We start from the raw sequence: 267,533 nt of genomic DNA, 5'->3' as shown, positions 1-267,533 counted from the left end.
TAACTCTGACCAATAGATGGGTTTACCCTGCTTATAATTATCCTATTAACTCTGACCAATAGATGGGTTTACCCTGCTTATAATTATCCTATTAACTCTGACCAATAGATGGGTTTACCCTGCTTATAATTATCATATTAACTCTGACCAATAGATGGGTTTATATAATTATCCTATTAACTCTGACCAATAGATGGGTTTACCCTGCTTATAATTATCCTATTAACTCTGATGGGTTTACCATAATAGACCAATGGGTTTACCCTGCTTATAATTATCCTATTAACTCTGACCAATAGATGGGTTTACCCTGCTTATAATTATCCTATTAACTCTGACCAATAGATGGGTTTACCCTGCTTATAATTATCCTATTAACTCTGACCAATAGATGGGTTTACCCTGCTTATAATTATCATATTAACTCTGACCAATAGATGGGTTTACCCTGCTTATAATTATCCTATTAACTCTGACCAATAGATGGGTTTACCCTGCTTATAATTATCCTATTAACTCTGACCAATAGATGGGTTTACCCTGCTTATGATTTTAATATTAACTCTGACCAATAGATGGGTTTACCCTGCTTAAATTTATCATATTAACTTCGACCATTAGATGGGTTTACCCAGTTTCAACAGTGCATTCGGAAAGTATTCAGACCCCCTTTTCTACATTTTGTTACATTAGTTTTTTTGGACATTTTTGCATATTTATAGAACAAAAATTAAAAAACTAAAATGTCACCTTTTTATATAAGTATTCAGACTCTTTACTCAGTACTTTGTTGAAGCACCTTTGGCAGCGACCACAGCCTCGAGCCCTCTTGGGTATGACATTACAAAATTGGCACCTCTGTATTTGTGGAGTTTCTCCCATTCTTCTCTGCAGATTCTCTCAAGCTCTGTCAGGTTGGATGGGGAGCGTCGCTGCACATATATTTTCAGGTCTCTCCAGAGATGTTCGATCGGGTTCAAGTCCGGGCTCTGGCTGGGCCACTCAAGGACATTCAGAGACTTGTCCCGAAGCCACTCCTGCGTTTTCTTGGCTGTGTGCTGAGGGTCGTTGTCCTGTTGGAAGGTGAAATGTCTCCCCAGTCTGAGGTCCCGAGCGCTCTGGAGCAGGTTTTCATCAAAGATCTCTCTGTACTCTGCTCATTCATCTTTTCCTCGATCCTGACTAGTCTCCCAGTCCCTGCAGCTGAAAAATATATATGATGATGCTGCCACCACCATGCTTCACCATAGGGAAACCTGGGTTTCCTCAAACGTGATGCTTGGCATTCAAGCAAAAGAGTTCAATCTTCATCAGACCAGAGAATCTTGTTTCTCATGGTCTGAGAGTCCTTTAGGTGCCTTTTGGCAAACTCCAAGTGGGCTGTCATGTGCCTTTTACTGAGGAATGGCTTCCCTTTTGCTACTCTACCATAAAGGCCTGATTGATGGAGTGCTGTAGAGATGATTGCCCTTCTGGAAGGTTCTCCCATCAACACAGAGGAACTATGGAGTGACCATCGGGTTTTTGGTCACCTCGCTGACTAAGGCCCTTCTCCTCCGATTGCTCAGCTTGGCTGGGCGGCCAGCTCTAGGAAGAGTCTTGGTGGTTCAAAACTTCTTCCATTTTAAGAATGAAGGAGGCCACTGTGTTCTTGGGGACCTTCAATGCTGCAGACATGTTTTGGTACCCTTCCCCAGATCTGTGCCTCGCCACAATCCTGTCTCGGAGGTCCACGGACAATTTCTTTGACCTCATGGCTTGGTTTTTACTCTGACATGTACTGTCAACTGTGGGACCTTATATAGACAGGTGTGTGCCTTTTCTAAATCATGTCCAATCAATTGAATTTACCACAGGTAGACTCCAATGAAGTTGTAGAAACATCTCAAGGATGATCAATGGAAACAGGATGCACCTGAGCTCAATTATCGAGTCTCATAGCAAAGGGTCTGAATACGGTATTTCAAATGATCTTTTTTATACATTTGCAAACAACATTTCTAAAAATCTGTTTTCGCTTTGTCATTATGGGGTATTGTGTGTGTGTGTATATTGATGAGGAAAATGTTTAATTTAATCAGTTTTAGAATAAGGCTGTAACGTAACAAAATGTGGAAAACGGGAATGGGTCTGAATGCACTGTATATAGTTATATTGATTTGTTTTACATTGATTCTCTGATCATTAGATTGGTTTACCCTGCTTATAATTGTCATTTTAACTCTGACCATTAACGGAGCAAGATTGATTTCATTTGTATTTGCAGCATAAATGCATGCGCGCACCCACGTAAGCACACACACACTGACAGCTAAAAACTCAATTTCTTTATATCAAAAACAGAGTAGAATAGTTTTTGAGACTGGAGGTCATAAACAGTAGTGAACCAATCTGTAGTTTCTCACTCTGTCAGACAAATTTCAAAAGGACATCCAATAATGAACGCTAGACTTTTCTGAACATTCCAACAGCTGTGGTCAAGGCTGTATTCCCTTTCTTTGTCCCTGAAAGAGTCCAGAGACAGCTTTGATGGGATGACATGCTGCCGGTTCTTTCAGGCATTTCAGACTAATATTTTTCAATTCCAAGAAGATCAGCTGAAGAGAACAAGCACTTTGATACAAATCTCTTCGGAAGACATTCGATTGTCTGAGGGAATATTTAGAATATTCTAAAGCCCTTTTTATAATAGTTTGCAAATATATATTGCATTTATTCATTCAATGGGTTTTCTTTATTTTTACTATTTTTTACATTGTATAGTAATAGTGAAGACATCGAAACTATGAAATAACATGTATGGAATCATGTAGTAACCAAAAAAGTGTTAAACAAATCCAAATATACTTGAGATTTGTCAAAGTAGCCACCCTTTGACTTGCTTACAGCTTTGCACACTCTTGGCATTCTCTCAACAAGCTTCATGAGGTAGTCACCTGGAATGCATTTCAATTAACAGGTGTGCCTTGTTAAGTTAATTTGTGGAATTTCTTTCTTGATGCGTTTGAGCCAATCACTTGTGTTGTACACAGAAGATAGCCCTATTTGGTAAAATACCAAGTCCATATTATGACTAGAACAGCTCAAATAAGCAAAGAGAAATGACAGTCCATCATTACTTTAAGACATGAAGGTCAGTCAATCCGGAACATTTCAATAACATTGAAAGTTTCTTCAAGTGCAGTCACAAAAACCATCAAGTTCTATGATGAAACTGGCTCTCATGAGGACCGCCACAGAAATGGAAAACCCAGAGTTACCTCTGCTGCAGAGGACAAGTTCATTGGAGTTAACTGCACCTCAGATTGCCACCCAAATAAATGCTTCACAGAGTTCAAGTAACAAACACATCTCAACATCAACTGTTCAGAGGAGATTGTGTGAATCAGGCCTTCATGGTTGAATTGCTGCAAGGAAACCACTACTAAAGGACACCAATAATAAGAAGAGACTTGCTTGGACCAAGAAACACAAGCAAAGAACATGTCGGTTGAAATCTGTCCTTTGATCTGATGAGTCCAAATTTGAGATTTTGGGTCCAACCGCCGTGTCTTTGTGAGACGCAGAGTGGGTGATCGGATGTTCTCCGCATGTGTGGTTCCCACCGTGAAGTATAGAGGAGGTGATGGTGTGGGGATGCTTTGCTAGTGACACTGATTTATTTAGAATTCAAGGCACCCTTAACCAGCATGGCTACCACAGCATTCTGCAGCGATACGCCATCCCACCTGGTTTGCGCTTTGTGGGACTATCATGTTTTTCAACAGGACAATGACCCAAAACACACCTCCAGGCTGTGTAAGGGCTATTCTACCAAGAAGGAGAGTGATTGAGTGCTGCATCAGATGGCCTGGCCTCCACAATCACCCCTGACCTCAACCGAATTGAGATGGTTTAGAATGAGTTCGACCTCAGAGTGAATGAAAAGCAGACAAGTGCTCAGCGTATGTGGGAACTCCTTCAAGACTGTTGGAAAAGCATTCCAGTGAAGCTGGTTGAGAGAATGCCAACAGTGTGCAAAGCTGTCATCAAGGCAAAGGGTGACTACTTTGAAGAATCTCAAATCTCAAATATATTTTGATTTGTTTAACACTTTTGATTGGTCACTACATGTCACTTTTATTCTACAATGTAGAAAATAATAAAAATAACGAAAAACCCTTGAATGAGTAGGTGTGTCCAAACTTTTGACTGGTACTGTATATATTTACATATATTAGCAATGTTTTGTTTTCGCTGCTGTTAGTTGTCTAAATCCTCTCAGCCTTTGTTTCCCTGATCTTCCACTGAACCTTGTGAACATCTCTGACCATCTCTGCAGTCTTTTCCTATGAAGTTACCCTAGCAACTATGCAACAGCTGTAGAAATAACAGTGATAAACACTTTCATTGGACTCCAGGGGTTATCCTCTCACCCATCAGGGGAATGGTATTTTGTATTTTATTAGGATCCCCATTAGCTGTTGCGAAAGCAGCAGCTACTCTTCCTGGGGTCCACACAAAACATGAAACGACATAATACAGAACATTAATAGAGAAGAACAACTCGAGAACAGAACTACGTTCATTTGAAACATCACACAGAAAGTATTCATACCCCTTGACTTATTCCACATTTTGTGGCGTTACAGCCTGAATTAAAAATTGATTAAAGTGATTTTTTTTATCACCCATCTAAACACAATTCCCAAAAATGACAAAATGAAAACAAATTTGTATAATTTTTTGCAAATTTATTGAAAATGAAATACAGAAATATCTCATTTACACAATTATTCACACACCTGAGTCAATACTTTGTCGATGTACCTTTAGCAGCGATTACAGTTGTCAGTCTTTTTGGGTAAATCTCTGAGATCTTTCCAGACCTGGATTGTATGACATTTGTCAATTTATTCTTTAAAAAATTATTCAAGCTCTGTCAAATTGTTTGCTGATCATTGCTAGACAACCATTTTCAGACCTTGCCATTAGATTTTTAAATAGATTTAAGTCAACTGTAACTCGGCCACTCAGGAACATTCACTCTCTTCTTGGTAAGCAACTCCAGTGTAGATTTGGCCTTGTGGTTTAGGTTTTTGGAATTCAGCTCCTAGTGTTTAGTGGAAAGCAAACTGAACCAGGGTTTCCTCTAGGATTTGCATGAGCTTTAGCTCCCTTCCATTTCTTTTTTATCCTGAAAAACTCACCAGTCGTTAACGATTACAAGCATACCCATAACATGATGCAGCCACCACTATGCTTGAAAATATGTAGAATAGTACTCAGTAATGTGTTGTATTAGATTTGTCACAAACATAACACTTTGTATTCAGGACAAAAAGTGAATTGCTTTGACAAATGTTTTGCAGTGTTACTATAGTGCCTTGTTGCATGTTTTGGAATATTTGTATAATGTATAATGTACAAGCTACTCAATACTGCCCCCCAGCCATAAGAAGTTAATACAGACAGATAATAGCTCCAACTTCAGTCTCCCGAGTGGCACAATCTAAGGCACTGCATCGCAGGTGTGCCAGGTGTGCCACTAGAGATTCTGGGATAGAATCCAGGCTCTGTCGCAGCCGAGCCATGACCGGGAGACCCATGGGGTGGCACACAATTGACCCAGCGTCGTCCGGGTTAGGGGAGGGTTTGGCCGGCAGGGATGTCCTTGTCCCATCGCGCACTAGGGACACTGTTGCCAGGTGTACTGTGTTTCCTCCGACACATTGGTGTGGCTGGCTTCCGGGTTAAGTGGGCATTGTGTCAAGAAGCAATGCGGCATTGGTTGGGTTGTGTTTCGCAGCAATGAGACAAGACTGTAACTCCCAATTGCATACCATGAAATTGGGTAGAAAAAGGGGGTTTATATATCACATTTAACATTGTCTGTAAGCTTGAGTTAATTTGCACACAAAGAATCATACAATGATGGAAAGACGTGTGTTGTCCTTGTTAATTCAGACAGAGAACAGCTCCAGCTTCTTAATCAGCCTCAATTTTGTCCCGGACATTGAATATAGTTGAGGTCCCTGTAATCCTAGATTCAAATCATTCAGGCGGAATTTTTTTTCACCCAGACAGGCCAGTCGTATGAGAAACTCGTCATCATGCAAGCAGTCAGACAATTGAAAATTATGGTCAGTAAAGAAAACTTTAAGCTCGTCTCTCAATTTAAAAAAAAACGTGTCAATACTTTGCCCCTTGATGACCAGCGCACTTCTGTATGTTGTTAAAGCGTTACATGGTCGCTTCCCATATCATTGCATAATGCAGGAATTACACAAGAGTTCAGGGGCCTTGCTTTAACAAAGTTAACCAAAACGTATTTCAAGCTGTCAGACATTCCCTTGGCAGCAAGAGCCTCTTGGTGGATGCTGCAGTGTACCCAAGTGGTGTTGGGAGCAACTGCTTGCACGCTCATTACCACTCCACTATGTCTCCCTGTCATGGCTTTTGTGCCATCAGTACAGATACAAACACATCTTGACCACCAAAGTCCATTTGACGTCACAAAGCTGTCCAGTACATTAAAAATATCCTTTCCTGTTCTCCTGGTTTCCAGTGGTTTGCAGAAGAGGATGTCTTCCTTAATTGACCCCCCATAAATGTATCGGACTTACAGTTGAAGTCGAAAGTTTACGTACACTTAGGTTGGAGTCATTAAAACTAGTTTTTCAAACACTCCAAAAATTTCTTGTTAACAAACTATGGTTTTGGCAAGTTGGTTAGGACGTCTGCTTTGTGCATGACACAAGTAATTTTTCCAACAATTGTTTATAGACAGACTATTTCACTTATAATTCAATGTACCACAATTCCAGTGGGTCAGAATTTTACATACACTAAGTTGACTGTGCCTTTAAACAGCTTGGAAAATTCCAGAAAATGATGTCATGGCTTTAGAAGCTTCTGATAGGCTAATTGACATCGTATGAGTCAATTGGAGGTGTACCTGTGGATTTCAAGGCCTGTCTTTCAACTTAGTGCCTCTTTGCTTGACATCATGGGAAAATCCAAAGAAATCAGCTAAGACCTTAGATTTTTTTTTTGTAGACCTCCACAAGTCTGGTTCATCCTTGGGAGCAATTTCCAAATGCCTGAAGGTACCACGTTCATCTGTACAAACAATAGTACGCAAGTATAAACACCATGGGACCACGCAGCCTTCATACCTCTCAGGAAGGAGACGCATTGTGTCTCCTAGAGATGAATGTACTTTGGTGTGAAAAGTGCAGTTCAATCCCAGAACTACAGCAAAGGACCCCGTGAAGATGCTGGAGGAAACCGGTACAAAATTATCTATATCCACAGTAAAACGAGTCCTGTATCAACATAACCTGAAAGGCCACTCGGCAAGGAAGAATCCACTGCTCCGAAACCGCCATAAAAAAGCCAGACTACGGTTTGCCACTGCACATGGGGACAAAGATCATACTTTTTGGTCTGGTCTGATGAAACAAAAATAGAACTGTTTGGCCATAATGACCATCGTTATGTTTGGAGGAAAAAGGGGGAGGCTTGCAAGCCAAAGACCTGTATGTGTAGGGTACAGAGATGAGGTAGTCATTCAAAAGTAATGTTCAACACTATTATTGCACACAGAGTGAGTCCATGCAACTAATTCTGTGACTTGTTTTGCAAGTTTTTACTCCTGAACTTATGTAGGCTTGCCATAGCAAAGGGGTTTGCATACATATTGACTCGAAACATTTCAGCTATTTATTTTTAATTAATTTGTTATGTCTAAAAACGTAATTCCACTTTGACATTTATGGGGTATTGTGTGTAGGCCAGTGTCAAAAAAATCTCAATTTCATCCATTTTAAATTCAGGCTGTAACACAACAAAATATGGGAAGTCTTTCTGAAGGCGCTGTAGGCTACGTATCAACACAAACATATGTAAGGGCTCGCTGTAGGCTACGTATCAACACAAACATATTTAAGAGCTCGCTGTAGGCTACGTATCAACACAAACATATGTAAGGGCTCGCTGTAGGCTACGTATCAACACAAACATATTTAAGGGCTCGCTGTAGGCTCACGTATCAACACAAACATATTTAAGGGCTCGCTGTAGGCTACGTATCAACACAAACATATTTAAGGGCTCGCTGTAGGCTACGTATCAACACAAACATATTTAAGGGCTCGCTGTAGGCTACGTATCAACACAAACATATTTAAGGGCTCGCTGTAGGCTACGTATCAACACAAACATATTTAAGGGCTCGCTGTAGGCTACGTATCAACACAAACATATTTAAGGGCTCGCTGTAGGCTACGTAAACACAAACATATTTAAGGGCTCGCTGTAGGCTACGTATCAACACAAACATATGTAAGGGCTCGCTGTAGGCTACGTATCAACACAAACATATTTAAGGGCTCGCTGTAGGCTACAAACACAAACATATTTAAGAGCTCGCTGTAGGCTACGTATCAACACAAACATATTTAAGAGCTCGCTGTAGGCTACGTATCAACACAAACATATTTAAGGGCTCGCTGTAGGCTACGTATCAACACAAACATATTTAAGGGCTCGCTGTAGGCTACGTATCAACACAAACATATGTAAGGGCTCGCTGTAGGCTACGTATCAACACAAACATATTTAAGGGCTCGCTGTAGGCTACGTATCAACACAAACATATTTAAGGGCTCGCTGTTTAGGCTACGTATCAACACAAACATATTTAAGGGCTCGCTGTAGGCTACGTATCAACACAAACATATTTAAGGGCTCGCTGTAGGCTGTAGGCTACGTATCAACACAAACATATTTAAGGGCTCGCTGTAGGCTACGTATCAACACAAACATATTTAAGGGCTCGCTGTAGGCTACGTATCAACACAAACATATTTAAGGGCTCGCTGAGGCTCGCAACACAAACATATTTAAGGCTACGCTGTATCAACACAAACATATTTAAGAGCTCGCTGTAGGCTACGTATCAACACAAACATATTTAAGGGCTCGCTGTAGGCTACGTATCAACACAAACATATTTAAGAGCTCGCTGTAGGCTACGTATCAACACAAACATATTTAAGAGCTCGCTGTAGGCTACGTATCAACACAAACATATTTAAGGGCTCGCTGTAGGCTACGTATCAACACAAACATATTTAAGGGCTCGCTGTAGGCTACGTATCAACACAAACATATTTAAGAGCTCGCTGTAGGCTACGTATCAACACAAACATATTTAAGAGCTCGCTGTAGGCTACGTATCAACACAAACATATTTAAGGGCTCGCTGTAGGCTACGTATCAACACAAACATATTTAAGGGCTCGCTGTAGGCTACGTATCAACACAAACATATTTAAGAGCTCGCTGTAGGCTACGTATCAACACAAACATATTTAAGAGCTCGCTGTAGGCTACGTATCAACACAAACATATTTAAGGGCTCGCTGTAGGCTACGTATCAACACAAACATATTTAAGGGCTCGCTGTAGGCTACGTATCAACACAAACATATTTAAGGGCTCGCTGTAGGCTACGTATCAACACAAACATATTTAAGAGCTCGCTGTAGGCTACGTATCAACACAAACATATTTAAGAGCTCGCTGTAGGCTACTGTAGTATCAACACAAACATATTTAAGAGCTCATATTTAAGCTGTAGGCTACGTATCAACACAAACATATTTAAGGGCTCGCTGTAGGCTACGTATCAACACAAACATATTTAAGGGCTCGCTGTAGGCTACGTATCAACACAAACATATTTAAGGGCTCGCTGTAGGCTACGTATCAACACAAACATATTTAAGGGCTCGCTGTAGGCTACGTATCAACACAAACATATTTAAGGGCTCGCTGTAGGCTACGTATCAACACAAACATATTTAAGGGCTCGCTGTAGGCTACGTATCAACACAAACATATTTAAGGGCTCGCTGTAGGCTACGTATCAACACAAACATATTTAAGGGCTCGCTGTAGGCTACGTATCAACACAAACATATTTAAGGGCTCGCTGTAGGCTACGTATCAACACAAACATATTTAAGGGCTCGCTGTAGGCTATTTAAGAGCGTATCAACACAAACATATTTAAGAGCTCGCTGTAGGCTACGTATCAACACAAACATATTTAAGGGCTCGCTGTAGGCTACGTATCAACACAAACATATTTAAGGGCTCGCTGTAGGCTACGTATCAACACAAACATATTTAAGGGCTCGCTGTAGGCTACGTATCAACACAAACATATTTAAGGGCTCGCTGTAGGCTACGTATCAACACAAACATATTTAAGAGCTCGCTGTAGGCTACGTATCAACACAAACATATTTAAGGGCTCGCTGTAGGCTACGTATCAACACAAACATATTTAAGGGCTCGCTGTAGGCTACGTATCAACACAAACATATTTAAGGGCTCGCTGTAGGCTACGTATCAACACAAACATATTTAAGGGCTCGCTGTAGGCTACGTATCAACACAAACATATTTAAGAGCTCGCTGTAGGCTACGTATCAACACAAACATATTTAAGGGCTCGCTGTAGGCTACGTATCAACACAAACATATTTAAGGGCTCGCTGTAGGCTACGTATCAACACAAACATATTTAAGGGCTCGCTGTAGGCTACGTATCAACACAAACATATTTAAGAGCTCGCTGTAGGCTACGTATCAACACAAACATATTTAAGAGCTCGCTGTAGGCTACGTATCAACACAAACATATTTAAGAGCTCGCTGTAGGCTACGTATCAACACAAACATATTTAAGAGCTCGCTGTAGGCTACGTATCAACACAAACATATTTAAGAGCTCGCTGTAGGCTACGTATCAACACAAACATATTTAAGGGCTCGCTGTAGGCTACGTATCAACACAAACATATTTAAGAGCTCGCTGTAGGCTACGTATCAACACAAACATATTTAAGAGCTCGCACAAACATATTTAAGGGCTCGCTGTAGGCTACGTATCAACACAAACATATTTAAGAGCTCGCTGTAGGCTACGTATCAACACAAACATATTTAAGGGCTCGCTGTAGGCTACGTATCAACACAAACATATTTAAGAGCTCGCTGTAGGCTACGTATCAACACAAACATATTTAAGGGCTCGCTGTAGGCTACGTATCAACACAAACATATTTAAGAGGCTCGCAACACAAACATATTTAAGTCGCTGGCTACGTATCAACACAAACATATTTAAGGGCTCGCTGTAGGCTACGTATCAACACAAACATATTTAAGAGCTCGCTGTAGGCTACGTATCAACACAAACATATTTAAGAGCTCGCTGTAGGCTACGTATCAACACAAACATATTTAAGGGCTCGCTGTAGGCTACGTATCAACACAAACATATTTAAGGGCTCGCTGTAGGCTACGTATCAACACAAACATATTTAAGAGCTCGCTGTAGGCTACGTATCAACACAAACATATTTAAGGGCTCGCTGTAGGCTACGTATCAACACAAACATATTTAAGAGCTCGCTGAGCTCGCTGTAGGCTACGTATCAACACAAACATATTTAAGAGCTCGCTGTAGGCTACGTATCAACACAAACATATTTAAGGGCTCGCTGTAGGCTACGTATCAACACAAACATATTTAAGGGCTCGGCTGTATCAACACAAACATATTTAAGGCTCGCTGTAGGCTACGTATCAACACAAACATATTTAAGAGCTCGCTGTAGGCTACGTATCAACACAAACATATTTAAGAGCTCGCTGTAGGCTACGTATCAACACAAACATATTTAAGGGCTCGCTGTAGGCTACGTATCAACACAAACATATTTAAGGGCTCGCTGTAGGCTACGTATCAACACAAACATATTTAAGGGCTCGCTGTAGGCTACGTATCAACACAAACATATTTAAGGGCTCGCTGTAGGCTACGTATCAACACAAACATATTTAAGGGCTCGCTGTAGGCTACGTATCAACACAAACATATTTAAGGGCTCGCTGTAGGCTACGTATCAACACAAACATATTTAAGGGCTCGCTGTAGGCTACGTACACAAACATATTTAAGAGCTCGCTGTAGGCTACGTATCAACACAAACATATTTAAGAGCTCGCTGTAGGCTACGTATCAACACAAACATATTTAAGAGCTCGCTGTAGGCTACGTATCAACACAAACATATTTAAGAGCTCGCTGTAGGCTACGTATCAACACAAACATATTTAAGGGCAAATGGGGGAGGGGCATTGGGCCGTGAGGTGTTGCTTTATCAGATTTTTTAAAACCAGGTTTGCTGTTCAATTGAGCAATCTGAGATGGGAGTTCCATGCAATCATGGCTCTATATAATACTGTACGTTTTCTTTAATGGGGCATGTCTGGTGGGGTGAGTGTGTGTGTCAGAGCTATGTGTAAGTTGACTATGAAAACAATTTGGAATTTTCAACACATTAATGTTTCTTGTAGAAAGAAGTGATGCAGTCAGTATCTTTACTTTTAGCAAAGAGAGACTGGCAGCATAGTATTGATATTAGACCTATGATTACAGTGAAGCGCAAGATGTGCCACTCTCTTCTGGGCCAGATGCAGCATAACTAGGTCCTCCTTTGCAGCACCTGACCATATGACTGGACAATAATCAAGATAAGATACAACTAGAGCCTGCAGGACTTGCTTTGTGGAGTGTGGTGTCAAAAAAGCAGAGCATCTCTTTGTAACGGAAAGACCTATTCCTGGCTTTACAACCATTGAATCAATATGTTTTGACCATGACTAAGGTAACACCAAGTCATTTAGTCTCCCCAACTTTCTCAACAGCCACATTATTCATTATCAGATTCAGCATAGAACTTAGGGAATGATTTGTACCAAATGCAATGCTCTTAGTTTTAGGGAATGGAGCATCTAAGCACATCCCTGACACTCAGCCAGAGATGGGCTTTTCACAGGACTATGTTGAAGAAGAGATTTAGGAATATTGGGGAAGATTCATTCTTTCCACAGTGCATAAGCTTGTTCCTCTCCCACAGAAAATCATGAAAAAGAGCTCTTGTATCCTAATCTAGGATGATAAAAAGGGTCAAATGTATCATATTTCACAATTAAAGCTGTTAATCTTTGGTTAATGGTTTAGCCGTTAAAATGCAACACTCCCATGTTTTGTTTCATCTTCCAATATCAACAACAATGTGCTTTAACTAACAGCATTGTGAATTAAAATGGCATAGTATTGTGACAGTGTTCCAAAAAGTGTTAAATGGCAAAGAGAAAGTTTTTTTTGGCCAGAACTTGTTGTTCTCTGTGTACACATTTATAGTCATACCTTAGCTGTGTATCTGATAGAAAATGTATCTGGAATTCCCCAATGGCATTCTCCTCCTTTCTTGTTTTGTTTGGGCTTCACACACTTGAACTCTGTGCACTCAAGTGATTTAGATAAACTGGAATCTAGGCAGAGCAGTCAAGGGCTCTGAGGAAATACTACTGCACCCTTCCTTGTCAGGCTTTTAAAACATCCCAGATAAATGCATTCTTTATGGCTTGCACCTCTTCCTTGTGACTTCCTATCAGATGATAAAAGTGTCAATTCACATAGTATGTTAAATTACCTTAAATAATAATAATAATGTTGAACTGACTGCTTATGTCAATGCTTAGATTTCAGACTGTTCTCCCCACTGGGTTTACCTTTACCTGAACCTTTTATCACTTTCACAGTCATATTTTATACTTGATCCATTTCCCTCTTTGAAATGTGAAGTTCTAAGCGTTCTATCAAATTCATTTCAAAATATGTATCCCAATGGGCAAAATGTTTCACATCGAGACCTTGGGACGATAAGGTTCTATCTACGCAAAGCATCGTTCTGAGATATTGAGCATCAACATTTTTACATCCCAGATCTCAGAATTTTTTTGTAGTGAATTCTCCTTTCATAATCATTTAAGGTCTTCACCTTTAACGGTACCTAAAGTGCAGATTAACTAAATCCTGAGACATTTGTAAAAAAATATATAATAATTTATGGGGGTGCAATCGCAGATAGAACCTTAGGGCTCTGAAATGTCAACCTGGGTTCAACCATACGATTCTACCTGACACTTCTGAAGTAGACATTCAAATGGATTTATGCAGATAGAACATTCTAGTTTTTCACTTAAAACATTTAACTTCACAGACATATGAATAACCATATAAAGATCAACTATATGTGACTAACTCATTTTTGACAAAAAAATGTCAGCTAGAACCTTATAGTCCCAAGGTCAAGACATGCCATCTTGATGATGTCATTTTTCTGGTTGTTTTCTTGGTTGAGAATATTTTGTAGAACCAGATTACCAACTGGTCACTGTTACCACCAGAGTAAAGATGTATTTTTCATGAAAATATCAAGATGTCATGGAAAATAATTCATATGCTGGTTATCTGTGAACGTTTCTGGTCTGTTTGTCAACGTCACTGGTTGCTAAAGAGATGTTAACAAAGGTTTTACATTACCCTATACAACTAGTATACAATCTGACCATGATGTCATAAAAACATAATCAAATCTAAATCAAATTTATTTATGTAAGCCCTTCTTACATCAGCTGATATCTCAAAGTGCTATACAGAAACCCTGCCTAAAACCCCAAACAGCAAGCAATGCAGGTGTAGAAGCACGGTGGCTAGGAAAAACTCCCTTAGAAAGGCCAATAATGATGTCATTGTAACCACATTTTCCCCACTGGGATAGGTATTCTGTCAGTTGATGTGAAGTAGGGTTGAATGGCAGTTACCTCCCAAAACCACAGGTAACACCAAGTAATTTGGTCTCCCCAACTTGCTCAACAGCCACATTATTCATTATCAGATTCAGGTGAGGTATTGAACTCAGGGAGAAACCAGGAATTTATAATGAATTACATCAACAGCATGACATGAAATGGAATTGTTATATGCAATGTCTAAATCTGGCTTCTCTACGGTCTTCTCTCTGCTCTCTGCATGATCAATCATCAATGCTCATGGTGGGGATAAGACAGCCCATACCTGTATGGAGTGCAGTTCCTGTCCACTACATGACCAAAAGTATGTGGACACCTGCTTGTTGAAAATATCATTCCAAAATCATGGGCATTAATATGGAGTTGGTCCCCCCTTTGCTGCTATAACAGCTTCCACTCTTCTGGGAAGGCTTTCCACTAGATGTTGGAACATTGCTGCAGGGACTTGCTTCCAGTCAGCCACAAGAGCATTAGTGAAGTTTGGCACTTATGTTGGGCGATTAGGCATGGCTTGCAGTCGGCATTCCAAAACATCCCAAAGGTGTTCAATGGGGTTGAGGTCAGGGTCCTGTGCAGGCCAGTCAAATTCTTCCACACCGATCTCGAACAAGCTATTTCTGTATGGACCTCGCTTTGTGCACGGGGGCATTGTCATGCTGTAACAGGAGGAATCGTCTAGAAAGTAATTGTATGCTATAGCATTAAGATTTCCCTTCACTGGAACTGAAGGGCCTAGCCTGAATCATGAAAAACAGCCCCAGACCGTTATTCCTCCTCCACCAACCTTTACAGTTGGCACTATGCATTCGAGCAAGTAGCATTCTCCCGGCTTCCACCAAACCCAGATTCGCCTGTCGGACTACCAGATGGTGAAGCTTGATTCATCACTCCAGAGAATGTGTTTCCACTGCTCCAACATCCAATGGCGGAAAGCTTTACACCACTCCAGTTGATGCTTGGCATTGCGCTTGGTAGTCTTAGGCTTGTGTGCGGCTGCTCGGACATTGAAACCCATTTCATGAAGCTCCGGACGAATAGTTATTGTGCTGACGTTGCTTCCAGAGTGTTGCAGCCGAAGACCGATTTTTTTTTTAATGTGCTTCAGCACTCAGCGATCCTGTTCTGTTAGCTCGTGTGGCCTACCACTTTGCAGCTGAGCCATTGTTGCTCCTAGATGTTTCCACTTCATAATAATAGCACTTACCTTTGGGATGTTTACAGTTGACCAGGGCAACTCTAAAAGGGCAAAATTTGACGAACTGACTTGTTGGAAAGGTGGCATCCTATGACGGTATCACGCTGAAAGTCCCTGAGCTCTTTAGTAAGGCTAATCTACTGCCAGTTTTGGTGTATGGAGATTGCATGGCTGTGTGCTCGATTTTATACACCTGTCAGCAACAGGTGTGGTTGAAATAGCTCAATCCACTCGTTTGAAGGGGTGTCCACATACTATTGTATATTTAGTGTATTATCTCATCATTGCAACTTTTTTATTGTGATAGGTAGGCTTACATTTACTGCAGCATAGCCTATGCTACAGTAATAAAATGACCGAATGCGCATCTAATTTACACATCTCCATCTGGCTTTTGGGGTCACCATATTTTTTACTTGTAAAGATAGTTTTTTTAAATTACAGCTGCAGAGTTTTAAAACAGCGTTTCACTCAAATATCGTTGCTTTAAATCAGAGCATGCGCGAGCAGTCTCTCGCTCTCCATCAATTCCATTCAAAGATAAAGATATCCTAGCCTACATAGCCATGGAAAATAGGGGTGCTGAGGGTGCTGCAGCACTCCCTGAACAATCTGAATAATACAGTACCTTCAGAAAGCATTCCGACCCCTTGACCTTTCTCACATTTTGTTACGCTACAGCCTTATTCTAAAATGTATGAAATTATTTTTTTCCCTCATCGATCTACACACAATGCCCCGTAATGATCAAGCAAAAACAGGTTTTTAGAAAACGGAAATATAACATTTACATAAGTATTTAGACCCTTTACTCAGTACTTTGTTGAAGCACCTTCGGCAGCAATTACAGCATAGAGTCTTCTTGGGTATGACGCTACAAGCTTGGCACACCTGTATTTGGGGAGTTTCTCCCATTCTTCTCCTCTCAAGCTCTGTCAGGTTGGATGGGGAGTGTTGCTGCACAGCTATTTTCAGGTCTCTCCAAAAATGTTAGATCTGGATCAAGTCCGGGCTCTGGCTGGGCCACTCAAGGACATTCAGAACTCCTGTGTTGGCTTGGCTGTGTGCTTAGGGTCGCTGTCCTGTTGGAAGGTGAACCTTCACCCCTGTCTGAGGTCCTGAGCGCTCTGGAGCATGTTTTCATCAAGGATCTCTCTGTACTTTGCTCCGTTCATCTTTGCCTTGATACTGACCAGTCTCCCAGTTACTGCCGCTGAAAAACATCCTCACAGCATGATGCTGCCACCACCATGCTTCACCGTAGGGATGGTGCCAGGTTTCTGATGTTTGGCATTCAGGCCTTGCTTTCATCAGACCAGAGAATCTTGTCTCTCATGGTCTGAGAGTATTTAAGTGCTTTTTGACAAACTCCAAGTGGGCTGTCATGTGCCTTTACTGAGGAGTGGCTTCCATCTGGCCAGTCTACCATAAAGACCTAATTGGTGGAGTGCTGCAGAGATGGTTGTCCTTCTGGAAGGTTCTCCCATCTCCACTGAGGAACTCTATAGAGTGCTGTCAGAGTGACCATCGGTTGGTTATCTCTCTGACCAAGGCCCTTCTCCCCCGATTGCTCAGTTTGGCCGGGCGGCCAGCTCTAGGAAGAGTCTTGGTGGTTCCAAACTTCTTCCATTTAAGAACGATGGAGGCCACTGTGTTCTTGGGGACCGTCAATGCTGCAGACATTTTTTGGTACCCTTCCCTAGATCTGAAAGAAACTAGCTCCCTGGTACACAGAAAATACCCGAGCTCTGAAGCAAGCTTCCAGAAAATTGGAACGGAAATGGCGCCACACCAAACTGGAAGTCTTCCGACTAGCTTGGAAATACAGTACCGTGCAGTACCGAAGAGCCCTTACTGCTGCTCGATCATCCTATTTTTCTAACTTAATTGAGGAAAATAAGAACAATCCGAAATTCCTTTTTGATACTGTCGCAAAGCTAACTAAAAAGCAGCATTCCCCAAGAGAGGATGACTTTCACGTTAGCAGTGATAAATTCATGAACTTCTTTGAGGAAAAGATTATGATTATTAGAAAGCAAATTACGGACTCCTCTTTAAATCCGTGTATTCCTTCAAAGCTCAGTTGTCCTGAGTCTGCATAACTCTGCCAGGACCTAGGATCAAGAGAGACGCTCAAGTGTTTTAGTACTATATCTCTTGACACAATGATGAAAATAATCATGGACTCTAAACCTTCAAGCTGCATACTGGACCCTATTCCAACTAAACTACTGAAAGAGCTGCTTCCTGTGCTTGGCCCTCCTATGTTGAACATAATAAACGGCTCTCTATCCACCGGATGTGTACCAAACTCACTAAAAGTGGCAGTAATAAAGCCTCTCTTCAAAAAGCCAAACCTTGACACAGAAAATATAAAAAACTATTGGCCTATATCGAATCTTTCATTCCTCTCAAAAATGTTAGAAAAGGCTGTTGCGCAGCAACTCACTGCCTTCCTGAAGACAAACAATGTATAAGAAATGCTTCAGTCTGGTTTTAGACCCCATCATAGCACTGAGACGGCACTTGTGAAGGTGGTAAATGACATTTTAATGGCATCGGACCGAGGCTCTGCATCTGTCCTCGTGCTCCTAGACCTTAGTGCTGCTTTTGATACCATCGATCACCACATTCTTTTGGAGAGATTGGAAACCCAAATTGGTCTACACAGACAAGTTCTGGCCTGGTTTAGAGCTTATCTGTCGGAAAGATATCAGTTTGTCTCTGTGAATGGTTTGTCCTCTGACAAATCTACTGTACATTTCGGTGTTCCTCAAGGTTCCGTTTTAGGACCACTATTGTTTTCACTATATATTTTACCTCTTGGGGATGTTATTCGAAAACATAATGTTAACTTTCACTGCTATGCGGATGACACACAGCTGTACATTTCAATGAAACATGGTGAAGCCCCAAAATTTCCCTTGCTAGAAGCATGTGTTTCAGACATAAGGAAGTGGATGGTTGCAAACTTTCTACTTTTAAACTCTAGGTCCCAAGAAACAAAGAGATCTTCTGTTGAATCTGACAATTAATCTTAATGGTTGTACAGTCGTCTCAAATGAAACTGTGAAGGACCTCGGCGTTACTCTGGACCCTGATCTCTCTTTTGAAGAACATATCAAGACCATTTCAAGGACAGCTTTTTTCCATCTACGTAACATTGCAAAAATCAGAAAATTTCTGTCCAAAAATAATGCAGAAAAATTAATCCATGCTTTTGTCACTTCTAGGTTAGACTACTGCAATGCTCTACTTTCCGGCTACCCGGATAAAGCACTAAATAAACTTCAGTTAGTGCTAAATACGGCTGCTAGAATCCTGACTAGAACCAAAACATTTGATCATATTACTCCAGTGCTAGCCTCTCTACACTGGCTTCCTGTCAAAGCAAGGGCTGATTTCAAGGTTTTACTGCTAACCTACAAAGCATTACATGGGCTTGCTCCTACCTATCTCTCTGATTTGGTCCTGCCGTACATACCTACACGTACTCTACGGTCACAAGACGCAGGCCTCCTAATTGTCCCTAGAATTTCTAAGCAAACAGCTGGAGGCAGGGCTTTCTCCTATAGAGCTCCATTTTTATGGAACGGTCTGCCTACCCATGTCAGAGACGCAAACTCGGTCTCAACCTTTAAGTCTTTACTGAAGACTCATCTCTTCAGTGGGTCATATGATTGAGTGTAGTCTGGCCCAGGAGTGGGAAGGTGAACGGAAAGGCTCTGGAGCAACGAACCGCCCTTGCTGTCTCTGCCTGGCCGGTTCCCCTCTTTCCACTGGGATTCTCTGCCTCTAACCCTATTACAGGGGCTGAGTCACTGGCTTACTGGGGCTCTCTCATGCCATCCCTGGAAGGGGTACGTCACCTGAGTGGGTTGATTCACTGATGTCGTCATCCTGTCTGGGTTGGCGCCCCCCTTGGGTTGTGCCATGGCGGAGATCTTTGTGGGCTATACTCCGCCTTGTCTCAGGATGGTAAGTTGGTGGTTGAAGATATCCCTCTAATGGTGTGGGGGCTGTGCTTTGGCAAAGTGGGTGGGGTTATATCCTTCCTGTTTGGCCCTGTCCGGGGGTGTCCTCGGATGGGGCCACAGTGACTCCTGACCCCTCCTGTCTCAGCCTCCAGTATTTATGCTGCAGTAGTTTGTGTCGTTTGTTATATCTGGAGTACTTCTCCTGTCCTATTCGGTGTCCTGTGTGAATCTAAGTGTGCGTTCTCTAATTCTCTCCTTTGGAGGACCTGAGCCCTAGGACCATGCCCCAGGACTACCTGACATGACTCCTTGCTGTGCCCAGTCCACCTGGCCGTGCTGCTGCTCCAGTTTCAACTGTTCTGCCTTATTATTATTCGACCATGCTGGTCATTTATGAACATTTGAACATCTTGGCCATGTTCTGTTATAATCTCCACCCAGCACAGCCAGAAGAGGACTGGCCACCCCACATATGCTCTCTCTAATTCTCTTTCTTTCTCTCTCTCGGAGGACCTGAGCCTTAGGACCATGCCCCAGGACTACCTGACATGATGACTCCTTGCTGTGCCCAGTCCACCTGGCCGTGCTGCTGCTCCAGTTTCAACTGTTCTGCCTTATTATTATTCGACCATGCTGGTCATTTATGAACATTTGAACATCTTGGCCATGTTCTGTTATAATCTCCACCCGGCACAGCCAGAAGAGGACTGGCCACCCCACATAGCCTGGTTCCTCTCTAGGTTTCTTCCTAGGTTTTGGCCTTTCTAGGGAGTTTTTCCTAGCCACCTTGCTTCTACACCTGTGTTACGAATCCCTTTTGGCCCGACAGTCTAGGGGGGATGGTAATGAGACCTGTAACATAACTCATGCAAATTATAATAGTGACAAAGTAAAAGAGTGAACAAAATAACCACGACAACTGAAATCTACCGTCAAACTCAGGGTTTATTTGTAAACACACGGTAATGGGGGAGCAGGAAAAGGGGCTGAGCTGGACCCAAGGAAAGAAACAATAAGTATTCAAAACATCCTTAAGCTAGACTAGCCTATTTTAACAACAGCTAACTAACTAACCAAAAATACAGTGGGTGGTCCGCCCAGTTCTAACTAGGGTATTTAACAAAGTCTACCTACGGGTAGTGTATGCCCATGGGCGACTTGTCTTGGTTTCCCCTTTTCCCACCAGCAAACAAACAAACACCAAAACAATACTCACAGGTGATGACAAAGTGCTATGGAGGTGCTCAAACAAAAGAGAGGTTAATACACAAAGAGAGAGTGAAACACAGAGACCTACAGACATGGCATTTACAAGAGAGATTGAGCTCTAAAGCAAACAACTGACAGGGTTTTTAAACCAAGGGAAAGGAACTGTGATAGGGTAGGAAACAGGAGGAGGTGTGTCTTCTGATTGATGATTGGATTGGTGACTGATTGGGGAGTGATGATTTTCACCTCTGAGGGGAGAAGGAGAGAAAAGAACACAGGATACACACACACACAGACACAGGATACCTGTATCCGTAACAACCTGCATTGCTTGCTGTTTGGGGTTTTAGGCTGGGTTTCTGTACAGCACTTTGAGATATCAGCTGATGTACGAAGGGCTATATAAATACATTTGATTTGATTTGATCTGTGCATCGACACAATCCTGTCTTGGAGCTCTACGGACAATTCCTTCGACCTCATGGCTTGGTTTTTGGTCTGACCATGCACTGTCAACTGTGGAACCTTTATATAGACAGGTTTGTGCATTTCCAAATCATGTCCAATCAATTGAATGTACCACTTTTTCATAATGGGGTATTCTTTGTAAATTGATGAGAAAAATAAATAATTTAATCCATTTTAGAATAAGGCTGAAACGTAACAGAATGTAGAAAAAGTCAAGGGGTCTGAATACTTTCCAAATGCACCGTATATATTTCTTCCACAAAAGTATTGCACTGGGCCTTTACTAGTATTAGTGAACCGATATAGATGTTTGTAGCTGGTTTTTGGTCACTTTCTCATTATATAAACAGCAATAGTGAGATGAATTATACCACTATTCATGGCTTTATTATGTGCTTTATTATGTGTGCCTGCATCGGCCACAGGCTACAAAAATATCGGCATGCATGCATCCAATAGTCTATTTAGTCAGGGGGGGGGGTTCTATATCAGGCCCTATTATAGAAATTATATAATTGTATAACATTGAGGTCCATGAAAAGTACAATTAGGTACTTGAAAATGTCCTTGAATTTGACTTTCCAATGTCTGTATGTACCCTGCTTAAAGGATGTTGAGTCCTTGGCCTATGTTGTTGTATAGGTTAGGGGCAATTTGCATATATTCACTTTTATTCAAATGTGGAACTGCATGAAAATAATTGAAATGTTGATCCCAATGTCCCATATTTGCCCCATTATTTATAGAAAGACCCATATGCACATCATAAATAATGTATGCGATGTACATGTTCAAATATGCAAGATGTAAAAGTAATAGTTCTGTTAAATGCCTCCTTCTGCTCCTCTGTGCGAAGTTGACAGCTGGGAAGCTGTTGGAGTAGAAGGTAAATGCCCCATTTGTCTAATGTCCAGGGTCCAAGATCACGTTTGATACTGCCTTTCCTTCATCTTCCTTCTGTCACATCCTTTTACTTTCACTGAATCCTCTGAATTGTGTGTCACTTCACCTCATTGATGGAGCTGTTTGTTTGTGAACATGTGTGGCACGTATCACTAGAAGTGGTTAATTACATTGTGGACATTAGTCATACATGTTAATAGTAGTTACTGTATATAGAGTATAATATATACCAGGGTTCCCCAGCTGTCGGTTATTTTATTTGGCCCCCTAAGTTTTTTAGTTTTTTATTGTTGGACATAAAAAATTATAAAAACACCCACAAATCAGCTCCAAGTGGATTTAATTTTGGAAATCTGTTCCAAAGTATTCTCGGATTACAGTGAAACTAACAACAGGAAAGATGTCTCGCTCCCACTCAGGGAGGGGAGAAACCATTGGACTTGCAGTGGATTGTGTATAATGTGGTAGCATATGATAAGCAATATGTATGTGTTGGAATGAAATTGAAAAGCAGCTTTGTCATTGTCAGAGAGGAGGAGGGACATTTAGGGCGCTATGATGCTAGGTGTGATATATAAACTAATGTACATGGTATTATGAGCAGAGCTCTCGAGAATAAACGTAACGGACTATTGTGGACTGTTTCATCTCAACCAGAACCTTACAACCTCTGGGTCACAGACCGAGAATTCTAATTGAAGTTCAGCTTATGAACCATGAGAACATAATTCTCCTAACATATTCTCACACATAATAGATACAGTTGAAGTCAGAAGTTTACATACACCTTAGCCAAATACATTTAAACTTAGTTTTTCACAATTCTTGACATTTAACCGGAGTAAATTCCCTGTCTTAGGTCAGTTAGGATCAGCACTTTATTTTAAGAATGTGAAATGTCAGAATAATAGTAGAGATAATTATTTCTTTCATCTTTTATTTCTTTCATCACATTCCCAGTGGGTCAGTAGTTTACATACACTCAAATAGTATTTGGTAGCGTTGTCTTTAAATTGTTTAACTTGGGTCAAACGTTTTGGGTAGCCTTCCACAAGCTTCCCACAATAGGTTGGGTGAATTTTGGCCCATTCCTCCTGACAGAGCTGCTGTAACTGAGTCAGGTTTGTAGGCCTCTTTGCTCGCACATGCTTTTTCTGTTCTGTCCACATATTTTCTATGGGATTGAGGTCAGGGCTTTGTGATGGACACTCCAATACATTAGCTTTGTTGTCCTTAAGACATTTTGCCACAACTTTGGAAGTATGCTTGGGGTCATTGTCCATTTGAAAGACCCATTTGCGACCAAGCTTTAACTTCGTGACTGATGTCTTGAGATGTTGCTTCAATATATCCACATCATTTTCCTACCTCATGATGCAATCTATTTTGTGAAGTGCACCAGTGCCTCCTGCAGCAAAGCACCCCCACAACATGATGCTGCCACTCCCGTACTTCACAGTTGGGATGGTGTTCTTCGGCTTGCAAGCCTCCCCTTTTTTCCTCCAAACATAATGATGGTCATTATGGCCAAACAGTTCTATTTTTGTTTCATCAGAACAGATGACATTTCTCCAAAAAGTACAATCTTTGTCCCCTTGTGCAGTTGCAAACCGTAGTCTGCCCTTTTTATGGCTGTTTTGGAGCAGTGGCTTCTTCCTTGCTGAGCGGCCTTTCAGGTTATGTCGATATAGGACTCGTTTTACTGTGGATATAGATACTTTTGTACCTGTTTCCTCCAGCATCTTCACAAGGTCCTTTGCTGTTGTTCTGGGATTGGTTTGCACTTTTTGCACCAAAGTATGTTCATCTCTAGGAGACAGAACGGGTCTCCATCCTGAACGGTATGAAGGCTGCGTGGTCCCATGGTGTATATACTTGCGTACTATTGTTTGTACAGATGAACGTGGTACCTGCAGATGTTTGGAAATTGCTCCCAAGGATGAACCAGACTTGTGGAGGTCTACAATTTTCTTTCGGAGGTCTTGGCTGATTGATGGATTTTCTCATGATATAAAGCAAAGAGGCACTGAGTTGAAAGGCAGGCCTTGAAATACATCCACAGGTACACCTCCAATTGACTCATATGATGTCAATTAGCCTATCAGAAGCTTCTAAAGCGATGACATCATTTTCTGGAATTTTCGAAGCTGTTTAAGGGCACTGTCAACTTAGTGTGTGTAAACTTCTGACCCACTGGAATTGTGATACAGTGAATTATAAGTGAAATAGTCTGTCTGTAAACAATTGTTGGAAAAACGACTTGTGTCAAAGTAGATGTCCTAACTAACTTGCCAAAACTATAGTTTGTTAACAAGACATTTTTGGAGTGGTTGAAAAACTAGTTTTAAAGACTCCAACCTAAGTGTATGTAAACTGTGTATACTCACCGGACAGTTTATTAGGTACACTACCCTATTCACGAATATGGACCGCTCCTACAGACAGTGAGTCATGTGGCCGTGGCTTGTTATATAAAGCAGGCAGACAGGCATCAAGGCCTTCAGTTTCTGTTCGATTGAACGTTAGAATGGGCAAAACAAGTGATCTAAGCGACTTTGAGTGTGGTATGATCGCCGGTGCCAGGCACGCCGAATCCAGTATCTCCTGGGCTTTTCACACACACAACAGTGTCTAGGGTTTATCGAGAATGGTGCGACAAACAAAAAACATCCAGTCAGCGGCAGTCCTGTGGGCGAAAACAGCTTGTTGATGAGAGAGTTTGAATGAGAATGGCAAGAATCGTACAAGCTAACAGGCGGGCCACAAACAGACAAATAACGTTGCAGTACAACAGTGGTGAGCAGAACGGCATCTCAGCACAACTCATCAATCCTTGTCACAAACTGGCTATTGCAGCAGACTCCCAATCACGGCCGGTTGTGATACAGCCTGAAATCAAACCAGGGACTGTAGTGACGCCTCTAGTACTGAGATACAGTGCCTTAGACTGCTGCGACACTTGAGAGCCCTATTTGGTAGGGGTGGTATACAGAAGATAGCCCTATTTGGTAAAATACCAAGTCCATATTATGGCAAGAACAGCTCAAATAAGCAAAGAGAAATGACAGTCCATCATTACTTTAAGATATGAAGGTCAGTCAATCCGGAAAATGTCAAGAACTTTGAAAGTTTATTCAAGTGCAGTTGCAAAAACCATCAAGCTCCATGATGAAACTGGCTCTCATGAGGAAAGGAAGACCCAGAGTTACCTCTGTAGAAGAGGATAAGTTCATTGGAGTTAACTGCACCTCAGATTGCAGCTTAAAAAACAGACACATCTCAACATCAACTGTTCAGAGGAGACTGCATGAATCAAGGCCTTCATGGTCGAATTGCTGCAAAGAAACCACTACTAAAGGACACAGATAAGAAGAAGAGACTTGCTTGGACCAAGAAACATGAGCAATGGACATTATACCGGTGAAAATCTGTCCTTTGGTCTGAGTCCAACTTTGAGATTTTCTATTACAACTGCTGTGTCTTTGAGAGACACAGAGTAGGTGAACGGATGATCTCCACATGTGTGGTTCCAATCGTGAAGCATGGAGGAGGAGGTGTGATGGTGTGGAGGTGCTTTGCTGGTGAAACTGGTGAAAAGCAGCCAACAAGTGCTCAGCTTATGTGAGAGCTCCTTCGAGACTGTTTTTGAAAAGCATTCCTCATGAAGCTGGTTGAGAGAATGCCGAGAGCATGCAAAGCTGTCATCAAGGTAAAGGGTGGCTACTTTGAAGAATCTCAACTATAAAATATATTTAGATTTGTTTAACACTTTTTTTGATTACTACATGATTCCATATCTGTTATTTCATAGTTTTGATGTCTTCACTATTATTCTACAATGTAGAAAATAGTATAAATAAAGAAGACCCCTTGAATGAGTAGGTGTATCCAAACTTCTGACTGGTACTGTATATGTAAAACATAAATACAAAAATAACAAATGTTTCCTGATACTTCTTATATCTCTCAGATATAGGACAGACACTTCAGAACAAACTTCCTTTAGTTTTTTTGGGAGGGACTATCTGTTGTTCCATGTAGTGAATCTGTTATTTAATGTGTTTGTATGGGCTAATAGCAGTCCGCACCAACATGTTTTGCATCACATTGTTTTTATATGGACTACCGTTCAAAAGTTTGGGGTCACTGAGAAATTTCCTTGTTTTTTAAAGAAAATGTAAAAAATTGTTTAAAATATTAAAATAACATCAAATTGATCAGAAATACAGTGTAGACATTGTTAATGTTTTAAATGACTGTTGTAGCTGGAAACAGCTATTTTTTTATGGAATGTCTACATACTGTAGGCGTACACAGGTCCATTATCAACAACCATCACTCCTGTGTTCCAATGGCATGTTGTGTTAGCTAATCCAAGTTTATCATTTTAAAATGCTTATTGATAATTAGAAAACCCTTTTGCAGACACCTCACAAGTCCTCATCTGGCAGCTTCATTAAATAGTACCCGCAAAACACCAGTCTCAATGTCAACAGTGAAGAGGCAACTCCGGGATGCTGGCAGAGTCCCCTGTCCAGTGTCTGTGTTCTCTTGCCCATCTTTTATTTTTATTGGCCCATCTGAGATATGGCTTTTTCTTTCCAACTCTGCCAGGAAGGCCAGCATCCCGGAGTCGCCTCTTCGCTGTTGATGTTGAGACTGGTGTTTTGCGGGTACTATTTAATGAAGCTGCCAGTTGAGGACTTGTGAGGTGTCTGTTTATCAAACTAGACACTCTAATGTACTGTTCCTCTTACTCAGTTGTGCACCAAGGCCTTCCACTCCTCTTTCTATTCTTCTATTCAGCCCGTTTGCGCTGTTCTGTGAAGGGAGTAGTACACAGCGTTGTATGAGATCTTCAGTTTCTTGGCAAATTCTCGCATGGAATAGCCTTCATTTCTCAGAACAAGAATAGACTGACGAGTTTCAGAAGAAAGTGCTTTGTTTTGGGCCATTTTGAGCCTGTAATCGAACCCAGATACTCAACTAGTCTTAAGAAGGCCAGTTTTATTGCTTATTTTATCAACACAACAGTTTTCAGCTGTGCTAACATAATTGCAAAAGGGTTTTCTAATGATCAATTAGCCTAAAATTATAAACCAGGATTAGCTAACACAATGTGTCATTGGAACACAGGAGTGATGGTTGCTTATAATAGGCCTCTGTGCGCCTTTGTAGATATTCCATAAAAAATCTGCCGTTTTGCGCTACAATAGCCATTTACAACATTAACAATGTCTATGCTGTATTTCGGATTAATTTGATGTTATTTTAATGGACAAAAAATGAGCTTTTCTTTCAAAAACAAGGACATTTCTAAGTGACCCCAAACTTTTGAACGGAAGTGTATATATTTTTTATACTTTAAGAGGTCTTAAAATTCAAAAACAAATAGCTAAATGATCCTTGGTATGACCTTCTTAAAATAATTTCCTGTTGCTGCATGATTCTTTTCCTGCTGTAGCAAATTGGTAAATGCTGCAGATGTCAGCTCAAGCATCTCAGCCAAGAGGGGAGAGTTCCTCATGTATTCAGAAGGCTGTTGATTGACTTCACTGGCTTTAACCTCATTATCTGTCAAGTGGGGATTCACCCTAGTCCCTAAAGTGCAATCCTCTTCAGTTAGTCAGCTACACCAGAGATAATGATAAAATGTGTAAGCAAGGTATAGATGCGGTAAAGAGGTCAATTGAACTCGACAGGGAAAGGGACGTGGAGGAAAGATCCCGAATCTCCCCCCATCAAAATGATCCTACATTTAGGCTATTGTTTATATGTGTATTACACACTATGTTGAGGTAAAAATCGGATAATAATGTTTGTATGGATGTCAACCCCAACACAACATCATCAGTACCAATCAGCTGCATTTCATTTAAAAACAACTTTGACTACCACTGATTTTTGTACATTAGCTATGTTAACCAGTTTACACAATAATGAGATTATTGTGGATGGTCAGATTGATAAAATAATTTGATTAAAACGTTTACATTGATTCACTGATGTGGTCATCCTGTCTGGGTTGGCGTCCCCCCCTTGGGTTGTGCCATGGCGGAGATCTTTGTGGGCTATACTCGGCCCTGTCTCAGGATGGTAAGTTGGTGGTTGAAGATATCCCTCTAGTGGTGTGGGGGCTGTGCTTTGGCAAAGTGGGTGGGGTTATATCCTTCCTGTTTGGCCCTGTCCGGGGGTGTCCTCGGATGGGTCCACAGTGTCTCCTGACCCCTCCTGTCTCAGCCTCCAGTATTTATGCTGCAGTAGTTTATGTGTCGGGGGGCTAGGGTCAGTTTATTATATCTGGAGTACTTCTCCTGTCCTATTCGGTGTCCTGTGTGAATCTAAGTGTGCGTTCTCTAATTCTCTCCTCTCTCTCGGAGGACCTGAGCCCTAGGACCATGCCCCAGGATTACCTAACATGATGACTCCTTGCTGTCCCCAGTCCACCTGGCCGTGCTGCTGCTCCAGTTTCAACTGTTCTGCCTTATTATTATTCGAACATGCTGATCATTTATGAACATTTGAACATCTTGGCCATGTTCTGTTATAATATCCACCCGGCACAGCCAGAAGAGGACTGGCCACCCCACATATACTCTCTCTAATTCTCTCTTTTTTTCTCTCTCTCGGAGGACCTGAGCCCTAGGACCATGCCCCAGGACTACCTGACATGATGACTCCTTGCTGTCCCCAGTCCATCTGACCGTGCTGTTGCTCCAGTTTCAACTGTTCTGCCTTATTATTATACAGCAGTTCCACCCCATGCTGGTCATTTATGAACATTTGAACATCTTGGCCATGTTCTGTTATAATCTCCACCTGGCACAGCCAGAAGAGGACTGGCCACCCCACATAGCCTGGTTCCTCTCTAGGTTTCTTCCTAGGTTTTGGCATTTCTAGGGAGTTTTTCCTAGCCACCGTGCTTCTACACCTGCATTGCTTGCTGTTTGGGGTTTTAGGCTGGGTTTCTGTACAGCACTTTGAGATATCAGCTGATGTACGAAGGGCTATATAAATACATTTGATTTGATTTGATTTGCATGATTTGCAAGAAGAACGATTTCGCTAATAATCCTGTTTACATGGATACATTTGAAATCATGCAAAAACGTTTTACCACAGCAACCATTCATATTTGATTCCCCACCTGTCGGGCACGGTTTTCTCCGGTACACAGCAGGCGGGAGGAGGGGGTGATACCGTGTGCACAGTATCGCTAATTAGCAGGCTTGCTAGCTCAACAGGAACCAATGGGATGCTTGAGGTGGGGCGTTCCTGTAGATGCAGGAATGCCCACATGCAGGAACGCCCCAAATTGCAGGCTTCAGTTGCACACTATTGCTTTAGCACAAGTGAAGTGAGTTCGGAAACAACTGAATGTATGCATCTTATAAAGGCAAAAGACACTGTCTCCCGATGATGCCACCTGCCGACCACTAGCTATTTTGGTACACAGCAGGGGGAGGCGGGGGTGACACTGTGCTAGCTAGCTTGCTAGTTAGCTAGCACATGGTGTCGTGCCCGCCTCCTGCCTGCTGTGTACCGGAGTCCTCCTTAGGACAAACTGGCTAAGCTAACACACAGTGTCCTTTGCTCCTGCCTGCCGTACACCTGTCCTCACCTGCCGTTAGCAGAACAGTACCTGACAGGCGGGGGCTAAGGACACTCTAGCGGTGTGTACTAGCTCGCCTCTTCTTCTGTGGGGTTTACCGGCAGTTGGCATGCAATGTTAATAAGTCCAAAAATGGATGTAGCAACTGCTGACTGCACTTTTAAGGTGTGTACATGTCCTAATAATTGGACAGAATGCTCAGAAAACCATATTTTTTAAATCGTTGAATGCTTACTTTGGCCAATTTAAGTAAAGTGTTTACATGACTATTACATAATCTGCCTACTGCCATAATCAGTTTGATATTAAATTATTACTGTGCATGCAATTGACCCGTTTACCTATTTGCTGATTATGTCAAGAGGAATGTATGACAGGAATGTGGACAGTGCATGTATCCAGAGAACATGCCCGGGCATGTCGATGAAACTGACAAAACGCTGAGGACACAGGAACAATATCATGGAGTTGTGAACTATAGGGCATTATGGTCAATTGCAGGAAGAGAAACACTGTGTTTTAGAACCAACTGCATGTCCTCAGTTAATCCTATTAAATATTCAGACCCCAAAAACATAAAAGATAATAACACCAGCCTCATAACAATTTTAAAAGTTATATTTTTGAATTCAAAACAGACAGAAGGGAGATCATTGTCCATTCTCGTTGTAGCTTGTCACTGAAAGTTAAACAATGGGGGCAAATGTATCTCTGAGGAGTCTCTGTTAGTCAGCAGTAGGAACATATCCCATGAATCACACTGTCAGCCCAATGAGCCCCTAGTAAACTACCAGCTTAGAATCCTTCATCATTTATGTTTGTAGGGGTACCAGAACAAAAACACTATTGATATCAGTATCAACCACCAGGGCCAAGTAAAACATTACTTTTGCTCTCCGCCCAGAATCTCCAGTTCTGTGCAACCAACGCCAACTTTTCTTTTAATTTCCCAATAGTCTATTTTCTGTATTTTATTTGGAATTATAGGACAGCATTTGACAAGCAATACATGTATTATTAATCCTTATTGCGTACTAATATTGTATCTCCATTGAACATATGGAGATGGGGCGGCAGGGTAGCCTAGTGGTTAGGAAGGTTGCAAGTTCAAAACCCCGAGCTGACAAGGTACAAATCTGTCATTCTGCCCCTGAACAGGCAGTTAACCCACTGTTCCTAGGCCGTCATTGAAAATAAGAATTTGTTCTCTCTAGTTAAATAAAGGTAACAACAATAAAAAAAACACATATGTGCCGTGTTGCACAGAAATGATCAATAGCAGGGATTTAGGGTCCAATTCAATAAGATCCGCTTTAGCCGACATCCGCATAGCTAATGTATTGATGGTGTTGGAACTGTGTTAGAGCTGTTAAATCCACAAGTGGTTCCTGGCATTATACCTAAAGCGGACAATACCATTGGCTGCAGTCGTATTCAAATAAATCCAATGCAGTCTTGTTTACAAGTTGGAACACTGGAATGTAAGATAAAACATATACATCTCGATTAAGCTGATAGAAATCCTTATTTATATTGATTTTTCAATTAGACTGTAATTATTTCTATATACTCTACACTTTCTCATTGTGAACTTCTAACTTGAGTATGGCGGGTGTGGCTTTGTGACAATGAGAGTAGCTGCTCACCAATTTGACGGCTCCAAGCAGTGTCTGCAAGCAGTTCCACCTCCTACACACCTGGTGTCTGCTATCGCTGGTTAATGCTTTATCTGTTTGAATCTAGGTCTTAGTTTTTTACTCCAGACACTACATACTATGCCACACCATTGAAGTTGGCAAAGAACAGTTTAATGAGAAGCCCCTGATATACCTGGCAGTGACATGTATCGTGTGTCCTGATCTTGTCTACATTCTAATCTCTCAACAAGATAGTAACAAGATAGTAAAATGTCTCTTATCCGTCCACTGTGAAATATTGTCACCAGATTTCCTGGTCCCTCCATGTATAGAAATCATTTCAGATTCTTACAAAATAATATGTATCTATTTATTTTGACACATATTGATCCCCTAAATCAAGGGCGTCACCTGTCAATGATTTTAGAGGACACACAGTGTACGAATAAGAGACCCATTTAATACCATGTGTAGGTGCAACAGCTATAATGTGGGCATCAAAATGTGGATAAGTTCAAGAGAAAGTACCCATGTTATGTTAACACCCAGTATAAACAAAGCTTTTAAGAACTGACTGTGATTCGAACTTCATGACCACCTCCGGAGGTTGTCGGGTGAGTTGATTGGATGGAAGCTCAGTGGGCAAGGCTTAGAGTGACAGGTCAGTGAGTGGAGTTCACAGGTGAGAGTCAAATTGTAAGAGGCCTTGCAGGAGGCAGGTTGGAGGTGGATGGAGGGTGTTACGTGTGGGTTGTGACCCGCAAGGTTTCCAGTTCAAATCCCATTTGCGACATTTGTTTTCCAGCCTTACTCAAAATTCTTACCTAAATTACATTTCTAATCTACCAACTTTTTCAGTTTCTAACTTTCGGGCTGAACAGCTTTAAACATGTGGGAAAATGTAACTGGTGCCCGTGGAGGACCAGGAAACCTGCTTACCCTGCCTTTCTAAGGTCTTTGAAAGCCAAGTTAACAAAACAGATCGCCGACCATTTTGAATCCCCCTGTACATTCTCCGCGATGCAATCTGGTTTCCGAGCTGGTCATGGGTGCACCTTAGCCAAGCTCAAGGTCCTAAACGATATCATAACCTCCATCGATAAGAGACAATTCTGTGCAGCTGTATTCATAGGCCTGGCCAAGGCTTTCCACTCTGTCAATCACCACATTCTTATTGGCAGACTCAACAGCCTTGGTTTCTCAAATGACTGCCTCGCTTGGTCACCAACTACTTCTCAGACAGAGTTCAGTGTGTCAAATCGGAGGGCCTGCTGTCCGGACCTCTGGCAGTCTCTATGGGGGTGCCACAGGGTTCAATTCTCAAGCCGACTCTTTTCTCTGTATACATCAATGATGTCGCTCTTGCTGCTGTTGATTCTCTGATCCACCTCTACGCAGACGATACCATTTTGTATACTTCTGGCCCTTCTTTGGACACTGTTAACTAACCTCCAGACGAGCTTCAATGCCATGCAACTCTCCTTCTGTGGCCTCCAACTGCTCTTAAATGCAAGTAAAACTAAATGCATGCTCTTCAACCGATCACTACCCGCACCTGCCCGCATGTCCAGCATCACTACTCTGGACGGTTCTGACTTAGGTATTTGTAGATTCCTATTTCACAACAAAGCCTCCTTCACTCATGCTGCCAAACATACTCTCGTAAAACTGACTATCCTACCAATCCTTGACTTCAGCGATGTCATTTACAAAATAGCCTCCAACACTCTACTCACCAAATTGGATGCAGTCTATCACAGTGCCATCCGTTTTGTCACCAAAGCCCCATATACTACCCACCACTGCTACCTGTATGCTCTCGTTGGCTGGTCCTCGCTTCATATTATTCGCCAAACCCACGGGCTCCAGGCCATCTATAAGTCTTTGCTAGGTAAAGCTCCGCCTTATCTCAGCTCACTGGTCACCCTAGAAGCACCCACCCGTAGCACACTCTCCAGCAGGTATATCTCACTGGTCACCCCCAAAGCCAATTCCTCCTTTGGCCGCCTTTTCTTCCAATTCTCTGCTGCCACTGACTGGAATGAATTGCAAAAATCACTGATGCTGGAGACTCATATCTCCCTCACTAACTTTAAGCACCAGCTGTCAGAGCAGCTCACAGATGTACACTCACACCTGTACATAGCCCATCTGTAAACAGCCCATCCAACTACCTCATCCCCATACTGTTATTTCTATTTTTGCTCCTTTGCACTGCAGTATCTCTACTTGCACATTCATCTTCTGCACATCGATCACTTCAGTGTTCAATTGCTAAATTGCAATTATTTCACCACTATGGTCTATTTATTGCCTTTACCTCCCTTATCTTACCTCATTTGCACACACTGTATATAGACTTTTCTTTTTCCTATTGTGTTATTGACTATGTTTGTTTAATCCTGTGTTGTTGCTTGTGTCGCACTGCTTTGCTTTATCTTGGCCAGGTCACAGTTGTAAACAAGAACTTGTTCTCAACTGGCCTACCTGGTTAAATAAAGGTGAAATAAATAAAAGGCACTAGGCTAGGTACTTACTGGAAGGTCACAGATTCTAGTCTTGTGGATTCCCTTTCTCAAAAAAAGGCATATTTATAGTCCTTGCATTAAGATGCGCTTTTCATGATCTGATCAAGACAACCCAATCATTATTTGTTCAATTGAAATGCATTCCTGCGTTTGATCTTGTCATGCATGTTCCACAACAGTAACTTTCACACCTGTGCTTAGCTGATTTCATTCTCTCCTTGTGCTGATAATGGCTTGACATGACAGAATATCAGTTTTGGCCTTTATTTTAACAACCAAGTTAGTGTGCTGCTCTTACATACGTGTACAACTGCAGTCATGTTTATGAAACAATTGGTACGGAGACAATCACTACAAAAAAAAGTTTAGCATAATATGTATGGTTATGGAAAATGTTTAGGACAGAGACAAATGCTTTGAGGTGGTGGCCCTCAAACAAACACAAAACATTGGTTTAATATTTTAATTAAAAAAAAAAAAAGTACTCAAGGTTTTCATGGTGTATTTACATAAAATCGAAAGACACCTTGGTTTGGAAGCAATGCATCATGGGGTATGTAAAGCCGAGATTGACAGGAGATTTAGTTCTGGTTTCTATCCACACAGCTAATCAGTGTACACTCAAAGTACTTGTGCCTTTTTAGATTTTAATATTTTTATATGTTGAATAACAAAGCGGTTATCAATGCTAAGAGGCAAAGAGAGATTTGACCCCATAATGAAGTCAAAATATATAAAAGGCAAACACATGCTTATAAAAGATAAAAGTTCCGATCTTTTCAAATATATACCAACCAAATATATAAAACACTGATTAAAATATAGAATCTGTAATTAAAAGATAACATAAGGCCCACAAAATAAATAAACAATAAATAAATAAATAATATAAATACAAAAAAAAAGTTGATAAATTTCAGATTGGGACATCATTAGAAACGGTGCAATTTAGGGCCAAAAAAAGCCTTTATACCAGTGTCATGCCAATGCTGGCAACAATCAGATTGGCATTAGAGTAGATTGTTTTGATGAAATTACCTTTCGGAAACACTGAATCTTAACGGTTTGGTTATGAAGCCCGAAAAGTAGTAAAGAAAACGTGTCTAGTTATTCATTCTAGTGATAAATTATTGGTGTCTTCGACAGGGTACGACTTCTCATGGAACCATATTTCATGTGGTTCATGTCTAACATGACTCCTGAACGTATCCTTGGGATATAACTTACTATATAATAAAATAGGCGATAATGTCGATAATATTACACAGATAACTTTACGTACTAACACAAAGTCAGACAGTTGAAAACAAATATGCACTATATGAACACAAAGGAACACTTTGGATAATGTAACATTTTACATGAATGTTTGGAAGGACAAAAAAAATCTGAGGTTGACTAATGTACTAAAACACAGTTGAAACAAATGAAAAGGCTCTCGCTATCTACCTTATTTCAAAATGGTGCTTCAGCTTTGATCCCCACAATGCATTACTTAGGAACCCACGGGTGTGTTGTTGAAAGACTGAACATGTGAGCCATATATTCAATCATTCATTCAGTACATATCTCCACAAATCATTCATTCGGTACATATCTCCACAATCATTCATTTGGTACATATCTCCACAATCATTCATTTGGTACATATCTCCACAATTTGGACTTGCAAATCATGATATTGGGAGCAAGAATCTTAAGAGTATTGCTTAACCAGAGATGACTAAATACATAAGTTACTTCTCATCTGACCATCTGGCTTTAGAAGAAAATGTGTTCCATTATATAGAACGCAATATATAGAGGATAGATATAGAGCATTCATTCAATAATGGGATGTATCACATGTCCCGAGACTACATCTAACAGTTACCCAATTATATGAAAATAATATCCAAATCAACTTTGACTTCATTCATGCTTCTAGTATCAATGTATTGATACAAGTTAATCAGATTACACATTCAACATTCTTCCTAGCTGATTGCCTTGGTAACCAATATATTATTATGATAGCTAATGGTCCAAGAAAAGCATTTAAAAAAAAAATCAATTCAAATGTTATTTTACCATTTAAAATCAACCAAAAGGTGAGTGGGAAAATCTTGAAAACCTGTCTAATAATATTTGGGTGTTGTGTTAGCTAGATAAATACTTTGTTGTATGCACCTCTGTTAGTAGGTTAGGACTGCATTACTGTAAATGAGGTGAAAACGACATGCCCATGAACACATAAGCAACGCCACCGTATGGAGCTTAGGGTTAGGAGCCAGTTCATACAGGGCATTATAGTAAATGCATACTATAGTGCTGGTGGATATGTTTGTTTTCAGAGTGGAGTAGAAATGTCAACAGGGAGATGAAAGTCGTGAATATATGGGCCAGAGGCATGCAGTTCCCATAAGCACACCAAACGGAAATGAAAGGCACCATTGATATTTTTCTCCATTGAAATACTGCGAACCATTGCTACATACTAGTTTATTCCACTTTCTTCCATGACATGAACACGTACACATTTTTTTATTTATAAAAGACTTTATTCACTACTTCGCTAAAATACGTTTATTTATTTATATATATCTTTTTTTATTATTTTCCCCGCAAATACTTTAAGTTATAGAAAATAAAGGTTTAATAGTGACATTTCTTTGAATCTGACTGAAGTATTTTTCTAAGCTATCTTTTTCATTTTATACAGCAATTGGATCTTGGTTGGAGATGACGCTGGATATCCTGGCTTGCAGGTTGTCCTGTGGGGAGAGTCGGAGTGCTAGGTTAGTCCTGCTGCCATCTGCGAGAGGTTCCACACTTATAGCCATGGGGTTCTGGAAGCTCAGGAAGGGTGTGTCCTCTCCCACACGCTCCTCCTCCATCTCGCTCTCCGTACTGCTACCTAGGTTGATGGACTCCTTGTTGTGGCCTGCTGCATGGCCATTGGGCTTTGTTCTATTGGCCCGACGGCCGTTGCTGTTCTTGGCAAGTTTCTTAGGAAGGCTCTGCGGGGGAATGGGCGTTACCGTTGTGGCGGAGCCGACCACCTCATACTCCTGCGTGGTCTCATAGTCGTCGTCCTCAACGATCCTCAGCGGGCTGGGCGGGGGGCTGTGGGCCTCTTGGCCGTGGTTGTAGTGGGCAGACTTCCTCTTAGACTGACTGATGTGGTGGTCGGGGTGCGGCTGGGTGGTGAACAGCAGGGGGCGCTCCTCCTCGCCAGAGGGGCTGACGGCCACAGAGGGGACCGAGGTGGCCAGGCTGGACAAGGGGGCCGACATCTCAGAGGGAGGGGAACCCGGGGTCACGGGAGAGAGCAGCTCCACAGGAGACAGGCGGGTTGGGGTGGTCATCGCTGACACATACCTGACAGGCAGAACCAAGAGAGAATCCTCAATCAATTAGGAACAGAAAACACAAGTGTATTCACTAATACACCACAACCAGAATCAGTAATAAGAACCCATTTTGTTAAAGTGGCTTTAGCTCCACTACATTCATGGTACAGTCTGAGCTATAGCTCATCACATGTATGGCTTTAGCTAAGTGAAATAAATCCATAACAATGGATTTTGTGTCCTATAGGTATGTACAGTCAAATTGTCAAGGGCACATCCGATGAGCGTAGGCTCCTTTAGAGTGAAACTCACCGGTCTCAAATAGTCTTTCATTTCTCACCGGATATCTACATGGTCTGGTTCAGGATACACATTCATTCATAATCCATTTCAGAAATCAGCTGTAGGACTGTATAGGCCTTTCTCCTGGTATGTGTGTGGAGGACAGAGACACTGAACTGAAGAGCACTGGCCAGTCATTAGGGTTAGAATTAGGGTTGTCTCCGTCTGCCCTGGCCAGTCATTAGGGTTGTCTCCATCTGCCCTGGCCAGTCATTAGGGTTAGTATTAGGATTGTCTCCATCTGCCCTGGCCAGTCATTAGGGTTAGTATTAGGATTGTCTCCATCTGCCCTGGCCAGTCATTAGGGTTAGTATTAGAGTTGTCTCCGTCTGCCCTGGCCAGTCATTAGGGTTAGAATTAGGGTTGTCTCCGTCTGCCCTGGACAGTCATTAGGGTTGTCTGCCCTGGCATGTCAGAGTGATGTGCACAGACGGGTTCTCTCAGACTCAGTCGACCTGTGACCTCAGAGACAGGTGTGCTACCTGCTGTGCTGTCTGCAGCTCGACTGACAACACAGGTACACCTGCGCTCATCAGCAACACATTGATTTACTAATGGGGACTTATGAAGTCATCATTGTCCATTAGCTTTGATCTAGGAGGGCCTGTGAAGTCTAAATATAGGACAGCTCATAAGGAGACCTCTGCTAATAAAAACACTAATTCAGAAGACCAAGATAACATGGCAATACCACAAATCTTGGATTCAATCTTGGTTTACTGTATATTCATAAATAAATGCCATAATTTATAAAATGCATGTTATTCTCTAAAAATGATCACCAAGTATAATCCTTAAAATATAGCTGATTATTCAGTGGATATCTCTGTACAACTCAGATAACTAGAAGTAGGGGACACCATCAATAATTACAAACCCTCCATTAGGTGTATGGGCTGAAGGGCGGTTGTAGTGCATAGCGTAGCGTAGCAACATGAGCTCCAGATGTCTTTCTCCTACCTCTCACTGTACGGAGAGTCCCTGTAGGAGTCTGGCGTGTCTCCAGAGTTCTTTAGGTAGGCACTCAGGTCTCTGGCGCCACCTGTGGCGTTCAGACGACCCCGGTGGCTGGGTGTGGCGTGACGGCTGTTCTCTCCCGATGACTTCACCAAGACAGAGCGGCTGTCGGAGAGGGCACTCTCGCTGTGGCCGTTACTCCAGCTGAAGAGCGAGAGAGCGAGACAGAGGAGAATGAAGAGGGGAGACAGAAGAGAATGAATTGCTTCTCTTAAATGAGGTCAAAACAATGGCCGCTTCCGACACTGACATAAGCTGTAAACACTGTAAATCATGTCTATTGCAGACCTGGGTTCAAATACTATTTGAAATCATTTAAAATACTTCAACTGGGCTTGTTTGAGCTTGCCTGGCTTAATGGACCAATGCTTACCCCACCCATCTGGCACTTCAGGCAGGCTAGAGCAAAAGCACAAAGTATTTTAATTATTTAAAATAGTATGTGAACCCAGGTCTGCTCTACTGTAATGTATAGTTAGAGACACTGGCCTATAAAAAAACCCACAAGACACTTTGACCTGCACATTGCTCTACAGGTTCTCTGGAAACCTCATCAATTCTCCCTGAGCCTTGGTTGTCCCATACTAGCTAATGACGCACCACTATACATTATCCCCTGCGGTTTTGCTTGTGCAATCTGAGATCACAGAACTGCAGTCCCTGGATTCATAAAGTGTCTCAGAGTTCTGATCTAGGATCAGTTATTTATTTTAAATCATCATGATTAAGGGGTAGGAGCCGTGGGACCTGATCCTAGATCAGCACTCCTACTCTGAAATGCTTTGTGAATACAGGCCATGGTCTTTGTTGAATCCAGTGAATATCACTGAGTGAGCGAGGTGATTTGCAGGCAATCGTGCAACAGGATGGGTAAATCATCGTATCAACCGCCGACTGATACCAACGTGAATGAATTGCTTTTCAAACCCCCCCAACAAACAGAAGGAAAGAGGAAGTGGCTAGGGGGGGAAACGAGACGGACTCCAACTAAGATAGCTCACAGGGCCCAGCGGTAATATGACACATAGGGAAAGAGGAAGTGGCTAGGGGGAAACGAGACGGACTCCAACTAAGATAGCTCACAGGGCCCAGCGGTAATATGACACATAGGGAAAGAGGAAGTGGCTAGGGGGAAACGAGACGGACTCCAACTAAGATAGCTCACAGGGCCCAGCGGTAATATGACACATAGGGAAAGAGGAAGTGGCTAGGGGACGAGACGGACTCCAACTAAGATAGCTCACAGGGCCCAGCGGTAATATGACACATAGGGAAAGAGGAAGTGGCTAGGGGGAAACGAGACGGACTCCAACTAAGATAGCTCACAGGGCCCAGCGGTAATATGACACATAGGGAAAGAGGAAGTGGCTAGGGGGAAACGAGACGGACTCCAACTAAGATAGCTCACAGGGCCCAGCGGTAATATGACACATAGGGAAAGAGGAAGTGGCTAGGGGGAAACGAGACGGACTCCAACTAAGATAGCTCACAGGGCCCAGCGGTAATATGACACATAGGGAAAGAGGAAGTGGCTAGGGGGAAACGAGACGGACTCCAACTAAGATAGCTCACAGGGCCCAGCGGTAATATGACACATAGGGAAAGAGGAAGTGGCTAGGGGGGAAACGAGACGGACTCCAACTAAGATAGCTCACAGGGCCCAGCGGTAATATGACACATAGGGAAAGAGGAAGTGGCTAGGGGGGAAACGAGACAGACTCCAACTAATTTATTTTACCAGGCAAGTCAGTTAAGAACAAATTCTTATTTTCAATGACGGCCTAGGATCAGTGGGTTAACTGCGTGTTCAGGGGCAGAACGACAGATTTGTACCTTGTCAGCTCGGGGGTTTGAACTCACAACCTTCCGGTTACTAGTTACTAGTCCAACGCTCTAACCACTAGGCTACCCTGCAGCGGTAATATGACACAATGAGAAGGAGATAAATAGGACTTTAATCTAAGAAACATTATTACAGTATCTTCTTAAGAGCCAGTGCTATAGCTCATCACTTTTACAGATGGAAGGAGAGGAGGCAAGAAATCTGTCTTGTAGTTTCGTATAGGATTACCTTTGACTGGAGGTGTGGGTGACCGTTGTGGACTGATGTGCTGATGATGTGTACAGGCTCGTCGAGAAGGATGTTTCCGTTTCCTTCTCGATTACATGCTGCGCAGGCAATGCATTTTTAGACACAAATTGCTATAAGGGAAAACAAAATCAAGCGTCAATAATACGAAATCACATCATGCATGCTTATAAAGAAATGTGCAGATACTGTAGCTAACATGCCAACAAATGTACGGTGCATTCGGAAAGTATTCAGACCCCTTGACTTTCTCAACGTTTTGTTGTTACAGCCTTAATCTAAAATTGATTAAATAAATTGTTTTCCTCATCAATCTACACACAACACCCCATAATGACAAATCAAAAACAGGTTTTTCGAAATCTTTGCAAATGTATCTTTTTTCTTCTTCCATTGATCATCCTTGAGCGGTCTCTACAACTTGATTGGAGTCCACCTGTGGTTTGGAAACGCACAGACCTGTCTATATAAGGTCCCAAGCCATGAGGTCGAAGGAATTGGCAGTAGAGCTCTGAGACAGGATTGTGTCGAGGCACAGATCTGGGGAAGCATACCAAAGAAAGTCTGCAGCATTGAAGGTCCTCAAGAACACAGTGGCCTCCATGATTCTTAAATGGAAGAGGTTTGGAACCACCAAGACTCTTCCTAGAGCTGGCCTGCCCGGCCAAGAACTGAGCAATCGGGGGAGAAGGGCCTTGGTCAGGGAGGTGACCAAGAACGCGATGGTCACTCTGACCTAGCTCCATAGTTCCTCTGTGGAGATGGGAGAATCTTCCAGAAGGACAACTATATCTAGCACTCCACCAATCAGGCCTTCATGGTAGAGTGGCCAGATGGAAGCCACTCCTCAGTAAAAGGCACATGACAGCCTGTTTGGAATTTTCCAAAAGGTACCTAAAGGACTCTGATCATGAGAAACAAGATTATCTGGTCTGATGAAAGGAAAATGTTACTATTTGGCCTGAATGTCACATCTGGAGGAAACCTGGCACCATCCCTAAGGTGAAGCATGGTAGTGGCAGCATCATGCTGTGGTGATGTTTTTCAGCGGCAGGGACTGGGAGACTAGTCAGGAACGAGGGAAAGCAAAGTACAGAGAGACTCATGATGAAAACCTGCTCCAGAGCACTCAGGACCTCAGACTGGGGGCGAAAGTTCACCCTCCAACAGGACAACAACCCTAAACACACAGCCAAGACAACGCAGGAGTTCTGAATGTTCTTGAGTCGTCCAGCCAGAGCCCGGACTTGAACCGATATAACATATCTGGAGAGACCTGAAAATAGCTGGGTAGTGACGCTCCCCATCCAACCTGACAGAGCTTGACAGGATCTGCAGAAAAGAATGGGAGAAACTCCCCAAATACAGGTGTGCCAAGCTTGTAGCGTCATATCCAAGCAGACTCAAGGCTGTAATAGCTGCCAACGGTGCTTCAAGAAAGTACTGAGTAAAGGATCTGAATACTTATGTTAATGTGATATTTCCGTTTTTATTTTATTTTACACATTTGCACAAAAAAAATGCTTTGTCATTATGGGGTATTGTGTGTAGATTGGTGAGGAAAAACAAACAATTTAATCAATTTTAGAATAAAATGTGGAAAAAGTTAAGGGGTCTGAATACTTTCAGAATGAACTGTGTATTGGAAACTAAGCGTGAGAGTTACTCTAGCGTAGTTCTCATTGTTAGAAGTAATAGCTACGTGAGTGACTTACATTGACAAGCTGGACGTTTTCAAGGGGAGGGTTAGAAATCTGAGGGCCATTAGCCATAATGGTGTTTCTCTCATTTCGTAGGCTCTGCCTCAGACGATCATGAAGCTTTTTCCTCTGCTTTCTGTGCACGGAAAGACAAAACTGCATCGTGAGAGGGACCAATCATACAGCCAATAACAAAAACAGACGGATGACAGATTTTGTCTAAGGTTGACAGAGGTTGTGATTGACAAAAAAATGATTCAAATGCTCAAATCTCTAGGCTATTATCTCATGGAAGCTTCAAAATATGTAATAAGGACAAGGATACGTAATAGTGAATACTGAGTTTATATACTGAGTTTAGCGTAAAAATGTTACGTGAATTACTTTGTTTTGCAGTAGGCAACCACACACATGATTCCAACCACTAGGAGTGCAATGCAGATTCCTGTTATTGTTAATACACGTTTCTGATACAGCTCCTCTGCTTCTGAAAAAGAGGACAATGCATTCTTAAAACTCCACAACATGCAGACCTATAGTGTCACATACAAACCAAACCCAATGGAGACAAACAAACTTGTTTTAGGTTATATATTAGAGGTTATACATTCACAGAAACAAACAAACCCGGTGCGCATTCAGCAGTACGCAACGTTTTGGAACGTTCAGATAGAAATACGTTTTGTAGAACCAACTACAATGCCTCTCTGACATGTACAATAAAAAAATCAAGTTGGCTCTACTCGTGGCATTTCTATCTGCAACGTCCACCAACGTTTGGGTTCTGAACATGCCCCCAGATTTAACATTGTATTAGTGGGCGTTGGTTGAAAACCGAGATGGTGGAAATGTAATGCATTGATCGGAGGAGGCAGTTCTGCTGAGTCGGAGTCCAGTCGGAATGCCAGGAAATGTTAGTTCAAGGTCGGGCTCAGTAATCATGACCAGGCAAACCACAGAATATGCATTCTCTGCAATGTATTCTAACCAGCCCACGTGTTACTAATACAACAGATGCATATATATAAAAGATAGTCATTCATCAAACAGTTAAAATCACTCCGATGTAAAATGTTAATATTCTAATATTGCAAACAGTGCAGCATTGTTTGTTCACAGGACCCAACTCTTGGAATTATGGAATATTTGCATTTCAATCTTTTCACGGGTATGAGGTTACAGGTTTACTAGATTAGGGGATCAAATGAAATTTACACTTAACAAAAATATAAACGCAACATGTAAATTGCTGGTCCCATGTTTCATGAGCAGAAATAAAAGATTCCAGAAATGTTCCAAATGCATTAAAAGTTTATTTCTCAAAAAATGTTGTGCACAAATTTGTTTACATCCCTGTTAGCGAGCATTTCTCCTTTGTCAAGATAATCCATCCACCTGACAGGTGTGGAATATCAAGAAGCTGATTTAACAGCAGAATGGCCTCTCGAGTGGCGCAGCGGTTTAAGGCACTGCAACATAGTGGTTGAGGCGTCACTACAGATCCAGGTTCGATCCCAGGCAGTGACCGGGAGTCCCATAGGGCGGTGCACAATTGTCCCAGCGTCGCCCGGGTTTGGCCAGGGGGGGCTTTACTGGGCTCATTGTACTCTAGCAACTCCTTGTGTTGGACCAGGAGCCTGCAGGCTGACTTCAGTTGAACAGTGCTTTCTCAGACACATTGGTGAGGCTGGCTTCCAGGTTAAGCGGCAGTTGTTAAGGTGCACAGTTTGGTGGAGGACATGACTCAACTTTTCCCTTTGGTGGACATTCCTGCCAGTGTGGCATTTTTGTGTGACAAAACTGCATATTTTAGTGGCTGTGTAATTGAAATTGGGATCATCATCATTACACAACCACTAAAATGTGCAGTTTTGTCACACAACAATGCCACACTTGGCATGCTGACTGCAGGAATGTTGCCAGAGAATTTCATGTTAATTTCTCAGTCGTTTTAGAAAGTTTGGCAGTACGTCCAACTGGCCTCACAATCATAGACCGCGTGTATGGTGTCGTGTGGGTGAGCAGTTTGCAGTTTGCTGATGTCAACGTTGTGAACAGAGTGCCCCATGGTGGCGCTGGGGTTATGGTATGGGCATAAGCATAAGCTACGGACAACTAACACAATTGTATTTTATCGATGGCAATTTGAATGCACAAAAATACCGTAACGAGATCCTGAGGACCATTGTTTTTGTATCTGAAAGCCATAGATTAAGGCCTAATGCATTTATTTAAATGGATGATTTCTGACATATGAACTGTAACTCAGTAAAATAGATTAAATTGTTGCACGTTGCGGTTATATTTTTGTTCATTGTATAATTATACAAACTGTTCCGTTATCGCACCTAGTTCATACTATACTCCTATTTAAAAGATATGGTTGGTTTGCTGAGGTATTAGGTGTCCTGTGAACAAATTATGCTACAAACAATCAGTCTTTTAAATGAAAAACAATCATTTTTCAATTGTTCAGAGTTAACATCAACATCATTTAAAAAAGACACAGCAAAAACTGCCATCACTGATGAGACAAGGGTAGGAACCATGAGATGACAGGAGAACAAAAGGGGACACAGTTGGGGTGACGGACACATACATACATCCACATGGTACAGTAGGAAATAGGAAGACCGGAAGGAAAGAGATGAAATGAAAGGGGTAGCGAGGGAGGATGCCGTCAGTGTATTTGGCATGACATGCTAAACACTGGGTGGAAGAGAGGAGGGTTCAGGGTAACGGCAAAAGCAAGAGTTGAAGGGAATCTGATCATACAGTATAACCACACTGCAGCCTCTCTGGCCACCTAGCTTATATAAATGTGTGTCTTACACAGTCACAAGAGATAGTGTACTGTAGTTCAGATGCTTGTATGAGTCGAATGTGAGTTTATGGTGGTCATTGTAGGACTTAATGTGTGTGGTGGTCATTTTAGGACCTACTTAGTTTGTATGTGTGCGGGTTAATTCGACTATATGCTATCACATTGAGGTTTCCCAAAAAGTATAATTGAAGGTTTCATTAGCATATTTGAGCTACATATTGCAATGTATATGTGTGTTTATCATTCTATAACAAATATGGTATGTTATGCCTGTATGATCCCTTCATTGGCACAAGGAAACTGGCTGGAGTTGGGGAGGGGCAGGCTCAAGCTTCTAATCCTACATTTGCAAACTAAAGAGGAAGGAACGATCCATACCCATAAATTCAATCCCAAGATGTTCTGCCAATGCAGAAAGGTGACAAAAAGAAAAGAGAAGAGGTATTTTTCAGACGAAGTGTTATTCAGAACTATATTGCTCATCAAATGGCTAATCAGTGTTTCTACAGAGAATTGAATGGAGAGATCAAAGTGGTGCATAATACCCAACTCTTTCATCACGTAGATTCATTCTAGAATCATCTTAGAGGAAACCTACAGTATGATCAGAATTGATGTAAATGGCCATGTTATGTAGAAAGAAGTGTCCAGACACTTTTTTGGGGGGAGGGGGGGGCGATTTCCATTTTCACTTCAACTTTGTTAAATGTTTTTAATCGCTGCCCTGACACTCAAGAACGAGCCTGAGGAAGTCAATGGCTGGTGGGGTAAGTTTGTCAAAACCAAGCAAAAATTGCCCCGAAAAAAAGTGTCTGGACACTTCTATAACATCCCATTTACATAAAAAAATAGATATATTCTTTTTTTTTACAAAGTAAACTTTTCCTTAAAGGACAAAAGGCTTAAGTGTACTGTACTTCTATTTAAAGTATCTTATGCGATTATCCATTCTATTAGACACTTACAAGTATTAAGAAGATTTTACCACAACTACGAAAAGTAACCAAAAACCTAAACCCATTGAATACAGAGTTCATCAAAAATGCATTCAAATGTATCCATCTGCTAATCGCTAAGGTGAGAGGTACTTTCTCAGTCCAGTGGCATGCGCATGCAAACATCACTTTGCTTGCATTATCAATGGTAATGTCACTACACGTCAATTCGGCAGGTTAAGAAGGGGCACTAGTTAGGGCACTTGTCGCTCACCGGTAAAACACTACCTCATGCTGTGCGAGGACCATGCACTGTTTCCATTCCCTACAAAGTCAATATTAGTCATACCAAATTCTCAATTGTCATTATTCGGATCAACAGCCATGCCTGTTAAATATGTTTCCAGGAATAAACAAATAAGAAAAAAAACATTTTAAACGTAATAATACATAACATATCCTAGTGACCAACATCAAATACAACACTTTGCTATAGAAAAAGAGCAGAACGTTCAACAGTTTAACTGGACAATGGCTCAACAGGAGTAAAAGCCATGGTTAAAATGTTAGTGCCTTTAGATAGCTTCATCCACTGACTTGAACATCCTTGATGTAAAGGATCTATTATTTCATTGTTAGGGTTTACAAATTTACTGTGATGTACTTCCGATTCTTTCTTTGACAATAGGTTACAATTATCTTAGCATGCTGTTATTTAGTTAATAGCTGTGCTATCGAAGGAGGTAGAATTTCATTATAAAACTTAGTATAGGAAGAGAATGCATATTTATTCTTATAAAAAACGATACAAAACATTAACAACGTGATGACTGGTCTGTATGTGAGCAGCGCCCTTTGTCATGTAATTCTGCCAATACTTGACCTTATCCTGGGTTATAAATGGGATTAGATTTAGTTGCATTATGCTCATGTGACAAAACATTGTCATATTAGGCAAAATATTGTCATAATAATCAGGCAGTAGGTTACAAGCATGTTCTGTGGTAACCTACGCATGTTCTTTACTTAAACATTATGCGCGACAACAATAACAACCACTATGTTTTCAATTCAATGACTCATCTCGTTGTTTACCAATATCAAAGTCCTGCTTTCACTATAGTATGACCGCTGACCGAGTTGCATAGGGTCTGTAACTTTCACTATATGGTCATAGGTAACCGTCAGCCCTCAGGAGAGTAGAGTACTATAAATACCAACAACACCCTCGACTACTCTCGCTGAGTCAAATACGAGGCAAAAGACTCTTCCCTAAAGACTGCTCTAAACAGACTAAGTGGGCGCCACAAATGCCTCCATTTTGAGTAGCATGCCAGCGTCCCACAGCAGACCTTGTCAGGAGACGAAGTGTAAATAAAGGTCTCAGCTCGGTCTGAACTGCTGACGAGTCAGTCTTCACATCTGTCCTCTCCAACCTCTGCTGTGTTCACACAGCGAACGTAAAAATAGATCAAAAAATGGACTGTTTTGGCAACAGCCATACGGAGACATTAAAGTATTAATGTTAAATATGATATTAAAGCCCCCGCCCACCCATGTGGAGAATACTTCCTGATCGTCAAGGATAGAGCTTCCTTTCTCGTGTTATACAATGCCCCCAGCATCCCTCCTCCTCCTCTGCAGCAGTAAGGGTCTCTTGTTGCATAGCTGGCAGCGTGCCACCACTGTAGCTCCAGACAGGGCGTTTGTCCCTGGCTAGATAAAACCTACCGACTGGGAGGAGAAGGAGTGGGCTACGACGTTGAAACGAACAGATAGCAACAGCAGCATTCCTTTAATTAGCGCCTCCACTACACTAGCTGACATCTCAGGGAGACCCAAAATATAACTCTGTTCCTCCATGCCCCGAGTTACATTTACATCTCAATGGGAAGATTTCTTTCCTTCTGCCTTGGAGATGAAAGCATGGTCGTTTGCTGTTTTGCCAGGTAACCTCTGGTAATTGAGGCTACTGGGCTGTAAGGTGAGTGGGTTAGTCAGAGTGATAAAGTGCACTGGGACAGAGTGCCTGGGCAGCTGCCATTCATCTCCCTCTTGGCCTCTCCATGACATCAAAGAGGTCTCTTTAACAGGGTCTGTTCAGTTCTTTACAGTGCCTCCATAATCCACAATGACCCCCACACACCTACCATAAGTGTTATTGCTCTTCAGGGATAAAACGTATTGCCTTGTTAAAGATCAACTCAAACTTGATATCTTATTTACATTGGTCCCAGTCATAGGCAATGAGTATCAACTACAGAGCTTTTTAAATATTGCAAACTACACTACTGTCCCCTGCCTCATATTTGAAGGTCCCCGTTTGGAAAGCTAAGCTGAATATACAGTTTGAGTTTCACTTTCCTTCTTCTATAATTTTGAGTGACATAACGAACACAACATCAGTTAACTACAACGCTTCAAACGGTTTCAAATGACATCCAAGTCAACAAAACAAGGCAAAAACCTCTTATCATGCAGGTATGGGATACATACAACATAATAAAAAACACAAAAACCTAAGTCTGTCTAAAGAACCTGAGAGGAAAACGAAGCAACAGGAAGTAGCGCTGATTGAGCATGCTCCAATCAAAAGCACAGACAGGAAGAGGAAATAGACGTACTGTAGAAACTGGCCATTACGTAGTTTTGGCAGCGATCACCAGTAAATTCATTTGGACACCTGAGAGGGAAACAAAAGAGTGACAGACAGAAGAGAGAAGAGAAGATGAGTTTACACCAGATCTACGGAAGACCCACGCGCATCGCTGGTGTTGTCAGGACCACCCATATGTCTCGCAAACATCGCCATCAGTCATGTTTGCGAAAAACATACGTACTTGAGAGAAAAGTCCCAATCAATGTCTTATTCAACAGGCCTCGAATTTCAGCAAATGTTTAGCTTGTGTATTCTGATTCCAGGGAGATTGAATGAATTAGGATTAGCCGTGGACACAATGCCCGAATATTTGTCTCATTATCAACCTCTTTCGATAAATTTAGAAAGGCATCAGCACAGAAGCGGATGAGAATTTGAGTCAGGATCAAAGTGTGTGTGTGTATATTAGCAATCTGTAGGCCTCTCCACTCCACACACGCCCGTCCTAAACGAATCGTTGGGATGGATTGGCCGTCTGGCTCTTGGAGGGACAGTGATTGGAACTTTGGAACAGGGATGAAACACCAGAGATGACACGTGTGGCTGGGTTCACTTGAATGCACATACGTTTTGGGTTTCTGACTCTCACAGGCACAGTGGCTTGACATCGATTCCCAGTGTATCCCGTTAAGCACCTGGGGGGGCAGAGAGGGAGTGAGACGCACAACACAGCACTGACACAGTACACAGATGAAACACACGCAAAAACAAATGCACGGAAACACAAATGCATGGAATCCAGGTGATGTCAACAGTTCCAATCCAGCACTTCCAATGACTTACCTGTTCATATTGTCTACTTTTGTGCATACATTTAAAATGTTGTTCATTTAGCAGACACTCTTATCCAGAGCCACTTACAGGAACAATTCAGGTTAAGTGCCTTGCTCAAGGGCACAGACAGATTTTTCACCTATTCGGCTCGGGAATTGGAACCAGCGAACTGTCGGTTACTGGCCCAAAGCTCTTAACTGCTGGGCTACCTGTCACCCCCCCGATATGGAGTACATTTGTGTAAAACACAGTAGCTATAGTGCTTCAGATGTACCCTTTGTTATTACCTCAATAGTGTTAGGTTGGATGACTAAGACACCAGTAAACCACTTCAGACAGAGGCATCAATAAGACATGGGTGGCACCACCCTGTGCCTGATGTAACGTCTACCAAGTGGCGGCACATGAACAAATGAAGCCTTTCAATACAATCTAAATCACTAGTGACTTTGCTAATAAAAAAATTACAACATCCTGTCCAATGACGCGTTTTTAGAAAAAAAAAAAAAGGCCTTTTTCTAAACTTCTTCATTTGTAAGTTCAGTTTGTGTACTGAAGCATGCATTAAAGTGTTGTTTTGGGGGGCGAACACTGGTTGATTCTGAACGAAGACTTTTCAGCTGGCCATCTGGTGACTGATGACAGAACAGGAGGCTGAGTAAAGCCCTGCTAAAGAAGAGATTGTGGCGTGAGATAGATAGAGAGACTCCAACAAGCCAGTCCAGCTGTGCCTCGGCTCTTACATGGTCTCAGCAGCTGGCTGAGCAAGCCCTTTCTCTCAGAAACACAGAAAGAAAAAGGGGCATAGAGAGGAGAGAGGGATGAGAAATAGAAGGGAACTGATAGTTGTAGCTGGTATGTATGCACATAACAGAGTTCAGTGACTGTTTTTAGGTCCAGAACTGTAAAATCTCTGAATATTGTGTGACATGTATCCCAAATGCACTTGAATGAGAGTCCTGAATGAGCTGCAAGATAAATCAGTCTCCCCAGTGGAAATCTACACCGAACAAAAATATAAATGCAACATGTAACGTGTTGGTCCCATGTTTCTGAAATAAAATATCCCAGAAATGTTCCAACATACACAAAACGCTTATTTATCTCAAATTGTGCACAAATGAGTTTACATCCCCGTTGGTGAGCATTTCTCAAGATAATCCATCCACCTGACAGGTGTGGCATATCAAGAAGCTGATTAAACTACATGATCATTACACAGGTGCACCTTCTGCTGGGAACAATATCAGGCCACTCTAAAATGTGCAGTTTGTCACACAACACAATTTCACAGATGTCTCCAGTTGAGGGAGTGTGCCATTGGCATGCTGACTGCAAGAATGTCCACCAGAGCTGTTGCCAGAGAATTAAATGTTCATTTCTCTATCATAAACTGCCTCAAATGTCCTTTTAGAGAATTGGGCAGTACGTCCAACCGGCCTCACAACCATAGACCACCTTCCCAGGACCTCAACATCCGGTTTCTTCACCTGCGTGCAGCCACCTGGACAGCTGAGGAAACTGAGTATTTCTGTCTGTAATAAAGCCCTTTTGTGGGGAAAAACAAATTCTGATTGGCTGGGCCTGGCTCCCCAGTGGGTGGGCCTATGCCCTCCCAGGCCCACCCAGGCTGTGCCCCTGCCCAGGCAGGTGAAAACCATATATTATGGCCTAATTAATTTATTTCAATTGACTGATTTTCTTATATGAACTGTAACTCAGTAAAATCATTGAAATTGTTGCATGTTGCCTTAATTTTTTTGTTCAGTGTAGTTCAATAATTTTAAAAGGGAGATTTTGACAAGGCCAGCCCATGACAACAGCATCATGAGGACGTTATTAGAATTGAATGACCATGGTCACATTCATATGGGCTATATCTATTTAATTTGCTATAAATAATGGAGGAGCGGATTAGGATATAGATCGCTGCTTCCATGATGTTCTGACCCTCCCACGCTGTGTGCCTGCTAGAGAATCCCTGCTCTGACTGTTCAGGCTTCAGCGAAATCGGGCTCCCCGGTGACCCTGTCAGACAGGTTTTTTCCTCAGATAGAGTTATTTCTAAGGATCCATAACGTCTGAATTGGGGAGGAAGACAGGTTTTTTTTTCCCCTCCCTCCAGTGATAGCGATCTGCATGGCTTACTTAAAGGATACAAAAGCCGTTGGAGACAGAAGCATATTTGTGCTTAGTCACTGAAGTATTTAAGAGGAAACTCAATCTGGCGGTGGATGGTAAGAGTCTTATGTATTGGATGGCCCAGAGCCAAAGTGTATCCTTGGCAATGTCAAGCCTTGTGTCAGGCACTTAGAGGAGCTGCAGTAATATTTCCCTCCTCCATGCATTTGCTGCTATAAGGGAAGTGGTAAAACCACGAGGTGTAATGAGTAGGGCCACAGTTGAAAGACACTATGCAGCATCACCATCTCAGCATGTCTTTTGAAAACTACTGAATGTTCTAACCACAAATGTAAAAGACGTAAAAGATCAATTGTGAGATGCTGTTGATAAAAATGATCATAGTGACTGGATAATTATGCAGAGTGGGCCTCTGAATGCTTGTTACGGGGCCACCCACTTTGCTAGAAGTGACGTCAGACCAGAGTACTTTTATTTATTGAACCTTTATTTAACTAGGCAAGTCAGTTAAGAACAAATTCTTATTTACAATGACAGCCTACCCGGACGACGCTGGGCCAAATGTGTGCCGCCCTATGGGACTACCAATCACATCCGGATGCGGTGCAGCCTGCGATGCAGCCTGCGATGCAGCCTACACTACTTCAATGCCTTCCTGTTCAATTTGTCCGGATAATACATTTTTTTAAACCTCAGATTTCATATGAATGACGATGATGGAGAATGTGGACAGGACTGCAGAGAGGTGATTCTCGGATGTATGCCATTGCCTCGCATACCAAGTGTGTACAGTGCATGTCACAAGGCCAGTTTATGCTGCTCGGGATGATTCAAGGGCCTAAGCTCTGTTGGGGCCACCAAGCTCTCAGACTGGCAGTCTGAGGCTGAAGGCACATGGATGGGGGGGATAGTCTTCTAGCACTGAGAAAGCTCCCTCGGCCTCTTGTAGGTTCTATCGCTCAGATCAGAGCTGAAATACACCCTTGAAAACAAGAGTGCTATCCTGGAGAATAAATCAATGTTAGGACACGGTTGAAGCTGACAGAAGCACAATGTCAGCACAGGTAATGTTCAGTAAGGCACTCGACGGAAAACGTTTCAAAACGTCTCGCAACAGAAAACTGAAATGATTGGACAAGTACAAGTAGTCTTATTGGACAAGTACAAGTAGTCCCTCACGGTTTCAGTCAGTTTTGCTCCGTTTGATGCCCGATGAACATGACCAAGGTCTACGCGCACTGGTTCCAATGAGGACAAGAAAATGGAGCAGAAGATGGAAAGATCTAATAAATAAATACAACATAGATTGTGGGTTCTGAACTGGAGCGTGGCAGTCGGGCGATGACAGGAGCCCACATTAATAATGTAGACATGCAGAGGCGGCTGTGGATAAGTCCCGGGGCCTCCACCTGTTCTGCTCTCCCAGCAAAAAATTACGAGAATAACATACAGTACAAATTTTAAAAATGAGACAAACAATCACGCTGGGCTGATTTTGTAGTTTTCATTAGGCAAATATTCAACCTAGTTTAGCGCAGAAACGTGGTCATTAAATACAATGACCATAATACATTGCAACTGTTCTTTCCACCTACAGACAGAGGCGCATATACACACAGACCATACTGTGGAAGACTGCATGAGAAAGGAATCAGCAACAACGACCGGACGGATAGATACAGTTGGTGAGGTAGCTACCTGATAGATAGCGAGAGGGATAGATGCAGTAGATGAGGTAGTAAGCAAGGTAATAAGTAAGGTAATAAGCAGTCTTAAAAGTATCTCATCTACTTTGAAGAACTAAAAAAAAATATATATATATTTTTACAAATCAGCCAGCTAGCTAGCTACTACTAGCCTAGCTAAATTGGATGACTTGTTCAATGGGGAGCACAGAGAACGCTAGATGGTTGGCTGGCTGGCTGAGCAGAGATGACATGATGATTTTAAGGAATTAAAAAGAAAAGTTGTCAAATAAAACCTAGTAATATAGACAATTTTAAATATTTTATTTAAGTAAAGTAAGTCATGTGAATACATAATGGACAATCACTACCATCATGGGGCTCTTATTAATGGTTTCAACCCACTGTCGGCGTCAGTAAAAGGCAGGCAATAGCTAAGGGAAGCTCTAAAATAATTTGAATGTTATTATTTCATAATGCATTTAATATGGAAAAAATGAAATCGAATCCGAAAACCGTTATTTGTTTTGTTAGATTATAAAAAATAAAATAAAACACTAAAACCTCACACCCCTCCCCTAAAATTCAGCCGACACCTCGGCTTTACTGTAAAAACACCTGGCAACTTTCCTCCGATTTCCCGATGAAGACGAGGCAGTGTTTGATGTTGCCAGGCTCCGTTTTCCCCACAGAGCTGGTGATAGAGCTCTAAAATGAAACTTAGCGCCGCAGGGGCCTAAATGGCACCAAACTCATATCAGGCATTAATGCATCTTGACAACAACAGGATTCTCACTTCAAAAATGATATTAAATGTTATGACAGCATCTACCGTACGCTACTTTTTGCCATATAACAGTATAGTAGCGTTCTGAAGTCAGCACTTGGCAAACTTCTAGAACGATCCAACATGTGGGAGCACAGTTAAATATGAAGAAATAGCAGCAATAAGCCATTAGGAATTGTATCAAACATCATGTCAAACATTGTCAGCATAGTATCTAGTGTGGATGCTGTGTTTGACGCATTATGAGGAAGCACAGTCAGTCTGTTTAAATAGGAGGGAAAAACAGCTACACGCCATCAGGAATCCTATCAGCTAAAACTAAGTCAAACACAGACGGCATAGTATCCAGTGTGTAGCGTGGGTGCGAACGGTATCGTGTTTCATCATGCTCTACCTGCAGAGGAACTTGGTGCTGCCGGGGGTGACCTCCAGGGTGAAGCACTCCCCTCCGTTCACGCAGTAGTTCTTCTCGCTGTCGCTGCAGGCCGTCACATGACTGGAGGTCTTCACCGCAGGGGTGGTGCTGGTGACAGCTGCAGGAAAATACCAGGGGGTGATTAGCGGGAGAGAAATGGACTTAGGCATCCTAGTGGACCCCTGGGGGCTGATCAGCTGACCACTAGCTCTTAGCACAAAGCTACCATTTACCACGATTTATACCTGTGCCATTCGTTACAGCAGAATAGAAAATTACTGGGAAGAGGATGAGACATAGTAAATGAAACATTGGAAGCTCACGCAGACAGGATGTACTCATTGACTACAACCATCCTTGACTGTGAATATATCTGCAAAAAGCTCAAGCACACAACACCTTTATAACAAAGTTATACATATGAACGCAAATCTTTACAACAAAAAACACCTCTTTCGGTATAGTGATCACTTCAACAACTCAAATATTAATGTTCTATTCCTGAGCCCAATAGCGGGAGACATGTCCCAAAGCAATGATGTAAGACATGAAAACCCACTAGCATAAACTTCCTAGAAAGTTGAAAAATGCAACAATAAAACAGCAGAAACTAAAAGCAGCGATATAACAAACATGAATAAGACCTGAATAAATGTTATCAAGAGAAAAAGCCTACCTCAAGATTGCATTACTTTCTATCTAATTACTTTAACCCTAATTACATTCACCTGTAATTTCCAAAACTTCTACAAGCATTTCAGAATGCTAATCTTATCTTCAATAAACAAGCATTGGAGTTCGAGCCCCTGAGCTCACCTGTGATGTTTCTGAAAAGTCTCGAAATGTGGCGACTCATTTCCACTCTTCTGCCCATCGGAGCAGCTCTGACCAGTGCTGTCCCAGTAGATCAATAGGTTGGAGTTCTAAACACTGTCTGCTGGAGGTCTCTAATGCCTCTCCCCACTACCGCTCCTCACCAGGCTGCACTGCTTTAAAGTCCATAAGCATTTTAAAGATGTCACAGAGCTCAATGACTGAGGGGTGGAATGAGTTCTCGCCTCTCGCAAAACAAATATGCAAAGCGTAATCCCAGACACCTGCCAGAGCGAGATTGTGTTTGTGACAAACAGGTATTCTTCCTGCCATGGACGCATACTCTCGTCAGCCTGACGGTGAGCAGGGTAGAAAAAATATGTTTAAAAAAAAAAAAACTCCCCGTCTCAGAGCCTCTCCAGCACTACAAGGGCAGAAGGAATGTGTCTTCACATACTAATTGTCTGCTTAACGACCACTTTTTCATACTGGTTAATTCCAGCCAGACGAGGTGAGCATTGCTGTACATATTTCCTCCTTTTAAAAACCCTCCCCGCCCTGATGTCTTTTACTCACGCATTCCCCATCCAATGGTAAGCAGATCGTGACCCGAATGCCAATGTGAACCATTTAGGGCCCATTGGCTATTCCGGCGTAGTGCTGTTGCCTGCGTCTCCTTCCTGACAGACAATCGAGTTAACTCGTACATTATTATTGAGATGATGTCATGATTTCATAGGTCACAGACCCCATCAGGTAACATGTTATACCGAGAGACATTACAGTTAAATCTCTAGGGGCCACACTGCTGTCTACCAGTAAACAAATACCACTGGTTGAATAATTGACAATGCAACATATTTCTTATCTTCCCCAGATCAAATGACTTGCTATGCCACCATGAAGTCTACTGCATGCGGCAATAGGAGCAGAACATCAATCAAGAGTCTGAAACCTCCTGTTCATTGTAAAAGAAAGGAATGCATGCTCCCCTCTGCATACAGATATATTAGCTACAGTCTATGACACATCTCCTCACAGAGATGACGCAATCACATTAGGGATGAAATAAGCCACAAAAAATAAATAATAATAAAATAGGACACTTAACATTCAAGTAGGCAAGTCTACTAAAACAATAACAAGTGCATAAATGTTGATACAATTTGCCTTATTACCCTTCATTAATGCCAACCATTCCAACAATATGACCCTCAGAAAAAGTTCACTTTTTTTAACCCATCAACTTTCAGGGGCCAAACCGTGGGGCAGTTTCTATTTGAAGGTTTGAAACATTTTCAGCACTGCAACTACAAGACAGACAACTTGGCCTACCTACGATTCCTCAGTTAGATATGAGTCATTTCCCAGTCTGAGGGGAAAAAATCTGATTCCCCATTATTGACCCTTTCAGCTTTTATTTGGGACCTTTCAAAATGTCACCCAGCTATCGATACAAACCCCATTAATGCCAGTGATTTAAATCAGCAAAAAAAAGTCTGCATTGATATCTAAAATGTATCAGAACATATTGAATACAACGGTAAATATTCAGTACAAATCAGTCACCAGTAACCACACTCCTTACTTGCAGAGGCTTAATCCAGTGTCAAAACAGGGAGAATCAGGGTATGAAATATTGTTCATATTGCAGCAGAGGCTTAATGAGAGAAGAGGGCGGTAGAGGCTATTTTTAACAAGGGGTATTTAGTTACAATGCTGGAGAGCTGAAGCTGCATGTTTTTCCCCCATCGTGTCTGATGGAAGCAGGCAGTGGAGGAGATCGATTCAGTTCCATTTCATTTTTATTTATTTTTGCTGGTGAATAAGAAACCCAAAACCGGGAAGCAGAGAGACATAACGGTATAGAGCCAACGGCAAGCTAGTGGTGGATTTTTGCAGACCAAGCAGTCCACTGCGGCGGACATTGTCTGAGAGGGCAGTTTCCCCTAAGTGTGATCAAGGACAGACCATAATGCATTGCGCCAGTGGACCTCTGTCTCATCACCTCAGGGACGACACCAGAGGTTAGAACTCGGTCACCTCAGACACAGAGAACATAATGCCACACTACTCTTGCCTACTACACTGTGACAGCACACTATGTAAGACTGTGCTCTGATCATTTGAAAACACTGAACATGAGCTATAACATCACACAACACTTAAAATAAGCTGTAACATACAGTATGTAACAGATCATAATTTTACACATACACAAACCGGGCCCAAAATTAAGATTAATCGTGTAGGCTGTTTTGTCATGTTGATGAGAGCATCCCAACGGCCTCATGGATCATAGTTTGACAAGAGAGCTGGGCGATACGGACAAAAATCCATATCCCGATAAATTGACTAAATTATCACGATACGTTTACAACATTAATGTGCACCACAGTTATTTTTTATATTACCCTTAAAACTACTACTACTGGTTTGATGGTTGTAGCTACCAAATTGTCCCATTAACAAATCACCCATATTAGCAAACTTACCTCATTTCAAAACGTCACATAACTCTACTGAAGGCTATTTATCGTAGTGAACGATATCTGCAAATGTCCACGATAAGTGGTCGGTATGGTCGGTGTCAATAATTTAGGGTTGATCGTCCCAGCTCTAGTGTTGAGTAACTAGAAGTACAGAGCAGAGTACAACTGGAAATAGATGTTTAACTACAATGATGCAGGAACATGTAGTATATAGTTGAAATCAAGGCTGGGTTTTTAGACATTTAAAAAAAAGTTTTCAATTAAAATCGTCAAAAATAAACAAAATTGGCTTCTTAAACAAAAGAGCAATTTCTCAAGCAGGAATTTATCTAGGACTGTCTGGGAGTGGTCTGAGTGGGGAAACTGAAAACGAGCTGTTATTGGCAGAGAGGTTTGGAACTCTTTCTTATTGATCTATTAACTAATTCACCGCACGGTGATGTCACCATGAAGATCGAAACTCCCTCACACCAAAACAGGCTGACTTTTCAGGTGGTCTTTTCAACCAGCTCTTACATTAAAAGGCATTATCAGAATTTTCACATGACTATCACAACCTCCGTGTGGAAATATATTTAAAAAACACAGAATCACATTTTTGACTGCACTGGGCCTTTAAGAAACCTTAAAACGTTAAGACCAATACATTATGAAAATAACTTGTTCTCTCATGGAAATGGATTTTCAAAAAATGGATTTTCAACTAGAAGGCTGAAAGAGCAAAATGTTAAAGCAACAATCTTGTTTCCACATTAATGGCGTTACTAAATTGGTTGAAATCAATATTCTATAAATGTTTCTGCTGTCAAGGATGCTTCCTTTTGCATAGATTGATCATTATGTCTGCCTCGAGTATGGCTGCAAAATTATTACCATCAACTGATATCTATGCTGCCATTTAATACAACAACCACCCCAATTACCATCAACTGATATCTATGCTGCCATTTAATACAACAACCACCCCCATTACCATCAACTGATATCTATGCTGCCATTTAATACAACAACCACCACCATTACCATCAACTGATATCTATGCTGCCATTTAATACAACAACCACCCCCATTACCATCAACTGATATCTATGCTGCCATTTAATACAACAACCACCACCCCATCAACTGATATCCATTTAATACAACAACCACCCCCATATATCCTATGCCATTTAATACAACAACCACCCCCATCAACTGACTATGCTGCCATTTAATACAACTGATATCTATGCTGCCATTTAATACAACAACCACCCCCATTACCATCAACTGATATCTATGCTGCCATTTAATACAACAACCACCCCATTACCATCAACTGATATCTATGCTGCCATTTAATACAACAACCACTTTACCATCAACTGATATCTATGCTGCCATTTAATACAACAACCACCCCCATTACCATCAACTGATATCTATGCTGCCATTTAATACAACAACCACCACCATTACCATCAACTGATATCTATGCTGCCATTTAATACAACAACCACCACCATTACCATCAACTGATAACAACCACCATTTAATACAACAACCACCCCCATTACCATCAACTGATATCTATGCTGCCATTTAATACAACAACCACCCCCATTACCATCAACTGATATCTATGCTGCTATTTAATACAACAACCACCCCCATTACCATCAACTGATATCTATGCTGCCATTTAATACAACAACCACCCCAATTACCAGCAACTGATCTCCATGCTGCCATTTAATACAACAACCACTCCCATTACCATCAACTGATATCTATGCTGCTATTTAATACAACAACCACCCCAATTACCAGCAACTGATCTCCATGCTGCCATTTAATACAACAACCACTCCCATTACCATCAACTGATATCTATGCTGCTATTTAATACAACAACCACTCCCATTACCATCAACTGATATCTATGCTGCCATTTAATACAACAACCACCACCATTACCACCAACTGATATCCATGCTGCTATTTAATACAACAACCACCCCAATTACCAGCAACTGATCTCCATGCTGCCATTTAATACAACAACCACTCCCATTACCATCAACTGATCTCCATGCTGCCATTTAATACAACAACCACTCCCATTACCATCAACTGATATCTATGCTGCCATTTAATACAACAACCACTCCCATTACCATCAACTGATCTCCATGCTGCTATTTAATACAACAACCACTCCCATTACCATCAACTCAATCTCTATGCGTCTATTTCTTATCAAAAGAATGTTGGATTATCAAGAGACTCTTAATGATCTGAACGATGAAGCCATATCTTCTCTTCAAATGTTAGGACAGATTAATTAAAACATAGTGCTAGACTCCCTCCCAATGCCAGACAGACGTTTCAACAAATGGTGAGCAGAGGGTTTCTTGCAGCTTTTGGCTAACGACTGGGATCATTAATCAAACAAAGTAAAGGGTGCTGACAAAGGCTGAGTCCCAAAAGGCACCCTATTCCCTACATAGTTCAATACTTTGACCAGGGATCTGTATAGGGAATAGGGTGAAATTTGGGACGCAGGTAATAAAACATGACATATATAACAAAGTGTGACTGGCCATTATGGAACGGACAGAGCTACAGCATCAAACTTTTAATGAGGATGTTTTCACAACGCTTTGTTGAGTGTCCTGTCAAAAAAATAATGAATAATCTGGAAAGACACGGCCTGACTCGTCGACGCTTACAACAACGTTGGCATGGTAATCATCACTGATCCATTAGGGTTTGTTTTAAGGGAATGCTTTGGGAGGGAACACACACACAACCCTGTCACTGTTTGTGCAGCAAGACCACCCTCTCCTCTGATGGACCAGTCCCCTGTGTGTGTTTGGCAGTGTGTGCATCTGGTGAGGACAGATGACCAGCAGGCTAGGTGTGCCTCTCTGTGTGTGTGTTGTCAGATGATTAATATCACCACAGCTAGGCCCATGTCTACAGGGGAGGGAAACTGACGTTGGCTGACATGGGACTACACAACGATGACGGATGGTACTATAACAAATTAAACATCATGGTGATGTGGTCCTGTGTGGTTCAACTGGTAGAGCATGGCACTTTCAAAATGTCAGGATCGCAGGTTTGATTCCTGCTGGGGCCACACATACAAAAATGTATGCACTCCCTACTGTGCCTTTGGATACAATAATGTCCTAAATGGCATATAAAATGGGGGTGGGGTGGGGGTGGGGGGGGGGGTAGGTAAATTCACATCCTTATAAGGAAATGTTTCCTGTCAGAGATGGAGCCTTGAGGCAAATATCTTCCAGTTCAATAAATTGCTTCTAAGCGTGGAGTTTAAAACGCTGGGCTGGCTTGCATTGTTAATGCAGCCTGTAGCTGTAAATCGCAGTCACTTGAAATTCCAGTCAGAAAAAACACACCCAGAAGCAGGATTCTGATTAAACTAAAAAAAATACTGTTTTCTGAGTTACACCCATTCTTTCAATTTCACACCATAACTAATGATGGTGAAAGGAAAGGGGATTGGATAGCCATTTCAATGGCTGTTGACAGACTGCTACAGACCCCCAATGTCTGTTTAGCTTATACAATATTTATATAGTATTTGTCCTATTACCCACTTGTACAAGTGTAACAGTATAAATTTAGACCGTCCCCTCACCCATACCCGGGCGCGAACCAGGGACCCTCTGCACACAGTAACAGTCACCCACAAAGCATCGTTACCCATCGCTCCAAAAAAGCCACGGCCCTTGCAGAGCAAGGGGAACCACTACTTCAAGGTCTCAGAGCAAGTGACGTCACAGATTGAAACGCTATTTAGCGAGCACCACCGCTAACTAGCTAGCCGTTTCACATCCGTTTCACAAGTATGGAATTGAAATTATTTTTTTGCATATCCCCGCCCCTGGAGCAATTGGTGTTAAGTGCCTTGGTCAAGGGCACAGCAACAGATTTTTCACCTCGTCAGCTCCGGGATTCAAAACACTGACCTTTTAAAATTACTGGACCAACGCTCTAACCTCAAGGCTACGTGCTGTTCTTTGGTGGCAGATATAATTAATTACACAAGTACATGTGAAGACATAACAATAAGTACACGTACACAGTGTAATTGATGAATATTCATCATAATCCTTAGCAATGTCCAACTAAACATTCTAGAAACAAACCTCATGTTAGCTATATATTTTAAAATGGCTCCTTAAAGTGAAATTAGCAGGCTCGAGGAGAGTATTATGTTATAAACATTTCATCTCGAGCCAATCGCTAGCTACAACATACAGAAAACTTGTGACATGCTTGTAGATAGAGTATCCTATCCACAAACCACATCCCTTGGGTATCTGAGCACCAAATTAACTGCTTATCTGCTCTGTTAGAGAGGAAGCCCATTGTCTCAGACCACGTCCTGTGTGTGTGTGAGACTACTCCTGGCTATTAGGGTCTCCGTGCTTGGGGCTACTCCTGGCTATAGGTTAGCAGTGCTATCGTCTGATTTAATTAGCAGTGTCACCTGATTGGCTAATTACTCTCATGCGGTCTTCTGTTTATTTCCCGTCAGGGTTTTGTGTACAATGATGAGGAGCCTCATCATATATTACAGCTGTTGACAAGGAATTGGTTTGCGTTCTCCCACACTGGAGAGACTTTGTACAGGCAACTACGAATGTATGTTCTGATGAGAACAAACGCCGACAGCCACTCTATAGACATCACTTGGAATGCAACAGACTTTCCACAGAGTCCTATTTTTGTCAATGCTCTAGCTCCTCCGACAACAACCTCATCTCAGGTCTATGAACCCTGCACGTGCTGCGGATGGATGCCTTGGCAACAGCGCAGCAGTCCTCCCAGCCAGTGTGTGGAGGCCTCCGGGGCTGCTCTTCTACCGGCAAGCTGTTGAGTCATTAGGGAGACCGGCCAACCTGATTGCTCTCTTTATTCTGGCCCCGGGGCCTCCACACAGCGCTGCTTCCTGTTTAAACATACTGAGGCCTCCCTGACTTGACAGATTTGAACAAAAGGATGGCTCTGAAAAACCAACGGGAGTCTACAGAGTCAGCTGGGGACGAGCTCAGAGGAAGGCCTTGGGAAGAGGAGCAGTTTGATGGTTATTCAGCTTGGGGGTTTTGTATGCCCTGTATCGTCTAGACTCAGCAACGGATATAAATGGAAGAAAGGCTGTGAAGGATGACAAATCGACATAACTGAACATTTACATTTTACAACTAGATTTCAGTTTTCAGAAATCCCAGATGAACAATTCCCAGAATAATTCAGGAATAAGTAGGAAGGGCATCATCCAACTGGGAAAATGTCCAGAATTGTTCAATCGTAGATGGGAGTGAACAAACCTGAAACTGTCAAGGATTAAGTGGATAGCTTTGCTCTACCGTGTATCCTTAAAACCCCATGACTATGCCCTTTGTAAAACCATGCATTTGGGCACTTCCAAAGCCCTGAGAGAGCGAGAGACACTTTGAATATACTTGTATGATAATTAGGGACTACAGTAGCTGAGCCAAGAGGGATAGTATTGCAAGGGTATTGATTTGCCTTAAAATATTCCTGTCAATGATTAAGTGGCCACCTTTGCAGTAGTAATTAATTAACCCTGGCTACAAAGTAAAAACTGCCCATTACAGGAAGATCTTTAATGGTCTTTAAATGCTAATCCATATTGTCATTGAGCAAACTTGTCTCAAGGCTGAAGGGAAATCTTAAAATATGGCTGGCCACTTACATCCTTCATATATATCAATTCAATTTAAGGGCTTTATTGGCATGGGAAACATATGTTTACATTGCCAAAGCAAGTGAAATAGATAGTCAACAATAAAAAAATTGTAAATATTACACATACAAAAGTTCCAAAAGAATGAAGACATTTCAAATGTCATTATGTATATATACAGTGTTGTAATCTCTGCTTGTAGGCAGAAAATTAGGATTCAGTTAGACTGAAACTAACATCCTGGGTTCAAAGGACATGCTAACCTTGATCTTGGGCTTGATGTGGGACTTTTTGAATGCATCACCGTGAATCATGCATGGGCTAGAGAGGTTGTCCAGGTCCACCATTGTTGCATGATGATGATGATGATGATGATGATGATGTCAGGACTCTAGCCACTCCCGCTCCAAAACTTGCATTAACATGCCCATCACCAAAAATGTTAAGAACATTTTGAGAACACATGTTGTGGATATGGGAACCAATCCCATCACTCTTTGCCATCTCTGGATGAGTTGACTGTCTGACTGACACCCACTGTCTGTCCCTGTCCTCCATCCTCCTCTGACCCACGGTGAGACTGACACCCACTGTCTGTCCCTGTCCTCCATCCTCCTCTGACCCACGGTCAGACTGACACCCACTGTCTGTCCCTGTCCTCCATCCTCCTCTGACCCACGGTGAGACTGACACCCACTGTCTGTCCCTGTCCTCCATCCTCCTCTGACCCACGGTGAGACTGACACCCACTGTCTGTCCCTGTCCTCCATCCTCCTCTGACCCACGGTCAGACTGACACCCACTGTCTGTCCCTGTCCTCCATCCTCCTCTGACCCACGGTCAGACTGACACCCACTGTCTGTCCCTGTCCTCCATCCTCCTCTGACCCACGGTCAGACTGACACCCACTGTCTGTCCCTGTCCTCCATCCTCCTCTGACCCACGGTGAGACTGACACCCACTGTCTGTCCCTGTCCTCCATCCTCCTCTGACCCACGGTGAGACTGACACCCACTGTCTGTCCCTGTCCTCCATCCTCCTCTGACCCACGGTCAGACTGACACCCACTGTCTGTCCCTGTCCTCCATCCTCCTCTGACCCACGGTCAGACTGACACCCACTGTCTGTCCCTGTCCTCCATCCTCCTCTGACCCACGGTGAGACTGACACCCACTGTCTGTCCCTGTCCTCCATCCTCCTCTGACCCACGGTGAGACTGACACCCACTGTCTGTCCCTGTCCTCCATCCTCCTCTGACCCACGGTGAGACTGACACCCACTGTCTGTCCCTGTCCTCCATCCTCCTCTGACCCACGGTGAGACTGACACCCACTGTCTGTCCCTGTCCTCCATCCTCCTCTGACCCACGGTGAGACTGACACCCACTGTCTGTCCCTGTCCTCCATCCTCCTCTGACCCACGGTGAGACTGACACCCACTGTCTGTCCCTGTCCTCCATCCTCCTCTGGTCCACAGTCAGACTGACACCCACTGTCCGTCCCTGTCCTCCATCCCCTGAGGCCTGAGATGGATTAGACTAGGGTCATGTGGCAACAGGGGTCATTATGGCAACACTGAAACCGGAGTAAGAGGATTTCACGGAAATGAATGGTCTATGGTCACAGACCTAGCTTATCATGATAATGATGATGCTTTACTCTTATTGAACCAATTAAGTTGATTGAGAGCACATTCTCATTTACAGCAAATTGGGAAGAGTTGCATTGGGGACATTAGGTGCTGAATGAGCTGATCTGAAGCCAAGAATTGCTGAAAAATAAAGTTGTCAAATTGTGTTTTATTTTTTAAATAAAGTTTGTTTCATGGAGCTTTGATTTTAATGATGAACTTTTCCAGCACTTACTTTCAGATGAAAAACAATAGGGTAATGGATGCTGAACCACGAGGGGATTGTGTTAATGGAGTGACAGGGGACTTCATTTAAGAGGCTGTGTTTGATGAAAGCGATTCAGACAATCAGAATGTACTTCTTTGTGCGTGGGCCCCTGAACATATACAGATTTAAAATCAAGTGAGTGATGCACACGGAGGAAGAAAACATGAGTAATAATATATATCTCTGTACCTTTTGATTGTGGACTGCTGGGCGTGCAGCACTAAAACTAGGAACGGCATCTGTTCACGAATCTTCCACTTAAAGATGCACTACACAGAAATCGCTCCGCCATTTCTAGGTTACTAAAATGCTAATATTTTGCCTAATTTCAGTTTGTGTGACAAAACAAGCAAGTCTAGTGTAGAGGATCATTGTACCATCTAAAGCGCTGTGAAATATTTTTTCCATAACCAAAAACAGCTGTTTTTATTTTTCAGCTGTTTGAAGCTAGTGTACAAAACCGAAAGTAAAAGACTCAAAAATGAAACTTAAGAACGGGAGGCATAGAAATAGCGCATAAAAAATATATCTACCGCTTCTTAAGACTTGCTTTCGATGAGAACGACAGATCTATAACACACATTTCTATGTGAATTTTGGTCGGGTCGCCCAGAAATATTGCAGCTTTAAAATCTAAAAACACCAAGACCTGAGGTTACATATTCCTTCTTATCACAAAACTGAAAGGAAACATGAATCATAATTCTCCTTGAAAAATTCAAAGACATATGCAATACTTTAATTTCTTGTGGTCAAGTCAACGGTTACTCATTGGCTTTGTACATCTTCCTTGCACATTCATAACAGCAACAGAATGAAGCATATGAATACAAATGTTAAAACAGAACCTGACTAATTTATTGAAAAATAGTGAAGTCCACTATGGAGGATGATGGAGTGCTTTTATCAACAAGTGCCCTTGTTACATCCATGTTGTTTTTTAAAAACTATTTATTTTACCAGGTAAGTTGACTGAGAACACATTCTCATTTACAGCAACGACCTGGGGAATAGTTACAGGGGAGAGGAGGGGGGAAATCATGTAGAATAATACCATATAGGCCTGGGAGAATTCAGATTCCTTCAGTTTCTAACGACACATTATCATTTACATTAGGCACTGTACCAAAAATAACAAGATTACCATTTCAAGGGCATGCAATTGCAGCATAAATGCACAAAATGCCCTCTCCCGCTTTAATGTATAAACACGTAGTGTAAGAAATGACTAGGGACACACAAATAATTGTGCTGCCCATGTTCATGTTCATGTGTCAACCCCCACAAGAAAGCCAAGCCAGGAGATGTTCATAGCTGTGTGGCTGAGTCGAATGTCCTCATGTCAATGGGCTACTGTGGACATCCACAGAAAGGCAATAAAACGGACCCATGACAATGGACAAATGCTAATGCCAAACCGCTAATCGTGGCTCAACATCAGATGGAGCTTTATACCAGACAATAAACCTGAGTGACCGTTATCGTTACCACACCAGGGCTATGCCAACATTAAGCCCAACTCCACATATCTACCACGCATAAGGAGAATGTTCAGAACAGTTTTGCCACTGACAAGTGAGAGAGGTCATTTCTCTCAAGGTCAAAGTTTCACCGCGGTCACGTTTCAGGAAGGACAACAAAGCAAAGACAAGCGAGTGTAATCCCTGATGGTCAAATGTAAATTCTGAAGTACTTTAACCTCCATGAGATTCCCTAGAAGATCACTGTGGCGACATATAGAACTATAAAAAGGTTTGAAACATACCAAGGGTTAAAACAAGGCATCATTCACCAAAAGCTCATCAAGCTTTACAGACACCGCCTTTGACCATGACGCATGAAAAGGTTTTTCCTCGACTGACGTCAAGCCTGTGTCATCCCTGACTTCACACTGCTGGTGGTTGGTTACCTGGGCATTGTTTATTCACGTTGGCCTCACTGGGGCTGTTCATCTATTTCAAAACACCTATTGCACAACCTCACAGATACTGTATAGACTTGGGCGATATACCGTATATACTGGACGGTATGATTTTCAATACTGTTTAGGGGGGAGGGAGTGCGCCACTGCTTATTGTTATAGCATTAAGTATAACTATATAAGAAGTCTAATTATATCCAGCTCAGCACTCCAGCTATGCTAACTTGCTAGCTAAGTGGCTAGATGTCAAGATCAAGCTTCTTGGTTACAGCAGAGACATGGATTGTGTGCCATTCAGAGAGCGAATGGGCAAGACAAAAGTGCCTTTGAACGGGGTATGGTAGTAGGCGTCAGGCTCGGTTTGTGTAAAGAACTACAACGCTGCTAAATAAAAAATAAAAAATGCTCAACAGTTTCCCGTGTTTATCAACAATGGTCCACCACCCAAAGGACATCCAGCCAACCTGACAACTGTGGGAAGCAATAGAGTCAACATGGGTCAACATCCCTGTGGAATGCTTTAAACACCTTGCAGAGTCCATGGCCCAACGAATTGAGGCTGTTCAGAGGGAAAAAGAAGGGGATGCAACTCAATATTAGGAAGGTGTTCCTAATGTTTTGTACACTCAGTGTATGTCTAAACCAATAAGAATTTATTTTCCATAAGCACCCCGGTTTAGCCCTCTTGAATCAGTGTTGTCTGCCAAACAAGGAAGGAATAGCATTTTTATTTATTAGCCTAATAATAGATTGCGTGTGCATCATGTCTGCATCCAACAATGCAATGAATCAAAATTAAAAGCTGTGACTTGCTCTCATCCGTCTCTAAACATAGAATCCATAGTCTTCACTTTATTCACTTTAATTGACAGAAACTGATTAAACATGGAGGCAAATCAGATTTGTCAGGCAGAAATGATAAAAGTAATTGGCATGAAATTATACGAGTCCGGCTTGCATTATACGAGTACGCCTGCATCATTCAACTGAGTGACACTTAATTTGATTCTTAAAACTCCGGTCCGTACACCACATCGTGTCTTCAAGGATTTCCGAGGCATTTTTGTGTTCACAGGCAACTTCTGACTCATTAATATGCTATATACTGAATCCACACTTCAAAATAAGAAGGTTAAGGAGTTAACAGATAAAAATAAAATGCCTGACTGTAAAGGAAAGAGAATAACGAGCCTGTGCTCCAGAGGAGTCTTCAGACGGTCAACAATGGCCCCGGAGAGACTTAATATCCCTGTCTTCTCCACAGGTGTTGTGGGCACTGAGGCAACTCGTATGGGGAATTAGCACAAAGCTCATCAACAAGGTGGGAAGAAGCCCAACAGAGCACAGTAGGAGTGGGAAGACTAGGGATCACACACGGCACAGTACTAAACCTTGGACAGTTTGTCCTCCTCTGTCTGCACGGCTATCCTGCCCCCACAAATAAGGGCACGCCAACCGTTACGGTGAGCAGGGGGCTATTACACAGAAAGGGCCTGTCATAAAACTCCACTCACCGGTGCGTCAGAATTCGGCGTTGTAACATCACGTTGTCTCAACAGGTTCCGCCAAGCATAGCTAATGATAGTTTCCATTTTACGCCTTGAATCCGTGTGTGTCTTTCAGACAAACAGACTGAGTGATTCATCCACTCAGCTTTTCTGACAAGGGTATAGATGAGAGAGAGTGATGGAGTTTAGCTCTATAATAAACTACCCTAGTGGTTTTACCGTCTCACTATAATCACCGATAATGTTACTCATGGTATTTATTGGCATTTTAATGTCTTATTTTTTATGGTGGCTCTGCAACGGATGCAAAGTCGTCGATATTTTGGCATCTTTTTGTCAGAGTGCATTTCATACAGGCCCCAGTGAGACACATTGTTACAGTAGCATAGTCTAAATCGTTAGCTGGGCGTTTTATGATTGCCAAAACACTTCAGTAGTATGTGGAGTAACAGCACTGCAGTCATGTGAAAACTGCATCAATGTACGGGGATGTGCAAGGAGACTATGGTGGGAAAGGACATGTTCACTTTGGCATAAGAGGCAATAATGAAAATGACATGATACATTGGGCTGTTGGCCAGAGTCCAATACGACAAAATGGCTTGAGAATGAAACTGGGCTAAACAACGTGTGGCCATCGGTCTTCGTGACAGGGCCACACCCAGTGGAGCCACTACAGTCAGATCCCAGAGGACAGTCTGGCACGAGAAGGGATCCAAACCAGATTGCTTACGGTTGCATTCCACACCTGAGCCATTTGTCTCTTACTGGCAACACTGAAGGTGGAAATACAAGTACTATAGTCTGAAACCAAGTTTATGACAAAAGGTACAGTGGTGGAGGTTTTACATGGTCTTTTTGCTGACATATCACAGTAGCTGATAGATCCTATTTCTTATGGTCAAGGATTTGGTGACAATCAGAAGTCCTTCAGAAGCTATGTTATCGAGTACGTTTGAAGACCATCGACTCTAGATGCCCATCCAAGCCCTTGTCTTACCATTGGTTCATGTAGTGCTAAATAGGTGAGATAAATCACAAAGTCTGGGTACGGACCTGAAATGTATTCCCATTTAATTAGCTTGAACAGAGGGGGGAAAAAAGGGCCTTGGGGAAAGCCCACAATCTAATATTTACAGTTGCATGACAGCTGAACCCCAAAAAATATTCAGTCGGGAGAACTTTTCACAGATTTGTCCCAAATACAATACGTCTTCCTGCCAGACACAGTTGGTTTCTATGTAGACAGTTGGTTTTAAACCCTCTACTAGCTGACCTATGTATTAATAATTTAGGGTAGACACCGCATGAGATTTTCACAACACCTCTGAGCAACATCCAGAGAGCCTTTTCTATCCATCAGCTAAAAAGGCACTCAGGATTGAAGATGGGGATTTCTGGTATTACCTCAGGTTCAGCGTAGAGGCCAACCAGATGGGGCATCATTAGGTAATGGACCTTGTTTGATAAACAGCACAACGGATGCACTTTCATCAGCAATTAAGTATTAAATCATGGAAAGGAACCAACGTTGTAAGTTCTAGAATCTAAAAAAATGAATTTACACTTTTTCGGAAGTAGAATTTTTCATTCAGAAGTGGGAGGAGCTTATTTGATTTGCAGCGACGTCATCCAAACCGGAGGGTTCCTAAATGGACAGACACAGGAGAGGTGAGGCATTTCAATGAGGAGGACTTGGAAGAGAGACTGTTTTAGTACTTGCTGAGTCACTTAAATGGGGACGAAGGAACGCACAGAGAGAGCCATTACAGTCATCCATTTTGAATGGAAAATGGCGGCAGTACCTTCATTGATGGCAAAACTGCCCAGCTGTCACTTCATTTTAGCCTAATTAAATTAGATGCTGTCGCCTCAGATGGCCTTACGCCATAATAATAATAATAATAATAATAATAATAATTCATTCATTAACCCCTTAACCCCATTCAAATGCTCCCTCTCGCTACCTGGTTGTATACTGGACCATCAAACACAAAGCTCAACACCCTCGTAAAAAGACAGAGGGCCATATGTGTACGTTTGACTGTTTATAAAAGATCAAATAAAATAAAGAATACAATACAAAAGAGAGGGCTATTAAATGGATAAAAGCAAACTGATTAAGACATTGTTGGTTTACATTGACTCAATCTGCTTGTTGGCTATTATACCAAATTTCAGAGTCAGTCAAAGGAATCACTACATTTTCTCGGCATGCCAATTTGCATTGGTCGAAAGCACACTGCTGTCTGCACAGTGGCAGGAGAATTTATTCACACTTAAGACATGGTAGAATATGTCACACCTTCAGCTTGTGATGTCATGGAGGCTTCCGGCCGAAGGGACAGAGGGATTATGTCAGTGGCAACATGCATCTCTTTCTAATGCATTCCCATGGCATCCCACAAGACAATATACATCCTGGCCATGACATCTAATTAGCTCTGCAGATGGGGCTTGGTGGCGGTGAGAATGACTGCTGCAAGACCACACATACAAAGCAGGCCTTTATAGGCCACGGAAAGAGAGAGCTGCTGGCCCCTGAGGAGAGGGGGATGAGCTATTGTCAGGCCACTGCAAGATCTTTGAAAAGATGATATACACCAAAACCTTGTCCCTGCATGCCATACGAGCCAGTGGTCTTCCGCTGGGAAATAATATCAGCATTTTGCAAGTCATTTAAAATCAGTCACCACAGTGCAGAGCCACTGATTAGCATGTTAACAAACATCTCCATCTCCCATTGTTGAGGAATAAATGAAGAGGCTCTCGTGGAGATCCACCAATAGACTGAAAGAGGATTTCCGCTAAATGTGTCAGAGTAATATTCTTGATAGTGTCCTACTTAATTATAAATCTCTGAGGAGTGGAAAAATGAGACAACTTTACATATTGTATATATATAATTTAATGAAAACAGAATAAATGGTATATTTCTGGCATAAGATAGTCCAGTAATTTGAGAACCCCTGCAGATAGTCAGCCTCGGAGTCAACTATAAAATATGATAAAAGTTTCCTTTGGTTGATTATTCCAATGATGTTAATTATACACAATGCATTGTTTATTTTTGTATTTATTTAACTAGGCAAGTCAGTTAAGAACAAATTCTTATTTATAATGACAGCCTACCGGGGGGCCATGGGTTACCTGCCTTGTTCAGGGGCAGAATGACAGATTTTTACCTTGCCGGCTCAGGGATTCGATCCAGCAACCTTTCGGTTACTGGCCCAACGCTCTAACCACTAGGCTACCTGCTGGTTACTGGCACAACGCTCTAACCACTAGGCTACCTGCTGGTTACTGGCACAACGCTCTAACCACTAGGCTACCTGCTGGTTACTGGCACAACGCTCTAACCACTACCTGGCTACCTGCTGGTTGGTTACTGGCACAACGCTCTGGCCTGGCACAACGCTCTAACCACTAGGCTACCTGCTGGTTACTGGCTACCTGCTGGTTACTGGCACAACGCTCTAACCACTAGGCTACCTGCTGGTTACTGGCACAACGCTCTAACCACTAGGCTACCTGCTGGTTACTGGCACAATGCTCTAACCACTAGGCTACCTGCTGGTTACTGGCACAACGCTCTAACCACTAGGCTACCTGCTGGTTACTGGCACAATGCTCTAACCACTAGGCTACCTGCTGGTTACTGGCACAACGCTCTAACCACTAGGCTACCTGCCGCCCCACTGCCGCACAACTGTGGAAATGTCTTGAGATCAGTATCCAAGCTGATAAAGAGGGACTTTAATTTTCACCCAAAAAATGCCATTACGTCCATGTGAGTCACCTAACGATAAGACCACAGTAAAGCAGAGAGTGGAGAGCAACGTGGAGTGGGCCGGCTGAAGGAAACATTGACGGAATTTATCTAAGATCATTTATTCATCAAAAACATCAGAGAAGAGATAAAACGGCAGAAATAAGACGTTATTTATTCTGTTTTCCGTAACTTTTATGAATACAATAAGTTCCAATTTTTCTACTCCTCCTCAGCGCTTTATAATTTAAGTAGGACACTCATCCAGAATATTACAGTATAACGTGTCAGAGACACAATAGGAACTGTGATGTTTCCATTCTAAAATGGTGGGAAGAGCCCATTGATATCTCATATGGAGACAACTGGATTGCCAAAAGAATGAAAGCCATTTACTGTTTATTCAGTATGAGCTGACAACTCACTAATTGCTATGTTGGGATATAATGATAATGGTGTGACAGCGGCTGGTAGCTTAGCGGTTAAGGGCGATAAACAAGTAACTGAAAGGTCGCCGGTTTGAATCTCCGAACTGACTAGGTGAGACATCTGTCAATGTGCCCCCGAGCAAGGTGCTTAACCCTAATTGCTCTGGCTAAGAGTGTCTGCTAAATGACAAATGTAAGAGGTAGATCTGGAAAGCTGTTGTTTTTGCAAGCTGCCAGTACCACTGGTAATCTCTAATACTAGAGAACACAGATGTGCTGGATGGTCCTGTGAGGTGTAGCTTCATCACAGTACCACTGGTTTATCATTGTACTAGGAGAAGGTCAAAATCAAATCACTGCCTAGGTAAGGGAAGACTAATATTACCAATTTCAGCCAAACATCATATCTCAAGGTCATTGTAGAGAACACAAAGACTGAAGATCAATGTCGGGGAGGCAGCACCCAACACTGTTTCTGTTTGAAATGGAGAAAAACTGCAAAAAACTCCACCCAGGTTAAAGTTCCCATGTAGTCAAAAGAATTGTAACTTTAAAAAGCAGAATATAAAAGGCTGAATTGTGTCTATTCAGCAGATCAGTAAAGTAATGAAGCTTGTTGATATGGAGCTGAGCTTAGGCCAATTTATAAACTAGCTCAGTGGAAACTATCTAATACCCTGGTGCCATTGAATTATGAAAAGTAATCCCATCTCACAGTGGTCATATGAAACGCAACTACCTTTTATTACACCCACTTCTTCCTCTCCACACTCCCTCTTCCAGTTCTTCCACTTCATGTCATTAACATTCAGTATATTACGTAATGTAATCATGCCTATTTGCGCTATACGGCCAATATACAAATGGCTAGGGGCTGTTCTTACGCACTACGCAATGTGAAGTGCCTGGATACAGCCCTTAGCCGTGGTATATTGGCAATATACCACAAATCCCCGAGGTACCTTATTGCTATTATAAACTGGTTACCAACGTAATTAGAGCAGTAAAAATAAATGTTGTCATACCCATGGTATACGGTCTGACATCCCACGGCTTTCAGCCAATCAGCATCCAGGTCTCAAACCACCTGGTTTCTAATTAACATTAAATCTCAGTGGGATACATGGAGAACAGTATGTATGGAACCGTGAACACTACGGGTGCCTGTTAAGCTCAGCATTCGGGTCACGGAGGGCGACATCGTGGTATATCAGCTCTTCTCTATGAGCCACAATGATTCATGTGGAAATGGGAACAGAAAATACATACTGCAAAAGTCTGTATTTGGCTCTCTCAAAACAAGATGGCTTCCTATGCCTACTGCCTACTGCCTACTGCCTACTCAGTTCTGGCCTCTATGGGGAATAACTCATTAGCTTGGCTTGAGATTCATGTTCTGCTGTGCTACTGTAAATACACTGTTTCCTGATGAGACTGTGTTGAGAAGATAGCCGAAGGGGCAATTTACCCATGAAAGGCTTTCTAAAACAGAACAGGAAGGACCACTGGGTGTGTATGGGTGTTATCTGTCAAAGTAAGGCCGAGACCCTTCTGTTCTGTGAATGCACTCCAAAGCCGAGTATTGCTGAGAAAGTCATATTTAATAGAAATAACTCAATTATACAGAACTCGAGTGAAGAAGTTACTTTAACTTAAGGCTAAACCAAATTAGCAAGGGAATTGTGACAATAGGATGAAGACAAAACGAGTAGTTCCTAACATTTCAGTTCAGCCCAAACCCAAATGGAACGTCAAATGGACTGCTATTAGGAAACATCCAATGGGGAAAGAAAGTGCATTTAAACATTAGATAAAAAAGGATGCACCGATTGTATTGTAAAGGTATAGTCAACCAGCAGAGCATGCCATGTGTTTCAAACACAGAGTCATTTTTAATACTTTCTTTTCAGTGAAAGGTTTTGCAGAACAATTACAGGTGTGTTGTAGGTGGTCTCATACACACATGCAGTCATTTAGGAATGTCTGGCAGACAACTTAGATACACCTCCACATAGACTGACATGGCATCCGTACTGGCAATATTCGTTAGCTTCCTTCCCGTTTTCTAATTTGCTCAATGTGTCGAAGGCAAATAGGAATCACTATCACTTCTCCCATGCTTCCTGGTAGGACAGCTGACCTGCTTTCTTGGTATTGATTAGGTCTGAGATTACCAAAGCAGGCGATCACATTTCCAATTTAAAGCCCGAACAATTGATCATGCAGCTTAAAAGGGGGAGAACGTCTTGCCTCAGAGCAGCCTTTGATTCTACTAATGCGCGCATATAAAGCAGACACGCTACATTGGTCTTTCAATTTCTAAAATGTGCCTTCACTTGTGGTGGAACAAGCCAATTTTTATTTATTTATTTGAACCTTTATTTAACTTGGCAAGTCAGTTAAGAACAAATTCTTATTTACAATGCTAATGACTTATCTATTGTCATCAAGGCTTGGCTAGGATTTGGCCAGCTGTGTATGGTATGGTAACCCTCAGTAGTTCTAGATCTCAAGGCACATCAGTGAACAATCGTCAAGTGTGAATTAATTACTCTGGAGACTAATTTGCATGAGGAAATGCACCTAGGGAAGGAAGCCACAAAGAACCACAATATCTCCCCCAACTCACTCAGACCCACACCACCCCGTAGACTCAGACCCACACCACCCCGTAGACTCAGACCCACACCACCCCGTAGACTCAGACCCACACCACCCCGAAGGTCAAATATAAATACCATCAACCTGACTGAAATGAGGACAGCCTCAATTAAAATCTCACGGGGAACAGGGAATAAAGCTGCATGAGGACAAAAGTACCGGTAGAGTCTGGCAGCTTTCCAGCAGTTATAACTCGGCGGCTTGCAAAGTCATGGTAGAGAGCCGCTTAGCAGTCAGATAGCATTACTGGGATTGTCTTTCTCTGTGGCTCAGAGATAGAGGGGGAATCAATTAGTCTCCAGCAGGCTCTGACCTTGAAATGGAGCTCCGGTCTGGCAGGAGGAAGTCCCACTGCACCGCAGCATTTAGTTTTAGGAAGTCGTGCATCATCAGCTATTGATTTTTCATATTTTCTGGAAATGACTGGAAATCATGAGGAAGCTAGCATTGGGGGCCCTTTTGGCTGCTCACTTCCTGGTCATCATGGGCTAATTTCAAATATGCAGATGAGAACATATGCATTCTGTTTGGTGAGATGCTAAGGGAAATAAGAACCAGCATGGTATCACGACGGTTTACTGCATCGATGTGGTGTATGGGACAGCTATGGTAAGGGACAGCTATGGTAAGGGACAGCTATGGTAAGGGACAGCTATGGTAAGGGACAGCTATGGTAAGGGACATGTTTATGCAGTAGCAACTAATGTTTTATCTTATTAGCACTAACTGCCTGGGGTGGTTTTGAAAGGGAGTTTCTGTTTCTTACACACACACACACACACACATGCTGGTAATTCTTCAGAAGCTTTAGTCATGGCTACTAGCGCTACACTTCACAGCATGTCTGCTTTCAGACAGAGGGCTAAGCAACATGCACTATTATTCTCAGCATAGAGTTGTACAATAGGAAAAGCATCACGTTTTAAAATGCTTTAAAAACATGTCGAGGTAATGACCTTTTTGGGTTGTGTATTGCCGTAGGGTACACTGGACTATTTCACTGAATAGTATCACATGGTTTCCTTTCTGCCTGCTGGTACTCAATATGTTGACGTGCACCATCACATTATGAGTCTGCCTTAATTAAAGACACGTGCTTACTGTAGTTAATAGTTCTGCGTTTGTCTTAATCCGACACCCAAGTTCAGAATTCTTTCTAGATTAAACGTCAAAAGGCTAATGTAACTGTCAAGTTTTTCTGCTCTTACATGTGTCAGGTGACACAGTTCGATACAACACAGACCAAACGTAATGTATTTACTCAAGACAAGAGTCAACTGTGAGCAAACTAAAATACATAGGAATTACTAAGTGTGGCGTACTTACAGAACTTCGGGACAATAATGTCATTAGATTCCACAGTAGTTTGGGAGTAGGTTGGTTTTCCCTTGCTCATTGGTTTTAGGGTGGTAGAGGGCCCAGGCTGCGTGGGCGGGCCCGTGCGGTACCTCAATGCAGAGGTAGGGGTGTACTGAGTCACTCCGGTGGGTTTTCCCTCTACTATGACCTCAGGCTGTCCTGTGGTGGTGGTTGTCGGCGTGGGGACGGGGGAGGGGTGGGGAAATGACAATGGCAGATCCCTTGTGGGGTCAGCATAGATGGGGTCTTGTCCTCTGCGATCTGGGCCCAGGTGGGTGGGCGGCTCGTACTCAAAGATTTTGTCCACAAAGACCCACTTGAGGCCGGCGGTGCAGAGAGCTAGACTGAGCAGGCAGGCCAGGATAGGAAGGATGCAGATTTTCTCTGAGCGCAGGCAACCACGCACCTGTTCCATCTCTAAGCACACACAGCAGGTCCCTGCCAAGCCCAAGAATCCCAGGGGCCTTGCTGGTTCTCCATCGACACCCTCCTCCCCACCCTCACCACCTGCTGCAGACTCCGCCTCCTCTGGGGCTTGTCCTGGATCGGCGCAGGAGAGGGTGGGGGATGATGATGATGATGATGATTTGGGAAGGACGACCAGCCCGGCGGAGGAGTCCACCGCCTCCACTCCTTCAGTCATCCTCCCTCGTGCTCTCTCTCTCTCTCGCTCTCTCTCTCTCCCCCTCTCACGCCGAAGGATCTCTGGACGCCTGTACTCAACTCAAAGAGCACGGCAGCTGGCTGGTATCGTAAAGTGTGTTGTCCATTATCAGATCACAGTGGTGGGGGTTGGTGGGAGATGGAGGATGCTTTTCACAGCAGTGTGGGGTAACCTTGTTAACGTCTGGGAAGTAAGCCGACAAGACTTCCGTACCGGGGGAAAGAGATTGTCTTTGCAGGTTTGCTATCACAGCATTCTCACGGGAAACGTGTACACACGAAAACAAGTCCAGAAATAGAAACATCAAATTCTGAGCTACAACAAAAGTGGTTTCTTCCCTTAGATCTCTTGCGTGGTTCAGTTCCCTGGGCAGGACGAGTAGTGCGCTCACTCACCTGAGGACTTGAAGAGTGGAGCCGGCTGCTGTGTGAACGCTATTGGCAGGATGCGGCTACAGATGGGACAGAGCAGACCGGCACTGCAGTGGCAGGAGCAACATGCCGTCTGTCTGTCTGTCGGTCTGTTTGTCTGCTCAAGCAGTAGCCTAGTGGGGCTGAATCATCAGGGAGCAGCAGGTGCCCTTCCTCTCAGCAGCGCCGGAGAAACAGATAATTAGTGAAGAGAGAAACACACTCGTACATCGCGGAAGGAGAGACAATTCAGGACACTCCCCTTTTCCTCCTCACCACTACACTCCTCGCTCTCTCTCTCTCACCCTCTACCTCTCTCTACAAGGGCTCTCCTACTCTGAGGTATTGTCCACGCACTCTTCTCAGGCTGCTACCAGTCTGAACACAAAGCACACAGCTAAGCAAGTTCGTACTTGATCCAATTAGGGTGAATGGCAACGAATCACAGTCAAACAGACGGCTCTGGCCTCTCTCTCCCTCCCTCCAGCGCTCTCTCCCTGGACCATTGATTATGTTAATACAAAAGGGTGTTTTTTTTGTCAAGGGGTGGTAGCCAGTGAAACAGACATTTGATCCGTCCCAAGGGAACTGAGCTATTGTTTTATGGCTCCTCTCAGAATCTTCCTTCATTGGAGTGAATGAAAGGAAAAAAATTGACTGAAGTAATATTTCAATCATTGTCAAAGAAAATACTACCAATCGCCTGATTTACCAAACTTTTGGTTTATTTTTCAATGAATCACATTTATTGCTATGACGCTTTGTAGCGCTGACTCTGGGGATAAAGAACCACGTTAAGACAACGTTGAGGCACTATCGAGGAACTGACACCTTGTAGCGCTGACTCGAGATAAAGGACAACATTGAGGCACTATCGAGGAACTGACACCTTGTAGCGCTGACTTGAGATAAAGGACAACATTGAGGCACCATCAAGGAACTGACTCCTTGTCATGTTGACTCAGGGGATAAAGGACAACGTTAAGACAATGTTGAGGCACCATCGAGGAATTGACTCCTTGAGGTGTATCAAGAGTGCGAGAAAATCTACATTTTATTCAAACATACATACAGTGGGGCAAAAAAGTATTTAGTCAGCCACCAATTGTGCAAGTTCTCCCACTTAAAAAGATGAGAGAGGCCTGTAATTTTCATCATAGGTACACTTCAACTATGACAGACAAAATGAGAAAAAAAAAATTCCAGAAAAATCACAGGATTTTTAATGAATTTATTTGCAAATTATGGTGGAAAATAAGTATTTGGTCACCTACAAACAAACAATATTTCTGGCTCTCACAGACCTGTAACTTCTTCTTTAAGAGGCTCCTCTGTCCTCCACTCGTTACCTGTATTAATGGCACCTGTTTGAACGTGTTATCAGTATAAAAGACACCTGTCCACAACCTCAAACAGTCACACTCCAAACTCCACTATGGCCAAGACCAAAGAGCTGTCAAAAGACACCAGAAACAAAATTGTAGACCTGCACCAGGCTGGGAAGACTGAATCTGCAATAGGTAAGCAGCTTGGTTTGAAGAAATCAACTGTGGGAGCAATTATTAGGAAATGGAAGACATACAAGACCACTGATAATCTCCCTCGATCTGGGGCTCCACGCAAGATCTCACCCCGTGGGGTCAAAAATCCCAGAACCACACGGGGGGGACCTAGTGAATGGCCTGCAGAGAGCTGGGACCAAAGTAACAAAGCCTACCATCAGTAACACACTACGCCGCCAGGGACTCAAATCCTGCAGTGCCAGACGTGTCCCCCTGCTTAAGCCAGTACATGTCCAGGCCCGTCTGAAGTTTGCTAGCGAGCATTTGGATGATCCAGAAGAAGATTGGGAGAATGTCATATGGTCAGATGAAACCAAAAACTCAACTTGTCGTATTTGGAGGACAAAGAATGCTGAGTTGCATCCAAAGAACACCATACCTACTGTGAAGCATGTGGGTGGAAACATCATGCTTTGGGGCTGTTTTTCTGCAATGGGACCAGGACGACTGATCCGTGTAAAGGAAAGAATAGGGCCATGTATCGTGAGATTTTGAGTGAAAACCTCCTTCCATCAGCAAGGGCATTGAAGATGAAACGTGGCTGGGTCTTTCAGCATGACAATGATCCCAAACACACCGCCTGGGCAACGAAGGCGTGGCTTCGTAAGAAGCATTTCAAGGTCCTGGAGTGGCCTAACCAGTCTCCAGATCTCAACCCCATAGAAAATATTTGGAGGAGATCACTGCTCTAGAGGAGATCTGCATGGAGGAATGGGCCAAAATACCAGCAACAGTGTGTGAAAACCTTGTGAAGACCAACCTTGAGATAAACTTTTGTTATAAAATACTTATTTTCCACCATATTTTGCAAATAAATTCATTAAAAATCCTACAATGTGATTTTCTGGATTTCCTTTCTCATTTTGTCTGTCATAGTTGAAGTGTACCTATGATGAAAATTACAGGCCTCTCTCATCTTTTTAAGTGGGAGAACTTGCACAATTGGTGGCGGACTAAATACTTTTTTGCCCCACTGTAGTCACACCAATCATAATCCAAATTAGTGTGTAATGAACAGACTATTATTACATGTTGCCAAAAGCATTACCAGTGGGCTTTAATTAAAAGTCTTAAGTATATATATAATAATTAAAATCAGAGTTAAAGCCAGAAGAAAGACACATTCCATTAAAATAACCCAGTAGGGAGTCGTGGGTCCATCACCATCTAGTTACACTCATTATGAATACAGTTTTGTCATAGCTGAACGTGGTTCATTGTTCAGACTAGAGGCCAATTTCACAGCCTGGAATGCTGTGATCTTCTATCTAAATTCAATATAAAAACATCTTAATGTTTTCAGCTTCGGAGCGTGTCTGTGGGGAAAAAAGGTCTAGACGTCTGACCTTTGCACAATCCAGTCAAAACAAAAAAGGGATTGGGATGTAACCCCACTAAATCTGACGTCCTAAACCCAAAGTCATTAGCGCTAAAAGAGCCCCTTCCCACAGTACCTTCAGATGGATAAAACTCAGATGTGATACCCATCTACGAAGTCAGACCACTCATTACCATAAAACTAATCTTTAGTAGACTACTTTACTTCATACATGTATTACCACACCAAGTTAAACAGAGACCATCTCTTCATATGCTTTACTTTGAGTTACACACACACACACACACACACACACACACACACACACCTTACTTTAAGTTAAACAGTTTGGGACAGGCTGAATAGTAAATCGCAAGAACAATATCTTGCTAATCCATGGGACAGAGAAGCAGTTCAACAGATCAGCTTCTTACCATTCGGGAGCACAGCTCAGAAAGGCACAATACATTCTACATTTACTACACCTATGGCTAGTTTGTCACACGGCCCAGGCGTATTGGCTTTGGCCCTCGAATCACGTCTGCCACAATGCTAGAGGAGCTGGGATTACTGTTCACAAAATCCACACTTTGCATGTCTGGCTTTAAGCACAATCTTCCAACGGTCCTGAGCAGCGACAGCTAGATGTGGAGAAATCCCCCAGTGAGCTGTTAAGCCCCCCCCGGTGCTAATAGGCTGGGAGGACAATCCAAAGACTAACAGTCTGAGAGAGAGCAAACGAAAGAGGGGGAAGTTTAACCAGAAGAGGACCACGGTCAGGTCAATGACACACTTCCTATTGACACACAAATGACCCTCTTCAATCTTCAAAAGGAATTAATACCAATAATAGCATCTACAGGACAGTATAGCGGCTTCCTGTCAAAAGGATATTCTCATCATGTGATTCTATACAGTACATTTATGCTATTTAAAAAGAGGTGCTTGATAATAAATAAATAAATGCCATTCAGCAGATGCTTTTATCCAAAATGACAGTCATGCGAGCATACATTTTACGTATGGGTGGTCCCGGGAATCTAACCCACTATCCTGGCGTTGTAAGCAGTATGCTCTATCAACTGAGCTATAGTGGACCACACATTTGATCATTAGAGGTATCTTTTATTCAATAGCACCTCGTACCTAGGACCAAACGCATGCCATAGAGGCATAGTGATTTGAATTACGCATGGTGAGTCACTGACAGGATAGAACAGAGAAACAGTCGTGCGTGGAGACAGGACAGAGAAACAGTCGTGCGTGGAGACAGGACAGAGAAACAGTCGTGCGTGGAGTCAGGACAGAGAAACAGTCGTGCGTGGAGACAGGACAGAGAAACAGTCGTGCGTGGAGACAGGACAGAGAAACAGTCGTGCGTGGAGACAGGAGAGAAACAGTCGTGCGTGGAGACAGGAGAAAACAGTCGTGCGTGGAGACAGGAGAGAAACAGTCGTGCGTGGAGACAGGAGAGAAACAGTCGTGCGTGGAGACAGGACAGAGAAACAGTCGTGCGTGGAGACAGGGCAGAGAAACAGTCGTGCGTGGAGACAGGGCAGAGAAACAGTCGTGCGTGGAGACAGGGCAGAGAAACAGTCGTGCGTGGAGACAGGGCAGAGAAACAGTCGTGCGTGGAGACAGGGCAGAGAAACAGTCGTGCGTGGAGACAGGGCAGAGAAACAGTCGTGCGTGGAGACAGGGCAGAGAAACAGTCGTGCGTGGAGACAGGGCAGAGAAACAGTCGTGCGTGGAGACAGGAGAGAAACAGTCGTGCGTGGAGACAGGAGAGAAACAGTCGTGCGTGGAGACAGGGCAGAGAAACAGTCGTGCGTGGAGACAGGGCAGAGAAACAGTCGTGCGTGGAGACAGGGCAGAGAAACAGTCGTGCGTGGAGACAGGGCAGAGAAACAGTCGTGCGTGGAGACAGGGCAGAGAAACAGTCGTGCGTGGAGACAGGAGAGAAACAGTCGTGCGTGGAGACAGGAGAGAAACAGTCGTGCGTGGAGACAGGAGAGAAACAGTCGTGCGTGGAGACAGGAGAGAAACAGTCGTGCGTGGAGACAGGAGAGAAACAGTCGTGCGTGGAGACAGGACAGAGAAACAGTCGTGCGTGGAGACAGGGCAGAGAAACAGTCGTGCGTGGAGACAGGGCAGAGAAACAGTCGTGCGTGGAGACAGGAGAGAAACAGTCGTGCGTGGAGACAGGAGAGAAACAGTCGTGCGTGGAGACAGGAGAGAAACAGTGTGCGTGGAGACAGGAAAGAAACAGTCGTGCGTGGAGACAGGACAGAGAAACAGTCGTGCGTGGAGACAGGGCAGAGAAACAGTCGTGCGTGGAGACAGGGCAGAGAAACAGTCGTGCGTGGAGACAGGGCAGAGAAACAGTCGTGCGTGGAGACAGGGCAGAGAAACAGTCGTGCGTGGAGACAGGACAGTCGTGCGTGGAGACAGGAGAAAACAGTCGTGCGTGGAGACAGGAGAGAAACAGTCGTGCGTGGAGACAGGAGAGAAACAGTCGTGCGTGGAGACAGGAGAGAAAACAGTCGTGCGTGGAGACAGAGAAACAGTCGTGCGTGGAGACAGAGAAACAGGACAGAGAAACAGTCGTGCGTGGAGACAGAGAAACAGTCGTGCGTGGAGACAGAGAAACAGTCGTGCGTGGAGACAGAGAAACAGTCGTGCGTGGAGACAGAGAAACAGTCGTGCGTGGAGACAGAGAAACAGTCGTGCGTGGAGACAGAGAAACAGTCGTGCGTGGAGACAGAGAAACAGAGACAGAGAAACAGTCGTGCGTGGAGACAGAGAAACAGTCGTGCGTGGAGACAGAGAAACAGTCGTGCGTGGAGACAGGACAGAGAAACAGTCGTGCGTGGAGACAGGACAGAGAAACAGTCGTGCGTGGAGACAGGACAGAGAAACAGTCGTGCGTGGAGACAGGACAGAGAAACAGTCGTGCGTGGAGACAGGACAGAGAAACAGTCGTGCGTGGAGACAGGACAGAGAAACAGTCGTGCGTGGAGACAGGACAGAGAAACAGTCGTGCGTGGAGACAGGACAGAGAAACAGTCGTGCGTGGAGACAGGACAGAGAAACAGTCGTGCGTGGAGACAGGACAGAGAAACAGTCGTGCGTGGAGACAGGACAGAGAAACAGTCGTGCGTGGAGACAGGACAGAGAAACAGTCGTGCGTGGAGACAGGACAGAGAAACAGTCGTGCGTGGAGACAGGACAGAGAAACAGTCGTGCGTGGAGACAGGACAGAGAAACAGTCGTGCGTGGAGACAGGACAGAGAAACAGTCGTGCGTGGAGACAGGGCAGAGAAACAGTCGTGCGTGGAGACAGGGCAGAGAAACAGTCGTGCGTGGAGACAGGGCAGAGAAACAGTCGTGCGTGGAGACAGGAGAGAAACAGTCGTGCGTGGAGACAGGAGAGAAACAGTCGTGCGTGGAGACAGGAGAGAAACAGTCGTGCGTGGAGACAGGAGAGAAACAGTCGTGCGTGGAGACAGGAGAGAAACAGTCGTGCGTGGAGACAGAGAAACAGTCGTGCGTGGAGACAGAGAAACAGTCGGGCGTGGAGACAGAGAAACAGTCGGGCGTGGAGACAGAGAAACAGTCGGGCGTGGAGACAGAACAGAGAAACAGTCGGGCGTGGAGACAGAACAGAGAAACAGTCGGGCGTGGAGACAGAACAGAGAAACAGTTGGGCGTGGAGACAGAACAGAGAAATAGTCGGCGTGGAGACAGGCGTAGAGACAGAACAGATAAATAGTCGGCGTGGAGAGAACAGAGAAATAGTCGGCGTGGAGAGAACAGAGAAATAGTCGGCGTGGAGAGAACAGAGAAATAGTCGGCGTGGAGACAGCTCTGCAAACCAACTGATGTCTATGGAATCAGATCACAGGTGCTGTTATGAAAAAACTAAATTTGGAGGGGATAGTTTATCATCAAATACCACAAATTGTCAAGGGTGTCAAACTGTGTTCAAGATGATACAGACCCTACGACAGAGGGAAGGGGGGGCTACTGAACATGCATTTCAAATGAGCGGGATGAAACAGAGGAAAGATTTCAAATGTGACATAAAACAAGTATAATTTCAAGGGTAGCAGTGAAATGGATTTTGAGGACACAGTAAAACAGGAATATCTAAAGAGACATATTCTGGGAAAATGACATTTCAAAAACTGAATCAGTTAGTTCTGTTTCATTATAACAGACAGACAGCAGTTGCAGTAAGGTCAAACTAATTCATTGGATGGAGTCAGATTATAGAAAACCTAGTGAAGGTCAAAGGTTAAGCCAACAGGTGTTTCCAACTATTCTTGGATTGCCAGATATCATCCTAAAGTAGACCACAACCATGTCCATGTGTTCTTTAGGTCAGTGTATCCAAAATAGTTGAAGACAATGAACATTTAATCCATTGTTGGCTAGAAGGTAGTCCACTTTAAAATGTGGTTTCTGAACTTGATCAAAAGACCAAAGGATATATTTGTAACATTCAGTGGAATCTTTCCTCCTCCAACTCCTTACGTAATGTAATGGTCATTGGTGTATCTAACGCTTGAAAGCAAAATTCTCATCCAAGAAGTAATCGTGTCTGCTACAACGGTTAAGAGATGTTTATTCTTCGAATAAGTGCAGAAAATCAGTAATGTGCCTCTAATCTAAAATGAAAACGGACACCCTCGCCTGTGGTAATTATTCTGCCGGCTAAATGGGAATAAATAAATTTTTCCTTTTACATGCAGTCGTTTGCAGGAAGTTCAATCCATTATTTATGTCAGAAAAGAGGAGACAGAGGGACCTGACCTAGTAAAATCCCAGCGCACACTTCAAAGCCAGCCAGAGTAACTGCCTATTGGCAGGCAGAAGGATACCAGTGCATTAGGAGATGAGAATGTGCTTTTTCTTGCCAAAACAGCCAAGCACAACTTTATTAACAAATACAGGTAGAGGTCTAAGAGGAGGCAGGCTAGAATTCAATAATGCTTCCATCTCTGCTGACGCTCCAACAATGAGGGGCTTTTAAATAGAGGGCAATTTTCATCCTGTCAGAGCACTGCATCACTGGCAGGGACGAGACCACACAGAGATTACGCTGTAGCTAAACACTCAATGTCTGTCAAGTCATTCAGGGTGGAATATATGGAGGGCTTCGAAATGTAGAAAATGGCCACTGGATAGTACCAGCCCTGGCTCCTATGTGATATAAAAAAGGAGCACTTGAGTCATTTACAGGGGATCGAATAAAGGAGAAGCTGGTTGTGCATTAGTGCCCTGGCTCGCTCTCCTCGCCTCCCCCTGTCCGCCAGCCTGGTGCCCGCGGTAGAGGCTCATTCGTCTCCCGGTTAAAATACCTCTGTGTACACACACTCCGCCCCATCCAAATTGTGCCTATAATGGAACTATGAGCAGGAAGTCAGTCATTCAATGGAGGAGAGGGGGGGGGGGGAGCTCCATTATCATTAGTGCTGCATGCACAGTCTCATTGTTTACTGTGGTCTTTAAGGACGGGGAGAGGAGGAGGCGGAGGTGAAAGAGAGGTTCAGCACTGCTCTTTGGGACAGCTCCTCTGTGACACTGTCTCAAAGTGGCAGGCTACAGCAGACTAGTGATAATCTATTGATCTCTGCCTGAGGGAGGAGAGGAGAGAGGTTCAGCACTGCTCTTTGGGACAGCTCCTCTGTGACACTGTCTCAAAGTGGGAGGCTACAGCAGACTAGTGATAATCTATTGAGCTCTGCCTGAGGAGAGGAGAGGGAAGGGGCGGGGGGCAATGGCACTGTTTTTCTTGGGCTGGCTGATTGGGCTGTGAAGATGACGCTGCAAAATTTCATTTGTATGTTGTAGAAATGTTATTGAATGCTAATTCAATACCTAGATAATGACAAGTTTTACTGCTGGCCAGGGGTTCTCTAGGGAAGGAGTGAAATTAGTACCATTGGTAATTGAATATGCTTCTTTTAGAAACTGAACAGTACATGAATAGAGGATAAATATATGTGCGAGTGTGTGTGTGCGAGTGTTCCCATGTGGTGTGTGCAGCCCACTGTTGTAAAATTGGAGGCCCATAAAGTAACAGGCTTATGCAACTTCCTCTGTAAGTACATGGAGAGCAACAACTGAAGCAAACAAAGAGATTTGAACTTGAAAGCCACTGTGTTTTTTTTTTCTCTGTCACTTACACGCTTTCTTGACTGATCTGTAAAAAAATAGCTACATTTGTTAGTTTAGTTTTTGCCCTTTTCGATCGTCAAACATCAGAATATAAATTAACTACAGTGGTGATAGCACACACAACACCAAAAGACAACCCTGAGAGCCAACGCATCAAATAAAAATAAATAAAAAGGGCATTCTTTATCAAATAAAATGCAAATGACCAGAAAAACGAGCTGGGAAACAATTAGAGAGAGGACACAATGCAGGGTGTTGCATAAATAAGTGACTACAGAGAATTTGGGAGTGAGTTGCCGTTTCGTTGGAAAGTTCAAAAGCAATATTGATACTTGTGCCTCCATGTCGTATATCATGATTTATGGACTTCATCTAGTTTGTCAGAAAGTTGCATAAGGGCTTGTGTATCTTGCCGTTATCTAAGCTGGGGTGCCATTTCTCATTAGCGTCTCATTATCTGATCAAAGACGGTTACTGTCAGTGGAAAGATAAGGAGATGGTGGTCTCCATGGCCTGCTTTCATGTGGAGGGGGAAAAGCACAGTAACACACACTGGCCTTGTGAAATACATCAAATACCAACCATTCCTTTTAAGAGCTTCCCCAATTCTCTACGGACACTAATTGGCTTTAGTGAATGAGAGACGAGCCAAATGTCCTCCTTCAGACTGATTGAAATGAACTCGTTTGCTTTCAGTATAATATATCAACGGGGGGGCAATCAGCAGCTCGTCCAAAATGAAAGGAAAACTTTGAGCAAACGCCAAGAGGAAATGCACATTTCTCTGAAAACGTTTGCCATTCTCACACATTTCTTCTCCCTGCGATGTGATAAGGGGAGAAGAGACGTGTGCAGGTAAGAAGTGGACTGGGAGAGTTTCAGCAGCAGTATGCCTCTAACAGGTTCCTAATTCATTATGCAGTGTAGGGAGGTACGGTAAAGTACTTATTCTCCAGTTCAGAGCCCTTTTCCCAAATTGAACAGAGTGGGAGGCATTTGGCATGACAGACTGCAGCATCCTGTTCTCCACTAGTATATTACAGTACTGGTCCAGGCAGCACGCTGTTCTCCACTAGTATATTACAGTACTGGTCCAAGCAGCATGCTGTTCTCCACTAGTATATTACAGTACTGGTCCAGGCAGCATGCTGTTCTCCACTAGTATATTACAGTACTGGTCCAGGCAGCATGCTGTTCTCCACTAGTATATTACAGTACTGGTCCAGGCAGCATCCTGTTCTCCACTAGTATATTACAGTACTGGTCCAGGCAACATGCTGTGTGATTACGCAGCCTGCTCTTAAACCAGGGTTGGGTAAAGCAGTGCTGGTACTGTTAATCCCTTTGGCTTTGAAATTTTGTCACATATTCTGAAAATGCAGTTGTGTTCAGTCATCTTGGGTCTGTCTAAGGGGGTCAAAAGCCAAAGAGAGGAAGTCCCATAGGGCGGCGCACAATTGGCCCAGCATCGTCCGGGTTTGGCCGGGGTAGACCGTCATTGTAAATAAGAATTTGTTCTTAACCGACTTGCCTAGTTAACTAAAGGTTAAATAAGAATAAACATTTTTTTTTTAAAGTGTCTCATTCAGTGAGAAATGCAAAGAAAGTAACATCCACCCGCTTTGACTAAGCAATTGTGTATGAATGGGAAAAAAGTGCCCGTTGTCACATTAAGAGTGAGAAAGAGAAATGAGGAGAGAGGACAGAGGAAAAAGAGGACAGAGGAAAAAGAGAAAGATAAGCCAGAAGACATAATAAACTGCTGGATATAAGTCATCATGGTAACACATTAACAGAGGATGAGATGTGGGGAGGAGTGCCCGAGGGGATTGTAAAGCTTCAAAGCCATCCTACAGGCACAGATGGAGAAAATAGATAAAAACAAGAAAGCTAAACACATTCTAGTCAGCACCTTTGTTCCATCTAGATCTATGTGCTATTAAAAGGAGATGTCTCCCTCTTCACCTTCCCTGCTACACAACAGAGAGACACACCATTCCTCAGGAGAGAGAGACAGACACACACCATTCCCCGAGACACACACACCATTCCCAAAGAGAGAGAGACAGAGACACACCCCATTCCCCAGGAGAGAGAGAGAAACACACCATTCCCCGACACACTCTCTCCTGGGGAATGGTGTGTGAGACAGAGACACACACCATTCCCCAAGACACACACACACACACACACACACACACACACACACACACACACACACACACACACCATTCCCCATGAGAGAGAAACAGACAGAGAGACACACACACAACCATCCGAGACACACACACCATTCCCCGAGAGATCCACACACACACCATTCCCCGAGAGACCCCCACACACACACACCATTCCCCGAGAGACCCACACACACACACCATTCCCCGAGAGACCCACACACACACACCATTCCCCGAGAGTCACACACCATTTCCAGAGTTTGAGAGGGAGACACTCTCTCGGGGAATGGTGTGTGTGTGTGTGTCTCGAATGGTGTGTGTGTGTGTGGGGTGTGTGTCTCTCTCTCGGGAATGGTGTGTGTGTGTGTGTGTGTGTGTGTGTGTCTCTCTCGGAATGGTGTGTGTGTGTGTGTGTCTCTCTCTCGGGTGTGTGTGTGTGTGTGTGTGTCTCTCGGAATGGTGTGTGTGTGTGTGTGTGTGTCTCTCTCTCTCTCGGAATGGTGTGTGTGTGTGTCTCTCGGGTGTGTGTGTGTGTGTGTGTCTCTCGGAATGGTGTGTGTGTGTGTGTGGTGTGTCTCTCGGAATGGTGTGTGTGTGTCTCTCGGAATGAATGTGTGTGTGTGTGTCTCTCGGAATGGTGTGTGTGTGTGTGTCTCTCGGAATGGTGTGTGTGTGTGTGTCTCTCGGGTGTGTGTGTGTGTGGTGTGTGTGTGTGTGTCTCTCGGAATGGTGTGTGTGTGTGTGTGTGTGTGTCTCTCGGAATGGTGTGTGTGTGTGTCTCGGGTGTGTGTGTGTGGTGTGTGTCTCTCGGAATGGTGTGTGTGTGTGTGTGTCTCTCGGAATGGTGTGTGTGTGTGTGTGTGTCTCTCTCTCGGAATGGTGTGTGTGTGTGTGTGTGTCTCTCTCTCGGAATGGTGTGTGTGTGTGTGTGTGTCTCTCGGAATGGTGTGTGTGTGTGTGTGTCTCTCGGAATGGTGTGTGTGTGTGTGTGTGTGTGTCTCTCGGAATGGTGTGTGTGTGTGTGTGTGTCTCTCGGAATGGTGTGTGTGTGTGTGTGTCTCTCTCGGAATGGTGTGTGTGTGTGTGTGTCTCGGAATGGTGTGTGTGTGTGTGGTGTGTGTGTGTGTGTGTCTCTCGGAATGGTGTGTGTGTGTGTGTGTGTGTCTCTCGGAATGGTGTGTGTGGTGTGTGTGTGTGTCTCTCTCGGAATGGTGTGTGTGTGTCTCTCGGAATGGTGTGTGTGTGTGTGTGTGTGTGTGTCTCTCGGAATGGTGTGTGTGGTGTGTGTGTGTGTGTGTCTCTCGGAATGGTGTGTGTGTGTGTCTCTCTCGGAATGGTGTGTGTGTGTGTGTGTGGTGTGTGTCTCTCGGAATGGTGTGTGTGTGTGTGTCTCTCGGAATGATGTGTGTGTGTGGAATGGTGTGTGTGTGTGTGTCTCTCTCGGAATGGTGTGTGTGTGTGTGTGTGTGTCTCTCGGAATGGTGTGTGTGTGTGTGTCTCTCTCGGAATGGTGTGTGTGTGTGTGTCTCTCGGAATGGTGTGTGTGTGTGTGTGGTCTCGGAATGGTGTGTGTGTGTGTGTCTCTCTCGGAATGGAATGGTGTGTGTGTGTGTGTCTCTCGGAATGGTGTGTGTGTGTGTGTCTCTCGGAATGGTGTGTGTGTGTGTGTGGTGTCTCGGAATGGTGTGTGTGTGTGTGTCTCTCGGAATGGTGTGTGTGTGTGTCTCTCTCGGAATGGTGTGTGTGTGTGTGTGTCTCTCGGAATGGTGTGTGTGTGTGTGTCTCTCGGAATGGTGTGTGTGTGTGTGTGTGTGTCTCGGAATGGTGTGTGTGTGTGTGTGTGTGTCTCTCTCGGAATGGTGTGTGTGTGTGTGTGTGTCTCTCTCGGAATGGTGTGTGTGTGTGTGTGTCTCTCTCGGAATGGTGTGTGTGTGTGTGTGTGTGTCTCTCGGAATGGTGTGTGTGTGTGTCTCTCGGAATGGTGTGTGTGTGTGTGTGTGTGTCTCGGAATGGTGTGTGTGTGTGTGTGTGTGTGTCTCTCGGAATGGTGTGTGTGTGTGTGTGTCTCTCGGAATGGTGTGTGTGTGTGTGTGTGTCTCTCGGAATGGTGTGTGTGTGTGTGTCTCTCTCGGAATGGTGTGTGTGTGTGTGTGTGTCTCTCGGAATGGTGTGTGTGTGTGTGTCTCTCTCGGAATGGTGTGTGTGTGTGTGTGTGTCTCGGAATGGTGTGTGTGTGTGTGTGTCTCTCGTGGTGTGTGTGTGTGTGTCTCTCTCGGAATGGTGTGTGTGTGTGTGTGTGTCTCTCTCGAATGGTGTGTGTGTGTGTGTGTGTGTGTCTCTCGGAATGTGTGTGTGGAATGGTGTGTGTGTGTGTGTGTCTCTCTCTCGGAATGGTGTGTGTGTGTGTGTGTCTCTCGGGTGTGTGTGTGTGTGTGTGTGTGTCTCTCGGAATGGTGTGTGTGTGTCTCTCTCGGAATGGTGTGTGTGTCTCTCGGAATGGTGTGTGTGTGTGTGTGTCTCTCTCGGAATGGTGTGTGTGTGTGTCTCTCTCGGAATGGTGTGTGTGTGTGTGTCTCTCGGAATGGTGTGTGTGTGTGTGGTGTGTGTCTCTCGGAATGGTGTGTGTGTGTCTCTCGGAATGGTGTGTGTCTCTCTCGGAATGGTGGAATGGTGTGTGTGTGTGTGTCTGTGTGTGTGTCTCTCTCGGAATGGTGTGTGTGTGTGTGTCTCTCTCGGAATGGTGTGTGTGTGTGTGTGTGTGTGTGTGTCTCTCGGAATGGTGTGTGTGTGTGTGTCTCTCGGAATGGTGTGTGTGTGTGTGTCTCTCGGAATGGTGTGTGTGTGTGTGTGTGTGTCTCTCGGAATGGTGTGTGTGTGTCTCTCGGAATGGTGTGTGTGTGTGTGTGTCTCTCGGAATGGTGTGTGTGTGTCTCTCGGAATGGTGTGTGTGTGTGTGTCTCTCGGAATGGTGTGTGTGTGTGGTGTGTGTCTCTCGGAATGGTGTGTGTGTGTGTCTGTCTCTCGGAATGGTGTGTGTGTGTGTCTCTCGGAATGGTGTGTGTGTGTGTGTCTCTCTCGGAATGGTGTGTGTGTGTGTGTGTGTGTCTCTCTCGAATGGTGTGTGTGTGTGTGTGTGTCTCTCTCGGAATGGTGTGTGTGTGTGTCTCTCTCTCGGAATGGTGTCTCTCGGAATGGTGTGTGTGTGTGTGTGTGTGTGTCTCTCGGAATGGTGTGTGGTGTGTGTGTGTCTCTCGGAATGGTGTGTGTGTGGTGTGTGTGTGTGTGTCTCTCGGAATCTCTCTCTCGGAATGGTGTGTGTGTGTCTCTCGGAATGGTGTGTGTGTGTCTCTCTCGGAATGGTGTGTGTGTGTGTCTCTCTCGGAATGGTGTGTGTGTGTCTCTCTCTCTCGGAATGGTGTGTGTGTGTGTGTCTCTCGTGTGTGTGTGTGGAATGGTGTGTGTGTGTGTGTCTCTCGGAATGGTGTGTGTGTGTGTCTCTCTCGGAATGGTGTGTGTGTGTGTCTCTCGGAATGGTGTGTGTGTGTGTGTCTCTCGGAATGGTGTGTGTGTGTGTCTCTCTCGGAATGGTGTGTGTGTGTGTGTCTCTCGGAATGGTGTGTGTGTGTGTGTCTCTCGGAATGGTGTGTGTGTGGTGTGTGTGTGTGTGTCTCTCGGAATGGTGTGTGTGTGTGTCTCTCGGAATGGTGTGTGTGTGTGTGTGGTGTGTGTGTGTGTGTCTCTCGGAATGGTGTGTGTGTGTGTGTGTCTCTCGGAATGGTGTGTCTCTCGGAATGGTGTGTGTGTGTGTGTCTCTCGGAATGGTGTGTGTGTGTGTGTGTCTCTCGGAATGGTGTGTGTGTGTCTCTCTCGGAATGGTGTGTGTGTGTCTCTCGGAATGGTGTGTGTGTGTGTGTGTCTCTCGGAATGGTGTGTGTGTGTGTGTGTCTCTCGGAATGGTGTGTGTGTGTGGTGTGTGTCTCTCGGAATGGTGTGTGTGTGTCTCTCTCGGAATGGTGTGTGTGTGTCTCTCGGAATGGTGTGTGTGTGTGTGTGTGTCTCTCGGAATGGTGTGTGTGTGTGTGTGTCTCTCGGAATGGTGTGTGTGTGTGTGGTGTGTGTGTGTCTCTCGGAATGGTGTGTGTGTGTGTGTGTGGTGTGTGTGTGTGTCTCTCGGAATGGTGTGTGTGTGTGTCTCTCGGAATGGTGTGTGTGTGTGTGTCTCTCGGAATGGTGTGTGTGTGTGTGTGTGTGTCTCTCGGAATGGTGTGTGTGTGTGTGGTGTGTGTGTGTGTGTGTCTCTCTCTCGGAATGGTGTGTGTGTGTGTGTCTCTCTCGGAATGGTGTGTGGTGTGTGTGTGTCTCTCGGAATGGTGTGTGTGTGTGTGTGTGTCTCGGAATGGTGTGTGTGTGTGTGTCTCGGAATGGTGTGTGTGTGTGTCTCGGAATCGGAATGGTGTGTGTGGTGTGTGTGTCTCTCGGAATGGTGTGTGTGTGTGTGTGTCTCTCGGAATGGTGTGTGTGTGTGTGTCTCTCGGAATGGTGTGTGTGTGTGTGTGTCTCTCTGGAATGGTGTGTGTGTGTGTGTCTCTCGGAATGGTGTGTGTGTGTGTGTGTGTCTCTCGGAATGGTGTGTGTGTGTGTGTGTCTCTCTCTCGGAATGGTGTGTGTGTGTGTGTGTCTCTCTCTCGGAATGGTGTGTGTGTGTGTGTCTCTCTGGTGTGTGTGTGTCTCTCGGAATGGTGTGTGTGTGTGTGTGTCTCTCTCGAATGGTGTGTGTGTGTGTGTGTGTCTCTCTCTCTCGAATGGTGTGTGTGTGTGTGTGTGTGTCTCGGAATGGTGTGTGTGTGTGTGTGTGTCTCTCGGAATGGTGTGTGTGTGTGTCTCTCGTGTGTGTGTCTCTCGGAATGGTGTGTGTGTGTGTGTCTCTCTCTCTCGGAATGGTGTGTGTGTGTGTGTGTGTGTCTCTCGGAATGGTGTGTGTGTGTGTGTGTCTCTCGGAATGGTGTGTGTGTGTGTGTCTCTCTCTCGGAATGGTGTGTGTGTGTGTGTGTGTGTGTGTGTGTGTGTCTCTCTCGGAATGGTGTGTGTGTGTGTGTGTGTGTCTCTCGGAATGGTGTGTGTGTGTGTGTGTGTGTCTCTCTCGGAATGGTGTGTGTGTGTGTGTGTGTCTCTCTCTCTGGTGTGTGTGGTGTGTGTGTGTGTCTCTCGGAATGTGTGTGTGTGTGTCTCTCGGAATGGTGTGTGTGTGTGTGTCTCTCGGAATGGTGTGTGTGTGTGTGTCTCTCGGAATGGTGTGTGTGTGTGTGTGTCTCTCTCGGAATGGTGTGTGTGTGTGTGGTGTCTCTCTCGGAATGGTGTGTGTGTGTGTGTGTCTCTCGGAATGGTGTGTGTGTGTGTGTGTCTCTCGGAATGGTGTGTGTGTGTGTGTGTCTCTCTCTCGGAATGGTGTGTGTGTGTGTGTCTCTCGGAATGGTGTGTGTGTGTGTCTCTCTCGGAATGGTGTGTGTGTGTGTGTCTCTCGGAATGGTGTGTGTGTGTGTCTCTCTCGGAATGGTGTGTGTGTGTGTCTCTCGGAATGGTGTGTGTGTGTGTGTGTCTCTCTCGGAATGGTGTGTGTGTGTGTGTGGAATGGTGTGTGTGTGTGTGTCTCTCTCTCGGAATGGTGTGTGTGTGTGTGTGTCTCTCTCAGAATGGTGTGTGTGTGTGTCTCTCTCGGAATGGTGTGTGTGTGTGTGTGTCTCTCGGAATGGTGTGTGTGTGTGGAATGGTGTGTCTCTCTCGGAATGGTGTGTGTGTGTGTGTGTGTCTCTCGGAATGGTGTGTGTGTGTGTCTCTCGGAATGGTGTGTGTGTGTCTCTCTCGGAATGGTGTGTGTGTGTGTGTCTCTCTCTCGGAATGGTGTGTGTGTGTGTGTCTCTCTCTCGGAATGGTGTGTGTGTGTGGTGTGTGTGTGTGTCTCTCTCGGAATGGTGTGTGTGTGTGTGTGTCTCTCGGAATGGTGTGTGTGTGTGTGTCTCTCGGAATGGTGTGTGTGTGTGTGTGTCTCTCGGAATGGTGTGTGTGTGTGGTGTGTGTGTCTCTCGGAATGGTGTGTGTGTGTGTGTGTGGTGTGTGTGTGTGTGTCTCTCGGAATGGTGTGTCTCGGAATGGTGTGTGTGTGTGTCTCTCGGAATGGTGTGTGTGTGTGTGTCTCTCGTCTCTCGGAATGGTGTGTGTGTGTGTCTCTCGTCTCGGAATGGTGTGTGTGTGTGTGGTGTGTGTGTGTCTCTCTCGGAATGTGTGTGTGTGTCTCTCGGAATGGTGTGTGTGTGTGTGTGTGTGTCTCTCGGAATGGAATGGTGTGTGTGTCTCTCTCTCGGAATGGTGTGTGTGTGTGTCTCTCGTGTGTGTGTGTGTCTCTCGGAATGGTGTGTGTGTGTGTGTCTCTGGAATGGTGTGTGTGGTGTGTGTCTCTCTCTCGGAATGGTGTGTGTGTGTGTCTCTCTCGGAATGGTGTGTGTGTGTGTGGTGTGTGTGTCTCTCGGAATGGTGTGTGTGTGTGTGTCTCTCGTGGTGTGTGTGTCTCGGAATGGTGTGTGTGTGTGTGTCTCTCGTGGTGTGTGTGTGTGTGTGTCTCTCGGAATGGTGTGTGTGTGTGTGTCTCTCGGAATGGTGTGTGTGTGTGTGTCTCTCGGAATGGTGTGTGTGTGTGTGTCTCTCGGAATGGTGTGTGTGTGTGTGTCTCTCGGAATGGTGTGTGTGTGTGTGTCTCTCTCGGAATGGTGTGTGTGTGTGTGTCTCTCGGAATGGTGTGCGTGTGTGTGTCTCTCGGAATGGTGTGTGTGTGTGTGTGTCTCTCGGAATGGTGTGTGTGTGTGTGTGTCTCTCGGAATGGTGTGTGTGTGTGTGTGTCTCTCGGAATGTGTGTGTGTCTCTCGTGGTGTGTGTGTGGTGTGTGTGTGTGTGTCTCTCGGAATGGTGTGTGTGTGTGTGTCTCTCTCGGAATGGTGTGTGTGTGTGTGTGTCTCTCGGAATGGTGTGTGTGTGTGTGTGTCTCTCGGAATGGTGTGTGTGTGTGTGTGTCTCGGAATGGTGTGTGTGTGTGTGTGTCTCTCGGAATGGTGTGTGTGTGTGTGTCTCTCGTGGTGTGTGTGTGTGTGTGTCTCTCGTGGTGTGTGTGTGTGTGTCTCTCGGAATGGTGTGTGTGTGTGTGTGTCTCTCGGAATGGTGTGTGTGTGTGTGTCTCTCGGAATGGTGTGTGTGTGTGTGTCTCTCGGAATGGTGTGTGTGTGTGTGTGTCTCTCGGAATGGTGTGTGTGTGTGTGTGTGTGTGTGTCTCTCGGAATGGTGTGTGTGTGTGTGTGTGTGTCTCTCGGAATGGTGTGTGTGTGTGTGTCTCTCTCGGAATGGTGTGTGTGTGTGTGTCTCTCTCGGAATGGTGTGTGTGTGTGTCTCTCTAGGAATGGTGTGTGTGTCTCTCTCTCTCTCGGGGAATGGTGTGTGTCTCTCTCTAGGAATGGTGTGTGTGTCTCTCTCTCTCTCTCGGGGAACGGTGTGTGTCTCTCTCTCGGGGACTAGTGTGTGCGTCTCTACTCATTTAGGCCTATTCAAACCATATACCGAATGGAAGCCTCTTCTACTCAGAAAAAATAATCATAGTATTAGCAGAGTTTGTTTTCCTGTTAAAGTGTAATCGAAAGGATTACAAATTAAATTGAAGAGAATAACCTCATATCTCCTGTGAAATGCAACACATCGAAAACAATTTACAATGATCCTAGCAAGGCGGAATTACAGGAAACGCATCCTGTCATTGGTGTAGTTCCCTTGACCACAACCGGTCAGTCACTCCAATGGGATGAGCGCTACATCCACCAGACAGTCATAGATGTCTAGACGTTTTAATTAATGCACTGTATTTGAAACGAGAGCCATGTAGACACTGGGCTTATGAAAACATGACATGTGTTTGGTATTTTTGTTAATGGCGTCATGACCAAATACCATTGACATGACATTGTCTGTTTTCTTGGCAGAAAGGCCTTATCCTGGGATGACGGACGTGGGTTTATTTGACATACTATCCCTCCACACAGCCCAACATCTGCTTATTGCCCGGCCATGTGCTCCAGACCGGTCTTACAGCATGTAACGCTGCTAACCTGAACACAGATGTTCATGTTCCTGTTCTTAAAAAAAACAATCCCTCACCATATTGAGACGTTGTACGAGTAAACTGTTGCTTGGAAGAGTGACAAGGCTTTAGAAGCGTTCTATCCAGCACAATGAGAATATAGCAGGCCTGGATAACACATTGTGTGACATGACACACAAATATTGTTTCACGTTAGAAATGTCAAGTGAAATGCATGAGCTGGCGTACACCCAAAACAGATAGTAGAGGTGTGAAGAGTAAACTGTAGGCTATACAAATAAGAGTCACACTCTATACACAAGCTCCCCAGTCATTTATTGGGTTTTTCGGCATCCCATTGCCTTCTTCAGACATAAGAAAATGTCTTAAGTATTTCAGATTTGTTTTATTTTAAAATTAGGCATGAATACACATGGCCGGGCAAAAACTAATGGAAAAAGAGGACCAAAGACGCCCCCATTCTCATCGACGGGGCTGTAGTGGAGCAGGTTGAGAGCTTCAAGTTCCTTGGTGTCCACATTATCAAAAAACTATCATGGTCCAAGCACACCAAGACAGTCATGAAGAGAGCACGACAAAACCTATTCCACAATCAGACTGAAAAGATATGGCATGGGTCCTCATCCTCAAAATGTTCTACAGCTGCACCATCGAGAGCATCCTGACTGGTTGCATCACTTCCTGGTATGGCAACTGCTCGGCCTCCGACCGCAAGACACTAGAGGGTAGTGCATACGGCCCAGTACATCACTGGGGCCAAGCTTCCTGCCACCCGGGACCTCTTTACAAGGCGGTGTCAGAGGAAGGCCCTAAAAATTGTCAAAGACTCCAGCCACCCCAGTCATAGACTGTTCTCTCTGCTACCGCACAGCAAGTGGTACTGGAGTGCCAAGTCTAGTTCCAAGAGGCTTCTAAACAGCTTCTACCCCCAAGCCATAAGACTCCTGAACATCTAATCCAATGGATACCTAGACTATTTACATTGTCCCCCCCCCCACACACTTTTACACCGCTTCTACTCTCTGTTATTATCTATGCATAGTCACTTTAATAACTCTACCTACATGTACATATTACCTCAAATACCTCGACTCACCGGTGCCTCCACACATTGACTCTGTCCCGCTAACCCCCTGTAGTCTCGCTATTGTTATTTTACTGCTACTCTTTAATTACTTGTTACTTTTATTTCTTATCAATATTTTTTATTTTAAATTGCATTGTTGGTTAGGGGCTCGTAAGTAAGCATTTCACTGTGCGGTCTACTACACCTGTTGTATTCGGTGCATGTGATTAATTCAATTTGATTTGAATTACGTATCTGCCGATACAGGGAACGATACAGGGGAACATCCAGAGAAGAAGAAGAATAGCATCTGATGACAAGGTTCAAATGTCAGATTTATACCTGGGCCCTAAATATGCAAATGACCAAGGATCTCTGTAACAGTTCAATTCTGCCAGCCGAATCCAAGCCGCGAGCCATTCATTTTCCGCCAACTGCAATGTCAGCTCACTCACCACTTTATAACACTGAGCCCATTTTCCCCCTACCCTCGTTCCAACCATCTGTCCAGATTAAAAAGCTGGTTCATTTAAATCAATATCCATACATTTCGTGGATGTTCAAAACAGACTTTTTAAGGGCAGTATATTTTTTAAGGGCAATTTTGTTTTGAATCCATTCCAAATTTTGATGAGTCAGATGGCACAGTATGGGACCATCACTCCTACCTGAAGTGTGGAAAAAGTCTGAAAAAGAGAGAATATCTCAACAAAAATGTAAAAACCTAATGTTATGAAGATTTTTGGTCAACAGGACACATTTTATTCAAATATTCAAACTATTTGAGGAGGAGACCAACATGCTTTTCACATTCTGTGTGACCTTCCAATGCTACGCCGTCTCTGATCAAGCCTCATCAATTTCCTGCTACAATTGGCTAATGAGGGTCATTATGTCCCTGGAAACACTGAGAAATGACTTCCTTTAAAAAAAGGTAAACAAATGAAAAGCCCCTGCTGAAGCAGAGGAGGGTGACCATGGATGAGCTAGTGATGGCCTGAGCTTTCAAGTTGTAAGAAAAAGGCTAGTTAAATGGTGAAACTTGAGGGGAAACTACGCAGACATAAGCACCCAAATCAATGGCGTGTCGAACCCAAGGCCTGTATTATCACTATGAACTAATAGAGGAGAATATATGCCAATGTTTATTAATTGAAGGGAGATGACACAAAGGACAAAATGGCAGCTCTGGCTGAGATCCAATCCAGGGACTCTAGTCGACTGTCTTTTTAATCTTGTTTAAGACATCACCTGACATTTGTTCTTGCCGTTATTGTGTATCCTTGTTATAAGGGAAACAGTCTGGGATTACCACGGGCACACACACACACACACACACACACACACACAGGGTGCATCTGTCTGTGCATGTCAAGGTTATCCACAGTCGATTGTTACCCTTGGGAATCTGGCCACTCTACACCCTCTCAGTAGGCAATTCCATTACCACACTGCACAGTATGGAGATCATCACTCATAGTGCCAAAAATGCCCTCGCAAAACAGTAGGACTCCTTGAAACCAGAGAGAACTGGCTCCAAAATTAAAGTGTTCAGGTAACAATACAGTCAAGGTGAGTTAATAATAGTTCATGCAAAACAAAATGTAATGAATAAACACACTGTACAAAGAGACATTCCTGATGCAACATGAAGTCCTTCCCTTTTACCTTGCTTATTTACATACTGTATACAGTTCCTGCCTGCACATTGTAGTAGCCACACAGAGCACACTGTAATGATAATTAGTTGCTAACCATGCAACTATGACAATCAAAATGTATCTCATGATAGGTTTAAGGTAAGAGCCTGATATTTAGCTAGGTAGAGAAGCCAGAGACCAAGTCACACAACCTTGTAGAGCTTAGAGGAACATCGAGAGGATTTCAGAGTGGGTTATTTCTATTACAGTGGAGGTCAATCAGACATTTTGCCCAGAGAATAGAATAACACTGCAAATACACGTTAGTAATATCAAACTGCTCGACCGCAAACGTTAGCCCCCAAAACCTAATTAGCATCAAAATGAGCTAGCTGAAAGCAACCAGCTAATCACTGTAAATAGATGCAGAACGGGCAGACGGAGTAGCAGGGGCATGCTGGTTTAGGAAAGGGCCTTGCTAGTGCCGCAACAAAACATGTACTGCGAGAATTTTTAGTACATCCATTCATTTGTCATAGGAAGTCTGTAAAGGAGTTTAAGTCCGCATTCCATTAGATCAGGGTTCCTCAGGCCACCACTACCAACCCCTGCCAAATACCTAGTGGGCAAAAGTGGTTGAAAATGTCATTACAACCACTTTTTCCCACTGGGTAGGTGGGTACAAACGTCTTCAACAGACAAAGGTGATTAGGTTAAAATCCTTCACATTACACTGCAAAACTGAGTAATACCCAGCAAAAACTGAAGTATACTAATTATTTCTCTGTTGTACCCTAGCCTGAGAGACTTTATGTGCGAAAGACTGGACAGACCGTTATTTCAAGAGGCCAGACCGTTATTTCAAGAGGCCAGACCGTTATTTCAAGAGGCCAGACCGTTATTTCAAGAGGCCAGACCGTTATTTCAAGAGGCCAGACCGTTATTTCAAGAGGCCAGACCGTTATTTCAAGAGGCCAGACCGTTATTTCAAGTTGCCATTGTGCGACTAATAAATAGGAAGCAGCAAATGGAGGAGACATTACATTACTAAAAATCACCCCAGGAATTCATCTGCATGCAGAGTTAACCCAATTCACCAGAGTACAGCTAAAGCAGAAACTGTGGCACAGACAAGAACTTGGTTATGTACAACAAGGAGGCCAACAGACAGGAAGCATGTCAAAGCTGATAACCCAGTATGTTCTCATAGATATCAGATGTGCTCATGTGTTGCTAACCTTAGCCATGCAATCAGATCTGTCTGTGTGTATCAGTAGGCTTAATGTGATTAGAAAATGAGACTTGACAAGATACTGCAGACCAGGGTAATATCATATCATCTGCCAATGCCAGTAACAGAATACAAAAGATACACAATGAGTGACTGATTCATTCTCCCAGCTGTCCACATTGAACAGGGCTAACTAGCTGTGATTAGCATAGATGGCTTCCAGGGGCTGCCACCGCTGGTCTCTGCTGGGCTCTGCTGGGCTAACTAGCTGTGATTAGCATAGATGGCTTCCAGGGGCTGCTAACTCCTCAGTCAAGAGGTGGCTGACATGGCTCTTTTCTCTCCATTGGCAGCCGTTCAGAGAGGTACTACTGGCTAATTGAAAGAAGTGATTAAGTGGCTGCTTTAAACTGGCCCGCATACTGATCACTCTTGCAATGTCGCAAAATGGTGTGTGAGTGGAGAGGATCAGACTTGGAGGCATCGAGCAGTTACCTGTCTGCGATATTAACGGCCCCGGGATTTTTTTCCTCTATCAGTCAGAAGTTGATTAACGTCAGTGTGTTTTGGCAAGACTGGCAAACCGGCGGGGCGAGAAAAAGCACATAAGGAGTAGTTGCTCTAGCGCAGAACAGACTGTACGCGCGTTGGGCAAGTTACACCATCACCGTTTATACCTGTATTTCCACATCTTGTGACGACTTAAAAATGTTATAACATGCTAAAGTATACTAATGTATACCACAACTTGTAAAACGTGTTTTACAATCAAACTCTTAACATGTGCAGACTTACCTGTGGTGTTGAATCTGTGAACAGCTTACAATAAAGGCCCTTTTAGCTTGGATTGGTAAGGGTTGTGTCATGGAAAATGGTCTGTTGTACCACTAAGCTGAAACGGCAGGTTTGAAATGCCAGCTGCCCCCTATTGACTAAAATGCCAGTGAGGAGCATGTACGACCACAAGGTGAAGAGCCCGCTCTCCCTCAGAGAAACCCAGTGTCAGGTCAGAACCCTCTGATGTGTGGCTCTGATGTGTGAGGGGGTCCCGAGCCCCCCCACCTAGAGGGCCCCTAGCTTCCCCACCTAGAGGGCCCCTAGCTTCCCCACCTAGAGGGCCCCTAGCTTCCCCACCTAGAGGGCCCCTAGCTTCCCCACCTGAAGGACCCCTAGCCCCCCCCACCTAGAGGGCCCCTAGCTTCCCCACCTAAAGGACCTCTAGGCCCCCTCCACCTATAGGACCCCTAGCTTCCCCACCTGAAGGACCCCTAGCCCCCCACCACCTAGAGGACCCTAACCTCCACATCATCTCCAGTCTGACCCTGAGGAGGGACACCTCAATGCTACTAATTCAGTCACAAATCCCCCATGAATACAACACGCACATTCTCACATACTACCTCTGCAATTAGCTGTCATGAAGCAATCAAGTCAACTTGAGGTTAAACATTGTTTATGAATGGTCTTACCGCGGAGGAGCGTCACGTTGCCAACGGTGCTGGTTTTTCCCAGGTTGTTGATGGCTTCGCATGTGTAGGAGCCAGCGTGTGCATCAGTGGTTTTCTTGAAGTGGAGCTCAGAGACTTTCCCTCTGTAGGAGACAGACACATTTGGGATGAAACATGTTTCAATGAGCATGACCAGAGTATTCCATCTACTGTATATACAGTACATAGAGGCCTGAGCACGACACTTAAAACAGATGATTTGAAACCATTTCTGGGTTCAATCTGTTGATACTGGGGAACTATGGAGTTATTCTCCATTTAGTATTAACGCTGGGTCTTGTTAATTCCAAATGAAAAATGACACTATTTAGGATTCAATGGACTTGACCAGGGTCTGTATTCTTAAAAGCATCTCAGAGTAGAAGTGATTATGTGATTATGATTATGAGGATCCTAGATCAGCACTCCTACTCTGAGAGGCTTTATGAATATGGGCCCTTTTGTGATGGAATTATATGAGCCTCATCTTCTAAACAAGCATATCACCGACAACGACAAGACAGCCTATAGGGCGAGGTCAGAGACCTGGCCGTGTGGTGCCAGGACAACACCCTATCCCTCAATATGATCAAGACAGAGGAGATGCTTGTGGACTACAGGAGAAAGAGGACCGAGCACGCCCCCATTCTCATCAACAGGGCTGCAGTGGAGTGAGAACTTCAAGTTCCTTGGTGTCCACATCACCAACAAACTAACATGGTCCAAGCACACCAAGACAGTCGTGAAGATGGCACGATAAAACATACTGAAAAGATTGAAAAGATTTGGCATGGGTCCTCAGATCCTCAAAAGGTTCTACAGCTGCACCATCGAGAGTTTCCTGACTGGTTGCATCACTGCCTGGTATGGCAACTGCTCGGCCTCCGACCACAAGACACTACAGAGGGTAGTGCGAACGGCCCAGTACATCATTGGGACCAAGCTGCATGGCCTCCGGGACCTCTATACCAGGCGGTGTAAGAGGAAGGCCTTAAAAACTGTCAAAGACTCCAGCCACCCTAGTCATAGACTGCTCTCTCTGCTACCGCACAACAAGCAGCATCGGAGCGCCAAGTCTATGTCCAAGAGGCTTCTAAATAGCTTCTAACCCAAGCCATAAAACTCCTGAACACCTAATCTAATGGTTACCCAGACTATTTGCATTGCCCCCCCCCCTTCATTTACACTGCTGCTACTCTCTGTTATCATCTATGCATTGAACACTTTAATAACTCTACCTACATGTAAATATTACCTCAACTATCCGGTGCCCCAACACATTGACTCTGTACTGGTACCCCCTGTATATAGTCTCGCTATTGTTATTTTACTGCTGCTCTTTATTTTCTTCTTGTAACTTTTATTTATTATTCTTATTTGTATTTTTTTTTAACTGCATTGTCGGTTAGGGGCTCATAAGTAAGAATTTCACTGTAAGGTGTATTGTATTCGGCGCATGTGACTAATACAATTTGATATGGCAGAGAGGTGATGGGGCAGGTGTCGAGCCCCCGTCAGATACCACCAGAGGCGTGCTGGAGACTAGAGGTGGCTGTGGGTGTAAATAACGCCACCTCAGCGAGAACCAAAAGCTACCAAGTCATGAATCATTCCTCGCTGCAACTGTCAGCCAGATTCTGCATATGTCACAAATAAACAGCTTCTAATCAGATACATTTACAATTTTGAAGGACAGTGTATAAGTATTATAAACTTATTAAGAACTCAAAACTTATAACGGATTTACGAGGAGGTACTTACTCTTTCTTTCTTTTTAACTTGGTGCCTTTGAGTTTGTTCTTGATGTTGGCTAAATCGACCCCCTCCTTGTACCACTTGAATTTGGGGGATGGGTTCCCCGCTCCGAGCTCGCACTTCAAGAATGTCTTCATCCCCTCCACGACCTCCACACTCTTCATCTCCTTCAGCTTGGGCTCAGCTGCAACACAGAACCAGGTCAACAGTCACACAACAGCAGTTAGTACAGCAGGTCGAAACAGGTTCACTTCCTGTCTGAGTGAGGCAGAATGGGTAGCACCGTTCTCCTTCAAAAAGTTTTTTTTTTTTTAAACATGACAAAAAAACAGGTTCACTTCACTAACGACACCATTGTATCAGTGGAAAAATGTAAGAAAGATTTTCAAAATAGCAAAAATATACACATTGATGGGCAGGCTACTGTTGGATTTCACTTGTTATTGTCATTGGAGGGGTGTAGTAACCTCCCTGGGTAGATGGGGGGGGGGACCTATAAAAACCCATTGAAGCTCAAGAGCACCCCCAGAGGCAAACATTCTGTACAACCACTTTAATCCTCAAGCAAAAATGTGATTGCTGCACAAATGGTGATTACTGAAAATTAGGCCTAGTCAATGTGCAGTACGAGGCATCACTTGTTAGTAGGATATTTAGAAATCAATGTTTGGGCCTGTCAAGGAAGGAAGGCATTAGTCGATTGTCACAATCCCAAGGTATTCAACAACAGGAGCAGAAGACCACCACTCCATCATGAGGAAGGGAACTAATCTGGAATAACCTGCCAACCCACTGTTCTGTACGCCACCATTCACCAGCAGTATTCATTCATTAACGAAGCAGCAGAAAAATCCCAACAATGCCTACTCAAAGAAAACTATATGAAATGGGACACCAGAACTTGAGTAATGGTTCATCAGTGCAGCTGTCGAAAAAAGTAATTACTAAGGAATTAGGCTAATGCAAGGACAGATGACTCGCCACCCAATGACTGGCAGTTAGTGCCTCAACTGACTCAGAAAACTTCCACTCATCTAGGAATTCATAATTCCTTTTTATTATTATTATTTTATGCAGCATTGTTGAGAATGAACTTGCAAATAAGTATATCATTGCACTATGTGCTAGAGCTCTGCTACATGACCCTAGCTTATACCCTAGTATACATCGGGTTAGGGTCAGGTAGGGCCTGTTGTTTCAGCAATAACTACAGTTGAAGTCGGAAGTTTATTTACACTTAAGTCATTAAAACTCCTTTTTCAACCACTCCAACCACTACACAAATTTCTTGTTAACAAACTATAGTTTGGCAAGTCGGTTAGGACATCTACTTCGTGCATGACACAAGTCATTTTTCCAACAATTGTCTACAGACAGATTATTTCACTATCACAATTCCAGTGGGTCAGAAGTTGACATACGCTATGTTGACTGTGCCTTTAAACAGCTTGGAAAATTCCAGAAAATGAGGTCATGGCTTTATAAGCTTCTGATAGGCTAATTGACATCATTTGAGTCAGTTGGAGGTGTACCTGTGGATGTATTTCAAGGCCTACCTTCAAACTCAGTGCCTCTTTGCTTGACATCATGGGAAACCCCCCCCCCAAAAAAAATCAGTCAAGACCTCAGAAAAAAGACCTCCACAAGTCTGGTTCATTCTTGGGAGCAATTTCCAAACGCCTGAATGTACCACATTCATCTGTACAAACAATAAAACGCAAGTATAAACACCATGGGACCACGCAGCCGTCATACCGCTCAGGAAGGAGATGCGTTCTGTCTCCTAGAGATTAATGTACTTTGGTGCGGAAAGTGCAAATCAATCCCAGAACAACAGCAAAGGACATTGTGAAGATGCTGGAGGAAACAGGTACAAAAGTATCTATATCCAGAGTAAAACGAGTCCTATATCGACATAACCTGAAAGGCCGCTCAGCAAGGAAGGAGCCACTGCTCCAAAACCACCATAAAAAAGGCAACTGCACATGGGGACAAAGATCGTACTTTTTGGAGAAATGTCCTCTGGTCTGATGAAATAAAAATAGAACTGTTTGGCCATAATGATCATTGTTATGTTTGGAGGGAAAAGGGGGAGGCTTGCAAGCCGAAGAACACCATCCCAACCGTGAAGCACAGGGGTGGCAGCATCATGTTGTGAGGGTGCTTTGCTGCAGGGGGGACTGGTGCACTTCACAAAATAGATGGCATCATGAGGATGGAAAATTATGTGGATATATTGAAGCAACCGGAAGGTAAAGCTTCAGTCAGGAAGTTAAAGCTTGGTCGCAAATGGGTCTTCCAAATGGACAATGACCCAAGCATACTTCCAAAGTTGTGGGAAAATGGCTTAAGGACAACAAAGTCAAGGTATTGGAGTGGCCATCACAAAGCCCTGACCTCAATCCTATAGAAAATGTGTGGGCAGAACTGAAAAAGCGTGTGCGAGCAAGGAGGCCTACAAACCTGACTCAGTTAAACCAGCCCTGTCAGGAGGAATGGGCCAAAATTCACCCAACTTATTGTGGGAAGCTTGTGGAAGGCTACCCAAAACATTTGACCCAAGTTATTCAATTTAAAGGCAATGCTACCAAATACTAATTGAGTGCATGTAAGCTTCTGACCCACTGGGAATGCAATAAAAAGACATTTCACAATCTTAAAATTAAGTGGTGATCCTAACTGACCTAAGACAGGGGATTTTTAATTTTTTTTTAACTGAGTTTAAATGTATTTGGCTAAGGTGTATGTAAACTTCCGACTTCAACTGTAGGTCAGGGTATCAGTAAATTGAACACTAACATTTTGAAGCTGAGCCATTTGCTCATGCTCTGCTGCGCAGTACAGTTATATCTGACTAAGATCATAACATGGTGTCAGAAGTGAGTCAAACTCATCAACCTAGCCAGAAGTTAACATCTTACAAAAATATGTGCATTAATGTAAATTCATTATTAGAGAGCTAAAGTCTCAATCCAAATGCTTGACTGAATATTATCTCCATGGTTACAAACTCCAGGTGTTCTTTGAAGGAATAGATCATTGACACAGGTACGTTACGAGAGCTCTCTGGAGACGCTGGACCCAGACACGCTGCAATCTCTCTGGGCTGGGTTAAACCCCATTCATTTCTGGGCAGGTCTGTCATTATTACACAATTGTTGCTCAACCTCAGAGCTCACAGCACCTGAACCGGGCAAAGCTTAAAGGGAATCACACAAGGGTTTCCCACCTAAATCAGTGGGGCACAAAAGGGCATGTGTGTGTTCATTCATGCCCTTTTGTTTGCAAAGGGAAACTCCCTTAGTCAGAGCAGCTATACTTTCACTTCCCTAATGATCATTTTCTGAGAGCAGGAGCCCAACCCAAACCGGAACTTTTCCTTTAAAAGAAAATATTTAATCTGATAAGAAATTAGACAGAATTCATTGAGTATTGGAGGAAAAGTAATTCTAGCCTTCGTGCAAAACAAGAAACATGAGCCCTTTTGTGTCAAGGTGTTGACACTAACTTTTTCAACATTCCCAATTGTTGAAAGGTTTAGATAAAAGCTCTGTTCTCACAGATTATCGAAAAAAAATTTTTTTTTAAATGACAGTGGACTTTAATATTCTCATGATGTTACGCTTGTGAAAATAGGCAGACATCTAAGGAGACACTGATGAGGAAGAGGCTGACAAAAATACCTGGAATACAGCACATTACTGAAAGAAAATATGACCTCAAACAAAACAATACCATACACGTAGTTGCATGTTTGAGTGCTTCTCGTTTCAGCCTAATCCTCTTAGTGGTGCTTCCTGTGACCAATAGAGGCAGTGATCTGAGTCATGACTGGACTAGGGAGAAGGGCCCGTAGGCTAACACTTTAGGCTACATTTCTATAACTTTTAGCACGCTGTTACATTCATTTCAGGAGAGTCGATTAATAAGCAACAGTCATAAAACAAATAAAATGAACCATAAGAGCTCCTGAGTGGCGCAGCGGTCTATGGCACTGCATCTCAGTGCAAGAGGCGTATCACAACCGGCCGTGATCAGGCGGTGCACAATTGGCCCAGCATCGTCCATGTTAGAGGAGCGTTTGGTCGGGATAGGCCGTCATTGTAAAAAATAATTTGTTCTTAACTGACTTTGCCTAGTTAAATTAAACCTTTTATTTAACCTTTTATTTATACCTGGTGCGAACATGCACCCTTTGTCCTGATCTTGTCCACACTGTGCGAACATGTTTAGACAATTTAAAAGAAAGTGACACATTGTGATCTGATTGTGAGGTAGTTAGAACTAAACAGAACAAGACAATAATTTGTGTAAGGTGTGATATCCCTTGTAAACAGTTTCTATCCAACCAGTGAGGCCAGCAGGCTGGTCTTCTTTCATCGGTATATACTCTATGTAATTTATTAACTTTGTATTGTCAATTTAATGTCTACTGTATTTAATGACATTGCAACTACATTTCCCCATGGGGACAATAAAGTCAGTAAAGTAAAGCCAGGAACACATTTTGTCTGGATATAAAACAGACCTGCACAGTCAAATAATTTAAATGATCATTATACCAGCTTCAAATCATTGACTATTAGCATCATTGACTTATGGCATCATTAATTGTTAATTGTTAAATAAATAATATTTTGAAAGAATCTGTCAAATAATTTGCATATAGGGAGGCATCGAGAGCATCCTGAATGGTTGCATCACTGCCTGGTACGGCAACTGCTCGGCCTCCGACTGCAAGGCACTACAGAGGATAGTGCGTACGGCCCAGTACATCACTGGGGCTAAGCTGCCTGCCATCTAGGACCTCTACACCAGGCGGTGTCAGAGGAAGGCCCTAAAAATTGTCAAAGACCCCAGCCACCCCAGTCATAGACTGTTCTCTTTACTAAGGCATGGCAAGCTGTAGCGGAGTGCCAAGTCTAGGACAAAAAGGCTTCTCAAAAGTTTTTACCCCCAAGCCATAAGACTCCTGAACAGGTAGTCAAATGGCTACCTGGACTATTTGCATTGTGTGCCCCCCCCAACCAACCCCTCTTTTACACTGCTGCTACTCTCTGTTTATCATATATGCATAGTCACTTTAACTATACATTATTGTACATACTACCTCAATTGGCCTGACCAACCAGTGCTCCCGCACATTGGCTAACCGCATTGTGTCCCGCCACCTGCCAACCCCTCTTTACGCTACTGCTACTCTTTGTTCATCATATATGCATAGTCACTTTAACCATATCTACATGTACATACTACCTCAATCAGCCTGTCTGTATGTAGTCTCGCTACTTTTATAGCCTCTCTACTGTATTTAGCCTCGCTACTGTTATTTTTCACTGTCTTTTTACTGTTGTTTTATTTCTTTACTTACCTAATGTTCACCTAATACCATTTTGCACTATTGGTTAGAGCCTGTAAGTAAGCATTTCACTGTAAGGTTGTTGTATTCGCCACTGTAACCTGTTGTATTCGGGGCACGTGACAAATAAACTTTGATTTGACCAGCTAAACTGGTCACAATGCAGACAGTGGACAAATAAGAGATTTTATATGTTGTATACTAAAAGGCATGAGAGGCCTGATTTAAACAGAACATTTGTAAGTAAACTGTCCAAATGTAAAAAAATAAAAATAAAAACGAAATACACAAGGTGGGAGTTTTTTTGTGTCTGTAAAATGTATTTATGCGAGAAATGTTATGTGGTCCTCCCACTACGACTCGTTGTCTGGAAAGCGAGCAGTTTATTGGGATACAGATTAAATAAATTGTGAACTTCACACGGTGGTGAATGGGAAAGGGGATACCTAGTCAGTTGCACAAATGAAATGTGTCTTCCTCATTTAACCCAAACTCTCTGAATCAGAGAGGTGCGGGGGGGCTGCCTTAAATCGACGTCCACATCATTGGCGCCCGGGAGCAGTTGTTGTTGGGGGTTAACTGCCTTACTCAAGGGCAGAATGACAGATTTTCCTACCTTGGCGGCTCACAGATTCAAAACAGCGACCTTTTGGTTGCTGGCCCAACGCTCTTAACCACCAGGCAACCTGCATCTCCAAGGTGATCAGCATGATGCCCCTTTCTAATAAATATCGACTTCTTATTCTGGTGACATGATCATGATACTTGGCTGCCATTGTGTCCATAATAACGTCATCATGTAGGCTATACCCACACTATCTGCCAGCTGTTGGCTAGAGCCCGACATGTGCCCAAGACCAGAGTGGGAACACTGGCAACATAACGCACTATTCTGTTGTGAGAAAACCATCAATAGAGTTGAAAATGCGATGGAAACCCATTTTATATATATATATATGAAATGTATATTTAGGAAGATTGGAATTTAATGCAAAATGCATTTTTATGTGCGCTACGTCATCATGCACAGGTATCAATTTGATGGAAACATCTCTGGTGGGGAATATTGTTGTTATGCAGATTTTTGAATATTCGCATGAAAGTCTGTTGCCAATTACATGGAAACCTAGCTAGAAAGAAAGATTGTTGAGGAATATCCGATCATCTGTCCTGTAAAATAAATGTCATGAGAACAGCTACGTTCATATTTTTGTCAATGACACATTACAGCACCAAAATATCAGAAACCAGCACCAAAATATCAGAAACCAGCACCAAAATATCAGACACGAGCACCAAAATATCAGACACCAGCACCAAAATATCAGAAACCAGCACCAAGCCAAACAACATGGACAGAGTTCATTAAACAGCCATTTTCCATTCATATTTTGTCTGAAAATTAACCTTGTGGCTATAAAAGTGCATAGAGGGAGCACAACTGCAAGGGGGATAACTTAATTTATGCCCATCTCTTTGTTTGCTCAGGGTTGGGACACCGCTAACTCCAGGCCAGCCTTTTCAGCTGTTTCCCCATGTCATGGAGGAGCTCCCTTTGGGGGAACTCCTCCGCGTTTTTCAAACCGCAAATTTACACGGATCAGTCAACATTCCAAGCCATGGTACCCCAGTAAGGGAGGAATTCCATGATCTAATACTGTGTCCCAGACAAGAGTTGAGCAGTCCAGACATCGCCAGGCTTCTTGTCCAGCAGACCCAAGACTATTGCGACTGGCCTGGTTTACGTCAGAGTTTTCCCCCTCGTTTGGTTTAGTTCTCTATCATTTCATTAAAAGATATGGCAGATGTTATGGTCTTCAAAGTAATTCTGGTAGAGAGGAAAGAGACCATACAGTAAGATGGTCCCAAACCCCACTGTCATTGTCAATCATTTCAAAGTATTTTTCTGTGCAAATATATATATATATATATTTTTTTAAATCAGACAATGCTGCATATTTACACCATTTTCAAACAGAAAAGTTTTGCTAGGGATGCGTTTGATATACCGCTGTCAGTAATTATGATGCGTCGCTGTTTCGTACAGGAATGAGCTGGCCATTGGACTGCTGAAGGCATCCCTGTATTTTATTGCAGTGCTGAACACATTAGCCAGAATTCTCTCTATGCTGTATTTGGGCAGGAAAAATTAAACAAGGTGTATTGAATTGAAATGGAACAATGCATTGTAAAAAGCCTCAAGCAAACAATGCTTTGCACTATGCCCCTCTATACCTGTACGTTCAGACTACTGTGCATGTTGATCACAGGACAATACTTTACTATACAGTTAGAACATGATTGATACACTACATTTCTCATGAAGCTGGTTGAGAGAATGCCAAGACTGTGCAATGCTGTCATCAAGGCAAAGGGTGACTACTTTGAAGAATCTCAAATATATTTTGATTTGTTTAACACTTTTTTGGTTAATACATGATTCCATGTGTGTTATTTCATAGTTTTGAAGTCTTCACTATTATTCTAGAAAATAGTACAATAGTAGAAAATAGTACAAATAAAGAAAAACCCCTTGAATGAGTAGGAGTGTCCAAACTTTTGACTGGTGCTGTATATCACAGTGGAATCTGCTTTGACAATGTGCAATATTTACTCTCATATGGCAAAAAAAAAACACACAGTTAGGTCCTCTATCAATATGGACATAGTCTGGTGTTTCAAATCCAATGCACTCCATTCAGCATCATGTCGACAAAAGATCTATGAATCTGTACAAATAAAACTCTCAATAGAAGCAGATAAAAGCAGCATAGGACTGTCTATAACTGAGCTTTGCAAAAACTGACCCAACACCTGTCAAATAGGACGTTCCCCCAAGACCCCCAAATTACTCCACATTTGCCAACAAATGGACACTGCCTCAAGCAGGAAACAAAACAATATGGATCAAAGCTGCGTAAGATTGTGTCAAAGCCAAGATATTTCCACTCCTTTTGTTAGCCATGAAAGTTCACCGTATTAAACAATGATCTGACCTAGATATTGCAATTCTGAGAAATTGAACTCCCACGGCTGACAGTTAAAGAAAGCCATGGATAGAAACCACTTCTTCGCATCAATGATATGCATTTTGACTTGGAACTACAGTTTATCAGGTATATAAGGAATTTAAAATAGGTTGCACCTGTCAAATCACAGGTCTATGATGGGCGCCTACTTAACTATTAAAGTTTTCAATGCCTACATTGCAATGCCCCCAAAAAATCTTTAACTTGATTAAAATCAATGCAATTAAATAATTAACAGAAGTTTTGCTAAAGTTTCACTAAATTGTGTTTCACGTGAGCCAAGAAGACAAGACTGGTTATGAAAGGAACAACAATTGTATCCAACTAAACTTACTCTTGTTACATTTAGTCAAGGCAAATCATTTATATATTCGAATAATGTACAAATGTGTTTCAATTGGACGTAATAGAATAGTTCAAATGTGAGTCATGAACTGAAAGTTCGTAGGCTCGTGGCCTTGAGTTACCGTCAGTCACTCAAACACCTGCAACACTCACCTCGACTACCGACTTCAGAAACACCGGCTTGGAATAGGTAACGTTACATAATAGCCATAACTTCCCGTTGGCCTACATTTGCTAATAAATTATTTCGTATTAATAAATCAAAAGTAATGACAACTTACCTGGTGGAGAGTTGTCCGTTGGTTTCTCCTTTTTATCTTTCTTATTACCTGTACCCTTTTTATTTCCACCTCTCTCCCTTTCTTTCCCTTGTTTCTGGTCAGACATGTCTTATTCTGTGTAGTAAATCAATTCCTTGAATAAAACTAACGCCGAAGTATTTTCCAAAGTGTCGTCTGCCTGCAGCTCTCCTGTGAGTGTTACTCCAGTCAACTCTGGAATGGTTCGTATGCAAGAAAGTTTACATCTACATCTTGGTAACTTGGATGGGAGGAGCGTACACAGCCTACACGCTAAGTAACGCCTTAAGATTTACAATGCACGAGTAAAAAATAATTTCGGGAAGGAATTAATCTATTTTCCACTCTTACAATTGGTTACATAGTCTGAAGTACACCTGCCATGTGCCAGATGTAAAGCATAACTTGTCATGTTGTTTCCTTTTCAAACATTTGCTTCGTAAGTAGGTCTACCTCTGACAATTAAAACATGTTGGCCATCTGTATATGTTAGCAGAAGGCTATAATATTCTAAATGGATGATTGTGTAATATTGTTCAATTTTCTGACCAATAGCCTAACCTAAGAGCAAACTACAATTTTCCATTTCATTGGATATATGACAACCACTGACACTAGCATTATGGCTTATCACACCTCACACAGTGTACATTATACAGACCACACTAGACACTAAACCTTCTGATCACATGGTTCGCTGAACCACCTGCCCTACATTTCACCTCCCTTTGACCCACTACAACCCTAGCAGCTGATAGACGTGAAGTAACCACTTCAAGTTAACAGACCAGACATTGAACTCTCATTGTCTACTCTACACAACTCAAAACCACTTTAGCCCACTGAGCTGAAGCTAACAAATCATTAGGTCCCAGATAAAGTTAGGCTAGTCATTATACCAGCATACTGTAGTTCTATATATTTTAAAGGTGTTTATCCCAGCATCAGTAAGTAGAAAGGCCAGACAGTTAGACAATATCATACCGGTTGCCATAACTTCAGTTTCCTGATCTTTTACCACAGGTTAAGGAATATATATAGTTGGATATCATTATGTGGGTTTTGGGTGGTCTACAGTGCTACCACTTTGGTCACATATGCTCCTAAATATTTTGCTGTGCTACCTGGAATTTTAATTTGGAAGCATCAGTGCCCCTAGAAGGGAAGGAAAGGGAGAGATTCTTCTGGAGATGAGTTTCAAAATTAACTAGGATTCATATAGGCCCAATGTAGGCTACATCTACATTTAAAAAATCTGTTTTCTTGTGCTTTTTAACCCTATATTTTGACATTGCTGGCAATTCTCCTCATTAAACCCCCAAATGTTTGGCATTGCTCCTAAGTTTCTTTATGTTCTCCTACTTTTTTCATGAAATCATTATGTATTTTCCCACATTTGCGTCACATTTCCTATCGGGTCATAGGATGACGGTGGCTTTGACACCACATACTACCAATTCAGAAATGTTCCACCAGTTTTAGTCAGTAGCGTCCTCCTGCTTGGGGTTGCTGGAGCGTACTCAACCACATGTCTGTACAGAGAAAAACCCTACAGATCACACTTACATTATGATTGTGGTACTATCCTTAATACACTGCCATGGCTTGTATCAGTCCATATTCAATATGAATTGCTATCTTGCAATGGAACAGGATGAATATTGGCCAAATACAGTGCCTTCAGAAAGTATTCATACCCCTTGACTTATTCCACATTTTGTTATCTTACAGTCTGAATTCAAAATGTTTTTATGTCTCACCCATCTACACACAATACCCTATAATGACAAAATGAAAACATGTTTTTAGAAATGTTTGCACATTTTATTGAAAATGAAATACAGAAATATCTTATTTATATAAGTATTAACACCCCTGGGTCAATACATATTAGAATCACCTTTGGTAGCGATTATAGCTGTGAATCTTTCTGGGTAAGCCTCTAAGAGCTTTCCACACCTGGATTGTACGATATTTGCACATTATTATTCTTTTTTAATTATTCAAGCTCTGTCAAGTTGGTTGCTGATCATTTTCAAGTCTTGCCATAGATTTTCAAGACGATTTAAGTCAAAACTGTAATTAGGCCACTCAGAAACATTCAATGTTGTCTTGGTAAGCAACTCCACTGTATATTTGGCCTTGTGTTTTGGGTTATTGTCCTGCTGAAAGGTGAATTTTTTTCTCCCAGTACCTGTTGGAAAGCAGACAGAATCCAGTTTTCCTCTACGATTTTGCCTGTCCTTAGCCTGTCCTCTGTAATTGTTTTAGTCACCATTGGCCATTTCCTTCCTCTCCGGAAACTGAAGTGTGAAGTGACTGGGTGTATTGATAAATCATCCAAAGTGTAATTCATAACTTTACTATGCTCAAAGGGATATTCAATGTCTGCTTTTTTATTTTTACCCATCTACCAATAGGTGCCCTTCTTTGCGAGGCATGGGAAAACCTCCCTGGTCTTTGTGGTTGAATCTGTGTTTGAAATTCACTGCTCAACCTTACAGATAATTGTATGTGTGGGGTACACATATGAGGTAGTCATTCAAAAATCATGTTAAACACTATGAATGCACACAGAGTCCATGAAACGTATTGTGTGACTTTTTTTTACTCCTGAACTTATTTCAGATTGCCATAACAAAGGTGTTGAATACTTATTGACACAAGACATTTCAGCTTTTTTTTTTAATTACATTTTTATTTTTAATTAATTGGTAACAAATTAATTCCACTTTGACATTATGGGGTACTGTGTGTAGGCTGTAACACAACAAAGTCAAGGGGTGTGAATACTTCCACTGTAGCAGAGTGTCATTCGAAATGTGATTATTTAAGTACATTTTAAAATGTTAAAATGAACTGTGTTGTGCAAGTTGTTGAGTCATAATCCTACTGTATTTTGGCAGGAAGCATTGCAAGTACGGCAAGACAAGGCCTGTTGGAACAATAGTATAAAGATTTATAACTCGTACTTCTTTAGAAAATGTCCTTTATACAAAAATAGCGTTTGGGAGCAGTAATTCCTTACTTCTACTTGACCTGACATTAAGTCTCCAGACTAACCTTCTTTCATAACTGGTCATGAATATCCAAACAAGCTAGCACTGAAATCCAAACAACTGTAACACTGAATTACCACTTCAAGCATCTAGAATCTCAGTTACATCCTATTTGGAGGGAACACAATCATGGGCAACTGGTCATTCTATAGCCTCCCCTTACATGCTTTTGGTGCCGACAAGCAGGAGCATGTTGCTGAAAATGCTGCACAGGTCTTCTTTGATCTCTGCTCAGTTTCGCTCAGTGTGGGTGTTGGATGAATGGGTCTGTTTCAATAATAAATGTAGCACTCCCAGGTATGGCTTGGTCGTGTCAATATGGGATGGGAGATTATGCAGGAGAAGGTGAAGGGGATGATTCCCTTTTGAATCTAAACGTACCTCTTCAGTGAGTCAGAGGCAGTGAGTCAGATGCAGGAAGGGGAAGAGGTACCTGGGTCGTGTTCAGCAGTGAGAAAACTGAAAGGAGGATGAGCTACCTGAACATGTTCAATAAGAACACAGATTTTAATTTTTTGTTGCAAACTGTTTTGCTACAGTGTGCCCTACTGAACATTACCCGGAGTCTAAGGAGTCACTTGGTTGTATGGGACTAGTTGACCACAGTGGAGGCCTTGTGGACAGCGACAAGGACCCCACTGCATGTGTCAACAATGAGCCGTGAGAGAACGAACTGCAAGCACCTCAGAGAGGAAGCGAGAGAGAGAGAGAGAGAGAGGGGGAGTAGAGGTGGTGAAGGGGAGAGGTGTAAGGGAGAGGTGAACAGAGAGGGGGGAATTCTATGTGACACAACCTGCTGTAATTCAATTGATAACAAAAACACAAATCCAGGAGAGATTGTGTTGAACGTGACGTTTGAGATGGAAAACATTGGGTATGGGTAAATCAACGTATCAGCATTATTAGTAATAGTGTACTGTTGAGATCATCGACTTGAAAGATAAATGAAACCATTAATTTTATCAGCAGTTCTAAAAATGTTTTAATAAGCCTGTGGTCTTACTCCCTGTCATTGTTAGCATGGTTTTACTATAGCTGTAACACTGACATCTAATGAATTTGACCATGTCCATAAAAAAATTACATCTGAAAAAAGCAAGTATTTGTCAGGCCTATTGTGCTGATGTGGTCCTACGTTTGAACAATTAGACAGCTGTTTGTAGCTGACATTCAACTGTATACGTGTATGAAATAACGTAAATGCTAGTTGCTAGTACACTATATATACAAAAGTACGTGGACACCAGTGGAGGCTGCTGCGGGGAGGACGGCTCATAATAAGGTCTGGAACGGAGTGAATGGAATGGTATCAAACACATGGTTCCATTTACTCCATTTCAGACATTATTATGAGCTGTCCTCCCCTCAGCAGCCTCCACTGGTGGACACCCCTTCAAATAAGTGGATTCTGCTATTTCAGCCACACCCGTTGCTGGCAGTTGTATAAAATTGAGCACACAGCCATGCAATCTCCATAGACAAACATTGGCAGTAGAATAGCCTTACTGAAGAGCTCAGTGCCACCGTCATAGGATGCCACCTTTCCAACAAGTCAGTTCGGCAAATTTCTGCCCTGCTAAGAGCGGCTGTTATTGTGAGTGCTGAAGCGTGTAGCGTGTAAGGATTGTCTGTCCTCGGTTGCAACACTCTATTGTAAATGCTAGTTGACATTTATGACTTTTAAAGCAGGGGGCGTAAGGTTGCTCAAAATCTGGCAAACTGAGCAGACAAAATACAGTGTGGTGTAGTTAACATAATTTAATAATTGCCTTTGAATAAACAGTCGCTTATGAACTCATAGTGAGCTTATTATCTATGCATGTCAAAGTTTAAATCAAATCAAATCAAAGTTTATTTGTCACGTGCGCCGAATACAACAGGTATTCGGCGCAGTGAAATACTTACTTACAGGCTCTAACCAATAGTGCAAAAAATGGTATTAGGTGAACAATAAGTAAGTAAAGAAATAAAAACAACAGTAAAAAGACAGTGAGAAATAACAGTAGCGAGGCTAAATACAGTAGCGAGGCCAAATACAGACACCGGTTAGTCAGGCTGATTGAGGTAGTATGTACATGTAGATATGGTTAAAGTGACTATGCATATATGATGAACAGAGAGTAGCAGTAGCGTAAAAGAGGGGTTGGCAGGTGGTGGGTGGTGGGACACAATGCAGATAGCCCGGTTAGCCAATGTGCGGGAGCACTGGTTGGTCGGGGCAATTGAGGTAGTATGTACATGAATGTATGGTTAGAGTGACTGTGCATATATGATAAACAGAGAGCAGCAGCAGCGTAAAAGAGGGGTTGGTTGGGGGGGGGCACATAATGCAAATAGTCCGGGTAGCCATTTGATTACCTGTTCAGGAGTCTTATAGCTTGGGGGTTAAAAAACTGTTGAGAAGCCTTTTTGTCCTAAATGGTTCAATCATCATTCTTTTTATGTGGCATCAAATTCTGGAGGGAGTCCAGGCCTTGAGTCGTGAAGGACTGAGTGAGCTATTCTTTTCTGTCATCTCCAAAACACGTTGATTGAACGAGCTGCGTACATGGTGGATCTTCCTCACCTACGACGGCTGTTTTGTCCAAACAGTTTATAGTGCTGAGGTCAAGGCACTTAAGTGGACCCCAAATTTCCAAAGTGCCTTTTCTCAGAAATGTTGCCTTTCCGTGTGTGTCGTCAGAGTAAACATGACGCCCACATGCAGAAAGCCAATCAAAACAAACGCTACAAATAAGTGTGCCTCAGATTTGATTGATGATTCATTCATTGAGCACAGTATGTGAGGGTTTGTGTCTTACTTCAGGACAGTGAATTGATGCCAACATGTTCCTGGACAGGAATGGCGATTCTGAAGCGATTCTTGAAAAGTCTTCAAAATTCAACCTACAGTACGTTGTATAATGAAAAGCTCTGTTGCCATAACCACAGTAAATCTCTTGATTAGCTATTCTTACCTGAAAGGGTTAATCATACTGCATTTTTGTCTGCTCCTTTTTTCTTAGTTGCTAGGAGTGGCTTCTCTCTACTCACTTCTTGTAGCTTGTTTGAACATGAGCAGACAGGTTTCCATCAAAGTATTTCTCTTGATTTCTATCCTGGTTTCTTATGGATGCAGCCGGTGTCACTCCTCTGGGAAGTCATACACAGTCTTATACCACCACACCACATATCTCCACATATCTCCACGTGTTCAGTTCACGTGTCTCATTTGAATGTCCACACACTGCACACGCATCTTTGGTGTGTGGACATTCAGAGTTCAGAAGAGGTTAATAATGACATAAATAAATAGCCTGACTGGGGTTGCTTGGGCTTTGTTGATATGAGACTGTATACGGTCTATGTTCTTTATAGTGACGATAATGAGGGATGATCATTGTAATGGATTGTATTATCGCGGTTGAATCAGAAACCCATGTGGAGTAGACATACATTAGATAAACACATTTGGAAGATGCACTTTAGGTTGCAACTTGTTTTGGTTGCGACCATAGAAAGACCAACACGTTTTCAGTGTAACTTGGACTTGGATTCGGTAATTCGTCAGTGCTCTTTCGAACAACACGTGGGAGTTGAAAATCAATAGACTGACTTCACAGGTGTTGTAGTCTAAGTTTTTTACCTCCATAAAAGGCTCTGCCGGCCAAAAAGAACAGCACAAAGACTACTATTAAAGTATCTCATTGTAAATATTATGAGTGTGTGACGAGGCTAACATTAAACACGCCACTAATGCTTCAGTGTGTTATAACGTTTAGTTCAATGAAAAAGAACGCACAGCTGAATCATCAAAGACTCCTACTCTTTTTTTGCCGGGATGATCCAGATGTCTCGCGATGATGTGTGTACTTCTTGTCATGAAGTGTTTTCTCGATGCCTGTTCCAGAGGGAAGTTTGTTAGGGTTTATTTAGTAAACACGGTATATCTCGAACAACAAAATATTCCACCACATAAAAGCCCTCGCTGCATATATCCAGCCTAGCATTTTTAATGCACAGTCGCAATGCATATATGTACATACGTGCATGACCCTAGGCCGTAAATATGACTCACGATTGCACAAATAACCCAAAGACAGTCAAATATAGGTTTTCTGGGGTCATCTTGCAGCTCAGTAGACACACTTGTTTCAATACTGCATTATAAACATTCTCTGTCTCTCTAAAATCTCTTACATACAACAGAGCGTACTCACTGTAGTATATGATTCATATCTCATTCATAGCACAATTACATCTAAGTTACAATCTTGCTTGCTGGAGGATGACCAAATAGTGATGACCAATTTCATTTTTTCTAAATTGACGTCAATTTCTTGACGTCAGTTTGTTTTTGCTTAGTTGGAGAGCATCTGTGTCAAGGGTTCCCATATTTCACAGATAATGAAGTAAACAGGGAAACAACAGTCGTGGCAGAGTCAGCGACTTCCATAGCTATTGAAGTGAATCATCTTGTTTATTAGTATTTTATTACGTCTTCTCAGCTAATGTTAGGAATGTTACTTCATCGTTGCAGCATATCAAACACATTTCAATTCTCAGGCTGTTTAATTCTCAAGCCACATACTGAAACTAGCCAGCATGTTTTGGATGCTCTCTGCAAGGATCCAAGCCATGTTCACTATAAGTGTTTCTCAGCGGTTTTATACCAGGGTAAAGCTATTGTCTCAGTATAGTTCTAGAGCACAGTTCTGTGGAAAACACTGGAAAACCGTGACAATATCAATGAGTGGACTATCCTGGCTAAATAAAGATATATCCTGGCTAAATAAAGATATGGTGTGTGGAATATATTCTGCATATAATTTCTCTGAGTGGGTATGAGAGTCTTAAAAAGAGAAGGATTGTTTCTGTGGGAACAGAATGCCCTCATACCTTAATTATTCAAATGCAGCTCTTCATCTACTGTACAATATGTGATCTTGTCCCTAAAAAACGTAAAAGCACCGCTAGTTCATACTCTTCATCACCTTCAGTACTGTAATCTGTGCTAGCCTAGACAGCAGTACTGTAATCTGTGCTAGCCTAGATAGGAGTACTGTAATCTGTGCTGGCCTAGACAGTAGTACTGTAATCTTTATTTTTTTTTAACCTTTATTTAACCAGGCAAGTCAGTTAAGAAAAAAATCTTATTTTCAATGACGGCCTAGGAACAGTGGGTTAACTGCCTGTTCAGGGGCAGAACGACAGATTTGTACCTTGTCAGCTCGGGGGTTTGAACTTGCAACCTTCCGGTTACTAGTTCAACGCTCTAACCACTAGGCTACCCTGCTGCCCCAATCTGTGCTAGCCTAGACAGAAGTACTGTAATCTTTGCAAGGCTAGACGGCAGTACTGTAATCGGTTATAGCCGGCAGTTGTAAAAACATCTAGGAAATGCACAACCTGATCAACAAATTCTAACAAATTTGTGGGATAATATTGTTTGAATTGACATGTTTTCTTTTCATCTGCTAATAAGGCTCATCATCCATAGCCTGGTCCCAAATCTGTTTGTGCTGTCTTGTCACGTCCTAGGGTCATTGTCACGGCTAAAAACAAAACAGCACAAACCGATCTCGGTCCAGGGTACATCATTCCACAGTACTGGCTGTTTTCTGATTTGACACTTAGCAAGCATGCTGTTTTGTCAGGGTGTCATCTACCTGCAGAGCTTACAATCCTCTCTGACCACCATCTATTATGCTGTGGATCCGGTTCATTAAAACCTGCTAACTCTGACTGGGCCATCCTGAAGGAGAGATATACTGTATATATCTAGAGGTCGACCGATTATGATTTTTTTTCAACGCCGATACCGATACCGATTATTGGGGGCCCAATAAAGCTGATACCGATTAATCGGACGATTTTTATTTATTTATTTGTAATAATGACAATTACAACTGAATGAACACTTATTTTACCTTAATATAATACATCAATAAAAATCAATTTAGCCTCAAATAAATAATGAAACATGTTCAATTTGGTTTAAATAATGCAAAAACAAAGTGCTGGAGAAGTAAAAGTGCAATATGTGCCATGTAAAAAAGCTAACGTTTGAGTTCCTTGCCAGGAACATGAGAACATAGGAAAGTTGGTGGTTCCTTTTAACATGAGACTTTAATATTCCAAGGTAAGAGGTTTTAGGTTGTAGTTAATATAGTATTTATAGGACTATTTCTCTCTATACCATTTGTATTTCATATACCTTTGACTATTGGATGTTCTTATAGGCACTGTAGTATTGCCAGTGTAACAGTATAGCTTCCGTCCCTCTCCTCGCCCCTACCTGGGCCGAGGAGAACATCGTCAACAGCCACACTCGAAGCAGCGTTACCCATTGCTCCACAAAAGCCGCGGCCCTTGCAGAGCAAGGGGAATAACTACTCCAAGTCTCAGAGCGAGTGATGTTTGAAACGCTATTAGCGCACACCCAGCTAACTAGCTAGCCATTTCACATCGGTTACACCAGCCATTAGGCTGATAGGTGTGAAGTCATAAACAGTGCTGTGCTTGCGGAGAGCTGCTGGCAAAACGCACGAAAGTGCTGTTTGAATGAATGCTTACGAGCCTGCTGCTGCCTACCATCACTCAGTCAGACTGCTCTATCAAATCATAGACTTAATTATAACATAATAACACACAGAAATACAAGCCTTTGGTCATTAATATGGTTGAATCCGGAAACTATCATTTCGAAAACAAAATGTTTATTATTTCAGTGAAATACGGAACCGTTCTGTATTTTGTCTAACGGATGGCATCCCTAAGTCTAAATATTCTTGTTACATTGCACATCCTTCAATGTAATGTCATAATTACGTAAAATTCTGGCAAATTAGTTCGCAATGAGCCAGGCTGCCCAAACTGTTGCATAGACACTGACTCTGCGTGCAATGAACGCAAGAGAAATTACACAATTTCACCTGGTTAATATTGCCTGCTAAACTGGATTTCTTTTAGCTAAATATGCAGATTTAAAAATATATACTTCTGTGTATTAATTTTAAGAAAGGCATTGGTGTTTATGGTTAGGTACAGTCATCCAACGATTGTGCTTTTTTCGCAAATGTGCTTTTGTTAAATCATCCCCCAGCGTTGCAGCGATTATATGCAGTGCAGGACACGCTAGATAAACGAGTAATATCATCAACCATGTGTAGTTATAACTAGTGATTATGATTGATTGATTGTTTTTTATAAGATACGTTTAATGCTAGCAAGCAACTTACCTTGGCTTCTACTGCATTCTTGTAACAGGCAGGCTCCTCGTGGAGTGCAATGAGAGGCAGGTGGTTAGAGCGTTGGACTAGTTAACTGTAAGGTTGCAAGATTGGATTCCCCGAGCTGACAAGGTGAAAATCGGTCGTTCTGCCCCTGAACAAGGAAGTTAACCCACCGTTCCTAGGCCGTCATTGAAAATATGAATGTGTTCTTAACTGACTTGCCTAGTTAAATAAAGGTATAAACATTTAATTTTTTTATCGGCAAAATCGGCCCCCAAAAATACCGATTTCCGATTGTTATGAAAACTTGAAATCGGCCCCAATTAATCGGCCATTCCGATTAATCGGTCAACCTCTAATATCTACACACCATCAGTTCACTTTAAAATTACTGTTATAATGTTCACATATATTATATAAATCTATTCTGAAAATGTTTTGGGATAGTTTTTTTTTAAACAACCAATGGGAAAACAAGACAACTGAAACACAAAGTTATAAGATAGAAATAGTTCAAGTGGATTAAACCAAAGTTCAATATATTAATCACTCTTAAACTCTCTACTTTAAATAATGAATGTGGAATTTCAATAAGGAGCCCTGATGGGCTTCACCAACAGGACAAGTCTCTGCTTTAGTGCAGAGACTTGTCAGAATGCATCCTGGTGTATCCTGATGCAATTTGACAACTGCATATCCTGCATATACTGCAGTCCTTCACTTCCTCTGAGAGTGCAATAGAGGTGGCCCTCTCTACGGATCTGAAATATGTTAATTAGGCTTGGATGGTTTTCAGACTGGCATACCTTCCTATCGACATTGTGCCATCCCAGGATATTTGGTAATAACGCCACTGAACACAATGGGAGCTATTTTCAAACCCCACTGAGCCTCTCTCAAACCAAATCAAATCCAAGTTTATTTGTCACGTTCGCCGAATACAACAGGTGTAGTAGACCTTACAATGAAATGCTTACTTACAGGCCCTAACCAACAGTGCAATTTTTCAGTAAAAAAATAGGTATTAGGTGAACAATAGATAAGTAAAGAAATAAAAACAACAGTAAAAAGACAGTTAAAATGCAAATGCAAATAGTCCACGTAGCCATTTGATTACCTGTTCAGGAGTCTTATGGCTTGGGGGTAAAAGCTGTTGAGAAGCCTATCTGGTCCTAGACGTGGCGCTCCGGTACCGCTTGCTGTGCAGTAGCAGAGAGAACAATCTATGACTGGGGTGGCTGGGGTCTTTGACAATTTTTAGGGCCATCCTCTGACACCGCCTGGTGTAGATGTCCTGGATGGCAGGCAGTTTGGCCCCGGTGATGTACTGGGCCGTACGCACTACCCTCTATAGTGCCTTGTGGTAGGAGGCCGAGCAGTTTCCGTACCAGGCGGTAATGCAACGCTCTTGATGTTGCAGCTGCAGAACCTTTTGAGGATCTGAGGACCCATGCCAAATCTTTTTAGTTTCCTGAAGGGGAATAGGCTTTGTTGTGCCCTCTTCACGACTGTCTTGGTGTGTTTGGACCATTGTAGTTTGTTGGTGATGTGGACGCCAAGGAACTTGAAGCTCTCAACCTGCTCCACTGCAGCTCCGTCGATGAGAATGGGGGCGTGCTCGGTCCTCCTTTTCCTGTAGTCCACAATCATCTCCTTTGTCTTGATTACATTGAGGGATAGGTTGTTATTCTGGCACCACCCGGCCAGGTCTCTGACCTCTTCCCTATAGGCTGTCTCGTCATTGTCGGTGATCAGGCCTACCACTGTTGTGTCGTCTGCAAACTTAATGATGGTGTTGGAGTCGTGCCTGGCCACGCAGTCATGGGTGAACAGGGAGTACAGGAGGGGACTGAGCACGAACCTCTGAGGGGCTCCTGTGTTGAGGATCAGCATGGCGGATGTGTTGCTACTTACCCTCACCACCTGGGGGCAGCCCGTCAGGAAGTCCAGGATCCAGTTGCAGAGGGAGGTGTTTAGTTCCAGGGTCCTTAGCGATCAGCTTTTAGGGCACTATGGTGTTGAACGCTGAGCTGTAGTGAATGAATAGCAATCTCACATAGGTGTTCCTTTTGTCCAGATGGGAAAGGGCCGAGTGGAGTGCAATAGAGATTGCACCATCTGTGGATCTGTTTTGGCGGTATGCAAATTGGAGTGGGTCTAAGGTTTCTGGGATAATGGTGTTAATGTGAGCCATTACCAGCCTTTAAAAGCACTTCATGGCTACGGATGTGAGTGCTACTTTTTGAGATGAAAGTTAGCAATGCTAACAAGTATATGTAAAATCCCATAGCGAATGCTAGCTAAATGCTAATGAGCGCTTGTAAACATTATATACAGCCTCTGACATAAACTATTTGCAGGACATTCCAGCTCATAAAGGGATTTTTACAAAGTCCACGTTTCAGTAAAAAATAAAAACTATATAGTGTCCAGTTTAATTTCCATTCTCCTCAGAATAATCCTTTTATCCCATCATGATTGAGCCAGTCAATGGCAACCCTCTCTCACAAGTTCTTACCAAGGTCCCATTTTTTAAACATTAAGGAAATACATTTGGCAGCTCTCAAGACAAGGTCCTCAAGATTAAAAAAAAATCCACCCTACAATACATTGTGTGGGTACATTTGTAAGCATTCCAGCTGTTTTGACAAAGCCTCTTATCTATGCAGTGCCATCATCCTTCAGTCCTCAGGCAGTAAGATGCAATGGGTACACGTGAGCGGACACGTTACTACAGCTGCTCTTTGCTGCTTTGTTCATTTGATTAGCTTAACTATAAACTTGGAGTTGCCTGTCCCATTCCTTAGTTTTTATGTGGTACTTGTGTTTCATTTTGTTATGTTGCATAACACACGGGTGGTATTTGTATTTTTGTATTCAATAAGGATCCCCATTAGCAGTTATATACAATTACAAATATTATATTTCATAACACTTTTCACAACACATTAAGTGTGTGCCCTCAGGCCACTATTCTACTATCACATATCTACAATGAGTACATGTGTGTAGAGTACATGTGCGTATGTTATCATGTGTGTCTGTGCCTGTGTGTGTGTCTCTTCACAGTCCCCGTTGTTCCATAAGGTGTATTTTTATCTGTTTTTTAAATCCAATTCTACTGCTTGCGTCAGTTAGTTGATGTGGAATAGAGTTCCACGTAGTCATGGCTCTATGTAGTACTGTGGAATAGAGTTCCATGTAGTCATGGCTCTATGTAGTACTGTGGAATAGAGTTCCACGTAGTCATGGCTCTATGTAGTACTGTGCGCCTCCCATAGTCTGTTCTGAACTTGGGGATTGTGAAGAGAACACTGGTGGCATGTTTTGTTGGGTATGAATGTGTGTCCAAACTGTGTGCTAGTTGTTTAAACAGACAGCTCAATGCATTCAGCATGTCAATACAAACAAGTAGTGATGAAGTCCATCTCTCCTCTACTTTGAGCCATGAGAGATTTACATGCATATTATTAATGTTAGCACTCTGAGTGCATTGATCGTGTTGTTATCAAATCAAATTGTATTGGTCACATACACATATTTAGCAGATGTTACTGTGGGTGTAGCAAAATGCTTGTGTTCCTAGCTCCAACAGTGCAGTAATATCTAACAATACACAACAATACACACAGATCTAAAAGTAAACAATGGAATTAAGAAATATATAAATATTAGATCAAGCAATGTCGGAGTGGCATAGACTAAAATACAGACGAATCGAATACAGTATATACACTGATGAGTTGAAGAAGACAGGCTAGCACTTTATTATGGACAGACATCTCCCCATCTTAGCTACTGTTGCATCAACATGATGAGTGACAATCTGTCCTCTGAATCAAGTCTTACTGAAATACCCCCCACCCTAATTTCTTACTGAAATAAGTCTTACTGAAATTAGTCTTACTGAAATAGGTCTTACTGAAATTAGTCTTACTTACTGAAATTAGTATTATTGAAATAAGTCTTACTGAAATTAGTCTTACTTAAAATAGTCTTACTGAAATTAGTATTATTGAAATAAGTCTTACTGAAATTAGTCTTACTTAAAATAGTCTTACTGAAATGAGTATTATTGAAATAAGTCTTACTGAAATTACAGTCCACTACAGTCACTGAGGTCAGTATGAAATGCTCTGTTTTTGTTTTTGAGGTAAAGTGGGCCATCTAAAATATTTATTCACTTTTCTTGCTCCACTAGTTTATGGTTCACTGCATCTGAACTGAGCTTGACAACTGCAGCATCACCTACTGGTATAATGATACTCCAGGATAGTATTTGATTTATAGAGTATTCTGGTTCAAATAATAAGATAGAGTTTTGTAAATGTAAAGACTATACCAAACAAATAGCTAGTAAAATGTCATGAATCGTGACAATGATGATTTGTGTCTTAGCTGGTAAATCAAGCCTCAATTACATACTCAATTAACTACCCTGGCCACTACCCCCCCCAATCCCTCCCCAACCTCCCCACATAAAATGGCATTTCGAATACTCTGGCAAGAACCTACTGTCTATTTACATTAAGACTGTAGTAATTTAGCAGATGCTCTTATCCAGAGCGACAGACAATAAGTGAGTTCAAACGAGGAGTATTAAACAACCACATAGGAGCGTCGTAAGTAAACAACAGTGAGTCAAATGTCAGTAGTGACATTTATTTTTTTGAAATAGTGCTGTAGTGGACTAACAAGTTTCCTTTTGACCTATGTAACTAAACAACAGTAACGTATTAACATGTAGTTACATAGTAACTGCTCTGGAATGTTTCTTCAGTGTGTGTGTAAGCGGACAAGCACAAATAAAGGTATTTCAGATGGAGCTGATAACGGTACAAGGGATCCCAAACCCCCTCCCACCTGTATCAAACACAGCCCCCTGAGGAACGAGAGACTTCTCATGAACCACTACATCTTCTAACATAAATATTAGAGCTGATTGAACAGATTACAGTCCACCACCTGTATATTCTCAGAGTGGGCTAGCGAACTGTGTGTCACTGAGCCGAGTGGAGGCGGACTAGTGACTTACAACAGGATACGTCCTCCAAATAAACCCACTCCCCCTGTAGTCCATTTGTTGCTAAACATTACTGACTCAGTGGATTAAGGGGAAACATGACGCGTTGACCAATATGTTCATTCAATATCTAGAGCTTTCTGTTTTCTGTATTTGTTGCCGTTGATTAGTCAACAGATATAGGTTTTGTTTGAATAAATAAACATACCGGTAGATAACACTGATATTTTAAGGGGCCTTCCGAGTGGCGCAGCAGTCTAAGGCACTGCGTCACAACAGGCCCGGGTTCAATCCCAGGATGTGTTGCAGCTGGCCACAACTGGGAGACCACTGAGGCCCAGCACCATCCAGGTTAGGGGAGCTTTTTAAATGTATTTTATCTTTATTTAACTAGGCTAGTCAGTTAAGAACAAATGATTTTCAATAACAGCCTAGGAACAGTGGGCTAACTACCTTGTTCAGGGGCAGAATGACAGATTTTTACTTTGTCAGCTCAGGGATTCGATCTTGCTACCTTTTGGCTCCAACGTTCTAACCACTAGGCTGCCATGCCGCCCCTAGTGTTTGGCCGGCCAGGTTGTCCTTGTCCCATCTCGCTCTAGCAACTCCTGTGGCGGGTTCGTGTTTCGGAGGTCATATGGCTCTCGACCTTGGCCTCTCCTGAGTCCATATGGGAGTTGCAGCAATGGGACAAGACTGTAACTATCAATTGGATATCACGAAATTGGGGAGAAAAAGGGGTAAAATAAAGAACAGATACTTTTTAAATCTGACATTTTATTACAAACATGAACAAATGGGTCTCAGAACATGTTCTTACAGACTATAGCGATACTACTAGCAATTGCGACAAAGGCCACGTGTACAGATACTTTTTTTCCAAACAATATTATCACTGTTTCCTTAGGGAATTCTTTACAGGGGTGTGGTATTGTACATCATACAACTATTTGTGGATTTGCCTGAAAACATGACTCCATTATCCGTGGTGACAGGTTTAAAGAAGGCCATTAGATAGGCGGCCCCAGTTTGTGGGTGAGACGAAATATTAGAGATATTCAGAGGCTACAGTATATCTCTTTCCAAAGTTTTTTTAAAAATGTAAAATAGTTCTTCACAATATAATCTTCGCTTAAATGTCACACTCTCTCATCCTTAAATGTCACACACTTCAATGACTAGTTTTCATAGTTTAGTGACATCATACGACTTTTATTTACTTTCTTGAAATGGAAGATGTATTGTTCATCGCTTAATGTAGTTTGAGAAATCCAAACATGAGGTCTAACTCCTGCGATCAACATATTTAATCCTGTCCACAGTCTGTACCAGATCTGTAAGTAAACTGTAAAGCAACAAAAGGCATCCTGCCGTCTTGGACTGTGGACTGGCAGAATTTGTGAACGTTCCAAATATTTCAAGTTTGAATCATTTATAAGCCTAGATTTTAGACAGGCCTTAAAAAATGAGGCCATTGGTAGAATATGCAATATCCACGGACAGTATATTACAATATTTTAATATCTTCCAACTATAAATCTCTCAGAGGATGGTAAAACATTTTGGATGTGTATTTTGGGTCAAGGTGTTCAGAGACCACGCTGGGTCAGGGATGAGGAGGAGAGAAGGATAGAGAGAGGAGGAGAAGAGTAGAGAAGGAGGAGAAGCGGAGAGGAGGAGAAGAGGAGAGAAGGATAAATCACTCCCGGTCCAATCCATTTGCCAAAATAGTTCACCACACCACCATTAATTATTGAGTAATCAAATGCAACCATCAGATCAGTTCACTTAAACCACTGAACCTCGCCTTCTCTGTAACACAGCTGGAGCGTAAAGTAATTTAGGATGCCTCCAAAATGGCACCCATATCCCCTACATTATAAAGTGCACTACATTTGATCAGGGCTCTGGTCAAAAGTAGTGCACTATATAGAGAATAGGGTACCATTTTGGAGTCTCTCTCAAAATCAGACTGCCTCCAGATGGAGTCCTCAGCACACAGCACCCTCTACTGTGAGACAGACACCACCAGGGGATGAAGCTATTTCTATGGGAATGAATCTGTTTGTAATAGTAACCGAACTACACCATGTTATCAGTCAAGCACCATTTAAAAAAGTTACCCATATGTGTTCAAATCTGTTCCTATTATACCAGCTAGCTCTTACTTTAATAATTGTGTATGGTAATGAAGTTATACACTATATACAAAACATTAAGAACACCTGCTCTTTCCATGATGGGCAAATGACGTCCGGCCTGTGGACCCAATCCCTGAGAGATTAATTTTCAAAATATGAGGTTTAACATGTTTTATGCTGTCTTCATAAGATTATATCCCTAGTCACTAATGCCCCAATGGGGAGCAATATTACCTATCCCTAAACTCTTAGAAATAAGGGTTCCCTGGGTTACAAAAATATCAAAATACACATACTATACCTTCAGAGTTACACATAAGGATCTCACCTGTTACAGTATGTGCAGATAAAGAGTATAATGGCAAATGTTTGTACCCCAAAAACACATCACACTAACTCTCAAAAAGGTAGTTTTCTGTTTCCCAGGGTACAAACACACAATGTGAAGGTAGATTTCTGTTTCCCAGGGTACAAACACACAATGTGAAGGTAGATTTCTGTTTCCCAGGGTACAAACACACAATGTGAAGGTAGTTTTCTGTTTCCCAGGGTACAAACACACAATGTGAAGGTAGTTTTCTGTTTCCCAGGGTACAAACACACAATGTGAAGGTAGATTTCTGTTTCCCAGGGTACAAACACACAATGTGAAGGTAGTTTTCTGTTTCCCAGGGTACAAACACACAATGTGAAGGTAGATTTCTGTTTCCCAGGGTACAAACACACAATGTGAAGGTAGATTTCTGTTTCCCAGGGTACAAACACACAATGTGAAGGTAGATTTCTGTTTCCCAGGGTACAAACACACAATGTGAAGGTAGATTTCTGTTTCCCAGGGTACAAACACACAATGTGAAGGTAGTTTTCTGTTTCCCAGGGTACAAACACACAATGTGAAGGTAGATTTCTGTTTCCCAGGGTACAAACACACAATGTGAAGGTAGATTTCTGTTTCCCAGGGTACAAACACACAATGTGAAGGTAGATTTCTGTTTCCCAGGGTACAAACATATTTAGTATACCCTCAATATCCTTAATACCTACCATAAGGTACAATTAGGATTTTTTTTGCCACCGAAAAGGAACTAATGGCTTTGCCACTGGGGTGGTACCCTAAAAAAGGCACATTTGTACCATAATTATTATCATCATCATATTTCCCAGCATGCTCTACTCCAGTTTGATTTTTGTGAAAACATTTTAGTTTTTTCCATGTACATTGATTGATTAATCTTATGCTACACAAAGTTATCTATAGATTAAATAGATTTTTTAACTAATCCAATCAGTTAGTTTGATTTTTGTTGCACCCATTGCTGAAATGTTTGTTCCAGCTTAAATGGTTAAGGTAGTATCATCACAATGTTCCAAATCATGACAGTTATTATAAATGCAGGTTGCAGGTGAATAAAAATGACATCTGTTGGATATCATAACTCTGGCTGAATTCTAATTGGAATTACAAATCACTTTGTAAACCAGCATAATGTGACTTGCAAAAGTCTGGTTACTTTCTCAGATTTCCCAGGTTTTCAAAAATCTGAGTTGAAATATCCCTGGATCAAGGAGGGAATAAGTAGGAACACATTCAACCAGGATTTTTGAAGTTCTGGGAATTGTTGGGAAACTACTGAATATTTGCAAGCCTACTTGCAGACCTGATGTGGCTTCTAAACCATGAGTTTCAGGCCACTGTATTAGGGTAAAACTAGGCTTCAAAATTAGGTCTTATGAGATATGTAATGAATTGTCATAAAGAGCTTAATTTGAATGATAATATACACCTAGGAACTCAATTGACGAAGGCCCCAGGACAACAATCATCTGTCACTAATAAATAGTTGTTAACTCTACAATTCACTTGAAAAGGCAAGGCACACTAGGAAATTATTTTGGAGGCATGACTTAGTGGAAGCATGGCTTTGAGATAGTTATTTTTGACCACCCATGAGTGGAAGTGGTCTATGGTAAAGGTACATTTTTGCCACTTACACAAAACAGATGGCTTTTGATGGTACTATATAAAGGTAAAAATCATGCTTTTGTACCTTTGGAGAACTGTTCTAAGGTGTGAAATGTGGTATATAGAGTTGGAGTCAGAAATTTACATATACCTTAGCCAAATACATTTAAACTTAGTTTTTCACAATTCCTGACATTTAATCTGAGTAAAAATTCCCTGTCTTAGGTCAGTTAGAATCACCACTTTACTTTAAGAATATGAAATGTCAGAAAAATAGTAGAGGGAATGATTTATGTCAGCTATTTCTTCCTTCACATTCCCAGTGGGTCAGAAGTTTACATATACTCAATTAGTATTTGGTAGCATTGCCTTTAAATTGTTTAACTTGGGTCAAACGTTTTGGGGAGCCTTCCACAAGCTTCCCACAATAAATTTGCGACCAAGCTTTAACATCCTGACTGATGTCTTGAGATGTTTCTTCAATATATCCATGTCATTTTCCTACCTCATGATGCAATCTATTTTGTGAAGTGCAACAGTCCCTCCTGCAGCAAAGCACCCCCACAACATGATGCTGCTACCCCCATGCTTCACGGTTGGGATGGTGATCTTTGGCTTGCAAGCCTCCCCCTTTTACCTCCAAACATAACAATGGTCATTATGGCCAAACAGTTCTATTTTTGTTTCATCAGACCAGAGGACATTTCTCCAAAAAGTACAATCTTTGTCTCCATGTGCAGTTGCAAACCGTATTCTGGCTTTTTTGTGGCAGTTTTGAAGCAGTGGCTTCTTCCTTGCTGAGCGGCCTTTCAGGTTATGTCGATATAGGACTCGTTTTACTGTGAAAATAGATACTTTTGTACCTGTTTCCTCCAGCATCTTCACAAGGTCCTTTGCTGTTGCTCTGGGATCGATTTGCACTTTTTGCACCAAAGTACGTTCATCTCGAGGAGACAGAACGCGTCTCATTCCTGAGCGGTATGACGGCTACGTGGTCCCATGGTGTTTATACTTGCGTACTATTGTTTGTACAGATGAACATGGTACCTTCAGGCATTTGGAAATTTCTCCCAAGGATGAACCAGACTTGTGTAGGTCTACAATATTTTTTCTGAGGTCTTGGCTGATTTATTTGGATTTTCCCATGATGCCAAGCAAATAGGCACTGAGTTCGAAGGTAGGCCTTGAAATACATTCACAGGTACACCTCCAATTGACTCAAATGATGTCAGTTAGCCTATCAGAAGCTTCTAAAGCCATGACATCATTTTCTGGAATTTTCAAAGCTGTTTAAAGGCACAGTCATCTTAGTGTATGTAAACTTCTGACCCACTGGAATTATAGATACAATGAATTATAAGTGAAATAATCTGTCTGTAAACAATTGTTGGAAAAATTACTTGTGTCATACACAAAGTAGATGTCCTAACCATCTTGCCAAAACTATAGTTCTTTAACAAGACATTTGTGGAGTGGTTGAAAAATGAGTTTTAATGACTCCAACTGAATTGTATGTAAACATCCGATTTCAACTATACAGTGGGGAGAACAGGTTTTCCTACTTACAAAGCATGTAGAGGTCTGTAATTTTTATCATAGGTACACTTCAACTGTGAGAGACGGAATGTAAAACAAAAATCCAGAAAATCACATTGTATGATTTTTAAGTAATTCATTTACATTTTATTGCTTGACAGATGTATTTGATACATCAGAAAAGCAGAACTTAATATTTGGTACAGAAACCTTTGTTTGCAATTACAGAGATCATACGCTTCCTGTAGTTCTTGACCAGGTTTTCACACACTGCAGCAGGGATTTTGGCCCACTCCACCATACAGACCTTCTCCAGATCCTTCAGGTTTGGGGGCTGGGCAATACGGACTTTCAGCTCCCTCCAAAGATTTTCTATTGGGTTCAGGTCTGGAGACTGGCTAGGCCACTCCAGGACCTTGAGATGCTTCTTACGGAGCCACTCCTTAGTTGCCCTGGCTGTGTGTTTCGGGTCATTGTCATGCTGGAAGACCCAGCCACGACCCATCTTCAATACTCCTACTGAGGGAAGGAGGTTGTTGGCCAAGATCTCGCGATACATGGCCCCATCCATCCTCCCCTCAATACGGTGCAGTCGTCCTGTCCCCTTTGCAGAAAAGCATCCGCAAAGAATGATGTTTCCACCTCCATGCTTCACAGTTGGGATGATGTTATTGGGGTTGCACTCATCCTTCTTCTTTCTCCAGACACGACGAGTGGAGTTTAGACCAAAAAGCTCTATTTTTGTCTCATCAGACCACATGACCTTCTCCCATTCCTCCTCTGGATCATCCAGATGGTCATTGGCAAACTTCAGACGGGCCTGGACATGCGCTGGCTTAAGCAGGGGGATCTTGCGTGCGCTGCAGGAATTTAATCCATGACGGCGTAGTGTGTTACTAATGGTTTTCTTTGAGACTGTGGTCCCAGCTCTCTTCAGGTCATTGACCAGGTCCTGCCGTGTAGTTCTGGGCTGATCCCTCACCTTCCTCATGATCATTGATGCCCCATGAGGTGAGATCTTGCATGGAGCCCCAGACCGAGGGTGATTGACCGTCATCTTGAACGTCTTCCATTTTCAAATAATTGCGCCAACAGTTGTTGCCTTCACAACAAGCTGCTTGCCTATTGTCTTGTAGCCCATCCCAGCCGTGTGCAGGTCTACAATTTAACCCTGATGTCCTTACACAGCTCTCTGGTTTTGGCCATTGTAGAGAGGTTGGAGTCTGTTTGATTGAGTGTTTGGACAGGTGTCTTTTATACAGGTAACGAATTCAAACAGGTGCAGTTAATACAGGTAATGAGTGGAGAACAGGAGGGCTTCTTAACTTCTTGGATATAGGGGGCGCTCTTTTAATTTATGGATAAAAAAACGTGCCCGTTTTAAGCGCAATATTTTGTCACGAAAAGATGCTTGACTATTCATATAATTGGCAGCTTTGGAAAGAAAACACTCTAACGTTTCCAAAACTGCAAAGATATTATCTGTGAGTGCCACAGAACTCATGCTACAGGCGAAACCAAGATGAAACTTCAACCAGGAAATGGGCAGAATTTTTGAGGCTCTGTTTTCCATTGTCTCCTTATATGGCTGTGAATGCGCCGGGAATGAGCCTGCCCTTTCTATCGTTTCTCCAAGGTGTCTGCAGCATTGTGACGTATTTGTAGGCATATCATTGGAAGATTGGCCATAAGAGACTACATTTACCAGGGGTCCGCCCGGTGTCCTTTGTCTAAATTGGTGCGTAATCTACAAGCTGCACACAGTCATCCAGTGATTGAGAGGAGAGAGGAGGCTTTCAACGAACGATATATCATGAAGAGATATATGAAAACACCTTGAGGATTGATTCTAAACAACGTTTACCATGTTTCAGTCGATATTATGGAGTTAATTTGGAAAAAAGTTTGGCGTTTTGATGACTGATTTTTCGTTTTTTTTTGGTAGCCAAACGTGACGCACCAAACGGAGCGATTTCTCCTAAACAAATAATCTTTCAGGAAAAACTGAGCATTTGCTATCTAACTGAGAGTCTCCTCATTGAAAACATCTGAAGTTCTTCAAAGGTAAATGATTTTATTTGAATGATTTTCTGGTTTTTGTGAAAATGTTGCCTGCTGATGCTAACGCTAAATGCTACGCTAGCTGCGCTAGCTGTTACACAAATGCTTGTTTTGCTATGGTTGAGAAGCATATTTTGAAAATCTGAGATGACAGTGTTGTTAACAAAAGGCTAAGCTTGAGAGCTAGCATATTAATTTCATTTAATTTGCGATTTTCATGAATAGGTAACGTTGTGTTATGCTAATGAGCTGCGGGGATAATTACACTCCTGGATACAGGTTTTTTTCGTAGCTAAACGTGACGCACCAAACGGAGCGATTTCTCCTAAACAAATAATCTTTCAGGAAAAACTGAGCATTTGCTATCTAACTGAGAGTCTCCTCATTGAAAACATCTGAAGTTCTTCAAAGGTAAATGATTTTATTTGAATGATTTTCTGGTTTTTGTGAAAATGTTGCCTGCTGATGCTAACGCTAAATGCTACGCTAGCTACGCTAGCTGTTACAAAAATGCTTGTTTTGCTATGGTTGAGAAGCATATTTTGAAAATCTGAGATGACAGTGTTGTTAACAAAAGGCTAAGCTTGAGAGCTAGCATATTAATTTCATTTCATTTGCGATTTTCATGAATAGTTAACGTTGCATTATGGTAATGAGCTTGAGGCTGTATTCACGATCCCGGATCCGGGATGCCTCGACGCAAGAAGTTAAAGAAAAGCTAACAGGTCTGTGAGAGCCGGGAATTCTTACTGGTTGGTAGGTGATCAAATACTTATGTCATGCAATAAAATGCAAATGAATTACTTAAAAATCATACAATGTGATTTTCTGGATTTTTGTTTTAGATTCCGTCTCTCACAGTTGAAGTGTACCTATGATACAAATTACAGACCTCTACATGCTTTGTAAGTAGGAAAACCTGCAAAATCGGCAGTGTATCAAATACTTGTTCTCCCCACTGTATGTACCTATAACTGTATGTACCTATAACTAAAAGTATAAAGGAGGACCTTACAGCACAGTTGTTTTTTGTAGTTTCATTTTCATTGTTAGACATAAAAGACTGTAAAAACACAAGGAAATCAGATCCAAGTGATTTACAATGTTTTAATCTGTTCCCAAGCAAAATAGAGAGACATGTGATCGTATACAAACATAAGCATGGTTTGAAATGATTATGTTTTAGTCAAATATTATATATGTTTGGGCTTCTTGTGGTCATTTTGCAGTCTACAAATGATTTGTAATTATGTTCCGGCCCCCCGACCATTCGCCCAAGAACAAATCCGCATGCGGCTGAATCTAGTTGATGATGCCTGACTTACAGGGTGCCACCTCAGTGACAAGCGGTTGTACCCTTTTAGGAACAAATTTAAACCTTTATTTCTGAGAGTGGAGCCACTAATGCCCTAGTGTGGACTAATATTATGAAGAGCTCCTGGTCACTGGTCTCAACGATCAAATGCTTCATCCAATACAGTCAGTTCGTCACGGTTTTATTTAATCAATCTACTTCCAAGAAAAGACTAATGGGTTCAATTCTCAGGCCGACTCTCTTCTCTGTATACATCAATGATGTCGCTCTTGCTGCTGGTGATTCTCTGATCCACCTCTACGCAGATGATACCATTCTGTATACCTCTGGCCCTTCTTTGGACATTGTGTTAACTAACCTCCAGACGAGCGTCAATGCCGTACAACTCTCCTTCCGTGGCCTCCAACTGCTCTTAAATGCAAGTAAAACTAAATGCATGCTCTTCAACCGATCGCTGCCCGCACCTGCCTGCCTGTCCAGCATCACTACTCTGGACAGTTCTGACTTAGAATATGTTGGCAACTACAAATACCTAGGTGTCTGGTTAGACTGTAAACTCTCCTTCCAGACTCACATTAAGCATCTGTAATCCAAAATTAAATCTAGAATCGGCTTCCTATTTCGCAACAAAGTATCCTTCACTCATGCTGCCAAACATACCCTCGTAAAACTGACCATCCTACCGATCCTCGATTTCAGCGATGTAATTTACAAAATAGCCTCCAAAACTCTACCCGACAAACTGGATGCAGTCTGTCACAGTGCCATTCGCTCTCATTGGCTGGCCCTCGCTTCATACTCGTTGCCAAACCCACTGGCTCCAGGTAATCTACAAGTCTCTGCTAGGTAAAGCCCCGCCTTATCTCAGCTCACTGGTCACCATAGCAGGACCCACTCGTAGCACACGCTCCAACAGGTATACTTCACTGGTCACCCCCAAAGCCAATTACTGCTTTGGCCGCCTTTCCTTCCAGTTCTCTGCTGCCGATGACTGGAACGAACTGCAAAAATCACTGAAGCTGGAGACTCATATCTCCCTCAATAACTTTAAGCACCAGCTGTCAGAGCAGCTCACAGATCACTGCACCTGTACATAGCCCATCTGTAAAAAGCCCATCCAATCTTCCTCATCCCCATACTGTATTTATTTATCTTGCTCCTTTGCACCCCAGTATTTCTACTTGCACATTCATCTTGCTGCACATCTATCACTCCAGTGTTTAATTGCTATATTGTAATTACTTTGCCACCATGGCCTATTTATTGCCTTACCTCCCTTATCTTACCTCATCTGCACACACTGCATATAGACTTTTCTACTGTATTATTGACTGTATGTTTGTTTATTCCATGTGTAACTCTGTGTTGTTGTATGTGGTGAACTGCTTTGCTTTATCTTGGCCAGGTCACAGTTGTAAATGAGAACTTGTTCTCAACTAGCCTACCTGGTTAAATAAAGGTGAAAAAAATGGCTGAATGGAGGCACGGCTAAGTGGGGGCGTGGCTTTCAGATAGTTATTTTTGGCCACCCATGAGTGGGTCTGTTGTACCAGTAGAGGAACATTGTATATGGTAGAGGTACATTTTTGCCACTTACACGAAACAAATGGTGGTTAGTCAATCTACTTCCAAGAAAAGGCTAATGGCTGAATGGTCACACCCACTGGGGGAAAACACTACTCTGCTATGCAACATTGCATCAAACATTACGACGCAAACACATTGACATAATCAAGTGTTTTAGTGGGGTGAGGAGTACTTTCCCTCCCATAGAAGTACTCCATGTGCTTTAAGTCACAGTGTCATTTTGCCTAGTTTTAGTTTTCCTCGAGATTGAAGGTTACTCCGGAGAGGTAAGCTCCTCCAGTCCAGTGGTTCACCCATAGACTATTAGTCAGTGGTGTGCGAGTCAGCAACGTATACAAACAGCTGCAGGAGCTTTGATTTAATGAGCACTGTGTGTACAAAACCCCCACAACTGCTTCTTCGCTGAGGACTGGAGTGTTGCCTCTCTCCTACGCAGCGCAACCTTTCGACAGCTGCTCTACACAGGACGGGAAACTTTTGTTGATAAAAGCCCTTTTTTTTCCACTTCAGGGGTAGACATGCCAATTTAACCCCTTTCAGACTGAATTCAGAGCTGGGGAGAAGTCATCTGTTGAGGGTTTTCTGTAGCTTATCATGGCAGCAGGGCTGCACCCACCGCCCCCAACTCTTAGCTACATCTACCACACACACTGACTAAAGGGGCCAGCCGGGGCCAGCCGGGGCCAGCCCATTGAAGTGATGGAACATTTCCAGAGAACACAGGAACATCTGAGGGTCTGCAGAAGCAATAGGTTTAAACAAGTCACTCAACTGCTGTAAATAGGGTACATGTGCAGATAAAGACACCCAGATAAAGTAAGCTGTTCGTTAAATACAGAGGTTGCTGTTTTTCTTTGCACAACAAAAAACTTTCAATAGAAAGTATACCCTTTGACTTATAACACATTTTGTTGTGTTACAGACTGAATTCAAAATGGATTAAATTGATTTTACACTCTCACTCATCTACACACAATACTCCATAACGACAAAGTGAAAACATGTTTTTAGACATTTTTGCTAATTATTAAAAAATGAAATACAGAAATATCTAATTTAAATAAGTATTCAAAACCTTGAGTCAATACTTTGTAGAAGCACCTTTGGCAGCGGTTACAGCTGTGAGTCTCTCTGGGTAAATCTCTAAGAACATTCCACACCTGGATTGTGCAACATTTGCCTATTATTATTTGTAAGTTGGTTGTTGATCACTGCTAGATAACCATTTTCAGGTCTTGCCATAGATTATAGTATATTTATGTATATATATATATATATATATATAAGTATATTTAATTTAAAAAAACTGTAACTCGGCCACTCAGGAACATTCACTGTCTTCTTGGTAAGCAACTCCAGTGTAGATTTGGCCTTGTGTTTTAGGTTGTTGTCCTGCTGAAAGGTGAATTCATCTCCCAGTGTCTGGTGGAAAGCAGACTGAACCAGGCTTTCCTCAAGGATTTTGCCTGTGCTTAGCTTCTGTTTTTTTTTTATCCTGAAAAACTCCCCAGTCCTTAACGAATAGAAGCATACCCATAACATGATGCAGCCACTACTATGCTTGAAAATATGGAGAGTGGTACTCAGTAATGTGTTGTATTGGATTTGCCCCAAACATAACACTTTGTATACAGGACAAAAAGTGAATTGCTTTCCCAATTTTTTTTGCAGTATTGCTTTAGTGCCTTGTTGCAAACAGGATGCATGTTTTGGAATATTTGTATTCTGTACAGGCTTCCTTCTTTTCACTCAGGTTATTTTTTTATTTATTTCACTAGGCAAGTCAGTTAAGAACAAATTCTTATTTTCAATGACAGCCTAGGAACAGTGGGTTAACTGCCTGTTCAGGTGCAGAACGACAGATTTGTACCTTGTCAGCACGGGGATTGGAACTTGCAACCTCTCGGCTGGTAGTCAAATGGTCTAACCACTAGGCTACCCTGCCGCCCCAGTATTGTGTATTGTGTATTATAGTATTATAGTATTGTGGAGTAACTACAATGTTGTTAATCCATCCTCATTTTTCTCCTATCATAGCCATTAAACTATATAACTGTTTTATAGTCACTACTGGCCTCATGGTGAAATCCCTGAGAGGTTTCCTTCCTCTCCAGCCACTGAGTTAGGAAGGATGCCTGTATCTTTGTAGTGACTGAGTGTATTGATAAACCATCCAAAGTGTAATTAATAACTTCACTATGCTCAAATGGATATTCAATGTCTGCTTTTTTATTTTTACCCATCTACCAATAGGTGACCTCCCTGGTCGACTGAGGGACCGGAGCTTACAGATAATTGTCTATATGGGGTACAGTGATGAGGTAGTCTTAAAAGAATCATGTTAAACACTATTATTGTAACTTATTATGTGACTTGTTAAGCAAATGTTTAGTCCTGAACTTATTTATAATTGCCATAACAAAGGGGTTGAATACCTTTTGACTCAAGACATTTCAGCTTTTAATTCTTATTATTTTACCCATTTTCTCCACAGTTGGTAGTTACAGTCTTGTCCTATCGCTGCAACTCCCGTACGGACTCGGGAGAGGCGAAGGTCGAGAGGCCTAGCTTTTCTCAACAACATTTGGGAAACGTCAAGTGGTGTGAAAACATTCTGAAGGCAATATTTCTACAGTGGTGCTGTGTTTGAAGGCAACTTAACCCAAACTCTAAATCCTTGACACTATATATCTATCATCTATCAACTTAGCCCAAACTCTAAATCCTTGACACTATATATCTATCAACTTAGCCCAAACTCTAAATCCTTGACACTCTATATCTATCATCTATCAACTTAGCCCAAACTCTAAATCCTTGACACTATATATCTATCATCTATCAACTTAGCCCAAATTCAAATTATTACTAAGGGAAAGCTTAAAGTTTTACCAAGAGGTTTCCTACATTTGACATGTTAGTGGTTTAGAAAACACTCTTATCCAGAGCGACTTACAGTTATGAGTGCATACATCATGATTACATAAAAATATTTACCATCTTGCTTTTATGTTAGGTGTCCATTTTGGTTACAGAAGGTATATTCATTGACTCTACTGTAGCCCCGTAAACATAACGCAGACTCTAAACATTAAGTGACAAATTGTGTAGGAAAAATAAAAGTTTAAAAAAACGAAACATAAAAATCATATTCAAATGACATTTAATATTCATATACAAAACAAATTCATATTCAAACAACATTTAATATTCATATACAAACTAAATCATATTGAAATAAAATTCAATATTCATATTCAAACTAAAATGCAAATTCATATTCATACTAAATCATATTGAAACAAAATTGAATATTCATATTCAACCTCAATCATATTGAAACAAACTCTCATATTTATATTCAAACAAAATCATATTCAAACAAAATGTAATATTAATATTCAAACAAGATCATATTCAAGCCACTTAAGACCATATAAAGAAACAAAACTGTCCCAAAGTCATGAGTGGTTTAAAAATGGGTCCACACTGAGTTCCACCAACTCCTCTTGCTTTACCACCAGGAAGTGGCTTATCTAGGTGTGCATGCCTGTTGGAAACAGAACAGGCAGAATATGGATATAATTACATCACTCTGTTTGCTCTGGGCAGAGCTGGCTTGTTGGATATTTCCTGTTCTTGTCAACCGTTGGGACCGTCCCAAATGTCCTTATTCCCTATTTAGTGCACTATTTTTGACCAGAGCCCTATAGGTAGTGCACTGTAAAGTGAATAGGGTGCCATTTGGGATGTAGGTTTGGTGATTGTGACTATATTGTTCCATGGAGAGTCTATGGTGGGTATTGAACCACCCTGGTTGTGGGTAAAAATAACCTTTAGGAATCTAAATGTAGAATGGACCAGAATAAACATGAATATATACTAGATCATTGGGCTGGGCCCTAGATCATGTCTGCAAGAAAATGACCTTCAAATCATGACTTCAGGGTGAACTAATGGCAAATCAGTGATTTACAAGTACATTTTGTACATTTGTTGCTATTATTTTCTAAATTACGCACCCACACACTCTGCTCTATTGTACTGTACTGTACTGTACTGTATTGTACTCTATTGTACTCTACTGTACCTTGCTCTATTGTACTGTACTGTACTCTACTGTACTGTACTCTATTGTACTCTACTGTACCTTGCTCTATTGTACTGTATTCTACTGTACGGTAATCTATTGTACTGTGCTGTACTGTACTCTACTGTACTCTATTGTACTGTACTGTACTCTATTGTACTGTACTCTACTGTACTCTATTGTACTGTACTCTACTGTACCATGTTCTATTGTGCTGTACTGTACTCTATTGTACTGTACTGTACTCTGCTGTACCGTGTTCCATTGTACTGTACTCTATTGTACTGTACTCTATTGTACTATACACTATTGTACTGTACTCTATTGTACTGTACTCTACTGTACTGTACAGTGCTCTATTGTACTGTACTCTATTGTACTGTACTCTATTGTACTGTACTCTATTGTACTATACACTATTGTACTGTACTCTATTGTACTGTACTCGTACTGTACTGTGTTCTATTGTACTCTACACTATTGTACTGTACTCTTGTACTGTACTCTATTGTACTGTACTCTACTGTACTGTACTGTACTCTATTGTACTGTACTCTACTGTACTGTACAGTGCTCTATTGTACTATACTCAATCATTTCCAGGCCCAGGGACATGTACTAGTCTGTGGCGACCTAAATGCCAGAACCGGACAAGAAACTGACACCCTCAGCACACAGGGGGACAAACACCTGCCTGCAGGTGACAGCATTCCCTCACCCATATTCCTCCCTAGGCACAACTATGACAACATAACCAACAAAAACGGGTCACAACTCCTGCAGCTCTGTCGCACGCTGGGTATGTACATAGTCAATGGTAGGCTTCTAGGGGACTCCTATGGTAGGCATACCTATAGCTCATCTCTTGGCAGTAGTACTGTAGACTACTTTATCACTGACCTCAACCCAGAGTCTCTCAGAGCGTTCACAGTCAGCCCACTGACACCCCTATCAGACCACAGCAAAATCACAGTCTACTTGAACAGAGCAATACTCAATCATGAGGCATCAAAGCCAAAGGAACTGAGTAACACTAAGAAATGCTATAGATGGAAGGAATGCAGTTTGGAAACATACCAAAAAACAATTAGGCAACAACAAATTCAATCCCTTTTAGACAATTTCCTGGGTAAAACATTCCACTGTAATAGTGAAGGTGTAAACTTGGCAGTAGAAAATCTTAACAGTATATTTGATCTCTCAGCTTCCATATCAAATCTAAAAATCTCAAATAGAAAACCGAAGAAAATGAACAACAATGACAAATTATTTGATGAAGAATGCAAAAATCTAAGAAAGAAATTGAGAAACCTGTCCAACCAAAAACATAGAGACCCGGAAAACCTGAGTCTACGCCTTCACTATGGTGAATCACTAAAGCAATACAGAAATACACTATGGAAAAAGAAGGAACAGCACATCAGAAATCAGCTCAATGTAAATGAAGAATCCATTAGACTCTAACCAATTCTGGGAAAATTGGAAAACACGAAACAAACAACAACACAAATAATTATCTTTCCAAAAATGGAGATGTATGGGTAAACCACTTATCCAATCTTTTTGGCTCTATAACAAAGAATAAAGAACAAAAACATATACAGGATCAAATACAAATCTTAGAATCAACTATTAAAGACTACCAGAACCCACTGGATTCTCCAATTACCTTGAATGAGCTACAGGACAAAATAAAAACCCTCCAACCCAAAAAGGCATGTGGTGTTGATGGTATCCTTAATGAAATGATCAAATATACAGACAATAAATTCCAATTGGCTACACTAAAACTCTTCAACAACATCCTTAGCTCTGGCATCTTCCTCAATATTTGGAACCAAGGACTGATCACCCCAATCCACAAAAGTGGAGACAAATTTGACCCCAATAACTACCGTGGGATATGCGTCAACAGCAACCTTGGGGAAATCCTCTGCATTATCATTACCAGCAGACTCGTACATTTCCTCAATGAAAACAATGTACTGAGCAAATGTCAAATTGGCTTTTTACCAAATTACCGTACAACAGACCATGTATTCACCCTGCACACCCTAATTGACAAACAAACAAACCAAAACAAAGGCAAAGTCTTCTCATGCTTTGTTGATTTAAAAAAAGCCTTCGACTCAATTTGGCATGAGGGTCTGCTATACAAATTGATGGAAAGTGGTGTTGGGGTAAAACATAAAAATAAAAGAGAGCCGTACACTCTAGGAGCTCAGATGCAAAAATGTAATACCAACCTTTCGACAGCCAAGCTGTCTTCATCAGGGTATAATCACAAACACTGCGGGATGACTCGTTTATATAGTGTCAAAAGACACAGGTGTCTGTAATCTTGGCCAGGAGTGGCCTAATATCATTGGTTAATAATCAAATGTCATACAAAGAACAGCATACAAACAAATGGATAGCACACGATCATAGATTAATTTGACTATACAAGTTTACAAACAATTACAATGGCAAAGTCACAATAATCACAAGAATGGCTGGTAAAACATAAGACATTATAAAATCCATGTCGATAAACAACAAGTGTGCGGTTAAATTGGCAAAAAAGACACACATTTCTTCCCACAGTACAGTGGGGTGAGACAGGGATGCAGCTTAAGCCCCACCCTCTTCAACATATATATCAACGAATTGGCGAGGACACTAGAACAGTCTGCAGCACCCGGCCTCAACCTACTAGAATCTGAAGTCAAATGTCTACTGTTTGCTGATGATCTGGTGCTCCTGTCACCAACCAAGGAGGGCCTACAACAGCACCTAGATCTTCTGTACAGATTCTGTCAGACCTGTGTCCTGACAGTAAATCTCACTAAGACCAAAATAATGGTGTTCCAAAAAAGGTCCAGTCGCCAGGACCACAAATACAAATTCCATCTAGACACCGTTGCCCTAGAGCACACAAACAACTATACATACCTTGGCTTAAACATCAGCGCCAAAGGTAACTTTCACAAAGCTGTGAAAGATCTGAGAGACAAGGCAAGAAGGGCATTCTATGCGATCAAAAGGAACATAAAATTCAACATACCAATTAGGATCTGGCTAAAAATACTTGAATCAGTCATAGAGCCCATTGCCCTTTATGGTTGTGAGGTCTGGGGTCCGCTCACCAACCAAGATTTCACAAAATGGGACAAACACCAAATTGAGAATCTACATGCAGAATTCTGCAAAAATATCCTCTGTGTACAACGTAGAACACCAAATAATGCATGCAGAGCAGAATTAAGCCGATACCCACTAATTATCCAAATCCAGAAAAGAGACGTTAATTTAAAAAAAAATATTGACCACAAAATCAACATTTTGCAATGGCCATCAGACTCCGGGCTTGAACCCCATTGAAAACAACCACCTAAAAGGAAGCGATTCCCAAACCTTCCATAACAAAGCCAGAGAGATGAACCTGGAGAAGAGTCCCCTAAGCAAGCTGGTCCAGGGGTTCTGTTCACAAACACAAACACACCCCACAGAGCCCCAGGACAGCAGCACAATTATACCCAACCAAATCAAAACAAAAAGATAATTACTTGATACATTGGAAAGTATTAACAAAAAAACAAAGCAAACTAGAATGTTATTTGGCCATAAACAGAGAGAACACAGTGGCAGAATACCTGACCACTGTGACTGACCCAAACTGAAGGAAAGCTCTGACTATGTACAGACTCAGTGAGCATAGCTTTGCTATTGAGAAAGGCCGCCGTAGGCAGTCATGGTTCTCAAGAGAAGACAGGCTATGTGCACACTGCCCACAAAATGAGGTGGAAACTGAGCTGCACTTCCTAACCTCCTGTCAAATGTATGACCATATTAGAGACACATATTTCCCTCAGATTACACAGATCAACAAATAATTCAAAAACAAACCCAATTTGGATAAACTCTCATATCTACTGGGTGAAATTCCACAGTGGGCCATCACAGCAGCAAGATTTGTGACCTGTTGCCACAAGAAAAGGGCAACCAGTGAAGAACAAACACCATTGTAAATACAACCCATATTTATGCTTATTTATTTTCCCTTGTGTACTTTAACCATTTGTACATTGTTACAACACTGTGTGTATGTATATATATATATATATATATATATATATATATATATATATATATATATATATATATATATATATATATATATATATATATATATATATATATATAATATGACATTTGTAATGTCTTTATTGTTTTGAAACTTCTGTACGTGTAATGTTTACTGTTCATTTTTATTGTTTATTTCACTTTTGTATATTATCTACCTCACTTGCTTTGGCAATGTTAAAAAGAGAAGCGACACAGAGAGAGAGAAGAGACACATAGAGAGAGAGAGAGAGAGAGAGAGAGAGAGAGAGAGAGAGAGAGAGAGAGAGAGAGAGAGAGAGAGAGAGAGAGAGAGAGAGAGAGAGAGAGAGAGAGAGAGAGAGAGAGAATGAAGAAACACAGGGAGAGAGAGAGAAGAAACACAGGGAGAGAGAGAGAAGAAACACAGGGAGAGAGAGAGAAGAAACACAGGGAGAGAGAATAAAGAAACACAGGGAGAGAGAGGTAGGGGATGTCCAGACAGTTTTAACACTCTCACGTTGACCACCAGACGACAGAAAGATAAATAAATCCGTTATGAGCTGAACACTACATAACGGAAGAGAGGACAGTAGCAGGAGACCCACGTGTGCTTTGTGACTATTATGAATTTCCATTGTAGCCAATTCAGTAGCAGTCATTCTGTTATGGAGTTTTTGGTCATTCTGTTACCTATATGGTAACAGAATGACAATAAATATTATATTTCAGTTATGCTAAACTACATGTAAATGTTGATATTAGTTGGCAGGGGTCTTATTGTGTTTTGATGCGTTTCTAATACCCTTTAAGACTTGTTCTACCCCTTTTCCATCTGTTTGACTAGAAATCAAAGCCTTTGCTTATTCCTCATTTTTAGGATGGAAAATGGTGGAACATTTTATATTCGCCTTAATTTCTCTTAGCTTTCATTTGACACCACATTTGATGTGCTCCTATGACCTTGACATGTTAGTGCTCACAAAGCTTTCGACATGGAAATGCCTGTATACTTACAGGATCGCTCACTGATATTCATCTATTCATAATACAGATGAAACATAGTATACAGCTGGCAAGTCCAACACTAGAAATATTGTAATATGAATTAGCCTAGTAAAGTCATTATGCTATATCAGCCATTTTACACATTGTCTAGACCACCTCCACACAAACTCACTGACTTAACTAAAATGGGTTATAACCAGAATGTGGAATTATACATTTGTTCATAATATGACCCAAAACCTTGGGCATTTCTTGATTACTTCAATTCTGGCACGTGCACACCTCGTGTCATGACACATTTGGGCCGTCCTCTGACCGCTTGCAGTGGGTGTTCAGAGTTGTTATTTCATGCCCATCGGAAGTTTCCAGAACAAAAGCCAATGGACAAATATGGGCATGTTTGGTGAAAGATGAGGACATTGGTTGAATCATATGGGACTTGTCTTGCATTCTTGTTATCCGTATCTCTGCTGAAAATCCACAATCCACAAGCTTTCTACATGACATCTCTTTGTGCACTAAATAGAAGTGCAGGCTTTTCCCACTCAGGTGAAAGAAAAACAGTAACTTGTTTGATGGTATCAGTTACTGATAGGGATCTCTCAAGGATAATCCAAGAAGGCATTCTGCCCACAACTAACATATAGGTCATGTGTTATGATGTTCTCTTAACTACTACTACCGGGACATCGCACTGGGTACGGACGTCAATGCAACGTCTATTCCACGTTGGTTCAAAGTCATTTCATTGAAATGACGTGGAAACAACACTGATTCAACCAGTGTGTGCCCAGTGGGATGCTTCAGTGTCCTACACTAACAAACTAATCCTGATTCTAGATTCTCTCTTTGTCTGCCTCTGGAGATTCTCTCTTTCTGCCTCTGGAGATTCTCTCTTTCTGCCTCTGGAGATTCTCTCTTTCTGCCTCTGAAGATTCTCTCTTTGTCTGCCTTTGGAGATTCTCTCTTTGTCTGCCTCTGGAGATTCTCTCTTTGTCTGCCTCTGGAGATTCTCTCTTTGTCTGCCTCTGGAGGATTCTCTCTTTGTCTGTCATTGGAGATTCTCTCTTTGTCTGTCATTGGAGATTCTCTCTTTGTCTGCCTCTGGAGGATTCTCTCTTTGTCTGTCATTGGAGATTCTCTCTTTGTCTGTCATTGGAGATTCTCTCTTTGTCTGTCATTGGAGAATCTCTCTTTGTCTGTCTCTGGATAATCTCTCTTTGTCTGCCTCTGGAGATTCTCTCTTTGTCTGCCTCTGGAGATTCTCTCTTTGTCTGCCTCTGGAGATTCTCTCTTTGTCTGCCTCTGGAGATTCTCTCTTTCTGCATCTGGAGATTCTCTTTTCGTCTGTCTCTGGAGATTCTCTCTTTGTCTGCCTCTGGAGATTCTCTCTTTCTGCATCTGGAGATTCTCTTTTCGTCTGTCTCTGGAGATTCTCTCTTTGTCTGCCTCTGGAGATTCTCTCTTTCTGCATCTGGAGATTCTCTTTTCGTCTGTCTCTGGAGATTCTCTCTTTCTCTGTCTCTGGAGATTCTCTCTTTCTGCCTCTGGAGATTCTCTCTTTGTCTGCCTCTGGAGATTCTCTCTTTGTCTGCCTCTGGAGATTCTCTCTTTCTGCATCTGGAGATTCTCTTTTCGTCTGTCTCTGGAGATTCTCTCTTTGTCTGCCTCTGGAGATTCTCTCTTTCTGCATCTGGAGATTCTCTTTTCGTCTGTCTCTGGAGATTCTCTCTTTCTCTGTCTCTGGAGATTCTCTCTTTCTGCATCTGGAGATTCTCTCTTTCTGCATCTGGAGATTCTCTCTTTCTGCCTCTGGAGATTCTCTCTTTCTGCCTCTGGAGATTCTCTCTTTCTCTGTCTCTGGAGATTCTCTCTTTCTGTCTCTGGAGATTCTCTCTTTCTGCCTCTGGAGATTCTCTCTTTCTGTCTCTGGAGATTCTCTCTTTCTGCCTCTGGAGATTCTCTCTTTCTGCATCTGGAGATTCTCTCTTTCTGCCTCTGGAGATTCTCTCTTTCTTCCTCTGGAGATTCTCTCTTTCTTCCTCTGGAGATTCTCTCTTTCTGTCTCTGGAGATTCTCTCTTTCTGCATCTGGAGATTCTCTCTTTCTGCCTCTGGAGATTCTCTCTTTCTTCCTCTGGAGATTCTCTCTTTCTTCCTCTGGAGATTCTCTCTTTGTCTGTCTCTGGAAATTCTCTCTTTCTGCCTCTGGAGATTCTCTCTTTTTCTCACTGTGGATATTCTCTCTCTCTCTTGTTCTCTCTCTCTCTATTGTTCCCTCTCTTGTTCTTTCTATCTCTCTCTCTCTCTCTACTGGTCTCTCGCTCTCTAATGGTCTTTCTCTCTCCTGGTCTCTCTCTCCTGGTCTCTCTCTCCTCTCTCTCTCTCTCTCTCTCCTCTCTCTCTCTCTCTCTCCATGCCTCTTCGAGTCTGTAGCCTGCCATGTGGGTGACAGGGAGCTCGCAGCGAGACACTGATGGCCACCCCCCTTCTCCACTGCTGATTACCACATATACAGCCTGGACGTCCCGTAGGTCTGTACGTCCAGTAGATTACCCCCACCACATATACAGCCTGGATGTCCAGTAGATTACCCCACCACATATACAGCCTGGACGTCCAGTAGATTACCCCACCACATATACAGCCTGGATGTCCAGTAGATTACCCCCTCCACATATACAGCCTGGATGTCCAGTAGATTACCCCCACCACATAAACAGCCTGGATGTCCAGTAGATTACCCCCACCACATATACAGCCTGGATGTCCAGTAGATTACCCCCACCACATATACAGCCTGGATGTCCAGTAGATTACCCCCACCACATTTACAGCCTGGATGTCCAGTAGATTACCCCCACCACATATACAGCCTGGATGTCCAGTAGATTACCCCACCACATTTACAGCCTGGATGTCCAGTAGATTACCCCCACCACATAAACAGCCTGGATGTCCAGTAGATTACCCCCACCACATATACAGCCTGGATGTCCAGTAGATTACCCCCACCACATAAACAGCCTGGATGTCCAGTAGATTACCCCCACCACATAAACAGCCTGGACGTCCAGTAGATTACCCCCACCACATAAACAGCCTGGATGTCCAGTAGATTACCCCCACCACATATACAGCCTGGATGTCCAGTAGGTCTGTACGGCCAGTAAACAGCCTGGATGTCCAGTAGGTCTGTACGGCCAGTAAACAGCCTGGATGTCCAGTAGGTCTGTACGGCCAGTAAACAGCCTGGATGTCCAGTAGGTCTGTACGGCCAGTAAACAGCCTGGATGTCCAGTAGGTCTGTACGGCCAGTAAACAGCCTGGATGTCCAGTAGGTCTGTACGGCCAGTAAACAGCCTGGATGTCCAGTAGTTCTGTACGGCCAGTAAACAGCTGGCTCTTCCACCTCTGCAGTGCAGCCGTAGCCCTCTCTATCACACTGACCTCCAGCTCACACATAGCCTGCGTCCCAAGTGACACCCTGTTCTCTGAATAGTGCATTACCATTGATGAGAGCCCCATGGGCCTTGGTTAACAGTAGTGCACTCTATAGGTAATAGGGTGCAGTCTGGGACGCGTCCACATTGTTCCATCTCCTCCGCAGTAGATAGGGGTATCAGTCATATTTTGGTTGTTCGAGGACACAGAGGGCCTATGTTACACCCACGACCCCGGGCTGTCATCTGTCCAGCTTCATCAGAGAGGAGGCTATAAGGGTTGACTGGGTTTATTTGGAAAAAGAAGATGGAAGACAATGTATACAGTGTTTGTGTTTGATATCTATAGTAATTGTTGTGGTACCCAGTAGGCTTATATATAGCAAAAATACACTAGCCTCTATATACACAGAGGAAACCCTGTTCACTTACCTTGGTTGTCGCTCATAGATGGGCAACACTGCCATCTAGAGTGCAACTACAGTTTACACAAGAGCTGAGAGCCTGTCCCATCAAAGTGTCATGACCCGATCTTACAGACAGTGCAGAGCAGTGGAAAAGCACACCAACAATACATCATGATCTCTGAAACCCCCTCTGAAACCCCCTCTGAAACCCCCTCATCACTGTACTGTCATCAGTATGTAAGCAGCAGTAGTAATGGTTGTCTGGGGCAGACAGTGCAGCACATCCCCTTGAGAGAGGGAGTGTGTGTGCGTGAATGTTTGGTTTTGGTTTTACTATCCCATGTGCGGATCAGAAGTCCTCACAAAGATAGTTAAACAAGGAACATCATTCGCACAAGTGGGTATATTTTGCCGGTCCCCACAAAGGAAAGTATATTTTAGGCTTAGGGTTAGGTTTAGGGTCAGGGTTAGAATTAGGGTTAGCGGTTAGGTTTAGGGGTTAGGGTTAGGTTTGGGGTTAGGGTTAGGTTTGGGGTTAGGGTTAGGTTAAGGGTTAGGGAAAATAGGATTTTGAAAGAGGGAATCAATTGTTTGGTCGCCACAAGTGTAGTATAACAAACATGTGTATGTGTGTGACGATGTTTGTGTAGATAGACCAAAGTATAAGTAAAGCTGAGTATCTGATAACCATCGACATACAGGCCTTATCAGACAGGACAGGGCCTTATCAGAAAGGACAGGGCCTTATCAGACAGGACAGGGCCTTATCAGAAAGGACAGGGCCTTATCAGAAAGGACCGGGCCTTATCAGAAAGGACCGGGCCTTATCAGACATGACATGGCCTTAACGGACAGGAACTTATCAGACAGGACAGGGCCTTATCAGACAGGACATGGCCATATCAGACAGGACATGGCCTTATCAGACATGACAGGGCCTTATCAGACAGGACATGGCCTTATCAGAAAGGACATGGCCTTATCAGACAGGAACTTATCAGACCAGTAAAGAAAAGGGGATGACACCAGCCCATCAGCCCCTCTCCCATGCAGTGAGTGAGTGAGTGAGTGAGTGAGTGAGTGAGTGAGTGAGTGAGTGAGTGAGTGAGTGAGTGAGTGAGTGAGTGAGTGAGTGAGTGAGTGAGTGTGTGTGTGTCAGCCATGAGTGGACTTAAAGTGGGGAATGCCCTGGCAAGGAAAAGCCCCTGTGGACAATAGCCGCCTCTGTACGGAGGAAATGGAGAGGGCTTCACCAGCTGCCACTATCAATTTAACTCTGGCAGCCTCGATCCCCTCTCCGCTCAGGTCTCTCTTTCCTCTTCCTTCTCTCTCTATCTCCCTCCAGTTTTGGTAGAAGGCCCCCCAAAAAACGTTTATGTGCCCTAGGGCTTACTCTGCTGTACAATACCAAGATAGAGAATCTGACTACAGTCTCCAGAGCGGTCAGATGCAAGCACTGTCATTTAACATCAATGCATGACGCTATTGGACAACGTTTTTGCATTTGTGACCTGACCTTACAAAAACTACTTTAGCAGTGCTGCACTGTGGCTGACCCTGGCTTCCAGCTCCTGTTTGTGTGTGTGTGTGTGTGTGTGTGTGTGTGTGTCTGTGTGTGTGTCTGTGTGTCTGTGTGTCTGTGTGTCTGTGTGTCTGTGTGTCTGTGTGTCTGTGTTTATTGGGGGGTTGAGTTAAAAGCAAAATACAGTTTCATTACCTGAAAAGAAAATGGACAATAAACTATTCTTCTTCTTTGAAAATGTATTTCAAATTTTCTTGTGACCCACCAAATACACAAAATCTTTCACCACAATCAAGGCTTTAGCCACGACCCAAGATGACCCAACAGCTAGTCCAAAGCCCAAGAGAACCCCACAGGTAGTCCACAGTCCAAGAGGACCCAACAGGTAGTCCAAAGCCCAAGAGAACCCCACAGGTAGTCCACAGCCCAAGAGGACCCAACAGCTAGTCCACAGCCCAAGAGGACCCAACAGGTAGTCCACAGCCCAAGAGGACCCAACAGGTAGTCCACAGTCCAAGAGGACCCAACAGGTAGTCCACAGCCCAAGAGGACCCAACAGGTAGTCCACAGCCCAAGAGGACCCAACAGGTAGTCCACAGCCCAAGAGGACCCAACAGGTAGTCCACAGTCCAAGAGGACCCAACAGGTAGTCCACAGCCCAAGAGGACCCAACAGGTAAGTCCACAGTCCAAGAGGACCCAACAGGTAGTCCACCGCCCAAGAGGACCCAACAGGTAGTCCACAGACCAAGAGGACCCAACAGGTAGGCCACAGCCCGTCCCACCCAGAGCAGAGGGAAGTTAGTCAGTCTGTCCCACCCAGAGCAGAGGGAAGTTAGTCAGTCTGTCCCACCCAGAGCAGAGGGAAGTTAGTCAGTCTGTCCCACCCAGAGCAGAGGGAAGTTAGTCAGCCCGTCCCACCCAGAGCAGAGGGAAGTTAGTCAGTCTGTCCCACACAGAGCAGAGGGAAGTTAGTCAGTCTGTCCCACCCAGAGCAGAGGGAAGTTAGTCAGTCTGTCCCACCCAGAGCAGAGGGAAGTTAGTCAGTCTGTCCCACCCAGAGCAGAGGGAAGTTAGTCAGTCTGTCCCACCCAGAGCAAAGGGAAGTTAGTCAGTCTGTCCCACCCAGAGCAGAGGGAAGTTAGTCAGTCTGTCCCACCCAGAGCAGAGGGAAGTTAGTCAGTCTGTCCCACCCAGAGCAGAGGGAAGTTAGTCAGTCTGTCCCACCCAGAGCAGAGGGAAGTTAGTCAGTCTGTCCCACCCAGAGCAAAGGGAAGTTAGTCAGTCTGTCCCACCCAGAGCAGAGGGAAGTTAGTCAGTCTGTCCCACCCAGAGCAGAGGGAAGTTAGTCAGTCTGTCCCACCCAGAGCAGAGGGAAGTTAGTCAGTCTGTCCCACCCAGAGCAGAGGGAAGTTAGTCAGTCTGTCCCACCCAGAGCAGAGGGAAGTTAGTCAGTCTGTCCCACCCAGAGCAGAGGGAAGTTAGTCAGCCCGCCCCCATAAGATTGAGCCTGTCCATATGCTGCATCGCTGATGCTCACATGTGTGTGCATGCAGTTAGGGATTAGTGCCAACAATGGCTCCAGTTCTAACCACAGAGCGCTGAACACACACACACACACTGTACCACACACTGTACACACACACCCCTCTGTCTCCTGGGACATTTGATCCAGTGATAGAATATGAGACACACCTTCCATTCAGAAAAGAGGATGTGTAGCATTACTGTATGATTGATTGGGCCAGTTAGGTCCTTCACGCTGGAGGTTCGGATTTCACTGTGTACTGTCCATTTGAACTCTTCAAACTTTGAGTAATGCTAACTTATACCCAGTGTTGGATTTAACATTGTGCTCTATGGGCCAGGTTTTTCTCCCAGACAGGGATCAAGCCAAATCCTCCACTAAAAAGCACACTCCAGGAATAGTCCTAATCTGTGTCACAGAAACAGGGTTTATATTTTCCCCCAATAATGCCTGCATTTTGCCTACATTGTTATTGTTTCAGCAGTTAATCTCTGTCAGCTACATTGTTATGGTTTCATCAGTTCATCTCTGTCAGCTACATTGTTATTGTTTCAGCAGTTCATCTCTATCAGCTACATTGTTATTGTTTCAGCAGTTCATCTCTGTCAGCTAAACTGTTATTGTTTAAGCAGTTCATCTCTGTCAGCTACATTGTTATTGTTTCAGCAGTTCATCTCTGTCAGCTAAACTGTTATTGTTTCAACAGTTCATCTCTATCAGCTACATTGTTATTGTTTCAACAGTTATACTCTGTCAGCTACACTGTTATTGTTTCAGCAGTTCATCTCTGTCAGCTACACTGTTATTGTTTCAGCAGTTCATCTCTGTCAGCTACATTGTTATTGTTTCAACAGTTATACTCTGTCAGCTACACTGTTATTGTTTCAGCAGTTAATCTCTATCAGCTACACTGTTATTGTTTCAGCAGTTAATCTATGTCAGCTACATTGTTATTGTTTCAACAGTTATACTCTGTCAGCTACACTGTTATTGTTTCAGCAGTTCATCTCTGTCAGCTACACTGTTATTGTTTCAGCAGTTCATCTCTGTCAGCTACATTGTTATTGTTTCAACAGTTATACTCTGTCAGCTACACTGTTATTGTTTCAGCAGTTCATCTCTGTCAGCTACACTGTTATTGTTTCAGCAGTTCATCTCTGTCAGCTACACTGTTATTGTTTCAGCAGTTTATCTCTGTCAGCTACATTGTTATTGTTTCAACAGTTATACTCTGTCAGCTACACTGTTATTGTTTCAGCAGTTAAACTCTGTCAGCTACATTGTTATTGTTTCAACAGTTATACTCTGTCAGCTACACTGTTATTGTTTCAGCAGTTAAACTATGTCAGCTACATTGTTATTGTTTCAGCAGTTCATCTCTCTTTGTCAGCTACATTGTTATTGTTTCAACAGTTATACTCTGTCAGCTACACTGTTATTGTTTCAGCAGTTAAACTATGTCAGCTACATTGTTATTGTTTCAGCAGTTCATCTCTCTTTGTCAGCTACATTGTTATTGTTTCAGCAGCTCATGTCTGTCAGCTACAAGAGGAAATACATATAAAAGTGCACAGTTTACCTCGGCCAAAAGACCATGCAGAATGCTGAGATACATGTTATTCAAAGTGCTCTGTGACAAAATAGTGGTAATTTGTCTTGAACAGTCGTTAAACTTGAATGGGAAAGATATCTTTCCACACACCTTGGTGTTGATTTATTCAACAGACAGGCTAGCAGAATCAATACAACACATTTAATGAGGAAAACATACCAGACATGAGACCTAACTTCCTTATAATACATAGAAGCATAGGCCTTCTGACTGTGACTCATCCCTCTAAAGGAACACATGCTTGACACTGATAAAGTCATCCACAGACAGAAATATCAATTATCAAAACATTTGTCAACATTCTCTGTTTACAACTACAACCAGGTCACACCAATAGCCTGTCTGCCAGTGAAGCACATTTCATCAACCAGGTCACACCAATAGCCTGTCTGTCAGTGAAGCACATTTCATCAACCAGGTCACACCAATAGCCTGTCTGTCAGTGAAGCACATTTCATCAACCAGGTCACACCAATAGCCTGTCTGTCAGTGAAGCACATTTCATCAACCAGGTCACACCAATAGCCTGTCTGTCAGTGAAGGACATTTCATCAACCAGGTCACACCAATAGCCTGTCTGCCAGTGAAGGACATTTCATCAACCAGGTCACACCAATAGCCTGTCTGTCAGTGAAGCACATTTCATCAACCAGGTCACACCAATAGCCTGTCTGTCAGTGAAGCACATTTCATCAATCAGGTCACACCAATAGCCTGTCTGTCAGTGAAGGACATTTCATCAACCAGGTCACACCAATAGCCTGTCTGTCAGTGAAGGACATTTCATCAACCAGGTCACACCAATAGCCTGTCTGTCAGTGAAGGACATTTCATCAACCAGGTCACACCAATAGCCTGTCTGTCAGTGAAGGACATTTCATCAACCAGGTCACACCAATAGCCTGTCTGCCAGTGAATGATATTTCATCACTTTAACAGGTTCACTTGAGGTATGTGTGCTTCTAATGGAGACCTAAAGTCGATAGGGGTAGCAAATAATGATGTGATTTGATGTGCAGTGTTTGTGACTGGAAGCAGCTGTAGAGGATTGCTAGGCAGGGCAGGTTTCTCCTGACACTGTGGGATCACTCTATGTAGAGAGGTTCTTGATACAGGACTTTACTCCCTCTCCTGTAAACAGTATGGCTGTCTATACCAGGGGAGAATTCCTGCACCCTCTCATTGAAGCCAAGGACGTTCAAGGCTGAACATGGTACTGCAGGCATCGTTAGCAGAAAACAGGATCCTCATTGTAGTGAATTAAAAAATGGTCAATGTTTGTGTAAATAAATAAAAATCAATCATGGTACCAATAATTGCTTCTAATACACTAGATGTATGTCCTTAAACCGATTCTTTTAAAATCACACACAGAACAAGTTTAAGGATAACTAAGTGCTGAGCGATTAGTGCTTTTTGAGGTTGGTTTGGTTTCGGTTCGATTCCCCAAAACATTATCACCATTATCGATTTTGGTTTTGATAACTTTTCAACATGAAATGCATTATAATATAATAATAACATACACCAGTTAGCAGAAGCTTATATCCCAAGCAACTTACGGTCATGTGCGTATTCATTTTACAAATGGGTGGTCCCGAGAAACGCACCCACTACTTTGGCGTTACAAACACCATACTCTACCAATTGAGCTACAAATGCTGTAACAACACAAAATAAAACAATGAATAAAAGTCCCATAATGGTAGTGACTGCCCATTAATGCTGATCATTTATTAACAGGGGTTAGAACCGTTTCTGTCTGAACAGAACCATTTTCTTTTTGTTCCATTCCGCAGTTCCAACCAGAAAAAATTCAGTTCTGAACTGGTTTGAACCAAAAAAAGTTACGGTTTATATCGTTCCTTTCTGCTCCTTTTTAAACCTCTGAAATATGTTTTTTTTTAAACATTTAGCTCAACATTAAAGAGAGAAAGCGAGAGAGGGTGGAGAAGGCTTGGCTTGAGGCACTGAGCATCTTGTTATAACAGGCATTATCTCAATTAGGCCCACAGAGGAGCGGCTTCTATGAAGGAACTTCGAATGTCTTTGAACTTCCGTGAGTTGGCTAAACGTTGGACCAGCTAGCTAAGAAGTTTGTGTGTGCAGAGCGGCACAAGAATTGCAATAAAAATGTGTACCTTTTTGTAGTTAATAAATCCAATGTGAAACATGATAACTATAGTATCCTTAAAGGAGAAGTTTTCTTTTTTTCAACCAAATCAAAAACATTTATGGAAATGGAATGTTATAGAAAGCTTTTATGTGATGTCACAAGTTTTAGAGAAACGTACAAATCACTTCCTCATCCTTGTTGTGTAGTATTGGGGCCCTGAAAAAACATGAACAGAAGTGCCAAAAACACCCAAATACGTCCTTTAAGAAATGGCAAAGTTCTCAGTATAGTGATAGAGGTGATGATAGTGATGATGTTGTACACATACAAATGTGTTTATCAGCAACATTATATTCCATTTTGTTGCAATATTGTCTCCATTAGCTCTGTCAGGTCCACATTCGGTAGGCATCAATAGAAAAATAGGACATTTCTATGAAATAATAAAATATATAAGTTGTGTATATTTACTTAGTTTTTATTTTATCACTTAATTCTTTTTTAATTCCTTAGAGTCATCATCTCATCTCTGCTCAGACAAGGTTATCTCTGTGCACCCCATACCGTACTGTCTGTAGTCATCCTATTTAGCTAGGCTAGCCTGCCTAAGCATGTTGCAGAGCTGTCTGACTAAATCATTTGACTAGCTCTTCAAAGTAAATGAGGCACACTTTCATGAACGGTCTCTATCCCCCTCTATCGTCATTGTGTTGTGTACATTCCTTTCTCATGCCGTCTATGCAGTCTGTGTGTATCTAACATAAAGTAGCAGGCCTAAAAGTGTATCCATATCTGTCCAAGCCGGAAAGAACAGGCGCAATAGATTATGGTCATTGTAGTTAATTACCACGTTTCTGCTCTGAACTAGGTTGAATATTTGCTTAATGAAAACTACAACTCCCTCCAGCACAGTGTCCCACGTAGTTCTTGACTTGATTTATCCAGTGAATGATTTGATTTCTCTCTAGAAAACCCAACCTGAACTAAATGGAATTCAAGTAATCGAACCGATTCGTTGTTTAATAACCCTCCCAAAAAATTAAATGTTGGTTTACCACTCAGCACTACTGTCTATAGGCACCTGTAAACATCATGGCTGTCTATAAACACCTGTAAGCATCATGGCTGTCTATAGACTCCTATAAGCATCATGGCTGTCTATAAACACCTGTAAGCATCATGGCTGTCTATAGACACCTGTAAACAGCATGACTGTCTATAGACTCCTGTAAACAGCATGGCTGTCTATAGACTCCTGTAAGCATCATGGCTGTCTATAGACTCCTATAAGCATCATGGCTGTCTATAAACACCTGTAAGCATCATGGCTGTCTATAGACACCTGTAAACAGCATGACTGTCTATAGACTCCTGTAAACAGCATGGCTGTCTATAGACTCCTGTAAACAGCATGGCTGTCGATAGACTCCTGTAAATGGCATGGCTGTCTACCCAGCTAGCACATTTCGTTCCTTGGAAGTTGTAGGAACATATGTTTTTGGTTTCACATTGGTTGTGCGAACGAAGCCATACTGGTAAAAATTTATGTTTTTTAAACGTTCTGAGAACAAAAGTAAAAATTTCACCTGTTCTCTGGAACATTTTACTCTGGTTCCTTGAAAGTATTCCTGGGAGTTTTTTTTAATGGTTTGAGAACGGAAATTATAGGTTATTTGGAGGTTTTTGAATAACTTCCTTAAAACTTTCACTTAATGTTTCATGCAAAATAACTAAGTTGTATGCAAAATAACTATAAGACAACAATGCTCTCACCAAGCTCTTGGAAACATATGGGTCTCAGAACGTTATGTGCTAGCTGGGTAGACACAGCTGTAAACAGCATGGCTGTCTATAGACTTGCAGGCGAAATGAGGCGGGCCCCACAGTTGCCCCTGGGGTACACCCCGCTCTACATGCCAGTGCGCTCAGGCGTCCTGGAGATGGTTTCCCCGCCTCATTGAGCGGCCGTTGGCACTCAGCCAAGCTATACAAGCAGAAGAGGACTCCCTCCTGGCACCCCCATTCGTTCCCTAAGCCGTGGTTGTTGTTCATTGTGTTTGCATTGGCCACACAGCATGATAGCAACATAGATGTAGTCATTAGAGAACCTTACTGTATGTGCAGAAACTTACAAGGCTCATGGGGCAGTTTACACTAATGGGGCAGTTCTCACCAAATACACTACACAGGATAACACTTTTCTTTTACTGTGAGACACTGACAGCATGACCAGAGGGATGTGGAGCTCTGAAAACTGACTAGGGACCTAATGACACACTGAAGTGGTGGCAAATTTTTTTATCTGTGAACAAACAATTATTTCATTTACTGTTATTCATCTAACCCTGCATTTTAGGAAAGCAAATTTAAGTTGTTCTTGCTGCAGATACTGTACAGTGTGCACAGATTGATTCTGTGCATGCAAGGGTCTAGCTAAAATATGACTTTAAGTTCAGACGAGGGTCTGGTATGTTTGACGTAATTGTTACATAGCCAACCAGTTCAATCGGTATCCATTACAAAGATGCAGCTTTGAGAGCAGCACGTTTGCATTTTGTGCATTTATAAAAAAAAATATATGCTTAATACCAGTTGCAATGCATTACAAATTCCTACCTCAAACATCTCCAGTTAACAAACAAAAGTAATTTGATGATTCTTTTATAGCATACTAATAAGTACACTGCCAGGAATTTACAAAAGAAATGACTTAAATGGCTCACAAGTGTGTGTAGTATGACTTAGAAAACAATCCTGTACTCCTAGAAAAAGGCCAGGAAACAGTGCCAAAATAAACTGCCGGTGAATCAAAAGTATTAGCCAAAACGATTGCGACACGGCACATCATGCCGCGGCTTGCCCAATTTCTCAATGAACATATAATGACTGTCATTTATAACAATTTTGTTTAGTGTGGTCATTGGCAGGTATTAAAGTGAAATATCCTCTCTCTTTCTAAACTAATCAATGACAAGCATTCTAGGATTATGTGAAAGTAGTTTGAAGAATGTTTAGACAGCTGGATCCTGGTGAAAATTCCCACCCGGAATCGGACAAGGCAAAGTTCAGCTCCACAACAAATCCCACTGCTGCTAAACAAATAAGTGGCGAGATTGAGCCATTTAAAGTCAATTGTGACCGACCACCTTGATTAGGTCTTATGTAGGAACATTTTAAATTGTGTTTTTTACATTGGATGAAAGCAGAGACACAAAGCTACAAAATGGTATATCATACACTGCAATGGGAAAGTAATGCTGCTTTGAAAGTTGATAAACTTGTAACCTCACTTTTGAGAAAATGGACTTTGAATATTTTGGAACCTACTGGAGAGCTCTTCTTTGTCGACACCCATTCAGCATCGTTCACACCCTCTTAAAATGTAGTCCCACCCATCTCTTTAAGGGTTGATCCGAGCATTAAGTCCTAATAACAGCAGTAAAGCACCCAAGCTAACTAGCTAAAATGGTCAGTGAGAACAGCTCACTGACCATTTTATTTGCCCTAGCAGAGTTGGTAAGGCTGTTTTTATGTTATCCAGAGCGTTGGTGACTGTAATTGTGCTGCTGGCAACAATACACTTTTTTTCAAACGTTTACTGACACCGGCCATATTCAACAGGTGTTGAGCTTTTGTAAATTTGTCATTTATTCTGCGCTCTGGCACACTCGGACAAGAGTGCTCTGATATCGGAGTAGATAGTCAGAGCGAATTTACCAGTTACGTCTATCAACATTTGTCGCAGTGACATTCTATTGAAATTGATGCTTGGATAGTGGAGTCTTTTGTTAAGACATGTAGCTAGCTAGCTAGCTAGGTAAACAATGAACCATAATCCCAACTCATGATGTTATTATCCCACATGAATCTGCAGGTAGCTGACCAACCAGGTTCAATATTAGCTAGCTAACATTAGGCTATAACTAGCAAAGCAAATGGCTCTGAGATACGAATAATAAGATCATACAACTAATGTTAGCTAGCGAGCCAGCCAGCTAACATAAGTTAGCTAGCTAACAGTAAACTTTAACTTGAAATGAAAATGACTTTCTGTCAAAATTAGAAATGTGTAATATCTGAAAATGTAGCTAGCTAGACTATCTTACCTGTGCTCTGATATCGGAGTAGATAGCCAGAGCGAATTTACCAGCTACGTCTAACAGTTGTCGCAGTGACATTCTATTGAAATGGATACTTGCATAGTGGAGTCTTTTGTTAAGATATATAGCTATCTAGCTAAACAAAATCGGCAGGTAGCTAACCAACCTGGTTCAATATTAGCTAGCTAACATTAGGCTATAACTAGCAAAGCAAATGGCTATGGGATACGAATAATAAGATCGTACATGTAACGTTAGCTAGTGAGCTAGTCAGCTAATGTTAGTTAGCTAGCTAACAGTACACTTTAACTTGAAATGAAAATGACTTTCTGTCAAAATTAGAAATGTGTAATATCTGAAAATGTAGCTAGCTAGACTATCTTACCTGTATACAATATGGATGGATGCTTCTCCCTGTCACAAATGCCATGGTTGCCCTTAGTTTGAAGATGTAATCAGAAAGTGGAGAGCAACACTTATGCAGTTCTACTACGCAATATATATATATCTTTTTTAAAGCCGTGTTAGACAGGATTACCTACACATATGGACCAGCTCAAACAGACAGAAAGAAGCGTGCTACATGGCAGACCAATCCGAAGTCATCTCTCGGTATGTCCAGCCCACTCATTATCTCATCCAATCATGACTAGCGTGAAGGTTGCTGACTTTTTCTGTGGCTAAACCAATTACAGTAGGCTTGTAATTGAACAATGTTATATGCATTTATAGATGGCATACAAGTTTCTTATTAAGGCACATACAATTTCACATGTTCCAGAAGGCATTTCTGCCCCCAAAAAAGCATTTTGATTTAAAAAAAAGTTAAAACGGCTCTCCTGTGAAGTAGTGACCCGCCTAAACATACACCTAGTTTCCTGAAACAAGTCACAATTAGCCTCTTTCAGACCAGGCACTGAGCTCATGTGATCAAGAAAATGCAGATTAATCTGTTTTACATCATCATATAGAAAAGATAAGAAAACAAACCAAACTTGAGTAACTGCATTTGGGCTTAAAACTAATGTTATTAAGTTGCACCCGGTGAATCGGTCACTAGGCTTCCACTAGAGGTTGACTGTGACATACAGTGCATTCCTTTGCCTTGTTGACAGCTTTGCACACGCTTGGTATTCTCTTAACCAGCTTCATGAGGTAGTCACCTGGAATGCATTTCAATTAACAGGTGTGCATTGTTAAAAGTTCATTTGTAGAATTTCTTTACTTTTTATGCATTTGAGCCAATCAGTTGTGCTGTGTCAATGTAGGGGTGGTATACAGAAGATAGCCACATTTGGTAAAATGCCAAGTCCATATTATGACAAGATCAGCTCAAATAATCAAAGAAAAACGACAGTCCATCATTACATTAAGGCATGAATGTATGTCAATTCAGCAAATTTCAAGAACTTTGCAAGTTTCTTCAGGTGAAGTCGCAAAAACCATCAATCGCTATGATGAAACTGACTCTCATGAGGACCGCCACAGGAAAGGAAGACCCAGAGTTACTTCTGCTGCAGAGGATAAGTTCATTAGAGTTAACTGCATCTCAGATGCATTCTAACGGTCTAATAAATACAGTTCATACCTGCTATTACTAAAAATGACCACTTGGTTGTGTTTATGAAGGTAGGTCTTCCATTAGAATAACTTTTATTCATTTGTGTTACTGTAGGCTATACGTTCAAACAAAAAAACACAAATCAAATGAAAAACATCACAGTTCCAGTGTTATACACCATCACAAATCAATTCAAAATTATTTTGTTTAGACAGGCCTTTAGAAACATTTAAAAACGAATACATTGTATTTCAAAAGAACATAATATCATATATTATGTTTTATTATGTTACTAGTCTGTGTTTAGTAGCCTACCCTTCAACTTTCAAATACCCACGTGGGGTTGTATGCTCCCGAGGTGGAACTTGCAGTGCGCCAGTAATGTCAAATAGAACCAAATACTATTTTACGGCTTTGTTATGCAAACGCCAGCGGTGTGGGTGAAATGATTTAATAACAACTGTGTAAATGAAAATGTTTTGCAATGCTGTCCGCTTAGGTTTGCATGTAAGATGAACGTGTTGTAGTGAGTCAGTTGGTGAAGACTCATTTAGGAATCAAATGGATTATTATAAACACTACCAGGTACATCAAATAAAGACAGCATACAACATAATGAATAAGAATAAGCATATTTGTGATCCAATGAGCAATAGAGCAACCAGTTCAGAGTTCAGATCCCTCTCGGCTGCCGGAGTACTAGTTGAATCCTTCCCTCCTCTAATGGAAAGGGTAGATTAATGACAGCGTGAGGAGTGGAGCGCAGTCCGGGAGATGAGGATAACAGGGGGGTGACGCTAGATGACACTAGAGGCAGGCGACGCTGATGTGTAAAAGACAATGATTCTGCAGTTTAGTGATCCTGACCAGGGAATTGATCATGACACTGCACTTCCATCGGACAAGAGACTCCACAAATCTTGGATCTCGTCCAACGCACTGCATTACTGGGGCACTATTCAAGGCAAATGGCATTAGTTTTCACTAGAAAATAATTTGGAAGTCTAATACACTGTGCACGTGCCGGATATTTGTTTCTGGCATTCTGCATGGCAAGAGGAGTCATCGCATTCGTCTCATGGTATTATTGTGTATTTATGTGTTATAACATGACGTGTATTCATTCATGTACCATTTGATGAATATTCAGACATGTTTTGTGGTCCAACTTTAAACTGGATCACAAGTACACAAACCCAAGTAAGTTCTTCACCTGACAGACATCTACAAATACACATAACTCAAGCCATGTCTAACAGTGAATATGGCTGTTCCTCATGGGATTTAGGCCATGCTGGGAAACTTCTAACAGGGAATATGGCTGTTCCTCATGGGATTTAGGCCATGCTGGGAAACTTTTAACAGGGAATATGGACGTTCCTCATGGGATTTAGTATTTATTTCAGGTCCCATGTGCCTCCTGAAGCGGGAGGGAATGCACACTTGGTTGCCTCCAGATTACGCCCATTGACCTGGAAATGTGCACCACAGCTTGAAAAACCTCCCATACCCCCATTTTGAAGGAAAAGACCCTGACTTAAATGCTAAATGAACTGTGGAATCCACATTTAGTTCAAATTATGGGCAAATGGGCAATAAATCAATTTTGGATGTACATTTGCACAGATTTGTCTCGCATGTCTCACAAAAAAAAAAAAAATGGCCATAATTTTCTATGCCATTAACCTTGTTGGTAACTGTTGCTTGACGGTTTGATTCTTCCTGTTGATCACCAAAAATTATCCACAAGGTAAGGCCTGGAACCACTTGCCAATTTTTTCTTTAATTTCACTTGACCAATTCATCATCATAAAAATGATGAATTTGTTCTAAATAGAGAGCCTGCATGTTATATTATTATATTATTATCGTTCGATCCTTTGATTTGCAGAAAACTGTCAAAATGTCAAACAAAATCACACCACTTCGACTCAGCAACGTTGAATTCTATTTTGGGTCCTCTTTATTAAAATACTATTTTAATCGCTCTTTTAAAATATTATGAGCTAGGGTCAGGATTATAAAGTCTGAGCGATAAAAGAACATGTCAAATCTCTGATCTTCTGATGAGCACAACAGCTCATCGGGATGTGGGGACCGAGTGGGAGGAGAGAGAGAGGACGTTGTTCATAATAGCACACCAAAGAAAGCTAGGAGATATCCTGAGGAGATAAAATCTGAAATCAAGTCCAGTCAGTGCCCAGTCAGAAAATATTTATTATCAGTCGGTCAGTCAATCAGTCAGTCAATCAACTCAAGATTATTGAATGTCTTTCCTTTCACTCCTCTAACAAACATGATTGAAGATGACTTGTCATGTTTTGTGGAGGTGTCATGACACGTAGTAGGTTCAGTGATCTGCCTTTGTTAAGTAGGAAGCCATGAGCCTTCTCTAGGTTATACAGATGGCTGCACCATCTCTATATGTGAATGATTTCCAAATGTGCATTTCCGAGGCAACCTGTTTACATGGACCTTAACTCACATACAGAGAGAAAACACTGCACACAGGCAGTGAAATGATGGTGATGGTAATGTAGGTGCAGTGCGCTTTGCAGAAGAGCAGAAACTAGTGGGGCCCTCATTACTGATGCACGTTGAGTGTGTAGTAGGAGGATTTACATCTGCTATCTGTGAGCCTCCTGGAGCAGGACGATTCCCCTCTGCCCCAGGCTGAATCGTCCAGGCTGCAGCCTCCGGTTGCAGGACGATTCCCCTCTGCCCCAGGCTGAATCGTCCAGGCTGCAGCCTCCTGGAGCAGGACGATTCCCCTCTGCCCCAGGCTGAATCGTCCAAGAGGCAGCCTCCTGGAGCAGGACGATTCCCCTCTGCCCCAGGCTGAATCGTCCAGGCTGCAGCCTCCTGGAGCAGGACGATTCCCCTCTGCCCCAGACTGAATCGTCCAAGAGGCAGCCTCCTGGAGCAGGACGATTCCCCTCTGCCCCAGACTGAATCGTCCAAGAGGCAGCCTCCTGTTGCAGGACGATTCCCCTCTGCCCCAGGCTGAATCGATCAGGCTGCCTCCTGGCAACACTCAGCACAAATGTGCATTTCACATTTCCATCTCATAAAACTCATGTAATACAGTGTCAGTGTTTATGATCACTATGTTTCATGTACAGTGGCCAGGTGACATGGCGTTATACCCTGGGTTGTCCTGAACAGAAGGAGCCTATGTTTGTTGTATTGTGAAGAAAATTTGCTGCGGACCAGGCATCTGAAAGCTCTCATGACTCCATTCTATGCGCACCAAAATGACAATCTGCTTCCCTGAATTGCCTTGCGAAAGCTTAACAATGTAAGACTGTATTTTATAATTTAGCTTTCAAATGATGCCCACCTGAACCAGATTGCGTAAACAACAACAGTAATTGTGTAAAGTCGGGGATGCAGGGTTGTGTTCCAAACTAAACAACTACAAGTGTGCTTGCTCTAGTTCCTCAGTGGCACAGTTAGGAGAGCTCCAAAAATATTTTATAGTTGAAGACTCTTCTTTGAGTCATAAAAATAATTGAAAATACTAAGGAACTGTACACACTTCGAAGACCTTCACCTACCCCAAATGTTCCAATAATATTCTTATCATGTTACTGAATGTACCAGAGTATTTTCAGATTTTGTTATCAACAAATGCATATCAACAAATGCAGTGAAAAGTACATTAAAATATCAAATCAACAGTGTAATGTTTGGATTCAGTCGTCAGGTGAACTGTTGTGTCTAATCAACTGCTACCATGGTTATACATATGCTTTCCATATTTATTCTGTAAGAAACATTTCAATTTAGCCCTACCCCATATAGGCAATTCCCACCAGTGTAAGGGGTTAATGGTCAAGCTCCTACTCTCCAACTCCATGGAACGATGTTACTAGGAGGGAAACATCTGCAGTATGTTTGGCATGGTTTTGCTTTCTCAGCCAGCTGCTGTACGTGTGTCTGCCAGCTTGGGTCATGTTTTATGTCGAGTGCTTTGAAAACAAAAGGCGAGCCGTTCTTTCCTCTACATGTGGTGCAGCTGCTGGGAGGTGTACTGGAGATAATAATTCCACCCAAGGTCTACCTCCCAGATTATCTGTGTGGGCACCCCTGCTCTGAGAATTGGTTATGGGAGAAGCGCACTGTACACAACACCTCTCCTGGTTTCCCTCCATCTCCCTCCCTTGGCGATAAGTTTGACCACTTCACAATGGCCAAGGTGCCATGAGGGAGCAGGTCAAAGGTTAAAAGCCAGAGAGCTCCTCACTAAGTGTGTTTGTACAAATTGGCTTCTATGGGTGAATCTGAACGTGCATCCCGTCTTAAATACAGAGAAAATGTCCCTGACCATCCGTCTCTCTCAGGCTACCCATCTCTTATTCGTCTTGGCAGAGAGAGCTGATGGAACACCAAACTGTGCACAGCTGAAGGAGTGTTCAGGCAGTCTGTTGTGGGACAGGTGTCTACATGGTGTTTAAATGGTTTTTAGCTCTGTTTCTTGTGTTCAGCTTCTTAGAAGTACAAACCGTCCTTTCTCTCCTCTGCTCTGAGATCCTGTGTTGATCGTGACAGTCCCGGAGTTCCTGAAGTTCTGTCGGAGCTCCCAATAGGTCTGTGTGCTCTGCATGACAAGTCCAGTCAGCAGTGATCTCCAGAGGAGATTATAGACTAAGTATAGACTAAGACTAGTGTAGAATCAGACTAATATAGTCAGACTAGTATAGACTCAGACTAGTGTAGACTCAGACTAGTGTAGAATCAGACTAATATAGTCAGACTAGTATAGACTCAGACTAGTGTAGACTCAGACTAGTGTAGAATCAGACTAATATAGTCAGACTAGTGTAGAATCAGACTAATATAGTCAGACTAGTATAGACTCAGACTAGTGTAGACTCAGACTAGTGTAGACTCAGACTAGTGTAGACTCAGACTAGTATAGACTCAGACTAGTGTAGACTCAGACTAGTGTAGAATCAGACTAATATAGTCAGACTAGTATAGACTCAGACTAGTGTAGACTCAGACTGGTGTAGAATCAGACTAGTATAGACTCAGACTAATGTAGTCAGACTAGTATAGACTCAGGCTAGTGTAAAATTAGATTAATGTAGTCAGCCTAGTATAGACTCAGACTAGTGTAGAATCAGACTAATATAGTCAGACTAGTATAGACTCAGACTAGTGTGGACTCAGACTAGTGTAGAATCAGACTAATATAGTCAGACTAGTATAGTCAGACTAGTATAGACTCAGACTGGTGTAGAATCAGACTAGTGTAGAATCAGACTAGTGTAGACTTAGACTAGTGTAGTGTAGGTAGTGTAGATAATGTTGTGTAGATAGTGTAGTGTATATAGTGTAGAGTAGACAGTGTAGATAGTGTAGAGTAGACAGTGGAGTGTAGATAGTGTGGTGTAGACAGTGTAGAGTGGATAGTGTAGAGTGGATAGTGTAGTGTGGATAGTGTCGTGTAGAGTAGATAGTGTAGTGTCAGATAGTGTAGTGTAGATAGTGTTGTGTAGATAGTGTAGTGTCAGATAGTGTAGTGTCAGATAGTGTAGTGTAGATAGTGTAGAGTAGATAGTGTAGTGTGGATAGTGTAGTGTAGATAGTGTTGTGTAGATAGTGTAGTGTGGATAGTGTAGTGTAGATAGTGTCGTGTTAGATAGTGTAGTGTCAGATAGTGTAGTGTAGATAGTGTAGAGTAGCTAGTGTAGTGTGGATAGTGTAGTGTAGATAGTGTCGTGTAGATAGTGTAGTGTCAGATTGTGTAGTGTAGATAGTATAGTGTCAGATATGTAGTACCACAGCAACGGCTGAAAACAGAGCGTGGATCAGAATATTGCAAATTAGTAACTGTTGGAAAACTGACCAGTATAATAGTCAGCCCGAAGGTCTGAACATCAAACACTTAACACTACATTTCCCAGCATCTGAACTGAAGCACTGTGAAGTCTTCCACTGTCGGGAGTGGAGTCCGGAGAAATGTGTATCCTTATTAGAACACTTCTGCCCCAATTTAACACCCTGACAGGTGCACTTTGTGGGAGGAATGAGAATCTACGGTTCGCACAAGGAGGCTTGTGTAGAACGGAAATGTGACCTTGGTTGTGTAATGATCTCTCATTCATCACCTGCAGGAGCTTTCCGGCTTAGTCTACCCAGTGTAGAACGTCGGTCACATCTGCTCTTTCTATTTGTTGAACCGCCGTGCTTGGTTTTACTGTGGAACGGTTAGGCCAAAAGATGAACGACCTTCATTACTTTACAGGGTATGAGCTGTGGCTTTTATCGTTCTCTTGTAGATGTGACTCGTGGCAAAGATTATGACATCATTGCATGTCTTTTTTAGCTCAGCTCCAGAGTGCCAACGTTCTACTGGTAATTCAGCAACACCTGGAAGAACGGTGGTGTGCCACTGGGCTCAGATGCTGTAGGATCATCAAGATAGCGCCAAGACAGAATAATTAAGAGTGGTAGGCATGCAGGATCATCACTCAGGATTCACTATCTGCCAAACAACAACACAATGTGCTATTATCAACAGGCCCCTTTAAGCTTGCTGCTTATTGCAACATATGGCTGATAGCTCAAGATGCCAGAGACAATTATTCCAACTGGTAAACATTCTTAGACTGTAATCCCATTAGCAATATCACCTTGTTGCCACTCATCTGGTCACTAACATAATCTAGGTAATGTTTTGATTTAAAAACCACAGGCCTCGTTTGAGTTTCAATCAAAATGTCAGTTACTGTATGAAGATGAATGACTTGTGTCATTGATTTTATACTTTACTATTCCCAGGGCCAACTTCAAAAGGTAAAGAGATTTGACCCATATGGGTAGATTTTTATCAGCTACTTTATGCTGCTGACCAAGCAGAACTGTCTTTATTCAGATCGTTATCGACTCTGCAGCAGGCACATTGACTCTGCCTACACTACAGCATCCCTTATCAAGAGCTTTTGCCCACCTAAAATGGAGTGACGTAGACCACAAATGAATCCAGCACTAAAGTATTCCAACAAATATAATGTCTAAAGTTAAGTTTTTAAATAGGACAGCCAAATTGAAATGATAGGCTACATATTATATAGAAAGGGCAGCAGGTAGCCTAGCGGTAGTGCTGAGGGGTTTGTGCTTTCTGAGGTTGGTTCGGTTTCGGTTCCATTCAAAAATTATTACAGTTTTCAATTTCGGTTTTGATTAATTGGGTTGAATGCTGTAACAACACAGAATAAAACAATTAATAAAAGTCCCATGATATTCCTCGGTGTACACAACACAAATGGTCAACCCACACAGACAATGTGGTGAAGAAGGCACAACAGCACCTCTTCAACCTCAGGAGGCTGAAGAAATTTGGCTTGGCACCTAAATACCTCACAAACTTTTACAGATGCACAATTGAGAACATCCTGTCGGGCTCTCCAGAGGCTGGTGCGGTCTGCCCAACGCATCACCACGGGCAAACTACCTGCCCTCCAGGTCATATACAGCACCAGATGTCACAGGAAGGCAAAAAGATCATCAAGGACAACAACCACCCGAGCCATTGCCTGTTTACCCTGCTATCACCCAGAAGGCAAGGTCAGTACAGGTGCATCAAAGCTGGGACCGAGAGACTAAAAAACAGCTTCTATCTCAAGGCTATAAGACTGTTAAATAGCAATCACTAGCACATTAGAGGCTGCTGCCCTATATACAGTTGAAGTCGGAAGTTTACATACATTTAGGTTGGAGTCATTAAAACTTGTTTTTTAACCACTCCAAAAACTTCTTGTTAACAAACTATAGTTTTGGCAAGTGGGTTACGACATCTACATTGTGCATGACACAAGTAATTTTTCCAACAATTGTTAACAGACAGATTATTTAAATTATTGCAAGCCGAAGAACACCATCCCAACCGTGAAGCACAGAGGTGGCAGCATCATGTTGTGGGGGTGCTTTGCTGCAGGAGGGACTTGTGCACTTCACAAAATTGATGGCATCATGAGGATGGAAAATTATGTCGATATATTGAAGGAACATCTCAAGACATCGGTCAGGAAGTTAAAGCTTGGTCGCAAATGGGTCTTCCAAATGGATAATGACCTCAAGCATACTTACAAAGTTGTGGAAAAATGGCTTAAGGACAACAAAGTCAAGGTATTGGAGTGGCCATCACAAGGCCCTGACCTCAATACTATAGAAAATTTGTGGGCAGAACTGAAAAAGTGTGTGTGAGCAAGGAGGCATACAAACCTGACTCAGTTACACCAGCTCTGTCAGGAGGAATGGGCCAAAATTCACCCAACTTATTATGGGAAGCTTAAACCATTTAAAGGCAATGTTACCAAATACTAATTGAGTGTATGTAAACTTCTGACCCACTGGGAATGTGATGAAAGAAATAAAATATAAAATAAATAATTATCTTTACTATTATTCTGACATTTCACGTTCTTAAAATAAAGTGGTGATCCTAACTGACCCAAGACAGGGAATTTTTACTAGGATTAAATGTCAGGAATTGTGAAAAACTGAGTTTAAATGTATTTGTCTAAGGTGTATGTAAACTTCCGACTTCAACTGTACATTTAAAATCACTGGCCACTTTAATAATGAACACTAGTCACTTTAATAATGTTGACATATTTTGCATTACCCATCTCATATGTATATACTGTATTCTATAGTACTGTATCGCAGTCTGTGCCGCTCTGACATTGCTCGTCCATATATTTATATATTCTTAATTCTGTTCCTTTACTTAGATTTGTGTGTATTGAGTGTATTGTCGTGAAATGGTCAGATATTACTTGTTAGATATTACTGCACTGTCGGAGCTAGAAACACAAGCATTTTGCTACATCTGCAATAACATCTGCTAAACACGTGTATTTGACCAATAAAATGTGATTATATTTGATGGTAGTGACTGCCCATTACTGCTTATCACTTATTAACCATCATTTATTCACATTACTTTACCAAACTATTTCAGTTGTTGTGTATATTACATTAGTTTTATTTGATGACTATTATTTCATTCATCATCTCATCATCTAATCTCTTTAGAGCTATGCTGTCTGACAAAATCACTATTTTGTATTTCTTCAAAGTAAATAAGACATACTTTTATGACTGCTGAATACCAACCATTAATCACTTGGATGATGTATTTTCAGGTAGAGATACCTCACAAAGCAACAGCTGCTCTCTATATCCCCTCATGATCGTGCATTATTGTCTCTTCTGTACCAGGCATAAAATAAACACAGACTGGACAAGGAGATGGATGGATTATTCATCCAAAGGATTATGGTCATTGTGCTTATTTCCACATTTTGTGCGCTATGTACAATGTTGGCCTGTTGGAAACTCCAACTCCCTACTACATTGCACAGTTCAGGCTGGATCTGATTTACCTCTAGAGAAATGGTACAATGTGCGCATTGAGCTCACAGAAAAAAAAAGATGAAAAAAAAAATGGAATTGAACCGATGTCAGTCAATTAGTTATTTAAAAAACAAGGGAAAAAAATTGCTCGGCAAAGGAGGAGGTTCCCTGGCGGTTAGAGTGTTGGGGCAGTAACCAGAGGCGTCATTCCCACAGGGGTCACAGGAGCACTTGCCCACACAGATTTGTCCTGTTAACATTTTTCTTTTAAAGTTTTTATACTACTAGCAGGGCTGTGACATATAATATCACAGTGCAGTTATCACAAAACTACCAGTAAATGGTCCTGATCATCATCATTAAAGGAAAACAAATATCTAAACCAGCAACGCTGTAATGTTAGTGGGAGGAGATATGTTAGTAGGAGGAGATATGTTAGTAGGAGGAGATATGTTAGTAGGAGGAGATATGTTAGTAGCAGGAGATATGTTAGTGGGAGGAGATATGTTAGTAGCAGGAGATATGTTAGTAGGAGGGGATATGTTAGCAGCAGGAGATATGTTAGTAGCAGGAGATATGTTTGTAGGAGGAGATATGTTAGTAGGAGGAGATATGTTAGTAGGAGGAGATATGTTAGTAGCAGGAGATATGTTAGTGGGAGGAGATATGTTAGTAGCAGGAGATATGTTAGTAGGAGGGGATATGTTAGCAGCAGGAGATATGTTAGTAGCAGGAGATATGTTTGTAGCAGGAGATTTGTTAGTAGGACAAGATATGTTAGTTGCAGGAGATATGTTAGTTGCAGGAGATATGTTAGTAGGAGGAGATATGTTAGTAGGAAGAGATGTTAGTAGCAGGAGATATGTTAGTAGCAGGAGATATGTTAGTAGCAAGAGATATGTTAGTAGGAAGAGATATGTTAGTAGCAGGAGATATGTTAGTAGGAGGAGATATGTTAGTAGCAGGGGATATGTTAGTAGAAGGAGATATGTTGGGAAGAGGAGATATGTTAGTAGGAAGAGATATGTTAGTAGCAGGAGATATGTTAGTAGGAGGAGATATGTTAGTAGGAAGAGATATGTTAGTAGGAGGAGATATGTTAGTAGCAGGAGATATGTTAGTGGGAGGAGATATGTTAGTAGCAGGAGATATGTTAGTAGGAGGGGATATGTTAGCAGCAGGAGATATGTTAGTAGCAGGAGATATGTTTGTAGCAGGAGATTTGTTAGTAGGACAAGATATGTTAGTTGCAGGAGATATGTTAGTTGCAGGAGATATGTTAGTAGGAGGAGATATGTTAGTAGGAAGAGATGTTAGTAGCAGGAGATATGTTAGTAGCAGGAGATATGTTAGTAGCAAGAGATATGTTAGTAGGAAGAGATATGTTAGTAGCAGGAGATATGTTAGTAGGAGGAGATATGTTAGTAGCAGGGGATATGTTAGTAGAAGGAGATATGTTGGGAAGAGGAGATATGTTAGTAGGAAGAGATATGTTAGTAGCAGGAGATATATTAGTAGCAGGAGATATGTTAGTAGGAGGAGATATGTTAGTAGCAGGAGATATGTTAGTAGCAGGAGATATGTTAGTAGCAGGAGCTATGTTAGTAGGAAGAGATATGTTAGTAGCAGGAGATATGTTGGGAGGAGGAGATATGTTAGTAGCAGGAGATATGTTAGTAGCAGGAGATATGTTAGTAGGAAGAGATATGTTAGTAGCAGGAGATATGTTGGGAGGAGGAGATATGTTAGTAGCAGGAGATATGTTAGTAGCAGGAGATATGTTAGTAGCAGGAGATATGTTAGTAGCAGGAGATATGTTAGTAGCAGGAGATATGTTAGTAGCAGGAGATATGTTAGTAGCAGGAGATATGTTGGGAGGAGGAGATATGTTAGTAGCAGGAGATATGTTAGTAGCAGGAGATATGTTAGTAGGAAGAGATATGTTAGTAGCAGGAGATATGTTGGGAGGAGGAGATATGTTAGTAGCAGGAGATATGTTAGTAGCAGGAGATATGTTGGGAGGAGGAGATATGTTAGTAGCAGGAGATATGTTAGTAGCAGGATATATGTTAGTAGGAAGAGATATTTTAGTAGCAGGAGATATGTTAGTAGGACAAGATATGTTAGTAGCAGGAGATATGTTAGTAGGACAAGATATGCATCTTTACAATTATTTTTCATGGACATAAAGCGCTCTGCACTCTATCTTCGTTAACAGTTGAAAGAAATGGCACATGGTGAGACAGGGAAGCAACCTGTATGGCAATACTTTGAAAAGTTAAATGAGAAGTTTGTGAAATGCAAACTTTGCGAGGTGTAATTGATCCATAGTGGCAGTACAGGTGCAATGCAGAAAGAGAGGCACCGTGAGACCCAAACCGTTGCTGGCAGCAGTGAGATAAGGGACCGAGTGTGAAAATCACAGCGCTGATTACATAAATGATTGCAGTTGATGTGCAGCCATTGTCAATGGTAGAGGACGTAAGGCTTCAGTGCTGCCCTAATGGCATGACTAGAACCAGACTACAAGATACCATGTTCAAAAAACATGACGGATGGAGAAATGGATTGTTCTGCAAGTAGGCCTAGAAAGCGCCAGCTCTCAAACACCATACAACAGGTTGTTGGACGTCTATGTAGACGCTGTCATGCGTCACTGCCACGACCCATCACATTGATGAGAAATGGGACATGAAGTCCCATGTACGACTGACAACTGAGAAAATGGAGGAAATGCACACAGCAGATAAACTAAAACATTATTAACTACCATCGTTGTTGAGTGGGTAAGGTAAGCACCGTCTGGTAGAGTTTCCACTAGTTACCACAGACATAAAGACAAAATTGTCTATATCGTAAAAATGAATGAAAAGAAAAAATGTGCTTTTAAGGTCTTCATTTAATTTAGGGTTAGGCAATGTGGTTAAGGTTTGGGTTAGGTTTAAATAGAAAAATAGATATATTGTAGAAATAGGCGGTGGTAACTGGTGACAACCATTCAGCGGTCATACACAGACCATATATGAATTGTGAATTCACGTCATTTTATGATTTTTTTTCTTATAATTTCAACGATAAACAAAAAATGCAGTTTAAATGTTAATAAAATGTTCAAATTTGTCACATCCCTAACTACTAGCCAATTGTATGAAGTTGGCTTTAGCTAGCCCAGATAGAGAACCTATCTGCCAACCTCATAACTAGCTACCAAGAAGAATCACTCAAATTAGAGTAGCTAGCTTGTCTAACTATCTTAGCTGGTATGCTTGCTGGCATGGTTGGTAGACTTTAGAAAAGGAAGCGATAACTAAATATACTGAATAAGACTTTAGCAGAGATGCATAGTAGGAAACTCCAGTCAGGAGGATACCTACCGCTCAAGCGATATGCTTATATATGCAGACAAATAAACATGTTTTTAGTTTATTTTATATAATTAATCATAATGATTATGCCTCTAGATTGCAGGAAAAAGCTGTTTCATGCATGTGTAAAATTCTAAATTCTCCAATTTACAGACAGGGGGCACCCCACCCCCTAGCCATCAACACAGACTTTGTTCCCCCTCAGATGTTTGGGTGCATGACGTCCCTGCCAGTAACTGAAAGGTTGCTACTTTGAATCCCGGAGCCGACAAGGTGAAAAATCTGTTGATGTGCCCTTGAGAAAGACACTTAACCCTAATTGCTACAGGGTCGCCGTTAATAATGGCTGACCCTGATCGTGACCCCACTCTCCGAGGGTGTCTCAGGGGGAGCAGGGATATGCAACAACAACAAAATAATTATTGTATAATACCACACTTGTACATGTGTGAAATAGCCCAAATATAAGCACCCACCAAATGATTAGAATATATATCTTTACACAGCATTTCACAAAACTAATATTAAACAAATACGATTAAATGTGAAAATATAATACTTAGATGTTATATGCCTGGTATGAATTGGTACGTTGTGGAAAAGCATTACGAAAGAATGTAGAAACCCCCCCCCCAGATAAAGGCACATTCAGAAAGGGCCCATCTCAAACAATGGAGAATGGGATTCAATATTCTTCATCCCAAAGTGCATTTGTTAATGTGATTTCAGCATGATAAAAGACTGCATGTTTGTCTTTGTAAGCCCCAGACATGTAAACATTACATAACGGGGCAAAGAGAATCTCATCAAGGGATAAAAATAGTTTTGTGTCTGTTATATAATACCAACTATCAACCCAGAATGTGTCATGAGCCCATTTTAGTTTGAAACGTTTGTCTTGGTTTCCATTTACTGTATGGGGTATTGTTGAAACTAATGACCATAGACACAGTTCAATTTGGATTTAATTGGCAAATGATAAGCCTTGTTTATTGGCACTGCTGAAACCTTATATTGCCATCTTTGGCTGTCTGGAGTAATGTTCTGTCTGGAGCAATGTTCACAGCCGAAAGATGACAGTACATTATCCAAGTCAAAGTAAAAGCTACAGGATTGTACAAACAAAGGAGCAGCCTCTCAGCGTTGTTCTGGATGAATGCTGTAATAAAAACCAGCAACAACGGGACAAACATGTTTGTATTGTGAGGGGTCGTGAGATCCCTGTAAATTGAGCATGCCAGCTAATGAAGACGTAGATTACCACCTCATTGACCTTTCACGATGAGTTGAGAGACTAAGTTTTGCTGGCTTAACCTTCATGAGGCAAAGTAGTGGCCTTTCATACACAAAATATGAGGCTTCCACATCAGGGAACATTTGGATCCCTGTCAGCAGTCAATGTTCAATGTGATGACAACTATTTCCTAGGGTCATATTAAATTGTCTCTCTCTCTACATATAGATGGCTCTTTAAAAACCTTGCAATGCATCATGTGCAATGTGTCATGAAGAATACTAAAGCAGTTAGTTGCATGTCATGAAAAATTTACAAAAACAACATAGTGGCAATGGTTTATGGTGGAGACTGGTTCATACCAACAGAAAACAAAGTCAGATGTATTGTCAAAAAATCTAATTATGAAAGCGTTCTCTAAATAGGCACCAACATTTTCTCAGAATCAGCAGAAATCCACAGTTCACCGTGTACTGGGCATTAACCTCAAATTGGATTTGATTAATTCATTCTCGAACTGCTGCGATGTCTGAAATTGAGCATTTGATTAGAAAAACAGTATTTTGTGGCTCACAAAATAGAGTCGATAATCCCACATTATTCAGAGTGCTTTCTCTCATGCACATATTTCTTTAAAATCCTATTCTCACATTCCTATTGGCATCAAGAAAAACTAACTACAGTACAGTAGCTGTAACCTATTCCTAGAAAGTCCATAAGCACTTAGTCATTTATCAATTGACAACACTTTTGTAGGATGTCACTTTTACTGCAAGATTTCATTGGGATTGAACAGTCAAATGTGGGACAAATTGTGAGCCATTCTGTGTAAATGTGGAATTATGGGATAATCTGTCCCAGAACATGGGGGGATTATAACTACATCTCAGTCTAACCTGTCAATAATATAGGACCTCTCAGTCCAAATGCTTACTTCCCTAACCTCAAAATAGGCCGGAGTGATTTATGATGATCTCTGGGTTGGATCTTAGAAGACTTCTTTTTGATTCTGTCAGCTCATATTTGGGAGTTGATGTGACAAAACATGAGCAATCAGTCATAGATGTGCAGGGCATGACTCTCTATGTTAGGCTTTGAGAATAAGACATTACTTTTGTCTTAAGTTTGTACTCAAGTTTTGTCTTAATAATAATTCTGTAAACTAACAGTGTGTCAATAAAATAACATAATAAGAAAATCCCCATCCGAATGTGTCAGTTTAAACTAGAGATATCTGCACGGGCTGTGTTTCAATCCGCAGCATCCTCCGATGTCGGTCTTCCGCAGCTGCGCTGGAAGGTGACCGAGCTACGGTGGTGTTTGTCTGACCATTAAACAACCGAGAAAATCTGTCTTCTCACAAAAATGAACCGTTTGGGCTACAAACTAATACCCCACTATGGAAAGGGGAGATTCTCACAACACAATGGTGTTCTGTTTTGCTCTATGACCCCCACCAGTGTCACGGGACTCGTCTGAAGTTAACCGGTGCCGGTTTATAAAAATGAATGGAAGTATGGAGGTAGTTTTGTGCCAACCCAAAAAAAGGGGTTAAATATGTGTCCAAAAAACAAAAAATATTTCCTTAGCTTTCTTATTTCTCGTAGATATAGGAAAGACACTTCAAAACCTTATTCCTTATGATTTATTTTTTGACTGTGTGTTTTGCCCATTTATGAATATGAGCTATAGGAGTAAAGGCCAAATTCGATATTTGATCAAATAATTTTTTTATATATATTTTTCATACCTACAGGGGCCCTAAAATTCTAAATCAAATAGCTAAATGATCCTTGGCATGACCATCTTTAAACAATTCTATATGATAGTTTAGTAGAACACCCTCCCTCCAAAGGTTTAGACGTTTAGAGGTTTTTAAGAGTGTTATCACACTTGGTCCCTTTCAGACAATTTTTGTGAACTCAGTTCAGTTCACTTATTTTTGTTTGTGCAGTGTGAACACTCCAAAAGGATCTCATACCCCTCAAAAGAGCCCCTGAAGCGATCCGAACTGAGACCATCTCGAGAGGTTGTCTGAGTTCGGTTTGCTTGAATTCTGCGGTTCCCTTTTTTAGGGCAATGTGAAAACAAAGCTCCCCAGGTTCACTAGTCATTATTCCCACACACAAACAAGATTACTGCAACACTGTTTCCCCTGCCATAACCCCTCACTCTAGATTACTGCTCTACTGTTTCCCCTGCCATAACCCCTCACTCTAGATTACTGCTCTACTGTTTCCCCTGCCATAACCCCTCACTCTAGATTACTGTAACACTGTTTCCCCTGCCATAACCCCTCATAACCCCTAGATTACTGCAACACTGTTTCCCCTGCCATAACCCCTCACTCTAGATTACTGTAACACTGTTTCCCCTGCCATAACCCCTCACTCTAGATTACTGCTCTAATAACTGATTACTGCCCTGTTTCCCCTGCCATAACCCCTCACTCTAGATTACTGTAACACTGTTTCCCCTGCCATAACCCTTCACTCTAGATTACTGTAACACTGTTTCCCTGCCATAACCCCTCACTCTAGATTACTGCAATACTGTTTCCCCTGCCATAACCCCTCACTCTAGATTACTGTAACACTGTTTCCCCTGCCATAACCCCTCACTCTAGATTACTGTAACACTGTTTCCCCTGCCATAACCCTTCACTCTAGATTACTGTAACACTGTTTCCCCTGCCATAACCCCTCACTCTAGATTACTGTAACACTGTTTCCCCTGCCATAACCCCTCACTCTAGATTACTGTAACACTGTTTCCCCTGCCATAACCCCTCACTCTAGATTACTGTAACACTGTTTCCCCTGCCATAACCCCTCACTCTAGATTACTGCACTGTTTCCCCTGCCATAACTACTGTTTCCACTGTTTCTGCCATAACCCCTCACTCTAGATTACTGCAACACTGTTTCCCCTGCCATAACCCCTCACTCTAGATTACTGCTCACTGTTTCCCCTGCCATAACCCCTCACTCTAGATTACTGCAACACTGTTTCCCCTGCCATAACCCCTCACTCTAGATTACTGTAACACTGTTTCCCCTGCCATAACCCCTCACTCTAGATTACTCACTGTTTCCCCTGCCATAACCCCTCACTCTAGATTACTGTAACACTGTTTCCCCTGCCATAACCCTTCACTCTAGATTACTGCAACACTGTTTCCCCTGCCATAACCCCTCACTCTAGATTACTGTAACACTGTTTCCCCTGCCATAACCCTTCACTCTAGATTACTGTAACACTGTTTCCCCTGCCATAACCCCTCACTCTAGATTACTGTAACTGTACTGTTTCCCCTGCCATAACCCTTCACTCTAGATTACTGTAACACTGTTTCCCCTGCCATAACCCCTCACTCTAGATTACTGTAACACTGTTTCCCCTGCCATAACCCTTCACTCTAGATTACTGTAACACTGTTTCCCTGCCATAACCCCTCACTCTAGATTACTGTAACACTGTTTCCCCTGCCATAACCCTTCACTCTAGATTACTGTAACACTGTTTCCCCTGCCATAACCCTTCACTCTAGATTACTGTAACACTGTTTCCCCTGCCATAACCCCTCACTCTAGATTACTACAACACTGTTTCCCCTGCCATAACCCTTCACTCTAGATTACTACAACACTGTTTCCCCTGCCATAACCCCTCACTCTAGATTACTACAACACTGTTTCCCCTGCCATAACCCCTCACTCTAGATTACTACAACACTGTTTCCCCTGCCATAACCCCTCACTCTAGATTACTACAACACTGTTTCCCCTGCCATAACCCTTCACTCTAGATTACTACAACACTGTTTCCCCTGCCATAACCCTTCACTCTAGATTACTGTAACACTGTTTCCCCTGCCATAACCCCTCACTCTAGATTACTGTAACACTGTTTCCCCTGCCATAACCCCTCACTCTAGATTACTGCAATACTGTTTCCCTGCCTTAACCCTCACTCTAGATTACTGTAACACTGTTTCCCCTGCCATAACCCTTCACTCTAGATTACTGTAACACTGTTTCCCCTGCCATAACCCTTCACTCTAGATTACTGTAACACTGTTTCCCCTGCCATAACCCTTCACTCTAGATTACTGTAACACTGTTTCCCCTGCCATAACCCTTCACTCTAGATTACTGTAACACTGTTTCCCCTGCCATAACCCTTCACTCTAGATTACTGTAACACTGTTTCCCCTGCCATAACCCTTCACTCTAGATTACTGTAACACTGTTTCCCCTGCCATAACCCCTCACTCTAGATTACTGCAATACTGTTTCCCCTGCCTTAACCCCTCACTCTAGATTACTGTAACACTGTTTCCCCTGCCATAACCCCTCACTCTAGATTACTGTAACACTGTTTCCCCTGCCATAACCCCTCACTCTAGATTACTACAACACTGTTTCCCCTGCCATAACCCTTCACTCTAGATTACTGTAACACTGTTTCCCCTGCCATAACCCTTCACTCTAGATTACTGTAACACTGTTTCCCCTGCCATAACCCCTCACTCTAGATTACTGTAACACTGTTTCCCCTGCCATAACCCCTCACTCTAGATTACTACAACACTGTTTCCCCTGCCAACACTGTTTCCCCTGCCAACCCTTCACTCTAGATTACTAAACACTGTTTCCCTCCTCTAGCTGCAATATAACCCTTCACCTTCACTCTAGATTACTGTAACACTGTTTCCCCTGCCATAACCCCTCACTCTAGATTACTGCAATACTGTTTCCCCTGCCATAACCCTTCACTCTAGATTACTGCAATACTGTTTCCCCTGCCATAACCCCTCACTCTAGATTACTACAATACTGTTTCCCCTGCCATAACCCCTCACTCTAGATTACTGCAATACTGTTTCCCCTGCCATAACCCCTCACTCACATTGGTGCCATAAAATAGATAAGATGATATGTAGGGGCGTATTCATTACACCAATTCTTGATTTTGATTTGATTTGATTTCTCTTGCAAAACGTTTCTTAGAAGGAAGCAGACGGAACAAAACAGGGAAGAACCGACCTGAATTTGTCCAATAGAAACTCTGGTTTTATTTGACCGTTTGGCTAATGATTATACCTCAGGTTCGTGGAAAAAACGTGTGCAATTTTCTTTATACTGATAAGAGATTGTCAAGAACGCACAGAAAGAAAAAATATATTTTGGGAGTTTTTAGTTCCAATTATTTGTTTGCAATATGTGATCTATAGGCGAGAACTTCATGAGGGTTTGAAGAGTGTGAGAAGACAACAGCATATTAGGTGATAATCACAACACAGGGTACAACATATGTTCTAGTTCTTAAAGGGCCAGTAGCCTACATTTGATCTACAATTTTCAATTACAGCATTATTTAATCTGCAGTTATTCTTCTGCTATTTATTGTTACTAATAATAATGTTAATAGTATCTTCAATTTACAATTATTATGCCTAATATTTTAACTAAATGCAATATATTAGCTATTAAAATGTAAGGACTGAGATTTTGCTTTAAAAAGAGGACTGAGATCAGTTATTTTAAAGAGGACTATATGTGAAAACACCCTGAGTTGTACTCACAGTTCTGCATGTTGCTGCCACTAGTACAGTGTTCTGTTAAAAAAACATAAGAACTAAATGATCTTTCTCCCTCTCTCCCTCTTGTAAAGCCTTGCTACAGTATCCCTAAACAGAATGTCTAGCATGTTGTTTTATTTCATTTCCTGATTATATGAGAACTAGCCTAGATTCTTAGGGGAATCAAACTTGCAGAAGCCTTTAATTATACACTTCAACAGTCTACAATGTATTTTCTGCATAAACACTGGATTTACAATTACTTTGTGGGTCAGTTATATTATTTACCCCAACAGAACAATACAATAATTGTTTCAGCACTGCTCGACTATCTAATAATCCCCCCAAAATCAACTGTTGTATTACAACACGAGCCTAGCTCTAGGTGCCTGTAGTGTTTCATATAATGCAGCATTGATTGTGCACCTCGAACAATGTCCTCCACACTCTGGGAATGATTTTCTTCAATCTGTGAAGTAGTAAGTCACATGACTCAACAAAGTACACGTTCTATCACACAGGAGGTTGGTGGCTCGTAGTAATGGCTGGAGCGGAATCTGTGGAATGGTATCAAATCCACCAGACACATGGCTTCCGTGTGTTTGATGCCATTCCATTGCTTCGTTCGGCCGTTATTATGAACCGTCCTCCCCTCAGCAGCCTCCTGTGTTCTAGCGTCTTTTCAGAAGACTCTTATTTCGTTCAAGCATCACAGATCTATTCTATCATTGTCCCCATTATCAAGCAAATGAGCTGGAACTGTCCGCTGTCGGAAAGATCCAAATTTGTCATTCCCGAGGGAGGCGTGGCTTTCTGCAATCAATCAGTCCTGGAAACATTGTTTAAAGAGTAGAAACATCACATGATTGGGTCTAAATAGTAAATTCACAAGAATTTACCAAGACCCTGCAAAGCATAAACGGTTCCCTCTCTGAAAGGGGACTCATACAACTGCCTTTACAATAACGTTAGTGCAGTGTGGTTGCACAGTCTGAAAGAACTGTTCTTCGCATTGAGCCATTTACTGTCTCTTGAGATGGGTAAAAAGAGTTCTCACAACAGGAATGCAGGCATTGTTTATTTCGACACCGATGCCCTTTCCCCCCCCAACTAAACACAGTCACCACTAAAACCGGGACAGCAACAGACAATGAACACAGTGAGGTTATCCTCTAGGCCTGTGAGCTGAAGCTAAGCACATTACATTGAGTCTCTGTCAAATAGCCGGTTTTGAATCAGGAAACCAATACTTGATCCTGTTCCATCATGTATATCCAGAATGACATTTAGTAGTATGTGCCTCCGTGTAAACTGCCTTCATTATCCCAGCGACCTCTGCTTAGCAATCACTTCAGTAGCTACATTGTATTAATGTACTGTGATCTGACTATACATTTGAATGGTACATCTATTTTTAGTTGAACCTTTATTTAACTACGCAAGTCAGTTAAGAACAAATTATTTTATATATTTATAATGACGACCTACACCGGCCAAACCCAGACAATGCTGGGCCAATTGTGCGCCGCCCTATGGGACTCCCAATCACAGCCGGTTGTGATACAGCCTGGATTTGAACCAGGGTGTCTGTAAAGACACCTCAAGCACTGAGATGCAGTGCCTTAGACGGCTGCACCACTCAGGAGCATTTGCATATCACATGCATTCTCTGAAAATGTGGTCAAAAGCAATGAACAAAGCGTGGGCGTCTATTGAGAAATGGAACAAAACATTTCACATACAGCACTTCAAGGTATTTTATAGAAACCTTCTCTACTTTGATCCTTGTTTTGCTTCAGGACTTGGAACACATGGTCTTTTCATGACAAACTGTGTTTCGCCACCTGAAACCCTTTTTACTACTGTGAGCCACTGCTGTCCCTTCTGTCCAGGGTGGATCCATCCTCACATCATCAGAGTAGCACCTGTCCTCGGGCTGGGGAGGAAATGGACATATGTCCCTTTAGTTCTTCCACGGCACTCTGAGCGTGAACATAGCACCATGGACTATACAGGGCTATGGTGGTCCTGAATGAAAACACACCCATTCTTTACAGGTCATGGAAACCACTATCACTCATTCACTGGATCTACTCTTAGTATAGCATAGGTGTTCTGAAGGGGTTGTCATGTTTGTCATGTTTATCAATCACTAACAGACAAAGAATCTGTACTCATCATTCTGTACCAGCAGTTCCACGAAAGGGACAATCTAGGCTACAGTGCACTGTACTCACAGTACATTGTTGGGTCTCCATGGAGAACTAATGGAATCGGGACTTGGAAAGGAATGTATCAGACATATTTGAGCAATTGTACTAAAGTCTAGTTGAGAGGAAAACGAAAACCAAACATTGAGCTCATGAACAACCCAAAGCTCCTTACAAGAATTATGTATGTGCCCATAGTACATGAAGCAATAGCCTACTTGGAAATTAAGGATTTGATGTGGCTGCAAAAACTGATGCCGAATCCAACACGAGACCTTATCTAACATAGCCTATATGATATAACTGAGTCTATGTTATTTAATTCATACTTTTTTCCTAATCAATACTATTGAAATTGTGCACAATAATGGTCATTTTCCACCCACACGCAGTCAAGCAGTGTGTAGACACTGCAGAATACAGACATGATATTCTCTCTCATTAGTGTTTTGTCACAGAGGAGCGCCACTGGGATGTGTACAAGGACCTCCCTCATTCCAAAATGACAAAAGCATTCCCCTTTATAGATCTTGGGCATTTTACGGCCACTGGATGAATTTGCATCCCAAACGACTGTCACTGTTCATGAACAGTGAGTGCACTTTATGCCCTGGGGATTTGGGTAATGGTCCTCATTGTGAACCTGATAACATTAGTGCACCCCCTCCCCCGGGTAATTATGCTGGCAACCAAAATGGATTATAAAGTCTGTCGACTCCTGAATGTTTGTATTTCCTCTGTGGCATATAAAATAACTGCATCAGTGTACAGACAATATGAGATGTACTAGGTGTGGTTGAATGTGATTAAAGAGTAAGAGATTATCTTCAACATATGCTTATAACACAAGTGTATCACCTTATCTGAAAAGAGAATTGATGTAAGAGAAAATATTGTGAGAGCATGAACTCTTGCCCCCTGAATACCAGTTAACTGAATGGGTTAACTATCAAATAAAAAACGTGATTGTCCCCTTAGACAGAATATGGCCAGTCTAAAATTTTCGAATGACATAGCTAGATTTCCATCCTCAATAAACTTTTATCACAAAACAGATGAGGTGTGCTGCTAAATGTAGCCTACCTGTCCACTGGGCAAAAAAACGATCGTTTCCACATAATTTCAGCCCAAAAAATGCAATGTGATGAAGTTAAATCAACGTAGAAGACTGATTGGATTTGCAAAAAGCCAAGAACATAAGGGATTTTTTTTTTACCCAACATTTAACCAAAATTCTATGACAGGGTGACAATTTTTGGTTTATTTCACGTTGAAGTCACGTTAGTTGTTAACTCAACCAAATGTAAATGAAAACTAGACGTGAACTGACGTCTGTGCCCCCCACCCCCGTTTAGCAACGGAAGTTGGAATTCCCAGTCAATGAACATTCAGCACCACCGCGTGTAGAGAGCTCCCGAGGTATCGCGACATTGACACATCTGGGTGAGCCCGCCCGGTAAACACCGCTCTCTCACCTTATGGCTTGTCATCTCATGACGCCCATTTAGCCTACATGCCTAATCATGCATGCCCTTAGTGACCAAAGTCATTTTGGATATGACAATATGACATTCTTTGGCTACGTTCCAATATTTAACTTTATCCAGAGCTCACTGCAGCTGCCCCAATTCGCCTTGAGTGAAATGTATGGACACAATTGGGCTGTCAATGTCATGCTTTAAAGTTGTAAAATTGTCCGAAATTATCATTTATGAGGGTTTGGCCGTGCATCACAGGGTCATACGCCCTATCTGTCTGAACACACATTTTGAAATGACATTTTGTCAGATTATGGACCAGCAGAAAGTTCCACGTTATTAGCAGAGTGGGCTATCACCCTGCACTTACCACATTCTTGGCAGAGCACTTTGCTGACATCCTTTCGGACAGCTCGCCGCGTCTCGACAGGTGGGAAAACGGCGTGGAACACCGAGGTGTCATTCGTGGGTTCCATGAAAAACATGTATCTTGTGTCTTTAGTCAATGTCAAACAGTTATCACCCCGGTTCCAGACAATAGAAACGACAGAATCCTTCTCGAGCCCTCCCGCTTTTACTTCCCATACTTGATGGACCCTTATCCTAACCTGGTATGGTTCCGACTCTGACGTCCTGTTTGGCACAGACTCTGACGACAAATCAACTTCTCCTTTCATTCTCTGGACCGCGCTCTCATTCCGTGTACCACCAGCTCTTTGATTGAGTAGCTTTTCCCGCTCTCGTCGGTTGATATCTCTCTTGCGCCCGTCTTCTTGAAGCTTTCCCTCAAACACAACTCTAGACCGGTGCACCAACTCCTGCAGCGGAGCCACGGGAGAGGGGTTATTACAAGTCAGCCCACAGAGCCCTCCATGCGGAGAGATGGAAAAGGACACAAAAATCCCACAAACAACCGAAATAGTGAATGAACTCTGTCCGGTCGCAAGGTATGTCCTCATTGCGACGGAGGTAAGTGGGACTTAAAAGGCTGAATGAGGCGCGCAGGTAAGAAAGGAACATTTGACTAAGCTCTGATGGTGAAAGCAAGTGTGATCCGTCTGAAGCCCGCAGTTGCTGCTACAGTAAACTACAAGATGAGAGGGGCGGAGTTGGTAATGGGAAAGGCTCTTACTGTGCCATGTGTGTGAGAGGATTTCCTCCCTTGACACCAATTGCTGCTGTTTGTGCATTAGGCATGCAAGATTTGCACCAAATTAAATGTAGAAGATAAAAATCCTGAGGTTGTGATTGTTTGTCTTTATTGGAAATTGATGTGCTTGATTTGATTTTGATTGATATGGCATTCTTAAATTAGACTGATTTTTGCAAGCTTATTTTTCTTAGTATGCATTGTTATCATGAATCATGAACACAAAATGTGAGATAAATAGGCTACAATCAATTTAAAGCACTTCAGACTATGAGGAATAAACCTATTACATTCAAGCCTTTTTGTAGCATAATCACAACTGAGAGTGACTTATGGGTTGTTTTCCTGTGGAACAGCAAGATATGAATTCCCTTTAGAGCAACAACAAAATGGCTACATAAAAACAATTTATTTGGATGAAACCCAATAGTCTGATCCTGGATTACTTGGTGTGAACCCAGGACTGGTCAGTAGCTTATCCAAACTGAGAATGTTGTGGAGAACTTTTGCCAACAATGGATTCAAAGTCATTTGCCCCCAATTTACTTACAGTTTCCCTGCTCATATAACAGTCACACAGCAAGACAGATTTGTGTTTTCTAACCATGAGGCTTATTTCATTCAGCGATAACAATTGCAGGCAACAGATTTGCTACACAATATTGTGACTCTCAATGGCAAAGTTAATCACCATCTCCTAAAACCAGTTCATTTGAGCTGCTTGTTTCCACCTCTGTGATGCCCCAGGTCTCCATTTGGTGACTGTTGTCCTATCGGTTGCCTCTAGAATATCATGTTCCCTATCCTGGCTAGAATCTCTAGTCTGTTGTGGTTCCCATCGTTGTGGAGGGGCCTGATGGGTAATGGCACAATCCATGAGCAACACCTGCAGGGGTCTGTCCACTGTGTCCAGGACACACGGCCTGTGGTTAGTCACCCACTTGGCTCATTCCTTGGCATGACAGCCCCAGCCCTATAACATATCCTTGCCACAGCCACAACAGGCCCTGCCTGGACAGCTGCACATGAGAGGGGCGCCTATGGCCTGGAGGCCAGCCTGCCAGGAGCCTGCCTTCCACCTGCTTGAGAGCCATTGCCCAGCTACTTAACCCACCCTGGCCTGCTGCATTGATCTGGCACGTCCCACTGTGGGCACATATGACACATCCAGCACAGCTGTCTCGCTTCTTCGCACAAGTCACTCCTTCTCTATCTCTCGCACACAAATACAAACTCAGATCCTCTAAAACTTAAAGTAGAACGGCAGGGACCTGAACCTTCAAAGTACAGATGGAGAATAATATGTATCTTTGTATAGCCTTCATGAGGATTTCTGTCAACGTTGTACATTTATCCTGGTTAGTAGATCATTTCCAAGGCATCCAATTTTGGTTTTGATAGATGCATGTTTCATCAGGATATGAATGAACCCTTGGCCCGGGAATTGAGAGTGAATGGCCAAAACGGCACCCTATTCCCTATCTAGTGCCCTACTTTTGACCAGGGCCCCAGTCTAAAGTAATGCACTATGTAGGGAATAGGGTGTTACTTCGGACAGTCACACAAACCAACTACAGTCTCAGGCCTCATCTCTCCTCACTGACAGGTTGTCAATGAAGAGGTGTGTCATAATTACCAGGATCAAATTCGTCATGCCAAGCCTGCTGGAGGTACAGCAGTAATCTAAATAGAAGTTCTAGAACTGTACAAAATATGTACAAAAGTTTTATGTTGCTGTGTTAGTTCAATGTTGCTGTGTTAGTTCAATGTTGGAGTTACAGTTTCATATTGCTGTGTTAGTTCAATGTTGCTGTGTTAGTTCAATGTTGCTGTGTTAGTTCAATGTTGCTGTTACAGTTTCATGTTGCTGTTACAGTTTCATGGTGCTGTGTTAGTTCAATGTTGCTGTTACAGTTTCATGTTGTTGTGTTAGTTAAATGTTGCAGCTACAGTTTCATTTTTTATTTATTTAACCTTTATTTAAATAGGCAAGTAAGTTAAGAACAAATTCTTATTTACAATGATGGCCTACCCCGGCCAAACCCTAACCCGGACGAAGCTAGACCAATTATGCACCACCCTATGGGACTCCCAATCACAGCTGGTTGTTATACAGCCTGGAATCGAACCAGGGTCTGTAGTGACGCCTTTAGCACTGAAATACAGTGCCTTAGACCGCTTCGCCACTTGGGAGTGGAACCCAGTGTGGTCATCTGCTGCAATAGCCCATCCGTGACAAGGATCGACAAGTTGTGCGTTCCAAGATGCTGTTCTGCACAAAACTGTTGTACTGCACCCTTATTTATCTGTTTCTGGCCTGCCTGTTAGCTTGCACGGTTCTTGCCATCCTCCTTTGACCTCTCTCATCAACAAGCCGTTTTCGCCCACAGGACTGCTGCTGACTGGATGTTGTTTGTTTGTCACACCGTTCTCTGTAAACCATAGACAGTGTCACACGTAAAAAGCCGAGTAGGACAAGCTGTTTCTGAGATACTGGATCCGGCTCGCCTGGCAGCGACGATCATATCACGCTCCAAGTCACTTAGGTCACTTGTTTTGCCTATTCTAACGTTCAAACTAACAGTAACTGAATGCCTCGATGCCTGTCTGCCTGCTTTATAAAACAAGCCACGGCCACGTGACTCACTGTCTGTAGGAGTGAACCATTTTCATGAAAGTGGTGGTGCACCTAATAAACTGGCTGGGGAGTGTACAATTAATCTACACAAAATACTCCTTAATGACAAAGCGGATTTTTTTTATTTTTTGCAAATGTATTAAAAATAAAAAACAGAAATGCCTTATTTACATAAGTATTCAGACCCTTTGCTATGAGACTCGAAATTGTAGCTAAGGTGAATCCTCTTTCCATTGATCATCCTTGAGATGTTTCTACAACTTGATTGGAGTCCACCTGTTGTAAATTCAATTGATTGGACATGATTTGGAAAGGCATACACCTGTCTATATAAGGTCCCACAGTTGACAGTGCATGACAGTGCATGTCAGAGCAAAAACCAAGCCATGAGGTTGAAGGAATTGCCCGTAGAGCTCTGAGACTGTGAGACTGAGCTCTGAGATTGTGTCAAGGCACAGATCTGGGGAAGGGTACCAAAACATTTCTACAACATTCAAGGTCCCCAAGAACACAATGCCTCCATCATTCTTAAATGGAAGAAGATTGGAACCACCAAGACTCTTACTAGAGCTGGCCACCCAGCCAAACTGAGCAATCAGTGGAGAAGGGCCTTAGTCAGGGAGGTGACCAAGAACCCGATGGTCACTCTGACAGAGCTCCAGAGTTTCTCTGTGGAGATGGGAGAACCTTCTAGAAGGACAACCATCTCTGCAGCATTCCACTAATCAGGCCTTTATGGTAGAGTGGCCAGACGGAAGCCGGAAGCCACTCCTCAGTAAAAGGCAAATGACAGTCCACTTGGAGTTTGCCAAAAGGCACCTAAAGGACTCTCAGATGATGCGAAACATGATTCTCTGGTCTGATGAAAGCAAGATTGAACTCTTTGGCCTGAATGCAAAGCATCACATCTGGAGGAAACCTGGCACCATCCCTACGGTGAAACATGGTGGTGGCAGCATCATACTGTGGGGATATTCTTTAGTGGCAGGGACTGGGAGACTAGTCAGGATCGAGGCAAAGATGAACAGAGAAAAGTACAGAGAGATCCTTGATGAAAACCTGCTCCAGAGCGCTCAGGACCTCAGACTGGGGTGAAGGTTCACCTTCCAACAGGACAATGACCGTAAGCACACTCCCAAGACAACGCAGGAGTGGATTTGGGACAAGTCTCTGAATGGTCTTGAGTGGTCCAGCCAGAGCCCGGACTTGAACTTGATCGAACTTCTCCGAAGAGACCTGAAAATAGCTGTGCAGCGATGCTCCCCATCCAACCTAACAGAGCTTGAGAGGATCTGCAGAGAAGAATGGCACAAACTCCCCAAATACAGGTGAGCCAAGCTTGCAGGGTCATACCCAAGAAGACTCAAGGCTGTAATCACTGCCAAAGGTGCTTCAACAAAGTACTGAGTAAAGGGTCTGAATACTTATGTAAATGTCATATTGTTTTTTTGTTTTTATATACATTTGCAATTTTTTATTTATTTTTTAAACAGTTTGCTTTGTTATTATGGGGTATTGTGTGTAGATTGATGAGGGAAAAACAATTGAATCAATGTTAGAATAAGGCCCTAACCTAAGAAAATGTGGAAAAAGTCAAGGGTTCTGAATACTTTCCGAATGCACTATATATTTGGCCTTGTGTTTTAGATGATTGTCCTGCTGAAAGGTTTTGTCTCCCAGTGTCTGTTGGAAAGCAGACTGAACCAGGTTTTCCTCTGGGATTTTGCCTGTGCTTAGCTCTATTCCGTTTCTTTTTATCCTAAAAAAATTTGTCCTTCCTTGCTAGTCCTTGCTGATGACAAGAAAACCCTTAACATGATGCAGCCACAACCATGCTTAAAAATATGAAGAGTGGTCCTCAGTATTGTGTTGGATTTGCCACCAACATAAACACTTCGTATTCAGGAGATGCAGTACATTTTTTTGCCACATTTTCTGCAGTTTTAGTTTAGTGCCTTATTGCAAACAGGATGTACAGACATTCTCAAACTTGTTGGTAACCCTTCACAAAAAACGAAGAATACACCATTTTCTCTGAAATAACTTGAAACTGACAAAAATAATTGACATCCACCATTTTTTATTCCATATTTAATAGAAATCAGACTTTGCTTTAGACTTTTTATTCAACATAATATTGTAAATAATAAAAAACAAATGAAAATGGCATAAACAAAAATGATGGGACCCTTAACCTAATATTTTGTTGCACAACCTTTAGAGGCAATCACTGCAATCAAACGTTTTCTGTAACTCTCAATGAGACTTCTGCACCTGTTAACAGGTAGTTTGGCCCACTCTTCCTGAGCAAACTGCTCCAGCTGTCTCAGGTTTGATGGGTGCCTTCTCCAGACTGCAAGTTTCAGTTCTTTCCATAGGTGTTCGATATGATTTAGAAATGGACGTACCTTCACCTTGGAGTTCAGCTTGTATCTCTTTGGAAGTCGTTTTTGTTTCTTTTTCTACCATTCACACTATCCTTCTGTTCAATCTGGGGTATATTTTCCTCTTGCGGCCGTGTCCAAGGAGACTGGCTACAGTTCCATGGACCTTAAACTTCTTAATAATATTTGCAACTGTTGTCACAGGAACATCAAGCTGCTTAGAGATGGTATTGTAGCCTTTACCTTTACCATGCTTGTCTATTATTGTCTTTCTGATCTCCTCAGACAAATCTCTCCTTAGCTTTCTCTGGTCCATGTTCAGTGTGGTGCACACAATGATACCAAACAGCACAGTGACTACTTTACTCTGGTCCATGTTCAGTGTGGTGCACACAATGATACCAAACAGCACAGTGACTACTTTACTCTGGTCCATGTTCAGTGTGGTGCACACAATGATACCAAACAGCACAGTGACTACTTTACTCTGGTCCATGTTCAGTGTGGTGCACACAATGATACCAAACAGCACAGTGACTACTTTACTCTGGTCCATGTTCAGTGTGGTGCACACAATGATACCAAACAGCACAGTGACTACTTTACTCTGGTCCATGTTCAGTGTGGTGCACACAATGATACCAAACAGCACAGTGACTACTTTACTCTGGTCCATGTTCAGTGTGGTGCACACAATGATACCAAACAGCACAGTGACTACTTTACTCTGGTCCATGTTCAGTGTGGTGCACACAATGATACCAAACAGCACAGTGACTACTTTACTCTGGTCCATGTTCAGTGTGGTGCACACAATGATACCAAACAGCACAGTGACTACTTTACTCTGGTCCATGTTCAGTGTGGTGCACACAATGATACCAAACAGCACAGTGACTACTTTACTCTGGTCCATGTTCAGTGTGGTGCACACAATGATACCAAACAGCACAGTGACTACTTTACTCTGGTCCATGTTCAGTGTGGTGCACACAATGATACCAAACAGCACAGTGACTACTTTACTCTGGTCCATGTTCAGTGTGGTGCACACAATGATACCAAACAGCACAGTGACTACTTTACTCTGGTCCATGTTCAGTGTGGTGCACACAATGATACCAAACAGCTCAGTGACTACTTTACTCTGGTCCATGTTCAGTGTGGTGCACACAATGATACCAAACAGCACAGTGACTACTTTACTCTGGTCCATGTTCAGTGTGGTGCACACAATGATACCAAACAGCACAGTGACTACTTTACTCCATTTAAATAGGCTGAATGACTGATTACAAGATTGGAGACGTGATACTAATTAAAGAAACAAATTAGTCTGAAATATCACTATAATCCGAGTATTTATCTTTTCTAAGGGGTACCAACAAATGTGTCCAGGCCATTCTAGAATATCTTTGTAGAATAATTCATGTTTTTTTTCACAGTTTCTTTGCTTTATTCTATGGCATACCAAAAGGCATGCAAGTATACATGATAAAATAGCTTTTAATTTCATCACTTTTTTCGAGGAATGAAGCATTATTTCATTGAGCTGTAACGGTACCAATACATTTGAGCAAGTCTGTATGTTCTGGAACATTTTTATTCTTTTCACTAGTATTGTGGCGTAACTACAATGTTGATCCATCCTCAGTTTTCTCCTATCACAGCTATTCAAGTCTAACTGTTTTAGTCCCCATTAGCCTCATGGGGAAATCCCTGAGCGGTTTCCTTCCTCTCCGGCAACTGAGTTAGGCAGGACGCCTACATCTTTCTAGTGACCGGGGGTTTAATTTGTATTTATTTATTTTACCAGGTAAGTTGTCCGAGAACACATTCTCATTTACAGCAACAACCTGGGGAACATTTACAGGGGAGAGGACAAAAGAGACTATTGTAAGCTGGGGTTGATTAGGTGGCCATGATGGTATGAGGGCCAGATTGGGAATTTAGCCAGAACACCAGGGTTAACACCCCTACTCTTACATTAAGTGCCATGGGATCTTTAGTGACCACAGAGAGTCAGGACAACCGTTTAATGTCCCATCCGAAAGACAGCACCCTGCCCTTGGGAATTGGGATGTTTATTTAGACCAGATGAAAGACTGCCGCCTACTGGCCCTCCAACACCACTTCCAGCAGCATCTGGTCTCCCACCCAGGGACCGACCAGAACCAGAGGCACGCCAGCAGTTGCATGCAGGCTGGTATGCTGCTGGCCGGTATGTTGCTGGCCGTTGATACATCATCCAAACTGTAATAAATAACTTCACCATGTGCAAAGGGATATTCAATGTCTGCTTCTTTTTTATTTATCCATCTACCCATAGGTGCCCTTCTTTGCGAGGCATTGGAAAACCTCCCAGGTTTTTGTGGTTGAATCTGTGTTTGAAATTCACTGCTCGACTGATAATTGTATGTGTGGGGTACAGAGATGAGGTAGTCATTCAAAAAGCATGTTAAACACTATTATTGCACACAGAGTGAGTCCATGCAATATATGTGAACTTATTTAGGAGTTGAAAGCTTATCGACTCAAGCAAGACATTGCAGCTTTTCATTTTTAATTCATTAGTAAAAATGTCAAAAAACAATTTTACTTTGCCATTTTGGGGTATTGTGTGTAGAGCATTGACACAAAATCTTAATTAAATCAATGTTTAACACAAAAAAATGTGGTATAAGTCAAAGGGTGTGAATACTTTCTGAAGGCACAGTAATAGTAATGTAATTTTAAGTTTACTATAAAATAGAGTAGATAGCTACAGTAGATAACATACAGGATGTTGGTTTAGTAAAAACTGCTGTACATACAGTAGATTACTTGTTTGTTTAGGTTGGTCTGCCCTCAGGATTTGATTGTGAATAATACAAAGTAATAATAATTCTCAGTACTTTCCTTTAAACGCTGACCAAATCAGGTTAAGGGCCCAGTAAAAAACGTGATATTCCTGTGTTTTATCTACACTGAACAAAAACATAAATGCAACATGTAAAGTGTAGGTCCCATGTTTCATGAGCTGAAATGAAAGATCTCAGTAATTATCCATACACACAAAAAGCTTATTTCTCCAAAATGTTGGCCACAAATTTGTTTACATTTCTGTTAATGAGCATTTCTCCTTTGGCCAGATAGTCCATCCACCTGACAAGTGTGGCATATCAAAAAGCTGATTAAACAGCATGATCATTACACAGGTGCACATTGGACAATAAAGATGCACTCTAAAATGTGCCGTTGTGTCACACAACACAATACCACAGATGTCTCCAGTTGAGACCATGCAATTGCATTTTATCAATGGTAATTTGAGTGCACAGAAATAGTGTGATGAGATCCTGAGGGCCATTGTTGCACCATTCACCATCACCTCATGTTTCAGCATGATAATGCACAGCCTCATATCAAAAGGATCTGTACACAATTCCTGGAAGCTGAAAATGTCCCAGTTCTTCCATGGCCTGCGTACTAACCAAACATGTCACCCATTTAGCATGTTTGGGATGCTCTGGATAGCGTGTTCCAGTTCCAGCCAATACCCAGAAACTTCCCACAGCCATTGAAGAGGAGTGGGACAACATTCCACAGGCCACAATCAACAGGCCACAATCAACAGCCTGATCAGAGATGTGTCGCGCTGCATGAGGCAAATGGTGGTCACACCAGACACTGACTGGTTTTCTGATCCAAGCCCCTACTTTTTAAATATATTTTTTTAAAAGGTATCTGTGACCAACAGATGCAGATCTGTATTCTCCGTCATGTGAAATCCATAGATTAGGGCCTAATGAATTTATTTCAATTGACTGATTTCCTTATATGAACTTTAACCTAGTAAAATCTTTGAAATTGTTGCATTTATATATTTTTGTTCAGTGTATATTTACACACACTGAGGTTGGAATAAAACTGTGAAATTGTTTAAATAATAAGGACATTTTAGTGTAATGAGCTGTTTGAAAAGACCACCTGAAATTTCAACCTGTTTTGGTGGTGGGAGGAAGTTTTGCCCTCCCATGGTGACATCACCATGAAGTGAATTAGTTAATAAACCAATAAGGAAAAGAGTTCCAAACCTCTTTGCCAATGACAGCAAATGTTTAGTTTTCCCCTCCCCACTCAAACCACTCCCAGACAGTCCTAGCTAAATTCTTGCTTAAGAAATTGCTCTTTGCCAAGAAGCAATTTTCTTTTTGACAAATTTAATTGAAAACAATCACAGTAAGGTAACTGTGTAACTGTTACCCAGAAATGATTTGATAATGAGGTCAAAACTGCTGCATTGGACCTTTAAGTAGCTACCCTGTTAGAGCAAAGCACTGGTCCATCATCAAAATTAAATATACAGTGCCTAGGTTTGTAAAAACCTGTTTTCGGCTTGTCATTATGGGGTATAGTGTGTAGATTGATGAGGGGAAAAATAAAGATTTAATCCATTTTAGAATAAGGCTGTAACAGATCAAAATGTGGAAAAGGTCAAAGGGTGTGAATACTTTCTGAAAGCACTGTATACTTCCAGCCAGGTAAGATGTTTCCTCACTACTGAAAATGTAGTGAAATGCCACAATATGAACACCTATGATGTTCTTGCACCCCTGTGTGTGTACATATTTGACACACACACACACACACACACACACACACACACATTTGGTGGAGGGGCAGTAGGCTGATACTGAAAAGGCCTAGTGTCTTTATTGCAGCGCTGTTAAATTGGTTGCCAAGTTACCCACAGAGACAAATTTAACCAGTTAGGTTCAAAAACTTTCAAAGATAATTCGTAAAAATCCAAATAACTTCACAGATCTTCATTGTAAAGGGTTTAAACACGGTTTCCCATGCAGATGTGGCCAGGGCAATAAATTGCAATGTCCGTACTGAGACAGAGAGGCTGGACTGAGGGCTTGTAGGCCTGTTGTAAGGCAGGTCCTCACCAGACATCACCAGCAATAACGTCATCTATGGGCACAAACCCACCGTCGCTGGACCAGACAGGACTGGCAAAGAGTGCTCTTCACTCGCGGTTTTGTCTCACCAGGGCTGATGTTCGGATTAAAGTTTATCATCAAAGGAATGAGCGTTACACCGAGGCCTGTACTCTGGAGCGGGATCGATTTAGTCTGGGGCGGTGTGTCACAGCATCTGACTGAACTTGTTGTCATTGTAGGCAATCTCAATGCTGTCCATTACAGGGAAGACATCCTCCTCCCTTATGTGGTACCCTTCCTGCAGGCTCATCCTGACATGACCCTCCAGCATGACAATGCCACCAGCCATACTCCTCGTTCTGTGCGTGATTTCCTGCAAGACAGGAATGTCAGTGTTCTGCCATGGCCAGCGAAGAGCCCGGATCTGTTGAGACCTGTTGGATCGGAGGGTGAGGCTAGTGCCATTCCCCCCAGAAATGTCCAGAAATGTATAGGTGCCTTGGTGGAAGAGTGGGGTAACATCTCACAACAAGAACTTGCAAATCTGGTGCAGTCCATTAGGAGATGCACTGCAGTCCTTAATGCAGCTGGTGGCCACACCAGATACTGACTGTTACTTTTGATTTTGACCCCCTTTGTTCAGGGAAGAAATCAACTGTGGGAGCAATTATTAGGAAATGGAAGACATACAAGACCACTGATAATCTCCCTCGATCTGGGGCTCCACGCAAGATCTCACCCCGTGGGGTCAAAATGATTTAAGAACAGTGAGCAAAAATCCCAGAACCACACGGGGGGGGGGGGCCTAGTGAATGACCTGCAGAGAGCTGGGACCAAAGTAACAAAGCCTACCATCAGTAACACACTATGCCACCAGGGACTCAAATCCTGCAGTGCCGACGTGTCCCCCTGCTTAAGCCAGTATATGTCCAGGCCCGCCTGAAGTTTGCTAGAGAGCATTTGGATGATCCAGAAGAAGTTTGGGAGAATGTCATATGGTCAGATGAAACCAAAATAGAACTATTTGGTAAAAACTCAACTCGTCATGTTTGGAGGACAAAGAATGCTGAGTTGCATCCAAAGAACACCATACCTACTGTGAAGCATGGGGGTGGAAACATCATGCTTTGGAGCTGTTTTCTGCAAAGGGACCAGGACGACTGATCCGTGTAAAGGAAAGAATGTATGGGGCCATGTATCGTGAGATTTTGAGTGAAAACTTCCTTCCATCAGCAAGGGCATTGAAGATGAAACGTGGCTGGGTCTTTCAACATGACAATGATCCCAAACACACCGCCCGGGCAACGAAGGAGTGGCTTCGTGAGAAGCATTTCAAGGTCCTGGAGTGGCCTAGCCAGTCTCCAGATCTCAACCCCATAGAAAATCTTTTAGAGAGTTGAAAGTCCGTGTTGCCCAGCAACAGCCCCAAAACATCACTGCTCTAGAGGAGATCTGCATGGAGGAATGGGCCAAAATACCAGCAACAGTGTGTGAAAACCTTGTGAAGACTTACAGAAAACGTTTCAAATCAAATCAAATTTATTTATATAGCCCTTCATACATCAGCTGATATCTCAAAGTGCTGTACAGAAACCCAGCCTAAAACCCCAAACAGCAAGCAATGCAGGTGGAGAAGCACGGTGGCTAGGAAAAACTCCCTAGAAAGGCCAAAACCTAGGAAGAAACCTAGAGAGGAACGAGGCTATGTGGGGTGGCCAGTCCTCTTCTGGCTGTGCCGGATGGAGATTATAACAGAACATGGCCAAGATGTTCAAATGTTCATAAATGACCAGAATGGTCGAATAATAATAAGGCAGAACAGTTGAAACTGGAGCAGCAGCACGGCCAGGTGGACTGGGGACAGCAAGAAGTCATCATGTCAGGTAGTCCTGGGGCATGGTCCTAGGGCTCAGGTCCTCCGAGAGAGAGAAAGAAAGAGAGAAGGAGAGAATTAGAGAACGCACACTTAGATTCACACAGGACACCGAATAGGACAGGAGAAGTACTGCAGATATAACAAACTGACCCTAGCCCCCCAACACATAAACTACTGCAGCATAAATACTGGAGGCTGAGACAGGAGGGGTCAGGAGACACTGTGGCCCCATCCGAGGACACCCCGGACAGGGCCAAACAGGAAGGATATAACCCCACCCACTTTGCCAAAGCACAGCCCCCACACCACTAGAGGGATATCTTCAACCACCAACTTACCATCCTGAGACAAGGCTGAGTATAGCCCACAAAGATCTCCGCAACGGCACAACCCAAGGGGGGCACCAACCCAGACAGGATGACCACATCAGTGAATCAACCCACTCAGGTGACGCACCCCTTCCAGGGACGGCATGAGAAAGCCCCAGTAAGCCAGTGACTCAGCCCCTGTAATAGGGTTAGAGGCAGAGAATCCCAGTGGAAAGAGGGGAACCGGCCAGGCAGAGACAGCAAGGGCGGTTCGTTGCTCCAGAGCCTTTCCGTTCACATTCCCACTCCTGGGCCAGACTACACTCAATCATATGACCCACTGAAGAGATGAGTCTTCAGTAAAGACTTAAAGGTTGAGACCGAGTTTGCGTCTCTGACATGGGTAGGCACACCGTTCCAGAAAGCCCTGCCTCCAGCTGTTTGCTTAGAAATTCTAGGGACAATTAGGAGGCCTGCGTCTTGTGACCGTAGCGTACGTGTAGGTATGTACGGCAGGACCAAATCAGAGAGATAGGTAGGAGCAAGCCCATGTAATGCTTTGTAGGTTAGCAGTAAAACCTTGAAATCAGCCCTTGCTTTGACAGGAAGCCAGTGTAGAGAGGCTAGCACTGGAGTAATATGATAAAATTTTTTGGTTCTAGTCAGGATTCTAGCAGCCGTATTTAGCACTAACTGAAGTTTATTTAGTGCTTTATCCGGGTAACCGGAAAGTAGAGCATTGCAGTAGTCTAACCTAGAAGTGACAAAAGCATGGATGAATTTTTCTGCATCATTTTTGGACAGAAAGTTTCTTATTTTTGCAATGTTACGTAGATGGAAAAAAGCTGTCCTTGAAATGGTCTTGATATGTTCTTCAAAAGAGAGATTAGGGTCCAGAGTAACGCCGAGGTCCTTCAGTTTTATTTGAGACGACTGTACAACCATTAAGATTAATTGTCAGATTCAACAGAAGATCTCTTTGTTTCCTGGGACCTAGAACAAGCATCTCTGTTTTGTCCGAGTTTAAAAGTAGAAAGTTTGCAGCCATCCACTTCCTTATGTCTGAAACACATGCTTCTAGCAAGGGCAATTTTGGGGCTTCACCATGTTTCATTGAAATGTACAGCTGTGTGTCATCCGCATAGCAGTGACCTCTGGCATTGCCAACAAAGGGTATATAACAAAGTATTGAGATAAACTTTTGTTATTGACCAAATACTTATTTTCCACCATAATTTGCAAATAAATAAAATCCTACAATGTGAATTCCTGGATTTTGTTTTCTCATTTTGTCTGTTATAGTTGAAGTGTACCTATGATGAAAATTACAGGCCTCTCACATCTTTTTAAGTGGGAGAACTTGCACAATTGGTGGCTGACTAAATATTTTTTTTTCCCCACTGTACCTGCTGGAACGTGTGCTACGGGTGGGAGTTGTTCTCGTGACCAGTGAACTGAGATAAGGCGGACCTTTACCTAGCATAGACTTACAGATGAGCTGGAACCAGTGGGTCTGGCGACGAATATGTAGCGAGGGCCAGCCGACTAGAGCATACAGGTTGCAGTGGTGGGTGGTATAAGGTGATTTGGTAACAAAACAGATGGCACTGTGATAGACTGCATCCAGTTTGCTGAGTAGAGTATTGGGAGCTATTTTGTAGATGACATCGCCAAAGTCGAGGATCGGTAGGATAGTCAGTGAGTGAAGGAGGCTTTGTTGCAAAATAGAAAGCCGATTCTATATTTGATTTTGGATTGGAGATCTGTAATATGAGTCTGGAAGGAGAGTTTACAGTCTAACCAGACACCTAGGTATTTATAGTTGTCCACATATTCTAGGTCGGAACCGTCCAGGGTGGTGATGCTAGTTAGGCGGGCGGATGCAGGCTGCGAACGGTTGAAAAGCATGCATTTGGTTTTACTACCATTTAAAAGCAGTTGGAGGCCACGGAAGGAGTGTTGAGGGCGGTGCAGTTGCCGTACCAGGCGGTGATGCAGCCCGACAGGATGCTCTCCACCGTGCATCTGTAAAAGTTTGAGTGTTTTTTAGGTGACAAGCCAAATTTCTTCAGCCTCCTGAGGTTGAAGAGGCGCAATCTTCACCACGCTGTCTGTGTGGGTGGACCATTTCAGTTTGTCCGTGATGTGTATGCCGAGGAACATAAAACCTTCCACATTCACTAATGTCCCGTCGATGTGGATAGGGGGGTGCTCTCTCTGAGGTTTCCTGAAGTCCACGATCATCTCCTTTGTTTTGTTGACGTTGAGTGCGAGGTTGTTTTCCTGACACCACACTCCCAGGGCCCTCACCTCCTCCCTGTAGGCCGTCTCGTCGTTGTTGGTAATCAAGTCTACCACTGTAGTGTCGTCTGCAAACTTGATGATTGAGTTGGAAGTGTGCATGGCCACGCAGTAATGGGTGAACAGGGAGTACAGGAGAGGGCTGAGAACGCACCCTTGTGGGGCCTCAGTGTTGAGGATCAGGGGGGTGGAGATGTTGTTACTAGAGGTCGACCGACTATGATTTTTCAACGCCGATACCGATTCTTGGAGGACCAAAAAAGGCTGGTACCGATTAATCGGCTGATTTTTAAAATTGATTTGTAATAATGACAATTACAACATGAACGCTTATGAATGAACACTTATTTTAACTTAATATAATACATCAATAAAATCAATTTAGCCTCAAATAAATAATGAAACATGTTCAATTTGGTTTAAATAATGCAAAAACAAAGTGTTGGAGAAGAAAGTAAAAGTGCAATATGTGCCATGTAAGAAAGCTAACGTTTAAGTTCCTTGCTCAGAACATGAGAACATATGAAAGCTGGTGGTTCCTTTTAACATGAGTCTTAAATATTCCCAGGTAAGAAGTTCTAGGTTGTAGTTATTATAGGACTATTTCTCTCAATACCATTTGTATTTCATTAACCTTTGACTATTGGATGTTCTTATAGGCACTTTAGTATTGCCAGTGTAACAGTATAGCTTCCGTCCCTCTCCTCGCCCCTACCTGGGCTCGAACCAGGAACACATTGACAACAGCCACCCTCGAAGCAGCGTTACCCATGCAGAACAAGGGGAACAACCACTCAGTCTCAGAACGAAACACTATTAGCACGCACCCCGCTAACTAGCTAGCCATTTCACATCGGTTACACCAGCCTAATCTCGGGAGTTGATAGGCATGAAGTCATAAACAGCGCAATGCTTGACGCACAACGAAGAGCTGCTGTCAAAACGCACGAAAGTGCTGTTTGAATGAATGCTTACGAGCCTGCTGCTGCCTACCACCGCTCAGTCAGACTGCTCTATCAAATCATAGACTTAATTATAATATAATAACAGAAATACGAGCCGTAGGTCATTAATATGGTCGAATCCGGAAACTATCATTTCGAAAACAAAACGTTTATTATTATCACATATACCCTGACTCTGCCTGCAATGAACGCAAGAGAAGTGACACAATTTCACCTGGGTAATATTGCCTGCTAACCTGGATTTCTTTTAGCTAAAAATATATACTTCTGTGTATTGATTTTAAGAACGGCATTGATGTTCATGGTTAGGTACACATTAGAGCAACGATTACGCACAGCATCGATTATATGCAACGCAGGACACGCTAGATAAACTAGTAATATCATCAACCATGTGTAGTTGACTAGTGATTATGATTGATTGATTGTTTTTTTATAAGATAAGTTTAATGCTAGCTAGCGACTTACCTTGGCTTCTTACTGCATTCGCGTAACAGGCTGTCTCCTCGTGGAGTGCAATGTAATCAGGTGGTTAGAGCGTTGGACTAGTTAACTGTAAGGTTGCATGATTGAATCCCAGAGCTGACAAGGTGAAAATCTGTCATTCTGCCCCTGAACAGGCAGTTAACCCACCGTTCCTAGGCCATCATTGAAAATAAGAATGTGTTCTTAACTTACTTGCCTAGTTAAATAAAGATTAAATAAAGGTGTACATTGTTTATATATATATTTTAAATCGGCCAAATCCGTGTCCAAAAATACAGATTTCCGATAGTTATGCAAACTTGAAATCGGCCCCAATTAAATCAGCCATTCCGATTAATCGGTCGACCTCTAGTTGTTACTTACCCTCAACACCTGGGGGTGGCCCGTCAGAAAGTTCAGGACCCTTTTGCACAGGGCGGGATCGAGACTCAGGGTCTCAAGCTTAATGACGAGTTTGGAGGGTACTATGGTGCTAAATGCTGAGCTGTAGTCGATGAACAGCATTCTTATCTAGGTATTCCTCGTCCAGATGAGTTAGGGTAGTGTGATTGCGATTGCGTAGTCTGTGGACCTATTGGGGCGGTAAGCAAATTGGGGTGGGTCTAGGGTCAGGTAGGGTGGAGGTGATATGGTCCTTGACTAGTCTCTCAAAGCACTTCATGATTACGGAAGTGAGTGCTAAGGGGCAGTAGTTGTTTAGCTCAGTTACCTTAGCTTTCTTGGGAACCTGAACAATGGTGGCCCTCTTGAAGCATGTGGGAACAGCAGACTGGTATAGGGATTGATTGAATATGTCCGTAAACACACCAGCCAGCTGGTCTGCGCATGCTCTGAGGACGCGGCTAGGGATGCCGTCTGGGCCTGCAGCCTTGCGATGGTCAACATGTTTAACTCACGTTGGCTGCGGTGAAGGAGAGTCCGCAGGTTTTGGTAGCGGGCCGTGTCGGTGGCGCTGTATTGTCCGCAAAGCGAGCAAAGAAGTTTAGTTTGTCTAGGAGCAAATGTGAAAATACAAATGTTGTTGACAATGGAAACATGTTGGTACCAAGGCAATAGGTAAATTAGCCAAAGTACATGTTAGATCTCTTAAGCAAAGTATGGGTGGCATGAGTAATGTGATACCATGGATACAATAACAATGAGTTCCATCTTAAACTGGAAACATTAACATCGTTCTGGAAGACCTGAACTCTACCCGTTATCTGTCCTGAATATGAATATCATGAAGGGGTTGTTTCTACATGTGCTCTCATGGCGTAGACAGCAAGACAAGAATTATGCCATCAAACACACCGACTAGGAAAACACTAGGATAGCACGTCCACAAATATCTCAGCGCAGAGGCGAAACTCTTCAAGGGAGTGCTGCTAAAATGTATTGATTATATTAGAGTGCACGTGATGTATCCGAGCTCCAACGGTAATTTAAGAGTGATTTCCTAGCAAAGGCCCTGCAAATTAATTTCACTGGTCACCTGCTGCTCCCATGTACACCCAGCAGCAGACTCGTGTGGCTGCACTGGTCAGACATCCAGCCCAATTTGAAACAACGGGAGTCATCAATGAGATTATGTCCCAAATGGCACCCTATTCCCTTTCTAGTGCACTACTTTTGATCAGGGTCCATAAGGTAGTGCACTACTTTTGACCAGGGTCCATAAGGTAGTGCACTACTTTTGACCAGGGTCCATAAGGTAGTGCACTACTTTTGACCAGGGTCCATAAGGTAGTGCACTACTTTTGACCATGTTCCATGTACTGTAGCTACAGAGAGAATAGGGTACCATTTAGGACGTACGCGAGAGAGAAGCATTTGTGATCGGCGCACCCCTTGACGCTAGTTAAAGAACAATCGATCAGTAATTGAAATGCTGTTTTTCAAATCAAATCGTATTGGACACATGTTTAGCATATATTAATGCGAGTGTTAGCGAAATGCTTGTGCTTCTAGTTCCGACTGTACTATAGATGTAGCCCGGGTCTCTGATCAAACTCTTAACATGTTTCCCGTCTCTATAAAACACTATATTGACTGGGCTTTTCCTCTTTTAAGGTTTTATTGATGAGGGCCGGGTTTATAACAAATGCGTAGGGTGTCGGGGGAAGAGTCCTGATCTGCACTTTTATGTTACTTGACAGCATCAGAGCTTCAGCATCAAACTAGCCACGGTATCCGAGACAGTTAACTAATGTAAAGTAATCGCTGACTCTGACACTCTGAGCCAAAGAGGGCAGGCTGTTTAGAATGACCTCAAAGGGGGTTTCACTTTAGCCACAGCACCCAATGGAAATCTATAGTATTGGTACAGGAGATACTTAGATTCAGTCAAGTCTATTTTGGTCAGCATGAGATGCACTTCTGAGATAGCACTATGGCCACAATGGTGAAATTGATTCCTTTCCACCCCTATATTGTGTTTCCAAGAAGAGGGTGGATTTTATTTTTGTTACCCTCAACAAAAAGTTAAATGCATAATTTTCTACAAAAATACATGCTCAAATACAGTTGATATTAAAAAATAAACCATGCATACAGTATATAATCATTTATGTTAGAGCTTGATTGAGAGGACTTTTGTTTAGTTTAGCTAGACATTGCATAGTTGAGCAAATGTAGATGTCATAATAACTGCAGTAGTACTGGCCAATGCACGGATTCACATGCAGCAAATGTAGATGTCATAATAACTGCAGTAGTACTGGCCAATGCACAGATTCACATCGTGGCTTTACTGCAAGACTCACTATGAACTGTGATGTCTTTTATCCAGGCAAAATGTGAAGCAAAGAGAACCACTATAATCTGGAAACATTAAGTGATCAGATCTACTCTGAACCTCTCCTGTTTTTAAAAATGGTCAGGTCTCAAACTTTAAAAGAGCCTCCAGAACAGGAAATCAGCATTTGATAGTCTTATAATTGGTACAGTTCTCTTCCCACCAGGATCAAACTGTGACACATTAAGTCTTGCCAGTTACTCTCCATAGAAAGTAGTGTCTGCAGACACACTAATCTGAACCAGGATTAAAATGTTCACATGGATGTAAAAGCCCTGTATTTGCTAATCTCTTAACCTTAAAATGTAATTATTGAAGGTCTGTACAGGACTTGAATGAATGACAAATACCTTAGCTCAGCAACAAACTGAACGATCTCTGTGAAAAGGTCATTTTACCAATGATACATATGTTAATGAGTTATATCTTTTACAACATACTAATAATTATCTTGTCAACTTGGCACAGTTACATTAGATACTTCTCACTTACGGGTACTAATTTAACAAGATGCAACTCATTAAGAAATTAGATTACTCCATGACTCAATCATTCTACCCAATGATTTCCTCTAAAATACTGTACATTCAAGTTGTATCTTTATTACAAGAGGTTTTACATAATGACATGTTTTACATTAATTAGTCTGCTATGTTACATTGTTAAGTTGGAAATCAACACCTTGTTTGCCATTTTGTAATAAAGAAAATCAGAAACATTTGGTCAGTAAGAATAATTTGTTGGTCAGTTATGAAAAAAGTCCTTTGTTCTTTTTGGTTTTCTTTGTACAGGCCAAAGAACTTGAACCTCTTGGTAGTTCAGCCCAGTCTGGTAGTTTTCTCTTCGCCGGCTGGCTGACATTCTGTGGAGAGATGAACATGTATTGACAACAATGAGCCCACTGAAAACTATCAAAGCTCTACACTGATTGAGTGACCTTTCTATCCCCAGACCCAGTGTTTCCCCACCTCCGGTCGCGTCCCCCAGTGTTTCCCCCACCTCCGGTCTCGTCCCCCAGTGTTTCCCCCACCTCCGGTCGCGTCCCCAGTGTTTCCCCACCTCCGGTCGCGTTCCCCAGTGTTTCCCCCACCTCCGGTCGCGTCCCCAGTGTTTCCCCACCTCCGGTCGCGTCCCCCAGTGTTTCCCCACCTCCGGTCGCGTCCCCAGTGTTTCCCCCACCTCCGGTCGCGTCCCCCAGTGTTTCCCCCACCTCCGGTCGCGTCCCCAGTGTTTCCCCACCTCCGGTCGCGTCCCCCAGTGTTTCCCCCACCTCCGGTCGCGTCCCCCAGTGTTTCCCCCACCTCCGGTCGCGTCCCCCAGTGTTTCCCCCACCTCCGGTCGCGTCCCCCAGTGTTTCCCCCACCTCCGGTCGCGTCCCCCAGTGTTTCCCCACCTCCCCCAGGTTTCCCCACCTCGTCCCCCCAGTGTTTCCCCACCTCCGGTCGCGTCCCCCAGTGTTTCCCCCACCTCCGGTCGCGTCCCCAGTGTTTCCCCCACCTCCGGTCGCGTCCCCCAGTGTTTCCCCACCTCCGGTCGCGTCCCCAGTGTTTCCCCCACCTCCGGTCGCGTCCCCCAGTGTTTCCCCACCTCCGGTCGCGTCCCCAGTGTTTCCCCACCTCCGGTCGCGTCCCCCAGTGTTTCCCCCACCTCCGGTCGCGTCCCCCAGTGTTTCCCCCACCTCCGGTCGCGTCCCCCAGTGTTTCCCCCACCTCCGGTCGCGTCCCCCAGTGTTTCCCCCACCTCCGGTCGCGTCCCCCAGTGTTTCCCCCACCTCCGGTCGCGTCCCCCAGTGTTTCCCCACCTCCGGTCGCGTCCCCCAGTGTTTCCCCACCTCCGGACGCGTCCCCAGTGTTTCCCCAGAATAGGGAATCCTGGTCTACCAGGTGGGCACACGACATCTTAATTACATAATCCTCTGGTGGTAAACTGGTTCTGGTTGAGACGTCATATAACCAGTTTACAACCAACTGGTCTCTATTACAACCAGGTAAAGTCTTTCATGACTCCGTGGAAAACACGTAAAATCGTCGTTATTGTAAAGACTCCTTTTTCATAAAAAAGACGTGAACCAAACATCCCTATCAAACCAATATACAACCTGACGCCATTGCAACCAGTTTTGCCTGCTGGGTACTCCCTTTCAAGTTCTTATCATCAACCAACTAAATGTAAACTTCACACTTGTTCTGGCAATGTTCTGGTACTGAGAGCTTCATCAGCTGTCATGTAAAATATGGAAAGGTACTTCAGGGAGAAGCCTGCTCCAAAGTTATTACGGAGATCATGTAGGAGAAAGCTCTGGTGGGTCTTTGTTAAATTGAGTGTTTGTCTGCAGAATTGATCCCAGTTGTCGCATCAAATTCACAGTTCTTTAGTCAAATAAAATCACATTCCATCTTTCACTCCAGTTCTTTCCACCTGAATTGAGTTGTATTGGTGCTAAATGGATGGATGATGGATGAATGCAATAACCCCCCCCCCCACCCCCATTTTATTTTTCCATAGAACCGTTGTTTCACATTTCCCAGCATTTATTATTTGTTGTAAGAAATGTCTTCTATAAATCCAATTAGATTTGAAGTAACTTCTAATATGCGTATTTAACACCCATTAAAGGTATGTGCTGTTAACATAATTAACAAAAACAGCTATTTTTTTATTTATATTTACCTTTATAAGAACAAGTTATTTTATGGTGAGGCTTGTGGTGTCTCCTGAAGCTAGACAGAGATTAGAAGAAGGAGCTCTGGTGAATAAACCACACTGGATTAGGAGTCCGACCTACAGTACGTGACCTATTGGTTGGGTAAATAGAGACGCCATACATCCGATAACACTGCTCTTACTGAAAAACTCAGGGGTCCTCAGTGACTCTCTGTGTCTCCTCAAGTCAGAGATACAAAAATGCTTAGAAGGCCAGAATGACTTAAGCTACAAAATAAATAGAGGTTGAGGAATGCACACAAACCTCAGACAATAAATCCCCCATCTGAGGTACCTCTGATATATACTATGAAGAGTTCTAAAAACAAAGCTGGCATATTAGTGTCCTGGTCCTGTGATTGAAAACCAACCACAATAAAATAAACAAGCTGGTGTCAAAACAACTGTATAAAGTCTATATGAGAAATAGATCTCTTGGCCACACAGCATGATAAAAACGGGATCTGGACTTCAATCTATTTGTTGGCCATGTTATAATGAAGTATAGGAAATATGTACCAGCACAAATTTGTAACGTCCAAATGTGCCGAGAGACAATAATGCATGGCTAGACTGCTACAATTGGTTGGACCTGGAGACTAAACTGGACTTCCAGGATCCTCCTTTGGTCTAGTGTCCGCTGTCCATTGTATGTCTATGTGAGTCTCATGCACGCAGCTGCATCAATACAAGACACACAAGCGTGCTATCCAACATCGGATTACCATCCATCACAATTCCTCCTAAGCCGTTTATCTGACCCCTCTAAATGTAATTTCCTTGAGGAGAGCATTTTTTTTTTGTTAGTCTCCCTCAATCTCATTGGTGCTAAATCTTTAGTGACCTCACCGCCACCGCTCGGTGAAGGGGAGAACGGATCCGGTTGTTGATCTATTTAGAGGGAGCTCTAATGCACATATTGATCTACAGGTTACCATGAATAGGAGGCAGGCACAGTGAAGCGTGCGGAGAAGGTGGAAAAAAAGAAAGCTTTCAAGTACACATTCACATCAACAGTGAATGATTGAGGGTTTTTCTTTGATGAGAAACACTGATAAAATAAAAAAAACTCAAATTGATCATGGTGAAGAAATGCAGTCAGTTGTGGAGAGACAGACATAACTCAACAGTCTGCTGACCACTGCAGCCTGGTCCCAGCTCTTGACCACTGCAGACCCTCGACACAGCAGGGGTGTCCAGTGGCCTTTAACCCACGAGTCCCACCACGACGCCGGCGCCATTTGGACTTCTAACCCCTTTTAAACATTGTGTGTTTGAGCTAAAGAGGGCTGAGCCAGAGCGGTGTTTATGAGACAAGGGCGGTTCCCGAAGGGGGCCGGGTCTTTTGACAAAAACGTCTGTAAAATCCGATTGGTTTGAGCTACAATCTATTAAAAAGCTATGAAAAGCTGAGACTCACAAACACACATTTTGTTATATAAGAGTCATTATGGTAAGGGGTTCAAAAAAGGGAAATCATATACTGTAATAAGTTGCTGTCAAACTCAACACAGTAGTCACTGACTAGTTGGATATTCATTTCCCATAGAGAAAACAATTTCTGTACTTACAGCCTTCTGTAAACTCATTTATCAGGTTTTCGCTTTGGTGGACCCTATATATATTTTTTTATTGATATTTGTCCATAAAACTCATGAATGCAACAGTTTATATCAAATAGTGTTGTGTTCTACTTGTAGCCCTGGTTGTCCTGAACAGGACATGGTACAACAATTCATTGTGAGGCTAAATATAAGGACTGGACATGCAGATAAATGAAAGTCAGATAAATGAAAAGCCGATTTTTGCAGGGGTCTCGGGACTGATGGGGTTAAAGGAGGTCGAAGGGCGCTCAAGATGCTCCCGCTGAGCGCTGACCCCAGGTCAGAGGTTAAACGCAAACCAGCTCCAGGCAAAGCCAGGGCACACTCATCTCGTTAGACGGGGGACACCGCGTTTCCATCGATCCTCCCGTGTGGGATTAACGAGATCCAAGGGTCACGACCCTCTGGAGAACGTCACAAATAAACAAAGCCCTTTGTGGCGAATAACAATTAACTCTGCATTAACCAGAGGGTCTGTGTGTTCGCCTGACTGGGGCGGGTGGATATCCTGCTGTGGGCTCATCTGGCGCAGATCTGTTAATGTTTTGGATTTATGGTGAATTCCTGCGTGTCAGAGCACAAGATCACCACCCGTGTCATCAGGGAGATCTCTTAAGTTGCATGCAATCGTCGGTATTAAACAGCTCTCAAACAATCTGCTCTGTTGCGCTGTGAAAACCACAATTGGCAGGGGTCTAAATAAGATGAACCAGTGGCGACCATCTCATCACCACAACTGTGTGACGGTATTTCTAGTCACACTGCCAGACGGACACCAGAATGACCAGTTAGTGGATGCATAACGCATCCTTTCAGTGGGCCAATGACACTACTTCGCTTTCTATTGAGGACCTTTAGCTACAGGAGTGGGTGAGATAGAATTGGGCTTGATGGACGGTATTACCAACGGGATTTATGCTAATGAGTTCAGCTCCATCCAATTACACGTGGAAATGAGGACCTTAGCGTGGACACCCTGGGAAGAGAGATCAACAGTTGAACAAGAGCACTGACGTTGACCTAGAGAGCGCCACACACTGGAAGTACAGACTGGAGTTTCCCAGGGTTTTGAAAAGGCTTACTGAGTCGTTTCTTTAATGCAGGGAAAGGGATTTTTGGGAGCCAATTATTAAGTTGATGGAAGCCGGATTCTGATGAGAGCAGATATTTAACCTCCTCTGCCTTATTGATGATTAAATCCACAGTTAATGTCTTAAAAAGTGATACATTGAAAATAATAGGTATTCATCGCCTTTGTTGAAATGTAAGAAATATTTTTTGTATCATCACGTACCCGACACATTGACACTTGTTATGTTTGTGAATCAAACGTGTCTATCTTGCTGAAATAATAGGTCTGGTACATCGTTTCATATCGTGAGTGAAATCCACTTTTTCTAGGCTGAGAAAAACACACAACAGCAAATCAATAAGTTCTACCTGAGGGGAGTCACTGAAGAGTTCCTGTGTGTCCTCATCCAGTGGCTCCTGGTTCCAGGATGCCAGCTTCACTGCACTGGTCTGGGGGACAGCCTTGGCGGCTGCAGTAAGAGCCTTAGGTGCAAGGACATACTCTAGGACGGGACCCACTTCCTACCAGGGAGAGAAAAGACAACACATCATCTTTAGTAGGAGACACATTGACTGAGACATACTGCAAATCATGTTAGTCCACAAATGAAGATAGGTTTCCGCAGAGGTGTATTGATGTAAAAAGTACAGGTTAGTTTTAAATAGGTTTGTCTTTGTTAGCTGAACATTACCTCTGGCATTGGAAGATCCCTGAACAGGTCATCCTCTTCCATACTCATCTCCATCTCGTCTGGGAGTCCGACTGCTAACAAACCAACCGGTTGGGGTGGAGATAGCTTGATGGGGTCTGGCTGGGCTGGGGATAGCTTGATGGGGGCTGGCTGGGCTGGGGATAGCTCCACTGGGGCTGGCTGGACTGGGTCTTTTTCTATCCTCCCTGGCTTGTGGACGGAAGGTTCTCTCACCGGTTTGTCCTGGAAGAAACACACAAATGAAGTGCCTACTTAGTGCTAGTGAATGATGTCACATATGACTTGAGAGCTGGATTCCATTAGGAGCTAGTATTAACAACTGCAACGAAATCCTACCCAAACTGACAGTGTCAAATATCACTATGAGCCACTAACATGGACTCAACAGCAACGAGGGAGATGACTCCCATGTAGAAGTGGGCCAGTGGTGTGAAAAACCTCCCAAGCTGCTTTCACATCTGGAGAGGGCAGTGGGGCTGGGCAGTGGGGCTGAGGACAGGGGCCAGGCTGGGTCATGAAGCTTGGCTGGGGCATGGGGCCGGGCTTGTCGTGCTGCGTCAGCCTTTAAGGAAATAGGTCCCCTGTAGTAATCAGTCTGAGAGGAAGGCACCAGATGTCAGCCTTTAAAGCCTGTCCCCTTAATGGGGACTAGAGCAGCCTGAGAGATTGTGCTCTGCACTGACAAGAGTGGCCAGAGGGAGAGGAGGAGAGAGGGGGAGGAGAAGAGAGTGGGGAAAGAGAGAAAGAGGGATAAAGAGAGGGGGTACAGAAAGAGAGAGAGATAGAGACTATAGTGCACAACTTTAGGGCTGGAGATGTCATTATACCTTCACCTTGAGGGAGCTGTTATCAACCACACTGAGAAATAAACCGTCACACAGGTGTATTTGAAAGGTATACATTAGCTGAGAAGGCTTTGTCACAGGCACAATCTGAATATAAAATGAAATATATCCATGGTGAATTATGTAGTAACACTTAATGCACACAACGTGCGTCCATGCAACTTGTGACGCACATTTTTTTTAACCTGAACTTGCCGTAACAAAGGGGTTGAATACTTATTGACACAAGACATTTCAGCTTTCATTTTATTTGTAAACATTTCTCCAAACATAATTCCACTTTGGCATTATGGGGTATTGTGTGTAGACAGACCACTGGCACAAAATCTCAATTTAATTAATTTTCAATTCAGGCTGTAACAACAAAATGTGGAAAAAGTCAGGGGGTGTGAATACTTTAAGGCACGGTAGATAGATAGTAGCGTCGTTCATCGGGAGTAGTGATATGTACATCAAATGATGGCTACATTCTGGGCTTGATAAGGATGAATAAACTACCTGACATCAGTGCATTTCTAATCAGAAAGTAGGATCCATGCTGACTACAGGGGAGCGAGACCCTCATGAGACACTTACACCAGTTGTACCCCAATGAAGGAGAAATAAACCAAGGGAATACAGTGGTGTAACGCTTCGATCACGACAGCGGCATTGCATTTTGGTACACCACATGGTCTGGGGCGGTATGTCACAGCATGATTGGACTGCGCTTGTTGTCATTGCAGGCAATTTCAACGCTGTCCATTACAGGGAAGACATCCGCCTCCCTTATGTGGTACCCTTCCTGCAGGCTCATCCTGACATGACCCTCCAGCATGACAATGCCACCAGCCACAATGGCACCAGCCATACTGCTTGTTCTGTGTGTGATTTCCTGCAAGACAGGAATGTCAGTGTTCTGCCATGGCCAGCGAAGAGTCCGGATCTCAATCCCATTGAGCACGTCTGGGACCTGTTAGATCGGAGGGTGAGGGCTAGTGCCATTCCCCCCAGAAATGTCCGGGAACTTGCAGGTGCCTTGGTGGAAGAGTGGGTTAACATCTCACAGCAAGAACTGGCAAATCTGGTGCAGTCCATGATGAGGAGATGCAATGCAGTAATTAATGCAGCTGGTGGCCACACCAGATACCGACTGTTACTTTTGATTTTGACTTTTGTTCAGAGACACATTATTATATTATATTTCTGTTAGTCACATGTCTGTGGAACTTGTTCAGTTTATGTCTCAGTTATTGAATCTTGTTAAACAAATATTTACACATGTTAAGTTTGCTGAAAATTAACACAGTTGACAGTGAGAGGAAATTTATTTTTTTGCTGAGTTTATCACAATTTTCTTCCCCCCATCTCAAAATGGATTGTTTTTGACCGTTTGGAAGTAACATTATTTCTTTCCTCCCGCATCAGCGATGCAGCGCACCTCATAAAACGTGATTGCTGTCCTTGTAATGAAATCATCAACTTTACCCTGTCCTGTATATCTAAAAATGACCATAAAACACTGATTGTTAACTAAAACTATTTCGGATGGTGAACCTGAAACATCTAAATCAAATCTATTGTAATCCCCGTTCAGCAGGTATAGCCAGATAAGTTCTCTTTTTTATTCTGGTAAAAACACAATTTCCAACAGCGCCTATGTCATGTGATAGTTTTGTGGTCACAACTAATAAAGCCGTATATCGTACAAGCCATTTTAGCATTTGAATGCTGAAGGCAAAGAGCAGATGTGTAAGATCAGGTCACATGTCACATAAGATGTTTTCGGAAGGCAGACCGTAATATGAGCAACGACTGTTAGTGAACCTGGCGATTCGTAACGTTTGAATTGCTTTCCTGACCAATGCATCCTACATTTGGATCAGTTTGGGGTCTGTGGACCGATGCACTAGTATCTTAAACACTTGAATCTGGGACCGATGCGCATTTGTGAATCGTTACATCCCTAGATAAAAGCGTCTGCTAATTGACAGATATTATATAACAAAAATCTTATATTGACCTCGGGTTCTATCCAGGTGAGCTCAGGCTGCTGTAGGCTGGTGGAAACAGCAGGTGGGGCCGTGGGCATCCCCTGTCTCTGCAGCAGCTCCACAGTCAACTGGATGAGGAAGGTGCTGATGTCGTCGGGGACTCTGGCTCGAATGGCCTTGATGTCACTGAGGTCTGGGGAAAGAGGATACGTTAGTCGAGAGCGATAGGGTTTGTCAATGTGGAGAGAGGGGGGGGGGGTTCTCAATTAGATTTAAAAAAATATCAGAATTAGGCTGCCTGTATTAATGTAGCCGAAGCGTCTCAGAGTAAAAGTACAGATCTTGGATCGGTTTTGCCTTTTACATCATATTGAAAAAGAGGGGGAACCTGATCCAAGAAAAGCACTCCTTCTCAGGAGTTTTTTCTGATCTGGGAAATCTGCTGGCCCTAAACCATGTCAGGACGTGATAAACAATCTTATCTTGGTAAATAAAGTTGAATGTAGCCTGGGTCAGTCTGTTTCTGCCCCTTCACAATTACAAAAATGAAGTTGGCAAGAGCACCCCCCTATCCACATCGACGGGACAGTAGTGGAGAGGGTAGTAAGTTTTAAGTTCCTCGGCGTACACATCACGGACAAACTGAATCGGTCCACTCACACAGACAGCGTTGTGAAGAAGGCGCAGTAGTGCCTCTTCAATTTGGCTTGTCACCAAAAACACTCAAACTTTTACAGATGCACAATCGAGAGCATCCTGTCGGGCTGTATCACCGCCTGGTACGGAAACTGCTCCGCCCACAACCGTAAGGCTCTCCAGAGGGTAGTGAGGTCTGCACAACGCATCACCGGGGGCAAACTACCTGCCCTCCAGGACACCTACACCACCTGATGTCACAGGAAGGCCATAAAGATCATCAAGGACATCAACCACCCGAGCCACTGCCTGTTCACCCCGCTATCATCCAGAAGGCGAGGTCAGTACAGGTGCATCAAAGCTGAGACCGAGAGACTGAAAAACAGCTTCTATCTCAAGGCCATCAGACTGTTAAACAGCCACCACTAACATTGAGTGGCTGCTGCCAACACACTGACACTGACACTGACTCAACTCCAGCCACTTTAATAATGGGAATTGATGGGAAGTGATGTAAATATATCACTAGCCACTTTAAACAATGCTACCTTATATGTTTACATACCCTACATTATTCATCTAATATGCATACGTATATACTGTACTCTATATCATCGACTGCATCCTTATGTAATACATGTATCACTAGCCACTAACTATGCCACTTTGTTTACATACTCATCTCATATGTATATACTGTACTCGATATCAGCTACTGTATCTTGCCTATGCTGCTCTGTACCATCACTCATTCATATATCCTTATGTAGATATTCTTTATCCCCTTACACTGTGTATAAGACAGTAGTTTTGGAATTGTTAGTTAGATTACTTGTTGATTATTACTGCATTGTCGGAACTAGAAGCACAAGCATTTCGCTACACTCGCATTAACATCTGCTAACCATGTGTATGTGACAAATAACATTTGATTTGATTTGAAGCATTTCGCTACACTCGCATTAACATCTGCTAACCGTGTGTATGTGACAAATAAAATTTGATTTGAGCATAAACAGATCTGGGACCAGGCTACAGGAGACAACAGATCTGGGACCAGGCTACAGAAGGAGACAACAGATCTGGGACCAGGCTAGTGTTTAATGCAGAGTTTTTCTCAACCTAGATGAGACTTTGAGATCTAATCTAATTTTGAGCGATACAGGAAGTGACATGTCCGTACCAGAGTTGACAGGGTGTGACTGGATGATGCGGATGACAGTAGTTCGTATGGCGGTTGTTAGACCAGCTCTCTCTGTGTCCAGTGGGTGGTTTGCCCTGAAGGCCTGGATCAGCTGAGTTTCTAGCACAGCAACGGGTAAACTGCGCTCATCAGACACCTGTCTCTGAACACAACACACACATATCTTTAAGAACAACACATTACATGCCTATAGTGCTCATAATGGACAGTGTCAGTTGAGGAGCACAGTAGGTGGAAATTGAATTCAGGTCTGTGCACCTAAATCGTCCATCGTCCTCAACGTCCAGATACAGTGCCTTGCGAAAGTATTCGGCCCCCTTGAACTTTGCGACCGTTTGCCACATTTCAGGCTTCAAACATAAAGATATAAAACTGTATTTTTTTGTGAAGAATCAACAACAAGTGGGACACAGTCATGAAGTGGAACGACATTTATTGGATATTTCAAACTTTTTTAACAAATCAAAAACTGAAAAATTGGGTGTGCAAAATTATTCAGCCCCCTTAAGTTAATACTTTGTAGCGCCACCTTTTGCTGCGATTACAGCTGTAAGTCGCTTGGGGTATGTCTCTATCAGTTTTGCATATCGAGAGACTGAAATTTTTCCCATTCCTCCTTGCAAAACAGCTCGAGCTCAGTGAGGTTGGATGGAGAGCATTTGTGAACAGCAGTTTTCAGTTCTTTCCACAGATTCTCGATTGGATTCAGGTCTGGACTTTGACTTGGCCATTCTAACACCTGGATATGTTTATTTTTGAACCATTCCATTGTAGATTTTGCTTTATGTTTTGGATCATTGTCTTGTTGGAAGACAAATCTCCATCCCAGTCTCAGGTCTTTTGCAGACTCCATCAGGTTTTCTTCCAGAATGGTCCTGTATTTGGCTCCATCCATCTTCCCATCAATTTTAACCATCTTCCCTGTCCCTGCTGAAGAAAAGCAGGCCCAAACCATGATGCTGCCACCACCATGTTTGACAGTGGGGATGGTGTGTTCAGGGTGATGAGCTGTGTTGCTTTTACGCCAAACATAACGTTTGGCATTGTTGCCAAAAAGTTCAATTTTGGTTTCATCTGACCAGAGCACCTTCTTCCACATGTTTGGTGTGTCTCCCAGGTGGCTTGTGGCAAACTTTAAAAGACACTTTTTATGGATATCTTTAAGAAATGGCTTTCTTCTTGCCACTCTTCCATAAAGGCCAGATTTGTGCAATATACGACTGATTGTTGTCCTATGGACAGAGTCTCCCACTTCAGCTGTAGATCTCTGCAGTTCATCCAGAGTGATCATGGGCCTCTTGGCTGCATCTCTGATCAGTCTTCTCCTTGTATGAGCTGAAAGTTTAGAGGGACGGCCAGGTCTTGGTAGATTTGCAGTGGTCTGATACTCCTTCCATTTCAATATTATCGCTTGCACAGTGCTCCTTGGGATGTTTAAAGCTTGGGAAATCCGGCTTTAAACTTCTTCACAACAGTATCTCGGACCTGCCTGGTGTGTTCCTTGTTCTTCATGATGCTCTCTGCGCTTTTAACGGACCTCTGAGACTATCACAGTGCAGGTGCATTGATACGGAGACTTGATTACACACAGGTGGATTGTATTTATCATCATTAGTCATTTAGGTCAACATTGGATCATTCAGAGATCCTCACTGAACTTCTGGAGAGAGTTTGCTGCACTGAAAGTAAAGGGGCTGAATAATTTTGCACGCCCAATTTTTCAGTTTTTGATTTTTGCGTCAACCAGAGACGCAATCATCCCATCTAGCCATCAGCAAATGCAAATGCGCTACGCCAAATGCTAATAGCACTCGTTAAAACTCAAACGTTCATTAAAACACACATGCAGGGTACTGAATTAAAGCTACACTCGTTGTGAATCTAGCCAACAAGTCAGATTATTAAAATGCTTTTCGGCGAAAGCATGAGAAGCTATTATCTGATAGCATGCAACACCCCGAAATACCTGAAGGCGACGTAAACAAAAGAATTAGCGTAGCCGGCGCTACACAAATAGCAGAAATAAAATATAAAACTTTCATTACCTTGGACAAGCTTCTTTGTTGGCACTCCTATATGTCCCATAAACATCACTATTGGGTCTTTTTTTTCGATTAAATCGGTCCATATATACCCAAAATATCCATCTATGGAAACTGTGTGATTCAGAAAAAAACACAGTTTCAAAACGCTACGTCATTTTTTTAAATTAAAAAAGTCGACGATAAACTTTCACAAAACACTTCGAAATACTTTTGTAATCCAACTTTAGGTATTAGTAAACGTTAATAATCTATCAAATTGATCACGAGGCGATGTGTATTCAATAGCTCCACGATTTCAAATCATCTTCCGAAATCTCTCTTCCAAAACTTCCTGTCGGAGACCGAATGGAAAGTGGTCTTTCTTCCTCGTTTGACCAAGAAACAACAAGAAGGCAATTGACAAGACTGGTGACATCGTGTGGAAGGTGTAGGACTTGCAATCTCGGCCCCATTTAATTTCGTGCCCCTTAAACAATATATGCAAGTGGCGCATGGATATTTTTTTCAGTTTTCAGTGATCAGTTTTTCTTGCGCTTTTCGATGAAACAGACGCTCTGTTATAGTCACAGCGGTGATTTAACCAGTTTTAGAAACGTGAGTGTTTTCTATCCACACATTCTAATCATATGCATATACTATATTCCTGGCATGAGTAGCAGGACGCCGAAAAGTTGCGCGATTTTTAACAGAATGTTCGAAAAAGTAGGGGGTCGACTTAAGAGGTTAAAAAAGTTTGAAATATCCAATAAATGTCGTTCCACTTCATGATTGTGTCCCACTTGTTGTTGATTCTTCACAAAAAAATACAGTTTTATATCTTTATGTTTGAAGCCTGAAATGTGGCAAAAGGTCGCAAAGTTCAAGGGGGCCGAATACTTTCGCAAGGCACTGTATATGCATGTTAGTGGTGGTATGTATATCAAATTTGAATACAGCCCTAAATTGAAAATATATATATTTTTTATTATACCAAATTAAGTAGAGCCGTACTGGCCTGGTTTGACTTCCACCATAGTTGCAGAAACTGTAGGGGGGAAGACTCATGTAGAAAGATTCTCCCAGCAAGCATAGCATGCTTCTTAATGGTATGACATTGTGAAAAGGATACGATCTCCAATTGAAATAAATAAAACCAGATGGCCATTTCATGTAGCCAGGACTAAACAGGGCTCTCTAACCATGCTCTTGCCCTCCTCCTGGAACAGTCTGTAGGTGATGGCAATACTGTTAGGTAGAGAGGAGGACCTCCCAGTCACCACCCCCCTAACGCTCTCTGGACCTGGGGCTGAAGCCAGAGTCAAGGAGTCCACCTGGACAACAGACAAGAGTTTAAGACATTGTTGAACACCCTGTACAAATACCAGCCAATGTGTTGTTTGCCATGTTGTTGGTAGTAGAATCTGGGAAAACACATTTAGGAACACGTAATGAGGCCAATTGTTATGATCATGTAGGATTAACTTATGGTTTATGATAGTCGAAACATAGCCTATGCCTGTCTCAATTATTACTTACCTTCAAGTTGTGAAGCTCACAGAAACTTGCTATGGTTTTGAGGAGGGGTATAAGCATGCTGGACTTTGCCTCAGAAACACCATCCACCTGCTTCAGACTGGACACAGTGCACGGCCTGCAAAACACCAACACCATCATCAACTAGCAAAGAGTACACTGATGTTTTTTTACTTTCAAGAATCTAAAATACATTTTGATTTGTTTAACACTTGTTTGGTTACTACATGATTCCATGTGTCATTTCATAGTTTTAATGTCTTCACTACTTTTCTACAATGTAGAAAAAACCTTGAACGAGTAGGTGTCCAAACTTTTGACTGGTACTGTACATGTCCCACTAAATTCAAAACTAATTATGACTACCGACTCCTGAAAAGTGAACAAGACGAAGTGAGTCACCATACATGAAGGCAGACCCCCATCAACCCACTGTACCTCATCTTGGCCATTTCCAGGAGGATTTTGTTGGTGGCCAGTATGGCCGGTGGGATGTCCTTCTCACTGGCCAGTTTCTGTCGTTCAGCAACCAGCTTGGCGTACAACGCCGTCTATGGAACAGCAAATGACAGAGATATTTACAAGAGAGGAACATCAGCAAGAATCAACAAATTATGACATGTAATGCAATGAGCTATAGGCAGCATACGAGAAGCCGGCTTTTCTTTTTAATCCTATCTGAAATTACAGTACACTGACTATGAAACGAGAGGCTCTGCAAGATCACGTTTCACAGCATATATTTCTATGGGAGGCAGCACATTGATGGGGACTTACATACTTATTATGGACAATGATCTTGTAAGTGTTCTACATATTATTTATTTTGTATTCTTTTCTTATGTCTGCCAGTCTTTGTGCAAATGTGATGTGTGTCACTGTACTTTGTCTTGTAATTGATGCAATCGAATAACCTTTAGGGGACGATAATGATTTATTGAATCGACTGGTTTCATCAAATAGAGTGCACCTTAAGAGAGTATGGATTATTGTTCTGTTGACTCTACCTGCAGTTCAAGCTCTCTGGCGGAGATGGGGGCTGGCTGTGGTTTGGACACCGCTACCTGGGTCAACAACTTGGATGGCGTCCTGTCACTAAAAATATGTGACGAAAAGCCATCAAACCCGAGAATTCACATCTTTCTATAACCTAAGGGCTGGTTTCCAGAACACAGATCAAGCCTCGTCTTGGAATAAAAAGCATTAATCAATGGAAAAGTTCCATTGAAAGGGTTTTTTCGTCCAAGACTTAACTTGGTATCTGGGAAACCATACACTTTTATTAAAATATTCACCTATTGTGTTGTTTCAGAGGTTTCTCACTACAAAATTGGATCCGAACAAACTAAGTACACATAAACACGCAAATATCATGTCCTCTATTCTCCACATCAACCTCTTCATACCTGCTAGATGACATGTCCAACTTCTGGATAGATTTGCTGTTGACTGGCCTACAACAGACATTTAACCCACTGTTCTGTGAAGACAGGAAAAATCACAGTTGACATATTCAACACTTATTGACCGTCAAACATTTTCCATCAATAACATGCACTTCAATAGTGTTGTTGGATGAAAAAGTATTTCAGTTGGCACTTAAGTGTTACAAAAAATTAAAATAGGCCCACCATAAACTAAGTACAACTTATAAAGGCATAAATAAAGCATATATAAAGGCTTCATAAGCACCACATAAATGCTTCACAAATCTATAAGCGCATTTATCAATTGTGTATAAACATAGTGTGTTATGACATTTGGTAGCTCACCCTACAGTGGGAAGGACCTGTCACCTTTTACACAGAATTTATAGTATGACATACGCTTATAGATTTGCGAAGCATTTATGTAGTGCTTATGTAGCCTTTATAAGTTGTACTTTGTTTAAAGTAGGACCAAATGATCAGATCTGTAAAAACATTAGTGGTGGTGGCTAGTCATTCTCTCTGTACCAATCCTCCAGAACACACTCACCTGAGAGGTGGTACTGTCTGTCAGGGGCATTAGTGGTGGAGGCTAGTCATTCTCTCTGTACCAATCCTCCAGAACACACTCACCTGAGAGGTGGTACTGTCTGTCAGGGGCATTAGTGGTGGTGGCTAGTCATTCTCTCTGTACCAATCCTCCAGAACACACTCACCTGAGAGGTGGTACTGTCTGTCAGGGGCACTAGTGGTGGTGGCTAGTCATTCTCTCTGTACCAATCCTCCAGAACACACTCACCTGAGAGGTGGTACTGTCTGTCAGGGGCACTAGTGGTGGTGGCTAGTCATTCTCTCTGTACCAATCCTCCAGAACACACTCACCTGAGAGGTGGAATACTGTCTGTCAGGGGCACTAGTGGAGGCTGCAGGGTTCTGCTTTCGTCTGAAATCAGAGGCACACAGAGCTTTTTGTACTGGGTTGACAAAATTCCATGTGACTACTCACCAATGATTGAATACCTATTGGTAACATGAAAACACCGAACTATTGGTGAGTGTTCACCAAACAGCCTACACAGTACCAGATGACCAGACGACAGACAAATGTGACATTTCAATCAAATTAAAACATGTTTAGTGAGCTTTGCATTTTTTGAGGCATTTGATAATTGATCACTCTTCTGTTAGGAGGAAGCAGAACACAGCTCCACAAAATAACACAGCCAATGTGACTTGCTCTAAGAGTAAGCATTTACTAAATGACTGAACTGTAAAAATGTAAAAGAAAGTCAAGGGCAGAACTTGACTGGAAGCCAAAGAAAACATGTGTGTATGTGTGCGTGTGCGTGTGTGTGTGTGTGTGTGTGCGTGCGTGTGTGTGTGGAGAGAGCCAGAAAGGCACACTATGAAACAGAGAGGAAAAAGATATGAAAGCCAACACATTGATACATCCAGGAGCCATATCATGGTGGTGATTTGCACCATTTCACACTCATTTAAAAGGACAGCTGCAGGATGGTGGAGCCAGGGAAGAATATGGAGGCCTTGTCAAGAACAAGGGAGTTTTAAAATAATGCTTTGGCTACACTAACCTCCACTACACAGCTCTCAGTGATGCTGACAAGCTGATGACATTCCAGAGGCATCGCGTCTGCACCACACACACACACACACACACACACACACACACAAATAATCCCAAATAACTTCCCTTTCCCAAAGCCTGGAAAATCTGGAATTACACTAAATATTATAAACATGTCATTATGCAACAGAATATACAAAAGTTGTCTAGAATTACAGCTTTTTCTCAAATCTAACAAAAATGTATTTGTCACATGCAACGGGTGTAGACTTAACCGTGAAAATAGTAACAAGAGGAATAAAATACACAAGAAAAGGAGCTATATTTTTTATTTAACCTTTATTTAACTAGGCAAGTCAGTTAAGAACAAATTCTTATTTTCAATGACTCTCAATCCCAGCCGGGTGTGATACAGCCTGGATTCGAACCAGGGACTGTAGTGACACCTCTTGCACTGAGATGCAGTGTCTTAGACCGCTGCCCCACTCGGGAGCCGAGTACGAGTACCAGATCAATGTGTAGCTATATACAGGGAGTACTAGATCAATGTGGAGATATATACAGGGAGTACCAGATCAATGTGTAGCTATATACAGGGAGTACCAGATCAATGTGTAGCTATATACAGGGAGTACCAGATCAATGTGTAGCTATATACAGGGAGTACCAGATCAATGTGGAGATATATACAGGGAGTACCAGATCAATGTGGAGATATATACAGGGAGTACCAGATCAATGTGGAGCTATATACAGGGAGTACCAGATCAATGTGTAGCTATATACAGGGAGTACCAGATCAATGTGTAGCTATATACAGGGAGTACCAGATCAATGTGTAGCTATATACAGGGAGTACCAGATCAATGTGTAGCTATATACAGGGAGTACCAGATCAATGTGGAGATATATACAGGGAGTACCAGATCAATGGTTTGGGTAACCATTAATGAACTATTTAGCAGTCTTATGGCTAGGGGGCAGAAGCTGTCTTGGAGCCTGTTTTCCAGCTGTATTTTATGTGAATTTACTGTACAGATTTCAGAGATTTAATTTCATGCCAAATGCCAGGAGATATGCCCCATTTGGCACCTCAACGGTGTGTTAACTTTGATCTCTTTGATGTTTTTACAAACTGTTTTGTTGATGTGTGGCAACAGCTGGTTGCGCCTATAGCCCTATTCGGTCAGGATTCGTTTTTACTGGGGAGGATAGGGACGTACAATTATGTGCACAAGCCCAAATCACTACATCCGTCATTTAAGTCCGGTCCAAATATGCCATGTGGGTCATTTTTTACAAAGCAGGAGAATAATAATTCCAACCGGGAAGAAAAAAACAACAGTTTTTCGATTAAATCCAAGGTCCTCTGAATAGAGTCCCATGCGAATCAACATCCCTGTGTATTGAGAGAAATGTCTGCGTTTGTTGCTCGCGGATTGAGCAAGAAAACAATAACTAAGTCAAATAAATGTATGCTTATAACAAAGTGCTGCTCAAAGCCTACAGAACCGTGAACAAGTATTTGCCCCCCTTTCTAATGGTTCAGCACATTTTTGATACCAAATGTTATCAGATCAACCAAAACCTAATATTAGATAAAGGGAACAAATCACAACATTTACATACTTATTTAATTTATTTCATAAAGTTATGAAAAACCCAATGCGCCTGTGTGAAAAAAGAATGGCCTCCCTTTACACTCAATAACTGGTTGTGCCACCTTGATCTGCAACGAATGCAACCAAATACTTCCTGTAGTTGTTGATCACTCTCTCACATTGCTGTGGAGGAATTTTGGCCCACTAACAATGAACTTTTTCACACAATTGGGGAATTGGGTGTTGCGTAACATATATGAATACATTTGTAAACTCAGGTTCCCTTTATCTAATACTAGGTTTTGGTTGAAGATCTGATAACATTCAGTATGAAAAATAGAGAAACTCAGAACGGGGGCAAATCCTTTTTCAGGGCACCATGTATATACGAAGGGCCAACATGTATCAACTTTCACAGCGAATGCTTTTGTTTCTACGTTTTGCCGCCAACTAATTGAACATCGACCAAGTACGCCAGTAAAAAATGATTGAGCCTATTTATTAAAGCAACCGTTGTTGTTTATAAAGCAGCATTACATCGATCTAGACTTTTAGAAATGACAAGTTCACTTTCTGGGGGGGGGGCATTTATGATGTCTTCCACTGTGGATCGCTATAATATCCTAATGATTATGATCCAACTTCCTCAATTAAAATATTATGTCGACCAATGGCGTGTTTTCATGTATGACAAGGGAAGCCAAGCTTCCCAAAAACATGTTGACATGAAAATAAGACTTTTTTTTTTTTTTTTTAAGGAATTGTCCTTCAATTTGCATGTGGCTGAATGTATCTCACCAGAGAAAGCATCAGAGAGAGCAAAACAGCGCCCCTCTGTCTCTGTATGTGTAGCCTATCTATCTGATTCTGTCTGGTCAAAGAGAGTATGACAATTTGGCGCTCACATAATTGAATTTAATAGCAAGGGAATTCAGCAAGAATTTGGCTCCCCTTGATAATTTTTTAAATAAAAGCGTTGAGCTAAACTGAGTGACTACCGCAATGAAAAAGTGTTAAGGGAACCAGTTTGGAATTGGCAATACACCAATCACATTACATCAAAACCAAAACGTCATTGAAATTTAAAAAACGTCCTCTGGTGGCTCTCCTAAATTAGCCATGGACGGAGAAAGGGATTTGGACTCTGATCCCAACCATAAAAATCACACTGTGCATATGTAGCTAGATATGGTAGGCCAATGTTAACTAGCTGGCTCATCATTGCACATGAAAGTAAGTTAGGCCTAGGACAACAAACTGAAATAATGAAAACTACTATATGTTAGAGGCATAGACCATTTTGGCAACATGAAAGGGAATGGTGGTATTGGCGTTCCTCTAAGAGAATAGTGGTACTGGCGTTCCTCTAAGAGGACGGTGGTACTGGCGTTCCTCTAAGAGGACGGTGGTACTGGCGTTCCTCTAAGAGGACGGTGGTACTGGCGTTCCTCTAAGAGGACGGTGGTACTGGCGTTCCTCTAAGAGGACGGTGGTACTGGCGTTCCTCTAAGAGGACGGTGGTACTGGCGTTCCTCTAAGAGGACGGTGGTACTGGCGTTCCTCTAAGAGGACGGTGGTACTGGCGTTCCTCTAAGAGGACGGTGGTACTGGCGTTCCTCTAAGAGGACGGTGGTACTGGCGTTCCTCTAAGAGGACGGTGGTACTGGCGTTCCTCTAAGAGGACGGTGGTACTGGCGTTCCTCTAAGAGGATGGTGGTACTGGCGTTCCTCTAAGAGGATGGGGAAGGGATCAAGCAATATGCTTTGTGGACTTCAGACAGATGTTGCTCTCTGGTCTTGTGATGAAACAAATGTATGTGTGGTAGAATTGATTCTGCCTGTTGTCTTGGCTTTATATAATCACAGTGGCGTATGAACTAGCGGGTTATTGAGCAGAAACAACACTTATCCACAACACAGGTTGTAATATGGCTTTTTTCCCCCCTCGGCTTCACCATTGATTTTACCCACGCACCGCTACCGATTGTGACACTATACCAAAAATTGTGTGGTCTGGTTTAGAAACTTTGGACCCAAACTCAGGTTCTAAGTGTAGCCTGTTATTACCTGGACATGTTGAAATATCTTCATGCCTAGATTTTTTTTTTAAACTTTCAAGCTTCAATTTATTGAGAAAAAAAATAATTATTACAGCAGGCAGTTTGGAAAAGACTAACCCGTCCGCATTTTCCTCTGAAATAATGAACATTCTGGGGTAGGAATAATTACATACCCATCCCGTTCTCTAGTAATACTAGTACCGTGTGAATAGGGCATAATATAATTACATAACCAAATGAACACTTTCCCAATCGCTCCTCTGGAAGCTAAGCCAGTCTAGAACAGGGTTATGTTCACAATGCACACATTTTAAGAAAACTGTCTGAAACTGAGTTTGTTTGTCCAATAAGGAATGCTAATTTTGGTTGTCTTGCAAAATGTTTCACTACAGTGTGCCCTAATGAACACGACCCAGATGAGCCTCTCGAAGCCATCCTGGTGGAAAGGCATTTGTGTTCTCTCTCCCTAATGAGTGTGTTCTCTCCCTAATGAGTGTGTTCTCTCCCTAATGAGTGTGTTCTCTCCCTAATGAGTGTGTTCTCTCCCTAATGAGTGTGTTCTCTCTCTAATGAGTGTGTTCTCTCCCTAATGAGTGTGTTCTCTCTCTGATGAGTGTGTTCTCTCCCTAATGAGTGTGTTCTCTGCCTAATGAGATGAGTGTGTTCTCTCCCTAATGAGTGTGTTCTCTCCCTCGATGAGTGTGTTCTCTCTAATGAGTGTGTTCTCTCCCTAATGAGTGTGTTCTCTGCCTAATGAGTGTGTTCTCTCTCTCTGATGAGTGAGTGTGTTCTCTCTCTAATGAGTGTGTTCTCTCCCTCTCTGATGAGTGTGTTCTCTCCCTAATGAGTGTGTTCTCTCCCTAATGAGTGTGTTCTCTCTCTAATGAGTGTGTTCTCTCCCTCTCTGATGAGTGTGTTCTCTCCCTAATGAGTGTGTTCTCTCCCTAATGAGTGTGTTCTCTCCCTCTCTGATGAGTGTGTTCTCTCTCTGATGAGTGTGTTCTCTCTCTGATGAGTGTGTTCTCTCTCTGATGAGTGTGTTCTCTCCCTCTCTCTCTAATGAGTGTGTTCTCTCTCTGATGAGTGTGTTCTCTCCCTGATGAGTGTGTTCTCTCTCTGATGAGTGTGTTCTCTCTCTGATGAGTGTGTTCTCTCTCTGATGAGTGTGTTCTCTCTCTGATGAGTGTGTTCTCTCCCTCTCTCTCTAATGAGTGTGTTCTCTCCCTAATGAGTGTGTTCTCTCTCTGATGAGTGTGTTCTCTCTCTGATGAGTGTGTTCTCTCCCTAATGAGTGTGTTCTCTCCCTAATGAGTGTGTTCTCTCCCTCTCTGATGAGTGTGTTCTCTCCCTCTCTGATGAGTGTGTTCTCTCCCTCTCTGATGAGTGTGTTCTCTCCCTAATGAGTGTGTTCTCTCTCTAATGAGTGTGTTCTCTCCCTAATGAGTGTGTTCTCTCCCTCTCTCTCTAATGAGTGTGTTCTCTCTCTAATGAGTGTGTTCTCTCCCTCTCTCTCTAATGAGTGTGTTCTCTCCCTAATGAGTGTGTTCTCTCTCTGATGAGTGTGTTCTCTCCCTAATGAGTGTGTTCTCTCTCTAATGAGTGTGCTCTCTCCCTAATGAGTGTGTTCTAATGAGTGTGTTCTCTCCATAATGAGTGTGTTCTCTCCATAATGAGTGTGTTCTCTCCATAATGAGTGTGTTCTCTCCCCTCTAATGAGTGTGTTCTCTCCTAATGAGTGTGTTCTCTCCCTCTCTCTCTAATGAGTGTGTTCTCTCTCTAATGAGTGTGTTCTCTCCCTAATGAGTGTGTTCTCTCCCTAATGAGTGTGTTCTCTCCCTAATGAGTGTGTTCTCTCCCTAATGAGTGTGTTCTCTCTAATGAGTGTGTTCTCTCCCTCTCTCTCTAATGAGTGTGTTCTCTCCTAATGAGTGTGTTCTCCCTAATGAGTGTGTTCTCTCCCTAATGAGTGTGTTCTCTCCCTAATGAGTGTGTTCTCTCCTAATGAGTCTCTCTCTCTCTCCTAATGAGTGGGTTCTCTCTCTAATGAGTGTGTTCTCTCCCTAATGAGTGTGTTCTAATGAGTGTGTTCTCTCCCCCTAATGAGTGTGTTCTCTCCCTAATGAGTGTGTTCTCTCCCTAATGAGTGTGTTCTAATGAGTGTGTTCTCTCTCTGAATGAGTGTGTTCTCTCCCTAATGAGTGTGTTCTCTCTCTAATGAGTGTGTTCTCTCCCTAATGAGTGTGTTCTCTCCATAATGAGTGTGTTCTCTCCATAATGAGTGTGTTCTCTCCATAATGAGTGTGTTCTCTCCCTAATGAGTGTGTTCTCTCCCTAATGAGTGTGTTCTCTCCCTCTCTCTCTAATGAGTGTGTTCTCTCTCTAATGAGTGTGTTCTCTCTCTAATGAGTGTGTTCTCTCCCTAATGAGTGTGTTCTCTCTCTAATGAGTGTGTTCTCTCCCTCTCTCTCTAATGAGTGTGTTCTCTCCCTAATGAGCGTGTTCTCTCCCTAATGAGTGTGTTCTCTCCCTCTCTCCCTAATGAGTGTGTTCTCTCCCTAATGAGTGTGTTCTCTCCCTCTCTCCCTAATGAGTGTGTTCTCTCCCTAATGAGTGTGTTCTCTCCTCTAATGAGTGTGTTCTCTCCCTAATGAGTGTGTTCTCTCCCTAATGAGTGTGTTCTCTCCCTAATGAGTGTGTTCTCTCCCTAATGAGTGTGTTCTCTCCCCCTAATGAGTGTGTTCTCTCCCTAATGAGTGTGTTCTCTCCCTCTGATGTGTGTTCTCTCCTCTCTGAGTGTGTTCTCTCCCTAATGAGTGTGTTCTCTCCCTAATGAGTGTGTTCTCTCCCTCCCTAATGAGTGTGTTCTCTCCCTCCCTAATGAGTGTGTTCTCTCCCTAATGAGTGTGTTCTCTCCCTCTCTGATGAGTGTGTTCTCTCCCTCTCTGATGAGTGTGTTCTCTCCCTAATGAGTGTGTTCTCTCCCTCTCTGATGAGTGTGTTCTCTCCCTAATGAGTGTGCACACTAAGTAGCAGTAGAATGTGGTAGTGTACTACGTAGTGTATACCTTAGTGCAGACCAGGTGTTGAGGTCAGGGTCACTCGACTGGAGCAGGAGGGTTCTCTGTTTCTCATCCAGGGCTCGGCTCAGCCACCACCTCCCCTTTGAATAAGAATGATATATTGAAATGGAATTGAACTCATCCCTGAATAAGACACATAATAGAGAAAGCTGTAGTAAGTGGTCGCCTAGTGGTCGCCTAGTGGTCGCCTAGTGGTCGCCTAGTGGTCGCCTAGTGGTCGCCTAGTGGTCGCCTAGTGGTCGCCTAGTGGTCGCCTAGTGGTCGCCTAGTGGTCGCCTAGTGGTCGCCTAGTGGTCGCCTCAGGAACAGCCAACATGCTTGCTACACCTGATTTCTATAAGCAGTATGCTTAGAAATATGTTTCAGCCATAAACACATTGACAATTGTTGATTTAAGACAAAACAAACTGTCAAAGACATAATATTTACACTACCACCAGGTATCCAAAATAAATGAGTCCAGTCTGAGAAACGGTCCTGAGACAGTAGTATAGAATATACTGTTGTGTTATGTTGTGGTTTTCAGACCCCTTGACTTTTTCCTCGTTATTCTAAAATGTATTTTGTTTCCCCCCCAATCTGAACACAATACCCCATAATGACAAAGCAAAAACTGAAATGTCAAGTTTACTTAAGTATTCAGACCCTTTACTCAGTACTTTGTTGAAGCATCTTTGGCAGCGATTACAGCCTCGAGTCTTCTTGTGTTTGACGCTACAACCTTGGCACACCTTTATTTGGGGAGTTTGTCCCATTCCTCTCTGCAGATCCTCTCAAGCTCTGTCAGGTTGGATGGGGAGCGTCACTACCCAGCTATTTTCAGTTCTCTCCAGAGATGTTCGATCGGATTCAAGTCCGGGCTCTGGCTGGGCCACTCAAGAACATTCAGAGACTTGTCCCAAAGCCACTCCTGTGTTGTCTTGGCTGTGTGCTTAGGGTCATTGTCCTGTTGAAAGGTGAACCATGGCCCCAGTCCGAGATCCTGAGCAGGTTTTCATCAAGGATCTCTGTACTTTGCTCCGTTCATCTTTCCCTCGATCCTGACTAGTCTCCCAGTCCCTGCCGCTGAAAAACATCCCCACAGTATGATGCTGCCACCACCATGCTTCACCATAGGGATGGTGCCAGGTTTCCTCCAGATGTGACGTTGGCAGTCAGGCCAAAGAGTTCAATCTTGCTTTCCTTTGGTGCCTTTTAGCAAACTCCAAGCGGGCTGTCATGTGCCTTTTACTGAGGAGTGGCTTCCGTCTGGCCTCTCTTCCATAAAGGCCTGATTGGTGGACTGCTGCAGAGATGGTTGTCCTTCTGGAAGGTTCTCCCATCACAGAGGACCTCTAGAGCTCTGTCAGAGTGACCATCGGGTTCTTGTTCACCTCCCTGACCAAGGCCCTTCTCCCCCGATTGCTCAGTTTGGCAGGGCTGCCAGCTCTAGGAAGAGTCTTGGTGGTTCCAAACTTATTCTATTTAAAAAAATATGGAGGCCACTGTGTTCTTGGGGACATTCAATGCTGTAGACCTTTTTTGGTACCCTTCCCCATACATGTGCCTCGATACAATCCTGTCTCTGCGCTCTACGGACAATTCCTTCGACCTCACGGCTTGGTTTTTGCTCTGACATGCACTGTTAACTGTGGGAACTTTATAAAGACAGGTGTGTGCCTTTCCAAATCATGTCCAATCAATTTAATTTACCACAGGTGGACTCCAATCAAGTTGTAGAAACATCTCAAGGATGATCAATGGAAACAGGATGCACCTGAGCTCAATTTCGAGTCTCATAGCAAAGGGTCATCAGTCATGTAAATAAGGTATCTGTTTTTTATTTTTAATACATTTGCAAAAATGTCTAAAAACCTGTTTTCACTGTCATAATGGGGTATTGTGTGTAGATTGAGAGAAAAATGTGTTTTAATCCATTTTGGAATAAGGCTGTAACGTAACAAAATATGGAAAAGGGGAAGGGGTCTGAATACTTTCCGAATGCACTGTATGTAGTGTTATGTTGTAATATATTATGGTTGTGATATATGTTGTGTTGTTGTGATATGTTATGTCGTACCTTGGGGGTGATTTTACAGAGGACACAGAACTTGCTAGTGCCGGTGGCTTCCTTCAGGTATTCCTCATTCACCAGCTCCCGTGCCAGGGCTTTCCAGCAGGGCTCAGAGACACTCTTCCCAGCTCCAAACAGAGGGTGGCACCGGTACTTCTCAGGAACCCTTTGAGAGTACTGGAAGAAGAAGAACAAGGTCAAGTTCATTAGGCACCAAGTAGACTAACGGAAACAGAGTGGGACAACTTGGACACAATCATTTTCATTTTTCTGTTTTGTTCCAGTATGCCCTAATGAACATGACCCAGCCCAAAACTCTCAAACTCACTGATCCACGGAGGAACAGGATGGGGGCTGAGGAGCCGAATCTCTCCCCCATAGCACTGACGGCTCCCATCAGCTGGAATGCCAACACACCGTAATCCTGACGCCCACCGTCCACTGTGTCATTTACACCGACTCTGTTCACCGCCCTGAAAACACACATATTCCCAATGGATGATCTTAAACAGGGCTGCCCAACCCTCTTCCTGGAGATCTACTGTCCTGTAGGTTTTCAGTCCAACCCTAATTTGGCATATCTGATTCAGCTAGTTAAGGTCTTGTTGAGCAGATAATTAGTAGAATCAGGTGTGTTAAATTAGGGTTGGACTGAAAACCCACAGGACAGTAGATCTCCGGGAAGAGGGTTGGAGTGAAAACCCACAGGACAGTAGATCTCCAGGAAGAGGGTTGGAGTGAAAACCCACAGGACAGTAGATCTCCGGGAAGAGGGTTGGAGTGAAAACCCACAGGACAGTAGATCTCCGGAAAGTGGGTTAGAGTGAAAACCCACAGGACAGTAGATCTCCGGGAAGAGGGTTGGAGTGAAAACCTACAGGACAGTAGATCTCTAGGAAGAGGGTTGGAGTGAAAACCTACAGGACAGTAGATCTCTAGGAAGAGGGTTGGAGTGAAAACCTACAGGACAGTAGATCTCCAGGAAAAGGATTGGGCAGCCCTGGTCTAAAAGAACCCAAAGATGGTGGAAACAGAACACAGTAAACAGTGCATGTCATGTGGAGCTAAAATAACACGTGGATGTTATTTTACATAGAACAGAATAGAAAATTGCTGGCAAAACACCCACCCAGATCGGCAGTTGTCACAGCACTGGTCAGTTCCCATGATGCCCGAGGTCACCTTTCGAAGCTGTTTGTCTTCAAAGTGGGAGAGGATCAGCCTAAAGAGAAATGAAATGTGAAGCAATACTTTGAATACAGGTAGCTATTGACACAATATACTATATGTACCTAAAACATGTATCACTCATTACAGAACAAGACTGAGCAGGAACAAGACTTACTTCCTTCTGCACTTGGATGAGTTGAGATACAAGTCCATTTTGCCCATCATTTTGAGCTTGTAGCCCCGGAATTTGTTGTTTGCTACCTGGTTGATGAGAAACCTGTACAAAACAACAAAAGACTCAGTTCAGGTCTGGGTTTCACTAATCTGAACTCTGAAGGCGTCATGCCAAGATAGTATTATTTATTTATTATAACTGTCTTGTCTACCATTTATTCTCATAACATAATCACAAAAAAGAGTGACCTGTTTAATTTTAGATCTGCTGGTGCCCACAGGACGTGGCAGGCACTTGGAAGTCCGTCTCTCCCAGCACGTCCAATCTCCTGGTAGTAAGACTCCATCTCCTTAGGGGCTCCATAATGGATCACCTTCCTGATGTCAGCCTTGTTGATCCCCATTCCAAAAGCAACTGTAGCCACAATACACTGAAAACAATTAACAAAAACATATAAGTATGCTTGCATACAGAGGTGGACAATGTTTTTTATGTGTTTGCGTGCCTGTATAGAATTTGCAAAGAACCACAAACTGATTTATATTTGGAAAGAAGAGACTAATTAAACTAAATGTGGAATATATTTTGCTACTATCAATCTCTACACAGTATAGCAATAAACCTAACCCACCTGGATTTCATTTTAAATATTTGAAACTTGTTTTTGTTTCTTAAAGATTTAAAAGCACACCTGGATTTCGTCCCTCATGAAGCGATGCTGGGTCTCCCTCCTCTGCTTGATGCCCAGACCAGCATGGTATACACCACACGTGACACCCAGCGAGGTCAGAGTGGAGGTCACACGCTCAGCCTCTTTCCTCGAGGGGCAGTACACAATAGAAGACCCTTCAAACTCATAACCCCCCCTGAAATAGCCGACAGCAAATGAGACACACAAAAAAGACACAAAAAAAAGTAATTTTGATCTAATTGGTCGAAGCGTTGTGGGAGGATTGTGCCGAGTATCATCTACCGAATATATTTTTATATCCTGCATCTGCTCAAAGACATTCGATGTCATCTTTTCCTATACAAATAAAACATGGATATTAATATCATTACTATGATAAAAGCTGGCTCCATATTCACCAATATTCCCAAAAGCATATATACATTACATATACTGTATTAAAAATCAACATCACATAACTAGGTCTACTGAAATATTTTATTAACCTTCATTCAGTATATGGACCTAAATATATGTTGACCTATAAGCAATTAATATATAGGCCTACCCGGTGGTCTTCTTCAGGAAGCCATTCAGGTCCTGAAACACGCCCCCAGACTTGCGTTTGACGTCCAGGTAGAGGTTGGGCCGGTCGAAGGAGGTGCAGGTGACGATGGGTTGCTCCAGGTTCAGACTCTTCACTATGTCCTCCCTGATGGATGGGCTTGCTGTGGCAGTCAGCGCCACGATGGGAACCTGAACACGGAACACAGTCAATGGGAACCTGAACACAGAACACAGTCAAGGGGAACCTGAACACAGAACACAGTCAAGGGGAACCTGAACACAGAACACAGTCAATGGGAACCTGAACACAGAACACAGTCAAGGGGAACCTGAACACAGAACACAGTCAATGGGAACCTGAACACAGAACACAGTCAAGGGGAACCTGAACACAGAACACAGTCAAGGGAACCTGAACACAGAACACAGTCAATGGGAACCTGAACACAGAACACAGTCAATGGGGAACACAGTCANAACCTGAACACAGAACACAGTCAATGGGAAACTGAACACAGAACACAGTCAAGGGGAACCTGAACACAGAACACAGTCAAGGGGAACCTGAACACAGAACACAGTCAAGGGGAACCTGAACACAGAACACAGTCAAGGGGAACCTGAACACAGTCAATGGGAAACTGAACACAGAACAGTCAATGGGAAACTGAACACGCAACACAGTCATTCACAATCCTGGTAAAACTTCACTTGACACCATCGTAAGTCCTGCACATAAGAAGGATGTCAGCGTTTGCCAACTGTCCATGATACATAGAATTATGTAGCTGACCTGTTATGCAACATCTTATGTCCTCATTATGACATGACTACATAAGAATTATGACGGAGGATCTAATTGATAATATATTGTTTAAGATGATGGCTGTCTGATAGAATAGAATACAACTTTATTGTCCATTCAGGATGGACATTTTTCTTTGGCATCACCAAATGATGTATGCAATGAGAGACTAATATTTTTACGTTAGGTAGACTTCTCTTCAGGTTTCCCAGACTCCTGTATGCACCTCTGAAGTCATGGCCCCACTCAGAGATACAATGAGCCTCATCCACTGCTATCAAAGAGATTCCTGCAGGACAAGCAAAGCAGAATGCAGAGATAACTATTCTGTGCTGAGTTATTTTTCCCCAAAACATAAAGATCATCTTTAGAGTTAAATTATTGTTTGTCCATTGCCTACCAAATGAACTTAAGATAATCTTTGTTCTAAAGATGTTTTTGGGAAACACCATCTGTTAAATGTATAAAAAGACAATGGGATATATCTGTATAAATGTATACGGAGATATATTTAAAAGAAAGTCATGAATTGGGACCTAGAGTTCACTCACCTATACTTCTATCGAGCTGTTCGAGTAGAGATATATTGCCTGAGCAGTATTCTGGGGTCATGTATACAACTCTGTATTGCCCCCTAAAGACAGAATAAGGTTGTCATGTTATTTTCTGCCTAATTGGTACATAAGCAGGCTTTACTTATAACAGGGGTACAAAACTCAGGCTTTCCAGTTCCACAGTCCTGCTAGATGTTGTTTAGTCTTAAAGTAACACTATGCAGAAAACGCACCGCTATTTCCTGGTTGCTAAAACTAAGTTTGCCTAATTTCAGTTTGTGACTAAATAAGATTGTCTATACTATCATTGTACCATCCAAACCACTGAAATATATTTAATAACCAAACATATGGTTGTTTCAGCTGATGTACAAAAAGAGGCAAAAACTAAACTTAAGAACTGGAAGCATAGAAATAGTGCACCTAGAACATATCTACCTCTTACATTTCCTTTCAAGTAGAATGATAGATCTATAACTTACATTTCTATGTGAATTTGAGTCACCCAAGAAGTTACATATTGCCACTTTAATTGATCAATTTACAGTCCATACAGCTGGTAAACTCGGTACATTGTGTGCCTGGGAGCTGACTTATGACATTGGTAGCCTGGTCCCAGATCTGTTTGCTCTGGCCAACTTCATTTGCTCATTGTCACTGGCATGAGAAGGAGTTGACATGATAGCACAAACAGACCGGCACTCAGGCTACAATGCCCCTTGACTGTAAAAAGTGTAAATGAGTATATTACACATCATGACAGAACAGAGGAGAGGGTGCATGTAAACATCCCTTTAGGCACATATCAAATGATTTATTTTTTTTGAAAAGGAGCTTACTGTTTCAAGCCGGCTAAAACATTTTTGGTCTGAGCAGAGCCAAGAAAACAAGCTGGAATGTTGGACATTCTGAAAAATAAATAGAAAATGCTACGTTGTTGCAGGGGTACATCACCATGATCCCACCTGGAAAGCGTTCAGGTTGTGGAACGTTGCAGATAGAAATATCATGAATAGAGCCGACATGGTTCCTTATTCTACATGTTAGAGGGGTGTTTGTTCTACATGCTGTTTTTCTATCTGCACGTTGCACAACGTTATGTCCTGCTGAACGCACTCCTGGCTGACTAGGTGTCACCTATAACCCAAAATGACATGTTTCACTCAGAAGAATATCAACATTGATGAGCTCTAATGGTTACCAGATACTTCCATTCCTGCAAAACATGTCATTTTCACATTTTTCAATATATATGGGGAAAAACAAGCAATCAAACTCATGTGATTATTTCTATTAATGGTGTATGACAGTCAAAATATGTTAAAAGTAGAAGATGACATTGGTAGGTATGGTATTTTTAAAAGGTTACGGGTGCTAAAATGTTGCTACTCACTCGAGCTGGAGCACTTGGTCCTCCATGAGAGCGATGAGAGGACAGATAACAATGCTGACCCCAACACAGTACACTGGGGGGAACTGGAAGCACAGGCTTTTCCCATACCCTTCAGGGAGACATAGACAAACACTTCAGTTTAGCTAGTAGAATACCAATGGCTGACATCCTCATAGATTTTACATCACGTTGCATATCTCACCTACTAACCCAAGATGTTCCATTACAGAAAATAGTTAGTTGAATAAGTGATAGCATATTTCCCTTAACTATACTGTGACGACCCTCCCACTCTGTCTACAGAATTTCTTTCTCTTTGCTCTTGTTTTCCTTAATATGAAGTTGGTAGGCGGAGCCGGGAGGGTCGTCAGCGAAACACACCCAAGCCCAGGTGTGTCCCGGGGATAAATACACCCCCCCCCATTCATTGAGGAGACTCTCTCCATGCAAACACAATGTATGTTGGTTTGGTTGTGGCATTTTGTGGTTTGTTTATTTTGGCTCCATATTATTACCATCTTTGCACGCAACTACACACCATTGTTAACTAAAGTAAACTATATTTTAATTAAGAAATATATTTTTTGTTATCCCTTGATCTCTGCGTTGTCTCCCTTTCTGTTACGAGCCGGTTCGTGACTATACTCATTCAGCCTGTTTCTGTCACATACTAATTAAAGGATGTTGTCATCTGTAACTATAATTCAAAAAGGCACTCGCACATCTGAGCTATCTTTTTTGCAGTTGAATAAAATGATTAAAACTAAGAAACACTGTTCTTTATTAAGCTTTTACGTATCGACCACACGACCTTCCTCAGAGCTTTTGTGAGTTTTTTTGTGTGACTAACTACAAATGTATTTGCAGTACCCTTGAATATCCCGCAACAGAACTAACTTACACTACTTGTCATACAGGTCTGATTAAATCATGTGCATTGAGGAATGTGCATAGAGATTTCAGAGTCATAAAGAAACCATCCACTAGGTGGCAGTGCAATAGCAGTAGTATAAGTGCAAATACATCAGATTTGAACAAAAGGATGAAGGCCCAATCATTTTTTCTTTTTTATGTACATCTTCGGGGAATATTCATTTACGAACTAAACTTTATTATTGGAACTATACGATGCCATCCATATGGATGCTCATATTACCGTGATGACTTAGTCAATCATAATTAACTTAACACGATGGCGAGTAGGGGGTGGAACTTACCTGTTGCCATGACAACAAGGTTATCTCGCCTCTCCTTCAGAACAGAGTGAATTACTTTCCATTGTACTCTGAAACAGAGGGGATTTGTCTTTCATGTACAAATGACAGAAAGGACAAATTATAATATGAACATATGGGGGGGAGGGGGTGACTTACGGCTTGAAGCGACTATGTCCAAAATACATCTTTAGACATTTGATTTGTTCAGGGAGTGGCTCTGGAAGAGATGGATCTGCATGTGGAGAGCGGGAAAGAGGCCTCAATAGACTGACACAGAAATACACTCACATCTGCCTGAGTACATTTGACACTGGAGGTTAACATCTGCCCGAGTACACAAAGCTGGAGATTAATCCTAAACTGCTATTCTAAAACCCTGCTGTTGGCAACGAGCGAAACTCCTAGAGGGAATTGGATTAATAAGTAGTTTGTGGTATATAGCCAATATGCCACGGCTAAGGGCTGTGTCCAGGCACTCCTCGTTGCGTCGTACATAAGAACATTCCTTAGCCGTGGTATATTGGCCATATAACACACCCGGTTGGGCCTTATTGCTTAAATCTATCTTGACGTGTGATTTTGAATAGGTTTCTGTGTTGTTATTGATTTTTAACAGAGTAGAGCATGATTTAATTATAATGCTGGCTATATAGGTCATGGGATTCGTGTAAAGGCTCACCACTATTACCACTGCCTACAGCAGAAAATTATAGCTATTATTAGCTCCTTTGATTAAAATGTACCATCACTCTACTTCAATCAACACACAGTAGACTGAGAGCATCCTCCTTTTACACACAATAGATTCTAATAAGGCTGTCTATTTGTCAGTCAGTCCATTAGTATTTCTCCACAACAATCTTTGAAACCTAAAACAGCTAAGAAATAGCTCCATCAGTACCAAATTCTTCTTCTTCCTCCAGCTCCTCTATGTCATCCTCCTCATTGCCAGGGCCAGAGGGCATTTCCTCAGGTTGGGGTTGTTTCTGTTGAGTCAACCTCTCCACTTCCTCCACACACTGAGGTGAGAAACATCCAAACCACATCATCACACAAGGCACTGGTTCTTAACCAATAGCAGACCTGGGGCAAATGCTTATGTCACATATACTTTTGTACACTTGAAAATATAATACGTACTTGATTTAGTTTGGAGCTCGTACTTTCGGGACTAATCCATTGTTAGGTAGTTATTGTAAAATAAAATATGTTCAATAACTTACCTAGTTAAATAAAAGCAGAACATAAATACATCCATTGGTTCAATTGTACAAGGCAAACAAAAAACCAAGCTAACAAACTCATGGTTTTGACATATTTGATTAAAAAAATCAGGCTAAGAAACTCACGGTTTTGACATATTTTATACAAATCAAACTAATAAACTCACATTTTTGACATATTTTGACCCAGGCCTGCTATAAGAAGGTTAATGAGAGAAATCCACACCTCAGATGTGTTTGAATGTGTAAAACTGGCTTATTGAGAATGGGCATACTGACTGATGAGAGGTTTGGATAACATCTGTAAGGATAATGTATCGTAACAGGGGAAATCCATCATTCTCTCTGACAGCTAGACTATTACCTGTAGCATCTCGCTCTCCAGCTCCACTTCGTACAAAAGGTCTGCAGAGTCATCCAGTGCATTTTTCTCCTTCAATAGAAAAGAGAAAAGAGCAAAGCATTAAGAACCTAATATGGTGGGTGAAGTTGATTGGTGTAGATAATGAATGAGGTCTACTGTAGCTCAATTGTTAGAGCAAGGCTCTTGCAACTTGTGCTGGGACGAAACCAGTATCGCGATACTCCTTAGTGTCGTGGCAAGGAAACAAAACGTGAAGTGGATTTAACTTCTTTAGGAAAACATCCCAAATGTTGGAAACAATCATCATTATATTGTCATCCAGTCCAATTTATTTCCCAAGCTAATAGCACACAATATTTTACATACAGCAGGTTTTTAAAGGACCAAAAGAGTTTGGTCTGCTTGTTTTTATTGTTGCTATGGAAGAAATATTGCGATACTTGTATCGCCACAGCCCAACTTACAACGGCAGGATAGTGGGTTTGATTCCCGGCACCACCCGTGCGTAAAATGTATGCAAGCATGACTAAGTCGCTTTGGAAAAAAGCACCTGCTAAATATATTGACTAAGTCGCTTTGGATAAAAGCACCTGCTAAATATATTGACTAAGTCGCTTTGGATAAAAGCACCTGCTAAATATATTGACTAAGTCGCTTTGGATAAAAGAACCTGCTAAATATATTATTATATGTGACTGCTCAGCTCGATCTTACGAAGCAACATTTGAAATTGTGTTTTTTTTCCACATTGGATAAAAGTAGAGACTCGGAGCTAGAAAATGGTATGTCATACACTGGAGTTGAACAATAGGAAAGTAATTCTGCTTTGAAAGTTGATAAACTTGTAACCTCACTTTTGAGAAAATGGCCCTTGAATGTTTTGGTAAACCTACTGGAGAGCTCTTCTTCGGTCCTCGGTCCTCTGGAGGGGTGCACTTTTGGTTTTTGCCCTAACACGACACAGCTGATTTAAATAATCAAAGCTTGATGATTAGTTTGTTTTGCTAAGTAAAAAACTAAAACATGCACCACTTGGGGTCCAGAGGACTGAGTTTGGGAAACCCTGGTCTACACTCATTCAGCATAGTTCACACACTCTTAACCCCTGGGTCGACACTCATTCAGCATAGTTCACACACTCTTAACCCCTGGTCGACACTCATTCAGCATAGTTCACACACTCTTAACCCCTGGTCGACACTCATTCAGCATAGTTCACACACTCTTAACCCCTGGTCGACACTCATTCAGCATAGTTCACACACTCTTAACCCCTGGTCGACACTCATTCAGCATAGTTCACACACTCTTAACCCCTGGTCGACACTCATTCAGCATAGTTCACACACTCTTAACCCCTGGTCGACACTCATTCAGCATAGTTCACACACTCTTAACCCCTGGTCGACACTCATTCAGCATAGTTCACACACTCTTAACCCCTGGTCGACACTCATTCAGCATAGTTCACACACTCTTAACCCCTGGTCGACACTCATTCAGCATAGTTCACACACTCTTAACCCCTGGTCGACACTCATTCAGCATAGTTCACACACTCTTAACCCCTGGTCGACACTCATTCAGCATAGTTCACACACTCTTAACCCCTGGTCGACACTCATTCAGCATAGTTCACACACTCTTAACCCCTGGTCGACACTCATTCAGCATAGTTCACACACTCTTAACCCCTGGTCGACACTCATTCAGCATAGTTCACACACTCTTAACCCCTGGTCGACACTCATTCAGCATAGTCCACACACTCTTAAACCCATCACTTTAAGGATTCACGTGTGAGGGCATATACTAAACAACCAAAGATTAAGACTAAAGGCTGGTTTATATTACGGGTGTATTCGTAAATTCAATCTGGAGTGCCAGAGTGCGCACTGGGCACTCGTAAACTCAGAGAGTTGGTAGCTACTTCAAGACACATGAGAGAACAGCTCAATCTGACCATTTTACTTGCCATAGCCGAGCTGGTTAGGCTGTTTTTATGTTATCCATAGTGTTGGTGACTAACTGTGCTGCTGGCAACAATTTATTTACATTTTTCCCCCCTGACGTTTACTGACACCGGCCATATTATGATATGCAGACTTAAGACATTCTATTGAAACTAGTGACACAAATACTACCAGTTGTTCAAACTTCCATCCCTTTTGAATAAGGGCTAAATGTATTAGTTGTTCTAGCCCACACCAGTGGAACAATAAATGGCTGCCAAAAAAACTTTCACGATATTTGCATGAAGGTGGCATAATGCAAAATGAACAGAGGTCAACCAAGGACTCTCTATCCTTAGCTTGTTTCCTAAACAATGACTTCTAATGTAGAATCCTCCACATTAAAACAAATGGATATGGCCTGGTTCCAGATCTGTTAGTCCCGTCTTATTGGTTATTGGCGTGACCATGACCATAGAAATTGGCATTAGAGCACAAACAGGTCTGGGATCAGGCTAAATAGATTTGCTCTTCACCTGGAACTCCAAAGTGGACTGCTCCTCCAGATCCTCCTGCTTAGCTTGCCTCTCCAGCATTTGAAGCTCATACTCTGAGATATCCAGGGACATGATGCAGTCTCCTTGATAGTCTATGGGTTTGCTGGCCTCTTCCATGGGTTCAGGAACCTTAAAGAGATCTATGTTAGAGTGATTGAGGTCCTCATCTTCTCTGGGTGAGCCCTGATCCATCTGTGTTCCATTGGTTGTGTCTGTTCCATCAGGACTGAGGGGCTTGTTCTCTGGGAGGTCATGAGACAAAGGTTCTGGATCTATGGTAGAAGCTGAGGTATTGTTCTTTGACAGCAAATCTCTCAGAGCAGTGAGACTAACATACAGGTCCTCCACTAGCGTTGCAACACTACAATGACAAAAGAAAATAAATAAATACATTTGAGACTGGTTACATTTCTGACCTTGTCTGTACTGTACTTATGAATCAGACAAAAGAGTGAACAACAATCTTGATGTTGGAATAGTAATGTCTGTATACTGGACCTCTGGATGTCATTGACTTCTTCTGGGATGCTGCCAGCTAATTCCTCAATTTCATTGGCCATTTGAGACAGCTTGCCCTTGAGGCCAGACTGAGAATTCACTTCTTTATTGGAGCACAAAGAGACATATATTTTGTTTAAAAATACTGCTATTAACCAACTAGTCTAAGTCGGGGGGTTCTACTAACTATACGGAATTATTTTATGAAGGTCATACCAAAGATAATCTATCCTTTTAAGACCCCTATTTTATAATAAATAATTATTGGGGGGTCCTTACTGCGATTAGCTTATTCACTACATGGAACAGATAAGCCCCCCAAATAAAACAAAAGGAAGTGTGTTCTGAAGTGTCTCTCCTATATCTGAGAGATATAAAAAAAGAAAGATCTGACTCATTTCAGGAAACTAGTTGTATGTCGCGCGTCACTAATTCACAGGAGAGCCATTTGAACGTACATTTTTATCAAAATGATTTTTTTTGCAGAAATACCTTCTGGAACATGAGAACTTTCATGTGCCTTAATAACAAACATGCATACCATCTGTAAATATGAATACAATTGTTAAATTACGAGCCTAGTTGGTTTAGTCAGAGAAACAGACAGGAACCTTCAAGCTAGCCATGACTGGCTGAAATAATGGATGTGCTGGACATACCAAGAGACAAGTTCGGATTGGTATGCCATGTAGCACGCTTCTGTCTATATCATGAGCTGCTTAGTATGTGTATAAAAATACAGAAAAACCTTGGAATTAATAATGTGTCCAAACTTTTGAATGGTACTGTACATGTTTGTGAGAATCTCACCTTAGCACACAGGGTTAACCCAAACAGTATGAACAATACAGACAGAAGGCAGATTGGCTATACTGACTTCAGACAAGTCTCCTGACACTTGTGGAGGTTGTAGAGCATAAGACAGAGTTCATGAGATTCTCGTCTTTTCATAGAGGTGTCGTAAACCGTTCAGACGCTACCGACAATTTTGTGAGAAGACCAATGTCTCACGGTCTGATAAACATCGTTCTAACACCGGTCACCTTTCACCGCAAATGCAGAAGAGCGACACAGGCGGAACCGGTGGATTGAGACCACAGGCGGAACCGGTGGATTGAGACGCAGATATCTTAAACTGACAGATTTCCATTGGGATTTATTTTTTTCATTATTTTTTTAATTCTAATTTTATTTCCGCGGGGGTGTGGACATGGATCTTAGGGGGTAATGAAGGAAACCAATAAAATAACTGGGATTTGAGAAACATAACACATGTATGACACATCAAAGAAATCTACACAATACTCACCAGGGTCCATAGTATTCAGTTTGTTGTGAATGATCAGACCAGCCTAGGCAAGACAAAAAAACAAACTAATAAAAACATGGCTGATAAACCAATACAGAATCTCTCGCACAACTCTCCCACAAAACCAGTTCTCTATTCTTCCAATTACACAATATGATACAGTAGGTTTTCCCCCACTCACATAAGCATCTGTAGCTGCGTATCTTTTTTGTTCCTGGGAGAGTTCAAAGTCATCCCAATTGCTACAGCGCACATCCTGCTGTTTGAACAGCCTCTTCTTGAACAGGTGCTTGACGAGCCCATCCAGACTCCACCTCTCACCGCATCGCAGCTGGAAATCACAAAGAATTCTAGTCAGTGAGGATATAATACTGCAAGTAGCTTTAGAGCAATCAAACAGTCATTTTGCTATTCCTCATTGCATGTTAGCAGATGCATTTTGGGTGAAATATTCGAGAAGGCCAGTATTTTTGCTGTAGTTGGAACGATACCTTTTTAACTTGACATTTTGTTTAGGACTTGACTATATGGTTACACGCCAACAAGTGGAAGTGTTTGATACATTAGCCCATGAGTAAACACATTGGGAGTTGTGTAATTGCTGTGAAATGAGGGTATAATTCTGTGATCTTACTCTTCCATTTGCCAAATCTCCAAGCTCCACGAAATTCTTCAGTTTGACATCAAAGTCAGAGAGTAGCTTCCACATGTCTCCTTTGATGCCCACTCCAACTTTTCGGATTGTCTCATCCTCCAAAAATATCTTCAAGCCAGTTGGAAATCCTGCAAGATGTCAGAGATATGCAATACAGAAAACCATTGCAGAACAGGTCTAAACGTGTTTCTCATGTGTCGAAATACCGATAAACTATAGGCATAACAGAAGTGATAAGCAGAAAATGATTCATACAATGATAAGTCAATGTTCGAGACATTTCCCCTGTGAACTTTACTTGACATGGGGGAGAGGTGAAAAAGGTAACACTTCTCTACAGAAACACACAGCTGGACCAACGCAACTTTCTTCTTCTGGCCTTTGGTGAACGAAGGAGGCCATTCTATGTCAAACCCCACAGCAGAGCCAGGTGAAAGACTAGACCTACGAAGAAAAAAAACAAGAGAGGGACTGATGTGTAAATGAGGTGCAAAATCAAAGTAAAAAAACAATCATTGCCCACTATAATTAACGTAAAATGCGGTTGTAACACTTTTGAGATGTTGTTTGCCCCAAAATTTGGATTCAGACATTTATTTTACAGTGGTGAACACATTTTTACAATCAAGACGAACCGACAACGAGTTCCAGATTATAGATACGCCTTCAGAGATGTGATGCATTCTGAGGAAACAGGTAAGCAACTACTCAAAGTGGTGAATAAAGCCACAGCACGCTAAACCAATGAGTCCACATGCTAGGCCTACCTGCTTACCACTGTACAACTGACTTGACTGACTGCTCAATCTCTGTGTTATTACATGTACACTGAATGTACTATGAGACTCAGACTGGTGATAGTCTTGATTACCTTAACTCGTCAGACAGAAAAGAGCAGTCATTTTTCTCCTGGCTGAATATGACTGTGCCAGTGAACTCTAGATAAGGAAGGTCATCCTCTATGACATTTCTTTTATAGAGTCCTGTTTGAACCTGTTGAGAAAAACAAAAGTGTTACTTATTACCCCCACAGAGAGACTATATTACCAGCTATTCTCCACAGAACTGGGCATATTGGGTTTGCTCTGTGTCTAAGGAAATATGCAAATAAAAGGCCATTCACTATTGTCCATCGTGCACATGTGTTCTTACTCCATGTACAGAAATTTACATTTCCAGTACATATATCACCTATGCAAATGTTGAAGAGTGACAGGATGATGCAGGACTCATCTCATAGACCTCTATACAACACATGGTATATCAATAAACTGGTTGAATTAAACTCAAGTCGGTATTAATTAAAATGTTCTAACTATAACTAATTAACAATGGTGGTCAAAGGAAATATCACATGCACAAACAATACTGAATATTGAAATGGGTTGAGAGAAACAGTGCGATGGTTTTATTTGCATATGACCCTGCACAGCTCAGGTGGATAGGTAAACATAAGCAAATTAGAGAGTCTCACTGAATTGAAAATTAACCACACCTTGATAGCCAACCTCAGACAGCTGTTGGCAGGCATTTGGAGGCCAGTAGGCCTGTCCTACTGGGATTGTCTACACACTGTGCTGGTGATATTTCCATCTGTTAACGAACCAGGAACTACTTCTGGCTTACTAACCATATCAGTTTCGTCGTTCACTATCTTGGACCATACATGTGAGTACTGTTTACTCAACTTCAATTACCTGTTTAAGTGAATCTTTTTCAGTAGTTTCTATCTTCGACATCCACTCAGGTAAAATCCGGTCCGTCATGTTTGAATCTGTCAGAGGGAAAGAGTTTTATAAGCGTTAATAATAGTTACAGCATCTACAGTGTAGAATACAACACTGTGGCATGAGTCCTTCCTAGTTTCCAACATTTTTCCTCTTTTGCAAATACAATTTAAAAATCAGATTGTATTCCTTAGCAAGCCAAATACACAGCAAAATATGTTGCTGGTGTAAAATATATCGCTTTACAATGACAGCTGTTTTCATGGCTAGTGTCGTGTTTCCATCTTTATTATAGGCTAACGTTTGCATATCAGTCTGAAATGGTTTAGCATTGGCTAAAACACATGTGCATGCGCTGATACCTGTCATAGCAGATATTTCCAACTTTCCATCGTTAATCCAACAGCTGCCAATTTGTCGGCTAGGTGGCTGTCTGTCTGTCTGTCTGTCTAATGTTCTCTAATGTCACATCAAGGGTTCATGTCAAGAATCCGTGCTAGTTTGCTGAATTTAACGCAAACAAACGTTGTAGTTGACTTGCTTGACTGTTTACTCGTCATGTGCTACGCTATTCTGTCTGCATTAGCTAGATAGCTATGGTTGTCTACGTTCATGTGTTTCCATACTCACTCACGGTGATTAGCTAACTCCAGAGATGGTTCACGTCTATTCTTTGCTAGCTAGTATCTAACGCGTAGTTAACGTTAGCTGCCAAACATGCTAACAACTCCCGCCGTATTCTTCTTCTTCGTGATTTGTAGTCATGTTTTATTCAATATACTCCAGAGTTGCTGCCACGTACTGTTTTGGAAGATGAGTTGCATCTACGTAACATTACAGCACCTATTTGTATTACTATTTTGGTTACAGTCGCCAACGAATAATAATAATAATAATATGATCCTACATTTAGCTGCACTTGTGAAACAAAATCGCAGTCATATATCAGTCATCATATCCTAACCCTTTTCTGAGCGTTTTAACAGCGTCATTAAACAGTTCCGGATTTCGGTTAAAAAAAATATATCTAACCTGATGAATAAATAATTATATAATGGTTTATTTTAAGGATGTATGTTAAGACAACATTAATTTCGTTATTATTACAAATGATAAACTGGTTGGTTTGAGCCCTGAATGCTGATTAGCTGACAGCCGTGGTATATAAGACCATATACAATAGTTATGACAAAACATGTATTTTAACTGCTCTAATTACATTAGTAGCCAGTTTATAATAGCAATAAGGAATGTCAGGGGTTTGTGGTATATTGCCAATATACCACACCCCCTCGAACCTTATTGCTTAAATATACAACGGCTTTCAGCTATTCAGCATTCAGGGTTCGAACCACCCAGTTATTAATTAAACAATAAGGCACGAGGGGGTGTGGTATATGGCCAATATACCACAGCTAAGGGCTGTTCTTAGGCACAATGTAACGTGGAGGTATATTGGCCATATACCACAAACCCCTGAGGTGTGTTATTGCTATTATAAACTGGCTACCAGCGTAATCAGAGCAGCTCAAATAAATGTTTTGTCTTACCAGTGGTATACGGTATGATACACCACGGCTATCAGCCAATCAGTATTCAGGGCTCAAACTACCCAGTTTATAACAGACCGTTGGTAACCCGTTTATAATAGCGATAAAGCAACTCGGGGGTTTGTGGTATATGGCCTCTGCGTTGTGTCGTGCATATGGACAGCCCTTAGCCGTGGTATATTGGCCATATTACACACCCCCTCTGGCCTTATTGCTTAATTATAGCATACAATCACTCCTGGAGTTATTTAAGCCATAAGGCCTGAGGGGGTGTGTTATATGGCCAATACCATGGCTAAGGGCTGTTCATATGCACGAAGCAACACAGAGTGCCTGGATACAGCACTTACCCGTGAGGCAGCAGGTAGCTTGGCGGGTAGGAGCATTGGGCCAGCAACCAAAAGGTTGCTGGATCGAATCCCTGAGCTGACAAGGTAAAAATCTGTCATTCTTCTCCTGAGCTGTTCCCTGGGTGCCAAATACATGGATGTCGATTAAGACAGCCGTCTGCACCTCTCTGATTCAGGGGGGTTGGGCTAAATGCAGAAGAGACATTTCAGTTCAGAATTCAGAATGAATTCAGTTGTACAACTGACTAGGTATCCCCCTTTCCCTATATTGGACATATACCACAAACACCCAAGGTGCCTTATTGCTATTATAAACAGGTTACTAACATAATTAGAGCAGTAAAAATAAATGTTCTGTCATAACCGTGGTATACGGTCTGATATGCCATGGCTGTCAGCCAATCAGCATTCAGGGTTCGAACCTAATCAGCTTATAATGCATTCGCATGGCGTTGTGGCTAAGAACAGCCCTTAGCCATGGTATACAGGCCATATACCACACCCCATCGAGCCTTATTTCTTAATTATACAACGGGTGGGTCTAATTCTGAATTGTGATTGGTTAAAACCACATTCCAGCCAGCGTCTATTCCACAAGTTACCACCGGCTAAATCTATGACGTTAAAATGCCTATTTACTCTGTTCCATCTGACTGCGCAATCCACTGTCTCATCAGCCCAGCCAGGCAATTGCTAAACTTGATCTCCACTATAAAAAGCGTCGAGACATTATCTCACATTTCTTTTAGACTAACATTTAGTTTCCAACAGCGGAGATTTGTATAAACCTTGCTATCTGTCTCTGACATTTGCAAAATTGTTTCAATATTCAAATTAGATCTCCAGCTTTTCCCATAGTAATGAACGTGTCGGGGGTCGGGACGAGACAGACAGGCAGGCAGCTTTTCTCAGCCAGTCGACATCATTAATCAGCTGGCATCCTTTTTATGGATATATACAAAGAAATGTACATTTTAAAAAGGTCAAATGAAACTAAGTGCAGCTAGTTTGCAGTCTTTTTTCGCTCCTCTGAACAACAGTGTCCTGACAAGTGAGCACATTTTCTATCCCAGGCAAGATTGCCCATCTTCAGCTCATTGTTATGGATGTATCCAAATAAATGTCACTAGAAACAGCTAAAACAAATGCAAATGCCGCTACTTTGCTGTTATTCTGGCTGCACTCACTTTGATGTGACTGTAAGTTAGCCGCAGTTGGCTAGCTATCAAGCAAGGGATAAGAACATTAGGATAAGAACATTTAGCACGAACAAATGGGTCGCGTCTCTAGCAACCGAACTGATGGAATGAACGACCAGCCGGCTTGGGTAGCATCCCTAGATTTGTGTCGGGACTATATCTTGTGGAAGGAAGAAATATTATGAATAAATTAATCAAAATAACATTTCAACCAATATTTGAATATTTTGGTAACCCATTGTATAAAAGTCATAATGCCATCAAAGCCGATGTTTGGAGGATATAACAACACCTGTGCCAATATGTCCTCCAAACACCGGCTTCTCTGGCATTATCACTTAATAAGAAACTGTGTGGTTCGAGCCCTGAATGCTGATTGGCTGACAGCCGTGGTATATCAAAACGTATACTACGGGTATAACAAAACATTTACTTTTACTGCACTAATTACGTTCGGAGCCAGTTTATAATAGCAATAAGGCACCTCTGGGGTTTGTGGTATATGGCCAATATACCACGGCGATGGGATGTATCCAGGCACTCTGCGTTGCATTGTGAGCAACACTAAGGTAACCTGCCTAAATGATTACCGACCCGCATCACTCACATCTATAGCCATGAAATGCTTTGAAAGGATGGTCATGGCTCACATCAACACCATTATCTCAGAAACCCTAGACCCACTCCAATTTGCATACCACACCAACAGATCCACAGATGATGCAATCTCTATTGCACTCCACACTGCCCTTTCCCACCTGGACAAAAGGAACACCTATGTGAGAATGCTGTTCATTGACTACAGCTCAGTGTTCAACACCATAGTGCCCTCAAAGCTCATCACTAAGCTAAGGACCCTGGGACTAAACACCTCCCTCTGCAACTGGATCCTGGACTTCCTGACGGGCCGACCCCAGGTGGTAAGGTTAGGTAACAACACATCCGCCATGCTGGTCCTCAACACGGGGGCCCTTCTGGGGTGCGTGCTCAGTCCCCTCCTGTACTCCCTGTTCACTCATGACTACACGGCCAGGCACGACTCCAACACCATCATTAAGTTTGCTGATGACACAACAGCGGTAGGCCTGATCACTAACAACGATGAGACAGCCTATAGGGAGGAGGTCAGAGACCTGACCGTCTGGTGCAAGGACAACAACCTCTCCCTCAACGTGATCAAGACAAAGGAGATGATTGTGGACTACAGGAAAAGGATGACCGAGCACTCTCCCATTCCCATCGACAGGGCTGTAGTGGAGCAGGTTGAGAGCTTCAAGTTCCTTGGCGTCCACATCACCAACAAACTAACATGGTCCAAACACACCAAGACAGTTGTGAAGAGGGCATGACAAAACCCATTCCCCCTCAGAAGACTGAAAAGATTTGGCATGGGTCATCAGATCCTCAAAAGGTTTTACAGCTGTACCATCGAGAGCATCCTGACGTGTTGCATCACTGCCTGGTATGGCAACTGCTCGGCCAACGACCGCAAGGCATTGCAGAGGGTAGTGCATATGGCTCAGTACATCACCGGGGCCAAGCTGCCTGCCATCCAGGACCTCTATACCAGGCGGTGTCCGAAGAAGGCCCTAAAAATTGTCAAAGACTCCAGCCATCCTAGTCATAGACTGTTCTCTCTGCTACCTCACGGGAAGCGGTACCGGAGCGCCAAGTCTAAGTCCAAGAGGCTTCTAAACAGCTTCTACTCCCAAGCCATAAGACTCCTAAACCGCTAATCAAATAGCTACCCAGGCTATTTGCATTACCCCCTTCTATGCTGCTGCTACTCTCTGTTATTATCTATGCATAGTCACTTTAATAATGACATATTACCCCAATTACCTCGACACCGGTGCCCCCGCATATTGACTCTGTACCGGTACCCGCTGTATATAGCCCCACTATTGTTATTTACTGCTGCTCTTTAATTATTTGTTATTCTTATCTCTTACTTTTTTTTCCCCTTAACTGCATTGTTGGTTAAGGGCTTGTAACTAAGCATTTCACTGTAAATTAAATTTGATTTGACTAAGAACAGCCCTTAGCCGTGGTATATTGGCCATATACCACACACCCTCATTCCTTATTGCTTAATTATGCCATGGTATTGATGAATACTTTTTTCTGATTTGCTTGAAGGAAATTTTGTTATGTATCATTTCACTGTAATAGACAGTACATTTACATGGTAGAATTCAATGGCTAAAGTTCATTCTTACATGTTCTATGTTTGTGCTGCTATTGAAAGCGGAAGTCGAATTGAAAACATTATTGGCATTGTTGAATTATGTGGCTCAGTTGGTAGCGCATGGCACTTGCAAAACCAGCGGTGTATGTTTGATTCCCACAGGGACCATTACAACAAATATGAAAATATACAGTGCCAGTCAAATGTTTGGACACACCTACTCATTCCAGGGTTTTTCTTTATTTTTACTATTTTCTACATTGTAGATTAGATATGGGAAAAGAAAATACAAAGAACATTTTTTATTTTATTTTTGTTGTACCATTATCTTTGAAATGGAAGAGAATGGTCACACATTCAGCTAGGAAGCTGTTTACAGGGTGTCCACAAGAGGGCAACAGTGTATGCGCAAATTTTCACACTGATAACTTCAAGAATGAGCAAGCTACATGACATTTTTTACGTTCATTTATTTATTTTATTTAACCTTTATTTAATCAGGTAGGCTAGTTGAGAACAAGTTCTCATTTGCAACTGCGACCTGGCCAAGATAAAGTAAAGCAGTTCGACACATACAACAACACAGAGTTACACATGGAATAAACAAACATACAGTAGAAAGTCTATATACAGCATGTGCAAATGAGGTAGGATAAGGGAGGTAAGGCAATAAATAGGCCATGGTGGCAAAGTATCTACAATATAGCAATTAAACACTGGAATGGTAGCTGTGCAGAAGATGAATGTGCAAGTAGAGATACCGGGGTGCAAAGGAGCAAGATAAAAAATAAATAAATACAGTATGGGGATGAGGTAGTTGGATGGGCTAGTTACAGATGGGCTATGTACAGGTGCAGTGATCTGTGAGCTGCTCTGACAGCTGGTGCTTAAAGCTAGTGAGAGAGATATGAGTCTCCAGCATTTAGGATGAAGTCACCCAGGTGTTCTTCACGATTTTCCCAAATGTACCCAAGTGGCCGAATTGGTAAATTGATACATTTTCAAGAACATAATTATAGAAAACATACAAAAATGCTATGCTAATAAAAAATACAAGTTTACACACTCCCAGGAATTTCATACATGATGGATCATTAGCTTCCCTACATAAAATGTACTAACACGAGACGCGACAAGAATGCTGATCCAATGTCTCCAAACACAGTAGTGAAATATTTACGGGCCAAGTTAGCAGCCAACACTGATTTAATGTCATAATTGAACACACCACAAACCACACAAAAAGTAAAAATATATATATATAAATAAATAAATGTACACACTATTTACAATGACACTATTTAGAACACCCTCTACACAAGATTGTGCTACTGGTCCCAAGTCTCTTTCTGCTGTAAAGCATTTACCATCCTCTTCTTGTAGGATGGCTGGGTATTCACACCTCTAGATGGCCGAGCGGGGGTTTGTTGTGGAGCCAGAGAGAGCAGCAGTCAGACTAAGTGGGGGATGAAGGACTTGAATGTGGTCTCTTTGAAGTCAGTCAGAATATATTTATTTTTTTAATCGGTAAGAACTCAAGTTTATTACTTATTTTATTGAACCTCCTATTTTAGCAATAAATCAAATAAACAACATCACATCTATTATATAGAGTGGAGAACACTGTGGTGAAGTGTGTGTACCAATTTCTTTTTAAATTAACTTTAGGCAAGTCAGTACAAATTCTTATTTACAATGACGGCCTACCGGGGAACAGTGGGTTAACTCCCTTGTTCGGGAGCAGAACGACAGATTTTTACGTTGTCAGCTCGGGGATTCGATCCAGCAACCTTTCAGTAACTAACCTCTAGGCTACCTGCAGACCCATTAAATGACACCAATAAGAAGACACTTCCTTGGCCCAAGAAACACGAGCAATGGACATTAGACAGGTGTAAATCTGTCATTTTTGTTCCAGACGCAGAGTAGGTGAACGGATGATCTCCGCATGTGTGGTTCCCACCAAGAAGCATGGAGGAGGATTTGTGATGGTGTAGGGGTGCTTTGGGATGAGTTGGGTTGAGTTGGGCCACAGAGTGAAGGAAAAGCAGCCAACAAGTGCTCAGCATATGTGGGAACTCCTTCAACACTGTTGGAAAAGCATTCCAGGTGAAGTTGGTTAAGAGAATGCCAAGAGTGTGCAAAGCTGTCGTCAAAGCAAAGGGTGGCTACTTTGTTTAACACTTTTTTTTAGTTACTACATGATTCCATATGTGTTTTTTTTTTTTTTAAAGTATAGTTTTATTCTACAATGTAGAAAACAGTAAAAATAAAGAAAAACCCTTGAATGAGTAGGTGTGTCCAAACTTTTGACTGGCGCTGTATTCACTCACTACTGCGAGTCGCTCTGGATAAGAGCATCTGCTAAATATAAAATGGATTCGATTTGTCATAATGGCAAGTTAGTACTGATTGTTTTGTTAGATAAACTAGCAAGTCTGTTTGTTTGGTTACCACGGAAACTACTCCAGCTATCTAGTAAACGTGCTAGCTACTTCAGTGGATGCAGAACACATTTCTACCAGTAAATCAATACATTTCATGCGGCAAATATGTTAAATTATAGCCATGGCATAAATAATCAACCCGGGGCTCTATGCGTTCGCTAGAAAATAATGCAACTCTATGGATTGTGTGTTCCATGACGCGCATTTTCCATAGAACACGTCGTTGATTATCTCTTACCTATTTTATCATCTGTTCGAAACCAGTTGCGTTGTTGAATTCAGAATGTTCTTTTTTTAAAGTCGCGGGGAAAAACGGGATGGAACATTTTGCATATAACGCGTTTAAACATCACTTTATTCCGGTAGCCATTACGATATTTTCTCAATCAATGATCATGTTTGTCCCTGATTCACGTAAAAAAAAAAAATTGGTAGGCCTTTATATGTTGCAGCATCTATATCGATGGTGACGGCTAACGTTATTGCAGCTATTCTATCCTACTTTATAAAGGCAGTTATTTGCAGTAAATTCACTTGTTCATCTCAAACTAGGTTGTCTGTCGCTTTATCTGTGGGATTTCGCCGCTGGAGAGGAAGGGAGAGTTGGATGCCCAGTAAGCAAAATAACGTCTAAAATACGTATTTTCCAGACGTTGAAGTTAGGTTCATTTTAGGTTCTGAATGAAAGGAGCACAAGTTCTACAGCTGCACCATTGAGAGCATCTTGACTGGCTGCGTCACTGTTTGGCATGGCAACGGCTTGGAATCTGACCGTAAGGTGCTACAGAGGGAAGTGTGTGTGGCCCAGTACATCACTGGGACCAAGCTCCCTGCCATCTAGAACCTCTATAGCAGGTGGTGTCAAAGACTCCAGCCACCCAAGTCATATACTGTTCTCTCTGCTACCGCACAGCAAGCAGGACCAATAGGCTCCTGAACAGCTTCTACCCCCAAGCCATAAATCTGCTTACATTTAATCAAATGGCTAACGCATTATTTGCATTGAACCCCCTTTTTTTTTTTTTTTTTTTTACATTTTTTTTTTACATATATATATATATATATATATATATATATATATATATATACAGTACAGTACCAGTCAAAAGTTTGGACACACCTACTCATTCCAGGGTTTTTCTTTATTTTTACTATTTTCTACATTGTAGAATAATAGTGAATACATCATAACTATGAAATAGTGTTTTGACAAGGTTGTATACAGAGATAGCCCTATTTGGTAAAAGACCAAGTCCATATTATGGCAAGAACAGCTCAAATAAGCAAAGAGAAACGACAGTCCATCATTACTTTAAGACATGAAGGTCAGTCAATCAGTCAAGAACTTTTAACATTTCTTCAAGCGGGTCACAAAAACATCAAGCGCTATGATGAAACTGGCTCTCATGAGGACTTCCACAGGAAAGGAGGATGCAGAGATACTTCTTCTGCAGGGGATACGTTTATTAGAGTTACCAGCCTCAGAAATTGCAGATCAAATAAATGCTTCACAGAGTTCAAGTAACAGACACATCTCAACATCAACTGTTCAGAGGAGACTGCGTGAATCAGGCCTTCATGGTCGAATTGCCGCAAAGAAACCACTACTAAAGGACACTAGTAAGAAGACGACTTGCTTGGGCCAAGAAACACGAGCAATGGACATTAGACCGGTGGGAATCTGTCTTTTGATCTGATCAGTCAAAATTTGAGATTTATGGTACAACTGCCGTGTCTTTGTGAGACGCAGAGTAGGTGAACTGATGATCTCCACATGTGTGGTTCCCACCGTGAAGCATGGAGGAGGAGGTGTGTGGGTGCTTTGCTAGTGACACTGTCAGTGTTTTATTTAGAATTCAAGGTGCCCTTGACCAGCATGACTACCACAGCATTCTGCAGCGATACGCCATCCCATCTGGTTTGCGCTTAGTCCCACTATCATTTGTTTTTCAAAACGACAAAGACCCAACACAACTCCAGGCTGTGTAAGGACTATTTGACCAAGAAGGAGAGTGATGGAGTGCTGCATGAGATGATCTGGCCTCCACAATCACCCAATGTCAACCCAATTGAGATGTTTTCAATCAATCAAATACACGTGTTTAACAGATGTTATTGCTGGTGTAGCAAAATGCTTGTGTTTCTAGCTCCAACAGTGCAATAATATCTAACAAGTAATATTTAACAATACACACAATCTAAAGTAAAGGAATGTAATTAAGACTACATGAATATTTGGATGAGCAATGTCAGAGAGGCATAGACTAAGACAAAGTAGAATAGGATAGAATACAGTATATGCATATGAGTAATGCAAAATATGGCAACATTATTAAAGTGACTAGTGTTCCATTACTAAAGTGGCCAGTGATTTCAAGTCTATGTATATAGGGCAGCAGCCTCTAATGGCTCTGATAGTCTGATGGCCTTGAGATAGAAGCTGTTTTTCAGTTTCTCGGTCCCAGCTTTGATGCACCTGTACTGACCTCGCTTTCTGGATGATAGCGGGGTGAACAGGCAGTGGCTCGGGTGGTTGTTGTCCTTGATGATCTTTGAGGCTTTCCTGTGACATTTGGTGCTGTATGTGTACTGGAGGGCAGTCTGTTTGCCGGTGATGCGTTGGGCAGACTGCACCACCCTCTGGAGAGCCCTGCGGTTGCGGGAGGTGCAGTTGCCATACCAGGCGGTGATACAGCCCGACAGGATGTTTTCAATTATACATCTGTAAAGGTTTGTGAGGGTTTTAAGTGCCAAGACCAATTTCTTCTGCCTCCTGAGGTTGAAGAGGGGCTTTTGTTCCTTCTTCACCACACTGTCTGTGTGGGTGGATCATTTCAGTTTGTCAGTAATGTGTATGCCGACGAACTTGAAGCTTTCCACCTTTTCCACTGCTGTCCCGTTGATGTGGATGGGGGGGGTGCTCCCTCTGCTGTTTCCTGAAGGTTTGGGTTGAGTTGGACTGCAGGGTGAAGGAAAAGCAGCCAACAAGTGCTCAGCATATGCTGGGATCTGCTCCAAGACTATTGGAAAAGCTTTCCAGGTGGAGCTGGTTGACGGAATGCAAAGAGCGTGCAAAGCTTTCATCAAGGCAAAGGGTGGCTACTTTGAAGAATCTAAAATATATTTTTACTTGTTTAACACTGTTTTTGGTTACTACATGATTCCATATGTGTTATTTCATTGTTCTGATGTATTCACTATTACTCTACAATGTAGGGGGAAAAATTCAATAAAGAAAAACCCTTGAATGAGTAGATGTGTCCATACTTTTGACTGGTACTTTTTATTAGATATTACTGCAATGTCTGAACTAGACGCACAAGGATTTCGCTACACTCGCATTAACATCTGTTAACCATGTGTATGTGAACAATAACATTTGATTAGATTTTGATTTTTACTATATATATATATATATATATATATATACATATATAAGACCAGCATCCCTAGAAGGCCAGCATCCCAGAGTCGCCTCTTCACTGTTGACTATAGAGATAGGTGTTTTGCGGGTACTATTTAATGAAGCTGGACAGTTTTATTGCTTCTTTAATTAGCACAACAGTTTTCAGCTGTGAAAATAATTGCAAAAGGGTTTTCTAATCACCAATAAGCCTTTTAAAATGATAAAACTTGGATTAGCTAACACAACGTGCCATTGGAACACAGGAGTGATGGTTGCTGATAATGGGCCTCTGTGCGCCTATGTAGATATTTCATTAAAAATCAGCTGTTTCCAGCTACAATAGTCATTTACAACATGAACAATGTCTACACTGTATTTCTGATCAATTTGATGTTATTTTAATGGACAAAAAATGTGCTTTTCTTTCAAAAACAAGGACATTTCTAAGTGACCCAAAACTTTTGAATGCTAGTGAATGTGTGTGTATATATATGTTTACATACCCTACATTACTCATCTCATATGTATATGTATATACTGTACTCTATATCATCTACTGCATCTTTATATAATACATGTATCACTAGCCACTTTAAACTATGTCACTTTGTTTACATACCCTACATTAGTCATCTCATATGTATATACTGTACTCCATACCATCTACTGCATCTTGCCTATGCCATTCTGTACCATCACTCATTCATATATCTTTATGTACATATTCTTTATCCCTTTACACTTGTGTGTATAAGGTAGTAGTTTTGGAATTGTTAGATTACTCGTTGGTTATTACTGCATTGTCGGAACTAGAAGCACAAGCATTTCGCTACACTCGCATAAACATCTGCTAACCATGTGTATGTGACAAATACATTTTTTATTTATTTATTGCACAGACTCTTCCACTGGCTCTATTCACACTCACTGGACACTACCCACACATTTACACATACTACACTGACACTCCAACACACACACACACACACACACACACACACGCATATTGACGCAACACATACACTCACACATAGACACACTTTCACACTCTTCACATCAAATCAAATCAAATTTTATTTGTCACATACACATGGTTAGCAGATGTTAATGCGAGTGTAGCGAAATGCTTGTCACATATGCTGCTGCTACTGTTTATGATCTACCCTGATTGTCTAGTCACTTTTACCCCTACCAACATGTACTGCACATATAATGTAGATTACCTCAACTACCTCGTACCCCTGCACATTGACTCGGTACTGGTAGTCCTTGTATATAGCCTTGTTATTGTCATTTTATTGTGTTACTATTTCCTTTTTTTAAATTTTGCAAATGTTTCATATTTTTAAATTCTGCATTGTTGGGAAATGGCTGATAAGTATTGCACTGTAAAGTCTACACCTGTTGTATTCAGAGCATGTGACAAATAACATTTTGATTTGATTGGAAAATGTGTATTTTCCAGATGTTGAAATCAGGTTAATTTTCTGCTCTGAATGAAAGTTGAAAAGACATCATTTACAGATGTTGAAAATAAGTGTCTACTGAATTACCAAAATGTAAATGTAAAAATAATCACTTGCAAAACATGCTTGATATTATTCTAATGAGCTCCGCCCTCAAACAAGTTCATATTTGATCAGTCAGGACCAAACCAAAGCTGAACTAATCATAGATGTCTAGGATGTTTCACAAGTTTGAACAGCACAGTACAATACGCCACAGTTCAGCACAGTAGAGAATGGTACAGGACAGTAGTTTTATTCAGTAGAGTACAGTTTAGTTCAGTAGAGTACAGTTTAGTTCAGTAGAGTACATTAGAGTAAAGTAGTGTACAATACAGTACATTATACTGTACTGTACCATACTCTACTTTTCTTTGGTTCAGATTTGGTCGAGTCACTAATCATAGATGTCCATGTTTGGGCCAAATCAAGGCCGTTCACGACTGAACCAAATCTGAACCAATTATAGGACGTCTAGGTGTGGGCCAAATGTGGTCCGGACGTTGAAATCAAGGCCGGTCCTGACCTCACCAGAAACCTCACCAAAAAAATACACAAAAAAATGGCTGATCCGGACAGGACCAAAAAAAGACGTCCAACAGACGTTGGCGTTGGTCGGTGCTTGGTGGGTGGGTTCATTGGGCTCATCAAGCCGCTGCTACGGAAGCAAGAGACCCTGGATTGGACGATTTCTCCTTTCATTTCAGTAGGCTAGCAGCTTTCATAGCCTCTTAGCAGACGGGGGAGAAGTGTCAGATGCAGGGAAAGGGGTAGCTAGGTAACCCGGCTTGCCAAGGTTTACGATGGAAACGGCACCAAACGTTACGCTTGACCTTTAATCAGGACACAGAAACTCGATCTGCTGACGATTCCTGCCTAATATCTGCCATTTTTACGTCATTCGAGGCATTTTTCAAACGTGTTAGGCTACTATAGCCACAAGCTGGCAGGCTAGCTAGCTAAATTAATATGCTTAACGTTACCTGAACGACAGCATGTTGGCTATTAATGGATAAGCAAATTTTCGTGTGCTAACTGTGGTGGAAACGAAATAATTATGGCTGATACATGTTCAAGAGGGATGGAAAGAGGCAGAGGAAGGATTACATCAGATTCTATGACGAGAGGCGCATATCCTCAACAGTATGTTCACCCTGGCACACAGCAGCAGGGCATAGACATTCAGGAGCTTGCCTCTAAACGTGTCGATATCCAGAAGAAACGGTTTTATTTGGACGTAAAACAAAGTGCAAGGGGCAGATTCCTAAAAATTGCAGAGGTTTGGATTGGAAGAGGCCGCCATGATAACATCAGGAAGAGCAAATTAACGCTGTCCATGTCAATGGCACCCGATCTACGATATTGCCTGGGGGACTTCATCGATTATTACGCTCACATTGGGTTGCGAGGTGGCCTGGTACCACGGCCAGAAGAGCAGAGCAATGGCCAGGGCCGCCCCCAAGATTCCCGCAGAAGACAGCAAGATCACCACCACGCAGCATCAGTATCTCCCACCGGCTCTGCGGTGTCGGAGGAGCATACTCATCGCGTCCTGAAGAGTGAATTCATTGAGAGAGACAATAGAAAGTACTATCTGGATCTGAAAGAGAACCAGCGAGGCAGGTTCCTCCGCATCAGACAGACTGTCAGCAGAGGACATGGCACCATGGGTTACTACGGCCAGGGCATCGAGCAGACCATAGTGTTGCCGGCTCAAGGGCTAATCGAATTCAGAGATGCACTGTCGCAGCTTATTGAAGACTACGGCGATGGTGATGCCACGGATGAGCGTGGAAGAGGCAATAGGAACCACGAAGAATCCCCCGAGCTTCCCGAGGCAGAATCCTTTCGAGTGGACAATAAGAGGTTTTATTTCGACGTTGGTTCCAACCGCTACGGTGTGTTTTTGAAGATTAGCGAGGTACGACAGCCATACAGGAACACCATAACAGTCCCCATGAAAGCCTGGGCCAGATTTGGAGAGAATTTCATCAGGTATGAGGGAGAAATGCGGCGAATTTTCACCTGTCACGAGAAGAGGACAGAGACTCGCGAGGACGGTGAAGACCAAGAGGATTGACAATGGCATACTGTGGTTGTTAGAGGTTTCTAGTGATGGTGGGTTAAAACGGAAAAGGGAAAAGGTAAACGTGACAATATCCTAGTTTATAAGAAAAAGTATTCTCAATGTACCTCTATAATACTGTACTGTATGACTATTGTCAACTAGCACTTTTACATTTTTTCATGGTTATTGTGTTTCATTCGTATATTTAGATTATGGCATCCGTTTTGAAATCGGTGCAGGAGGACGGTTTGCCTATTCTTGCACAATGAAAACTAATATACAAAATGCTAGATGATAATATAGCTAGGTCATTTATATGAAGCGTAGAAAAATGTTTCGTTGTGGTCGACTGTTCATTTCAAGAATTGCAGTGTGTGTGTGAATGTACGTGCGTGTGCGCATGTGCTTGTTTGAGTGAAGAAGAAAAAAGGTGAGCCCCATATACCTCAGGGTGAGACATGATAGTGTACAACTTCCGGTATCCCACCAGCATTGGCAGTGGGGTGTATTGTAAGATTTACAGCTGAAGGCTAGACATGATATTGTTGTTTAAACATCAACAATCATTTGCTCTGTGTAGTTAGTATTTAATGATTGAGGATTTAATCTTAGTATAGAATAAACAAGGATGAAGGATTTGGGGTATTGTTATCCGTGTGGTTTGTGCACTAACCAAATAATATGATAATAATAATAGTACTTGATAGAAATGCACACTACCACTAGCCTGAACTCCAGAACCTGTTTTGCTAACATTCCACTCCATGTACTCTGTGTCATGCCAAACATGACATGACATAGCAAAGAGTGGAATAATAACTCAAACAGACTGTTACCCATGCTACACTACTATGAGAATATGTATCTTTAAACAATGTCTGTCTGCAAAATAACCATCTAATGCCTGTATGAAAGATATGATTCATGGGCTTAGATATGATATACAAAGTGGGAGATGTCAATCAAGAAACTGTTGATTAGCAGTGATGCTGTAATTTCTTAGTTATAACGGTAGTGTTACATCATCTCATATACATTCACACACAGCTTTGACAGAAAGATAGGCTATTATTCATGCAATCTACTTTTTATCGCACCACCGAGCACAGTAGATGTTCATTCCATGTTTTTGGGATGCATCCCAGATGGCACCCTATTCCCTGTATAGTGCCCTACTTTTGACCAGGGCCCATAGGGAGCTGGTCAAACCGTAGTGCACTATAAAGGGAAAACTGTGTCAGTTGGAACGGAGTCTTGGTGTAGCCTTAAAACTGCTCATGTTCCAGAATTTCAGTAAAAATTCTGATGCCTTCACAAATCTTGCAATGATACTTGAAACATTGAGATCAAGCCCATGCAGCTATCAATACACCCCAGATACCCTTACTACTAACAGGTGCGACTTAGTCTGTGTGTCCCCAAAATTATCATTATCACATTGTGTATTTTAAAAGTTATTTAATGCATTTGACTGTCATTTATTAACATATTAACAAATTAATTTTAAGTGAAAACAAAATTTCTCACTTGGATTTTTTGATGATCTGCTATACAATATTTTTAGTGTCAGGAGCTTTTCTCAGCATGACTTAACACAGGCAACAAAGCCTATATCAATAAAGATTATCTATGTGTTAATTAAGCAATAAGGCACGAGGGGGTGTGGTATATGGCAAATATACCATGGCTAAGGGCTGTTCTTAGGCACGACGGATCGCAGAGTGCCTGGACACAGCCCATAGCCATGGTATATTGGCCATATACCACAAAACCCCGAGGTGCCTTATTGCTATTATAAACTGGTTACCAACTTAATTAGAGCAGTAAAAATAAATGTTCTGTCATACCCGTAGTATACGGTCTGATATACCATGGCTGTCAGCCAATCAGCATTCAGGGCTCGAACCACCCAGTTTATAATGAGTTAGGCAGCAGACAGTTTATCCCTTGTCACAGGTACCTCGGAGATCTTTAAATGACAGGTGATATTCTGTCTTCCTCCACATCTAAATTGTTTCCACATTTTAGACCTCTGGAGCTTTTATTATACATTTTTTTTACTAGGTCTGGGAATTGCCAGGGACCTCACGATATTATCACAATACATAGGTGCCGATACGATATGTATTGTGATTCTCACGATTCTATATGTATTGCGATTCGATATTGCGATTTGATGTTCCAAATGTATTGCTCACCATAGGTCTGCTGCAGAGAGACAAGAGAGTGTCATGAGTAAACAAGTTTTGATCAGTCAGGGTAATAAAATGGCTGAAAACAGGTTGGCTCAGTATTTAAGAAGATGGAGAACAAGCTATAGGAGGAAAGATACCAGAGTTTTGGCGCAGGTACAGCCAACTAGTGCTATCTACAGTAGCAAAAAATATCTATAATATTGTCAAAAAATAATATTGCGATATGTAACTCGATTTTTTAAAATGTTTTATTATTATTATTATTTTTAATCCATTAATAATTTTCACCATTTAGGGTCTGTGTCCACGAAACCGCTCCATAGACTTAATGCCAGATATGGTAATGGGGCTGATATGGTCAGTGATATGATATATCATATGCTGATGACCTAGCTAATCCACATAGGATACACCTCATTGGTCTGAACACCTCTTCACATGTCTGCTAGACAAATGATCTTGCAGTACTCGCAAGGGCTTAACAATTGTTTGTACTAGTTGTAACCAACATTCTGTGCTGAAACTCCTATTTTACATTTCCCTTGCATCTGGTGATAAAGGATGTATGAAATAGGCGTTCATATTTCTTCATTGTTTTCCTTTTGGCTGCAACTCCCTAGCAACTACGCCCCATTGCACAGAGTCTATAAAACAGTGGTTCTTCTGCAGAGCTTAAATGGACAAATGTAATTTTCTTTACATTTTGTCCCGCATGGAAGATCCATTGGAGAGAACAACCTAATAGAAATTGTCAGAATGCATCATGCTACTGTCGCATAAGTTTCCACAGTCTGTGTTAAGGCATATTGTGGTTTCAAATGAATGCCGTTGACTGAATCTTGAATCTCAAGGAAAGAGGTACTTTGTATATTATGAAAAAGGGATAGGTCAATAACAAAAAAAGACAAGGTTAAAAATCGTTGTCTCTAAAACCAAACTTTAATATTATGATTTTTGATATCTTAAAGACCGGTATTTATTTTAAATTCTTAGTGGTAGCAATCCGAACCATAGTGCATGAAAAGCGCAAGAATAGTCTGGTTATTCATTGTTTTTCTGTTATCTAATG

The 267,533-nt window shown here is 42.4% G+C and overlaps 3 protein-coding genes across 15 annotated transcripts; 1 reads left to right on the top strand and 2 right to left on the bottom strand.

Annotated features, from left to right (window-relative positions):
- Positions 1 to 34,500: 34,500 nt before the first annotated feature.
- On the bottom strand, positions 34,501 to 189,828 carry nrg1 (neuregulin 1). Of its 9 annotated transcripts, none has more exons than XM_042302663.1 (11): positions 189,167 to 189,828; positions 105,164 to 105,341; positions 103,385 to 103,506; positions 54,931 to 55,069; positions 49,114 to 49,172; positions 45,933 to 45,956; positions 43,115 to 43,217; positions 42,746 to 42,866; positions 41,013 to 41,143; positions 38,885 to 39,085; positions 34,501 to 37,610 (listed from the first exon to the last, which is right to left on the bottom strand). In XM_042302663.1, exons 1-11 carry the CDS (start codon positions 189,753 to 189,755, stop codon positions 36,944 to 36,946), a joined length of 2,334 nt encoding a protein of 777 aa, XP_042158597.1. In that variant the 5' UTR covers positions 189,756 to 189,828; the 3' UTR covers positions 34,501 to 36,943. The 9 variants fall into 9 exon arrangements, with proteins under 9 accessions (XP_042158597.1, XP_024271047.1, XP_024271048.1 ...); XM_024415279.1 differs by lacking the exon at positions 189,167 to 189,828 and adding an exon at positions 114,172 to 114,445; XM_024415280.2 differs by lacking the exon at positions 189,167 to 189,828 and adding an exon at positions 49,716 to 49,783 and having other exon boundaries at positions 105,164 to 105,303.
- A 19,362-nt stretch (positions 189,829 to 209,190) lies between these two features.
- wrn (WRN RecQ like helicase) lies at positions 209,191 to 257,857 on the bottom strand. 5 transcript variants are annotated; one of them, XM_042302661.1, is made up of 36 exons: positions 257,529 to 257,857; positions 249,527 to 249,603; positions 248,701 to 248,822; positions 248,128 to 248,273; positions 247,809 to 247,957; positions 247,356 to 247,505; positions 247,175 to 247,217; positions 245,866 to 245,968; positions 245,347 to 245,728; positions 242,859 to 242,927; positions 242,173 to 242,290; positions 241,428 to 241,503; positions 241,272 to 241,339; positions 240,055 to 240,163; positions 239,501 to 239,569; positions 238,659 to 238,741; positions 238,290 to 238,396; positions 237,304 to 237,491; positions 236,757 to 236,931; positions 236,314 to 236,495; positions 236,066 to 236,167; positions 235,850 to 235,942; positions 235,049 to 235,193; positions 234,727 to 234,897; positions 232,653 to 232,747; positions 225,224 to 225,284; positions 224,321 to 224,394; positions 223,922 to 224,009; positions 223,353 to 223,465; positions 222,918 to 223,032; positions 222,581 to 222,712; positions 219,337 to 219,499; positions 217,547 to 217,710; positions 214,679 to 214,921; positions 214,356 to 214,508; positions 209,191 to 209,470 (listed from the first exon to the last, which is right to left on the bottom strand). In XM_042302661.1, exons 2-36 carry the CDS (start codon positions 249,593 to 249,595, stop codon positions 209,357 to 209,359), a joined length of 4,434 nt encoding a protein of 1,477 aa, XP_042158595.1. In that variant the 5' UTR covers positions 249,596 to 249,603; positions 257,529 to 257,857; the 3' UTR covers positions 209,191 to 209,356. The 5 variants fall into 5 exon arrangements, with proteins under 5 accessions (XP_042158595.1, XP_042158596.1, XP_042158593.1 ...); XM_042302662.1 differs by lacking the exon at positions 257,529 to 257,857 and adding an exon at positions 251,457 to 251,624; XM_042302659.1 differs by lacking the exon at positions 257,529 to 257,857 and adding an exon at positions 250,187 to 250,408.
- Positions 257,858 to 262,654: 4,797 nt separating this feature from the next.
- On the top strand, positions 262,655 to 264,905 carry purg (purine-rich element binding protein G). The gene has a single exon (XM_024404635.2). It carries the CDS (start codon positions 263,259 to 263,261, stop codon positions 264,279 to 264,281), a length of 1,023 nt encoding a protein of 340 aa, XP_024260403.1. The 5' UTR covers positions 262,655 to 263,258; the 3' UTR covers positions 264,282 to 264,905.
- The last annotated feature ends 2,628 nt before the right edge of the window (positions 264,906 to 267,533 follow it).

This window comes from Oncorhynchus tshawytscha, linkage group LG20 (genome assembly GCF_018296145.1).
Source record: "Oncorhynchus tshawytscha isolate Ot180627B linkage group LG20, Otsh_v2.0, whole genome shotgun sequence".
In the NCBI taxonomy this organism is placed as follows: domain Eukaryota; kingdom Metazoa; phylum Chordata; class Actinopteri; order Salmoniformes; family Salmonidae; genus Oncorhynchus; species Oncorhynchus tshawytscha.
This window is presented reverse-complemented; position numbering and strand designations above follow the sequence as displayed.

Excerpts from the sequence above, each read along its gene's own strand:
- purg (XM_024404635.2), top strand. The coding sequence starts at position 263,259 with ATGGCTGATACATGTTCAAGAGGGATGGAAAGAGGCAGAGGAAGGATT.
- wrn (XM_042302658.1), bottom strand. Across the intron at positions 241,504-242,172 it reads GGAGGAAGAAGAAGAATTTG|ATCCATCTCTTCCAGAGCCA; the intron begins GTACTGATGGAG and ends CTCCACATGCAG. Across the intron at positions 239,570-240,054 it reads GACCAAGTGCTCCAGCTCGA|AATGTCCAACATTCCAGCTT; the intron begins GTGAGTAGCAAC and ends TTTATTTTTCAG.
- nrg1 (XM_042302663.1), bottom strand. The coding sequence starts at position 189,755 with ATGAGGACATACCTTGCGACCGGACAGAGTTCATTCACTATTTCGGTT. Across the intron at positions 105,342-189,166 it reads AGTGCTCTGCCAAGAATGTG|CTGAGCCCAAGCTGAAGGAG; the intron begins GTAAGTGCAGGG and ends TCTGTGTTGCAG. Across the intron at positions 45,957-49,113 it reads CGTAATGGCCAGTTTCTACA|AACATCTTGGGATTGAATTT; the intron begins GTACGTCTATTT and ends CTGCATTGGCAG.